General features: G+C 44.2%; 16 protein-coding genes, 7 long non-coding RNA genes and 2 other non-coding genes across 43 annotated transcripts; 14 read left to right on the top strand and 11 right to left on the bottom strand.

Moving 5' to 3' along the window:
* Nucleotides 1–10,844: 10,844 nt before the first annotated feature.
* Nucleotides 10,845–12,341, top strand: LOC109194792 (uncharacterized). The gene is made up of 4 exons (XR_002056533.2): nt 10,845–10,889; nt 11,335–11,376; nt 11,463–11,496; nt 11,631–12,341. It is a non-coding gene; the product is annotated as an uncharacterized LOC109194792 (long non-coding RNA).
* An 18,713-nt stretch (nt 12,342–31,054) lies between these two features.
* Nucleotides 31,055–35,571, top strand: LOC100690833 (interferon-induced protein 44). The gene is made up of 7 exons (XM_005452467.4): nt 31,055–31,175; nt 31,279–31,332; nt 31,421–31,457; nt 31,573–31,768; nt 34,232–34,390; nt 34,481–34,759; nt 34,847–35,571. Exons 2-7 carry the CDS (start codon nt 31,281–31,283, stop codon nt 35,006–35,008), a joined length of 885 nt encoding a protein of 294 aa, XP_005452524.1. The 5' UTR covers nt 31,055–31,175; nt 31,279–31,280; the 3' UTR covers nt 35,009–35,571.
* A 5,208-nt stretch (nt 35,572–40,779) lies between these two features.
* On the top strand, nt 40,780–74,190 carry arid1b (AT-rich interactive domain 1B). The gene is given in 25 exon segments (XM_005452468.4): nt 40,780–42,089; nt 47,363–47,554; nt 52,429–52,578; nt 54,481–54,594; nt 60,593–60,839; nt 60,923–61,006; nt 61,197–61,352; nt 61,434–61,797; nt 62,110–62,292; nt 62,720–62,874; nt 62,956–63,062; nt 64,914–64,954; nt 64,956–65,052; nt 65,734–65,943; nt 66,112–66,331; nt 67,740–67,875; nt 68,225–68,400; nt 68,706–68,853; nt 69,298–69,414; nt 69,619–69,700; nt 69,804–70,221; nt 70,224–70,541; nt 70,663–70,793; nt 70,876–71,521; nt 72,116–74,190. Coding segments are annotated over 25 exon segments (6,567 nt in total). The 5' UTR covers nt 40,780–41,045; the 3' UTR covers nt 73,147–74,190.
* On the bottom strand, nt 41,082–43,037 carry LOC109194807 (uncharacterized). Its single transcript, XR_002056555.1, has 2 exons — nt 42,893–43,037; nt 41,082–41,225 (listed from the first exon to the last, which is right to left on the bottom strand). It is a non-coding gene; the product is annotated as an uncharacterized LOC109194807 (long non-coding RNA).
* A 137-nt stretch (nt 74,191–74,327) lies between the features above and the next one.
* On the bottom strand, nt 74,328–84,942 carry tmem242 (transmembrane protein 242). The gene is made up of 6 exons (XM_003446687.4): nt 84,854–84,942; nt 81,082–81,266; nt 79,995–80,117; nt 78,756–78,856; nt 75,803–75,940; nt 74,328–75,237 (listed from the first exon to the last, which is right to left on the bottom strand). The coding sequence occupies exons 1-6, from the start codon at nt 84,940–84,942 to the stop codon at nt 75,130–75,132; spliced, it is 744 nt and encodes a 247-aa protein (XP_003446735.2). The 3' UTR covers nt 74,328–75,129.
* On the top strand, nt 80,477–98,174 carry zdhhc14 (zinc finger DHHC-type palmitoyltransferase 14). The gene is made up of 9 exons (XM_003446688.5): nt 80,477–81,365; nt 84,832–84,992; nt 87,616–87,759; nt 87,883–88,020; nt 89,779–89,827; nt 90,770–90,872; nt 90,948–91,057; nt 94,011–94,119; nt 94,590–98,174. Exons 1-9 carry the CDS (start codon nt 81,094–81,096, stop codon nt 95,031–95,033), a joined length of 1,530 nt encoding a protein of 509 aa, XP_003446736.1. The 5' UTR covers nt 80,477–81,093; the 3' UTR covers nt 95,034–98,174.
* An 8,016-nt stretch (nt 98,175–106,190) lies between these two features.
* Nucleotides 106,191–109,919, top strand: LOC100698853 (ribonucleoside-diphosphate reductase subunit M2). Of its 3 annotated transcripts, none has more exons than XM_019345646.2 (10): nt 106,191–106,279; nt 107,368–107,436; nt 107,803–107,949; nt 108,023–108,139; nt 108,223–108,356; nt 108,450–108,544; nt 108,634–108,767; nt 108,872–108,976; nt 109,079–109,192; nt 109,596–109,919. In XM_019345646.2, the coding sequence occupies exons 3-10, from the start codon at nt 107,908–107,910 to the stop codon at nt 109,746–109,748; spliced, it is 894 nt and encodes a 297-aa protein (XP_019201191.1). In that variant the 5' UTR covers nt 106,191–106,279; nt 107,368–107,436; nt 107,803–107,907; the 3' UTR covers nt 109,749–109,919. The 3 variants fall into 3 exon arrangements, with proteins under 3 accessions (XP_019201191.1, XP_025754886.1, XP_003446680.1); XM_025899101.1 differs by having other exon boundaries at nt 106,276–106,294; XM_003446632.5 differs by lacking the exon at nt 106,191–106,279 and adding an exon at nt 106,980–107,251.
* LOC112842562 (small nucleolar RNA SNORD94) lies at nt 109,386–109,520 on the top strand. Its single transcript, XR_003214373.1, has one exon. It is a non-coding gene; the product is annotated as a small nucleolar RNA SNORD94 (small nucleolar RNA).
* A 369-nt stretch (nt 109,920–110,288) lies between the features above and the next one.
* Nucleotides 110,289–112,967, bottom strand: LOC102075721 (galectin-8; the record flags this gene model as incomplete). Its single annotated transcript, XR_266256.4, has 5 exons — nt 110,289–110,599; nt 110,677–110,842; nt 111,445–111,533; nt 111,936–111,962; nt 112,812–112,967. It is a non-coding gene; the product is annotated as a galectin-8 (long non-coding RNA).
* Nucleotides 112,968–115,691: 2,724 nt separating this feature from the next.
* lgals8a (galectin 8a) lies at nt 115,692–121,326 on the top strand. Its single transcript, XM_003446634.3, has 9 exons — nt 115,692–115,998; nt 117,287–117,375; nt 117,487–117,694; nt 117,816–117,938; nt 118,018–118,092; nt 119,655–119,681; nt 120,084–120,172; nt 120,775–120,940; nt 121,017–121,326. The coding sequence occupies exons 1-9, from the start codon at nt 115,960–115,962 to the stop codon at nt 121,164–121,166; spliced, it is 966 nt and encodes a 321-aa protein (XP_003446682.2). The 5' UTR covers nt 115,692–115,959; the 3' UTR covers nt 121,167–121,326.
* LOC112842466 (uncharacterized) lies at nt 118,099–119,101 on the top strand. The gene is made up of 2 exons (XR_003214237.1): nt 118,099–118,628; nt 118,709–119,101. It is a non-coding gene; the product is annotated as an uncharacterized LOC112842466 (long non-coding RNA).
* A 253-nt stretch (nt 121,327–121,579) lies between the features above and the next one.
* rrm2 (ribonucleotide reductase M2 polypeptide) lies at nt 121,580–125,472 on the bottom strand. Of its 2 annotated transcripts, none has more exons than XM_019345647.2 (10): nt 125,362–125,472; nt 124,166–124,234; nt 123,653–123,799; nt 123,463–123,579; nt 123,246–123,379; nt 123,058–123,152; nt 122,835–122,968; nt 122,636–122,740; nt 122,420–122,533; nt 121,580–122,015 (listed from the first exon to the last, which is right to left on the bottom strand). In XM_019345647.2, exons 3-10 carry the CDS (start codon nt 123,692–123,694, stop codon nt 121,863–121,865), a joined length of 894 nt encoding a protein of 297 aa, XP_019201192.1. In that variant the 5' UTR covers nt 123,695–123,799; nt 124,166–124,234; nt 125,362–125,472; the 3' UTR covers nt 121,580–121,862. The 2 variants fall into 2 exon arrangements, with proteins under 2 accessions (XP_019201192.1, XP_003446683.1); XM_003446635.3 differs by lacking the exon at nt 125,362–125,472 and adding an exon at nt 124,351–124,882.
* LOC112842561 (small nucleolar RNA SNORD94) lies at nt 122,091–122,226 on the bottom strand. The gene has a single exon (XR_003214372.1). It is a non-coding gene; the product is annotated as a small nucleolar RNA SNORD94 (small nucleolar RNA).
* A 6,115-nt stretch (nt 125,473–131,587) lies between the features above and the next one.
* klf11a (Kruppel like factor 11a) lies at nt 131,588–138,587 on the bottom strand. 2 transcript variants are annotated; one of them, XM_019346180.2, is made up of 5 exons: nt 138,441–138,573; nt 136,046–136,129; nt 134,608–134,833; nt 133,601–134,405; nt 131,588–133,447 (listed from the first exon to the last, which is right to left on the bottom strand). In XM_019346180.2, exons 3-5 carry the CDS (start codon nt 134,794–134,796, stop codon nt 133,152–133,154), a joined length of 1,290 nt encoding a protein of 429 aa, XP_019201725.1. In that variant the 5' UTR covers nt 134,797–134,833; nt 136,046–136,129; nt 138,441–138,573; the 3' UTR covers nt 131,588–133,151. The 2 variants fall into 2 exon arrangements, with proteins under 2 accessions (XP_019201725.1, XP_005452530.1); XM_005452473.4 differs by lacking the exon at nt 136,046–136,129 and having other exon boundaries at nt 138,441–138,587.
* Nucleotides 138,588–150,433: 11,846 nt separating this feature from the next.
* On the bottom strand, nt 150,434–156,935 carry taf1b (TATA box binding protein (Tbp)-associated factor, RNA polymerase I, B). 2 transcript variants are annotated; one of them, XM_025899090.1, is made up of 16 exons: nt 156,746–156,934; nt 155,921–156,019; nt 155,576–155,660; nt 155,408–155,505; nt 155,248–155,340; nt 154,759–154,852; nt 154,495–154,654; nt 154,312–154,411; nt 154,088–154,235; nt 153,809–153,983; nt 153,694–153,731; nt 153,382–153,469; nt 152,996–153,066; nt 152,627–152,849; nt 150,748–150,982; nt 150,434–150,642 (listed from the first exon to the last, which is right to left on the bottom strand). In XM_025899090.1, the coding sequence occupies exons 1-16, from the start codon at nt 156,761–156,763 to the stop codon at nt 150,541–150,543; spliced, it is 1,827 nt and encodes a 608-aa protein (XP_025754875.1). In that variant the 5' UTR covers nt 156,764–156,934; the 3' UTR covers nt 150,434–150,540. The 2 variants fall into 2 exon arrangements, with proteins under 2 accessions (XP_025754875.1, XP_019201660.1); XM_019346115.2 differs by having other exon boundaries at nt 150,434–150,982; nt 156,746–156,935.
* Nucleotides 156,936–158,125: 1,190 nt separating this feature from the next.
* adam17b (ADAM metallopeptidase domain 17b) lies at nt 158,126–165,556 on the top strand. 2 transcript variants are annotated; one of them, XM_019346114.2, is made up of 18 exons: nt 158,126–158,478; nt 159,278–159,361; nt 159,451–159,584; nt 159,834–159,922; nt 159,994–160,174; nt 160,742–160,872; nt 160,949–161,035; nt 161,114–161,224; nt 161,455–161,599; nt 161,683–161,774; nt 161,878–162,027; nt 162,179–162,378; nt 162,455–162,558; nt 162,978–163,112; nt 164,140–164,270; nt 164,347–164,514; nt 164,605–164,661; nt 164,738–165,556. In XM_019346114.2, exons 2-18 carry the CDS (start codon nt 159,327–159,329, stop codon nt 165,086–165,088), a joined length of 2,301 nt encoding a protein of 766 aa, XP_019201659.1. In that variant the 5' UTR covers nt 158,126–158,478; nt 159,278–159,326; the 3' UTR covers nt 165,089–165,556. The 2 variants fall into 2 exon arrangements, with proteins under 2 accessions (XP_019201659.1, XP_005452533.1); XM_005452476.4 differs by having other exon boundaries at nt 158,127–158,478; nt 159,229–159,361.
* A 2,469-nt stretch (nt 165,557–168,025) lies between these two features.
* cpsf3 (cleavage and polyadenylation specific factor 3) lies at nt 168,026–175,372 on the bottom strand. Its single transcript, XM_013272287.3, has 18 exons — nt 175,167–175,372; nt 174,693–174,756; nt 174,500–174,597; nt 174,274–174,402; nt 173,802–173,979; nt 173,233–173,322; nt 172,563–172,713; nt 172,304–172,479; nt 172,067–172,225; nt 171,589–171,735; nt 171,144–171,296; nt 170,953–171,061; nt 170,736–170,834; nt 170,258–170,352; nt 169,826–169,913; nt 169,676–169,742; nt 169,450–169,546; nt 168,026–168,216 (listed from the first exon to the last, which is right to left on the bottom strand). The coding sequence occupies exons 1-18, from the start codon at nt 175,235–175,237 to the stop codon at nt 168,127–168,129; spliced, it is 2,061 nt and encodes a 686-aa protein (XP_013127741.1). The 5' UTR covers nt 175,238–175,372; the 3' UTR covers nt 168,026–168,126.
* An 829-nt stretch (nt 175,373–176,201) lies between these two features.
* Nucleotides 176,202–197,677, bottom strand: asap2b (ArfGAP with SH3 domain, ankyrin repeat and PH domain 2b). The gene is given in 29 exon segments (XM_005452477.4): nt 176,202–176,962; nt 177,126–177,245; nt 177,388–177,452; nt 178,453–178,511; nt 178,585–178,843; nt 179,917–180,012; nt 180,109–180,150; nt 180,153–180,342; nt 180,430–180,537; nt 180,631–180,698; nt 181,360–181,475; nt 181,578–181,663; nt 181,985–182,174; nt 182,248–182,342; nt 182,800–182,933; nt 183,913–184,079; nt 184,155–184,203; nt 184,285–184,372; nt 186,196–186,265; nt 186,495–186,598; nt 186,909–186,995; nt 187,096–187,171; nt 187,309–187,394; nt 188,019–188,148; nt 188,479–188,528; nt 189,305–189,379; nt 189,502–189,656; nt 190,799–190,871; nt 197,261–197,677. Coding segments are annotated over 29 exon segments (3,039 nt in total). The 5' UTR covers nt 197,387–197,677; the 3' UTR covers nt 176,202–176,887.
* LOC102076555 (uncharacterized) lies at nt 186,927–189,407 on the top strand. The gene is made up of 3 exons (XR_266258.4): nt 186,927–187,043; nt 188,449–188,553; nt 189,281–189,407. It is a non-coding gene; the product is annotated as an uncharacterized LOC102076555 (long non-coding RNA).
* Nucleotides 197,678–204,148: 6,471 nt separating the features above from the next.
* Nucleotides 204,149–206,162, top strand: LOC109194753 (stonustoxin subunit beta-like). Its single transcript, XM_019345519.1, has 4 exons — nt 204,149–204,201; nt 204,333–204,506; nt 204,810–204,856; nt 205,624–206,162. Exons 1-4 carry the CDS (start codon nt 204,149–204,151, stop codon nt 206,160–206,162), a joined length of 813 nt encoding a protein of 270 aa, XP_019201064.1.
* Nucleotides 206,163–215,667: 9,505 nt separating this feature from the next.
* LOC100693253 (NLR family CARD domain-containing protein 3) lies at nt 215,668–222,971 on the top strand. 10 transcript variants are annotated; one of them, XM_025899084.1, is made up of 9 exons: nt 215,669–215,740; nt 216,385–216,467; nt 216,736–216,909; nt 217,252–217,354; nt 217,845–217,958; nt 219,741–219,830; nt 219,998–220,055; nt 220,294–220,522; nt 221,188–222,971. In XM_025899084.1, exons 4-9 carry the CDS (start codon nt 217,266–217,268, stop codon nt 222,969–222,971), a joined length of 2,364 nt encoding a protein of 787 aa, XP_025754869.1. In that variant the 5' UTR covers nt 215,669–215,740; nt 216,385–216,467; nt 216,736–216,909; nt 217,252–217,265. The 10 variants fall into 10 exon arrangements, with proteins under 10 accessions (XP_019201111.2, XP_025754873.1, XP_025754869.1 ...); XM_025899083.1 differs by having other exon boundaries at nt 216,385–216,464; nt 216,556–216,909; XM_025899081.1 differs by having other exon boundaries at nt 216,385–216,464.
* A 5,237-nt stretch (nt 222,972–228,208) lies between these two features.
* LOC102076868 (uncharacterized) lies at nt 228,209–228,999 on the bottom strand. The gene is made up of 2 exons (XR_266260.3): nt 228,611–228,999; nt 228,209–228,406 (listed from the first exon to the last, which is right to left on the bottom strand). It is a non-coding gene; the product is annotated as an uncharacterized LOC102076868 (long non-coding RNA).
* A 4,327-nt stretch (nt 229,000–233,326) lies between these two features.
* Nucleotides 233,327–245,556, top strand: LOC102076767 (NLR family CARD domain-containing protein 3). Of its 3 annotated transcripts, XM_013272272.3 has the most exons (15): nt 233,327–233,469; nt 234,531–234,588; nt 234,668–234,784; nt 234,986–235,099; nt 235,364–235,480; nt 235,792–235,905; nt 237,139–237,255; nt 238,317–238,365; nt 238,463–238,676; nt 239,649–241,443; nt 242,939–243,106; nt 243,347–243,520; nt 243,649–243,822; nt 244,186–244,232; nt 244,335–245,556. In XM_013272272.3, the coding sequence occupies exons 2-15, from the start codon at nt 234,545–234,547 to the stop codon at nt 244,895–244,897; spliced, it is 3,807 nt and encodes a 1,268-aa protein (XP_013127726.1). In that variant the 5' UTR covers nt 233,327–233,469; nt 234,531–234,544; the 3' UTR covers nt 244,898–245,556. The 3 variants fall into 3 exon arrangements, with proteins under 3 accessions (XP_013127726.1, XP_013127729.1, XP_019201105.1); XM_013272275.3 differs by lacking the exon at nt 235,792–235,905; XM_019345560.2 differs by lacking the exons at nt 233,327–233,469; nt 234,531–234,588; nt 234,668–234,784; nt 234,986–235,099; nt 235,364–235,480 and having other exon boundaries at nt 235,790–235,919.
* Nucleotides 245,557–251,000: 5,444 nt separating this feature from the next.
* allc (allantoicase) lies at nt 251,001–258,055 on the top strand. Its single transcript, XM_003446696.4, has 11 exons — nt 251,001–251,206; nt 251,753–251,803; nt 253,879–253,966; nt 254,318–254,437; nt 254,539–254,618; nt 255,026–255,158; nt 255,245–255,400; nt 255,518–255,591; nt 256,192–256,300; nt 256,377–256,495; nt 256,568–258,055. The coding sequence occupies exons 1-11, from the start codon at nt 251,117–251,119 to the stop codon at nt 256,745–256,747; spliced, it is 1,200 nt and encodes a 399-aa protein (XP_003446744.1). The 5' UTR covers nt 251,001–251,116; the 3' UTR covers nt 256,748–258,055.
* A 12,832-nt stretch (nt 258,056–270,887) lies between these two features.
* Nucleotides 270,888–273,615, bottom strand: LOC112842462 (uncharacterized). 2 transcript variants are annotated; one of them, XR_003214232.1, is made up of 4 exons: nt 273,489–273,615; nt 272,634–272,694; nt 271,913–272,445; nt 270,888–271,553 (listed from the first exon to the last, which is right to left on the bottom strand). It is a non-coding gene; the product is annotated as an uncharacterized LOC112842462 (long non-coding RNA). The 2 variants fall into 2 exon arrangements; XR_003214233.1 differs by lacking the exon at nt 272,634–272,694 and having other exon boundaries at nt 271,913–272,507; nt 273,489–273,607.
* Nucleotides 273,616–281,808: the final 8,193 nt, after the last annotated feature.

Raw genomic sequence — 281,808 nt, forward strand, 5'->3', positions numbered from 1 at the left:
GAACAATAACCAACCTGGGAGTGAGGAGTGTTTCTACCATCACTGTTAGCACTTCTCTGCACAAATTACATCAATCTGGGTTATTTGCCACTTCAGTATCTTGGATGTACTATTGCTGTTTGATTTATTACTATTACTGAAGGCTGCATTACAACCTGCTAGCTGTAAATAATCATGTGCAGTTCTGAAAGCAGACAGAAAGAAAACATATTACTGATACAGAAATAGTTTTCTATACAAGATCACTGCAAAAAGTGCAGCCTTACCTAATGGCCACCCTACTGTTACTCATTTTATATTAAGATTTAAAAATCTAGTTGGTATTGCTTTCAGAACTGCACATGATTATTTGCAGCTAGCAGGTTGTAATGCAGCCTTCAACTCTAACAGTGTATGAACTAACCTCAGCTAAAGCCAGCTAATAATGTTAGCTCGGTGGTGAGTAGCCTTCCATAATAGTAATAAATCACACAGCAATAGTACATTCATGTAGTTGTAAAAAGCATGACAATATAAGTAATCCAAAGTATTCAGAATACGTTACTCACATTGAATAACTTACTGGAAAACGTTACAAACTACATTTTGTGGCATGTATTCTGTATTATGTAGTGGAATACATTTTAAAAGTAATCTTCCCAACACTGTCAATGACCTGAAGAGAGCTGGGACCACAGTAACAAAGGTTACTATTAATAATACACTACGTCGTCATGGATTAAAATCCTGCAGCGCTCGAAAGGTCCCCCTTCTTAAGCCACCACATGTCCAGGCCCATCTGGATGATTCACTGTGAAGCATGGGGGTAGAAACATTGTGCTTTTGGGCTGCTTTTCTGCAAAGGGGATAAGACGACTGAAAGAAAGGATGAACAGGGCCATGTATCGTGAGCAAAAACCTCCTTTCATCAGTAAGAGCATTGAAGATGAAACATGGCTGCATCCAGCGTGACAATGATCCCAAACACACCGCCCAAAAGCGTGGCTACGTAAAAAGCATTTCAAGCTTCTGGAGAGGCCAAGCCGGTCTCCAGACCTTAATCCAATAGAGAATTTGTGGAGGGAGTTGGAAGTCTGTGTTGCCGAAGCGACAGCCCTAAAACATCACAGCTCTTGAGCAGATCTGCATGAAAGAATGGGCCAAAATACCAGCCAGAGTGTGTGCAAACCTGGTGAAGACCTACAGGAAACGTTTGACTTCTGTCATTGCCAGTGTTGGGTAAGTTACTTTAAATTAGTAACTTATCAAAAGTAACCCAGTCACTTCAACTTACTTGTTACTTTCAAAGTAACTAGTTATTAGAGAAAGTAACTTTGGTTTTACTCAGAATTCTCTTGTTAATGTGTTGCTTCCCTAACTGGATACCCAGCAAGATTGCCAGTCTTCTACCTTGCTTACTTGCCACAAGTGCACTGTGCCACCTACCAACAGAAAGGAAAAAATAATGTGTTTCTCTCGTGCATATTTCCACGAGAGAAATCCCACACCTGAACCGTCGTCAACTGCCACCATAATTCTAGCCTACGTCACAGCGTCACGTGCGCTTTTTACATCCAACACGAAAACTGCAGTCGTGGTGCTTTCAATTGTACTCAGAACTCGGAAATTCTGCCTTCCGAGTAGGAAGATGTAGGTAACTCCAGACTGCAGATTAGCTGCATACAGGGCTGGACTAGGACAAAAAAGTGGCCCGGGCATTTTGACTAGAGACCGGCCCACCATTATAGGAAAAATCATAAAGCCTTTGAATGAAAACAAACGCTGTTGTAACAGTGATGTACACTATCTTGTTGGTATATTTGTATCAATCTATCAATCGTTTGCTGTAAGATTCAGATAATTATTTTTTAAAAGCTAGATATTTTAAATGATAATAAGAAAGAAAAGTATTTCTTTGTTCTCCATTTTCCCTGTTAATGCCCTACCTGGCCCCCCTGGCAAAACTTTGCTAGACCCGCCCCTGCACAGTTACCAGCTGTCAGCTACATAAAAAAAAGGATCCTGGTGTTGTCTCTCAGAATCAGTTCGTAACTTCCCTCATTCATGTCACCTAAAAGGTAAACCTTTTTCTCCATCACCTGTTCAGCTCTGATGATTCAGTAAGGACATCTCCTGGTTTCATCTTCATGTTTCCCTCTCACCAGATATCCAAACTGATATCATGACCAGCAGCTTTTACAGCTGTGGCTCCAGCAAACATCAGCTGACACTAGAAATTAATATTAAATAAATTCTAACAACAGCTGATCAAGCTTAAACGTGCTGCTGTTGTTTAACGCGACCTCCGCTGGGTTCTTCTTTCTGGCGCAAAGTAGGCGATAAACAAGCAAGAGAGACGGGACTTGCGACAGAAAAGCCGATCAGCTGATCATTGATCAGTTTCATGATTGAAGTAGCAACAGGAGAGGGAGGAGGAGAGAATGAGAGAAGAAGAGACAGCTGCAGCGTAAAGACGCAGAATAACTGCAGCTTTGTGTCTTTTTTCATTGTAGCTGAGGTACGGGACAAATCACGTTCCTTTTCACCTCAATACGAAACACGTAATATTTTCTCTGAATACGAGACGATTCCGTTTTTTAGGGGATGGTTGGCAACTCTAATAACTAACCTTATTAATAAAATAAAGTTCAACATCAGTAACATCATAGCATCCGCCCAGCAGTATATAAACTCCGTCATGCTAGTTAGTACGCAGTACGAGTTATTGTAACTGACTGTAAAAAGTCAGCATAATGAAAATAAACTACACCTAAACTTGGTTTATATCTGACCCAGATAAACTGCAGGTCATAACTTCTTACCTTAAGTTTAGTTAACCTGACACTCAGACCGGCGGCCACCTCGGGTCTCTCCTCCTCCTGCCTCCCCATTCCCTCATCCACCTGCTGGCCTCCACCACTTGCTAATGTTACTGAATCTGTGGAAGATAGCCACCACACGAAGTAACGAATAACGACCCTATCGAAATCCCAGTAACGATTAACGCGTTCCTGATTCTGGCATAATAACTAGTTACCATGCTCGTTACCACACTAATAACGTAGTTACTGTAACGCGTTACTTAATAACGCGTTAGTCCCAATACTGGTCATTGCCAACCAAAGTTAAACATATTGACGTTAGTATTGAGGTGAACTTTTGTTATTGACCAAATACTTATTTTCTGCACCATTATATAAATAAATTCTTTAAAAAACATACAATGTTTCATACAATCTTTGTCATGGTCCTGGGTCTGCGACCCAGTGATTTGAGTTTCGTACTATTATTGATCTTTGATTTCATCATAAGTTTTCACTGCTAGTGTCTTGGTTTCGGTTTTCAGTATTTCTAGCTTCAGTTCTTTAGTATATCATTATTTCTAGTTTTTAGGTTTTGTCTATGTGCCTCCCCTGTGTTCTGTGTTATGTCTACTCTGTGCCTTCCTGTCCCAGGTTTCGTATCTCTGTAGTCTAGGTGTCTTCTGTGTCATCTTTGCCTCAGTGTTTGTGTTTTTCCTATTTTACTTTGAAAGTCCATGTCCTATATCAATGTATTCTGCTTTGCGTCTGCTTTGTATTCATGTTCAAGTTTTCCCAGCAAATAAAGCTGCCGCTTTGAGTTTCATTTTTGCCGTCTGAGAGTCCTGCATTTGGGTCCTTCCACAAACTACACACTCCAAACACGCTAAACCTCACAAATCTCTCACATCTCAAAACTCGCTCTCTCTCTTTTTTCCCTCTCTCTTTCTCTCTCTCTCGCTGTCACTCCTAAACCTTCCCCCTCTTCCTAAACAACCAAATGTCATGTTGCCATAGCATTTTTGATTGGTCGACATTGTACATTTTTCCACCAACATGGAAAGGTTGTTTTTTCTTTTATTTGTTTTTTATTTGTTGGTCATAAGCAGAGAGTGCTTGCTAGTGCTGTCCTTAGACAGTAAACGTGACGAAAGTATTCAGGAAAAGAAAACGCGTATATATTGTTTATCATGACTCTGGTTTTAAAAGTGGTATACAGGGAGTGCAGAATTATTAGGCAAGTTGTATTTTTGAGGAATAATTTTATTATTGAACAACAACCATGTTCTCAATGAACCCAAAAAACTCATTAATATCAAAGCTGAATGTTTTTGGAAGTAGTTTTTAGTTTTAGCTATTTTAGGGGGATATCTGTGTGTGCAGGTGACTATTACTGTGCATAATTATTAGGCAACTTAACAAAAAACAAATATATACCCATTTCAATTATTTATTTTTACCAGTGAAACCAATATAACATCTCCACATTCACAAATATACATTTCTGACATTCAAAAACAAAACAAAAACAAATCAGCGACCAATATAGCCACCTTTCTTTGCAAGGACACTCAAAAGCCTGCCATCCATGGATTCTGTCAGTGTTTTGATCTGTTCACCATCAACATTGTGTGCAGCAGCAACCACAGCCTCCCAGACACTGTTCAGAGAGGTGTACTGTTTTCCCTCCTTGTAAATCTCACATTTGATGATGGACCACAGGTTCCCAATGGGGTTCAGATCAGGTGAACAAGGAGGCCATGTCATTAGTTCTTCTTTTATACCCTTTCTTGCCAGCCACGCTGTGGAGTACTTGGACGCGTGTGATGGAGCATTGTCCTGCATGAAAATCATGTTTTTCTTGAAGGATGCAGACTTCTTCCTGTACCACTGCTTGAAGAAGGTGTCTTCCAGAAACTGGCAGTAGGCCTGGGAGTTGAGCTTGACTCCAGCCTCAACCCAAAAAGGCCCCACAAGCTCATCTTTGATGATACCAGCCCAAACCAGTACTCCACCTCCACCTTGCTGGCGTCTGAGTCTGTCACGGTTTGCGGGTGCAAGCCGTGTGGGAATTATTTAGGACCAGAAGCAGCAGCTCAGGTGCAGGTGAATATTTATTGACGGAAGTGCAAACCAACAGAAATGGCAGGTGACATGAACAGGAAAACTTAAACTGGGTAAAACTAACAAAACCAACCAGAAACGAAGATGCAGGGAGGTCCGGGGAAATCACACATGGAGAGACGCAGGGAGATCGAGGGGAAACAACACAGACGAACCAGCAACGAGGACGAGTGAACACACACAATAAATACACACCAGTAATCAGGGGGATGGGAAACAGGAGGGAACACACCTGGGAGACATAACAGCTGACGAGGTGGGGGAACGTAAACAGGACACTCTGACATAAGACAAAGACCTTCAAAATAAAACAGGAACACATACATGTAAAGACACGGACTAACCACAGGAATGCACGGCAGAAAACCATGAACACAAACCGAGGAGGAACAGAAACCATAGTACCATAATAGAAAACACAAAACGCTGGGTCAAAAGGACCCAGGATCATGACAGTATCCCCCCGGCAAGGGCTGGCCCCAGACAGCCCAACACAAGAAAACAAAACAGCCAGAAAAAACAGAAAACCAACCCGACCAGGGCGGGCGGCGGGGGCCCAGGAAGGAGGGCCCGAAGCAAACAAAAACAAAAAAACAGAAGCACTAGAAAGTAAAAAAAAAAACCAAAAACAAAACACGAGTCCAAAACCAAAAGAAAAGAAACACACCAGAGCACAGGAAAACAGAACACCTCAGGGGGCCGGCCGTGAGGACGGCAACGTGACACAGTTCAGGGGGCCGGCCAGGGGGCCGACAGCACCGGAGCCCAGACAGTTCAGGGGCCAGCCGTGCGGAAGGCAGCGGCGGCCACGTGGAAGCAGTTCAGGGGGCCGGCCAGGGGGCCGACAGCACCGGGGACCAAACAGTTCAGGGGGCCGGCCAGGGGGCCGACAGCACCGGGGCCCAAACAGTTCAGGGGGCCGGCCGTGCGGAAGGCAGCGGCGGCCATGTGGAAGCAGTTCAGGGGGCCGGCCAGGGGGCCGACAGCACCGGGGCCCAAACAGTTCAGGGGGCCGGCCGTGAGGACGGCAACGGCGGCAACGTGGAAACAGGTCAGGGGGCCGGCCGTGCGGAAGGCAACGGCGGCGATTCAGGCGAAGGTGGTCCGGGGGCTGCCCACGACGGCGCCGCCTGGCCAGTGGCCTGGAAAGTGGCCGGTTAGCTGAAGGCGAAGACCCTGAGGCTGCCGCAGGCGTGGACGAAGAGGCTGCCGCTGGCGTGGACGAAGAGGCTGCCGCTGGCGTGGACAGTGAGGCTGCCGCTGGCGTGGACGGTGAGGCTGCAGCTGGCGGCGGCGTGGAAGCCGGAGGCAGTGGCGCTGCAGTTGGCAGCGGCGTGGAAGCCGGAGGCAGTGGCGCTGCAGGCGGCGGCGTCGAAGCCGGAGACGCTGCAGGTGGCGGCGTGGAAGCCGGAGACGAAGGTGCTGCAGGCTGGACGGATCCCTCGGACCCTCCAGCGACGACAGCAGACGAAGGCTGGACGGATCCCTCGGACCCTCCAGCGGAGACACGAGACGAAGGCCGGAGCGGTCCCTTGGACCCTCCAGCGGAGAAACGAGACGAAGGCCGGAGCGGTCCCTCGGACCCTCCAGCGGAGACACGAGACGAAGGCCGGAGCGGTCCCTCGGACCCTCCAGCGGAGACACGAGATGAAGGCCGGAGCGGTCCCTCGGACCCTCCAGCAGAAGCCATGACCAAGCCAGCAGTCATGGAGGCCACTAGCTGACACAGTGGCGACTGACAATGCACTGAGCACTGGCTCTGCCCAGGCAACGCTGACATGAAGTGGTTCCCAGGGGGCTGCTCAATCCTCAGGGGTCCAGAATCGGCTGGGGACCAAGACCCAGCCTCTGGGGAAGCCCTGGAGTGGCTAACTGTGCCAACGGCGGCTAAACCCTGAAAAGTACACTGCGTAGACATAAAGCCTTCTCCCTGCATGGAGTGAACGGGTGAATCTGGTAATACTGGAACCTGAACTGCAAGTAACGGTGACACTGGAGGCACAGGGGCCTGACCTACAGGCGGCACTGGGGACTGAACAGAAAGTGACACTGGAGGCACTGGGGACTGAACAGAAAGTGACACTGGAGGCACTGGGGCCTGGACTACAGGCGGCACTGGGGACTACACTGAGGGTGAAGCTGGGAGCACTGGGGACTGCACTGAGGGTGAAGCTGGGAGTACTGGAGACTGCACTGAGGGTGAAGCTGGGAGCACTGGAGACTGCACTGAGGGTGAAGCTGGGAGCACTGGAGACTGCACTGAGGGTGAAGCTGGGAGCACTGGAGAAGGCTGCGGGGCAGCTAACTGAGCTGAGAGCGGCTGCCCCGCAGCTAACTGAGCTGAGAGCGGCTGCGGGGCAGCTAACTGAGCTGAGAGCGGCTGCGGGGCAGCTACCTGAGCTACTGGAGGCTGGGCAGCTACTGGAGGCTGGGGAGGAGTGGCGGAGCGAGGCTGGGACGAGGAGGTGGGAAGTTTGTGTAGCTCCCAACGTGGAAGTCCCAAAAACAAAGCAAAGGATTGCAGCGGAGTAAGCCCAGTGTCTTCCACCACATAATCCTTCTTTCGCTGCTGCTTGCTCCTCCTGCAGGGCCTGACTTCTGAAAGCAGCGGTGGAGTGACACCAGAAAACTGAGCTGAGAGCGGCTGCTGAGCAGGCGATGAGTTGTTCTCATAATCATCTGCCGCACAGAAGACAGCCCCAGAATGAACAGTCACACAGTCCGAAAAAGAGTCCTCACTCACCACAGCCAGCGAATTAAAAGTCCGGATGTCCGGCTGTGGGGTGGCGCGCCGGCGGTGCGATCGACATTTCCTCCCCGCCGACGGCTCCGACGGGCCAGGCAAGATCACATCCGGCGAGTCGGGCAGCGAGGCAGGAGTGGCAGAGAGCAGGTGAGGTGTGTGCTGAAGGAAGGCCTGAATGGTCGGAGAGAGCGAGCCAAACAGCCACGGAAGACCAGAGAAGAGCCGCTGTAGGCGTGTTTCCAAAGCGCGACGAAGCTCCTCCGGGGGATGTTCCAACCACAGGCTGAGAAGATTCTCAACGGAGAAAATGATGTCATCCCTTAGCTCCTCCGAAGGGTCGCAAGCTGGGTCCATGCTGGCTGGTTTGTGCTGTCACGGTTTGCGGGTGCAAGCCGTGTGGGAATTATTTAGGACCAGAAGCAGCAGCTCAGGTGCAGGTGAATATTTATTGACGGAAGTGCAAACCAACAGAAATGGCAGGTGACATGAACAGGAAAACCTAAACTGGGTAAAACTAACAAAACCAACCAGAAACGAAGATGCAGGGAGGTCCGGGGAAATCACACATGGAGAGACGCAGGGAGATCGAGGGGAAACAACACAGACGAACCAGCAACGAGGACGAGTGAACACACACAATAAATACACACCAGTAATCAGGGGGATGGGAAACAGGAGGGAACACACCTGGGAGACATAACAGCTGACGAGGTGGGGGAACGTAAACAGGACACTCTGACATAAGACAAAGACCTTCAAAATAAAACAGGAACACATACATGTAAAGACACGGACTAACCACAGGAATGCACGGCAGAAAAGCATGAACACAAACCGAGGAGGAACAGAAACCATAGTACCATAATAGAAAACACAAAACGCTGGGTCAAAAGGATCCAGGATCATGACAGAGTCAGACTGGAGCTCTCTGCCCTTTACCAATCAAGCCACGGGCCCATCCATCTGGCCCATCAAGACTCACTCTCATTTCATCAGTCCATAAAACCTTAGAAAAATCAGTCTTGGGATATTTCTTAGCCCAGTCTTGACGTTTCAGCTTGTGTGTCTTGTTCAGTGGTGGTCGTCTTTCAGCCTTTCTTACCTTGGCCATGTCTCTGAGTATTGCACACCTTGTGCTTTTGGGCACTCCAGTGATGTTGCAGCTCTGAAATATGGCCAAACTGGTGGCAAGTGGCATCTTGGCAGCTGCACGCTTGACTTTTCTCAGTTCATGGGCAGTTATTTTGTGCCTTGGTTTTTCCACACGCTTCTTGCGACCCTGTTGACTATTTTGAATGAAACGCTTGATTGTTCGATGATCACGCTTCAGAAGCTTTGCAATTTTAAGACTGCTGCATCCCTCTGCAAGATCTCTCACTATTTTTGACTTTTCTGAGCCTGTCAAGTCCTTCTTTTGACCCATTTTGCCAAAGGAGAGGAAGTTGCCTAATAATTATGCACACCTGATATAGGGTGTTGATGTCATTAGACCACACCCCTTCTCATTACAGAGATGCACATCACCTAATATGCTTAATTGGTAGTAGGCTTTCGAGCCTATACAGCTTGGAGTAAGACAACATGCATGAAGAGGATGATGTGGACAAAATACTCATTTGCCTAATAATTCTGCACTCCCTGTATATCACTTTGTTGCTTTGTCATCTTGAAGTGGTCATGTGATTGGCTTTCCACGACTGCTTTATTCTTCCTCAGCCAAACAGCAGCACTCATGCGATTGTTTTGCCCCCTTAGCTACAGGTGTTGTGCCAAAAACTGATCATCTGCCAGAAAGTGATTGCCGTCCGCGGGAGCGCGCACAGCTGCTTAAAGCTGTAGCTTTAAGCAGATTACTTACCAGATTACTTACGTAGACAGCTACTTCCGTGCAAATGATATAAGGCACGGTAAGCTGAAGACAGCTTCACCTGTCTGTTGAAAAATAGTAACGCGACCACACCGCATTTTTTGTTAGTAACGGTAATGGCGTTGTAACGATAGAAATAGTAATTAATTAGATTAGTTTACTGAAAAAGTAATGCCGTTATCCCTATCACTGCACCCGTGACAGAATCCTAAACTAACCTTGGTCTTTTCTCTTTTAGAAACCCCTCCATGGAGACAGCTACTTCCAGTGTTTCCCCTTCAGTCCAAGCTGTGTAATCAATAAACTGCACTTGACTTGTCAACTCCTGTGTGTGTCTGCATTTAAATCCAAACCCTGAATCAGCTTAGTCGCACATGATAAGCTCATTTACAAGTAATTAATACGTTTTAAAAAATAATAATTTGTATAACCCATTGTGTGGAAACATGACTTCATATGGAAGTATATCAAACTCAACCAAATGAGAAACCACAGTTCAAATGTTATCATTTTCCATAAATCACTAAGATAGTGGCACAGCACATCTGTAATCAGTCTGACCACAGCACATAGTCAGTCTGTAAAATTAAACATTGTCAGTAAACGTGACAGTGGAAACATCAATATGTTGCTGTTTTCATGTTATCTATAAACAAGATGAAAATGAGCCCGTTCTCACTCCCGAGGCGTAACATCCCGACGTTTTGTCACGTCCCGCGGCGTTCCTGAGTAACGCGAAAGGTGACCTTCCACGTTGTTATGGTACACGGCGGGTTCCAGCCCTTTATTGCAGCCCTAAACCTAACCGTATCCCTAAGCCTAACCATAACCTTATCCCTAAACCTAACCATAACCGTATCCCTAACCATAATCTTATTCCTAACCTTAACCATAACCGTATCCCTACGCCTAAACCTAACCTTATCCCTAAACCTAACCATAACCTTATCCCTAAACCTAACCATAACCGTATCCCTAAGCCTAAACGTAACCTTATCCCTAAACCTAACCATAACCTTATTCCTAACCTTAACCAGCACTTTAATGACGTGAAATAGTGTTTTCCCAAGCGATTTTAAGGGAAAAACCGAAGATGTGTAGATTGAGTCCAAACGGTTCTCATGTGTCCGCAGTTTTCCGATGTCGTCACGTAGGAACGCGTTGGGTGGCCGAAAACGTAATATGTTGACGATTTGTCATCTAGCGTAAAATGTTACGCTTAGGGAGTGAGAACGTGTTGAAATGAGTGTAGGGTGGGGTCTGGGGGAATTCCTAGAAGTCATGTGTTCTGTAAAAATGAAAGTAAAAACAGATTTGGAAGACTGTGCAAGTTCACATTCTGGCTTTGGGTGGCAGGCTTTGTCCAGCAAAGGTAGGTTCATTTTAATTCAAAGAAAAAATGAAATCATTTATTTAAACTTTGAATTAACCCTATAAAGCCATTTATATCATGTTTGCTACATGAGTTTCTGAGACCTCTGTATCATCAACATGATCAATACTTGCCATAATTTCAATATATAATGGACAAAACTCTTTTCTTTGTCTAAAATTAAAATTGTTGTTAACAAGAAGTTGCCAAAAACGCCAATGGATACATTAACGTTTTTGGCAACTTTTTGGCAAATGCAGTACAAAAAATATATAATAATATATCATAAAAATATATCATAAACAACATGATATAGCAAAAAAATTGTGGATTTTGTTATAAGGGTTAGTAAACATCTCAGTTCCAAAACAATCAGAATTTTCTTGCTATTTTTTGATGGATTGGGTCTTACAGGGTTAAACAGAGTAAATACTTTGTGTTTCAGTTATGGGTTCTCTGTTTTCAAAAACAGCTACTCCATCTCCACGTAAGTTTATTCAAAAGATATAACCATACGAGTTTTCATCCAATTAAAAAAATGTATAATACGTTGATATTATTTTCTCTTGTCAGTTCTTGAAAAACCATGGAGGCAAATTAACTCTGGGTGAGTGAAGTTCACGGAAAAAAGTATATTTTAAATATTTTTTCTATTTAGTCATTAAAATACCCAGTTGTTCCATGTTAATTTTTTTTTCCATCTAAGGTGTGAGATAATGTAATATTTTCTTTCCTGAGCAGAGAGAACCCAACTGATCAGCATTTTGTAAAGAACTACAAACCTCAGGTTGAAGAACAACAGCTTAGGATCCTCCTTCATGGTCCAGTTGGAGCTGGAAAATCTAGTTTCATCAATTCTGTAAACACTGTCTTACAAAACAGAGTATGTCGCGAAGCTTTGGTGGATAACACATCTCGTGACTGTTTCACCAAAAAGGTATGGACAGAGTACAGCTGTGCTGATGACAGTGATTGGAAAAACATTTTTATGCACATCACTTTAAAGATGGTAGCTGGTTGTTTGGAAACATTCCAGACTTTAGTTTCCAAGGTAACAATCTAATGCAGGGGTGTCAGCCTCCAGTACTCGAGGGCCGGTGTCCTGAAACTTTTCCATGTGTCCCTGCTGCAACACACCTGAATAAAATTAGTAGGTCATTAGCAAGACTTGACTGCATGCTGAGGTGGCAACCCCCAACCCCTACTCAAGTAAATTTAAATAAATGTGTTTGGAAAAATGTACTTCTAATAGTTTGTTTTTTTTATTGCACCGTGTTCATTCACTAATTAGCTGCTGTAACATGAATCAAATGCCTGAGTTGCCTCCTCAGCATACAGTCAAGTCAAAAATACCAGCTAGTCCAACTTTAGTAACCCTACAAAAGTCACTGCTGTTTAGTTTCCTCTCTTCATTTATGTTGGAAGTGATAGCAGAGCTGTACGTTTTTATTTTTTCAGAAATCTCTCAGTCAGAATATGCTATATCATGTTTAGGTGGAAACTAGCGAGCTAACTTCCTGCTAACTTCTAACTCTGTTAAATTTAATAAATTCTGTTTTCATGGATGCCTGGATGTTAAACTTAATCAGTACACCTGGTAAAGCAGCATCGCTGGTCATTTTATTAAAGATGAAAGAATTTAGACCATATTTAACTCTCAGTGATGCCACAGTGTTCATTTGACTTCGGGACCTGAAGCAGATGTAGTTTTGGCCCCAGATTACTCTGCGAAGCTCCTGACTACGGTAGCCATAATGCTCCGACAAACCATCAAGCGGTGCGGCTTCGTAGCTTACCAAAGTCGTACTAAAACATTTTTTGACAGATTTTTGAGCACCGTGTACTACATAAAATCGGATTGAGGTCAGTAAGCACAACCAGAATTCATACATAAGGCGCACCAGATTATAAGGCGCACTGTTGATTTTTGTGAAAATTGAAGGATTTTTAAGTGTGCCTTATAGTGTCTGTGAAGGTTCTCAGTCATCCAGGTCATCGTAGTCAAAGGAGTTTGCAAAGAAAAGCGTCTGGACTTCTTTAAGTTGCTTGAAGACGTTTCACCTCTCATCCAAGAAGCTTCTTCAGTTCTAAGGTCAAATGGCCGAGAGTCCCAGATTTAAGAAAGTTATAGCTTGCCTTCAAGACCTTGAAAAGGACAAAATCATTGACCGCCTCACATATCATCGCCTTTATCCAGGGGATGCCATACCCTGCATTTATGGACTTCCTAAAATCCACAAGGAAGGGGTCCCACTCAGACCCATAGTCAGTAGCATAAACTCAGCCACTTATAACATTGCGAAACACCTTGCTACCATCCTCGCACCTCTCGTGGGGAACACCCCACACCACATCAAGAACTCCACCGACTTCACCGACAAGGTCCAGAAACTTACCCTGGATCCAGATGAAACCATGGTGTCCTTTGATGTAGTCTCTCTCTTCACTTGCATACCCACCACGGAAGCAGTGGAGACTGTCAGAAAACGACTACAAGAAGACAGCTCCTTGGAAGACAGGACCAACTTCACACCCGATCAGATCTGCACACTGTTAGACCTCTGCCTTACCACAACATACTTCAAATACAACGAAGGCTTCTACAGACAAAAACATGGCTGTGCCATGGGCTCCCCCGTGTCACCTATTGTAGCCAACCTTTACATGGAGGAAGTGGAAAGAAAGACTCTTGGCTCTTTTAAAGGGAGAGTACCCAGCCACTGGTACAGATATGTAGACGACACCTGGGTCAAAATCAAGACACAAGAAGTGGAATCCTTCACTGCGCACATTAACGCCGTGGATAAAAACATCAAGTTCACCAGGGAAGACACAAAGGATAACTGTTTGCCTTTCCTGGACTGCGCTGTGCACATTGAAGAGAATGGCAACCTCAACATTGAAGTTTACCGGAAGCCCACACACACGGACCAGTACCTCCTCTTTGACTCCCATCACCCTCTGGAACACAAACTTGGAGTAATTAGGACCCTACACCACCGGGCAGAACATGTTCCCTCTAAGCCTGAAGGGAAAAAGAAGGAACACACACATGTAAAGGAAGCACTGAAAACATGCGGTTATCCGAACTGGGCGTTCATAAAGTCAGCAAAGAGGCACAGAAAAGAAGATCAGACACCAGCGAGGGAGGATAAGAAAGACAGACGCAACAACGTTGTCATCCCCTATGTAGCCGGTGTATCAGAGAAACTCAGGAGAGTTTTCTCCAAGCACGACATCCCAGTGTACTTCAGACCCAGCAACACACTCAGACAGAAACTGGTTCACCCGAAAGACAAAACTCATATACACAGACTTAACAACGTGGTATATGCTGTACAGTGCAGCGAGGAATGCCCAGACCTCTACATTGGCGAGACCAAACAGCCACTTCACAAGCGCATGGCACAACATAGAAGAGCCACCTCCACAGGACAAGACTCAGCAGTCCATCTGCATCTTAAGGATAAAAGTCACTCTTTTGAGGATGCCAATGTTCACATTTTGGACAGAGAGGACAGATGGTTTGAAAGAGGAGTGAAAGAGGTCATCTATGTCCACTGTGAGCGACCATCTTTGAACAGAGGCGGTGGTTTACGACACCAACTGTCTGCCATCTATAATCCAGTTTTGAGTTCCCTCCCCAGACGCCTTAACGCCCACTCACATCCTGGGCCATCTGACCTCAGGAATTCACATGACAAGGTGGGGCCAGGTTTCACAATGAGCTCACCCGAAACCCTGGCTGATTAGGTCCCACACCCGCTTTCACACCTTGGCTCATGTGATTAGAGGATCACCAGGGGGTCCTTTGTCCCTTCTTGGGGGGATACTCCCACTGGGTTTAAATCTGGGACTCTCGGCCATTTGACCTTAGAACTGAAGAAGCTTCTCGGATGAGAGGTGAAACGTCTTCAAGCAACTTAAAGAAGTCCAGACGCTTTTCTTTACGCCGATTTTATCTTTTTATCAAATCTGAGGCAAACGCTGAATCATGCTCACCAGAATTTTTCAAAATAAGATTCAAGATTCAAGAAGTTTATTGTCATGCAAAACACAAACGGTTACGCAGAGCAATGAAACTCTTACTTTGCAGGTTCCCTTCACATGACTAAAAAGAAAGTAACAATAAGTAATACAGTGCTTTGTAGATCTTTTAGCTTATGTGTGGGTGAACTAGTTGCAACACTGTCACAGTGATAATATGTACAGAGTAATTAAGGTGTATATGTAAAGATATGTACATAATTGCAAATTTACAGTTATGGATAATTACAGTTCAACAGTAGTCAGTGATTCGGTAACCTGATGTTCAATAAATAAGTTCAATAACAACATGTGAGGAGGAAGAATAAACAAACACAACATTGCTTCAGTCTCTTAAACGCATAGAGGAAGTTCACCAAATCAACAAGCACTTAAAGTAGCATTATTCAATAAAGAAATTAGAAAATCACACTGCCACTCCCTACACCTACACGAGAAGTAAACTGGTAAGAGAGCTGCTTTTACAGTTTTACTGCTTTTACTGCTTTAAGTTTTTTAATTATAGAAACACTCCCTTTATCATGCAGACTCAGCACATCACAATCCAAGGGTGGATAATAGATTTGTAGTCTGTCACATTATTATAGTAGCAGTCCTCCTGTTTACATCATGTTTAGAGTGATATAAATGCTGTCAAATGCTGCAATTCATTTCAAGTTCTTTAGAACGTGACTGACATTTTACTGGAAAACACACAAAGCTTCCAAAAAGCTTGAGTTTGTCAAAAGTGACCCAGAGTGATAGAGGTTTTTGGCAGTTAGACTACGATGGCCCGTCTCGGCAGTGATAGGGATTAGAGCAGGACCCCCAAGAAAAGAAGAGTGATCTTATCGTGGCAGGAGTTCTGACCTACAGGGAATAGAACATAAGCACGTTAACAGTAATGCACAGCACAGGAAACCTGGGAAAGGTCTGGTTAGCAAGGGGTAGACCAGCAGAGTAGAAAATGAGCCTGCAATGAGGCTCGAGGGGTAAAGGGGGACAGGAGGGTGCACAGTGTCAGTGATAGGGCTAAGAGTTGGCAAAGGAGCCAGGAGAGAAGAAGAGCATGTGTTAAGGCTTGGGGACGCTGATGGCCGACAGAACAGAGAGCCTGTGAGAGGCTGAAAATTGTGGCAGAGAAGAGCCTGTCCTAAACTCGGGGCCTGTGAAAAGACTGAGCATTGCAAGGGATAGGAAAGAGAAGACAGAGACAGAATGAGGCTGAGAGTTGGCAGAGCGGGAATAAGAAAGAAGACTTTTAAACCACCACCAGATATATGCCGACTTGTCAGGAGTTAAATTAAAAAGCATGCAAGAAGAAAAGGTCACTGATGACCTGCAGTCCATTTGAAGATGAGAAAAAGGAAAGCTGTTTATAATTGTAGGGTTTGCCTTAAAATATTAAGCCTCTTGAGTCAACTTTGATGCGATAAATGAAGTTGGACTGAAAGGCTTTTAAAGCTGTTGAGGTCGCACCTCACCTAGTGACGATCGTTGAGATTTCACCATGAAACAATACAGACAGAGATGGTGATTTCCTTGTTCCAAGTTGACTGTGGCAGGGGTGTGGCCACATCAGCCAGGCAGGCTGATGGGGCAGGTGAAGAGGATAGCGCTGATGAGGTCTCTGGCCCTTTTTAGTGACACCAAGGCCCATAGACAACTGTGGAGTGTGGAGCGTGCAAAACCACGAGAGAGCCTTTTTTCTGTAAATTTTTTTTTAAAAACCTGAAACTGTCACCTAAACGCTGTATGGTGTCCTGATCATTCACATTAACATATAAAGGGAACACAAATACTAACAAATTATCTAAAGATATTATCTAAAGATAATCCAAACAAAAGATCATTAATACTCAACAGAAGACTAGGGAAATACACAATTCATAAACCAAAGAAAAGATACCACGTTAAAAATAAATCACTTATTTAATGCAACCCGTGAAAAAGCTGCACTTGTTATGGCAGTTTCACTTCTCACTATTCAGTTTCAGTTCTGGTCACGTCAAATGACCAGTGGATAAACTCTCAGGTTGGTAATAAAAGTATTACATGTATAAGAAAAAGTGTCATGTAAACAAATGACGAACAACATGGCAGTGACATTGATGGTTTAACAGACTGTATATCAGAGTATATAAAGTTCTGCACAACTCTATCCCATCAAAGAGATGTGCTGCTATCCAAATAACAAACCTTGGGTTACAAACAACCTGAAGGCCCTACTCAATGAAAAGAAAAGGGCCTTTATGTTGGGGGACTGTGCAAGACTTAAGCAGGTGCAGAAGGAGTTAAAACACAGATTTGTGGAGAGCAAGGACGCCTACAGAAAGAAGTTGGAGGAGCGACTACAGGCACACAGGGTCAGGGGCGTGTGGAGAGGGCTGAGAGATATCACTGGTTTCCAAAAGAAAGGTGGTGGTGAAACTGTGGGGGATGTGCAGAGGGCAAATGAGTTAAACCAGTTTTTCAACAGGTTTGAATCCATCTCCCCCTCCTCCAACATCATCATAGGCCATTTCAAGCATAGCCCACCAAATGCAATGGAGCTCAAACAACAGCAAATTGCACATTTTCATAAGAAAGAGTCACTCACACAGTATGTATCAACAAGATGGGACAGTACCCTGGAGATGACCAAGCATGTTCTGAGAATTCAAGAACCACTGAGAGATACACTGGCACTACATCCAACCAATGTCACAATGCCAACAACAGCTGAACTGGAGAAACTAAAGAAGCTGTAGACGGTGCCAGAACACTGCAGGTAATTTATTAATACTTACTCTTACCACTTCTGACATGGGAAAGTGTGTGTGTGTGTGTGTGTGTGTGTGTGTGTGTGTGTGTGTGTGTGTGTGTATAAAGTAATTGAAGGAGGTCTCTGAGGATGACCCAGCTTACATGGTTAAATTCAAGGAGACCTTCAAAGCAGAAATGGAGCAGCGCAAGGAAGAAAACTAACATCACGTGGCTCAGGGTTGCGACGGCACTGGATCCTAGGTTTAAGGATCATAAGTGTCTGAGCAGACCTGACGGGGCTGAGGTGTGGCGCTTGATCAGTGCATTGGTGAGGGAGAGGCAGAGGCCTGCACAGCCTGAACAACCAGTAACATATGAGACATCTAAGAAAAGATCAGCTCTCATGCTTGCCTCAGCGTCTTCATCTGATGAAGATGGAGACTGTATTGAGAAATGTGTGGAGTGATACAGGGCAGGGCCAACTATTGACATAGAGGATGGTCCCCAGTCCCCCCAGTGGTCCAAGCATGAAGGGGCACACAGTGAGATGCCATAATTTGCATGCATGTCCTTGGCAACACCTGCCACATCCATACCATGTGAGAGGTTATTTTCACTTTCTGGGGATGTTTTTCAGAAGACGTGAGCTGCCCTGTCATCTGTTTGGGCAACTGGTTCAGTGCAAAGAAACAAAAGTAATACGGACAACCCATGTACTTAATGTTTTAGTTCTTTTCTTTTGTTTCTTCTTTGTGGTGTTTCCTTGTTCGTGTTTTGTTAGGAAAAAAGAAGAGGAAGAAGCTTGGTTTCCTCAGCCTCTGCTAAATACAATTGGAGAGCAAAAAGAAGTATAGCCAAACTGTTTAATTCAAAGACACTGGAAGTACAAGCTACAGCCTAACTTCACTTTATAGGCTCATGTTTTACACTTCCCACTGTTACATATGCATTATGCATTTTATTTTTTGTATTTTTATTTTTAATGTGTATTGTGTCTCCCTGTTTTGATCCCACTTAGATGGGAATATGTTTTGTGAGACTTAACTGTGTCTAATGGTAAATTGAACAGTTACATTGTGTGGGAGTATATGCTTAAGTTTCCTTTCAGCATATTTTTGAGCATATATTTGCATAAAGCAAGTGTATTTGTCCACTCCCGTACCGTTAAGGTTATTAGAAACATGAAGAGTACCCTTTTAAAGTTCCTTTAGAAGTGATTATAAAATCTATGATTAATTTGCGATTAATCATGATTTAACTATTGATAAGTATGCGATTTATAATGACTAAATATTTTAATCGACTGACAGCCCTAATATGCCAGTCAAAAGTTTTAGAACACCCCAATTTTTCCAGTTATTTATTGTAATTCAAGTCATTCACGTCTAACGAATAGCTTGAAATGGTACAAAGGTAAGTGGTGAACTGCCAGAGGTTAAAAAAAAGGTAAGGTTACCCAAAAGTGAAAAATAATGTACATTTCAGAAACAAAAAGGCCTTTTTCAGAGAACACAACATGGGTTAACAATTTAAAGCTGTTCTGCAGCGATGGAGGTTGATCAAGCCTTGACAGCTGGTGCTACTAATTCCTACAGGTGTTCCAACTTTTCTGGATTACTTACAACCCCCTCTGTCTGCATAAAACAGTGCTGGAACACACTGTGGTACCATACCCTCATGAGCATCAGTTGAACAGTACTGTACTGTAGAAGGTAGTGTGTTGCTACAAATATATTGAGAAAAAGGCAATTCAAAAGTTCAAGATAATGACCCAAAACATAAGTTCTAGCTGTGCCAGATCTACCTCAGGAAAAAAGAACAAGATTGTAAGCTTGAAAACACGGAGTGGTTAGCACAGTCTCCAGACTAAAACTCCATCAAACTGGTTTGGGATGAACTGGAAAGACGAGGGAATGCAAAGCAACCTATAAGTGCCACACATTTATGGGAACTTTGGCAACAGATAGGGGAAGAACTTACAAAAGAATATTTGAAGGTGTGTTCAGCTGTTATATCTGCCAAAGATGGCAACTTAATGAGTCAAAAGTTTAGAATACATTTTGGTCTATGAATTCATTCCATGATTGCAAGATGCTTTGTAACGTCTCAGTATCTTCTGAACGAGTGATTTCAAAGCTGGACAAGTTTTCAGCCAGAAAAGAAACAAAAACACAATCAGGATGGGGATCATCCCCAGGGGTGACGAGTCTGCTTACAGAGACGAGGTGGAGCAGCTGCCATGGTGTAAGGCTAATAATCTCCTCCTTAACACTTCAAAGACTAAAGAACTCATAATAGACTTCAGAAGAAAAAAGACAGAGATCCCACCACTAATCATCAGCAGGGACTGTGTGGAGAGGGTGGCAGACATTCGCTTCCTGGGAGACAACATAGAGGAGAACTTTTCCTGGAGTTTGAACAAATCTGAGCTGCTGAAAAGGGCCCAACAGAGACTGTACGTCCTGAGAATTCTCAGGAGGAATAACATCACATAGAGACTGCTGGTGTCCTTCTACAGAGCCTCCATCAAAAGCATACTAACCTACTGCATATGCATCTGGTACACTAGCTGCACAGTGGCTCAGAGGAAAGCACTCCAGAGGGTTATTAACACTGCACAAAGGATCATTGGCTGCCCTCTCCCCACGCTGGAAGATCTACACAGTACCCGCTGTCTTAAAAAAGCCCAGAACATTATAAATGATACCTCACACCCTGGCCATTCCCTATTTGAGCTGTTCCCCTCTGGCAGACGGTACAATCAATGCAAAGACAAATAGACTCAAATACAGTGTTTACCCAACTGCAGTAACATGTCTTAATGCTGCTACAAAATAATGGTCATTACGCTGAAATGATCTATGCACTGACTGAGGTATGAGGTATGTGACTGTCTGTTTATACTGTTAGTGAAATGAAGTGTTAAGGAAGTATAATGTCTGTGTACATGTGGACTCAGGCCATTGTCTAGGTATATTATTCTTATTGGCACTTTAGGTATTTTATTTTTGATTTTAATTCAACTTTATATTTTATGGATGATGCACTAATCGGAGACCACTTTCAATTTCATTGTACCTGTGACAATGACAATAACGACATTTTATTTTATTCTTTTCTGTAGCACCCTAAAGGATTGACATAGGCACAATGCATAGTTATAAAACAGGGTTTATTCTGGTTTTGGCAACATGTGAGAACTGCTCACAGATAGGAGGAAAAAAAAAAAAAACAATAAAAAACATGCATTCTTGTACTTTCAATCAATCTAAAAGTCATTAATCACAGAAAATAAAAAATTTAAAGTACACAAACCTTGTGAGCCAACATCCAAGAGAGGCTAAATCAGGGACGTTTTTACCCCATTTTTGCGGGTGCTGAGGCGTGCCAAAGCGCTCACAGGCGGAGGATAGTCCTCCCCCAGCTGCTATCAGGACAGGAGAAAGTTCACACCTATGCGTCCAAACTGCAAATGAATCGCTCAGGAGCGAAGCTGCCGCTCCCGCACTGACTGTAACGCAGTCAGTTCTTCTTTTACTATTATGCTGTTTTGTGGATCACAAGGTTTAAAACTACTTATAAACACACACACAAAGTAACTCCACCAGGGTGCCTATTTCGGGTCACTTTTGCCGGTCCAAGCCCGGATAAAGGAGCAGGGTTGGAATTGTGACATTAAAAAAACAATAATTGCTAAAAGAAATTTAATTTGTAGTTCTAAATAAATTCAAAATGCATTTAGGACGTTTTTTACTCACTTTGTCTCTTCCACGATGTTATTTCTCTCTCCTACAACATGGGTTACAATTACATTAGCATGACCAATTATGCAAATTAGGCGATGACGTCATTTAGCGACTTATAGCGACTTTTAGGACAGCGATTTTGCTTACTTTTGGCAACACTGGCCCTTTCTGCCAGAGTGATGGTGGCTGAGACACAGCAAAGTGTGAGTGCCTGGCTTAAAACAGGACATATTAGCTGCATTTAACCTTCAGTTACTCTTTATACAATTTGTTTAGGAGTCATAACATGTTTCTTTTTAGATTACACCCAGGTAACCTGCAGTGTTGAAAACGTGTTTTCCGACGATGTTTGCTACCCTACAATCCGTCCTGCTCTGTAGTAAAATCAGCGACATTTGACCGTCCTGTTGCTCCCACTGAAATTTATATAACTGATTTAAAATCTAAAACTTAAAATTGTCTGTAGCCTACTGTTGTTACCACTGTCCTGTTTGAAATGGAATGAGAGAAGCTGGTTATTTTGTCATATGTGCATGTGCTAATATTAAGGGTACTAACTAGCTAACTGACTGGATGCAGTAAAGATCTTTTCATACATTGTATATGTGGCACCCTGAGTATTTTGAGCATTAAGAACAAGTCTCAGATGTGTTCCTTATGTGTTCGTGCCCCTCCCATCATCTTTTTTTGCTATTTGTTGTTACAATAGTTTGCATCATAACACAGAGCGAAAAGCTCATTTGCTCCCACCTGATGTGAAGTTAGGGCGATATTTAGTTTCGCCAGTAGGTGGCAGTGGCGGCTCAGCCAAATAGGTAACTGGCAAAATAATCTCTCACAAAGTAACGCAGGCCAGTTATTACAATGGAAGCCGCCAGTAACACCGAACTGTTTTACTGTGTTTCAGCACAATAAATCTTCATGTGCACCTGAATGAACCCTGTCGTCCTTCAGTGTGTAACATAATTTGGCGAGCCAGCAGCCAGGAGCATATTTCCTGCTCCAGACAAGAACCTAGAACACGTTAAATCTACATCTGGTAAAGATGGAACAACTACAGGATGAGATCAGCACAGCATTGTGGACACTTGGGAAACCCGAACTCACCAAGGTGTGCCAGCATCTTAAGTGCAGCGAACCAGCAGGGGTGGGTTTTAAAGGACAGTCCCGACGTGCTCTGATTCGGCTGGCAGAAAGTACTCTGGACGAGATTGAAAAAGCAGAGGAATCCGAAGTGTTTCAGCAGTTCATCCTTGATCTCCAGTCATTCGTACAGTCATTACAAGAACATCCTGTGACTGAAGTGGAGCTACAACGTGCAGAGCTCAGTGAGATAGAAAGACTGAAACAAGAGTACAGTCAGCTCCAACAAGCTCAAGCAGAGGCACGACGTGTTCTGGAAGAAAAAATTGAAGCGTTGGGGACAGAGTTTAAAGGTGCAGCTAAGATAAGTGAAAAACAAGTAAGTCAGCCTGCACCCTTTACTACACCAGAAGTGACTCTTAGAAAAGACTTTCGGATCTGGGGTCAGATTGGGGAAGCAGGACAAAAAGACAAGTTATCTTTCACTAGCTTGACCAACCAAATTGATTCCGGGCTTAAGAAAGGCTACTCAGAGACGGAAATCATTGAAGCTGTGATTAAGGCAGTAAGCCCTGGCCTTCACCTTCGAGACTTGCTGGAAGTGAAGCGTGACCTCACACTTCCCACACTAAGAACTATATTAAGGGGACACTACAAAGTAGACTCGTCAGCTGACCTGCTTCATCAACTCATGAGCATATCCCAAGACCCCAAAGAATCTGCTCAGTGCTTTCTGTTCAGGGCAATAGAACTCAGAGAGAAATTGCTCTGGAAGTCTGGTGATGACGATGAAGGGGAGCAGTTCAGCCCAGACTTAATTCAGCGCAAATTCCTGCGCTCATTAGAGACTGGCCTCCTCAGTGAAGCGGTGAAGTTTCAGTTAAAGCCTTATCTCAGCAACTACCAAGTAACAGATGAGGTTTTGATTGAGAAGATAAATGAAGCAGCCAGCCTTGAATTAGAGCGACAAAACAAACTGAGGAGAAATACTACAGTAAAAACACCAAGGATAAATGAGGTACACACAGAGCCACAACACAACCACACTCAGCCACCTTTGAACAGTGAACCAGACAGAAAGGATGAAATTCGGACGAAGGGGGGTGAAGTGGTTGCCACAAAGAAAAAACAGGGACAGAGTATGGGCATGGACTCAGAGACAGCTAAGCTGATTGAAGGCCTGAAAGCTGATGTACTTGAAGTAAAGAAAATGTTTAATGAGACTTTAGAAGCAACAAAGTTCAGGTCAAGTATGGACAGTCGGTCCTCTCCAACAACAAGGCGTGCAAGAGGTTGTCAAATGTGTAGAGAGGCCCAGCTTGGTGACCTGTGCAGACACTGCTACCGCTGTGGTCAGGAGGGCCACCTGTCTCGAGGGTGTAGACAGGCCAGGATCACCCAGGGAAACGGGAGGGGGCTACTGAGCCGGGACCCACAGTAGCCCACTCATCACCCAGGTCCCAGGTAAATCCTGTCTATGTGCAAAACACCTCGCATCAACAAGCACCACAAAATGACTCTACACACACTGAAACTGGCCCGAAAGAGCCAAACAGCAACAAATTGACAAGTGACACATCTAATGGTTATATGCCCTCACAACGGCAAACCAAGCTCATCAGTCTCATTGGGAAAAGATGCACAGTTCAGTGCCACCTAGATAAGGTACCAGTAGAGGCCCTGTGGGACACCGGAGCTCAGGCAAGTCTGATTAACAATGAATGGCGAGAACAACACCTACCACACAGCATTGTCAGGCCACTTGCTGAGCTGTTGGGAACAGAACCTCTAGTAGCTTTAGCAGCTAATGGTAGTGAAATCCCATATGATGGGTGGGTAGAGACAGAATTCTATTTGGACTGTAACCCTGAAAATTGTCTTCTAGTCCCAATGCTTGTATCCAGTGACCCCAATGTTGCACAACTGCCCATTATTGGATTTAATGTAATAGAGGAAGTTGTGAGTAAATGGGGCAAGCGACAACCAAGATCACGCAACGTTCGAAAAATCAGCCAAATCCTCTCAGTATCAGTAAACACTGCTAAATCAGTACTAAAACTATTGCAGTCACCAGACCAAAACCAAAGTGTGGGCACAGTACTGGCAGGAAAGAGGGGACTATGTCTGGCTGCTGAACAGATTACCACCACATATGTCCGTGCACACATTGGAGCCCAGTTTTCAGGACAGAGTCTGTTGTTTGTCCCAAATGAACCATCACAGTTGCCTGAGGGTCTTGTCATTCAAGAGGGACTAGTCACAATAATGGAGGGCAGGTCAGTGTACATCCCAGTCGCAATAGCTAATACCAACAAGCGGGATGTCAACTTAATTCCTCACACTGTTCTGGGACATCTGGAAGAAATAAAAGCAGTGTACCCCATCACCCCTGAAAAGACACAAGACTCAGTGGAGCAGATTTCGTCACAGCCTCCTATACAGGTGAATGAGGTTATTAACACACCTTCCTCCAGCCATAAGCCACCTCAGTGGGACCCTCCAGTTAAGTTGGACCATCTCCGTGAAAATGAACAACAAACGGTGAGACAGCTGTTAAGAGAGGAATGTCATGCTTTCGCTTATGATGATAAAGATGTTGGGTGCATCCCCAGTTTAAACATGCACATCACATTGCATGACACAACACCTGTTCGAAAGACCTACATATCTGTGCCAAAGCCTCTGCACCAAGAGGTGAAAGACTATCTTCAAGACCTGCTGAACCGTGGGTGGATTTCAGAGTCCAGGTCACCCTACTCGTCTCCAATCGTCTGCGTTCGGAAGAAGTCAGGTGAATTGAGATTGTGCTGTGATTACAGGGAACTCAACCGGAAGTCAGTACCAGACAGACACCCAATTCCCAGAATTCAGGACATGCTAGATTCCCTTCATGGCAGCTCCTGGTTCTCTGTTCTTGATCAGGGGAAAGCATATCATCAGGGGTTCCTGGACCCTGAAAGTCGTCCCCTGACAGCCTTCATCACACCTTGGGGCTTGTACCAGTGGAACCGCATACCCTTTGGCCTCAGCTCAGCCCCAGCAGAGTTTCAGCGGAGCATGGAGGACTGTTTAAGGGACTGCGGGATGTAATCTGCCAGCCATATTTGGACGACAACTTAGTCCACTCTCCTTCATTTGATACTCATCTTGAACACATCAGAGCCGTCCTTCAGAGATACCAAAAACATGGTGTCAAACTCAGCCCACAGAAATGTGACATCTTCAAGAGAAAGGTGCGTTTCCTTGGTCGGATGGTGTCCGAAGAGGGATATACCATGGACCCAGCGGAAATAGCCCCTGTACAAGCTCTCAGAGACAAACCACCATCCACTGTGGGGGAACTGAGTCGGGTCCTAGGATTCCTGTCCTACTACAGATCCTATATCCCAAACTTTTCAAAAGTGGCAAAACCCCTGTACCAGTTGCTGACACTGCCTCCAGATAAAGCACCGCCACCAGTGCCCAGGACAAAGGGGAAAGTGGTTAAGGCAAAGCCAAAAGGTCGACCACCGCCTAACACACCCATTAGATGGACTGAGAGCCATCAAAATGCCCTAAATGAGTTGACTGATTGTCTAACACAGCCACCTATTTTGGGTTACCCTGATTTCACAGAGCCCTTTGTACTCCATTGTGATGCCTCACAGCAGGGCCTGGGAGCTGTGTTATATCAAAAGCAAGCAGGCAAGTTGAAGGTCATTGCATATGGCTCAAGGACATTAACACCCCCTGAGAAAAACTATCATATGCATTCGGGAAAGCTGGAATTCTTGGCCTTAAAATGGGCAGTCTGTGAACGCTTTCGGGACTACCTATATTACGCCCCACATTTTGTTGTCTACACAGACAATAACCCTTTGACATATGTCCTCACGACAGCAAAGCTGAATGCCACAGGCCACCGGTGGGTGAGTGAACTGGCTGACTTCAACTTTACTGTCAAATATCGGCCGGGGAAGAAAAATGCTGATGCAGATGGCCTATCCCGCTTACCACTAAACATCGAGCAGTATATGGCACAGTGCACATCAGAAGTCAAACAGGGTGTCACTAGAGCTGCTGTTGAAAGTGCAGTATTGCAGAGGGAGAATCTGCTGCATGAAACTGTTGTTGTCAGCCTGAGTGCCGTCAGTCTAGTGCAAGACGCAGTCACACTGTCTGCTGGAAAGTCTCTGTCACCAGAAGAAATCCGAGTGAGTCAGGAGAAAGATCCCATCATCGGTCGCTTTTTACAACACAAAATCAACAACTACTTACCAAAAGGTCGTGCCCTAACAGCAGAACCCCCTGATGTCAGAATCTTGCTGAGGCAGTGGAGCAGAGTGCACATAAATGATGATGGAGTCCTCTATAGGAGAGTGAAAGGCAGAGATCAGCTCCTTCTCCCTAGAGAGCATCGTGATACTGTGTTCAGGGAACTGCACAAAGAGATGGGACATTTGGGGGCAGAAAGAACTCTGTGTTTAATAAGGGACAGGTTCTACTGGCCTCGAATGCAAAGTGATGTGGAGCATTTTGTAATGCATGCCTGCGAATGCCTCAAGAGAAAGCGGCCAAGTAAGATTACCAGGGCCCCACTGACCACCATTACAACGACATTCCCATTTGAGCTTGTGTCCATAGACTTTCTGCACCTTGAGACTTGTAAACAGGGATATGAGTACATACTGGTAGTGATGGACCACTTTACGCGTTTTGCACAAGCTTATGCAACAAAAAACAAATCTGCAAAAACAGTGGTGGATAAGGTCTTCAATCACTTTGCTCTGAACTTTGGTTTCCCAGCACGCATCCACCATGACATGGGCAGGGAATTTGAGAATCAGATGTTTTCCCAGCTGCAAAAAGTCTGTGGTCTACGTGGCTCTCACACTACCCCATATCATCCACAAGGAAATGGGCAAGTGGAGCGTTTCAACAGAACTTTATTGTCCATGTTGCGGACACTAACTGACCTTGAAAAAGCAGACTGGAAGGAATCACTGACAAAAGTGGTGCACGCCTACAACTGCACTCGGAATGAGGCTACTGGGTTTTCCCCGTACTATTTGTTGTTTGGCCGTACTCCAAGACTTCCTATAGACATCTTGTTCAACTTGCCTTCACAGGAACAGCAATTGAACTACGAGGAGTATGTGACAAAATGGCAGTCCCGAATGAAGGAGGCCTATGAGATTGCATCTATGGCAGCCCAAAAAGAAGCTTCGAGGGGTAAACAGTATTACAACCGTAAGATCTACGGAGCTCAACTTCATCCGGGGAACAGGGTCCTGCTCCGCAACCTCAAAGAGAGAGGAGGCCCAGGCAAGCTTCGGTCATACTGGGAGGATACAGTGTATGTGGTGGTGAGTCAAAAAAGCCCTGACATCCCAGTTTATGAGATCAAGCCAGAGAGGGGAGGAAAAAGCCGCACAGTACACAGGAACCTGTTGCTTCCATGTGACAGTCTACCTGTAGAAAAAACAAGCAGACAGGAGCAACACGAAAGACAAAAAAGCCTGAGACAAAAGGAGGTAGAAGCTCAACAACAGCTACTACAACAAGACACAGACATGGAGAGTGAAGATGAGGGTGAGCTGGTGTGGAGGTTTCCACAGCAAAACAGTACCACCAGCATTATCCCTCCAACCCTGGAATCTCTGGTGGGTGAACAACAACTGGAGGAGCCTCAAACAGCTGACTTCGACCCTTTCTTACAGGACCACAGAGAGGTACACGAACCTGAGTTGCAGACAGCAGAGCAACATTACAACCAACAGGAGTCACAGGATGAACAAACATCAGATGAACAACAAGATGAGCAAGGAGACAGTGACTCCAACAGTGAACAAGGGTTGTCACCTGTCCTCAGACACCCCAAGAGAGAGCGACGTCAGCCCAAAATGCTGACATATGACATATTAGGACAACCCACAGTCAGACAAGCTGATATGGACAGTGTTAAGATGGGAGCTATTTGCACCCAGAGACTGTGGAGGCCTTGGTGGCCTGAAGATATACCAGCAAGGTGTGAGAGACAGTAATAGGAAACTGATCCTAAATGAAGACATTAACATGAACATTGTGACAAGCAGAATAGAGCAAACGTAGCACCAAAGGACAATGGACAGAATCTATGCTCATTCTTATGGTGTGTGCTAACTTGTCACATGCTGAACATATGATGATGATGACCATCTGTAAAAGTGCCTTAATCTGTAAACAAAGTTAAGTGTGGTGACAGACTAGTGTATTGTTGGCCGAATATTGAGTCTGGTTACAGTCGAAAATTTGCAGTAATATGATGAACTTGTTTACTAACCTTGAGGGAGAAAAAGGGTTACTTGGCACAACATGATTCATGATTAGCTTCTACTGTGAGTTTTGATTTGCTGAATGCAAATTGTTGAATTGCAATGTTTCATTGAACAGATGTCAGAAGTATGTGTAACCATAATTTTTACTCAGGGATAGGTATACTAATAGTACGCAAGAAATGTACTGACAACAGCAAACATGTTCAAAGAGTTTGGGAAAAAATAGACAGAAGCCTTTTTTTTTTCTTTTTTTTTTTCTTAAGTAGGGGAGGGTGTGGCACCCTGAGTATTTTGAGCATTAAGAACAAGTCTCAGATGTGTTCCTTATGTGTTCGTGCCCCTCCCATCATCTTTTTTTGCTATTTGTTGTTACAATAGTTTGCATCATAACACAGAGCGAAAAGCTCATTTGCTCCCACCTGATGTGAAGTTAGGGCGATATTTAGTTTCGCCAGTAGGTGGCAGTGGCGGCTCAGCCAAATAGGTAACTGGCAAAATAATCTCTCACAAAGTAACGCAGGCCAGTTATTACAATGGAAGCCGCCAGTAACACCGAACTGTTTTACTGTGTTTCAGCACAATAAATCTTCATGTGCACCTGAATGAACCCTGTCGTCCTTCAGTGTGTAACATATACATTGTACCATAGGCAAAGTCGCCTCCATTTTTATAATTTGTTTTATTAATATTTTGTACATTTCAAGAACTCTTCTGTTTGTGGAGAGTATTTTTTATGTATCTGTATTTATATTATACATACACATTAAAAGTGAATCTCTGTCCAAAAAAAGCAGTGTTTACTTTTTACTCACTATGAGTATCATTCATTATTCTCCGCCAGTAATTAAAGTTGGGATATGCATTTTTTTTGTATTCCAATCCATTCTTCTTTTGCAGTATTTAAATAACCTTTATCAGATTTGATGGTTTTGTTACAGACTTTTCAAAAAAAAATGTTTTGCTTTTCTTTCACAAATGTGGGGATTAAATTGTGTTAAAATGTATAAAACAGTGATGTCATGTTTTGTGATGAGGACCCAGGCACAGAGAGGCTTGATGAATTTAAGAATCTTATGATCTAATAAAGAAATTTGCAGACTTGCACAGAGATGGTAAAATTATGATGACTGATAACGGAGACGAAGACAACGGAGACGAAGACAACGGAGACGAAGACAACGGATGACGAGGACAGGGAGGAACAGGGGTTTAAATGCACCAAGGAGACAGTCAGAGAACTCGGGAAAACTGGAGACATTTAAGAATGCAAGGACTGACAGAGACAGGGGAGAAGTCTCATCGTGATGAGTAAAGTTTATCTTGCCTGGCTGGGCAGCTCTCTGGGGGCTCAGCACCCCCAAAGCTCTGATCCTAGAATCGCCCCTGGGCTAAATAGTCCTTTATGGCCTTAGTATCTTATTCTCTATCTTCTTCCTTACTTATTTCTTCTATTTATCTAATTTTGAACATTACTTTCTCCATGTGTGGGAATAACCGAGAAATGCAGCATGCAGACACCATGTGCGCTAGCAAAAAAGGTGGCTGGGTGGAGACCCAAACTGCAAACAAGTGTATCCTCCATGGTTCACCACCAGATGGTGCACAAGAGCAAAATCCAGACATACAGCTCAACAAAGCATCAATGCAAAAGACTATTACATTTTCTATTCTTACACTCAGCACATTTCTCCTATTTCATGTCTCCTATTTCACCACTAGAGCTCACTAAATGAAGCTTTGAATGAATTAACCTTCTCTCTATACAGTTAATGAAGTGGTTCAATACTGGTTCATTGCTTCCTTTGCACATCACTAATAGGCACCCACTGGCCTGCTGGACTCGGACTTCTGCCAGTGACATGAAGGAGTGGAACTCAGGTGCATGGTTAGGTTGTTTTCCTCTTTACACTCTTTTAATATAACAGTGATCTAACTCAAAGTACTAGAACAGAAAACCTAAACAGAAACTGAATCTGTTAACTAAGAGTTCAAAACAAGAACAAGGCACAGAGTCCAACCCTTACTGGAATTAAGATGAACACAGAAACACTAAGGACTAAGGACACAAGTTTTGACTGTTACCAGAACCCAAATATAATTAGATATCAAAAAAAAAAACTTCAAACTTCAAACACTGGTAAAAAAAAGAAGAAAAAAATACTGTTTATCAATCTGTGCCACAAAGAGTTAAGGCAGAATGGGGTGTGCAAGGTATACTTAATAAAGTGTCCAGTGATTATATAGGTGCAGTTTCAAAATCTTGTTTCATAAGAAAAGAAAAGTGAAAGTTAAAAGAGCTTTGGAAGGGGGTGACTGTAACTTCACACTCTGGTATTTGGGCTGCAGACTGTCTACATCTCAGTGAGGGAGGAGAGATCAGCACAGCAAAGGTACGATCCTTCAGATGTCTGTTTGCTGTTGGTCATTTATTTTGATTTAAGGCAAATATTAAATAATTCCGTTAAATCTCAAAATAAATGCTTTATGTTCCAGTTATGGGAGGATTGTTTTCAAAAGCCCCTCCTCCTCCTCCTTCTCCAGTAAAATGTAAGTTTGGTCAGAGCTGCTATTTTCCATCCAGTGAACATCAGTTATTGTCCAATGATGTCATTCTTTCTTTAACATCTGTTGTCAGTACTTGATGCACCGTGGAGGAAGCACTTTAACTGGGGGTAAGCATTTACAGCCCTCTGAGAAACTTTTGTTATTGTTGATTATCACTTCCTGTTTCAGCCCATCACTTGTTCAGTGTCCAGAATGTGATGTGATGTTTTCTCCTCTGAGCAGAAATAAAGAGGACGATCTACAGTATGTGAACAGCTACAAGCCTCAGACTGAAGGACAGCAGCTCAGGATTCTTCTACAAGGCCCAATTGGAGCTGGAAAGTCCAGTTTCATCAACTCTGTTAAAAGTGTCCTACAGAACAGACCATGCACCGAGTCTCCTGTCCAAAGCACCTCCCATTCATCTTGCACAAAAAAGGTATGAAGCATGATTGTGGTTATAAGACTGAGTAGGAAATTATTCCTTTTTTCACTGTTTAAACGCATTCATTATATAAGCTATAAAACAGTTCTGTCTTGTACGGAGTTAAAAAATGGATATTGCTGTCAGCGATGGCTCATTCAACAAAAAAAAGTAGTCAGTGCTTCCCACTTTACTCTCTCATAGTCAGCTGATTTCTTAAGAATAATTGCAGAATAAATCAGATGAAGTGTTAGAGATTTTCCCAGGAATAGGTAGTGGTGACTGGAGTGAACATGGGTGATGAGGAGGTGCAGAATAGGTTGAGTGTTAAGGAGAGAAATGGCTGTGGTGAGCCTGTACATCAAAAAGAGGGAGGAGCATAGGGTGATGTTCAGTACTGTGAAAAAGTTTTAGGCAGGTGAGAAAATATGCTGTAAACAAAGAATGCTTTCAAAAATGGAATTGTTAATCATTTATATTCATCAATCAAAAAATGCAGTGAATGAACAAAAGCAAAATCTAAATCAAATCAATATTTGGTGTGACCACCTTCTTTTAGGTACACTTGCACACAGTTGTTGAAGGAACTCGGCTGGTGGTTGTTCCAAACATCTTGGAGAACTAACCACAGATCTTCTGTGGATGTAGCCCACATAGCAAAATTGGTATGGCCTGGATCTGGCCCACACAATGTGCTTATACATGGCCCACATACCGCAAAGAATTATGACACTTTAGTGGCCCAGATATGGTTTGCCAGAGGTCGCCCACACATGGGCCAGCACAAGGCCAGTTGCAGACACACTGGTGGTCCTCTGCTGGCCCAGTTTCAGCTCTGGCCCCAGATGTCAGCCTAATGTGTACTTTAATCAAGCCATGTAATAACAACATGTGCCGGAACATAATAGTGCAAAAGTAACATGCCAAAACTCTGTTTGGACAGATTCTTACATAGCGCTTTTCCACTCTCCCAGATTATTCAAAGCGCTCTATACAACATGCCGGATTCACAAACTTTCTCTAAACTGAGTGCATCCTAAATACATCGACACACACTCTTGACATGCAGACTAGAAGGGCCAGGGATCGAACCACTAACCTCCCAATCTGTAGGTGACCTGCTCTACCTCCTGAGCTACAGCCACCCGAACATGAGTAGATCCTCACTAGGTTTTGGATAAAGTGTACACTCACAAACCTGTCAAACCTGTGTTTGAAATGTTGGCTACCATAGCAGTATAGTATTACAACATGGCATTTGGGTCTTCTAACTAAAATAGGAAAATAGGAACATAAATAGTGACATCATTGCCAGACCTGGCCCACGTCTGGTTGACATACACCCTGCCCTGACACCAGTCAGTCAGAAGTGCCACCTTGATGCCAGATCCGGGTCAGACCTGTTTTCTATGAGCCTGGGCCACATACACCAAACCACAATCGGGCCAGATGTGGCATGCCATCACATAAACAGTGCCATCTACGCCAGGCCTGGATGACATACTACTTACCTTGTAAGAAGTCAGCCAGCAGTGCCGGCTTGACACCAGATCCGGGCCAGACCTGTCTGCTATGTGGGAGGCTTCCTCACATCCTTCTGACTCTTCATGTAATCCCAGACACAGTCAATGATGTTGAGATCAGGGCTCTGTGGGGGCCATACCATCACTTCCAGTAGTTCGTCGTTCTGAAAGCATTTTGTTGTTTACAGCATTTTTTCCACACCTGGCTAAAACTTTTACACAGTACTGTATAAGAGACAAAACAGGAAGGTGGACTACATCTTAAACTTGGCAACATTGAATGGTAATCTGAAAAGGAAGTGAGGTGATGGTGATGAGGGGAGATGGGAGCAGATGATCCGCTGTGCCTAAAGAAAGCAGAAGAAGAAGAAGTTTTAGTTTTTTATACGTTTCAGTGTTTGTTTGAGTCTTTTAAAGCATTTTTTTCACTCAAAAAACGCTGCATGTTTTGAAAGCAGCTGACTCAGCATCATCCAGAGCCTCATGAGCCAGGATGTGATTACAGATTTTTACCAAAGTAATAAAATACTTTAACAAAAGATTTTTCCACCATAGTTCCAAGCAGGCACAGTTTAGTTTTCCAAATTCACAATAGTTTTTATTTTTATTTTACTTCACTGAAACATTTTTTCACATCTCGTTTGATGTTTCACTTCAGCTTTTGTTGTGTATAATAACCTTGGTCAGATAATTCCATTAAAAAAAATGTTCCAAAACGAAGTAAATGAATATATTTTGTTTTTATTGCGTATTTTAAACCAAAATGATTTACAAATTTTTTTTGTAACTCATTTGCAACTGCACAAACATGTGCAGAGGTCCATTTCTGGGACTCCTTTAGCTGAGGTGGACAGCAGGACATTGTTGGTAATGTTTTTGTTGCAGTCATGATAAAAATAAGACTTACGGGTCAGCACTACTCCACACTCAATGACTCTGATATTCTGGTCCACAGTATAAAGCCTTCAAGATAAAAAAGGGAGACTCAAACTGCTGTTACCCTTTTGTCTTGAATGACATGGCGGGACTGAACGCCAGCAGCAGAAAAACCAGACAGTTGCATGTGAAGGACGTCAAACGGGCCCTGAAGGGACACATCAAAGAAGGTTACAGGGTACAGTTGCTGTTTTTGTAAAGGTCTGATACTGAGTTTAAAGAATTCATTCATTTGGTCCCACATCCATACACTCAGTTTGTTTTTCAGTTCAATCCTGAATGTAAACTGTCCAAAGATGACCGACACTACAACAGCAGTCCTTCAGACAGCGACAAAGTGCACATTCTGGTTTTTGTCATTGATGCCAGCACTATATCTAGCATGAAGCAAGAGAACATGGAGGTAATCGAGGACATCAGAGATGAAGCAAATGAAATGGGTAAGAGCACCTTAAACAGAATCAGGATTATCAGTGTTGATGAGGCCTGTCCGAAGATCAGCAGAGATATCAGGAACGTCTACAAGAGCGTATCTCTAAAGAAAAAGGTGGGTTAGTTTAAGTATTTCAGTGTAAACTTTGGTTTGGTCCGATCTCTCACTTCTGAACTGAGGTGTTGTGATTTTCATATGTAGATTTATAAGTTCAGCACAGACACGAGGATCAACATTGACAACATCTATCCAGTGAAGAACATCCACTCAGAATCTGACCTGAAGGACGGCGCTGATGTTCTAATTCTGCACGCCCTCAGACGCATCATCGAAAGAGGAGATGACTTTCTCAACAAACCCTAAATCCAGATGTTTTCAGTTTACTGAGTTTATTTCTAGTTTCTTTTTCTTTCTCAGCTTTTTAGCTGAGAACCACCTCTTCCACACTAACCTCTGTTCAACAAGGTGCATGAGCACACAGGAAAGGTAGGGCAGGGGCCAGTTAAGCTAAGAGATTTGATTGGTCAATCCAGTGTCGGTAATGAAGATGAATAAGAGGGCCGCTGTTAGTGTTTTACAAATGCAGGCCTGCACAAGGTCAGAGCGGTCTTCCAGGGAGCATTTCAAACATGCCAGGAGCAGTCACAGTTCTGCATGAAATGATGACTCTGACAGAGCTGAGAGCCAAACTCAAATCATTTTATTCTTTTTTTATATTGAACTTTTTGATCCCAGCTTTTATAATCAGTTATATATGACATTAGTATTCAGTGTATGTGTGGTGTCTAAAACATGTTTCCTCTGCTCTGATGAGTAAACACAACTTAATGAAATGAACACCTTAGTGTTAAATTTGATAGAAAAATGTTTGTATGTTTAAACATTATGGATCCATTAATAAAGCTGCAACAAGCTGATAAACAACGGCTCGTTTTCGTAAAGGTCATTTCTGAGTTAATTTCATGTCTTCATTGGAAAGTGAAAATAGAGCGAGAAACGTGTTGCGACCTTTATTTGGAGGAACAGGAAGTAATATTTTAAAAAATGGGCCTCACAAAAACTGCAACTCTGAGAAGTTCTGAACAGAGATGTTCTGATGAAGTTACAGACACTGATGGAGGACAGAGACTGAATGACTCGTCTGCAGTTCTCAGCTCAGTCAGACTTTAACAGCACAGGAAGTTGGAAGCAGGCGGGTTTACATTTTTCACTCATCACCGAGAGAACCTTCCCAATTTAGACATTAGAAACTCTCACAGTCATTGTTGTGTCAACAATGCTCTCCAGCAGTGACCTGTGCAGCACCTCTGTGTATATATGTGCCTGTGGAGGGGTCCAGTCATGTGTAAGTGAACATGTGAAACTGTCGAGCAGTTTGCTGTTGTGAACTCAAACACCACATCTGTGTTTCAGGAATGAAAGCTGCTGACATGCAGCTGTGTCTGCTGAGCTGGTTTTATCTTTTTTCTTGCTGAACTGTTACCAGCTCACAAAAACAAAACCTAGAACACAGGAAACAGGAAACAGTACACACCCTGTGCATCCTGTGGTTACACAGCCTCAGCTTTCTGTATTTCCCTGTTCAAAGACAAACCGTCTCACGCACGTGTTAGAACTGATTAGAAGATTTGCCTTTAAAGCTCATCTGGGTCTGCAGCCTCACAGCAGCTGAGCCTTAAACCTAAAAGTGATTTTTTTTTTTTTGTGCTTTTGTCTTCAGGACCCCTCAGAAAAAATCTTCAGAGTCACCTGTAACCTCCCTCAGATCACTTCTTCATTTCACACATTTATGGTCTCACTCTTACTGTATGTGAAGTCATTCTATGTGATGCATTTCTTTGTTGTCATTCATAATATTTTTTCCACACTGAATCATCTGCCTACGTCTCCTCCTATACCAGCATTAACCCTCCGCACATCCTCCTTCACCACATCCATGGATCGTCTTTGACTTCTTCCTCCTTTCCTCCTATCCACTCTCCCTTCTCTGCATATGTCCAAACCATATCAGCCTCTCTGACTGTCTCACTGTTCTCATGCATGTCCTGCACCACCCTCACATATTTGCTCATGCTGTACCACAGTTCCTGTTAGTTGGTGCTCATGTTCAGAGGCAGGGTCTGAAAAAATTGTAAAATCCTTGAGATAATCATGTAAAAGCTTCCAGAATAATTTTCTCTTAAATAGAATAGCTCTTTATTGTCATTGTACAGGTACAACAAAATTGTGGGTGCCCCACGCCAACTGTGCCATCAACAGATGTAGGCAATGTTTCATGAGAACTTTGAATAATCAGCAGCAGGTCCCGAGTTTGATCTTAGTGTGCTGCTTAAGAGCTCCAGCAGAGGGCAGCATGCTTTTACTTTGTGCTTTTTCCTTTTGGTGCTGCTGGATTTCAGGATTTCACCCCAAAAGATTCGTCCATGATGGACCAAAACCCGCTCCAGACCCCGAGGAGCTTAATTCAAGAATAACAGACAAACATAAAGTCTGAGCCTTCCGAAATCTTTAGAGCAGTTCTGATTCTCGGGGGGGAAGAATAAAGAACAGAACGCCTTCAGCCAACGTGTTTGAGCATTAAGGTCAAACGAGAAACCTGAAGACTGACTCGTGTCTGCAGAGACTGGACTGCAAAAACAGATTTAGGTCTACATTCAAAAAATGGTCCTTTTGAATTTGATTCTTGCAAAAAATAATTCAATTTAGAGCCGTAGATTAACATAATTGAATATAATCTTACATTACAGGGTCAAAGTTGGCATATTAAACATGAACAAAAAGCTACGACCAATAAACTGATTTCTGGTTTATGACAGCTGTGTGTTATTAGATGTGTTTCCAGCCTGTTACAGTGAATCATCATCACAAGACAAAGTCTTTATGCGGAGCTAAGGTCAGTAACTGAAGCATGTGAGCATAACCTGTTTATGTCCACAAAACCTTTAATATTCATTAAATGTGAAACATTAAACTGAACCGGCTTCATTCGCTCTCAGGCCCAGATAACTGGAAATGATTCTGACTTACGGTGATAGGTTTGATTAATCTCTGCTAATTCTTCATTTATCAGTTTGTTTAATGTTTTAAAAAGATGTAATATTCTTTTTTTTTTCCTGTTGAGCTTGAGGTGACATCATTAAATGTCTCTTGATGTTTTTTATGAAGTGAAAGAATGAAAATCATCACTTAGATATTTGCTAACTGTCTTTAAAAGTAACCTAATCAATTGACCAGTGGAAATGCAGATTAACAATCTCTTGTTAATCTGCATTTCCTGATGTGTGCTGTGTTGTATCTCTAACCTGTGCGTGTGTTGGTTGTTGTATCTCTAACCTGAGTGTGTGATGGTTGTGTTTTCAGGTTGTTGTCAGTTTGATTCTGGGTGTCTGTTGTGTTTCCAGCAGCAGAGCAGAGCGCTGGTTTCCATTGGAGCGTTCCTGAGAGCTGCTGCTGCTTTCTGACCCAGTTTCTCTGCTTTACTTGACTGGGCTGCTCCCAGTGCTGTGGTGGAAGGTCCCTGATGGACCTCCTTCATGCTCGCATCTCTGCACGCTGAGGTGGAGACATCCTCTGCATTCGCTGTAATACAGCCTGAGTTTACCTGCTGAGTTTACCTGATCAGTCACACAGACTCTGCTCACGGTCCTTTACATGATGCAGATGTTTCATTGAGGGCAAAGCAGCAGCTGTGCATGAGAAACCTTCATGTGGATGATTTCTCCTCTTCTCTGAGGCGCACATTTCAGATAGTTTCACTAAAAGGAAGCTGCAACACGGTCCAAAGCTCCAGTTCAGCTAGGTGAAGGTTAGCAGACAGCTAACTACTACCGGCGCCTGCGTCACAATCCAGGTAAAGGAGGCCACGCCCCCTAATAACTTTAAGCCTTAATTCAGTTTAAATGGGTGACTTATAAAAACATCCTCCCCCCGTACAGGTAAAGGTGGAAATGGTCTACAGAGACCAAAAAATCAGTAAAAATGTATCAGGATGTAAACACCTTTGCTTCTGCTGTAAGCTTTACCATGGGGACTGATTCACTGCTGCCCCTTTTGGACACCAGAGGAACTGCAGGTTTGGCCCTGAAGGTGAATGATGAAAACTTCATCTCCAAACAGAATCATCCGGAGCTGGACTCATATACACAGACTTTTTATTGTAATAAATAAATGAATATAATGCATAAATATATTTAATCCTTTTAAATATTTAAACATGTAAACGATGCTTCTTTCTCATTGGTGCTCTTTTTACTAATATCCTCTGGTCATTAAAATAAAGAAGGTAAGTTAACTCTGCTGCTCGTCTGAAGAGTGCAGTGCAGTGAGGAAATGTGCACACAGGTCTGAGTTCAACTGGGATTTCAGGAGGTTGAAATGGTCCCTATTTATCAGGCGGTGAAATTTAAGAGCATGGAGAGAGCAGGACGCTGAGCATGATGTGGAGCTGTGAGAGTATTTTTAGTTTTGACAGTAAAAGGGTCACCATAGCATCTTCTCTCAGTTCCAGCCTCCACGTTATTTTAATACAGCTGAAAAAACTGAAATGAGAGAAAAACCCTGCAGAAAGGATCCTAATAAGGTTCTGAGCCATCAGTCAGACTCTTTCCTGGAGGGATGAACACCAAGCTTCTCTCACTTGGTGTTTTGATGGTTTTGAGATCAGCTAAAATCTCTGACTAGGTGAGATTGGCTGATTGTGAAGGCCTAAGCATGTTATTCGCTTCATCCTCATCCTCATCTTCATCAGCCTCAGTGAGGCCTCATGGATGGAGAGGCCGCTCTAATCTGGTGACACTCAGTGACTCATTGCTCTAAGAGGACAAATAGACCCAAAACACGGCAGCAACTTGACCCCACAGCCCCCCACACCCCCAACCTTACAGGGCAGTGGTTCTCAAACTGTGAAGCAGGTCTCACTGATGGGACACAGACCTACAGCAGGTGGATGACGAGGGTAAAAATATGGAGAGAACTTGATAAGATCTGATATTTGTGGCGAATATAAGTAATCTGATTCAATTGTGTTGGCCTTCAATTCACCAAAATTAAACGTGGATTCTTTTATACTGCAGCAGTGGGGGGCGTGGATGGCCTGCATTTACTGGAGTCAGAGGTTTTTCCTTTTAATTGTCAAATGTTGGTGTTCTGCTGCCTTGTTCGTATTTAATGTCCAGCAAGAAGAAGAACCTTAAATCTTTAGTTTCAGCTTGTAAACTGAAAAATCTGACCCATTTTATTTGTCGTGAGTCAGAAGGTGAGGTGATGTTTGAAGATCAGTGAAGTGATCAGACGCCTGGAGCTCCAGCAGCTGCAGACCTCTGGTCAGATGGCTTTCTCCAGGTGCTGGAATGATGCATATCATAAATAAAATGACATCAAACATGTTCTGATTTTAACAAACAGTTTCGGGCTTTTTCAGGATGTATGCAATAATATTTATGAAGTTCAGATGAACTTCTCGACTTCACGATGTAATAAAACTTTGATCTCATTGAAACATACATGTTGTAATATGTGGGTAACATGTGGAGGGTAGCGATGTGTGTTTAAAACAGCCCTCGTGTTAATGAACTGCTGTTTGTGTTTTATTTGATTCTAAATAATAGAAAGTGAACTCACATGTAAGCAGTTTCTGTGCACGCGGCTTTCAGATAATTATTCTCACTTTTCGTGTTTCTTGTTGCTGATTTAGCACCAAGATGATTTCCTCTCGTTGTTTCTGTCTGGTGAAGATTCGGGATGATTATGTGGGTTTTTTTCTATTTGGGGAAATAAACTGCTTATTTCTACTGACCAACCCTCAGACTGTAAAAAGCATCATTTGTGCTCATGTTTCAAGCTTTGCACAGAGATATGTTTCTAAATAATTTTAAGGACTCTGGAACATCTCAGCTGTTTCTGTGGCTGCAAACAGGAAGGATGAGGAGCACGGTCATAAGATTAGTTACAAAACATGAAAAAGTGACTCCAACTCATCTGGTTATCAGACTTTTTTAAAGGAAAAAATGTCCTGGCATCAGCCCTCCGCCTCCTTCTCACTGAGAAGAAGAACTGCTGTAGCTGCTGATGGATGGTTCAGGTATTTTGGGGGTGAAAAGGTAAAAACACCAATCAGTGTGGCAGGCTTATCTGACTGGGGTTATTAGAGAGGTCATGGGAGGTGTGAGACCTAAAGAGTGGGTTTTTGAGCTTTTTATTATTATGAGAAATTTCTGCCACTGACTGCCCCCTCTCCACCTGTGGCCTTGCAGGTGGCATCAGCCCCCTGAGATGAGGAGAAGTGGAAGACTGGGATAAGTGATGTGGGTGGAGAACCTGGAGGGGGATACGAGACCGGAGAGAGGGGGGACAAAAGGCCAGGCCGTGCCGTGCCTCTGCTGCGGCGAGCAGGGAGACGGGGATGCTCAGTGGGCATCCAGTGAAAACGTTAGGTATCTGTGGTGGAGCCGGTGCTGCCACTGGTGGTGCTGGACCTCCCCAGCCTCCTCCTCCTTCATCTTCATCATCGTCATCATCAGCCTCATCATCCCACCAAACACCTCCGTCGTTCAGCCAGCTTGTCCAGCAGCTCCACTTCCAACTGCAAACACACCAGAACACAAACAACAACAACACCATCAGCACCATCAGCAGCAGCATCCAGCAGCATGGATGCACAGCAAACATCCTGCAGGAGGGGAGCAGCCGAGCACAGGAGCTGAATCAAAGCGAGGAGGAGGAGGAGGAGGAGGAGCGGATGGATGCCAGGCTGGGATCAGCCACCAGCAGCACCGACAACAACCCTCCTCCGACTGGGACCAGCTCCGAGTTTAATCATTATTATGGGAATGGAAGAGGAGGGCCTAGCTTCGATCAACATGGCGGACAACAAAGCCCAGGGACTGGGGTAAGAGCGGCGCGCTCCGTACTCAGCACCATGGATCAGGTCCACAACTCCCACGAAGGCTACAGCAACAACAGCCCCTACAACCACTACCCGAACTACCGGCCCGGGTACGGGAACAGTGGATACGGCGGCATGATGAGCCCGTCACGCCAGGGGAACAACCTGCTGGGCCCCGGCAGCAGCGGCGCAGGCTCGGCCGCTGCTAACCACAGCAAGGCGGCGATGACTGCTAGCAGCTCCCCGGCTGGAGGCGGAGGAGGCGGCGGCGGGTTTCAGCGGTTCCCCGGACAGGGTCAGCAGCAGCAGCCACAACAGCAGCACCCGTCGGGGGCAACACCGACTTTGAACCAGTTATTAACTTCTCCGAGTCCGATGATGCGGGGTTATGGAGGTGGATATCCAGATTATAATAATCCTGCACAGCAACAGCCGAGCATGGGGCTGGCTAAAGACATGGGCTCCCAGTACGGCTCCGGGGCTCACGGCTGGGGAGGACAGCAGAGAAATCACCCGACCATGAGCCCAGGGAATCCCGGGCAGGGTGGCGGCAGGGCTCAGGTGAATAACAGCTTATTAACACCGCTTATAACTGACTAATGACAGGTGGACATCGCACTACCGTTAACCTGCTAGCTGCTAACAGCCGCGATGCTAACGCAAATAGCTAACGGCAGCTAGCTGCTAAGCTAGGTGTGTGTGTGTGTGTGTTGTTTTTTTTTTTTTAATTTTCACTGCAGACAGATTCATTAATTAAGCACCGCACCCACATTTAGTCTTTTAGGACTCTAAAGCCAACAAATTCTATTGTGTGATTAATTGCTTTTATAAATGACAAGCATTAACGACTGTTCGTGATGACAGGAGCTGGGGAAGTTTTCGATTGTGTCCAAGGTGACTTCGCTTTTAGCCCGCTAGGCTAAGCTATCATTAGCATATAGCTTTCGTTAACGGCAAAGGCCTTCATATGTGAAAGTAGCTAGGTTGCTGATTTTTATAAGAGGTCGAATTTGTTATAAATATATATTAAAATGTAAACTGGGTGGCTGTAATCAGTTATATTGTTACACTTGAAAAGATCGCGGTTTGAATGGTGACAGGGGTTGACGGTTGACAGCTCCGCTCAAATCTGACAGTTCGCGTATGCTAATGATGTGTTTTGAGGGGTCACCGGTTAATAAAGCGCTTTCCTCGGATTTTATCTGTTTCTCTGCCTCGCCGGGAGAGCACAGTGTGGCGGGGACTCGGGTCTAATCAGGTGACGCTTCCTCCTGCAACAGCGTCCGCTTCAGCTTCTGATTCCGGCCACAACTTTCTTGGCAGGAAGCCCATTAATAGCCCCATCTCCGCTCGGGAGCTCTGACCTTCACTCATGCAGATTAGCCATGTGCCCATCACCACCGGCACAACACTGGGGCTAACACACTGGCTGACCCCGCAGCAGCTGCCTCTGCAGCCCGGCCTGCAGGAGGCCTCAGCCCCGGTCATCCCTACTCCATGTCAGGGTCACTTTACCTGGACCGGCGGGGCACTGTAGAAGCCCGTCAGAGTCACGGTTTAACTGCAATTAATAGACTCACAAGACTTTTTAAAAATGATTTCTTTATGGAATAATCGACAGGTTATTATTTCAAATTATTAGCAGGTCTTTAAAACAGCAGAAAACAATGGAAATGCCGGTCTGCATGTGATTAAGTCACCATTGAATAATGGAATTATGATCCCTTAATTTATTTTCAGGATCATTTGACTGGATGCCAACAAGCAATTTTTCAGCTACTCAATAAATCAACTTCTGCTTTAATAAAATGTGTTTTTAGTGAATAATTATCATTCACTAACCATCCATTACCTCGTCCGAATGGGGCCATGAACACAGTTATTTGTTAGAAACGATGAACCATGCACAAGTTCTTTTGCACAGGTAGAAATCTCTGTCAGCAAACTGTCTGCTCATATGTCTGAGATCAGGTTCAATTAGCTGAACTTGTGTGTTGGCTTATTGGAAAATATGATGCAATACGTGCTTACATGAAGAAACTCAATAACTTGCAGGCAGGTGGGAGAGCACAGCTCGGTGTACAGGATGACACGAGGCAACAGGACCGATTCCTCTTTAAATTTGTTTCAGTTTCCTTTTAATCCCACGTGTTGGTGCCCTGAACAGAAATGAGGATTTGTGTAATCGCACTGTGCAGTTACACAAAAAAAGAAAGAATTATTAGTTTCACACACAAAGTTTCACACACATATATCTTATTATAACTAAACTTAAAACTAGTACCAGGTGGCAGTCAGCATTTTAGTTAGCAGAATAAAAATTAAAAAATTACACTTCTGTAAAACATGAAAACTGAAATGATACAGAAGACTGAGATAAAATGAAAAGTCTTCAGTTTTTGTCCATTTGGTCACAGCTCAGACAGGCTAATGAGGCTCTGGTCGATGTGGTTAATCAACTTGATTAACCCCAAAATTTGTGAAGTTATTGTTTCAGCAGCTCAATAAACCCAAATAAAATAAGGTGAAATATGAAATGAATGCAGATGTTGTGTGTCTGTCCTCGTCTACGGGACTCTGAGTCAGCTGAGGACAAACTCTAAACATTTTCGCTCTGTAAACCTCCCGAAACTGATATAAAAACTGAAATCAGAATAAAAACTAAGGAAAATAGAAACTGTAGTATCTCTGTTGTGGATCGGCCAGCTCTGCTTCGTCGTTTCTATCCGCCTCCTTGCTGCCGGCCTCGGCCTGTGTGGACGCTCCTTCTGGAGCAAGATTTTATGATTTTGTTTTCTAGTTGAAATAAAGACTTTTAGGGCAGAGCCTCAGAGCCTGCACGTTTCATACAGGAGTTTATTCCTGTAGTCGAGCTAATGTGTTGGTTTATGGATCTTGTGATCGGATGACCAACACCTAGGAGTGACACACATGTTGGCTGTGTTTTCAGATATTAAAGTTTAAAATAGTTTAATTGTTGGGTCTTCTGTTAGTAACCGAGAACACCAAATATCATCAGTGCTTGAAGCGGCTGATTCTTCTAAAGGTCTGAGATCAGATTTAATGTGATAAATTCAGCATGAAGAATACTGTTTAATGTTAATGTTCGGCTGATTGATCACCTTTAACCATCGATGCTGCAGCGTTACAGATGCTTTAATGCTAATGCTAAAACCCAGATGGTTTTGTTTCCTGTTCTGACTTCTTTTACTCGTTTAAAGGCGGTGATGTTTTCGATGTGTTGGATATACAGAGATTCGAGCTTGAGTCTTATTGGTTATGAGGCTATTGGTGTCACAGTTTGCACGAGCAGTGACCAGGACATCAGCCATGGCATTACACAGCAGGCAGAGCAACAGTCTGCAAACTTTAAGCTAAAAAACTTTGTATCTTATCCTCACTGCTGGTACGAAGTAGGGCAGGGCAATTTGGCCAAAAATATTTTTCACAATATATATTTGAAAATTCGTACTAAAACATTTTTTGACAGATTTTTGAGCGCCGTGTACCACATAAAATCGGTTCGGTAATAACGGCAATAACGATGGCCCGCTTACATGCTCTACCAAAAAATGTGCTTTGGTGTGTATCTGATGGACGAAAGCCAAACCAGTTCCACATCACTGAAGTTGTAGCATTTTTACAAACTATTTCTGGTTCATCTCTTTCATTCAACGATCCGCTTTTGCCCTTCTCATTCTCCGTTGCCGCCATGCTTTTTCCGCCATGTGCGTATAAAAACAAAGTTACTGCGCATGCGCGTTTTACCCATATTCTATCGCGATTTTTCATTTTCTTATCATTGCCTAACATTATACCGGTATTACTGTGAACGGTATGATATGGCCCAGCCCTAGTACGAAGGATGGAAGGTTGATGGTGTTGTAGGTTATAAGCTTGTGAGTAAGAAGGCTGCAGTTTGTGCCTTATTATGTTTGCTTTGTTCTCGGCATCGTAGACTCCAAAAACTGTTTGATTAGCTTTAGGAAACGTGGTTTGGGTTAAAACGCGCCTCTGCAGTATTAACCCTGCGTGTTAATGATGCTGATCTATAGTGTTTAAATGTGACGTCAGTGGGTCCATGATGAAGTGGAAGTGAGGGACTCAACATTTATCAACATAAACCCGATAAATCACACTGACTGCGTGAAAGGAAATGTCGTGTTTCTGTGAGATGCTGATGGCTCCGATGAAATGGCAGAATTTGATGTTCTGGGAGTAAAATTGGGCTGTTTGACTGGAAAAAGGTGCGGGATCGATGTGCTGCAGTTTTGTATGTTTAATAGAAAAAACAGCAGAAAATAGCAATTCCTGACAAACCTCCTGAGATTAAAGCAGTTCTGTACCACACCATATGGTGGCACTACTGTGGCATATCTCAGGGCCATATTATTCATTATATCAAACATGCCTGTAGTCTGCAGGGTATTTGAGTAAATGTGATTTGTACGGAGCAATGTTATCTTACTTGAGCGCCACCTTGCGGTAGAACACCCTGACTATCAGCTGTTTTATTTTTGCAGTCTCTGTTTGACTTGATTTGGCCACACCCACTCGTTTGTTAGCCAATCCCAATCTACGATATCTGAAATGAAACTTGTGTAGAGTGAATTTATTTGATGGGTTTTGATGATGAAAATTTATAATGGCTAACCGTGACAGTGCCTTATCGCCACCATATTGGACCAAATGCAGCAGAGGAGGATGAAGCACCCCACTGAGTTTCACTCTTTTTCCTGCTTTTTCCAACAATTCCCATCAGCATGCATTACAAATAATCAGCCAGTAAAACACTAAATATCAGAAATGTTGCGTTGACCAAAGGTTTGTCCAAATAAAACACACGTTCTGCAGTTTGGGCCAGGGTCGTGATGATAGCAGTACTCAGGAAAATGGATCGGCTGCTTCTGACGTGGCCTCGTCACAGCAGCTTCCTGTCCTCCTGTTTACATCCGGTCTGTGGATCCTCTGCCTGACTTGAAGCAGCTGTGTGGGCTTGGCAGCGCTCCAGCCTGAGGTTTCTCTTTATTTACTCTGCTCAGCTGACTGCTGTGTAGTGAGAGGAGATTAAAGGACAGGATTAAAAGTCTGCGTCAGTTTTTTTAAGCGTAAAATCCGTCAGCGGTTTCTATTTTTAGCTGCCGGAGCGGCAGCGAAACATCTGTTCTCTCTGAGTCACTCCTCTCACCTACTATTATTATGTCAGTGTGTCAAATACAGAGTGAGTGTGAATATTAAAGTGTACCCAGGCGTGACTGTTGACTCCGGCTTAAAGTGGCCTCGCAGGCCTTCAGCGTGCCGCAGATGAGGGTTCACTCTCAGAGACACACCTGACTCCCTCACACCTGAGCACATGCCATGAGCCTCAGTGAAAACAGACAAACCATATCAGTGGGTAAGTTACTGGGATAATGTGCGGTGTGTTACCTGCAGCAGGTGGCAGTAGGCCAAACCCCCAAGCAGACATACAGAGTGGAGCTGTTGGTGATTTTAGAAGAATCAGCGTGGGTTGAAGGTTACATATAAAGATATTTAACTTTCCATCTGTCCATCAGTGTGAGTGTGCTCAGTCAGACTTGGTGTTGATGGATATAAAAGAGTGAGCTAATGGTGGAAGAAAACTGATGGATGGACAGTTTGGATTTCTCATAGTGGAAACAAACATAAAGATGCAGTTCCTCCTCAGGTCTTACTAATATGAATGTTGATGATGTCATTGCTCTGTAGTCATCAAAGATTTTGTCACACTGATGAATCAGAGTCGCGTGTTGTGTCTTTAAACATGGCGTTAAGTTCATGGCGTCACTAATTATCCACCGTGTTCTCCTCCTCAGGTGCCGCCCATGGACCCGATGGCGATGAAGCGTTCTCAACTATACGGGATGAGCACCAACCCGTACTCCCAGCAGCAGGGGGCACCGTACCCTGGACAGCCCTACGGCTCCCCTACCCCCCACAGATACCCGATGGGGATGTCCAGCAGGGGGCAGTTGGGAATGGGAGGGATGCAGTACCCTCAGCAACAGGTAGGAGGCGCTCAGATGTGTCTTTAAGGCTCCATTTGGACGAATTAATGTAAAATAATTCTTTAGTTTCATTTAACTTGTAGTTCTGGGTGGGATTTCAAACTCTGCAGTTACAGGAGCTGACATCAATAAAACTGAACATCCATAAATCTGATCATAAATCAAACACCTGAAAGTCTTCAGCTTTACTTTTTTTTTTATTGTCACAGTAAAGAAGTGATGCTTATCAGTAATTTACAGGCTTTCATTTCTTTCTGTGGCTGCACTGGCCAGTTAGAAACAATTTAGTTGTATAACAGCATCAAGACCATCTTCAGATAATGAAAAAACAAATGAAAGATGAAAAATAGAAATCTACAATTTCCCTGAAATTACTGGAAAGGTGATAAAAATAAGTTTAAGACAGGATTTAAAAGTTAAATGATTTGATGAGTTCATGCAGAGTTTAAATGGTCCGTTAAATCCACCCTGGATACTTGGTTGACCTACGGCGCTGAAAGGATCCTGAGGTGCACACTGTGGGAGAATTTGTATAGACAAAAGTTCCCATTTAAAAACCTTCATGTTGGAGTGAAACTTGCCAGGTTATCTGACTCCACCCTCCTTTGTGATCTCCGACCTGTCTGAAGTTAAGCAGGTAATGCAGACGTCTGTCTCTGCAGCATCTCAAGGTGTTTCCAGGTCAGATGAGGTGTATATAATCTTAACAGCAGGTTGTTTATCTACTTCGGGGTCTTTCCCAAATCTCTTCCAAAACCTCCAAATGGTGGTGTTAAGGAGGCAGCCTGACTACACACACACCCACCTCAGCAGCTTTTTTACAACATGGAGGAGCAGGAGCTCTCCTCTGAGCTCCTAAGCCTGCCTCTGTGGAGGAGCTCGTGTTTGTGACCTCACTCTTTCAGTCATTATAGCTCTCATGACTTTATGTGATGTTTTAAAACTGTTAAATCTGAGTGTGAGGCAGCCCAGTGTGGCGGGTGGTGGTGTTCATCTGGGGTGTGTACTGTAGGTGATAAAAGAGACCTGATCAGAGCCCAAATCAGTGCTCTCATCGTGGCTGCAGAGCGGTGAGACGTGTTTGCAGAGCAGCGCCAGGCTGATATGTAAAACTCTGATTTCTGTCGAGATCAGGTTGCTTTACTACAGGCCAGAGGACCCGAGAGCTTCCTGTAACTCTCCACATTAGGCTACACGTATGAAGCATTAACCAGATACTCATTAGCATGCAGATTGTTGGCTCATTAGTGTCCTCCCAGGATGACTAATGAGATCATCTCCTGTGAGTTTGCCGTCCCTGCTCCTGCTCTGCTGGTGTTCAGCAGCCTCTGAGCTGGTTTATGGAAACTAAGGCCTTCGTTCCGCTGGTGCTGATTCATCTGCAGCGTCACCGTTTCGTCACCGTGGACAAGGCGTCTGTTGATGCAGTCAGACCGCACGGCTTCTGCCGGGCCGGCCCGGGTCAGGCTATTTCTGGTGCACCCTGGGCTCGGGCTATTCTTAGACTCCAGTTTGGCTCTGACACTGCAGCTCAGAGCAGACTGGATCCTTCGGTGGGTAAACACCGCCGAATGCCACAGAGAGCAACAGACGGCGAAGCTTCTTCTCAGCAAATGAATCAGGAGGCAGAATAAATCTGTCTGTCTCAGTGATGATGGGTTAATAATAATCAGTCAGAACCATGGCTGAATTCATCCACACATACTGTGGATTTTAAAGCTTTCAGAGAAGAATAAAGAACTAAAACACTCAGCAAGTGTTTATCTGTACATGTCAGGTCCTAATACAGGCAGTGAGTCCATGTGAGCTATGCAGTTTTCTAGTATTTGATAAGGAGATAAAAAGTCCCAGTCGACAGAAGAGTTTTTAGAAAAGTAGCGTTGTTAGACTGACAGTGATTCAGTCTTCACTATGCAGGAAAAACCCAGAAGACAAGAAACTTTTAATTTGGAAAGTTACAACAGGAAGTACAGTTTCAGTCTTTGATGAAGGTTGGAGCTGCTGTGTAGACATGTGTGAACTTTATTTTTTCTGACATTAAAGTTGAAAATGTGAAACTGTGACCACGAGCAGGAGAAGGAGGAGTGTAGCCTGGCTGAACCTGCTGCTGTGAGCCACAGCACTTTTCTTCAGGTTTCATCACTGTTGGGCCTGAATCTAATTCTGAGGACAGTAAGAGGTTGAATTTGTCCTCGGTGGTTCAGCTGTAGGAAGTCTGCACCTGTTTGTGCTGGTTTGAGTCTTCCAGCAGGTGGAGAAGGTTGAAACCTCTTGTGGTTCAGCCTCTGCGCTGTCGTCAGGCCGTTGAGCTCCAATCTGAACCTGTGTGTTCTTGAGTTGGGTTTCTCTTCCCGTTTAAGATAGATGTTCAGCTTCAGTCAGTGAATTTTCTGTTCGGGCTTCGTCTCACCTTTCTGTTAGAAGCTCTAAGAACCTGATCGATTTCAGAGCTGTGAGGAGGGCGGTCCTTTCAGGCTGCAGGTGAACCACCTAAAGGTGTTTCTCCCGCCGACTCTCGGGCTGGACGGCGTCATTATTGCATCGTTGCAGATGGTTTCGGCCTGAGGGAGTTCGTGTCGCCGCTGTCGTGTCTGATTAAGGACGCCACCCACGCAGAGAGAGAGAGTAATGAGTTTCATGGAAGCGCAAGGCCCAAGTGGCCCCGGGACTGTTCTTTATTAACTCTCTGATTCCACATGAAATTCGACCCTTGGCTCCCCTGTATGAGCGCCGCAGACTCAACCTGGTTTCAGGAGGTTACCGAGTTACTGTTAGAGCATGAACTCAGACTTCCGACTGTAATCTCTGTTTCAGCTGCAGGTTTGACGGACATGCTGGTGAGGAAATGCTCTTGATCAAAGAATGTGCTGGAGGTGAGGTCGCTTAAAGGCCCGTCCAGGCTTTCAGAGTCCATGTGCAGCCTGAAGTCTGTCTGAGTCTTCCTGATATTTATGCAGACATTGCCAGCTTTCTGTCCCACTTTAGTGCTCTCGAGCAGGGCGGTTAATCCCGCAGCTGCAGCTCTCTCGGGTTGCACCGAGGTTGCATCGTATTGCATTTTGTGGTATCTGTGTTGAGCCAGATAACGATCTGAGAGAGAAGCTGTGTGGATGAGTTTCAACACATCTGATTTTAAAGCAGGTTTTTAAGGTGGTATGAATGTTAATGAGTAGGAGTATGATGGTTGGTTTGGCGTTAAGATGATCAGTTTGAATCAGTGAATTTATGTCTTTTCATCTGCCTCCTCCTCTTCTTCACTCTGCGTATCTGGAAGCAGACCGATTGGGTCTAAGAGGAGGAATGTGTTAAAGATCGGAAATGTGGCTCATACTGACGGTCATCATGTGGTTCTCCTGTGACACTGCAAAACACGAGGTCAGGGGTCAGAAGTCTATGACTGGAGGAAGCTTCCTCCAGTCTGAGAACAAATCTGATCCACAGAGGAAGTCTGAGATATTCAGGAAATTAAATTTAGAGGTCGCTTTCCAGGAAAAGGGTGGACTGTGATTCCTGAGCGGCTTCACTGTAGAGCAAGACAGATTATTATTATCATCAGAAGAACAGAGCTGCTTTTGTTTGGCTTTTAATTGACTCTTTAGCTGGAGCAGTGAAGGCTGGGGGCGTCTTTTTTTTTTTTTTTATGAGGAGGTTGCACAAGAGTTAAACTGAGAGCGTCTGTGAGGAAGAACCAGTGAAGGAAGTGTTCAGACTCTGTGCTGAAGTATGAGTCTCAGTCCTGCTTCTATAATACAAGTTTATGCATAAGTATTGATTATTCAGAAACATATTTGATATTATTATTAAAATTATCATTAATTAATATGTATATACGTTTCATCACTTCTGTACAGCTGAGCAGCTGCATCTATAGTAACACAGCATCATGTGTTTTAAATTTTATATTTTAACTTTATATGAAGTAACTAAGACTGTTTAGCAACCTCTTGGTAACCTCCGGTTGCTAGGGAAAAATGTGTCCTCCCCAGGTGGTTGCTGGCTGTTGCCTTGTTAAGCTGCTCACACAGACAGTGGTGTGCTAAAAACGTCCTGATGATTGCTTTGGTCGCTCAGAGCTTGTAAGAAGACACTGACTTGTCTGCAAACACTCACTAAACACGACTAAACACTGAAACTCAAACTAGAAACACAACAAATCGGCCTCTTCCATATAAACTGTAGGTAACTGCAGCAGTCGGCACTCACAAGTGCAGGGCTGTATACCTGTTAGCAGCTAATGTCACCTAGCAACAGTTCTGCAATATTTAGCAATCAGTCACCAACCGGTTGCAGAATTTGTATTTTTCCAGAGTTAGTAAAATCACTGTGCGATCGAAGCAGTCACCACGGTGATTCTACTTTAGAAACATGACCAGGTAGAAACGCAGCCTGACTGCTCATCGGCGTGTTACCCGTTGAAGTTTGGGCTCTGGCTGCTGGACGGGGTTCTGCATACACTGCGTAGCGTAATGCTGATGTTTCTGTCCTGGATGCAGTTCCCACTTTACTGTCCGCTTTGGTCCTTTTGTTCAATAAAATAGAAGTAAAATGTCGACATCCACGCTGCGCACTGCGCCACTGTTTCATGCTTTAATGCAGGTGATGATTTTCACAAAATAAAGTCTGATTCAAATATGAAGAAGCACTGATGCTTAATGTAACAGAACGCAAAGGAAAGGCGTGATTTGTTGCTAAAGAATGCAAATTGTAAATTTGAGTTTGTTTTATTTCTTTGCACTCTTCATGTTTCTGACATGGAGTCTTTCTGTCTGTTGAGTCTGTGGAAATCTGTCGGCCATTTCAAAGCTCATGTTTGTGGTGTTAACGAGGTAATATCGATTGGCCTCGTGTCTCTGATGTCTGCGGTCTCTTCTCAGATGGGCTCTCAGTACGGCCAGCAGCAGCAACAGCAGAACATGAGTGGTTACTGCCAGCCGGGCCAGCCGCCATACTTCAGCCCGCCACAGCAGCAACCTGCTGCCCCCAGTCAGCCACCGTACATGCAGCCCCGCCCACTGCCACAGCAGGTAGGACTGGGATTACGAACCTAAACTTTGTTTTGTCTTTCTGATTTTACTGTTAATTCACTCAAATTCCTGCACATCTTTCCACAATAAGAGCCTTTTACAGGAGTAAAGGGAAGGAAAGGAACCTCTTGACAGTTTTTATTGTGAAAAATAAGAAAGAAGAGGCTTCAACATATAACCAGAAATCAGAAGATAAGAAAACAGAAAAGTTGTATGATAATGTTGTCAAATACAAAAGAAGTTGTGATGCTGCTGTGGATGTGTGGCTGTCTTCTATGTGGATGTTTCTGAGGGGAAACAGCTCGAGGCCTCCAGAGAGCTTTAAGCTGCTGCTGCAGACTCTCCAAGCCTCACAAGGTCAAAACATCTCAGAATGGCTCCTGAAACGCCTTCAGCTAGCAAGCTCCGCTTACTTTTGTCTCTGTAGCACTTAAAAAAGACATGAAATGTTCTACAGAAGTCAAAAAACAGCATCCAAACTGGAATTAAACAGGAAAAAAACAAAAAGAGCAGAGACATTAGAAGTAATAGATAAATTTAATAGAAAGAAATTCCATCCATCCATTTCCTACCACTCTCCAGGCCACGGGATAGAACGTTAGTGAGACTTTAGCACGCCATTCCAGAGACCTGATCTGTCCACTGGGGTCTGCCCATGGCTGGGTGGGATTAAACAGCGACGAGGTAAATCCTCATCAGATTCTATTGTGAAATTTTCCCATGAAGGAAGCATCGAATAGACCTTCAGTTCACTGAAAAGACTAGATTAACTTTAGTATTTAGTTTGTATTTGCTGATAATGACGATCCTTTCTGCCCTGTTTCTGTCCTAAAGTGTTACTTCATTTGGTCTTTGTTCACAAACACAGCTGTCTTTGTCTTCAGAGGATCGTGTTACACAAGTTTTTGTGAAGACATGAAACAGAGAGAGAGAGAGCATCTCCTTCAGTCTGTTTTTTATTTGATCACTTCAACAATGTCAGATCTTCATGGTGTTTAAATGGAGTTGGCTGCAGGCAATGGGGAAACCCCGACCTCCAGCTGCTGTTTTATCATCTTCATCTTCCTCAAGACGGCAGCTGAGACTCTGACCTGGAGCAGGCAGCGGGAGCCAGGCTTTGAGACTCCCAGCAGCTACCACAGCTCCACCTGCAGCCAAGAGATGTCCAGCACTACTCTGAGGTCTGCTACAAGTGCATTGTGGGATGTCTTTCATTTTTTCTGAATGGATTGTTGCGTCTGGTTCATTCAGGACACGTCAGAGAAGGGAGACCCGCTCAGCTCAGGTTTTCACCAAGTTCATTTATTAATTATAAATTAATAAAAAGGAGAACAGAAGAAAACTGGGTGCTAACCTTTATTCAGACTTCATGTAGAGACGACTACAGCTCAATCAAACCAAATGAGCAAGCGTAAACCGACACAAATTGGTGCGATTGGGTCTTTTGGGAAACTCGCCAACATATTACTGTGGCCAGTGTCCATGTTTACAACTTAACTAGGCCTATGAAACAAGTCTATAATGACAAATCCAACTAAACAAAATCAGCAAATGTGAAGAACAACCACTTTTATGCACTGAGGAAGACGGAATGTCCCGGCCAATATGATGCTTCAACCGCACAATCAACACAGAAACGCCACCGATGGGGCTTCAGACAGGATTTACATAGAAAACAGTATTCCATGTACTTCATCTGCCTCACACCTGAGGCCAAATCTAAAGTCACCATCAACCCAACAGAGCACACAGAGGAAACCTGCAGGCTCCACACAGAAAGACCTGAGCTGTACAAAGAAGGCAAAACAAAAACTCAGCTGCCAGAAACACATGCGTGTGTTTTTTTTTTTTGCTGTTTGTTCCTGTAAGATTTAAATGCTTTGTCTGTCTGTCACCCTGCAGGAGGTGCCGCAGGAGGCTTATGGGGGCCGGGGCCAGTCTGCCGCTATGACTCCTGGGAAACCGAACCACGAGGAGATGAGTCTGAGCCAACAGGAGAGGCCGTCCAGTCTGCCAGTGAGTCCGAACACACAGCTGCTCTCTGCTGGTCAGGCGCAAAGACCCCCAACTCTACACACACACACACACACACACACAGAGTTCACCACACAAACCAACAACAAGCCAGAGTTTCCATTAGCAATGGACGATATAACCTCAGAATATTATCACAATATTTCACAGAACGTTGTGATAATATTTCAGATAATATTGGAAAAAAGCAGAATGTTGGTGAGTGCAGCTCACAGGCAGGAGGGTATATTATTGCGAATGAAACAAGGACTTTTTCCATCCTTCTGTCCCAGTGAGCAGCTGTCTCTGGGTCAAAGAGTGGATCAGTAACTGTAATAGTCCAGCGCTCCAGCGTGCTCAGTGGGTCACTCATCACTGGCTGCTAGCATCTCCTCCTCCTTGTTTCAATAGGCAACATAACAATATGATGTCACTATGTCATTAATATCATAATATGATACTTTAATAATAGCAGTAAAAATTAATACCAGTATTATTACGGATGCTCTGAATAGTTCCCATCACTGTTTGGTCAAACCATGACAGAGTTCAAAGAGTAGAGTGATGGTCGTGGTCACCCTGGGTCATAAATCAGACTCATCCAGGTCTATGTGAGCTGTTTATGACTCACTCACAGCACCGCTGAATACTGAGTGGGCAAGATTTGGTCCAGGAGTAATGAGGTGGGCCTGATGTGGGTTACAGCAATTTTTTTTTTTTTTATGGCCCAACACACCTGAAATTTATCCTGTGGGGCTGACACACTGATCCTGAGTCAGTACCACATCTACACCACAGAGTTCTTGTCCTGGTATTTGACTGATGGCGGATCTGAAGGACAGCAGGATTCAGCCTAAAAAGCCGTTTAGTTTTTATGTTAAAGCTTCCTTGAGCTCCTGCTGCAGAATAAACCAAACCCAACCTGAGGAGTTTTCTATCAAACAGGCACGTTCCTGTATGGACGGGCAGTTTCTTAATCTGTCTGCACCACTTCTTAAAAAACTGATGCTGAGGTATGAACCATCTGTGCCTCACTACACTCAGACTCTGTGTTCAGTTAACTAATAATTAACTAATGTTAATGATTTTGGCTATAATAATCGAGTAGTGATGATCGGATATGGTGGCAGCCCTACATCAGACTAAACAACCCTGATTCCAAAATGTTGTGAGTAGTGTAAAATACAGCGTGTCAGAGTTTTCAGATTTGGGTATATATATAAAATATTATTATTGTAATAAAATAAATATTAATGATAATAATAAATGTTTAGTTTGAATGCAGTTCTAAGGCCGTGTTCTGTTGATCTGTGGAAAGTTAAAGTTTTGTTTGTGAGGTTTGGAGGCCGAGGTCAAACAGTTTTCCTCCTGGTGGGTCGGCTTTCTTCAGTCCCGACTTCCTGTCCTGTTCTGATCCCGCAAGCTCGGTTTTAGCAGAATAAGAGCTGTTTGTTGTCAGGCTCATAGCTCGTGATTCAGCCTTCGTGACATATTGAACGCGTTTCATGCCCCCCGCTGTCCGCAGGCCGGCCTCGTTGTCGATAATCACGCCGTCCTCTTTTCTCTGAGTTGAAGCTCGCAGGTTTCACGCTCTGAGCGCCTGAGGCCCCCCGCCGCCTCGGCCTGTGTCGCCGCGCTACTCAGAGACACACGACTGAAATAATGATGGCGAGCTGCGACGGCTCTCACAGGGAACCGCCATTTACATTTAAAATAGGTTTAACCCCGAAAAGACTCGGCCCATTAGCGAGCCAGCACGTCTGCTGCTGGATGAGCACGAGTCAGTTCAGACTGATTTTATTCACCACATGTAACTTCAGGCAGAATCCTGAGTTACTACAGAGGTTAGCTGCAAAACCAGTGGACGCAGAAGCAAGAAGATTGTAATCAAGAATGCACACCATAGAAATTCAGGAAGATGATGATTAAAAAAACAGCAGAGACCATAAAAGAATAAAACTGTATGAAGCAGAAACACATATCTGAGTGTTTGATGTTTTTAAGAGGATGACATGACAGCCAGGCCTCATTTTCATTTATATTTCTAAACTTTTTGCTCGCTGTAGTTGTTGTTGGCTCTGCGCGTTTCTCCTGTTTGTACAGAGACGTGTGATCTCGCCGTGGGACAAACTTTACCCAAATGAAAGAAACGATTTTACTTGTTTTGAGGGTATAGGGTTGCCACCTTCTCACAGTGCCCAGATGTATTAAAGGTTTTCAGTTTAACCATCATCACCACCTCTGTCTGCAGTATAAACAGAGAGATCTCAATGGTCATGGGAACTTAAAACCCAATTAATAAATCCATCTAATCATATTATAATAAGAAGAAGTTGGCGCTCGAATTTCTCTCGTACAAACATCACCATGAGAGAATCTAGAACAACAGCACGGCTCATCGTCTTTAATTAAACTCATTATGAAACATCAGTGAGGCCAGAATGGAGCCTTGAGGAACACCAATGTGTGATTTTCAGTTCACGTCACACTTTCATCCTGCTCGATGATTTCAGTCTGTTAATTTCACCACCTTCAGCTGCAGCTCTGCTTCAGCCTCTCCACCCAGCTCCATCATCTCCATCTCCGCCTTCGCCTCTTTCCTTCACGCTCACTCATCCTCCTCCCCTTCCTTCTCTCTCCTTCTCCTCTCTGTCTCTGTTGCTGTGCCTCATCACCCCTCTCTCTCTGTTTTGCTCTTTATCTTCTGGAGCCTCCTTTTGAAGTCGTGGTGCTGATGCAGTTGCCATGGCGACTGCTGGTGGAAAGATGAGTGCAGGAGGAGAAAATCAGCAGAAATCAGCTGCACCCGAAGGCCTTGCAGACTCTTTAATAAGTTGACTTCAGTTCAGAGTCGGCGATGTTCAGTCCCGATGTTTCAGAGACAGAAATCCAAAATGTGTTTGTTTTTTGCTGACGGTTGCTCATTTTTCTTCTCTGCTCAGTCTGAAATGAACAAAAGAACGCTCGACGCCTGTAAATGGGTTTGACCTAGCAGCGAACAAGGACACGCCGCCCTAATTCTCGGAAAGACGTGTGTGACAGAAACACTGACAGAGAAGGAGAGACGGGTCCACGTCTACAGATTTGTTTCTGCCAGATAGTTTCACAGTTTTTAATCTTTTTTGCCGTTCAGACTCATGAACTGGTCCCTTTCTTTTTTTTAAATGTTTAAACTTTTGAGTAGGACTGAGTGATTAATCCGATTTATTATCAACAATAAAAACATAACTTATAATCATCAATAAGTACTTAGAATTAAAAATGAAACCTGAGCTGCTCTAAAACTGATCACCGTAGATCGATCAGACGATTGGAGCGCACCTCTGCACGTTTCCATGTTTGACTCTTTCTGTTCTGGTGTGTGATCACATGACGCCGGCGGTGTTCATCGCTGTTTAATGGAGAATCTGTTTCAGGGAGGTGCTGTCTGTTAGAGGAGCAGGAGGAGGAGGGCTCGCTCCTGTTGGAGAAACAAAGAGAAGCGTGTTGTTCGCTCTGCAGGAAAACTCCGAATGAGCGATGAGGTCGGAAAATTCTCTTCATCCAATCAGAGCCTGCGAGGCTTTAATGAAACGGGGTAATTACGGCCATAAATCACCAACCTGCAGCGCGTCGCTCCGCGGCGGCTCCTTCACCTCCGCCTGCTCCTCCCTGCTCTTTCTCTCAGCCGCTCAGTGCTCTGCTTTTATTTCTGTTACTGACGTGTTTCTGCTTTAAAGTCCAGTCCTCTGCTTAGTCTAAGGACTCGGCCTCTCCTGATAAATTAAATTTTTCCACAAAGAACTCACATTTTTCCTCCAAGAAGCCGAGATCAAACAAAAAAAGCCAGGCTGAATTTGAAACTGTGGAGATGTGGAGCAGACAGTGGAGGAGTTGGCGTAGCCTTCATGTTTTAAGACAAACTTAGTGAAAGTCTGAAAACAGCAGAGCTGTGAGCCCAGATTGCATTTAAGAGACAACACAGTTCACCTGCTTTTAGCTGGCATGATTCGTGCTGATGGCAGCAAAAGTTTGTAATGAAAGACTGGGACTGATAATAAATCCTTATAAGAAGAAAAACCCTAAAATAGCTGTGCTACGACAATCCAGAGAGCCCAGCTGGCTTTGGGACACATCCAAAGGTGCTTTCTCAGGTGAGGGTGTCCAGTGTTAATGACCTAAACACACACACATCCACTACTCTAAATGAATCTCACTGTTGTGTTATTTGTGTGAATCTTAAAGCTCTCTGTTTGCTTCTGACCTGCCGGCAAACACCTTAAAAAGATTGTGGTTTGATGGTTTTTATTGTTTATCACATAAAAGGCTGTAACTACGTGAAAACTACACGATGGAGGATTTGAGTTGTTTACTGAGAAATGGTTACTGGATGTGCTTCACCTTAGCACTGAAATCTGTATAAAAAGGCTAAACTGTGGCCTGACGGCGGTATCTCTGTGGTCCCAACTTCCCCGTAAATTTGAGTGTGACATCTCGACCTCCAACATTTCAGTTTAACCACGCTCACCACTCTGCACCTGTCCGCTGAGTCCTAAGTGACTCTTTCGGTGGACTGAAATGAGGAGACTCTGCAGGTTTCCTGACCTCAACTAGTTCACTAACGAGTAAAAAAGTAAAACAAAGGAATTAGCCCTGGTGGAGGGTTTTCCTTTCCAGTTTTGGAAAATCAAGTTTTTGCACAATAGTTAGCATGAATGCTAACCACCTAGCATCCACCAGGTCTGCGGCGAACCCATCCCAGGCTCAGCCTGGATCGTACTCTGATGTGGAAGCAGATGTGAACAACTGGGGTGTAACGTTCCTTCGTTGGTGTGCACATGAACCCTCGTTTTTAGAGATGACAGTCGTTACATTGCTCTGAACCAATCAGACTCACAGATGCAGACATTTGAATCTTTCCTCAGGGCTGTGTTTGGCTGTAGGTTCATGTTCAGCCTTTTTGATTTTTCATCTTCAAACAGAAAAACTTGAATGCTATGAGCTTGATTTCAAAAATGACATCTTCTGGTTTAGCACCTGGCTAAAAGTAAAGATGACCCTACGCCAAATATTTTCTACAGATTTGAATCCATCCATCCATTCGCCTATCCTTTTCAGGGTCGCGGGGGATGTCATAGCGCAACACCCTGGACAGGTCGCCAGTCTGTCGCAGGGGTAACACACAGGGACAGACAACCATTTCGGACTCACATTCACAATTTAGATTTTTCAATTAACCAAGCTCCACTGTGGGAGGAAGCCCGAGTACCCGGGGAGAACCCACGCAAACATGGGGAGAACATGCAAACTCCACACAGAAAGACCCTGGCCTGATGGTGGAATTGAACTCAAGACCTTCTTGATGTGAGGCAACAGTGCTTGCCACCGTGCCACCGTGCTGCCCCAGATTTGAATCACTTTCTTAAAATGTGAGGGAGTTAGTCGTGGCGAGGAGTTCCTCCTTGTAGTTTTTGCAATTTTGTACACTAATGAGTGAATATTCAGGTCTTTTCCACCTCTGTACATGACTTACAGTCAGCTCTTGTTAATCAAAAACAGATGAGGCGCAGCTCGAAATCCTTTTTCTCTGCACCAAGGTCCATGGTGACCTCTCTGTTCGAGGTTCCCTGTGACGTTCGCTTCTTCAGAAGCTGCAGACTCAGAGCAGTTTCCACTCAGCTGCCCTGTTTTGGGGTTAATGTGCTCCAGCTGGGACGTTTCCACCTCCTTGCCTTATTATGGCGTCTGCTGAAGCTTTACGAGCCGGCGCCAAAGAGCGGTCAACGATCCTCCTGTGAGGGTGTTACTGATGTCATTTACCGAGCAGCAGCAGCTGTAACGATTCACCAGAATACGAGTCAGAAATAAAATAGAAACCTAAAGTCCAACGTGCATCAGAACAGCTGCTAGTCGTGTTTGGTTCACTCAGTGCAGGTACATATGAGTTTTATCCAAACAGGTGAACGAGTGTGAAAATGTCCACCAGGTGTTTTATCATCTGCTGCTCTGTGCTGTCTTTCAGGACCTCTCCGGCTCCATCGACGATTTGCCCACTGGCACAGAGGCAGTGGTGAGTTCGGGGGGATCGGGCTCCAGCAGCGCTCAGGGCGACCAGGGAACTCCAGCCCGTTCTCCATTCTCCCCGCACGTCTCCCCTCGCCTCCCTCCGCCACCTCGCACCGGACCCTCTCCCTCCCCCTCCCCGTCCCCCGCTGGCTCTGGCAGCCAATCGCGCTCCGGACCTCTTTCCCCTGCCACCAGCGGACCAGGTGGGAGCACAGTTATGAGTGTTATCACAAGGTCCTGTGATGCGTTCGATGTTCCTGTGGAGTAACGACTCTCTTTGTTTCAGGCTCTCAGATGCCCCCTCAGGTCTCTGGTCCTGGTCCAGATGTTGGTCCTCATTCCTCCCAGTCTGCCATGACTCAGGACAGAGGTACAAGTCACCAGTACAACTGAGTTATTGTAGATTAACCAATCATTTTAAATCTTTCTATGTGAGCTTCTGAGGTTAAACGAGGTTTTAAGGTTCATGGTTTCTGAGTTTTTACAGTCAGTCATGTTAGCTAAGCTACTGCTAGGCTAACCCTGTCACTTCCCCCTACCATCTTTATCTTCATCTCCAGGTTTCCCATCCACCATGCAACGCAGCACCTCTGGGTCTCAGTTTGGGCCCCAGCACTCCTCTTCGTCCATGACCCCTCACCCAGGGCCGGGGGGGCCGATGCACCACAGCTCCTACCAGCAGGCTGGCCACTCCTATGGGCAGTACGGCCCTCCAGGTAGAACATGATTAAATCACAAAAACACTTTTTTTTCTAACCTCTCACTGCATCTCTGATAACTTGTCTGGTCCTACTCAGGTAACTACCCGCGGCCCCCGCACTATGGCGGGACCCCCAGTGCCAACTACAGCGGGCCGGGCCCGGGCCCGGGCTCCAGCCTGGCCAACAGCCTGGGCTTGAACGCCAGCAGTCCCATGCACGGCCAGGGCCCGTCCACCCCAGCGGGCCGTGGTCCCGGCCCCGGGCCCGGTGTGGGTGGGCGGCCTTACCCTGCAGGAGGTGGCACATTGGCCCCCACCTCACCTAGCATGCCGCAGGCCACTGGGCAGGGCATGGGGCCCCCGGGACCCAACGCCAGCTGTAAGCCACCTGAGGTTGTCCCCACCACCGGACCCGGTGCCAACTCATCATCAGCACCGTCTACAGCAGCCAATCAGAGCAGGTGAGTCGACCCACCGAGCTTTAGCTACAGCTCGGTGAGGTGGCTTGGTCCTCACAATCATCAGCAGCTTTTAAATATAAATCTGTGAAATGATGCTGTTAGTTCGTCCTAACTTTTCTTATTGAGGGGTTAAAAACTAGAATCAGTTTAAATCTGCTCAAACCTCCCAGTGTCCGTGGAAAACGCCCAGAGGACGAAGCCGGCGCTCCTGTGGAGCCGACTGAACTGTGATGAAGCTCGTTTTTGATTTTTGGGCTCACACTGATGAAAGTTTGTTCCTTCTCTCCCTCCGTCCTCCTTCCATTTTTCCAGGCCTCCTTTCGCTCGCTCACCCATCTACAACAGCCCATCCTGGCACACCGGTCGACCTGCCCTCTCTCCCACCCTCCACCCCTCCCACCCTCTTACCCACCCTCATCAGCACCACTCCCAGCAGCAGGGCTCCAGTGCTCAGCCCCAACAGCCTGCTGTGCAGGCCCCCTCTGAGCATTATGGGTAGGTTTGTTAGCAGACAGCTGTGAGGGTCTGCTATAGCTCACAGAGGGTTAATGACACGTTTTACTAACTACTTCTTCTGTGGTTCCACCAGCTGCTGCTGCTGTTGCTGTTTTTATACCCACAGCTGAAGCTAACCGTGCTTCAACTTTGATTGAAGCTCTCTTAAAAACATCATCGTGTTCTTCTTCTGCAATGGTACCACGCCACCTGCTATTTATCCCACAAAGCAAATATCTAATATAAAAACAGCAGTTTTAAACTGGACACTGGATTAATATTTGTGCTGGATGGAAACCTGCCTGGGTCAGTGCTCTGACCTGCTAAGCCCTCAGCTCTGCTTCTTTGCTTCTTTGGCTCCTCTAACAACACAGTTCCAGCCTGTTCCACGCATTTGTAATGATCATTTAACCTTTTTCCTCTCCAGGCAGGGCAGCTACCCGGGCATGACACCGCTGGGTGCAATGGGCCCTGGAGGTCCAGGAGGCCACGCAGGTCCTGGAGGTCCTTACAGTCAGCAGCCAGGGAGTAACTCTGGGAGGATGACGCCACAGGGACCCCCCTACAGTGCCCCACCATCAGGTAGGACCGCAGACCTGAGCACCTGTCAGAGACTGGTTGGACGTTGCGGAGGTTATGAATTCTGATGTCTTGGTCTTTCAGGTCCCGTGATGATGCCAGCTGAAGGGATGGGTCCTCATGCAGATGCCAAGCAAAGGGTGGAGCTGAGCAAAGAGGGTGTTGGTCCTGCAGGAGAGCCCAAACCCAAGGTTTCTCTTTTTGGCTTTTTACTAACCAATTACAGCAGCTGCTCGGCCATGGTGCTGGCTTTCTTCTCTGAGCACGCTCAGACAGACGCAAGAGTGCCCAATCTAATGTGAGAACAGCTTAGCGTATTCGTAACTGAAATTCTTCTGATTTTACCACAGTTTAAGTCAGAAAAGTGAGTTTATTTGATGATGTCATTAAATTGCACCTGTCGCAGGTCCGATGTTACCAAGTTAACAATCAGCTGTTTTTTACACTGATGTGATGAAAACGTAAATAATCCGCATAGAATTTGTAAAAAGTGATGAGCCCGTCTGAGCGTGTCGGGGACGGCAGGTCTGTGGGCGGTTCCTGTAGGAAGGGATCCAATGTACTACTGAACCATCAGTGCCTTAAGCCCCGCCCAGTGCTGATGGTTGGCTCCTTGTGGACTCTAACATACTTACCAACCTGTCACGTGACAGTAAGTGGTATCCTTCAAAGAGTTTACCTTGAGAATGGTTATTTCACTGCATCTCTGAGCCTCTCTGTCAGTCTGTATGTGTGGACGGCCTTTAAGGCTTACTGCCGTGAAGGTGAAGGCTGTGTGGCAGCAGATGCTGAGCTGACGCTAACGTGCAAACGGGATCTATTTGTGTTTGTGAGAATGAAGCTGGGGGCAGGAGAGCAATTTCCCCAAGTTTCACCCTTCCTCTCGGGCGGTTCTCTTCATCATGGCTGACAGCACTGATCAGTTTACTCCTAGGAGCACGCCGCTCATTACACCTGAACCCGTCTTTGCTTCATCAGCTGGTTTGGAAGAGTAACAGAAACCCAAAATAACCAACACGAGGCGGAGAGCGGCGCTCTCTCTTCTCTTGTCTGTTTCTTCTTGTTTTCCTCACTCGGCTTAGCAGCTGCAGTTTCTCCTCCTCCTCACTGCTCTCTCCGACTCTCCTCGCCTCGTTATCTAACAGCGAAGTGTCGGCCTTGATCACAGCCGCCGCCGTGATGTTTGTGGCGGTCGGGGTTATGCGAGGCGGTTCAGGTGATGAGCGGAGGCTGCTTTGTTTGCAGGAGAGTCTCAACAGCTCGGCTTCCTCCTTAGACGCCACCGCCGCTAATTTTTCCCAGTTTGTGTTTCATGCAGAAGCAGTTTGACACTCCACGAGTTAGGTGATGTTTTTTATGTCAACTGTCAGAGAAACTTCAAAATAGACGTGAGAAAACGAGGAAAGTGAAGCGAGTCGGCTGCTCTTGTTTCCTCGATAACGAGAGGAAACCCGATTGGAGTAAACCGTCTACGCCTACAGGAGACAGCTTCATCAGCGTGAGCATTTATTGAGTCTGTGTTGAGTGACATTTTATACAGGAAGGGTTTTATGCTTGATGAGCACTGACAGGTGGAGAGAGCTGCTAAAAGTCACGTTTCACTGAAATGAGAACGTACAGGATGATGACAAGAGGAACAGCTCTCCTTACAAATGTGCTGCTTTTTTTGCGCGTTTCCCTTATTTGTCCTCGGTGGCCACCGTACCAGGCTGTGTGGTTAGTTTAGCAAAGGCTTCACATCCAGAGCAGCACACACCGAAAACCAAGTAGAACCAGCCACACGAGTGTGTGTCTTCACTCCTTTCCTGTCGTCTCTAACAAAGACACACACATACACACACTTCAGTGTTCGCTGCAATTAACCAGAGAGCAGCGGCTGGTTCTCTGCAGTTAACCAGCTGCTGGCAGACATGTTGTTTCTACTGTCAGCTGACTGCAGGCGCTCCAACCTAGACTGGTGCTGGCTGTGAGAATGAAAACCTGAAGAAGAAACAGCTCCTTCTGATATATGTGTGTGTGTGTGTGTGTGTGTTGTATCACAGGACAACTACAGCTCACAGTGTGTGTCCAAGCCCCCACCCCCTGCCCATGTCCCCCAGCTCGGCCAGCCTGTCGTCCTGTCACGGCGAGGACAGCGATGGCATTAGTAGCCCCGCCTGGCTCAGGACGCCGAGCAGCCCGGTAAGCAGCACAATGCACAAACACAACAACAGTTTGCACTAATGACATCGACACTTCTTGCTACTCGTGGATGAAAAGCCTCCGACTCCGGATCCCGTCACCTGCGGACGGTTCTTTTCAGACACAAACTCACTGACATGAATCCGCGTGGTTCGGAGGTTATTTTGTGTCCATTTCTTTATCATTCATTGAGTTCATTTGCTTAATTTCATGAAATGTAGCATGTGAGCAACAAAAGAAACAGGCCTGAGGGGTGGGGCAGTTGGTAGTTATATTAAAAGTCACAGCAGATCGTTCTGTGGTTAACGTTCACGTCGGAACGGGCTGCAGGTGATGTCATGCAGGTGCCCACCTCAGCTGGACTTGTTTCTGAAGATCGGAGGTTTTCGTAGGACAGAGCAGCAGCGAGCTGAGGGTTGAGGTGCTTCTCCCTCCACACCAGCGACTGCCGCCATGTTGACCTCTCAGACTCTGATTCAGAGTTTCTGCTGGATGTTTATTAGTTATGTGGACAGATCTGTCTAAGTGGTTTTAAAGTGCCGCTCGTGACTGACGTGCTGGAAACTGTCACCGGTCAGGTGTGGGTGTGTCGGTCTTATTCAAAGGTTCCTTTGCAGCTCTGACATGTTGGCTCCACCTCCGTGATGTGTAAAGCTGAAGGTGCTGTCTGTGTCTCTGCAGAAGCCCAGCGTGGCCACCATGACCAATGAGAAGATCACCCGGCTGTACGAGATGGGCTCTGAGCCAGAGAGGAAGCTGTGGGTGGACCGATACCTGTCTTTCATGGACGAGAGGGGCACGCCCGTCCCAAACTTGCCCGCCGTCGGGAAGAAGCCGCTGGACCTCTGCAGGCTGTACCTGGCTGTCCGCGACATTGGAGGACTGGCCATGGTGAGGCAGCACTGACCCTCTCTCTGTCTCTGTTTCGTCTTCTTCCTCCTTCAGGGTTCAGCTAATGCCTCATTCATTAGGTCGTGGAGATCAATTGCTAAATAAATTTGGTGGTGCATTCCTGCCATCTGCTTGTCTCTGAATCTGTGTTCCCGTTCTGGCTCTCAGGTGAATAAGAATAAGAAGTGGCGGGAGCTGTCATCCCTGCTGAACGTGGGGACGTCCAGCAGCTCGGCCAGCTCGCTGAAGAAGCAGTACATCCAGTACCTGTTCGCCTATGAGTGCAAGATGGAGCGCGGCGAGGAGCCACCGCCTGAGGCTGCGGGGCCCGCCGGAGACGCCAAGAAACCTCCGTCACTCCAGGCCAAGATCCAGCCGCCCTCCCCGGGTAAGACAGATCCTCTGACACCGGAGAGGTTCACACTCAGCTTTGTGTCTGTTTCCAGCTGAAAGTGTAAAAATCAGAAACGAGAGTGAGACTGTGAGAAAGGAGGTGTTACTGATGCTGCTGTAGGGATCACACACAAACACACACACACACACACACACACACACACACACACACACACACAGCTGATTATGTAACACACACTGTGAGCTGTCAGGCAGGCTTGAGGAGAGTGTGAATGTAAACATCAGTGACCTCATACTGACCTAATTTCCCATGATGCTGGTCTCGCTCTCTCTTCACTGCAGAGTTGTCTCTTTGTTTTTGTCCTCTCAGAGTTTCCTTCACTATATTTGGTTTCACAGACACACCAACACCAAAGAAACACAGCAGACCGATGAGAGCGCTCTGAAAACATTTCGAACATCTTAAATTTAACTGTCAAATCACAGAATGATAAATAAATGATATTATAATAAGTGAGTATTTTGCAGTTAAAATCTGATTCATTTTGAATTTGATGGCAGTAAAAGTAGGACCGCTCCGTGTTCTAAGGAGAACAGCTGCTGACCTTTCATAGAGGAATGTCAGCAGTCCTGGCTCTGCTTCGTCCTGTTGTCGGTTTCATGATGCTCCAGATGTTCTCCATTAGTCTGACCTCATATCCATTTCGTCTTTGCCTTGGTCCATTTTAATGAGCTGTGGTGCAGAGGAGATGGCACTGTTTCTCCATCGTGGCCACACGTGGCTTCTTCTCTGCATGATGGAGCTGTAACATGACATGTGGACAGCACGCCGAGCTGCTAGCATACGCTGGTTTCTGGGAGTGTTCCTGAGCCCGTGCGCTGATTTATCACAGAGTGGTGAAGGTCACAGCTATCGGCCGCATCCCTGTGCACAGAGATTCCTCCAGACTCTCTGAGTATGCTGATGATGTCATGTTCTTTAGATGAAGGGATGTTCACAGTGAAGAACATTATTTAGTCTGTGGATGCACTTTTTGCAGGTTGGTGAAGCTCTGCCTGTCTAAGATGCCAAATAACCTGGATTTATGCTGGACAAAAGTTCAGAAATGTCACAGGAAATAAAATGTCTAAATCTTCAGTTTCCAACCAGAAAAAAAAAGATTTTTGCTTTGAAGCATCTAATGTACCATCTGATGTAGTTGGAATATGAAGCTGCTGTTATCAAATCGATCAAATGGTTTGTAAAATGAGGTTTGAGTCGACTTTATTTATTTTGTCTTACAAGACGCCAACAAACCTAAAATGTTCCCATAAACTGTTTGAAAATGTAAAATTCAGTGATTTGTTGGTCAGCCAGTCGATTAGACAGCAGCTGATGAAGAAGGCGTGTCTGAGCTCTGGTGTGCGGTGATGATGTAACACTCTGGTCTGTGTCTCTGCAGCGAACTCAGGCTCCCTGCAGGGTCCAAACACCCCTCAGTCCAGCAGCAGCTCCCTGACCGAGGCCCCCGGAGACCTGAAGCCCCCGACCCCCGCCTCCACCCCGCACAGCCACATGGGCTCCCAGCCTGGAAACAGGTAGGGGCAGAGCTTCAGTGTTAAACACACCTGAGCAAACTGCACATAAACATGAAGAAGCCACAACAGAGTGGAACTTAAAGGTTTTCGTTCACATCACGATTGCACAGCTGAAACTGTGATGCCTCAGAATTACACATCAGGCTCAGTCTGTTAGTACAGTAACCTCACAGCAGCCATGTTATTGGTCACATGATGTCACTAAAAAGGCTCCAACAGGTCCAGTTCAGGTGAAGCTAGAAGTTACAGCTGCCTCTGTTGCCATCCACCTGCAGGTTTTATGCTGCGGAGTTAATGATGTGAACCCGAACACTTTCATGTGACTCTCATGTCTGTGGTTTATGTTCAGGAGTGTGGGAGGAGTCAGTGTGCAGGACCCATTCTCTGAGGGCAGCGATCCAGCCTTCCACAGCAAACGAGGCCTGGGACCCGGCGGTGCTCCCTACCAGCAGGGAGGTGGTCCAGGAGACCCTATGAGGATGCACTATGATGCCAACAAAGACCCCTATGGAGGAGTGAGGAAGGGTGAGGAGGGAAGAACTGAGGAGGACGTGTTTGTTTGAGAACAAGGAACACTGATAACACTTGGTGTTTTCAAGAAGCAGTAATCTGTGCAGTTCTACTGTATTTAGTCCACTGCTTCCCCCTGGTGGTTGAAGCCTGAACTTTCAGTCTGACTGCAGTCTGACTGCAGGAGCTGCTGCAGATTACATCACATTATCATAGATCACTGCCGAGCCAGTTTCACATCAGGGTTCATAGTTTAGCACAGAGCTCGGGATCAGTGTGCCTTTCTGGGGTTCACAGCAGGTTTTCGGTTTTGCCGTCAGGTCCGGGTCCCGGCGAGGCCTTCAGTCCCGGTCAGATGCCCAGCGGTGGAGCCATGCAGGACATGTACCCCCGTGGGCCACCCTCTGGACCGCTGGCAGGGATGGGCCCCAGACCCCAGTACCCCTACGGCTCCGGCTATGAGCGCAGGTGAGATTCTGCTCAAGATTTAAAGAAGCGTTAGCCCCACACAGATGTGAGTCTGTCTGAACTCAGCCACTGTATTCCCACCAGTTAGATTAAAAAAAATGTCTTTCATGCTTCATAGGAGTCCAGTTTTTCTGAATTTATTTAAAATCTATGAATGAAAGAGTGCACATAACTGTGAGTGATTCAGTTTTGCCCTGCAGCATGTCTGCTGTTTGTAAACACACAGTTTGGTTTCTTTTTGTTTGTATTCAAAAGTTTAGCCATGTAACTGTTTATCATCATGGCACTGTCAACTCTATAAACCAATTATTAAAAATGCTTTTAGAAGAAGAAAGAATCTCAAAGTGCAAATGAGGCTTAAAAAAGTCTTAGGTGACAACTTTAAATACAGGAAAACAGCTGAAGTGTCTCTACTGCAGGAGTTCACCTGTTTGTTTCCCGTAGGCCGGATCATGTGATGGGTCCTGAGGGAGGCATGGCACCCCCCGGAGGCCAGAACAGCATGGGCCCGTCTGCAAACGAGGCCAGCATGTTTCCCACCAACAGATTCCCGCACCAGAGGTGAGATGTGGCTGTAACCAGCCCTCAATTATAGAGCTTTCATGTGATGTCATCAGAGAGGAGGGGCTAGCAATTGTTTGTGTGACACACTGTCTGTTCACTGGAGATTTGATCCAAATATCAGATCATAGTCTGAACCCGGCCAAATTTAAACAGTTTAACATGATTATGTGATCATTTAAGTTTCCTGTGTCGGCTCTTCAGGCACGGCCATGACGGTTATGGGCAGCAGTATCCTCACAGCATGGCCTACAGTTCCCATCAGCCCCTCTACCCTCAGCAGCAGGTGAGCGACTCCTAAACGAGTCCCGATTGGTGTGATAAATCACGTCACTGAGGGGTCTGGGGGGGTCTTCAGGTCTGGATTCATTTCTGGTGTTTGTCTGCAGGGATACAAGCGTCCAATGGAGGGGATGTATCCGCCAGCGAAGCGTCACGAGGGCGAGGCGTTCGGAGTGCAGCAGTATGGCTCTCAGCAGCCTGACATGTTCCCCGTCTATGGGGGAGGCGGTGGGGGCTACATGGGCCCCGAGCGCCGGCCCATCCAGGGCCAGTACCCGTATCCTTACAGCCGAGACCGCCAGGGCCCCCCGCAGCACAGCATGATGAGCTCAGGGCCGGCGGCGGTGTCTGGGGGGCCTGGGGAAGTGCCGCAGGCCAACATGTGGCACCCCAGGACAGATATGGGCTATACGTACAGCCGGCAGGGTCAGGGGCCCGCCTATCGAGGGGATGAACAGGAGGGCAGGGCCCCACAGGACGGCCAGTGGGCCCCCGGTCACCCGAGCCAGCGCCAGCCTCCATATCCCCCCACTCTTCAGCCGCCACCGCCACCTCCATTCCTCCCCTGCCCTCCAGACAGCCTCCCGCCTCTTTCCAGGCCACACCCACCATCCCCAACCACGTGACCCGCTCTCATAGCCCCTCCACATTTCCCCGGCCCATGGGGAGCTCGCTGTCACCCAACAGCGCCCCCTACCTTCCCTCCATGAAGAAACCACCGGTACCGGTGCCGACCTCTCAGGCCGTCCCACTCATCAACAGGGAGGTCAGTTTCCCCCATGGCTCTGTGGAGGCCACACCCCCAAAACTGAAACCACGGCGACGGCTGACCGCCAAGGACACAGGTGCGGCACACACACAGAGACACACACATCAGAGGGAGTTGTTTCTTCTTCAGGTTTTCATTCTCACAGCCGGCAGGCAGCTGGGGTCAGCTGACACTCACTCTGTCCTGTTATTGGTCAGGAACCCCAGAGGCATGGCGGGTGATGATGTCACTGAAGTCTGGCTTGTTAGCAGAGAGCACATGGGCATTGGACACCATCAACATTCTGCTGTACGACGACAGCACCGTCGGCTCCTTCAGCCTCCCGCAGGTCAGACCCTCATCTTCCTCACTGCTCATCGTCCGTATGTCTGATGTCTGTCAGTCTGACCTTTCTCCTCTTCCTCCTGCAGCTGCCGGGCTTCCTGGAGCTCATTGTGGAGTTTTACCGCCGCTGCCTGATCCAGATCTTCGGCATCCTCGAGGAATATGAAGTGGGAACTGAGAGACAGGGTTCCCTGCTGGGGCCCCTCTCTGAGGAGGAGGAGGTGACAGAGGAGCTGCCAGCCGCTGCGTCTGAATCTGACGGCCAGACAGCGTTGGAGCAGAAGATTCAGAGGTGGTCAGCTGAGCAGGCGGAGGACACGCCGCCACCGCTGCTCACGCCTTCTGAGGAGGAGGTGAAAGAACCTGTGGTCAAAGAAGAAGCACAGGTGAAGGAGGAGGAGCACCAGGAGCAAGCAGAGGCCTGCCTCCAGCAGGCCAGCAAGTACGACAAGCTGCCAATCAGGGTTGAGACCGGCGATGGGTGGGAGGAGGTGGAGGAGCGCTGGGCCAAGTTGAACCGACCCAATGGCTTCATCAGCGGCCTCCTCCACTGGAAGGCCGGAGGAGGAGACTCCACCACTCACATCCTGACACACTTCGAGTCCCGCACAGGAGACTTTGCCCCTCTGCACCCACCCGAGTGGGAAGAGAAGGCAGAGGGACAAGAGGGTGAAAGAGGCAAGGAAGAGCTGGGCGGAGGAGAAGAGAGAAAACAGCCCGACAGAGGAGAAGGTAAGACCTGAAGAGAGGAGATGTGAATATTTATCAATATTATCACCAATAAAATGATTCAAGTGATTATTGATTGTCAGACTTTAAAGGAAACTTTTTATCACCTTAATCCTGAAACTGTGCATCCTCTAACTTTATTACATTTTACAATTTTACATCTACGTTAAATAAAAAATAAATAAATAACATTATATATTATAGTGACGGAGGAATAAAGTTACATTAAATACAAATTTTAAATTTTCAAAAAAATTTTATGTCACAGTATTCTAAATTTTTAAATTTTTCTTAATTTCTTCTTTTAATTGCAAAATTTTAGGACTTTACATCATAAAGTTATGACTTGTTTCTCAATTTTAAATTCATGGAACATTACGTTTTGACATTTATAAATTTACATTTTATTAAAAATGTAAATTTTTAATAAAAATTTTAATACAAATTTAAAATTGGTATTACATTTGCATGAAAATTTATTAACATTTTTTGAAAACGTTTTTGAACGTGCTGCAGATTTCTTTGCAGTACTGCTGTTCCACCACCAGGCGTCTCTGTTGCCCCTTTAATCGCAGTCTGCTCTCTTTGTCCACTCAGAGGTCAGAGGTCAGGATTCACAAGCTCAGAGTCCCATCAGCCAGCTGGAGGATGAGCCTCGCTGCTGGGATGAGGCCCCGCTGTCCACCGCTGAGCCGTGGCAGGACGCGCTGGCCAAACGCTGCGTCTGCATCTCCAACATCGTGCGCGGCCTCTCCTTCGTGCCCGGGAACGACGCCGTGCTATCACGGCATCCTGGGCTGGTGCTGATCCTGGGCCGGCTTGTGCTGCTGCACCACCGCCACCCCCGCAGGAAACGGACTCCACCCACCTACCAGCGGGAGGAGGAGCAAGGTCTGGCGTGCAGCCGGGACGAGTGGTGGTGGGACTGCCTGGCGGCGCTCAGGGAGAACACACTGGTGACGCTGGCCAACATCTCGGGTCAGCTGGACCTGTCGCTGTACCCAGAGAGCATCTGCCTGCCTATCCTGGACGGGCTGCTGCACTGGATGGTGTGCCCATCTGCCGAGGCGCAGGACCCGTTCTCCACAATGGGCGGCTTCTCGTCGCTCACACCACAGAGACTCGTGTTGGAGTGTTTGTGCAAGCTGAGCATCAAGGACTGCAACGTGGACCTGCTGCTCGCCACGCCGCCCTTTAGTCGCCAGCAGAAGCTCTTCTCCACACTGGTGCGCCTGGTGGGCGAAAGGAAGAGTCAGGTGTGCCGGGAGATGGCAGTGGCTGTGCTGTCCAACCTCGCGCAGGGCGACCCCACGGCGGCAAGGGCGGTTGCCCAACAAAAAGGCAGTGTGGGCACACTCATTGGCTTCCTGGAGGACTGTGTGGCCATGGCCCAGTACCAGCAGAATCCGCACAGCCTGCTGCACACTGCTGCGCCGCCAGAGCCGCCCAGCATCAACATGATGTGCCGCGCCGCCAAGGCATTGCTGGCCATGGCGCGGGTGGAGGAGAACCGGACGGAGTTTGTTCTATATGAGAGCCGGCTGCTCGACATCTCACTGTCGTCCGCACTCAACTCCTCTGTGGCGGCCATCATGTGTGAAGTACTGTTTAAAATCGGCCACTCGTGACACAAACACCACCACGGAGCGTGCTCAGTGGCACTGTAAGCAGCTCCGCCCGCGTGACAAACTGGCTCCTATTATATTTTTATTTAAGAACAGAAAAGAAATGTTTTTACGTACAAATGAATATATATAGAATCTATAAAGCTCCGACTCCATCTGCAAATGTTTGTTTGGAATTTTTAAGTAATTTTAATACAAAATATTTAATACTTGTATTTTTAATTTTCTAATTGTTTCGTCGGTTTGTTGTTTCGTTTGAACCAAAGTGTGACGGTGGCTCGGGTTCCGGCTGTCTTCAATGTTTTTTTTAAACATTCGTGGTTGTTCCTTTCTGTTTGCAAGGCTGTTTGCGGGGGGGGGGGGGTTAGTTAGATTTGGGGCAGGGTTATTTAAATAGTGTTGTAGATAGGTCTTTTTTGTTTTTTCTCGCGTGGTATGACAGAGGAAACGCTGATGTTCAGTCACGTACTTTGTTCTGGTGCAATATGTTTGCTTGGGCGTTTTTTTTTTTAATGTGAATTATTTGACCATCTGCCGTTTGACCATCAGTATTTTTGCCGAACCACAGCAGTATCAGTCAATGGGTTTTTAAGAACTTTTTATTTCTTGTCCACCAATCAGATCCCTCCACCGTCATCCTCCTCCTGTAAATAGTTGATGTACATTGAGCTCCAGAAGATGGCGTCCCGACTCTATGAATTTATAATCACAACTCTGAACATTCGAGTTTCTGTATTTAAGGACAAAAAAACTCATCTTCGGGATGTTTCATGGGGTCTGATCTGACAGGGTGTGTTTGATTTGAGAGACTGTATGTACAGGAGGTACGGGGGTCGGTTGGGGCAGGGCAGGCAGAACTGTACTTATATCATGTTGCTGACATCAAAACAGTTATAAGAAATGTAAAGAGAGGGAAAAAAGAAAATCTCTACGTCCAGAACGTCTCCTGTTTGATTTGACAGATGCTGTTTCTTCAGTATGAGATCTTTATATGTTCCACGACATGTTAAAGAATAAATGTACATGAACTCTGGTTGAGCACTGTGAGCGCAGCTCTGAGCTTGTTTACTTTGGCCTTAATTTGGTGCTGACTTTAATGTAGGACCTAAAAGAACCACACTACACCAGTACATCTGATAGATTTTAGTTTCTTGAACAAGGAGCCACAAAAGTTAGCTGTGGAGTTCCTCTTGGCTCTTTGCTGGGACCTCTACTTTTATTAGAAACACAGATATCCATGGCTACGCAGACGTTATAAATTCATACAGCAGCTGAGAATGCAGCATGTACAAACTGTATACTGGAGTACCAGCATGACGAAGAAACAGATGACTTGGATGTGATGAAGCTGCCGCTGTCAGATACATGCTGTGTATGCAAAGCTAACCTTAGCGTGCTGATTGACGCTGTCAACATCCTGAGTACTTTGACTAGAAATTAGTTGAAGCATCAGCGATACATAAGAAAAAGATGCAAAGAGCACATTTCATTAGTGATTTCTGTTGTAAAAGAATAACTGACTGCAGCTGCTCAATATTAACTGTATTTACCTTTTTCCTTAAATATTTCAACTCCACTGAACATTTTCTCAACCTCTTATTCCTGATTTTGATCCTTTCACACAGTATTTTCAGAAATGTTCTACCTTCTTTACATTCATCTCACAGCTTTGAACACAAAAACACAAAGAAAGCAGCAACTCAGAATGAAATTATAGGATCACATTCAGAGAAAAATATAATTTCCATGGTCTTTACTATAACTGCTTCCATCGCCTTCTGTGGGGAAAACTAATCAGAGCTCAGTCTGTTCGTCTTACAGCTGATCCATATTCGACAAGCTGGAACCAAATTAGAACCAAATTGGGATCAAAGTGGTCCGGAGGTTCATTCGGCTCCTCGGCTGCTTCCAGAAAAAACAAAAAGCTGCCAAGTGTCTGAGAAACGCCGGCGTACACGTTCGATTTCACCCCACTGATGATTTGAGTCACTTCGACTTGAAGACTGCATCCCAGTCCGGAGGTTCAGATCCAGCTATGTCGCTCTTTGGGATGGACGGGAAGAAGGACTGCATCTTCTGTCTGAACTCTGGGAGCTGAAAAATTACACCAACAAAAAAAAAAAACAGATAAAGAGAACAATGAGAACTTTTCATATTCTTTCAGTAAATTAAATATTTAATAACATTAAAATGTGCAATTATTGTATTGTTTTCTAAATAATTAAATTTTACAACTTGATTTTTCTTTATTAAGAAAGTTTTAATTAGTTTAGTTTTACGAAGTCTAACTTTCTCATCTATATCAACTACTCTCTCTTTCCTTATACACTTTCTTCTTGGAATGAAATGACTTAAGATATTTTTTTTACTTTATCAACTAAACGTAAATATATTCTCAGAATTTTAGTTCAACACTTTTCTCTGAAAATGTTTCAAACATTATGTCCGAATTGTAATTTCATTGGTAGAATTGTAGAAATTATTCATAAATAATTTGCCTTTATTTCACAAAATTTTATTTTGCTCCTCTCAGAGATTATAATCCTTAAAGAAAAGTTCAGGTAAAGAGAGGTGATAAAATCTTGACTGAATAAAGGTCATTATTTATGAAATAAACATAAATGTCAGCACTGAGCCCACTCAGTTTGCAGGTACATACGCTGTGAACGCCAAGGACTTTCCACACGGTGAAGCCGAGCAGGCCTACTCCACACCAGGCGAACAGCGAGCCCCACCCCAGAGCTCTGAGGGCCAGAGACGCGCCGCTTTCCGGGACTGCTGCCGTCGCTGTGACGCCCTGCACAGGAAACAAGCAGGGGAAAAATGTGACATCAGGTTTTACAGCTGCATTTGGTCTTACAGGAATTCTCCAAAAGTTGATTCTGTTCATCCAGACGTAGCGTTTTCAGTGGGAGAAACGTTTCCCTGTTTCTTACGGGAATTATTTCTCCCAGAAGTTGTGAAATTACTGTTACAGCCAAAAACGTGAGGGATTTCAACAGATAGCTGAAACAGACGTTAAAGTGTCAGCTGCACCTCCGGTTGGTGGAGCAGAGTGAGGTCATCCTCTCCGTCACATGATGGAGGAATCTGAACAGTGCTGAATCAAACTGGAACAATTCCAATAAATATGAACGCCTTCCAGCAGCTCACAGATAAATATTCCCATCACAGAAATGTTTTTGCAGCATGTCCTGGACTACGTCAACTCTTGGTCGGTGCCGTCCCTCCACATCACTTCCTGCTGCGTCCTGAAGCCCAGTTCGATCACATGTGGTCCGAATGTGGCAATCTCTCTCGTTTTAACGCATCGGCTCCCGGTGCTCCCTCTCGCCGAGCTCATCTGCTTCACGCCTCATGATGATCACTGGGACGGCAGTAGGAGTGGCCGCACGATCTCCTCATTAAGCTTCTCTGAGGCCAAGAGTGCAATGTGAAACAAAAAAAAACTATAGTAGATTTTTAAAACTTGTCTTTATAGGAAAATAAGTAACTCTTTCACCCTCAGAGTGAGCAAAACAGTCCAATAGCCGCTGCTGAAGGTCACCACTCAGGCAAACCTGAACCCCCGAAAGAGTTCTCAAAAACTAACTTCAGCTCTTCACTCGGGTGTTTTGGTGATTCGTGGCTAAAAGGTGCTTGAAGCTCTGAGTGACATCAGGTTAACTTCTTCAGTGTGAAAATGACTCATACGATCGCCATGAACTGCAATAGTGTTACGCCATTATCTCGTTTTAATGGATGCTCCAGTGCTCGGGTTCTCTAATTCTTCAACAAGTACATGGACACAGCCTGTAGAAGAAGGTGCTGATCTTTGAATGAAGTTTGGTGCTGGTGGCCATTTTTTCCTCAGAAGTTAATCTGAGGAAAAAATAAAAGCTCATCTTTGCAAGATGTTCTCTACACACCTCCATCACCTCCCTGAAGGATTTACAATCTCGATCAGAATGTTTGAGGACAGGAAGCACAGCTGATGTCTTTCCTTTTCAGCTGAAATGGAGTAAAAGCTCCACTTTAATGACCTCGACCCTCCTCTAATCAGATTTCTATGACTTCTATGACTCTGTGGTGGCATCTGTCATTTTTTACAGTGTGGTATGTTGGAGCAGCAGTTTATCGGCAGCTGAGAGGAAGAGGTTGGATAAACTCATCAGGAAGGCCAGCTCTGTTCTGGGATGCACCCTGGACCCAGTGCAGGTGGTGGGAGACAGAAGGACTCTGGCCAAAATAACATCTCTGATGGACAGAGTCTCCCACCCCATGCATGTAAATGTTGCTGAACTGCAGAGCTCCTTCAGTGACAGACTGCTGCATCCTAGATGCATGAAGGAGCGTTTCCGCAGGTCCTTCCTCCCCGCAGCTGTCAGACTGTACAATCAGAACTGCTCCCAACAATCATAGATGTTTACATCAGCGCTGTAACTGCAATAAGATAATCAACCGATTCGCACTACAACCTGGTTTGCCTCTTATCTGTAGTTAGTTTTATTTAATTTAATAACTGTACAGTACTCTCTGTATATAGTAACCATTGTCCTTAATGTAAATATGTAAGAAAAATTGTGTATGTTTCTGTTCTGTGTCCTGTGTACTGTTTGTTTGTATATGTGTCTTTTTGGCTGCTGTTACAACCAAATTTCCCCTTGTGGGACAATTAAAGGATTATTCTATTCTATTCTATTTTACATTTCCTAACTGGAGCTCAGCCTGAGGCTTCAATTCAGAGACGACCACAAAGACGAGTCTGTGACTGAAATAGATCCGTCTGTGCTTCCACGCCAACTTTATCTCACATGTGCGTCAGCATTAATCGGATCCCGCCAGCCGCCAATAAGTCAAACAGCTGCGGCCACCACGCGCCAGGACTTCACGGAAAGTCTATTTTCAGGTCGAGACGAGTCAGGAGAGAAGGCGGACGTCATCGCAGATGTGCGGACAGCCATCGATTGTCTTCAGGAGGTTGAGGCCGTAAAAAAGCTGCTGTTAGCATCGTTAGCTTCTCACGGAAGCACCGCTGAAACCTCCGAATGGGCAGGAAAAGGACCGGAAGTAGTGTGTGCCATCCATCAGATCCTCAGTCCAGTTACATTTTCAAGTTAAAATATCCACTTTTTTTTTTTTTTTAATCAGCTTAATGAATATAGAAGTTTCCAAAGACTAATGAAATATAAGCCTCAGCTCAATAAAAGTAAAAATACTGCTGGCGCTGCCTCCAAGTAGACACACCTACGGCATCAATTTCAAAATCCTGCGTCACCGTTCACAACATTTTAGGAAAACTTGACGTCTGACCTTGAGGTCAAGGTCACTGAGATTTAGTAGGTATCAATTTGAAGCATCTACGTCGCCTCGTTTTTCACAAACTTGGGTGTCCACGTCGCCCACCTGCTGGGTGACGACATTACTCCGTCAGCCTTTTAACAAGTGAAAAATATGGAGATTCTCTGTGAGGTTCTGCAGTTAGAACGTTTTCCTGCTGTTTCTCAGAGGATTTATAGATGTTTATTAGTCATGACAATCTACAAATGTGCGCTTCATGAATGAGTTTCTGACTGAGTTATGATTCTGAAAGAGAAACAAACACCTGCACTGTGAGCTCAGGTTAAGTTTACCTTGTTGAACCACTCCGGGCTTTTCTTCTTGGCAAGCGCCAACGTGGAGCCGAATCCTGCGATCATCCCTGCGGATGCCACCGTAGTCAGAAATGCTGCACCTGCACACAGGAAGTGATCTCACTCAGGTGAGAAATCGCCACAAGTTCACAACGACTTCATTAAAGCAAACACAGGCGATGCTTCTACATCTAGCTTCTCAAATCAAAACATCAAAAAAACCTTTAGGAGAAAGAGTTAGAGTGCCTAAGAGGTGCCACTCGTAAGTTTCACCTTACAGTCTGAATCTGTTTGCACAACTGCTGAGGTATTTCTGAAATCACAAGAACCTTAAATCGAACAGAGTTTGAATGGAGTCCGGTGGAAACACAGAGGCTTATTGTGCAGACTAATGTTTTCTCATAAAGGTCTCATGCAGATCTGAGATGACCGAGGTTTCTTTTCTGTGTCAGTGTTCTGACCTGTAAAAAGGAGTTTTGGCAGGTTTTCTTAAATAAATGTAAAATTTAAAATAACCGTTTGTTCCAAAGAAAATTCATTAAACAGCCTGAGTAAAATAACTTTATAACATTTCTCAAATGCTCTTTTATAAAGACAACCCTTAAAATGCAATAGTTCTGAACTGAGTCTGGCGTCGTCTAGAAAAAGATATTATTTGCAGAAACACACGAGTCTCTCTCCTAATTTCAGGATGCTGGCGTTCCTGAAAACTGATGATTTTTGAATGGGGTCTGGTGGCTTGCTGTGAATTCAAAACAACAACAACAACAAAAATCCCTATCACATTTGTTCTGTGCAGAATTCCCAAAGCAAAGTTCTTTATTTCTATAATTTTTTAATTACAAGTACTAAAATACCAAAATACCCGAAGTTACTTTTCCATTCGACATTAAAATAATTTGATTTGAATTTGAGAATAAGTATCTGACCTGCTGAAAGGGACTGAAGACGAAAATAATTTGGTAACTAAATCAGAAATAACCAGTCAACCCGACTTTTTTGTTTAGCGGAACTGAGCAGAAAACATTTCAGTTTCAGAAAAAAAAGCTTAATCTTGTGTTTCTATGCGGCGGAATCCTTTAACAGCGAATCAAATCTGAAAATGTCCGCTTTTTGAGCGGAGTCTGGCGCAGCAGCTCGATACTGTCCTGACCTCGAACAGAAAAACAAACAGCAGAAACCCACGAACACCTCCTGTCAGCGTGGACAGCAGTCCGGTCAGGTGACCCCCTCAGGTACCTTTTAACACCTGCAGTTTGCCCTCGTCATCTCTTTCTGCTCCCGCAGTCACAGCCAGGTCTTCCTCAGCTGTCATGTTGCTTCGGTCCGTTTCCGTAAAACGTCCGAGCAGAAACAAAGCAGCTAGGAACACAAGTGTGTTTATGTTAAAAGAGAACAGAGAATAAACATAAATGTACAAATAGTACAACAGCTTTCTTTTATGATTTTTGAGCTTGTTTGTTTTTTTCACAGAGCAAAGAGCCACAGAGACGGAATCCCGAACCAAAGATCGTCTATTTTTAAAACAGATTCGATGTCGGGCTCAAACAGGAAGGCTCACTCCCAAACATTTTAAAGGACACCTGCACAAAAGGAATCTGTAGTCCGGATATGATTTTGATCCAGCGACCACAAATTAAGCGACCACTTTAAGTTACTTTCAGAAGGCGCGAACCCGGAAATACGACTAATACTCATAGAAACTCACCAGTCAGCGTTTAAGTAACATGAAAGACAAAACCCAGGGAGTACAGTAGAGCACTGATTAATTATTATTAATTACTGAGGGCTCGCTAAATCCTCTGCTTTGTCTGTGAGGTGAACGTCCTCCTCCGTGTTTATTCTCCTCTCAGAGTGGATCACATCCTCAGTGGAGGATCTGTGCAGCTCTGCGGAGGATCGGGATGCTCTCCATGTCCTCCTCCTCCTGCTGCTGCTGCTGCTCCTCTTCCTCCTCCTCCTCCTCCTCGCAGACTCAGACCATCCGACAACCTGGACTCTCTCCCGTCCTCCCGCAAGGGCCCGCGTCCTTAACCCGGGATTTAAACCTGGACTGAAGCCTGTGAGGGGGAGCTCGGAGTGCGAGGCGGGGGAGCTGGGGGAGCTTCTTGGACGTGGATCCAGTGCGCGTGTGTCTGACCACGAGTTCGTGTTTGTTTATAAAATAACGCGAAACAAAAAGCGGGTTTCTGCTTTTAAGATGACGGATCCGTTTTCTTTTTTCCGACTCCTTATTAGAGGATTCACGCGGAGACCCTGAACGCGGCACCGGCAGCGCGCGCACACCTCCGGTTTATGTTTCAGTCTTTTGTACCTGCGCGCTCACCTGTGTGGACGCATGTCTCAGATCCAGCACGCGGCTCTGGACCAGCAGGTCCAGTACAACCAGATCTGCACCCGTGGCGGCAGCTGCTCGCCCCCCGCAGACTGTTCCGAGCCGGCCCCCTGCCCCGGCCACAGGAGCCGGAGCCCCCGCAGGAAGTGGCAGGTGTTCCCGGGTAGGAACAGGTTCTACTGCGACGGCAGGATCATGATGGCCCGGCAGACCGGGGTCTTCTACCTGACCCTGGTCCTCATCCTGCTCACCTGCGGCCTCTTCTTTACCTTTGAGTGAGTGACAGCAGCTTATAGTCTAACGTGTAAAGGTTTGAAGGTGACCCTTGACCCCAAATGAAGGCCCCTGTGAGGTCACTAAAATAAAAAGGCCTTAAAATCAAACTTCAAATATCCAGTTAAGAGTTTCAGGGAGGATTATTTTTATGTTCCTGAATGACTAAAAAAAACTAAAATAAACAGATCAGAGTCATCAATCTGGGATTAAATTAACATTTTCTGAGTTAATTTCACCACTTCCTAATAATTTTAATAATTTAATATTCTGTTTTCGATAATTTCACCAAAGTATTTCAGAAAGATTAAAATCTAATGTATTGTTGTGGGAGGAATGTTCTTTTATTTTGAAGCCATCATCCTGGTGCTTTTATTTTGGAGTTTTTGTCCAGCTTGGTGGAGAAGAGCAGCAGTTTTGTCTCTGAGCTCAGGTGTGTTTACCTAGATCGAGGCTGAAGTCATCTTCAGTTTCTTCCTCATGTTAAAACTCATGAAAGCTAAAAGGAGACACCGAATTCTCCTGACCGTTAATCTGAAAACACTGAAAAGGGCTTTGAGTCTTTCACTCTTTGACTCTTTGGGGCTTTGAGTCTTTGGTGCTTTGAGTCTTTGATGCTTTGGGTCTTTGCCCTGTGTGTCTGATGTTTGTTGGGTTTTGTGTGAAAACAGTGAATAGTTTCAGGTTCAGCTCTAAATCTGAATAATTTATTTTTTAGTAGAAAATGGGAGTCAAACTAAATGAAGCGGTGTTGTAATAAATCCTCCTTCAGGTTGGATCTCCTGGTATCTGTGGTTCCTTGGTTCATGCAGAGGTAATTATCCCGGGTTTTACCTCCGACCTGATTTAATCACAGTGTGAATAAAAAAGAGAAGAAAGAAACCCTCAGGGACGTCTGGAGGGTTAATTTTATTTTATTTTTCTTCCTCCCACATTCCTCTTGGTGACTTCCCTTTAACAGCATCCCCGTGCTTCCCGTTTCCACGGTAACTGTCTCCTGGAGCTCATGTCACTACGGAAACAGCAGGAGATGGAATGGGGGTGGGGGGGGTTGTAAACCTGAGACGTCTCTGACGCCTCCGCCAAAGACTCAAAGTACCAGCGACGAAAGAAAAAGCTTGTTGGATGGCCTGGTGAGAATAACATGAATTTAAAAATATATAAACCTAAAGAACTCTGCGAACAAGATTAAAGGCTAATAGGCAGTATAGATACACACGCACTGATACGTTACCATATAAAGTACACTGAGGCTACATTTCCTAAATAATCTGAAATGTAATAATTGAAGAAAAAAAATGTTTTCTGCTCATTTCCAGCTCGATATTTTTTATTTTTGAGGCTCTTCTAGACTAGATTCTCTTTATAATTCTTTATTTTAAACATGAACCCTTAGCCCCCAATCTGTAACCCAGTGAGTAAAATATATGTAATAAATCATTCATGTCACTTTTGTTCACTGTGTTTGGTTCAGTACTGAAGTAGAAGTACATATACTAGTGTTAAAAATACTACAGTAAAAGTTGAAGTACTGATTCAACTTCTTTACTCAAGTAAAAGTAAAAAAGTACTGGCTCTATGTACATTTGTACATAGAGTAAGAAAAAAAAGCAGCTCTTTGGAGGACGTTTCTATTTTTTGTAAAAAGCTAACAGAGCTTTGTGTTATAATAATGTACTAATAAAATAGTATCAGTAGATGGGAATACAAACTTTACTTTAACTTGTAATGCTAATTACACTCAGATTAAATCTGCAGAGAAGAAAAATAAAATAGAGATATTTTTGTTTTCTAGTGCCTCCATTGTAGAGGGGGACTTTACCTCTAAACAGGAAAATGTGTACATTCAGGGGTTATAGTGGATTCAGCAGATGGTGGTGGTGGTGGGGTGGTGGTGGGGGGGGCGGGGGTTAAGGGCTCATAACTCACAATAATTTCTATTGAGAGCTTCAGTCAATTTTTGTAGTGGACAGGCTGTGATCAGCTGACCTGCTTCTCTTTGTGGATGTACACACCAGAATTCAACCAGATGTGAGCAGATGTTTCCTGACTTGTCCTGGCTGATTTCATCCTGTAAACTGACAGTACACTGTTTATGCTGTCTTTTCATCTGAGTCTCTGCTACACTTGATGTAAGCTAACTGTGACCATGAAACCACAGCCACTTTGCACCAGTCACACACTGTTCTTTACTGTAAACCCATCACGGTGCAGCGAACTAACCTGTTTATCCTGCACTAACCTGCAGATGACTTTCATGCAGCCTTTAAATAACACAGTTAGTCTGCCTCAGTTTGTTTAGCAGCAGGTTTCACATTCTAAAAAAAAATTCATATGTACATATTTTTAAAAAATGGGGACTTACATGTGTGCTGTTGATGAGCAGTCCTTACCTTTAAATCTAAGCACTCTTCTTCCTCTCCTGTCCTGTCTTTCTTATCTTTCTCCATCTCAGAGTGAAGTTAGCTCTCTTTCTTTTCTCTCCCTGTGAAATACAGCAGCAACACACTGTGAGACAAACTGCACACAAACAGTTTGTGTGTTTGCTGATGTTTGTTGAGCTGATAGAAACGCTGCATTTCAAATTACCTGACACCTAAAAAACGTTACTGCCTTTATGCTCACTCCCCTTCTGCAGCACTAGCTAGATGCTGAAGTACCGGGAACACAACTTACTGACACCTGTAGTCATTTCAAACAGCCAATAGATCCTCTGCTTTTTAATATTTACATTTTTCACCTATTTAAAAATAAATCAATCATCAGAATAATGCAGATTACATCCATGACTGATTCTAATAGTTGCAAAGTTTCTTGTTGTGCTGTGGTGTTGCAGAGTACAGGGACTGTTTGTATAAAAAAGGAAAATTAGTTTTTCCTCCAGTTCATCCTTCAGAATTTTATTCTTCTTCACCAAGAAGAAGCTTCGTCCCCAGCTGTAGAAACTCTTACATCAGTTTAGAGGAAAACTGTCTCATGGGATCCATTTTTGGTCTACAGCCCATTTCTTCTATCTCCTCACCAGCTAGCCTCAGTTAGTTAGCTTAAACTGCTAACAGACTATAACAAAAGCACTGAGTCTCTGTAGTAGCTGTGAGAGGCTTCAGCAGAGCAGCATATGTTGTTTTTATGTATATATTTGAAACATTTATTAAACACTTTATTGAACAAAATTAGAGTATCTTTCCTTCCTTTCAGTATTGCAGTGATTCATGTCATGATCCATGTCACCAGACTGTGGCCAATACAAAATCCATCTGATACCCACATTTACCTTCCTGTGTGACCCAGAAGCCCCACTTCCACAGAGTCTGTGAAATATTAATGGCACGATCATTTTCACTCGATTTAAAAAACACCAGAAATGTGATTTAAAACCGTTTCTGTCCTCGAAGCTAAAAAACGAAGAGACAGAAAAGCCTCCCGAAGTGTCCTGAAGAACTCATGTTTCTCTCCGTGTTTCCTCAGCTGTCCTTTCCTGGCGTCTAACCTGACCCCGGCCATCCCAGCGGTCGGCGGCGTTCTCTTCATCTTCGTGATGGGGATGCTGTTCAGGGCAAGTTTCAGCGACCCCGGCATTTTACCCCGAGCGACACCAGACGAGGCCGCCGACCTTGAGCGACAGATTGGTGAGCAAAGAGCGACGGGCGTTATGAGACATTAGAAACATGATCGTTATATGTTCATGTTCCTCTGCAACACTCACAAGTCTAATTTAATAAACATTTAAGAGTTTCTGTCAGAAAAAACAGAATTCATACAAAAACTGTAGTTTGCTAACAAGCTTCCCGAGTTTTTCCTGCACTTTTCCCAGCATAAAATTACAGGAAAGAAAAAATGTTAAAGATTATAAGAAGACAAATTAATGGATGAAAATGTGAAAAGTTTTTTCTGTGAAAGACAAAGAACTTTTTGTATTAAAATATTTTTAGAAAGTGACCTTCATGCAGAGGTTTAGCTGCTGCTCGCTCGCTTTCTTACATGTTTCTGTGAAGATCAATCAGAAACATTTGATAAGTTTCACAGTTTATGGTAAATTAATGAGGCATACGTGAACAGTCTGTATTTTCAGCCCTCGTCTTTGTTACTTGTGCAGTCCTCTGTGGTGTGCTGCAGATCAGCCTCTGGGCCAAATCCTGATTGATGGAGATCCCGCCTCATCATTAAAAGGACTGATCACAGACTCTCAATGGGATTAAAATCTGGGCATTTTACTGGCTGTGAATCCAAATTGCTGATTTGATGATCTCCTCTCAGTGATGTCTTTGGCCGATTCTCAGACTATCACCAGACGGCTCCTGGATGATGGAATGAGCTGGTGTTTGAGGACATTTTTAGTTTGGTTCATCCATAAAAAAGCTGGTAGATGAGTTGAAAACAAAATAAAAGTCTACACCCTTTCAAAGTAAAATGCTTGGATTAGATAAAGGTGAATGTGCAGAGTCACTTCATCACAGTTCTCATGATTATAATGAGCACTTCACAGGTTCAGCGTCTGTTAGAGGAAAGAAGAAGAAATCAGACTCACTAATTATCTGAGTCACTGCAGGTCTGTGTGTGTGTGTGCCTGTGTGTGTGTGTGTGTGTGTGTGTGTGTGTGTGTGTTCAGTCACATGTCTCCACTCTCGTCTCTGTCTCAGGCGTTTCCACAGAAACTGAAGCTCTCGTATATTTTTAGAAGCCTTTTATTAAATTTTCTGTGTTGATTTATTTACTTTTTTTTCCATCACGCTGGATCCAGAATCTCTTGCCGGTCAGCATGCCGCCGCCGTGCTCGCAGAACGACCAAACTTAGGCATCGCCTGCAAAACTCACTCAGCTCAGTGTGTGAGAAATATGAGGGAAGGATGGGAATAGAAAGAGAGGTCAGGAATGTTTTCTGTGACGCACAACTTAAAACAACATCGTAACATCCTCTTTCAGGAATAAAACCAAAGGTGAAGTCTTTAAAATTTTACAACATGAAAAATAAAACGGTGAATTTAACAACTGTTTACAGGGACGGGGTTGATCTTTAAACCCTTTCAGACACTTTTAGCTCCTGGTTTTTGGTTTTCTGGCACATTTACAGGAACATCACAGAAAATCCTTTAAAAACACTTTAAAAAAGGCATTTTATAATTTTGTAGCACACCATCATCGTGACATATTTCCTGCAGGAGTAACAACTGGACTTAACAGCACTGCACACATATTTAAACCATAAAACGTGTGTCTGTGTGTGTTTGGGATTTGTGTTCCACTCTGACATAGCTGAAAGTGTTTGTTGTTTTTCCCAGCAGGCTTTGCAGGCGTAAATCTCATCAGCTGAGAAACTGCATGAAATTTACTGCAGTATATCTCAATCTCACAGCAGGCAGCAAAAGGTCTGTGTGTGTGTGTGTGTGTGTGTGTGTGTGTGTGTGTGTGTGTTCCTGCACAGCTGTCTTTGTGGGGACTTGTGTTTGGTTCAGTCTCTATAAGGACATTTCTGGAAGGCGGGGATATTTTTTGGAAAGTCAGAATTATTTTTTAAATGTTGCTTTAACTTAAACTGTTTCTGCAAAGCGGGCCCATTTCTGAGAGGAACATGTTTGCTTTTGTTTTTTTGCATAAAATGGGGCCATTTTCTTCGAAATTGCCAGGCGGGGCCACAGGCCGGTCCCAGGCCTGGATAAATGGTGACGGTTGCTTCAGGAAAGCCATTCAGCATAAAATCTTTACCAAATCAAACATGTGCATCATCAATAAGAGCGACCACTGCTGCCCAGTTAGGACACTGGTTTGGAAAACGAGGGAAAACTCAGACATTTTGTGAGATCCTCACTTTGGGACAGACCTTTAACGGTCTGTTTGAAGGCTCCCACACTCTCTGTCGCACAGTGTTTAGGTCCTGTTAACATAGCACCAAATCACAGCAGCAGTCGCCTCAAAGTGTTTTATATTGAAGGTAAAGACCCTACAATATACAGAGGAAACCCCTACGATCAGACGACTCCCTTTGAGCGAGCACTTGGTGACAGTGGGAAGGAAAAACTTCCGTTAAGGTCTCAGGAAGGTATTAAACTAATGAGAGTCCCCACAAAGGCCCAAAGACATTCTTGTGTGAGTGAAATCAGCAGATTTTATCTCAGAAAGAAGAACAAAACTCCAGATTTACTGAAAAAGGAAATAAAAATAAATCTGTTCTGAATCTGAAATGTCAGGGTGAAATGTCACAGGCTGCCTCTCTGTACGGGGTCGTCACATTACCGATCTGCTGTGCGCTTTCAGACTCTGCAGGCTGCTCCAGGCCGCCACCTCGGACCCGAGAGGTTCTCATCAACGGGCAGACGGTCAAACTGAAATACTGCTTCACCTGCAAGATCTTCAGGCCGCCCCGAGCGTCGCACTGCAGCCTGTGCGACAACTGTGTGGGTCAGTGCGTGTCTCCCTGTGTGTCACAGCCTTAGCTCAGTGCTAAAGCTGCTGGCTGTGCTGCTTGATTCCAGCTTTAAATTAAACATGAAATCAGACTTTCTGATGATTTTCCTCCCGCAGAGCGCTTCGACCATCACTGTCCGTGGGTGGGGAACTGCGTCGGGCGGAGGAACTATCGCTTTTTCTACCTGTTTATCCTCTCCCTGTCCCTCCTCACTGTCTTCATCTTCGCCTTCGTCATCACACACGTCATCCTCAGTGAGTAACGCCAACACCCCCGCTCGCCTTTTCCTCAGTGGCCTCTACATCGAACATAGTGGCCGTAATGGTTCTGTTAGTTAGATTAATGTTCTGCAGAGATTCGTGCATGTTTGAGCTCAGACGACATAAAAACTTTATTTATAGAAGCTCCTGTGATATTTTTTGGCAGGAAGTAAAAACAGAGAAAATACTTCAGAGAAAAAAGAGAAGAAGCAGAAACATGGACGAAATAAAGACTCTGATAAAACCAAAGCAAAGTTCTTTTTAGAGACGATCCTGGTGACCAAGTGAAACCGAAGAAAACCATCAGACGGGAAAGTAATCATCATTCTCCACAGTAAATAAAATAAAATATCTGGGCACGCACTTTTGTTGTTGTGCTGACGATGACAGGATGTGCAGAGCTATCAGGAAGTGTTCAGTAACAGGTCAGTTGACCAGCGAGCGCTGTGGCTCTGCAGCGGTTTCTAATCTGTGTAATGTAACTCGCCCATGAGTGACCTTCAGCCCCGCCCACTGTCTTGTGATTGACAGGCTGATCAATGCGAGTCAGACAGACTGGGCCAGTTTTTTATGCTCAGAAAGCTGCAGATCAAAGTCCTGTTGGAAGAAAGTCACCAGCTGATTTCAACGTTTCCTCACTTTGACCCAAAGGTCGTTCTTCTCTTTGCCGTCTCTGTTTCTGGTTTATATAGACTCCAACAGTCTGGATGGGTTCAGTCGTCTCTGAGCTTCAGTCTCATCATAGATTTGTTCTGGTCTCGTTGGTGTCTCTTGTCTCACTCCAGGTCCTCGGGTTAGTGCCAGTCTTTGTTTAGTCGTGATTTTGACTCTGGCCTTGCAGGAGTTCTCGGACTTGTTTCAGTCTTGTGGGTCTCGTGTTGGTTTTGTGAGTCTTTAAATTAATGTTAGTCCAGATCTTAATTGTGATTTGCCTTGTTTGAATCTTGCCTGGTGGTCTTTTTGCTGTGGGTGTCTCTCAGGCTAAGCTTCATCCCTGTTTGACGACAAAGATATTTGATTGTGAAACCATGTTTGTGGAATTCTCTTCTTTCCTGTTTTTGTGGAAATCCGCGTAAACCGACTGCTGCCTGGGAGGAACTGTAGCACAGATCATTGACTTTGTGTTTCTGGATCTAAAAGCGCCTGCCGATTTCTCTCTGTCACACTTTGCTGACCTAATTCTGCACTTAGGCTGCGGATGTTGTTTTCCTGCCCTGCAGGTCCAAACCGTCAGGAACCCGGAGCCTCGAGCTTTGCCGTCTGAAACTAATGACTGACAGACTGGCTGAGATGAAGCCGCAGCTTCCTCTGGGTGCTGCGCCGCTGGTTTTCTGTTTTTGGCTGTTGTGACTTTGATATAAATGCAGGGAGCTGTGACATCAGCCATCTGTTTTCAGCAGTTTACATCTTTAAGATGATGACTGAATAAGTAGTTGTTCCCCATCCTCGCTGACGCACCCAAACACACATGCACTATACACAGGAAAACAGAGGGTTGGTTGACACCAAGGCAGAGGCAGAAGAGCCGCAGCAGCGATTAGGACCAGAAATTTATTCATGTGGACGTAGAAAATAAAGACGCGTAGATGTTCCTACCTGGTCAGATTGAAACAGAGCATTTAGTCAGGCTCTGTTTCAGGGCTCTTGAATGATTGGATGCTGTATCGTTCTTTATAATGAGAGCAAGACTGTGGACAGTGAGAACTGAACACTTCAGCCCAGTTGATGGTTTTCTCTCTCTGTGTTCTGCAGGATCGAACCAGACGGGTTTCCTGAGCGCGCTCAAAGACAGCCCAGCCAGATATCCTTCCCCATGGACAGTTTCAGCTCCTTTTTATCCTGAAAACAACTTTCAATTATTCACATGCAAAATATTCCTCCTTCTTCTTTTACTCCACCTTGGTGCAGCCCTTCAGACCATCTTCTGTCTGAAACAAGCTGTTGTAGCTCCTCCCCCCTGACAGCCCACTCTCTACTGATTTACTAGCCTCTGGAAGCCTGTTGAGGGGCAGCAGTCAGTGCTTTTACATTGTAAGTGTGTAAGGAGCTGATGGAGGACACATTCAGATATTTTCATAGAAAAATAGAAACAGGTTCCATTTGAAGACTGTGAGCTTAAACATGCCTTGTATTACAGGAAGGTTTGGACGCACTCATACTCTTTAGGCTTTCACCACATAAAGTCATTTTACATAAATGATTGCAAGCGTTTAGTTTTGGTTCTATAATATCAGCACAGTCATGGCCACGTTCACCTCCTCAAGCATCTGCAGTCTGATTCATTTGGTCCGCAGCCATAAAGACACCAGCCTGTCCTCCATCACTGACGTGCATCACATTTAACATCAGGTTAGTTTCTTACAGTAATTCTTTTTCTGGCTTCTCAGTTGTGATTTTTCCAATTTTGTTGGAGAAATAAAGAGTAGAGTCTGCCTGCAGCCACCACAGAAAATCAAACCCGGGCGTTAATTACCCCTCATACGGCTTCCTTCCAAAATCAATCCGTCTGTTGCTGTCACCATCAGCTGTGACCACAGGTCAATATGTCCCACAATGCATTGCCAAGGTCAAATTTGCTGCCTCTGTCACACCAGAAACAGTAAATCTTCTATTTCTGCCATTTTCAGTTTTTACTGCAAATAAAATCGCTTCAGTTTGTTAATGCAGACTCACAGAAATCCTCCCGTAGCTCCACTTTACCCCCATCCAAAGACCCGAGTGAGTCCTTGACCCTGCTCTGCACCGTCCTGGAGGTGGTGGTGTGTTTCTTCTCCGTCTGGTCCATTGTCGGCCTGTCGGGCTTCCACACCTACCTGATCAGCTCCAACCAGACCACCAACGAGGACGTGAGTATACCTGAGGTTCAAGGACTTAAACGTGAAAGAGGCCTGTGATGTTTCTGATACTCTTGTCTGGTCCAGATTAAAGGGTCATGGTCCACCAAACGAGGGAAGGATAACTACAACCCGTACAGCTACGGGAACATCCTGACCAACTGCTGTGCTGCCCTCTGTGGACCTCTACCTCCCAGGTCAGTAACCAGCTCTAAAACCAGGACTAAACTCAGTGCTCATAATCAGGACTAAAACCAGGAATATGGAGAGCTTTGTGCAGGGCTAAAACAGATTAAATGAAGAATTGAGAGCAGGAGTAGACTTGGGGCTGCTCTGAGGTGAAACTGATCAAAGTCTGAAATCCAGCATGAGCTCTGCACTGATCACTGAAGGTGTTACTAAAATCAGGACCGACTGATATTGTTTTCAGGAATATATGAAATGAATCCAGGTCGAAGCAGGATTAAATGGGTCAGGATTATAAAAGACTAAAGTGCACTGACATCAGTCCTAAAACAGGGCTCAAATTTAGACTACAGTTAGGACTAAAAACAGGACTAACATTTGAACTAAAATCAGCTCTGAAACCAGGACTAAATTAAGCACCAAGCTTAGAACTAAAGTCAAGACTAAAGAGAGTTCTTCAGGACTTTACTCTGAGCTAAAATTGGGAATAAAACATCTGGAGTACTTTGTATTGTATTTAGAAATGACCTGTAATCACTGTAATCTGTGCTTAAAGCTGAACTGAGGTCAGGACTGAAATGACTTCAGTAATAAACAAACAGCCGTGTTGTTGGATTCGACGGCTAGAGCTTTGCAGCCTCAGCTGTTTGTTCCTGGAAGTCGGAGTTCTGAGAAACAAACAAGTTTTTCTTTCTCGGTTTGTGCCTGAAAACTTTGCCTTGCTGCTCCTGCTGGAGCTGCTGATGTTTCCCTCTGCTGGTCTCTGAGCATGAAGCTGCTTCAGGCTGTCTCTCTTCTTCCCCCCTCCTCTCACCAGACGCCAAGTTTCTGTGTTTAACGAGGACAGTCTTCAGCTGAGACCTTGCACAGAGTAATTACACCTTCCTCATCCTCGCCCTCACGGCTTCCCATCTCTCAGCTGACTGTCGGCTCGTCTTCTGCACAGAATTAATCAAAAGAACGATCAGAGCGGCCGAGCGATGGCTCTCCTTCATCGTTACCGCCTCCTCGCCGCTTCCATCAGCTCCTATGTTTCCATCCCACCTGCCGTATATTATCATTACAGCGAGAGACCTGGGCAGGGACTCTGCGACACGCTGCCAATACTTTTTATCAGTTTGTCAAAGCAGCTGATCGATGACGTCTCGCTCAGCACAAAGTTAAGCTTTTATGAGCTTTGGTTTCTAACTAAGCGCAGGAGCAGACACAGACCCCATCCCTGTGCTTTTTAATTATCAGATATATAAACTGCATACTCGCCTTCTTTTATTCTCTGTGCTGTTGATCTTTTCTCCCCTGGTCAATGAGCTTCTATTGACTCATAAGTACTGCAGATATTAACGATCCAAAACACTGACTTCAGGACCAACATCAGGTCTGTCTGCTGTGAATTTAAAGCTAAACAATCAAAAAACAGGATTAAGAGATTAAATAATCTGAACAGAATTAAACAGACTCAGGAATAAAGTTGGAACTAAAAGTAGAAATCATTTAACATTAGCTCAGGACTGCATTCATCACTGAAGTTAAAGCCAAACAGAATAAACTAATCAGGATTACAGTCAGGAATGCTAATACTTGAGTTCAGCACTTAGCAGGACTAAGATCTGATTTGTGGTCTAAACTGAAATAAATGAACCGGTGAAATCAGGACTAAGTCAGGCCTGCAGAGCACTCTCCAGGGAATTTCAGCAGTAACCCCAAAAGACACGACGGTTAGCACTAAAATCACTGAACTCATCCTTTGAACAGGATTAAATTAAAATCCTAATTCAGGACTAATCCATACAGCGAGCAGCAAACAGTTAGTCCAACACAGAATTAGATAAAAGAAAAAAGGACAAAAATGTAAGCAATAAAGCCGAGCAGCAGAAAGTATCTGTGTGCAGCTTGAGTGATCAGGGTATTGATCCCTGCGACGTTCATGGATAGTAAATTTTATTCTTCAGGAGCTCTCAAAGAAAAGGCCGGCCGGAAGCTTTTCTTGTCTCTCAGTCGCTCTGTGTTCCGGCTGCTTTTAAAAAAAATGACTGTTTGTTTTTGCAAATGAAATTTCTCTTTTTGTTGTCGTTAATCTTTGTGAATGTTTTTGAAATTATGTCCAGGAAATTTTTTTTGTAATATTTTCACATTTTTGGAGGTTTGATCGTTGAAGGAATCACTGAAGGACGCCTAAGTGCAGCCTCTTATTTACTAAACATCGGTTTATTGAATGAATCCGACTGAAATGTGTCTCGAATGTTTTAAACAGTCAATGAAACATGTTGTGTAGAGAAGTGTTGGTGTTTGCAGCCCGGTGTCTCTGTGGAGATTCAGTTAAAGAGAAAACCGTGAAAAGAAAACAATGACAAAGGGTTTTCCTCTGTGGCCGTGTTGTTTCGTCACAGACGGAGGAGACGAGGCTCTGATGATGCGTCCAGGCGGGTCAGCAGGAGCTCTCTGACCAGGCACCAGCTTTAATATTAATATATATAATGATGATGATGATGTGTAACAGCGAGCTGCCTCTGGGAGGATATGCAAGGAGGATTTTCAAAGTAAAAGGGTGATGAGCATATGGAGCCTCATTACACAATCTGCTTGTTTACTCACGGCTGGCTGCTCGCAGCATTTTAACATGTCAGCTCCACCTGCTGACAGGGCGACAGGTGGCGGCGTCCATCTGCATGCTCAGAAACACGCGTTTCAGGTCAAACTCACTTTTCCTGCAGCCACAGGCTGATTTATTTACCCGAATCTGCAAGATCGAGGACGCCTGGATGATGTTGGACCGGGTGTCTCAACCTCATGCTCTAGCCTAGGCTCCTCCCCCTCCAGACACAGTATATTACTTGATCCTTAAGCCAGTTTTGGCCCCCAGGAGGGCGGGGCTCAGCAGTTCTGACCAGGCTGAACTGGTCCCCTGGTCTCTTTACTGGTTTTGATTTCCTCAGAATGTGATTGTTTGTGATTGTTCTCTATCAGTCTGATTGACAGGAGAGGTCTGATCCAGTCCGGCATGCCGCAGACCGTCTCCCAGTCCAACGGCACCAGCAACAGCAGCTACGCCTCCACTCAGCTCCACAGCAACACGGTAGGTGAAGGACGCCTTCATACTGCCCGTTACTGATACAGAGAAAAATTATCATAAGGATCTGAAACGCACATAAGCTAGACCTGTTTGGGTGGTGTAAAATGAAACAAACTGATAGTAAAAGGTTTAAAGGGGATAAAAATAAGTAATTTTTATTATTCAAATGTGACTTTATTTTAATTATGTTTATTAACACAGCACATGTTAAACCTCCAGTATTGATCAGAATGAACTGATCAGAATGAACTGATCATTCTGATGTAAACATCGAAAGAATAAAAACCTCTGATTGTTCATTTAAAGATGGGCATGGCTTAAAGCTGCATTCTTTCTCGGATCCAGCAGGGGGCTCAGCCCTGGTGATGCGCTGGTTTCGGTCTTTTCGCTCATTCTGGAAACTTGAGCAGCTTTTGTGGCTGTTCAGGTGAATGTGTTGTAAATAAAGTCTTATGGTGTTGAATGTCTCTCAGTGTGATCAGGATCAGTGCATCCAGAGCACCAAGTTTGTGCTGCAGGCTGCCGCCACACCTCTGCTGCACAGCGACCCCGTTGTGCTGGCCCCGCTGCCAGGTAAGACCGCCACACTGGGGGGTCCCTGCGCCTACCTGGCCCCTGCCCAGCCGTCCCTGCCGTCCTGCGGAGGCGACGTCCTGACGCTAAGGGACGCCGCCGTCGACTCCCGCTGCCACCACCACCTGCATCTCCATCACCACCATCACCACCACCACTTTGTGAGTCCGGAGGAGACGCCATGCGCCACCCCACAGGGTGCCCTGCCCTGCCCCGCCCACCTGCACCTCCACCACCAACCCCACCCTGCCATCCCCTCCCCCGCTGCCCTGTATGACCCTGCCAGTCAGGACACTCTACACGAGGACTCGGTCAGGGGGCTGGTGAAGCTCAGCTCCGTCTGAATGGACCCACGTGACCTCCGTTGGCTGGATTTTTACTGTCTGTGTTCAAAAAAACTAAACAAATAAAACAAACAGTTTCCAAATTGTGACGATAAAAACGAACACACCTCAGTAAAACATCTGATCACAAACTCGACTGATGGGCTGACGTCTCAAGTGAAGACTGTCCTCAGAGTGAAGACTCATCTCCAGACGCTAGAGAAACGCTGACACTTTCTCCGTTTTAGACTTTTTGTCTTTTAGCTTCTTGACTTCACATTTTTTTGTGACTTTGTTTGGCAGATTTTAGAAAGTCCAAATTGAAGGTTCACCTGTTCTACCCCATTTGTCCTGTATTATACTTTCACACAAAAGCACCTTTTCTGTTTGGACTTGTATCTGAGGACCAAAGCTGGACTTGGTCCTCGTCCACTTCCCATTCGTGTTTCATCCTTCGACCGACCTCCATTCTTTGAATTCCTGCTAAAAACATTGAATGCAGAATAAGCTACTTCAGTGCCAAACATTCAGCTGCAGCTGCAGCAGGACCAAAACTACAAACTCTGACTTTTTATTTTATTACATATAATAAATAATATTTGATTGTTTTTTGGTTCTGATGTTAACTGGTTGGTGTCCTGAGACCAGCATTTACCTCAGCCAGTCAATGTTTGTGATGTCATGCCAATAAATAAAAAACAAAAAGCCAATTCAAAGATCAGTTTGAGCTGCATGACAATATTCAGATATCTTCACGTCATCATGTTTCTCTGTGTGAGTCAGAGGAAAACTGAAGGTTTAGTGTTTGGGTTAATGATGGACGAATCCATCGCACGTGTTTTCCTGAGTACACATTCATGAGTTAGGACGCCCAGATGCACCACAGCAACGTGGAGTCTTCATGTAGGTGTCTGTGCACTGCATGGATGAGTTAACAAGTTACATTAACCTACAATTAAAAGTTATACTCAGATGTTTATAACATGACAGGTAAATGGTACAAATGAACGAGCTAAGAAGCCACAAAGACGATCGTCAGCAGCTTTTTATAAAAGTGGTCTTGTCATTAACACTGACTGGCTGAGGCAGATGTTGTCCTACCATATAGATGTTTATTTCTGAGGATAAGAAATTTCTGGAAAACTTGTGCAGCTCTGAGTGGAGGGAAGCAACAACACTGCCAGAGGTTCAGCCAAGGATTGAAGGTGCTTTTTGGAAATCCCTGCGTTTAAAAGTTGCTTCGTTTTTAGGTGAAGAAACGGCCAGTATGACTTTATATGTTGTGTTGAAGAGATGTAAACTCAAACTAAACGCTAGCCAGGCCGGGTCTTCATGTAATACCAGCTCCTACCACATGATGGTGCAGTCACTGAGGGAAACCTTTAATTAACCTAGTAAGTTATTAAGAACAATTTTATTTACAGTGACGACCAAAGTAAAAGGTCAAGTCTGTGAGAAAATGGGGATACAGCTAAAAACACACCTGCTGGTAAATCCCTGCCCCCTGGTGGTGAAAGTTTTGGGGGATAATGACAAAAAGCACCTTTAAATCATTGGGAAAACTTTGTTTGTGGTGTGGAGTGACAATGAACCAAACCTGTCTTTTATTCATACAACATGAACCACCAAATAAAACAAGTTTACACTCAGTTCATTTTCACACTTTTCCAAAGCTGTAGAACCAAAATAATCACCAAATGGTCCTATAATGAAATCATCAGATGAATTTAAAATGACATCCACATAAAAAAGTGCAGACTCGGTGTTGGACCTCCTCCTGACCTCCTTGTACACACTGACCATGATGTGGATCCATCTCTCCATCAGACCTGTTCCTCTGATCTTCATACCTCAGCCTTTCCTCCTGTTTCCCTACATTAAGAATGGCTTCCTGACAGGCGTCCTTCCACTGAGATCATTTCTGATGAGCAGTGAGCAGTGGATGATCAGCTGAAGGTTCAGATCATCTCTCAGGTCCTGTTTCAGGTCTTCTTTTTTTTTTCCTGTTTCAGTTCTTTTTTAAGGACATGACTTTCAGATACTGTTAATCAGTCATGCACAATCTTGCACGTAAGTCGTCATCATCCATCACTGATTAAAAAGCAACAAGAGAACAGATCTGATAAAGGACTTGTGCAAAAATATCAATCACAATAGCATGACAGCTTCTCTGACTGATCTCAGTCTGCCAGGTGAGGATGTTCTTTATTCTACAAAACAGCTGATTAAAGACAAGGTTTTGGACAATGAGAAACAGACAGTTTTTAAACTTTGTATCTGTTCACCTCCATAGTCGATTTTAAATAAAACTAAAACGATGCAATGAAAATGAAGACAGCTTTAAATTAAGGGGTTTAACAAAAGTATTGCATTAGTTATTTTGGAATTTTAGCCATTTTTATTCATGGTCCCCATTTTCAGAACTTTCCATAAAAATAATTGAACAGTTGGTTGGTTAGAAAGAAAACTGTTTGAAAAACATCATCTCACTATTAAATTTATACACAATAAGATGACATCAATGTATGTTAGTTGTGTTGTTAGTTGTAATGTGTCTTGTCAGGTTATTACATTCTTCCTAATATACAGTGTTTCGCTAACATGGTTCCAAGTTTCTGTCAGTGTGTTTGTGAATGTCTGGCTGCTTTCCATCCTACTAAACATATGAAGGAAATATAGATGACTGACTGTATAGCAGCAGCCTTCAGACGAGTCACTCGATAATTGATTGACAGGAAATTAGTCCTAATTATTCAGATCGCTGGTTGTATTTTGTGCTTCACACAGGCTATGTGCTGGCAGGGCCTAATGGATTTATTTGTTGTTGATGATACTAAACTGAATATTTTCATATTGATGACACTGAATTCAGCTGCTGGAACCTCTAACTGATATTTGATGGAAAAACATTCAGTATAGAAGAAAACTGGCAGACTAATTAATAATGAAAGTAATGTTTGGTAGCAGGTTTGACTGAGCTCACAGAGACTTGATGGAAGAAGCAACTCATTAACAGTAAATCACTGTGTGTACAGTTTTCTTTAAACTAAGCTGGAATAATTGGTGTGAAGCTTTTAACACTGCTGATCCTTTTGAATTGACTGAATATTAATGGACTGAAGTTTCCAGTGACAGTGATTCAGTGTGTGTCAGTGAATGCATCGTGTGCGCTGCAGTTTCATGGCCCCATCTAGTGGACTGATAGAAGTAGAGCAGCTGAAATAATAAATAAAATAATGATAGAAGCCAGGATGACAGGAAAAGAACAAAACACTGTCACAGCACACTGGAAACAAGCACTGAAGACTCCAAATTCATCCATGTTTAAATTTTTAATATATACAGAAATTATTTTTACCCAGACGGAATCACAGCTAGAAGATGATCCTGGTATAAAATGTAGGTAAAAAGTATCTCCTTCATATATTCTAACCTGTTCTGAACAGCAAGCCAAGATGAGCCCTGAAAGTTTGCCCAAAATGCACTTTTTGAAGTTTGAAGTCCAGTGAATTATAAGATACAGATTAAACATCCAGGGTACCGGTGCTTGTTTCTGTTCCTCTGCATCACTGACATTAAGCTGGTGCAGTTTATTCACCTCCCCATCCCTGGCCACCTCCTCCAGCTTATTCGCGCTACACCAGGAGGAGTAACGGCTCTACTCTGAGGGAGAGGCCTCCTTCAGAGAAAGCTCATTTCCATAGTATGTATCCGCAATCTCGTTCTTCCAGTCACTATTCAAATCTCGTGACCATAGGTGAGGGTAGGGACATAGATCGACTGGTAAATCGCAAGCTTCGCTTTTACACTCAGCTCTCTCTTCACCACAATGGACCAGTACAGCGTCCGCATCACTACAGCTGCAGCACCAATCTGTCTGTCGATCTCCCGCTCCCTTATCGCATCACTCGTGAACAAGAAGCGCAGATACTTGAACTCAAGAATTGGTGACAAAGTGCAGCCCTGGTAGAGTCCATCACCCACCGGGAACGAGTCCGACTTATTGCCGGCTATGTGGACCAAGCTCTTACAACGGTTGTTTAAAGATCGAATAGCCTGTAGCAATGGGCAAGACACCCCATACTCCTGAAGCACCTCCCACAGGACACTCCGAGGGACACAGTTGAATGTCTTCTCCAAGTCCACAAAACACATGTAGACTGGTTGGGCAAACTCCCATGCACCCTCAAGTATCCTCGAGAGGATAAAGAGCTGGTCCAGTGTTCCATGACCAGAAGAAAAACCGCATTGTTTCTCCTGTGTCCAAGGTTGGACTAACGGATGGATTCTCCTTTCCAGTACCCTGGCATAGACTTTCACAGGTCGGTTGAGGAGTGTGACCCCCCTATAGTTGGAACACACCCTCGGTCCCCCTTCTTAAAGATAGCCACCACCCCGGTCTGCCAATCCAGAGGTACCACCCCTGATCTCCACACAGTATTGTAGAGGCATGTCAACCAAACCAGCCCTACAACATCCAGAGCCTTCAGGAACTCAGGGCAGACCTCATCCACCCCTGGTGCTCTGCCACGAAGGAGTTGTTTAACTGCCTCACTGACCTCACCCCTAGAGATAGGTGAGCCGTCCCCCTTGTCCCCAGACTCTGCTATCTCCACGGAAGACATTCCAGTGGGATTAAGGAGGTCCTTGAAGTATTCCTCCCACAGCCCAACAATGTTTTCATTTGAAGTCAGCGGCTTCAGCAAACAAAGTGCGGAACATGGTGCACTCAATGCCCCCACTCTCCCTCAGAATGCTGTTGAAGCTCTGTTGGAGATGTGCGTTGAAGATCTCGTGGACTGGGGCCTCTGCCAGGCATTCCCAGCACACCCTCACTAAACGTTTAGGTGCACCAGGTCTGTCCAGCATCCTCCCCCACCATCCGATCCAACTCACCACCACCCAATGCAACTCACCACCAGGTGGCGAACAGTTGACAGCTCAGCCCTTCTCTTTACCTGAGTGTCCAGAACATATGGCCACAGGTCTGGTGATACAATTACAAAATCAATCATCGACCTGCAGCCCGAGGGTGTCCTGGTGCCACATGCACTTATGGACACTGTTATGTTCGAACATGGCGTTTGTTATGGACAAATTGTGGTTGGGACAGAACAAAACACTGCTCGGGTCCAGATCCGGGAGGCCATTCCTCCGGGTCTCACTGTTGTTGCCCACATTAGTGTTAAAGTCTCCCAGTAGGACAACAGAGTCACCCGGTGGAGGTGACTCCGCTCCTGGCCGCCATCCAGCACACATTGCACCTGTTCCCTATGGTGCCTTCTGCGGGTGGTGAGCTTGTAGGAGGATGGTCCCATGTCCCTTTTCGGGTCTGCGCCCAGCCGTGCCCCATGGACTAAGGCCCGGCCACACAAACCCCTCCACCATGATAATGTAGTGATTTGCGGAGGGGCAGAAAAAGACCTCTTTGACAGATATGATTTAAACCGTGATAAAACTGTGCCTTTAAGACCAACAATGTGTTCAAGTCTTGATAAAAGAATGTTTTGATCAACTGTGTCAAAAGCAGCAGTTAAATCTAAAAGGACTAAAACAGCAGAACAACCTCAGTCAACAGTTTAAAAGAAGATCATTTAAAACTCTTAAAAGTGCCTTCTCAGTACTGTGACGAGATTTAAAACCACACTGGAACTCACAAATGCCATGAGAGTCAAAAAAGGGCTGAAGTTGCTTAAAAACAACCTTTTCCAAAATGTTGGACATATAAAAGAGTTTAGATATTGGCCTGTAGTTAGAAAGAACATTTGGATCAAGACTTTACTTTTTAATAATGTGTTGCACAACAGCATTTTTGAAAGCAGTGGGTACACAACCCGATGACAAGGAAGCATTTAATAATAGTAAAATAGTAGGCCCAAAATTCTAGACAAGTATGAAATTACTGTTTTAGACTCATTTGGACAGCCAAATCTCATTTCTGCTTGTCTTCTCTTGCAAATATCTCTGGAAATGAGTTTGAGCTATGGAAAGCCTTCAAAAATTTGAAACGTAATACACTGGCTTCACATCCAATAATAATCAGATCTTAAATGACGGACTACTTCCTTTAAAACATAAAAAGTCACAAAGAAGGCGGGCAGGAAGATGAATGGACTAGAGTAATGATGATTGTGACGGGAGCATAGTCTTTGGCCTGCTGCAGAGGAGGGGTGACGCAGTGAGCTCACAGGGCTGCGCGGAGGCGGGAAGGAACAGGTGCACAGAACTGTTTTGATGAGGAGAGACCTTTGTTATGTCTTGCAGTGAGAAGGAGCAGGAGATGGAACGGGAGTGATGGAGTGGCTGTGTCCGGGGCAGGAGCCAGAAACCGCAGGGGAAAAATCACAATTGTAAATAAAGCACTATTGAACTGACAAATGCAGAAGTGTCCGTCTGTGGGTCGTGTGTCACAATGATACTATTGAGACTGACAGCTTGAAAAAGTGGTAGTGGTGTAAAGAAGAGAAAAGCAACCTATCACTCAGGAAATCAGAATCAGATTATTTTATTAACCCCTAAGCAAATTATATGGTTACAGTTGCTCCAAGACCATAATAACAGTAACAGACTGATGTTTTTGTGGTGGTGTTTTTAACTCAGTTCAGTTCATTATCTGTGTGTACCCCGAAGTATTTATAGTCCTCCAAAATGTCCACATCAACCCCCTGAATTGAAACAGGGGTCACACATTTCCTGGTCCTCCTAAAGTCCACAATCAAGTCTTTGTTATTTGTCACACTGATTCTGCTCACACCATGTGACAAAGGAGTTGACCACAGCCCAGTACTCCATCTCAGCACCCTCACTGATGTATCCAACCACTGCAGAGTCATCACAGAGCTACATCTGTGCAGTAGCTCTATGGTGCAGAGGGTGAAGAGGAAGGGGGAGAGGACGGTCCCTTGTGGTTCCCCTGTGTTGCTGATCACCTTGTAAGACACACAATATTGAAGATGCACATATTGTGGTCTTCCTGTCAGGTAATCAACAATCTGGGACATGAGAGACATATCCACCTGCCACACTGTCAGCTTATCATCCAGAAGGGTTGGCCTGATGGTACTGAATGACTGGAAGGCTGGGGACTCCAAACTTTCGTTTGGCCCATAGGCTCAAACGACAGTCAGGACCTGTTCCTCAACCCAGGGTGTGAGAGACCAAGCAGCAAAGGCATAGAGGACACAGGAAAAAATGTCTTCAAAATGGGTTTTCTTTATTTTAACCCTGATTCTGGAGTACCCAGAATGGGTGGAGTGCCCATTCTGGGTCAGGGATGAGTTCCTGACCCAAGTAGAGGGGTCTTTTTCATGAGTGATGGGAGAGGAGAACGAGATGCATTGGTGCTGCGTCTGCAGTGAAGCTGATTGTAAAAGTGAAACTCTCGATTTATCTCGGTGATCATATATGTAGCCAAAGGTTAAAAATCAATGAATTGTGACTGCTCGCTTACTGGTGTGGACCACAACTTGAAACATTTAAAATGCTCACAGCACCAGGACCTTTGCAGTTTCACTACAAACAGTAAACTGCCTTGACGAATCATGATACAAATATTTCAGCAAAGCCAGGCAACCCACCAGTGGAGCCATATACCAAGAGTATGCCAATACTGGTATCCTGCAATTGTGTTTTCTACTTTCATGTCAACCAAAAGTATATATGTACTAATACTGTAGCCAGAAGAACACAATGAACAGTTTCATACAGTTTTATGACTTTCAAGGTTTTTAAAGTATTGCCTCTCTGTTTGAAAATCCCACATATTACATATGTGGGATTTTACATACATACAACAAACTGTTGATTTTCTGAAGCTCCAAACTTTGCATGATCATCTCATAAAATAAGGTCTACTATATGACCCTGATGTCCTTCCTAGACCCCCAACTATTCACTGTGTTGTCTCCTCCTGAAAGGAAGGTAAACACAAAACACAATTTATATTAGAACAAGTGAAAATGTTAAGCCACATCTTTATTTCATTATGTACCCCCCAAAAAAAATTAGGAAAAAAAAATAAAAATTTAAATAAACCAATCTATAAACAAATCTAAATTTCTGCTTGGCTAACTGATATTAATGTTGCAGTTCTGGAATGCAGTGCCTTCTCCTTAAATTACCCTGGATACACACTGACACCATATCCTGGTCCTGATCATGATACCACACCTTTGAGGTATACTGTTGTGATTCCTGAAACAGGTTTATAAAACCTTCTTTCATCACTAGCAAACAAAATATTTACATAAAATAGGTTTAAAGATGCAAAGGATCATAAGATGCATTTCACTTTGTAAATGTTCAGTTAAGAAAACCCATAATTAAAGTATGGTAAGACGAGGGGTTTCGAATCTGTGGCTCTGGAACCAAATGTGTCTCTTTTCCCCATCATGAGTAGTGAGAAATGGACAAAAGGAGCAGACCACTCAGACACACTCGAGTCACAGTGAAAAGTGTTATTTACAGTGAGAAAACTACACAATTCAAAAAGTGGGAGTGAGCAGACAGAGATTCTGGGACAATCCAGGGAGAGATGGTGTAAATCCTGATGAATGAAACCTTAGCTTGACATTCCTGACTTTTCCCCTCAAAGGAATCCCCCTTTCCAAACAAACAATTCCAAGAGATTCTTCGATAATCTTCGCTGTGGCCCTTTACTTCAACACTAAGCTATTTACAAACATCATGGCAGTGACAGGTTTCATATTGAAGTACCATCTAATAATAAACACACATAATAGAAAAAATAAACAATTACCTTAAAAACACATAAATTAATCATGCTAAATATTTATTCCATCTTTAAGTGCCAAAAAATATAACTAATTTGCATATGAATATTGCTCAAATGAATGAGTTATGAAATCTCACCAGTTTAAAAGTATTAACCAATTACATTTATCATGTGGAACACTGAATATGGAATGAACACAAATCAATTAATCAACTGATAAAACATAAAAATATAACTAATGACCACTATAAAAGTTTAATGAAAATAAAATGTGGGTTTACAGTGCACTGCTTTTACAAGTTTTTAAAACCTATGGCTATAGAGCTAAAACCAGGGCTGGACTGGCATACCTGGCATTTTACTGGTGAGCTGAAACTATTTTGGGTCCATGGGTCAATTAAAAAAAACACTGCACACAGGCTGTACAGGCACTGACAGCACCCCATTTGTTCATTTTAATTACTGACACTGTATTGCTCCCTCAAATCACTTAATGCCACCAATGCCACAGGATATTTCTAATTTTAGAGATGTTGCACAAATGGAAGAAAGCAGTCCTATATATTTGTTTAATATGTGCATTGAAGGACATATCCTAGTCAAAAATGACTCACAGTGTTACTGGAGGCCAAGGTAACGCCATATTTCTCTTCAAATAAGCCATTCCTCTGCAGATAATCAGTTAGCTGTTGTGCATCTACACTTTCAAGAATTTTTGAACAGTAAATGGACTGGTTCCTATACACCACTTTTTTACTCTAACTGAGCACTCAAAGCGCTTTATACAACTGCCTCATTCACACCAGCATCTTTTTCTGTGTAACGGCTTCTATCTAACATTCACACACATTCATACACAGGTGGATGCATCGGAGAGCAACTTGGGGTTAGTATCTTGCCCAGGGTATTTGGCATGGACACTGGAGCAGACGGGGATCGAACAAACAAACAAGCGAGATATGTTGATCGTATTTAAGACTGAAGCATTAATTAATGGCAAGGCTTCTTTGAGCAGTCTTGTAAGAATGGGGTCTGAAAGACATGTTGCTGGTTTGGAGGAAGTAATTACTGACATTAACTCAGAAAGATCAATTGGAGAAAAAGACTCTAAATCAGCATAGTGTCTTGATGCATGCTCAAACATCCAGATAAGGAAATCCCAAAAAGTTGATTCTGTTCATTTGGACGTAGCGTTTTCAGTGGGAGAAACGTTTCGTCCCTAATCCAAGTGACTTCTTCAGTCTCAGCTGACTGCAGGTTATCCCAGCCTTACTTGGTTGATCCAACTACCTTCATCCAAAATGTTTGGGAGTGGGGGAATCAACCACTGATCTCAGCACAGTTATAGTCAGAGACAGAATACCAGGGCGGTGGCTGCGATAAAGGCAATAAGGCTCGATGTAGACGGGTGTAATGGTATACAACATACAAAGAATAACAATAGTTTTGTTGTCTGTAATATTTATGCTCCTTGTGAAACTCCTGAAAATGAGGAGGAATATCTTAGTAGGCTGGCTCTTATTCCTCTTGCTGGTAAAAGTCTTGATATGTAGAACCAAGCAGGATAAATACTACATTTTCCTTCGTTTAAACGTTAAGACAATGTTCTCGTAGTCCAGAAAAAGCTGAAATGCCTTGGTTATTTTATTACTGATTAAATAACTGATGATGATGATGATAGATGACAATGTTGTAAGCAAGTTTAGCTTCTGTTCAGTTTCACTATACTGCCCCTGTGGTCATCTTAAATATAGCATGCAGAAGTTGCATTTCACATACAATGATGCAATGAGAATCCTCATTGCATCTACCTAGAGGAGGGAGTGCCAGTCAGATGTTTGTAATTGTAGGTGTTTGTACTTTTAAAGTACTTTTGAAGAAGTTAATGTTCACTTTTGTAGAATATTTGGATGCTTCTGCTAACGATATAATTTCAGCACTCACAAATCCTACTAGTTGTTCCAATCATTTATCCAGTCTGAGGAAGCGCTGGTTTAAGTGTTTATGTGTAAACTGATTTCTTATAATTGTGCTGTTTGTAACATTAGATCTGTGTTCATTGCAGATTATATTTATAATATGGTTTAATGTTTAAACATATTTTTATATTTTCATTTTGGTTTTGCAAATTGTGCTTTGTGTAATCATGGTCTTTTATTAAAGCTTTCATTAATTCATTCATAGTTGTTTATTATTACTGAAGATTATATTTTTGTTATTTGTGGAGATAAAAGGTCAGATAAGGGTTTCTCATTCAGAAAGATTTAGTTATAATCAAATATGTTTACAGTTTGATTACAAATGCATCAAAAGGATCATGACTGTTGCCGACAACAACTGGAAAACTGAGTCATTGTCCATCCCGAACAACAGGGGGCGAAACTGTGCGACCCGATCTCGTCAGCTGTAACCCGGAAGCAGTAACATAAAGCTCTCCAGCTGGAGGGGAGATGTGGATTTAATAAGATCTGATTTATGAGGAAAATGAAGCTCAAAGCTTGTCTTCAGAGGCTGACAGCTGCTCCGATCGCAGGTACAACACATCCAGGTGATGGGAGCCAGGAAGACTTAATAAATCTGCCTTTAAATCAATTTTTTTCTGCTCAAGTGACGTAAAGAAACCGACTAATTCCTGCAGATTCCCTTTCTTTGTACTTTTACATTTTTTTTGTTGATGCAAGTGTTTGTTCTCTGATATGAAAACACATGGGGCGCCTGTAAATACAAAGTTAATGTAATGTTGGGCATTTTGTGAATTTTGGCGCTAAATCTCCATGGTGACAGGTCATTTAGATGAGAGGAAATCAGAAATGGCGGCAGCAGAAAGACTGAGTTTAAATAACAACAGGCTGATGGTAGACCCAGAAATCATTGATATCCGTTTATATGTGGATCCAGCCACATGATTTGGAACAACCCGCTGAACTTAACCTGCACGAAAATAGAAAAGAGTAAATCTTGACTCTTTAGGCGCTAATGTCTCATTATTACAGAAGCATATTTTCTTTGAGAAACATTCTAACGTGTTTTTGAATCACAGTTTAAAATGTTTAATATGAACAAATGCGACATTTTTATCAAAGTCCGAAAGATTTCGAAAGCGCTCGTTTTAATCAGTTTGTAAACAGCAGTTACGGAAAGTTTTGTAACCCGCACGGACTTTGAATCTCCCGCAATCGTGTAGGGGTCACGTGAGCACTTCTCTGGACCTGATTGATCGGACTGTTTAAAGGGACTCATTGAGCTGCGTTCCCATTGGCCAGCAGTTCGAGCGCCAAGATTCCAATAAAAGGGCAAGCTGCAGCAGAAACCCTTCACTGTCTCCGTCTGTCCGCTGCTACTAGCTTTAGCTTTCTGCTCCTTTTAGCTTCTTAGTTTTCTTTTCTTTGTGTCCGTTTGCACCCGAGAAGTCACGATGCTGTCCGCGCGTTCCACGCTTTCTGTGAAGAACGAGCAGACCCTCAGCGGGCAGCTGGACAAAATGTCTCTGGACAAAGAGAACACGGTGAGGCTGCTTCAGCTTCCCGCTCACAGAGGCCGCCGATTCTCTGTCGTCACCGATCAATCACAGGTATCGATAAAGAGCCCGTTTGTGTGCTGACGGTCTGTGTCTCCTTTCAGCCCCCGGGCCTGAACAGCAGCCGCATCCTGGCGTCCAAAACCGCGCGGAGGATCTTCGACGCTGCTGCGGTAAGTGAGAGAAAAGCCGCAGGAAGCTTCGCGCTTTTAGCGGATTCCGCATATGAGTGGACCGAGTCGGTGCTGAGCTCACTGACCACAGCTCCGTGTGTGTTACTGCGCAGATGTGGCGCCTAAACTGTGGCCGTGGCGCCAACAGTGAGCGGCAGGGTTGCGGTCGATTCGGGGTTCTAGTTCATTAGGAACAGCTGCTGTGGTGTTCAGGCTTCATGCTGTTTCTGTTATTTTGTCCACCACCTTCAGTTCAGTGAACGATAAAGGCAGCAAGTCTGCACAAACTTTCACTTTTCATTGTTTTTGCTCCAAAATCATTGAATCAACTGATCAATAATCCTGAGCAATGGTCTTTGTCTTCAGCCCAAAGTGAAAAAGAGCAGCAGCTCGCAGGAGGAGGAGCCTCTGCTGAAGGAGAACCCTCGCCGCTTCGTCATCTTCCCCATCAAATACCATGACATCTGGCAGATGTACAAGAAGGCAGAGGCATCCTTTTGGACAGCGGAGGAGGTGGGTGGAGCTGCTGTAATGGGGCGGGGCCTGATGCTGGCCACAGTGATGCTGACGTGCTCTCTCTGTGCAGGTGGATCTGTCCAAGGACCTGCAGCACTGGGAGGCCCTGAAGGACGAAGAGCGCTACTTCATCTCCCACGTGTTGGCCTTCTTCGCCGCCAGTGACGGCATCGTCAACGAGAACCTGGTAAGCTGCCGCGCCCGCTCTCACAGATCGTTCGGAGGTCACGGACGGCTGTAACGCTCTTGTTGTCGCTCTTTGACCACCAGGTGGAGCGCTTCATGCAGGAAGTGCAGGTGACGGAAGCCCGGTGTTTCTACGGTTTCCAGATCGCCATGGAGAACATCCACTCAGAGATGTACAGCCTGCTGATCGACACGTACATCAAGGACCCCAAAGAGAGGTACGCAGGTGGCGGGGCCAAAACCTGTTCTCTACTGGCTTAACTGGCCTGAACTGATCTAACTGGTGAGTGACTGTGTGTTCCTGCCCTCAGAGAGTACCTGTTTAACGCCATCGAGACCCTGCCGTGCGTGAAGAAGAAGGCCGACTGGGCGCTCAACTGGATCGGCAACAAGAACGCCACCTATGGTAAATAAGCCGCCGCTCATTAGGCCACCTGGCACAATGGCTCCGCCTCCTGCAGCTTCATTGATTATTGTCTGTTTATTGATCTGAAGGAGAGCGCGTGGTGGCCTTTGCCGCCGTGGAGGGGATCTTCTTCTCGGGCTCGTTCGCCGCCATCTTCTGGCTGAAGAAAAGAGGCCTGATGCCCGGCCTGACCTTCTCCAACGAGCTCATCAGCAGAGACGAGGTGAGGCGCCGTGTTGGTGTCGGATCGCAGGTATTGATCCAGTGATGATGTCATTCTTAACGTACGTGTGTGTGTGTGTGTGTGTGTGTGCGTGCTGCGTTCAGGGTCTGCACTGTGACTTTGCCTGTCTGATGTTCAAACACCTGCTGAACAAACCGCCCAAGGAAACTGTCATCAGCATCATCAAGAACGCCGTGGAGATCGAGCAGGTCGGTCCCAGCTTCACCTGCAGCTGCTCTGCTGGGCCCACTGGTTCATGGTGGCTTTGCTGGTTCAGGATGGCTTTAATGGGTTTACTGGTTTGTTTACAGGAGTTCCTGACTGACGCTCTGCCCGTGAAGCTCATCGGGATGAACTGCGACATGATGAAGCAGTACATCGAGTTCGTGGCCGACAGACTGCTGCTGGAGCTCGGCTTCTCCAAGGTAACGCCCCACACAGGTCATGTGATCATGTGACTGACCTAAAGGCAGAAAAACAGCGTCACGAAACATCTCATCTGAGCGACAAGCTAAACTTTTTAAAAATGCATATATATATTTATCAGTTCCCACACAAAGACGCATCTTAGGAACTCATTGACCTCAGAGAGCAACATAATGAAAGGGATGATGGTGTTGAGTGATGATGAAGTGCGCAGGGGTACGGACCTCAGCCGGTGATGGGGCTGAGTGCTGCTGCAGACTCTGATCAGAGGACGAGTGGTTCTCTGACGGGCAGCGGCAGCGCGACACAGACGCCTGTCTGAACTCGCCCATGGGTGGGGTCAGGTGACCTCGGGGTTGGAGCAGTGGGCAGAGCTGACTGACATGGTGTTTCTGTGTGCAGATCTACCGGGTGGAGAACCCTTTTGACTTCATGGAGAACATCTCCCTGGAGGGAAAGACCAACTTCTTTGAGAAGCGGGTGGGCGAGTACCAGAGGATGGGCGTGATGGCGGCGCCCACGGACAACACCTTCAGGTTGGACGCCGATTTCTGATGCTGGAGCGTCCCTGCCATCACACTACCTCCGTCCCGGTGCATGCTGGGACAGACTCTTGGACTTTAAGGGTCAAATGATGATCTCAAACTTTATTTACAGACTTGCGAGTCTGCGAGCCACAGCATTAGACCTGATCAGATCTAAAGCTGCGGCTCAGTGCTGTGTAAATATGTCAGGGTTTTTAAATGTGTACAGTTTACTTTTTTTCTTTTTTTGTAGTGTGTGTGTGTTTTTTGTTTTTTTTAAATACTGAGCTTTAATAAATGACTCGGTGAACAGGAACCAGCTCTGGTCTTTTTCTTCTGACATTAAAATTATTCAGTTCAACTTAAAGGTTTTAAAATCTGGTTCCTCATGTGTCATCTGATTTAACTAAGAAAACTTAGTCAGATGTTGAGTTCACAGAGAAAACTAATCTGAACTCAACATCTGACCCAGGGTCACGGCTGGGCGGTGATCTAGTCCCCGTGGTGACGCCAGCACCACTTCACTTATATCATCAGCAGCTGCTTTTAGAACAAAACAGCTGGACAGATGTGAGCAATGACAGACTTTTATTTTGAAAACACTCGACAAGACAGATGGGGTTTTTTTAGTAAAAGAGGAAATAAAGTTAGAATCTGTTAAATGGTTACGGAGGAGGCGTCAGTGATTTTATTTTTTTCTATGGTTTGGTGTTCATGATGGCGAGGAGGTGCTCAGAGGACCCTCACGGCGAGCAGCATCACATCTCCTTTCACCTCCACCTGGTTGATGGCGCTCAGCTCCTTCATGCGGTGTTTGTAATCGAGCTGGTGCTGCCCATTCATGGCAACTCTGAAGTGCTGCGAGTCGCAGCGGATGATCATCTGCGGGGAGATGACAGCAGGTTTAACCAAAAAAAAAAAAATCACATGTAGATGTTAGGGCAGGGGTCAAAGGTCACCTCAAAGTATTGCCCCGCAGTAAAGGGGAAGGAGGCGAGCACTGTCTCCTCATGACCCCAGCAGTCGGACAGAAAGGAGTTCCTGACAAAGACGCGCTTCTTCAAGCGAGGGTTCAGGTGGAGAGCGATGTCGGACCCAGTCGCTGGCCGCAGGTTCACGCAGAAACTGCAACAGGAAGTGATGTCATTAATGAGCCATGAAAGGCTAAACCGAAACTCTGAACTGCTTCATGTTTACTTTCTCTGCAGGTTTATGAAAGAAGGTCTGTGATGATCAAGTGACGGTCACATGACTCAGGTTTAAATTTATATTTAAATAAAACCTGTAAACTCTGAAAATGTTTCAGTGACTTTAATCCAAACATTATTTATTTAAACTTGAACTTCAGTTTAAGCTGATCAGTTTCTACTGGCTCCAGACTTCAGGTTTACTACGAAGTTCTTCACAGTCAGGTTTTCATTGTGTTAGTCGGCACAACAAAACCTAAACCCCACAAACATAATGTCTATTGTGAGGGCGGTTATTAACTGTGACTCTGGCCCTCTGCTTCAGGCTCTGAGCAGCTTGTGGAGTCGGCTTGTAAATCAGAGCCTGTATTCACAAAGCTGTGACTAATTTATTATGAATTTAAGAATATAAAACTTTATGATGTCATTAACAAGAACAAAATTTTCACTTAAGTTAATTTAAGTTCTGATCGATGCCTCACTGATTGTCACTTTGATCAGATTCTGTACTGGACTCCTACAGCTGTTTATTATCCTTACCTCTCTGCGTTCTGATTGGTTTCTCCTTTGATGATGATGCTGCGTCCAGCGCTCAGCCCATTAACCAGCTGACCTCTGAACGGGATACTCTGCAGGAAACAGGAAGTCACAAACAGGAAGTCAGACGCACAAAAACATTTCCCTTTTTTTTGGGAAAAAATTTAGATCTGTGTCTTCAAGTTAGAGGATCATATTTTGGGTGTCAAATAAGATCAGTGATCTCACTGATTAATGTAAGATCAATTGGTGAAATATGATAAATCATTTTCTTTAACTCTGATTTCTTTACCAAAATATGATTTCAGGCCAACCATGTGGTCTGATATAATATGACTGATATAAAAAACAGATTTTAATTGATCGTATTTATATCAAGTAAAAGAAGCTAAAAGTTGCTTAAAAATAATTCATTCAAATTTCTTTGTATTAAACTGTTGTTACTGTAGGAAATAAATTCATCATCAATCAATGATTTGATCAGGAAAACTCACCAAATCACCTGATGAGGAGAACACCGGCTGAAAGCATGAAAAAAAATCTGATTAAAATCTGATCGACTGATCCATAACTTTAGCCAATCAGAACACATCCCAGCAAATGGAGCATGGAGGAATCAATCATTTAACCAACGCTGATCAAAAACCAGACGCAGTTTTTCCAGAAAGGTCCGCGTTTCGTTACCCTGTGATGACTCGTGTCCTGTGCTATAAAGATACCCACGTTATCTTTCTGTTATAATCCACTTACACTAACAGTGAGGGTCAGAGGTCACACCAAGCTGGTTATCAACTGGGTAAGTAACTCAGGATTTGACCTGTGCAGTCACATGAAAGGGGCGGGGCTTTCATATTTGGAGGCATTTCACGGATCATGTGACTTTTATTCCACAGAAAACAATCCCTATGAGTGCCAGCCATCCAGAGATGTTATCAGGCAGTGATTTCAAATCTGAATTCCAGTCAAATATTTGCGTCAAGTACGCTGCTGTTTATTTCTAAGGTGACGGCTGCATGGAAACACCAAAGCTTCCTGTCCCATAGCTTGATACATGAGATGAGAAATCCCTTCAGTTTCTCAGTTTTCTGATTGAACAGGAAGTGTTGGTGTTAAAACATGCTGGGAAAAAAAGAAAAAAAAGTGGCGCTCCCAGCTGATTTTAAACTGAAGCTCTGAACTCCCAACCTGCAGACTCGCTGCTGTTTAATCTTTGCTCCCAAACAGCTACAAATAAAATCTGAATTCAAGCACAGGATAGGTCTGTGTACAAATCTGATATCAGTACAGAGATGATTTAATCTCTAATCTGGTTTGAATAAATTAGTATGGCAATTTAACCCGCTTTAACCCAGGATTAACCTTGAAGTTACCTGGATAGGACAACATCCTGCTTCACAGTACAGGCCTCTGAGAGGACTCGCATTTCCATGGAAACAAACATTCCAGTGTTTTAATTGAGCAGTCGTTACTGGGATGCTTTTAGAGGGAAGCTTTTTATCAAGGCGGTGTGCTGCTGCCCTTTCAATTCATTTACACCCCTCCTTAAAGCCCCATTACAGCCGCTGCACAGGTCACTCAACTCGCTGATGACAACATCACCACAGCGCCGTAGCATTTCAAGTCTGTATGATTTGTGAATCTCTAAGCGGTAAAAACCAACACGACTGGAAATGTGTCTCCAAACCAGCAGCAACACAAACAGTGGGGCTCTGAAAAATGTGTGTGAGCACCTGAAATTACATCAAAGCAACGGTGGATATGATGTCACTTTGATCCAATAGTGCTGTTCAGCTGATTTTTATTATCTTTTTTTTTATTAGTCTTTTAATAGTTTTAAATATGTACATTTTTGTAATAAAGTAACTGTTTGTAAAAAGCATAGACTCTTCAGTTTCATGTCTGTAATCTGAACATCTGTGACATCTTGCTGAATCACCGTATTCCATCATTTAAGCCAGAGAAGGCTGGAAGTGAGCGACTTGCACTAGACAGTTTAGCCCAGGGGTCGGCAACCTGCGGCTCTTTAGTCCTTATAGTGCGGCTCCGCGTAGTTTGGGAAAATAAATTAGAAGTATTTAGCTGAAGTGTATTTTATTTATGTTAGTTCTTTTTAACTTGTAGTTCTAAATTGGAAGATTATTGTAATATTGAAATATAAAAATAAAATTATATTCTATTATTTTTTCATCGCTCAAAATAAGCGTCACACTAGCGGAAGCCGGTATACCCGCCGAAACGCCGTGCATTTATCGAGACTTTCAACCCCAGGTAGGCCAATTATGGATCTTCGGATCCACATTATGTCAGCAGCTGTTCTCCACCGTGAGCTATGTTAAAAACAAACACTCACGCCTCACAGATGACAGCTTACAGTCCTGCGTAAAGATGAAAGTGACTTCGTACAGCCCCGATTTGCAGACGCTGTGTGCAGAGGTTCAGGAGTAGAAATCACGTTGTAAACATATCACGGCAGACCCGACGATGTTTCCATGAACACGCTTTTCAGCATGTTTTTATTGACCACTTTTCACACACGGTTGCTGTACGCATACAGCTGGCTGTAGCTTTTCAGCTCACAGCCCGACATATACCAACAACAACACAACAGCATGGATAGCACAGACGTTAAGGCGGCGAGGCGTGATTGCGGGTGCCGCTCAGGCGCGTCCGCCTTCCCTGCAGCAGCACTGCAGACCACGCCCCGCCACACACATTAACCAGGTAAAATACATATTTAGGCAAAATTTTGCAAATATCTATTTTTCATTTTTCAGCAGCATAGTGCTTTTTTCCAATTACTTTTTTTAAAAGTCAGGTCAAGGCTCCAAAATCCCAAAGGCGATATAAGGGTGGCGGCTCTCAGCAGTTTTTGTTTGCTACATGGATCATTTTAGTTCAGTTGGGTGTCTTTCCTTGTTTTATATTTCTTTAAGAGTTCAAAATGTGTTAATTACATAAATGAAATGTAATTTTCTCTGTAGCACTTCATGGATTTCATAAGCAACACACCTTAGTAGTTCACACAAAGCATAAAGGTAAAAAACAATATATACAGTGTTATCTTCATTTTAGATGTCAAAAACTATTTGCGGCTCCCAGTGTTTTCTTTTACGTGGAAACTGGGTCCAAATGGCTCTTTGGGTCTTAAAGGTTGCTGACCCCTGGTCTAGCCAATGACATACTGCTGCTGTCACAGTTGCTAGGTGACAGCAGATGTGTTGTAGAGAAATAGAGATGATCTTCATTTCTGTACAATTCATCTGATCTGAACTGAGACTTTTGATCATTCTGAGGCTGAGCAACCACAGCTGTGTATAAACAGACTGTTGGGCTTGTTTAGTCTTAAACAAGTTTTCTGAGAATCTACAAAAATTTCAGTGTCCCAAAAGTTTTTACCCATCATGGTTACAGCCTCCTGAAATGAAGAGGATGGATGATCAGTTGTTTCACTGACTTATCTACACGAGGAGTTTGTAGAGGGAACAGCAGCTGTGGCAGTTTGTCCTGAAACAACAATGGTAATCTGCGCATTTAAATATTTTAAATTTTGACTTTATTCTCAAAAATGATCAATATTTTATTTTCTTAATGAAGACAATACTGGTGTTGCTAGTTTAATTAAAAACCCTGCAGTCCAGTAGCGGGATGTCATCTCTTTGTGAGACAGAATTGGATTGATTCATGGGATATGTAATTTATGCTAAGTGTACACTTTGAGGTCCAGTGTTGCATCTGTTAAATCCTCGCAGGCTGCATCAAGTTGATTTCAAGGCCTGCAGCGAAATGTGATGTGGAGGGTCAAAGGTTAAGGATTTTCCTTTTAAAATCGAGGAGGATGTAAGGAAGGGTAAAACCCATCTGTGTTCTAGATGAAACTCAAAGGCTGGCACTTCGGTGTTCGTACGTTATAAACATGCGAGTCAGACATGATGATAATATTCGTCTCTTCTTTGTCCTAGTGGCTGACAGCAGTTTTATGTGAAGGTAACTTTAAGAACTAGCAGGTCCCTCAAAGCACTCGTGGAGATTGAGCAGTTATACATTTTATTCCAAAATAAATAAAAACATTTTCCAGAAGTTCTTCAGTGTTAATCACTCAGCAAACCACATTTTTACAACAATGTTCACTGAGATGATTTACTGCTTTTTCTCACATCAGGGGTCAAACTGAAGCCTGGCAGTCGCCCATCAATCATTTATTGGAACCACGAGACTGATTTTCCACCAAACCTCCACAGTCTCTAAGGAGAGGACAGTGACGTCATGACCGAGGACCACAGCGTGGTTTACATAACAACAGTTTAGAAAAAAAACAAACACGCTTTTTAGTTTAAAGTGGTTTTAAGTATATTTCTACGAGAATTCAGTTGACATCACTGTGACTTGAAGCTCTGATTTTATCTTCCGGTCTGTAGTCTTTGGGCTCATCCTTAAACACGTGGTCCGCTTGACGTCATAAGCGGAAATAAACAAACGAAGTAGTCAGAAATAGCTGCGGAGACGCTATTCTGCGCCAAAATGTCGATTTCCAACCCGAGACAGGTGTTCCACAACCCGGTAAGATGTCCTATGGTTTCGTATTGATCTGTATCATCAGTTTTTATCCTCACCTTCAAGGATAAATCGATTATTGATCGACGATTCTTCTCTGAAGGGACCAGTTAGCATTTTAGCTCACCTAACAGCCTAAAACAATGAATATCTTATGTTAAATATTCTTTTAAAAATATCTGAAGTGTTTTGAATACACTGACAAACAACAGGAAGAGTTCGGCTTCAATATAATTTCCTAAAAACTTTATTTATAGACGTTTTGAAGCAAACCTTTAGCACCGCCGCCCTGCGGAACACAGGGCTGGCTTGAGACAAGTTTCAGTCACATGAGATGCTGTGTGGGTTCAGTGTGTTTTTGTTTTGTTTTTTGTTTTTTTCAGGCTGAATTAGAGACCAGGTCTTTAAAGTATGATTTAAGTATGTTTGGGTTTAGATGTGTGTGATCAAATCCGATTTTTTTTTTTATCCGGTTGTTCACACTACAAATAAAATGTGACAGGAAACGTGCTCTAGTGTGAACCGTTCACGGCCCTCAAAGCAGCCCGTCACACACAACCCGCTCTGTTTAGACTCGGACCAAATAGTATTGTTTGACTGATGGCCCTTAATACGTTTCCCAATTTTGCTTTAATTTATAAAGTTATTTTGTTATTTACATATGGCCTAATAATTATCCTTATTGCTGTTTTTGAGAGGAGTGGCGCTTCAAAGGATAGTTGCAGATTTCTGTCAGAATCTGCAGATTATACAGTACAAATAACTCACGTTTCTCCAACGTGTCTTCTCAACAGTTTCACTAACATCTACACTGGACGGCCAGGAAGCGTTCACGATGTCTTCTCGGGCGCTTCTCCAGCGCTGATAATTGGCGTCTGTCTCGTGTCAGTGACGTAAAAGACGGATTTAATGCGACATGACCATTCAAGCAGCAGTCACTTTCTAAAACATCAGATATGTATCGGATTCAGTACCACATATGAAAGCGGCCTAGATCGGATTTGAAAATATCGGATTTGCGCTGTTCAAACTGTCATACCATGACCGGATATGGGTCGCATAGGGTCAGAAAAGTCGGATTTGATGCCTGCAGTGTGAACATACCCTAAGTGAAAACAGGAGGATTTCTGTGATTCTCCTGTTACATTCTAATTTTAGATTCTAATCTGATCAGCTGCTGACGGAGGTTTGAGCTCTGGTTCATTCACACCGATCTAGTCCTTCCTCTCAGGTGTTTCCAGGTGTTCTCTGTGGTCACCTGACCCTCCTCATGTTTGTGGTTTTCTGTCCACAGTCGATTCCCTTTGCTGGGACAATCCTGGGTGGGTTCCTGCCGGGTGAGATGGTTCTGATCCAGGGCTCTGTGCCGTCTGGTGCTGACAGGTGAGGATGCCGATCTTCATCATCAATCAGATATATTTTGAAAAAGAAACATCAGAGTCGGAATGCAGTTTCTTAAAGTGGGATCTTCTCTCTCTCCGCGCTGTCTTGCAGGTTCCAGGTGGACTTCACCTGCGGCAGCAGTGTGAAGCCGCGGGCCGACGTAGCATTCCATTTCAACCCGAGGATCAAAAAGTCATGCATCGTGTGCAACACGCTGACGAAGGAGTGCTGGGGCCGCGAGCAGATCCACTACGAGATGCCCTTCAGGCTCGAGGTCGACTTTGAGCTCATCATCCTCATCCTCAAAGACCAGTTCAAGGTGAGAGACGAGCTGACCAATCAGGTGTCAGAGAAGAGTCAGCACGGCAGAACTTTAGTTTACCTGTTCGTAGCGGGTCAAACTGGTGTCCAGCGATGTGTTGTTTTCCGTGCTTGTTCAGGTGGCGGTGAACGGCGCCCACCTGCTGGAGTACAAACACAGAGTGGAGCTGGAGCGTGTTGACACCATCAGCATCTCAGGAAAAGTCAAAGTTCAGGCTGTGGGCATCCTTTCCCCAAGCTCAGTAAGTGTCTCTTTAACCCATGGCAACCTGCAGCTTTACCTTCAGAGGGTTAACCTGTTTGTTTGTTTGTTTGTTTCAGAGCCCCACCTCTCCCGCTGGCAGTCTGACCAATCAGGACACAGAGATGAGCATGAGAACAGATGCACAAACTCAGGTTGAGTCCATTTTACCAGACGTGAAGATGATGCTGGAAAAGTTTCAAATATAAAACTTTAGGCTTGAAATATAATCACCAAACATTCTTATAATAAAAATCAGCTGAACAGCACTATTGGATCAAAGTGACATCATATCCACCGTTGCTTTGATGTAATTTCAGGTGCTCACACACATTTTTCAGAGCCCCACTGTTTGTGTTGCTGCTGGTTTGGAGACACGTTTCCAGTCGTGTTGGTTTTTACCGCTTAGAGATTCACAAATCATACAGACTTGAAATGCTACGGCGCTGTGGTGATGTTGTCATCAGCGAGTTGAGTGACCTGTGCAGCGGCTGTAATGGGGCTTTAAGGAGGGGTGTAAATGAATTGAAAGGGCAGCAGCACACCGCCTTGATAAAAAGCTTCCCTCTAAAAGCATCCCAGTAACGACTGCTCAATTAAAACACTGGAATGTTTGTTTCCATGGAAATGCGAGTCCTCTCAGAGGCCTGTACTGTGAAGCGGGATGTTGTCCTATCCAGGTAACTTCAAGGTTATCTCCAAAAGTTGAATCTGTTCATCTGGACGTAGCTTTCCTGGATGATTGAGAATGCATCAAGACGAAACTTCAAGGTTAATCCTGGGTTAAAGCGGGTTAAATTGCCATACTAACTTATTCAAACCAGATTAGAGATTAAATCATCTCTGTACTGATATCAGATTTGTACACAGACCTATCCTGTGCTTGAATTCAGATTTTATTTGTAGCTGTTTGGGAGCAAAGATTAAACAGCAGCGAGTCTGCAGGTTGGGAGAAGGTTATGTTCAGAGCTTCAGTTTAAAATCAGCTGGGAGCGCCACTTTTTTTTCTTTTTTTCCCAGCATGTTTTAACACCAACACTTCCTGTTCAGTCAGAAAACTGAGAAACTGAAGGGATTTCTCATCTCATGTATCAAGCTATGGGACAGGAAGCTTTGGTGTTTCCATGCAGCCGTCACCTTAGAAATAAACAGCAGCGTACTTGACGCAAATATTTGACTGGAATTCAAACCATATTTTGTTGCTCTGTGTACCATATCAGCAAATATTGATCAGTTGTCTTTATATCTGTGTTGCATTTCACTTGTATAGTTTTACGTTCGCTATAGATTTGAAATCACTGTCTGATAACATCTCTGGATGGCTGGCACTCATAGGGATTGTTTTCTGTGGAAAAAAAGTCACATGATCCGTGAAATGCCTCCAAGTATGAAAGCCCCGCCCCTTTCATGTGACTGCACAGGTCAAATCCTGAGTTACTTACCCAGTTGATAACCAGCTTGGTGTGACCTCTGACCCTCACTGTTAGTGTAAGTGGATTATAACAGAAAGATAACGTGGGTATCTTTATAGCACAGGACACGAGTCATCACAGGGTAACGAAACGCGGACCTTTCTGGAAAAACTGCGTCTGGTTTTTGATCAGCGTTGGTTAAATGATTGATTCCTCCATGCTCCATTTGCTGGGATGTGTTCTGATTGGCTAAAGTTATGGATCAGTCGATCAGATTTTAATCAGATTTTTTTTCATGCTTTCAGCCGGTGTTCTCCTCATCAGGTGATTTGGTGAGTTTTCCTGATCAAATCATTGATTGATGATGAATTTATTTCCTACAGTAACAACAGTTTAATACAAAGAAATTTGAATGAATTATTTTTAAGCAACTTTTAGCTTCTTTTACTTGATATAAATACGATCAATTAAAATCTGTTTTTTATATCAGTCATATTATATCAGACCACATGGTTGGCCTGAAATCATATTTTGGTAAAGAAATCAGAGTTAAAGAAAATGATTTATCATATTTCACCAATTGATCTTACATTAATCAGTGAGATCACTGATCTTATTTGACACCCAAAATATGATCCTCTAACTTGAAGACACAGATCTAAATTTTTTCCCAAAAAAAAGGGAAATGTTTTTGTGCGTCTGACTTCCTGTTTGTGACTTCCTGTTTCCTGCAGAGTATCCCGTTCAGAGGTCAGCTGGTTAATGGGCTGAGCGTTGGACGCAGCATCATCATCAAAGGAGAAACCAATCAGAACGCAGAGAGGTAAGGATAATAAACAGCTGTAGGAGTCCAGTACAGAATCTGATCAAAGTGACAATCAGTGAGGCATCGATCAGAACTTAAATTAACTTAAGTGAAAATTTTGTTCTTGTTAATGACATCATAAAGTTTTATATTCTTAAATTCATAATAAATTAGTCACAGCTTTGTGAATACAGGCTCTGATTTACAAGCCGACTCCACAAGCTGCTCAGAGCCTGAAGCAGAGGGCCAGAGTCACAGTTAATAACCGCCCTCACAATAGACATTATGTTTGTGGGGTTTAGGTTTTGTTGTGCCGACTAACACAATGAAAACCTGACTGTGATGAACTTCGTAGTAAACCTGAAGTCTGGAGCCAGTAGAAACTGATCAGCTTAAACTGAAGTTCAAGTTTAAATAAATAATGTTTGGATTAAAGTCACTGAAACATTTTCAGAGTTTACAGGTTTTATTTAAATATAAATTTAAACCTGAGTCATGTGACCGTCACTTGATCATCACAGACCTTCTTTCATAAACCTGCAGAGAAAGTAAACATGAAGCAGTTCAGAGTTTCGGTTTAGCCTTTCATGGCTCATTAATGACATCACTTCCTGTTGCAGTTTCTGCGTGAACCTGCGGCCAGCGACTGGGTCCGACATCGCTCTCCACCTGAACCCTCGCTTGAAGAAGCGCGTCTTTGTCAGGAACTCCTTTCTGTCCGACTGCTGGGGTCATGAGGAGACAGTGCTCGCCTCCTTCCCCTTTACTGCAGGGCAATACTTTGAGGTGACCTTTGACCCCTGCCCTAACATCTACATGTGATTTTTTTTTTTTGGTTAAACCTGCTGTCATCTCCCCACAGATGATCATCCGCTGCGACTCGCAGCACTTCAGAGTTGCCATGAATGGGCAGCACCAGCTCGATTACAAACACCGCATGAAGGAGCTGAGCGCCATCAACCAGGTGGAGGTGAAAGGAGATGTGACGCTGCTCGCCGTGAGGGTCCTCTGAGCACCTCCTCGCCATCATGAACACCAAGCCATAGAAAAAAATAAAATCACTGACGCCTCCTCCGTAACCATTTAACAGATTCTAACTTTATTTCCTTTTACTAAAAAAACCCATCTGTCTTGTCGAGTGTTTTCAAAATAAAAGTCTGTCATTGCTCACATCTGTCCAGCTGTTTTGTTCTAAAAGCAGCTGCTGATGATATAAGTGAAGTGGTGCTGGCGTCACCACGGGGACTAGATCACTGCCCAGCCGTGACCCTGGGTCAGATGTTGAGTTCAGATTAGTTTTCTCTGTGAACTCAACATCTGACTAAGTTTTCTCAGTTAAATCAGATGACACATGAGGAACCAGATTTTAAAACCTTTAAGTTGAACTGAATAATTTTAATGTCAGAAGAAAAAGACCAGAGCTGGTTCCTGTTCACCGAGTCATTTATTAAAGCTCAGTATTTAAAAAAAACAAAACAAACAAAAAAACACACACTACAAAAAAAGTAAACTGTACACATTTAAAAATCCTGACATATTTACACAGCACTGAGCCGCAGCTTTAGATCTGATCAGGTCTAATGCTGTGGCTCGCAGACTCGCAAGTCTGTAAATAAAGTTTGAGATCATCATTTGACCCTTAAAGTCCAAGAGTCTGTCCCAGCATGCACCGGGACGGAGGTAGTGTGATGGCAGGGACGCTCCAGCATCAGAAATCGGCGTCCAACCTGAAGGTGTTGTCCGTGGGCGCCGCCATCACGCCCATCCTCTGGTACTCGCCCACCCGCTTCTCAAAGAAGTTGGTCTTTCCCTCCAGGGAGATGTTCTCCATGAAGTCAAAAGGGTTCTCCACCCGGTAGATCTGCACACAGAAACACCATGTCAGTCAGCTCTGCCCACTGCTCCAACCCCGAGGTCACCTGACCCCACCCATGGGCGAGTTCAGACAGGCGTCTGTGTCGCGCTGCCGCTGCCCGTCAGAGAACCACTCGTCCTCTGATCAGAGTCTGCAGCAGCACTCAGCCCCCATCACCGGCTGAGGTCCGTACCCCTGCGCACTTCATCATCACTCAACACCATCATCCCTTTCATTATGTTGCTCTCTGAGGTCAATGAGTTCCTAAGATGCGTCTTTGTGTGGGAACTGATAAATATATATATGCATTTTTAAAAAGTTTAGCTTGTCGCTCAGATGAGATGTTTCGTGACGCTGTTTTTCTGCCTTTAGGTCAGTCACATGATCACATGACCTGTGTGGGGCGTTACCTTGGAGAAGCCGAGCTCCAGCAGCAGTCTGTCGGCCACGAACTCGATGTACTGCTTCATCATGTCGCAGTTCATCCCGATGAGCTTCACGGGCAGAGCGTCAGTCAGGAACTCCTGTAAACAAACCAGTAAACCCATTAAAGCCATCCTGAACCAGCAAAGCCACCATGAACCAGTGGGCCCAGCAGAGCAGCTGCAGGTGAAGCTGGGACCGACCTGCTCGATCTCCACGGCGTTCTTGATGATGCTGATGACAGTTTCCTTGGGCGGTTTGTTCAGCAGGTGTTTGAACATCAGACAGGCAAAGTCACAGTGCAGACCCTGAACGCAGCACGCACACACACACACACGTACGTTAAGAATGACATCATCACTGGATCAATACCTGCGATCCGACACCAACACGGCGCCTCACCTCGTCTCTGCTGATGAGCTCGTTGGAGAAGGTCAGGCCGGGCATCAGGCCTCTTTTCTTCAGCCAGAAGATGGCGGCGAACGAGCCCGAGAAGAAGATCCCCTCCACGGCGGCAAAGGCCACCACGCGCTCTCCTTCAGATCAATAAACAGACAATAATCAATGAAGCTGCAGGAGGCGGAGCCATTGTGCCAGGTGGCCTAATGAGCGGCGGCTTATTTACCATAGGTGGCGTTCTTGTTGCCGATCCAGTTGAGCGCCCAGTCGGCCTTCTTCTTCACGCACGGCAGGGTCTCGATGGCGTTAAACAGGTACTCTCTGAGGGCAGGAACACACAGTCACTCACCAGTTAGATCAGTTCAGGCCAGTTAAGCCAGTAGAGAACAGGTTTTGGCCCCGCCACCTGCGTACCTCTCTTTGGGGTCCTTGATGTACGTGTCGATCAGCAGGCTGTACATCTCTGAGTGGATGTTCTCCATGGCGATCTGGAAACCGTAGAAACACCGGGCTTCCGTCACCTGCACTTCCTGCATGAAGCGCTCCACCTGGTGGTCAAAGAGCGACAACAAGAGCGTTACAGCCGTCCGTGACCTCCGAACGATCTGTGAGAGCGGGCGCGGCAGCTTACCAGGTTCTCGTTGACGATGCCGTCACTGGCGGCGAAGAAGGCCAACACGTGGGAGATGAAGTAGCGCTCTTCGTCCTTCAGGGCCTCCCAGTGCTGCAGGTCCTTGGACAGATCCACCTGCACAGAGAGAGCACGTCAGCATCACTGTGGCCAGCATCAGGCCCCGCCCCATTACAGCAGCTCCACCCACCTCCTCCGCTGTCCAAAAGGATGCCTCTGCCTTCTTGTACATCTGCCAGATGTCATGGTATTTGATGGGGAAGATGACGAAGCGGCGAGGGTTCTCCTTCAGCAGAGGCTCCTCCTCCTGCGAGCTGCTGCTCTTTTTCACTTTGGGCTGAAGACAAAGACCATTGCTCAGGATTATTGATCAGTTGATTCAATGATTTTGGAGCAAAAACAATGAAAAGTGAAAGTTTGTGCAGACTTGCTGCCTTTATCGTTCACTGAACTGAAGGTGGTGGACAAAATAACAGAAACAGCATGAAGCCTGAACACCACAGCAGCTGTTCCTAATGAACTAGAACCCCGAATCGACCGCAGCCCTGCCGCTCACTGTTGGCGCCACGGCCACAGTTTAGGCGCCACATCTGCGCAGTAACACACACGGAGCTGTGGTCAGTGAGCTCAGCACCGACTCGGTCCACTCATATGCGGAATCCGCTAAAAGCGCGAAGCTTCCTGCGGCTTTTCTCTCACTTACCGCAGCAGCGTCGAAGATCCTCCGCGCGGTTTTGGACGCCAGGATGCGGCTGCTGTTCAGGCCCGGGGGCTGAAAGGAGACACAGACCGTCAGCACACAAACGGGCTCTTTATCGATACCTGTGATTGATCGGTGACGACAGAGAATCGGCGGCCTCTGTGAGCGGGAAGCTGAAGCAGCCTCACCGTGTTCTCTTTGTCCAGAGATATTTTGTCCAGCTGCCCGCTGAGGGTCTGCTCGTTCTTCATGGAGAGCGGGGAGCGGGCGGACAGCATCGTGACTTTTCGGGTTCGAAAGGATACAAAGAAAAGAAAAAAAACTAAGAAGCTAAAAAGAGCGGAAAGCAAAGCAAGTAGCAGCGGACAGACGGAGACAGTGAAGGGCTTCTGCTGCCAGCTCGCCCTTTTATTGGAATCTTGGCGCTCGAACTTCTGGCCAATACGAGGAGTCCCTTTAAACAGTCGGGAGGGACCGAGCCAATCAGGTCCAGAGAAGTGCTCACGTGACCCCTACACGATTGCGGGAAATTCAAACTCTTTGTTTGCGGGTTACAAAACTTTCCGTAACCGCTGTTACAAAATGATTAAAACGAACGCTTACGAAACCTCTCAGACTTCGATTAAAAAAACCAACAACTCGTATTTGTACATATTAAGCATTTTAAACTGTGATTCTAAAAGCACGTTACAATGTCTCTCAAAGAAAAAAAAGCTTCTGTAATGAGACATTAGCGCCTAAAGAGTCACGATTTACATCTGTGTTCGTGTAGGTGAGTTCAGCGGATTGTTCCAAATCATGTGGATCCCCATATGGACATTAAATAACTGATTTCTGCTTTAAAGTGTTTTCCATCAGCCGGCTGTTATTTAACTCACATTAAAGCTCAGTCTTTATTTCTAACCGCGCCATTTCTGCTTTCCTCTCATCTAAATGAGCTGTCACTATGGAGATTTAGCGCCAAAATTCACGTAACACGCCCAACATTACAATAACTCTGCATTTACAGGCGCCCTGTGTGTTTTCATATCAGAGAACAAACACTGGCATCAACAAAACTATGTAAATACATGCAATATGTAAACAAAAAACGAATCTGCAGGAATTAGTCGGTTTCTTTGCGTCACTCGAGCAGAAAATATGATTTTAAGGCTGATTTATTGAGTCTTTCTGGCTCTCATCAACTTGATGTTTTGTACCTTTGATCTGAGCAGGTTTCAGCCTCTGAATACAAACTTTGAGCTTCGTTTTCCTCATAAATCAGATCTTATCAAACCCATATCTTCCCTCCAGCTGGAGAGCTTCCTGTTACTGCTTCCGGGTTATCTGATTGGCTGCAGAAGAAAGGGTCGCTCAGTTTCGTCCCCTGGTGTCCGGGATGGACAATGACTCAGTTTTGCAGTTACTGTCTGCTTCTGAGCAATAATGATCATCAGTTGGATCCATTTTAATCGAAATGTAAACATTTTTGATCATAACTGAATCTGTTTGGTGAGAAACCCTTATGTGACCGTAAATGGTCACAAAAAAATAATGTCATGAACAGATATTTTAGAGCAGCCTAGGTGGTTCTAGAAGGAAACTAAATAATTAAGTTTTATTAAATAACACTAAATAATTGCATTACAGATAATGTTGTCAATTATTCTTTTTGAATCATACTTACATACAGTGTTTATATTAAGTGTTGTAGTAGAAATCTCAATGTTAAAGGATGATAAAACATAATGTTATTTTTGTTGCATTCAATTAAAAATAACAAGTTACCACAAATTGTTTGATAATTCAGTAGAACTTGAATGAATATTTGTCAGTGGGTAAACAATTAGTACTGCTCACTCAAAAAATATCAAATTGTTCTTAGCACTGTGTACTCACGGTAGTGAGTACAGTAGTATTTACTTTAGTAAGCTATGCTTAGCCTTTCTAAGGCAAGTGTTTGCATAAGTTCTGTGAAAAAATAGATTGTACAGTGCAAAATGTGACCATCCAGAGCTAGGACCAGGAAGCAGAGTTGCAGTCTTAAATGCCTCTCTGCAGCTTCTCTCCTCCTGTTACTTTATAAATGGTAAATGGCCTGTATTTGTATAGCGCTTTACATAGTCCCTAAGGACTCCAAAGCGCTTTACACGTTCAGTCATCCACCCATTCACACACTGGTGATGGCAAGCTACATCGTAGCCACAGCCGCCCTGGGGCGCACTGACAGAGGCGAGGCTGCCGGACACTGGTGCCACCGGGCCCTCTGACCACCACCAGTAGGCAACAGGTGAAGTGTCTTGCCCAAGGACACAACAACCGAGACTGTCGGAGCTGGGGCTTGAACCGGCAACCTTCCGATTACAAGACGAACTGCCAACTCTTGAGCCATGATCGCTTCCATATAAGAAAACCATATTACCCCATTAGAGCACTTCGCTCTCACACTGTAGGCTTACTTATTGTTCCTAGAATATTTAAAAGTAGAATGGGAGGCAGAACCTTCAGTTTTCAGTCCCCTCTTCTGTGGAACCAGCTTCCAGTTTGGATTCAGGAAACAGACACTATCTATTCATTTAATATTAGGTTTCGTGACTCAAGTGACTTCTTCAGTCTCAGCTGACTGCAGGTTTCCCCAATCTTATAAACAGTACATTTGCATAATGACTGAAACCATCCCACTGAAGGAACAATGGGCTGGGAGGGCAGTTCCTTCATCATGATTATGCAGAGTGACGAAATATTTCTCCCACTGAATACGCTACGTCCAGATGAAAATCAACCTTTGGAGATTTACTTAGCTGGATGATTGAGAATGCATCAAGACATGATTCTGCCTAAGGGAAGCATGTATAATGTAAACAGAGTTGATCCTAGTACTGAACCCTGTGGAACTCCATAATTAACCTTAGTGTGTGAAAAGGATTCTCCGTTTACATGAAAAAATTGGAGTCTATTAGATAGATATGATACAAATCATTGCAGCGTGGTATCTGTAATACCTGCAGCATGCTCTAATAGGATGCTGCACGCTGCACTGAGGTCTAGCAGGACAAGCACAGAGATGAGTCCACTGTCAGAGGCCATAAGAAGATCATTTGGAACCTTCATTAAAGCTGTTTCTGTCAGCGGCGGGGAACGCTGGTGTTTTTATGGAACGGACCCAAAAGCAGACACAGGAGAAATGAACTAAAGTTTAACAAAAAGTGAACCTTTGTTATGGCTGAAATCACAAACGGAAAACAAGGCAAAACGTACTGGGACAAAACTAAACTACAAACTAAATGGGAGCAGATAAACGACTAAGGCTACGTTCACACTGCAGGTCTTAATGCTCAATTCCGATTTTTTGATCAAATCCGATTTTTTTTTGTCTAGTTGTTCACACTACAAATAAAATGTGACAGCAAACGCGCTCTAGTGTGAACAGTTCACGGCCCTCAAAATGGCCCAAATGCGCAAAAGAAGACGTCACACACAACATGCTCTGTTTACAGAAGTAAAAATGGCGGCTACAGAGCCAGTAGGTGTTGTTGCAGCAGTCTATCAATTTCTCCCCATATGCTAATCAAGTCCAAAACCTCAGTTTCTGTCAATTGACTCGCTCCATCTCCAGTTTCCGCCGCCATGCTTTCTTGTTTGTCTTCTCCGGCGCTGATAATTGGCATCTGTCTTGTGTCAGTTACGTAAAAGACGGATTTAATGCGACATGACATCAGATATGTATCGGATTCAGTACCACATACGAAAATGGCCTAGGTCAGATTTGGAAATATCGGACTTGTGCTGTTCAAACTGTCATACCATGACCAGATATGGGTCGCATGGGGTCAAAGAAGTCGGACTTGATGCACTTTCGCCTGCAGTGTGAACGTAGAATGACAACTAGAACATGAAACGAGAACATGAAACTTAACAGGAAAATGCGAAACGTGAATGAGTAGAGTAGGAGTAGTTAAAGTGTTTGTGTTTTTTGATTTCAGTGAAAACAGAATATAGTGTGTAGTTTGTGTACTTTGTGTTGTGTGTAAAGAACTGTATTTGGTGCTGCGTTTTGTTCCTGACTCCAGTGCCCGCTTTTTGACTTTGCTGTTAAACGTTTCCATGCACCCTCTACCAATCAGAGACATCACTTTTTGAGTTTAGGATTGTGGGTAGAGTAGTTCTTTTTCTCAACATCGTTAATAAGAGTGTTTTTCTTCAAACATGGTAGCTGTCAGTAAGACGCCTGTGGATGGCTCATAACCAGAGTCCCTGTGGACATTTATAAAGATTACTGCTAATATATAACAAACTGTTAAACTAATACAGGTTCTTCTGTGTGAAGGTTAGCTAATGCTCACAATCCAATATCACATTACAAATGAAACATTTCATTCACATGCAAACATTCACGCTCACTTTTCTGATTGTTGTTCTGACACATTCACATGAATGCATAAAAAATGAGCCTCGGTCACACATATCAAGTGAAACTCGTATGTTTTGTTGTTATTTTGTGTCTTTTTGGATCATTTTAAACGCCCACCGTGTTCAGTCAGCGGCATTCATAAATAAATCACAGCCTGTCCTCTTTATTTTCCCGAGTTTAAGTCCTTCAATGGGCAAAATGGCGGCTTCATTGGGCTGTGTGGAGATAAATGAGGTTAATTCTCCCGCCGCACAGTCTCGTTTCCTCCGTGTATGAAGTTTCTGCTCCACGACAGCAGAGTTACACAACCTGAGCTCCGCGCTCTCTGCCCACACCACCAGGTAACAACCGCCACCCAATCACCACGTGGGGCTGAGGGGGTGTGACCAATGGGAGCGTACGACGTCATGCCTTGGCCCGTGAGAGGGGGCGTGTCATCAGTGTGGAATGGTTTCCGCCCCTTTGTCTTACTGACCGACATTCGGCTCGAGCCAAAGTAAAAAAAAAGAGTAAAAATAGAAGAAAAACAGTGGAGTCTGGTGGAGGCCGTGGGCGGGAAAACAGTGACGCCATGTGGTCGTGTGAGGTATTAAACGTACTACAGGACAATAAAACAATATACAAACGATTATGATATAATCACAAGTATTACCCCTGAGAGCAGATATTTATGAGCCTAATCTGGCTCAGTTATGGCAAATGTCCAGTGGGCGCTGGAGAAAAGTAAACATAACATTAAACCTGAACAAAAACCATGCAAACCTTAACACATAGGGGGAATATTATTCAGCAGTAAAATACTGTGATCCACATCCACAGAAGTTATTCGTCATTTACAGTCAAGAGACATTGAGGGGGCGGTATGAATAAAAAAAAAGAAAAAAGAACCCTTGGACACTACTAGCATAATGGACAAGGTTTTTGACAGGGCTCCCGCACAAATGCAAAGCAGAAGATGAAGCGTCGCCAAATATGTTTCCAAGCCAACATATCTTGCCTTTGGCTTCACCTGCACAAGTGCCACGGTAGGTCTCCCCGACAGAATTCGTTTCCCCTGCATCGGGAGCACACGCTCCCACATTCTTGATGATGATGAGAGTCAAAACTCGGTGGACCGACACATCAAATTCACCAGGGAGGATATGAAAAGTGGCAGGTTAGCCTTCTTAGACTGTGAGATTTCCATCAGTAATGGGGGACATCTAAAAGCTGACGTGTACCATAAACCTACACATACGGATCAGTATCTAAGGTTTGACTCTCATCATCCACTGGAGCACAAACTGGGTGTCATCAGGACGCTACAACACAGAGCGAACACCATCCCCACTGACACAGCAGCCAGGGAGGCAGAAGAACAGCACATCAAGAAGGCCCTGAGTAAATGTGGTTATCCCAGCTGGACTTTTGTCAAAGCTGGGAAGGCACCTAAAGAAAGCTCCAGCCGATCCAGGAGAGAAGGGCAACCGCTGCCCAGGCGAAAACCTGTAGTGATCCCATATGTGTCAGGAGTATCGGAACAGTTGAGACGCATTTCTTCTAAACACCGGGTCTCTGTGGCTTTTAAACCCCAAAATACGCTGCGCCAAAAACTGGTCCACCCCAAGGATCGGGTCCCCCGACACAAACAGAGTAACATAGTGTACGCTGTTAAGTGCCAGGAGGATTGCCAGGATTTATACATCGGGGAAACCAAACAACCTCTAGCGAAGCGGATGGCACAACACAGAAGAGCAACCTCATCAGGCCAGGACTCTGCAGTTTATTTACACCTACAGGCCAGTGGACACTCTTTCAACGATGAGGATGTACACATCCTGGACAGGGAAGAACGCTGGTTTGAGCGCGGAGTCAAGGAGGCCATTTACGTGAAAAGGGAAAGACCATCTCTGAATCGAGGAGGGGGCCTAAGGGTACATCTTTCGCCATCTTACAATGCTGTGATTGCAGCCATTCCCCAACTCTCTGTGAATGGTACTCATGGCCATTGATCAGTGTTCTTTGATCAGTGGGTTTTGGTCAGTGATTGTTGATCAATGGTCATGGGAATTTGCATAATTATGATTAAGGAACTGACCTCACAGCCCATTGTTCCTTCAGTGGGCTGGTTTCAGTCATTATGCAAATGTACTGTTTATAAGATTGGGGAAACCTGCAGTCAGCTGAGACTGAAGAAGTCACTTGGATGAGTGACGAAACGTTTCTCCCACAAAACGCTACGTCCAGATGAACAGATTCAACTTTTGGAGATTTACTTTCCTGGATGATTGAGAATGCATCAAGAAGATGAGAGATTATTTTCAAAGGTAAGCACTGCAGAGCAAGTGACATGTTAAACTGGAAATTTAAATGTTTTATGTGAACATAAAATACATTTCTTTTAAAATCAGATATTGGATCTGTACAGGATGCGCAGCTGCTGAATTATGTTAAACATGGTGAAAAACAGACTGAAGTATGCTGATTACACACCTATCCTATCAGGTCAGTGCAACTTGTGGTGGAGTTTACACACCAACGAATCAGACATCAGTTTATACTGAGGTCAATGATGCTGATTATTCACTGAATTCACTCACTCGCCTGCATGCGAAGAAACATCCAGTATGAGACTTTACTGAAAAGCTACACCCAACCTGAGTGTTCCCCTCCAAAAATATCACGGTGTTTATACTGGCTCAAGATTTGGAGCAAGATGCTGATCACTCTGAGGTCAGAGGTTTGTTCCTCCACTACTGCATCCATCTGAAGTGTCCCTGAGTAAGTTACTGAACCCCAAATACCCCCAGTGTATCCATGTGGATTTAAAATGTGCTGCATGTTTACTGTGGAGTTGGATCAGTAACATGAGTCAGGCTGGAGCACAGTGCTTCACTGCAGCGTTTTAGTTTTGCTTAAAACACAGACGCCAAGTTCAAAATCCGACTTTTAGTCAAAAATCACAAATATATTAAAGAGTAAAGTTTTTCCACCCGTTGAAATTCTTAGTGAAACAATAAATGCAGACAAACGCAAAAAACCAGCTGGTGCCAGCCTCGTGGTAACATTTTATTATAAAAGCCTTTTTCTTCACCATCACCGTGGCGTACAGGCAAATGTTCAAAAGAAAAAGAAAAGGATTATTTTAATATAAGCTGTTATTATTAAGAATAACATTTAATAACATGAGGTATTTTTACTGGCTACACTATGGGCCAAATCAAGCTATCAAAAACAGCACTTTCCTCAACAAATGTTTATTAAATAATAATAATAATAATATTAACAATGATAATAATAATAATAATAATAATAATAATAATAATAATAATGTGTAAAGCAAAGATAGTAGGTAGTATCACAGTAACGAATACTGTCCACAGACTCTTAAAATATTAATATCTCGTACTGTGAATAAATGTAGATCGGATTACACATAACACTCATATAGATATCAAGATATTTACAGTATTTACAGTCAGAACAGAAGTGGGCTAAGAAGCATGATACTGAGGCTTTGGCAAACAATAAGAGTGCACACGAGTCGCTAACAGGTCGCTAACGAGTTGCTAAAAAGACGCAGCCGTGATGGTACACGGCGGGTGAGAGAGAGAGAGAGAGTACAAAAACAAGTGAGATTCAAAAATATTCCAGTGCAACGTCGGCTTTGTGTGGGTGTCTGTGAGTGAGTAGCAGCCTGGTGCCTTCAGGTCCTCCTCCTCCTCCTGCGGCGGTGTGTTTGTGGATTGTGGAAATAAAATGTCCTGAGAATGGTGGAGAAAGCTTGCCGTCCTCTGCTGACAACGGCTATGTCTACGTTAACAAAAGTAACAGGAAAACAGCGGCACTCAGATCGTTTGACTCTCGGCAGCATGAACATAGAAAAGAACTGGATTCATCTGAGCGCCTCCTCCACTCGAAGGACGGCCTTAAACTCCTGAAGGGACCTGCTCTGCTCTCCTGTCTGCGTCATACATGTGCTGAAACATCAATCACGGGACCAACGGGGTTTTGGGGTTTTTTTCCTGCCACTTCTGTGACAAGCTGACAACAGCTAGTGACAGATCTCCTTATATAGAAGAGCAATCACTTCCTGGTAATAAAGGTTCTTCAGTTTTTCTCACAGTGAAGCTGTTAGCATTCTGCTAACACATGGTGATTGGTCGGTTAAGGACAAAACGCCCTCGATCACTGGTGCCTGTTTCCTGAACTTCCATATACTAATATAGCTGAAGTAAATCTACTGTTCTCCCCTCAGCAGGCTTCCAGACCCTGGCCAATGAGAAGCCAGTGTGATCTGAGCCATGGCGGCTTTTTTAGAGAGATCATGAATGGAAGGCGGGTTTTAGATAACTGAGGCTTATTTTGAACTGGCATTCATGCTAAGCTACCCTTCAGAGCAGGAAGTGAGCAGGACAGGTCCCTGTAAAACGAGTCCAGGTGTGTCTGACCCTGTTCTGAGGTCGTGTAAACGTAGCCGAGTACAAAACATCGTCCTGATGTGGTGGGCGGAGCTGATTGAAACAACCAGTCACAGTCACTCTTTAAGAGTCTGGTCGGTGTTTGGCCCCTCCCCCCGGGGCTCCTGAGATGGCCCTGTGAGTGACACTAGTCTGTTAGTTAGTTGGCGGCAGGAACCAGCACGCCAACAGGAAGTGCTGGGCCTCTGTTCTGACCCTTCGGCAGGGCGCCTTTGCTGAGGTCTCGGGTTTCGCCGGGCCACGATGACGCCCTCTTGGTAGTCATGTGCCGTCGGGCGTGTTTGGTCAGATGGTCGCTGCGCATGAACCGCCGTTCGCACACGCTGCAGACAAACTTCTTCTCACCGGTGTGCGTGCGGCGGTGGCGGGAAAGCTCATCGGAGCGGGCGAACCGCTTGTCACAGCCCTCCCAGTGACAGCTAAACGGCTTCTCACCTGTGGAGCAAGAGGAGAAGTGAGTGGTTAGCTCATGTCTGTAGGACAGGTGAGTGTCTGTCTGTGTTTAGTTCACTGTCTATAGGACAGGTAAGCATCTGCAGTGAGTTCACTGTCTGCCTGTGGTTCTCCTTCCCCTAAGGTGACTCATACCTGTGTGTGTGCGCAGGTGAGCCTTGAGGTGTGAACTCTTGAAGTAGGTCTTTTTGCACCCAGGGAAAGTGCACACGTAGTCCCGTCTGCGAGAGAAGTCTGCCTGCGAGGTGCCGCTGTTCGCTCCTGAAGGCATGTAAACAGGAGCTGGGGCGAGTGGGAGGAGCTTGGTGTTGCCCAAGGTCATGACGGTCTGCGGGCCCGGTTGCGGCTGGGGCACGGGTGGCTGTGGCACCACAAACATCACAGTCCCTTGCGGCACGGCAGAGCCCAGCAGCAGCGGCTGGGCGAAGCTGGGAGTGGGAGACTGGGGAAGGATGGGCTTGGGCCCGCCCGGCCCCTGCACCTGAACTGGAGCCTGGACGAAGGCGGAAATCATCCCCGTTCGGCCGTTCACCGGGAAAACCTGGCAGAGCAGCGGTGAGGAAGACAGCGAGTGAGGCGGAGAAGCTGAGGCGGGAGGCGATGGTGGGGTGTCGGGAGTTGGGGGAGGGTCGTCCTTCTCCTCTGGAAGCGTCTGCAGAATTGGCAGCGGAGGCTGTGTGGAAGTTTCTGACAGCTCGGTGTTGGGCAGAGGAAGGCTGAGGCTGTCGGCGGTGTGGCGGATGACACTGGTGGCCATTGCTCTGCTGGGTGGAGCCACACAGGCCGACTCTGAGTGAGGTGCAAGTGCTGAGATCTCTGAAGTGACGGCATGGGGGTCGCTGTGAAGGGCGGGGGAGGGCAAGTGCGGTTTGGAGGCGATGGTGAGGATGGGAGTGGCAGAGGCCTCGGCAAAGCTTGGACTTTGAGGCGGAGTTATACACTGAGAGAGAAAACAGGTGTCAGTCAGACGGATGCCAAATGTGCTTCGAATTCATTCATAGAAGAAAAATTTATTTAAATAAAGTAGTTAACTAAATAATGAAAATTTTTATAAATATGGTAACAATGTGTCTAATGAGGTCATTTAGTCATGCGTGTGTGCATTTAACGTTTTCTAACGTTCTGACTTTATTGGTTCTTACCAACGAGGAGAGGGCGATCAGGTCTTTCGGTGTATCTGTGCCCTCTGAGTGGAGTTGGATAGAGTCACAGGAGTCGGAGGTGGGCGTCAGTGGGCGGGGCTTGTGCGACCTTTGACCCCAGAAGCTCATGCTGACGAGTGCTTCGGCAGCCTCCAAGTCGTGGTACTCGACATACGACTTCTGCTCCATGGCTGCTGCTGTCTGTCTGTCTGTCCACACGGCTGACCTGAGGACAGTCGAGAATCAAAGGTCAGTTTTAAAAGGACTCTTTAGTGTTTCTCATCACTTTAATCGGATTATTTTCTGTGATTTTAAAGCAAAAATCAGCTCAGAAGCGCAGAATTATGACCAAATGGCGCTGGTGGCCCGGGTTTGAGTTCAACCCGTGGCCCTTTGCCGCATGTCTTCCCTCTCTCTCTGTCCCCGACTTTTTGTTTTGAATGCTGCTTTCAGGACTGAGCGTTATTGGGAATTGAGTCACTGCTGGATCCTCTGCTGGACGTTAGAGGAATTACAGTTTTTGGCACATTCAGCTACACCCTACCCTAAAAGCTAGAGCCTGACCCAAATGTGTGTTTAAACCTGATTCAAAATTTAAAACATTGGAAACATGAACAAATTTCCCAGATATTTGTTGTTGTTATTTATGAGTCTCTGCAGCAATATTATGATGATGCAGTAAAAGAAATCCTTATTTTATTATCACAAGTCAAGGATCACTTGATTACACTCTGCCCACCTCCGCTCGGATCAATAGTTGGTTGCTATCCGGTTGTTAAATGATGACGTATGAACCCTGCTTCTGGGTTCAAACTACTGTGTTTTTATTAAGGCTGTTGTCTTTTTAACATATTTTAACGCATTGTATCTTGTTCTATTTAATATGAACAAGGCCCAAAAATGGTCAGTAATCACTGTTGGCCTCTCTGGGTTTTTATTACCACTATTCATCTGCAGCAACTTTTAAAGATGGAAACTAGCGAGCTAACTCCCTGCTAACTTCGAACTCTGTTAAACTTCATAAATCCTGTTTTCATGGATGCCTGGATGTTAAATGCAATTATAAAGCACCTGGTAAAGCAGCCACACTGATAATTTTATTAAACATGAAATAATTTAAACAGTTTTTAACTCTCAGTTATGCCGCAGTGTTCATTTGACTTTGGGACCTGAAGCGAGGTTTGGACCCGAAAACGGCTAATAACATTAGACTTAAAGACTGGATTTGGTGGGTGTTTCCAAACATATGTTGCCAACAGCGAAGTTGCAGAGTGTCCTATCGTGGACACGATAGGACACGAAAGGGCGTTTCTCCCGTGTCTTCCTTACTTTAATTTATTTTTCGGCTGTTATACATTCTGATAACGATATAATGGCAAATAGCAAATATCAGCTTCACAGGTATATCGAATTTCCCGAATTTCGCAGAGGAACCCACCTGAGGGATTAATAAAGTTTTATCTTATATCAGTCATGCTCCAATCAAAGCCCACTTTCATCTGACTGGACAGCTTCTGGAAACCTAAAGAGGGACATGGGTAGAGACATGGGCAGAGGGTAGTTCAGCCACAACCAGCTGCTTCTTCTGGTCTCATGGAAGTTTCTGTTGGGCTTTAGCTACATCGGCAACTTCTGGAAGCTAATTGAGGGCGACAGGAAGCAGCCAGTGGACCGTCTTCTTTCTCCCATATGTCTTGAACGCACCATTTGTGCTCACTATCCTATAAACTGTTGAGTATGTGCCTCGCAGCCCAGCTTCTTTTTCTTTCTGTTCTTCCTCTTACTCCGAGGGTAAAGCCGAACACCACCCATCTAATTACCAATGATGTCACAGTTTTCCCGCCTCCGGCTGAGCCGCATCCACCACGTCAGGAAATAAATAAATAAATTAAAGGGGCGAGAACTGTAGGTGGGAGGTGACTCGGGGACAAAGGGCTCCTGGCTGCTTGGCTGGCATCTGCTCAGCAGCACGTACAGGAAGGGAGGAAGAGGGGGAGGAGGGGTAGTGAGGGGTGAGAGATAACGATGTAAACAGAGAGAGGGGGTGGGGGGGGGATGCAGTGGGTACACCCAACCTCTGCCTGACGGGGAACCTCACTGCACCCAGAATAGATGGCGGGAGGTGCTAACAAAAATAGGAGGGGGATAAAAAAAACAAAACAAAACAAAAAAAACCCACGAACAAGCCCCGCCCACTCCTCCTCCTCCTCCTCCCACACTGACATGAACCAACTCGCACTGTGTGAGAGAGAGAGAGAGAGAGAGAGAAAGCTCCTGACAGGAAGTATCGTTGGACAAAACAATCCGTTTCAACACACAAACACACAGACCCCGCGCTCTGATTTCCCACGATCACAAGAACACACCACACCTACTGACAGAGAAACAATGAGGTTTACTCCTACATGAACGCCGCTCGCCACCTTTAACGTGCTAATAATCATCTGAGCTCAGCTGCACGAGTAATAACACCTGTTCCCGGACACACTCACACCTGACTGAGAAGCTTGGGATGCATTTATTGATCCAGACACACTTTCTGTTTTTAATTCTGAGATTTTTTTTCTGCGTGACTCAGAATGATTCCTGGTGTGTTGTCAGGTTTCTCTTCCTCTGCAGTCTCTTTGTGTTCAGTGCAGATTTCTGGGATGAAACTGAGGCTGAATCTGATTCACACAGTCATATTGCAGGAAAATCAGAGACGCCACATTAGGATTTATTTCATGGAAAATAACTTTAACTGGTTTTTAGAGCAAAAACACCCAGAATTCACACTTCAGCTTCAGGTGCAAATATTTGCTTTACACTGTTTAAACAGGTAAAACATGCACTCATGAAAACGTGATTATTTTAAATCAGCAGTAATGATGCAGGCGTCTCCTATTAGAGCCGAATACAAATGAAAATGAACTGAAATGATTTTAACATTTTATTGTGTCAGTTCAACACAATAAAATGCTCAACAGGTTTTCAATTAAGGGATTAATTGTTTAGTCAAACCAAAGAAAATATCTTTGGTTTGACTAAATATCTGATCAATGTCAAAATAATTAATTTACTGTCACATTAACAGAATGAAAATCAATTTAACTGTTTAGCCAAAATATTAAAGGCAGTGAAAAATTTGAATGATTAACATCAAAATAATCAAATTAATGTCATGTTTAACAAAGAAAACCAACAAACTGGCACACAAGAGACTGAAACACACTTGCAAAAACAAACCTAGACTAAAAAAAAAAAATGTACCAAAAAATGTAAAATATGATTAATCAATTAATCTGTGTTAGAGAACTGTGAGAACACGCCAGGTGAAACTCAAACTACAGGTTTCACTGTCACCTTTAGCAAAGAAACAAATTGAAACACAACGACGCTGAGAGCCGCCCGAAAGCATCAAAATCAATCAAATCAGTCAATCCTGTCCTGCTGATTATTCGACGGCACGAAACCGAAAGCAGCAGCTGTACCAAAACAAAGAAAACATCTGTAAAGTTTCTGCAGCGGCGAGCGATGCACTGCAGGGATGCAACTGTTGTTACTGCTCGCGCGCGCGCGCACACACTCACACACACGCACACACACACACACACACACACACACACACACACAGGAGTCACCGGGTTCACTGTGACCTCAGATAAACCAGCAGACAGCGCCAACACAGCCCAGCCCAGCCGAGCCGAAACAACCCAACCGGGGCTGCAGAACCGCTCCGTCCCCGGGCACCGAACCCGGACCCCGAACCCGGAGGTTCTGGAGCCCCGGGCAGTATCGCGCAGTTCTAACATTCCAAGTTTTCGGAAACGAGCCGTCAGTACGAGCCGACTGACCTGACAGCAGCGAGGCTGAGTTGAGGAGGAGGAAGAGCGGACGGAGGAGCGGAAAGGGTCAGCGGCAGCTCCGGGAACAGCGGCTGGAGCTTCGGTCGGAGCGCTGAGCCGCTGCCAGCAGACTGGCTTCAGCTGAGAGCACCGGAAAAAAAACAAAAAACACAGAAACGAAATTCAGAGCGGTCTGGCGGGTGGTAACACGCAGCCAATCACAGCCAAAGGTGTAGCGGGCCGCGGCCAATCACGAGCGAGGCGGTGCGTGATCACTACGTGAGCGTCACGCGATTGGCCCGCGGCGGGGTGCGTGGCTGTCGGGGGGCGTGGCCGCGGAGTCAGCGGTGTCAGAGTAAACCCGGTGAACCCGGCGGCGCGCTCGAACTGGGGGAAAGGTTGGGAGGCGCGAGGCGGGACCGCGGGGACGCGCGCGACAGTCATGTAAACTGCAGATGGAGTGAAAAAGGAACAAAAAGGGACAGGTGAAAGCAGGTAAAACCGAGAAAACCCGGGAAAATGGGCCAACTAGCGCCAAAAACATACTGCAGACACACGGCCACACCGGAAACACCGCGTCACCGGCATGTTTTTAAACGGTTACGGTTAAAATCTTGGTAAAACGTTAGTAAATACACTGAGTGTGGAGCGTGTTGACTGTCTCAGCCTCTCTAAATATTCAGTATCATTAAGAAAGACCTGTTTATTCACACTCATTTACCTAAAATACATAAATAAAAACAATTATGGCGCATTTACAATATTCTATATTTAACTGAAAACTCAGAATCTTATTTTGGAGGGTTTTTAATGAGGTCTTTTCTGTCAAACACAGGTACATTTACTTTCATGTTTTCTTTTAGGAGTTAATTTGTGTATATACATACATATTCTTTGAATTGTGATCATGTAAAACAGAAATACATTTTAAAAATGCTTTCTTATGATTTAATGTCAGAAATGAGACACACTGCTAAGACAAAAAAAATAATTTTACTGGTGACATGACAAACAGCTTGACATCACTGACATGTTGCTGTCAATACAGAAAGGATTAGACGCGCATTTTATTGTATTTCTGGAGAAAAAAAAAATTAAAATTTGAGCTTTGGAAAAGTTGAAGCTTTAGTGTCTGAAATGACAAATACATGTGAACATAATCTTAAAAAGTGGAAAAAATACTGATGATGTGGGCAGATATCAGCTGGTTTCCTTCTTTAGTGAAGCTGGTGTGTGGCTGTGATGTGCTCACTGTTTCATGCTGCAGCAGGGACATGTAAACACTTTGTGTGTCTGTGTGTGTGTGTGCCTTCACTGCAGAGCTGAAACTACACAATCTCGTCTTCTTCTTCCTCTCCCTCCTCTTCCTCACGTGCACACAGAGCCTCAGACATGTGCACGTTAAATTCACAGAAACGAGACAAAGAAACAAAGCGGCGGCTCCGGAGGCCTCGCCATCGTCTCTTATTGTCTTCTTCCTGTAACATTTCTCTCCTCGCTCTCGTGAGCCCTCCTCCTCCTTGCCCCCTCCCCGCAGGGCTGATGAACCCGGGGACTCCTATGCGGCGAGGTTGTAAACAGCCTCTCCAATAAAGAATTTCAGGGCGGGGCTAAAAGGCAGCACCCACCGCCTCCTCTTCCTCCCTCTTTTGTTGTCGCTGCGGGTTAACCCTTTAAGCAGCCGCATCATCATCATCACCACAGTCGTCATCGTTGTGACACGTGCGGTGGAAGTGATGACATCCTGTCTAAGTCAGACAAGGACGCACCTTCAGCTTCACCTGCTGCCTCACAGCACCTTCAGGTCGGCGGTGGCGGCTCAAATACATCCTGGATGTTAGAGAAGCTGCAGAGATGAAAGTGGGACAGAGGCAGCAGGCCGGGGTGATGTGAGTTCATTTTCATCTCCAAGTTCAGCGAGGTTGTGAAGTAAAAAAAGGGGGAAGGAGGGGGGAGAAAAACAGAGGCGGGCGATCCGTCCATAAAAAACGGTTTCCAGGCAGAAAACAGTCGCAGGCTTGTGCAGTAGGAGGCTGAGCTCAGCTGTTTGCAGCATGAAGTCAGAGTGCAGAAACCACAGAGCGCGCTCACTGAGCCACGTCCCAGCTCTGCAGCAGGAAACTCACCTGGACCTCACCTGAACCTCAGTGCTTTACAGGGCCTCAAACATCCCGCCTAAGTCTAGAGACACAAAGGAGGACCTGTCTTCATGGTGACGGCACCCTCAAACCTCCTCACATTTAAAAACTCTCCAAACTCGAGAGAGGAGGTACAGAGGTAGATGCAGAGATTTTCAAGTATTCAAGGACACTTTTTCACTTTACCATGATTCACTAAAGTGAGTCAGTCCTATGTTAAAACTTTACAGCAGAAATAAACATGTTTACAGCCTGATACACCAACTGTTTAGTCTCTGTAAGTAATTTCCTTCTTCATAAAATTGCTGTTGGACCTCTGGACCGTGTTTGTGCTGTTGGAGTGCATTAAAGTATTTTTACTGACATTAAAAATGCTCCATGTCATTGGTCATTTTTAATGACCTGCATGCTGTGAGGTTACTGTACTAACAGACCATCTGAGCAGTAAAATTCTAGGATTTCATCTCTAAAGTGATGTCCTGTAAACATAAGACTTTTCTGCAACAATAAAGAGTAACATGAATACAAGTATAATGTTCTTACAACAGAAATGTAAAGTACTCTGTTTTTACATACCTGTGAAGAGAGTAAAGGTTTTTTTTTAAATATATAAAATCTCCATCCATCCATCCATATAAAATCTTTTCTAGAAGCAACTCTGAACATGTGAACCTTCAGGAGAGTTTTCTGGTCAGAGGGACATTTTTAAACATCCAGAAAGTGACATTAGTAAAGGTTTCTGCAGAACGAGGACAATTTACTCCGAATACACAAGAGACAGAGTGATGCACAAAAACTCACACAAAACAAGCATCAGAAAAAAGTGCAGATGTTTGTTTTAATGTGGGTTTTTCTTATTTGTAAAGTTTTGTTCATTGTTAGAAAGTTTGCATGTTTTTATGTAAACAAAGACAGTTTTGATTCAGTTGTGAGATAAAGAACAGTAAAGACTCAGTTTCTATGCCGGTTACACTTTGTGAACAGCAAGCAGAAATCCTTGGCTCCACGGGAGCAGGGGTGCACATTACTGCAAGGTCAAAGGTCATTCCTCCTCCCAGACTTCCAAGAATCAGACCTCTAGGAATTACAGCCCCCACGACAATGCTGCTAAAGTCTTTAATGAGCGTCCACTGCCCGACTCAGGCTTGTCAGACTGTTTGTGTTCGCACATCAGCTGACCTCTAACCAAACCTGACCCAAACAAACTCTGCTCAGCAGGTTACCCGCAGGTTCGTCTGGTTTATTTAACCACTGACAGCTGTTTGTGCTGTTAGGTTACTTAGTTTAGGGCTGGAGATCCACTCGACTCACACAGTGATGAGTTTAAAGAGCTTTGATGAAAAACTAAAACTACAACACTGAGACCAACAAAACATTAGCAGGGTTTGTGTTCAGCCGCTGAAAGCAGGTGGATGCTGCTGAAGGTGACTGTCTGCAGCAGAAAGTGGTTCCAAGTTTATTTCTAAGGTTAGTTCTGAGCCATTCCTGAGTTTAGGTCCTGAACTTCACATGACCTGCAGACTGTCGTGTGACCAGTGTTGGCGTGCCGTCAGCTGACGTGGTCTCTTTCACACTTTGAATGCCTAAGTGAACTGATAAAAGTTGTTTCTTTACTTTTCTAACACACCTGGCCTCCTCTGACTGGCTGCGGCTGCTCTGATTGGTCAGAACTACCTCAGTATAGTTTTGTATGGGCTCAAAATGTGGTCATAAATATTTTGTACTTGTAAATCAGGATTTGTGTGTGCAAAAAAGATTTGTATGTGTAAAAAAGATTTGTGTGTGCATAAAAAAGATTTGTATGTGTAAAAAGAATTTGTGTGTGCGTAAAAAAGATTTGTGTGTGGACTTAGTCAAAAAAAACCCTGCAAGTTACAAGTACGAATTTTGACCCTATTTTTCTTCCTTTCATCTGATTGGTCAATGTCATGTCAATCATAAATGTAACAATCCAATCAGAGAACAGATGGGTTTGGCTGTCGGAGGGGCGCTTTTTTTGAACTGCAGGTCTTTGAAGGGAATAAATGCCCTTTTACATGCCAACCCAGCGTTTTCCTTCATCACCACGAAGGAAAACAGTCTGTGGTCATCCGAGTTTGGTGATTTTTGTGTCACAGGTCTACGTGTTTAATACAGGGACTTCCACAGCCTTTTCAACAGCGCTGCAGACCGCGGGGGGGCGGGCAGTGTTTTGGAAAGCGTTCTTCGTTATGAATTAGCATACATGTTTTTATTGACAACATTTGAAGAACTAGCAAAAAAAACAGAAACTCTTGTAGAGGACATAAAGTCAGAGATAGAAACGACAAGGAGCAGGTGCATCTAGTACAGGTAGAGCTGCTGCAAAAACCCACAGAGCTCAGCAGCCAGCGCAACAAATTCTGGATCCTTTGCTTTTAGTTAGCATTAGCAGCACATCCTGCCTCCGATGTGAAAGGACTTTTATGCTGCGCACTGTGACTCACAGCAATGGTCCCGGGTCAGCCCTGACTTTGTGTTAAACTAATCCTAAAGTAATAATGGTATTTCTAACCACTGACATACCACAACTTTATCCTTTCAACAGCTGCTGAAAGTTAGGGGACCTAGCTGCTATCGGATATTTATATAGAGATCCTCCAGCTTCAAACTGTATTACCCTTCAAGGACCTGCAGTTCAAAAAAGTGCCCCTCCGACAGCCAAACCCATCTGTTCTCTGATTGGATTGTTACATTTGTGATTGACATGACATTGACCAATCAGATGAAAGGAAGAAAAATAGGGTCAAAATTCGTACTTGTAACTTGCAGGGGTTTTTTTGTCCACACACAAATCTTTTTTACGCACACACAAATTCTTTTTACACATACAAATCTTTTTTACACACACACAAATTCTTTTTACACATACAAATCTTTTTTACGCACACACAAATTCTTTTTACACATACAAATCCTGATTTACAAGTACAAAACTGATATACAAGTACAAAATATTTGTGACCACATTTTGAGCCCATAGTTTTGCAGTACAAACAAAGTGAAGTCTGAAACTTGTCTGCAGGTTTCAGCTGTGCAGTCAGATCAGCTGACCTCATCGACCAGCGACACACCCAGCCCCATTAAACTTGTGTGAGGGAGAGGAAGGAGGGGGTGACGGGGTGGGTGGGGTCACTCAAATGTAGGTCAAACTCCATCCTTCATCCTGTACAAGGCGGGCGGCGCACCAAACGCCCTTAACACATACACTGCACAAATGTTTTCTTTTTCTGTGGTGCTGCGGAGGGGGAAACGGAGGCTCAGAGTGGGGGCCAGACTTTCAGAGACCCCCGTTTTCCTTCCCTCCCTCTCTTACTTTGTTTCCTTCTCCTGACCTTCTTCACTTCGTCTTTCACGGTCAGTTCATCAGTTTTTATTTTTTTACTCTTTTCCTCCTCTGATGTTGAGCGGAAAGGCATGATGGGAGTGTCTGCTTTAGCTGAGTCAGTTGATCCCAGGCCAGTGTAAACAAACATTTCCTGTGTCGCTCATTTCTTGTTTGCCCACTTTAATGACAGCTGGTGGATGGTCCTGGTGTGTGATGGAGGGAACAGCAGAGCAGAACTCAAACTGCAGACGCATTATCACAACAACGCTCACAGGAACCGGGTTTAATTCTCAGAACTTTAAACTGAGCTTTAATGTTTTCATATTTGAAGCTCCAACTGTGATTAAAATAGGAATAAAGACAGAAACGAGGGAATCAGACGGACAAAAACAACCCCTTTTGATTCTGTTTTTACAGTTTGAGGTTTGAAATTAAACTTTATTTCCTGTTTTCCTCTCAGACGTGCTTTAGTCTTTAGTCTTCATGCAGCTGCTGCTGGTCGGGTTTTCTTTCTTTGTGTCGGAATTAAAACTAAAATCAAAAATAAATCAAACCTTTAAGGCTTTAAGGAAGAAATTTCAATTATCTACGTTTTAATACGGACATTAAACAGGTAAAAACATTCCACAGAATATGAGTGTTTGTATTTGTTCTTGTGTCACTTTCAGTTTGGGCTCTGAAAATGTGAGTTTCTGCTACAAAAAAAAAATGTTTCAAGCTTCTCTTTCTTTCTCCGACAGTTTGTGATGAAGATTTGGTTTAATCTCTGCATCCAGCAGAGTAAGATCAAAATCTGTGACTCTGAAGAAAAACCTGAATCTGTTCTTTGATTTCAGTTTTTTTTTAACAATGTTTTTAAAATATGCGACACAAACATTAATTTTTTCTTGTTTTTAATTTCATTTGATTTAAATTCTTTACAGCAAACAGACATTTTCCTTTTTTCTGAACAAAATTTAAATCTGCACTTTACTGAAATAAACCCTGCAATTATTCTTTTCATTGGATCACCAGAATAAAAGAAAAAATCTCTTTGAATTTCTTTGAATTCAGTGGTTTTTAAATAAAATCTTCTGATTTAAATCTGACACACTGAGACATTTAAGGTCAACTGATTTTTGATTGGAAATCAGTATCTATAATTCAGAAAAAAAAAGATGTTTGTAGTTTTGAGAGGAATCTTTTCCTGATTAAAAAATAATAATTCTACTTTTGGGGAAATGAATGAAATATGGAGGGTATATTCTGACCTGCAGTCTGATCTATTGGTTTGTCGATCACTGATCAATCGATCCTTCCTCAAGTTTTATCCACTGAGAGTCAAACCTCCTTCTTCTGTGCAGGATTTCACATTCACTAAACCTAGACACAGCAGAAAGGCCAAATCAGAAAGTTTTACTGACATGAGAACAGATTATTATTTCATGAGGTGAAAATGGCTTAAAAGTTGAGGTTGAAACTCATTCTGAGAGTTTCATGTCCTCTGATTTTTAATTTCTAAGTTTATTTAAATGGGGGTCAGATGACAGTGATCCTTTGCAGAGAGCCGGGTTTCTTTCCAGGACCTGTGGAGTGATATCTGGACTTCTTCCACATGTTTAGTTCGCTGCTGTGATGGCAGGGGAGTTGATGTGTTTAAGGTCCAAGCGAAGTCGGCTCTCTGAGTGCTGAACTCACAGTTTTCAACAGGAAGTGGGTTTTTTTGGAGGTTTTTCTTTAAAAGCTGAAAAAACACAAGCTGACCGTCAGCACACAGGACTGAGCCGAGAAAGCTGATCTGTTTCCTGAGGATCATTTTAACATTATTAGAGGTTAAGAGGACAGACCTGAAGCCTCTCCATTTACAAGATTAATGCAGTAGTCAGTTATTTAAAACACTGGTTTAGTGCAACTTCTCATTTCTCTGAATCTACAGCGATGGTGATGGCACGCTGCAGGTCAGTACTTGAGTAAGCGAACAAAGGTTTTAAATGCAGCCAGAAAAAAACAACCTGAGACTTCTGAGGCTGAAACAACAACAACCCTGCAGTCCCCAATACACTCCCATGTTAAAACTTCACAGCAGAAATAAACATGTTTACAGTCTGATACACAAATTGCTTGTTCTCTACAGAGAATTTCTCCCTTCATAACACCCGTTTTAAACTTTTGCTACAGAATAAGAGGAAGTAAAAGAGAGGAATAACCAGAAGAAGGGTGTCACTATATGCAGATGACATAATTTTACACACTGAAGAACAGAGAGTCTTAACAGTTTATTTGGGTTCATATCAGAAGTCAGATACAAATATCACAACCTGTTTAAATTGTATTAAGGCTTAAAGTTTGCATTATTAGGGGTGTGGCCTTTGTGACTAACCGGTGAATGACAAAACACAGGCGCCGGTAGCTGCTAGCAGATACCTCAGCTAATTAGAGCCCCTGAACTGAACCTGTGGGCTATGTTGGTGCTGTTGGAGCACTTTTTAATTATCTCACTAATAACATGGATGCTGTGCCATCTCATCCAAATATGGTGAGCTCTGGAAACAAAATGGCACCAAAAAAGACTTTGAAGATTGGAAAAAACCAAAAAGTGATGTCACAGCAGCGAGCTCTGTCTTATACACGATGGTTACGATCATGTGTTTAGAAAGAAACAAAGCTTTTATTTTGTCAGATGCTTGGAGCTGGTGACCTGGCTCCTTGTAGGCATTTTTATACATCATCTGCTGCGCCAACCAATACAGGAAGTACCGCTCACAAGGTACTGAAGCTGAGATGAACCAGCAGGCCTTGAATGCAGTATGATGCTGTTTATGGCACACAGAGAAATTCGACAAAACATTTACAGCTCAGAGTTCATCTGCCAGTGTCAACCAACTGTAGTGAATGCAGCACAAGGGCGCTTCTCTGATGGCTGCTCTCTGTAGTATCACCATGGCAGCCGCCCAATGCCGTAATGTTACCCTAGCAGCAGCTGTGGTAAATGAAGGTGGACAAACAACTGGTGAAAACGAATGAAATGCAAAATGAAGCATGAGACGCTGCTGTTACTTTATTGTATTTGATTCTACTTTCATTTTATTTTTGTTTTCCGATTAACTTAAATGACCTGCAGAGGGGAGGCCACAGCAGCAGCGACTCGATGGAGCGAGCACACCTGAAGTCAAACAGTTGACTCAGGTTTTCTCAGACGTCTTCTAACTTGGATGTCTTTACATCGTTTTAGAAACCAGCTGCAGCACATCATCACAGAATTGCTGAGGTCATCATTTATCAGAGCTCTATAAAACGCAGGAACTCTGCAGCCGAAATGTAAACTCAAAGGTTTTATAAAGAAAAGCAAACGGTCATGAATGTTTACATGAAATATGACTGTTCGGCTCTGCCTGCACAGGAGGGAAGTTTTTCACACACTTTATTATCCTTTATCTATCCAGGTGAATGTCTCATTGAGATTTAAAACATTTCCAGTGGCCATCATGGCAGCAAAAGTTACAAGACATAACAAGTAAAAAATAAATACAATTATAATATGTAAAAACATCATTAAGAGCGACATTAAAAACAGCCACACTGACTAGAAGAGTTATTCTCTCGCTCCTTTAAAATGGACTTAAACTCCATTTTGTTCCTTCTGTAGATAATTCCAAGAAACAGGAGCAGTGTATTTAAAAGTCTCTTTTCCCCTGTTCTGTTTTGATTTTAAGGAAAAATCATTTGTATGACGTTGTGAGAATGAGGACTATATTGGTTGTGGTTTTTACACATATAAACACACAGATAAGAGGGAACCAGCCCGAGGAGAGATTTATAGATAAACAGCAACCAATGGGAAAGTCTGCAGATATACAGAGATGGACATTTAGCAGCAATATACAGACAACAGTGATGTACAATATTTTCACAGTTAGTAATAAAATGTAAATTAAAATGGTAGACAGTATCCAACCTCTTTTAGGTAGTGGGCAGGTGCATTCATAAAAAGGAGATCATTCTAATCCAATAAAGGTAAAAAAAAAAAAAGTTGCTTAAATCAAGTGTTTTCTCACTTGGAGGCAGAAACAAGATTTCTAAAGAAGTAACTTAGTTTTAAATTGGACATGAGCCTTTCAGTGCGAGTTTTAAATGACAAATTCTGATCTGTAATGATACCTATATATTTATAAGAGGTGACCATTTCAGACTCAGTCCTTTGAATGGTTTTAATCTTAGGAAATGTAGCTAACAACTCTTTGCCATTCGAGAATAACTAGTAAAGCAGTAGATAATGTGTCATCTGCATAAAGATGGAATACAGTGTTTGACAAATTTTCACAAAGGAAGGAGGAACTCCTTTGGGTACTGAGAGAAAAGAGGAAGAAGACCCAGCAGCTTGGACGCCACTGTGTTCTAGTTGACAAGTAATTTGATTACCAACTTACAGCATTTACAGATAGACCAACACTGTTCAGTCTGTTTACTAAAATAGCATGGTCAACTGTATCAAAAGCCTTTGACAAGTCAAGAAAAAGAGCAGCACAGTATTTTTTGCAGTCCATTGCATCAATAATGTCGTTCACCGAGCAAGAAGCAGCAGTTATTGTGCTGTGTTGTTTTCTGAATTCCAACTGATAATCGGAAAGAACTGAATTTATGTCCAAAAAGTCTTTCAATTGTTCACTAATAAGCTTTTCTAGAACTTTAGCTAGAACACACAATTTGGATATGGACCTGTAGTTATTAACATCTCAAGGATCACCTCCTTTCAACAAAGGGAGAACAAAGGTAGATTTCAGGTCCTGTGGACATCAAAAACATTTAGAGGAGAAAAGCTGAAGGTTGGACCACAGATTCAGTTTCAGTAGTTGCAGAGAGCCTCCTGTTCATTAAGCTGTTTTAAATCTGGATATAAAGATTCTAATAAAGATCCTGAAGACAGAAAATGCTCCTTAAAGCAGTTTAAATGTCACATTTTTTTGTTAAAGTGCACGAGTCTTTAACAACAACACTGAGATCTCATTGGTAGTTATGTCCCAATAAGAAGATTTTTATTATTTTCCAGAATTTTTCAGGATCATTTAGGTGTTTAGTAGTTCTTGAAAGATCAAAAGGCCAAATCAGAGTTCCAATTCAGGAAGTTGAATGATTTCTGAGCCGTCTAAAAATCAGCCAGTCTCCCTCAGATTTAGTTTTTCAGGTCTGAACCTGGACAGCTGGGAAGAAAACCAAGAATTGGTTCGGCATGCTTCTCTAAATTTGCAGATGGGGACAACTTTATTTATAATTTTGATAAAAGTGTCCATGCCAGCTCTACATCACTGATCAGGTAGATTCTACGCTCACAGAAATGCTTGAAATCTTGTTTAAAAACTATTTGTGGTCTTGATTTTGGGAGCTTCAACTGTTTCACTTTGTTTGAAGGAATCTGACTGTGCACACATCTGTGGCTGGAAAACTACAAATGTGTGACATCTACGCATATTAGTACTGGAGCAGCCACAAGGTGGTCAAAGGGTGGGGCTGTAGTTCACAGTCTGACCTGATGGAGGCGCTGTCACCTCAGTGCTCTGCTCAGTTATAAGCTAAACCTGCACAATTCAGAGGTTTATAGTAAGAAAACATTACAGAAGGTCACGTGATGGCCACAGTTTCTTATTCTGCAGGTGGAAACCAGAGATGAGCAGTTCCGCTTCCTCAGGACTGACACGAGTAACAGACCAGAGTAAGGCCTTAAACACTGCTTCACCTTTAACCTTTGGTTGGTCAGCAGTTAGGCTGAAGGGTCGTAGTTCATAGTGCTATCCGCCCAGCTGCAGAAACAGCTGTTCACAATAATTTTAATTAACACGGCGCAGACTGTACATGAAGTAAAGGTCACCCTGTCTCAGATGGAAGTCAGCTGAGGTAAATATGTCCTTAGCTCCTCCTCTAAACTACAGCTGCCTCCACCCTTCATACTACAACCACGAGCTGTTTTCCAGCTTCTGAAGCCAGATCTCAAACTCGCCAAGAGGAAGGAGCAGCCACAAAATCCAGCAGCCAAAAGAAGCTCTGAGCTCAACTTTTCCACAAACATCTGGCCAGCTGCTTGGCACAGCTGCTGTAACTGACCTCAGAGCAGTTTCAGTTTGTGCTACCTGTAACAGGCAGCAGTGTGATTGAACGTCACCTCCTGCTGGTCATTCTGAGTCAGTGCAGCACTCCTGTTCATCCTCGTCACACAGAGCAGTCCCCTGGAGAGTCACACAGTCTGCTCAAATATTCAGGACATTTAACAACTTTAAATCTACACAATTTAAAAGCTCTTCCAGCTCCATCCACTCACACGCAGAACTACACCCTCATCACATGCACACATCCATCAGTCTTCCAGGTACTCCGTGCTCCCCACCTGCAGATACCATTCCCAACCCGATGCTGCGGCTCTCCATCAGATCCTGTCATTCAAACTACAAAGCTTTTCCTCCTTTAGAGAGATCTCTCTCACCTTTTTAGGAAACGTTCTGACCAAATTTTCTTTTTATTGACACAAAAATCAGTTTTAATGCAATTAATCAAAGACAAGAGCAGCACTTTTACGTTTATTAAAAATCTCTCTGGTTTAAACAAAAACATGGAGGCAGCAGAAACAGCCAAATATCCCACAGATGCTGCAAGTTCCTCAGCTCCTACTTCTCTGCCGCTTCCTGCGTGAAGCCTGGTTCCCGAGTGAAACCTCAGCCGTCCTGGGTGACGTCCGGGTCATCCTTGGTGACGTCCGGGTCATCCTTGGTGACGTCCGGGTCATCCTTGGTGACGTCCGGGTCATCCTTGGTGACGTCCGGGTCATCCTTGGTGACGTCCGGGTCATCCTTGGTGACGTCCGGATGTTGAGTGAAGCCTGGGCCTCGGGTGAAGCCCCGGCGGCCTCAGCTGAAGCCCCAGCATCAGCCTTGCTCTTCCCTCTGTACAGTCTGGTGTCAAAGATCCTCCTCTCCACACTCAGCACCTCCTCATAGAGGCAAAACGGCTTCACATCGAACATGAAGGCGAAAAGCTGCAGCAGCCAGATGAAGGAGCGTGGCAGCGTTGCCTCCACCTCCTTGTAATGACTGTTGTAGCACCTGCAGGAGGAGGAGGCAAGATTTAAGTGTCAATGCATCGCCATGGGAACGTTTGGACAGATGAGGGAAAATTTGGCATTACGGTGTGGGATCAGTTTGTTGTCAGGTCCACTCACAGGTTTGAGGTCTTCCAGGAGATCTCATTCAGCAAATCAGTTTAAAAACCACTAATGAGCTAATCGAAGAAGCTTGGAAAGAAAAGCGTCTGGACTTCTTTAAGTTTCTTGAAGACGTTTCACCTCTCATCTGAGAAGCATCTTCAGTTCTATGAGCAATTGTTGGAGAGTCCCCAAGAGAAAGGATGCCCCAATGTCTACATTTTGGACAGAGAATATCTTTGGTTTGAAAGAGGAGTGAAAGAAGCCATCTATGTCTACTGTGAACAACCATCTTTAAACGGAGGGCGCGGCTTATGACACCAACTGTCTGCCATCTATGATCCAGTTTTGAGATCCTTCCCAGACACTAACATCCAGGGCCATTTGACCTCAGTAGATCACATGATAGGGTGGGGCTAGGTTTCACAATGGGTTGACCCGAAACCTTGGCCGATTGTGACCCACACCCATTTTCACACCTTGGTTTGTGCGATTAGGCAGAGGATCAGTAGGGGGTCCAGGACCCTCTTGGGGACACTCCCATAGGGTTTATAATCTGGGACTCTCCACCAATTGCTCTTAGAACTGAAGAAGCTTCCCAAGAAATTCAAAGAAGTCCAGACGCTTTTCTTTCTAAGCTCCTTAGACTACGATGACCTGGATGACTGAGACCCTTCACAGACATGATGAGGTAAGAAAGCGTCATTCTGTCAGCGATCAAATCTAGCTCCCAGTCTGTGAGGCAACATCAGTCCAACCTTCATGAAATACAGAAAACCAGTACATCTCCATATTATCAGCACTTTGTCATCACCCTGAGTGGGAAACGCCAACCAGCGAATGTCACAGAGCTCACAACCCCAAACCATCACATTACTCCACCACGCTGGCAGGTAACTTCCTCCTCCACCCAATTTTTTTTCTTCCTGACATGTCACACTGAGATTCTTTGTTCATGCATTGCTATTTTCAGTCCTCTGCCATCAGCTCAGTGTAAAACAACTAAAGCCTTAAACGACCAAATAGACTCACCAGAACTTCTGTCCTCTGAGAACAACTTGCCAAAAGGTCTCAAGCCAAGATGTGTACTACTCTCTTTACTGGCCATTCTCCAGGGTTTAAAACCATAAATCTCAATTTTTTACTGAATTTTTTCACAAAGCTGACTGCTGATTACCAGTGAGCCTCTTTTTCAAACTACAAGCGCTGATGTTTATGTTGCACAATCTTCTATTTCTGCTCTATACAAGGAGCAGTACACTCTGAAATGTTCACTTTCCTCTTTGGAAGTTTCTTTCTTTGAGGCAAGTTTCTGGAGACCAAAAAAATTCCTTTTTGGTCATTTTGAGATTAAACCTACAAATGCTGACACTCTGAATTCCCTGACATTTCTGATCACTTTAATGTTTACCTTTAATTTAAAAAAAACGTCTTTGAGAGTTTGAGTGAACTCAAAGTGTGCTGGGTCTAATTTCCTTCACTATGTGATCGACCTGTTTGTGTATTTTGATATTTTAACCTGAGACTGAAGCTGTGAGTGACTTACAAGCAGCGTCTGAGCGCTGGGTGCCAGTACATGTCGTTCAGCGGAGTCAGGAAGTCGCATCTATGGGTCACGACCTCGTCCAGCTTCATGTGGTGCAGACTGGGACCGTCCGATTTCTCCTCGTCCCCCCAACAGAATATGAAGCTCGATGGTCCTACGTCCTGGAGCCCCGACGGACAGGAAGTCAGCTTCTCGAAACACAGCTGGACCTGCTCTGCGATTCCTGCACAAACAACAGAGGGAGCGTGCCGCATCTCAGGATGTTTTTCCATGTGCTTCAGATTAATTTCGCAGAGAGAAATCAATTTACAGGAAAGGACAGGACTTCACCTCTCTTTCACAAAAAGATCAGCCAATTTAATTTCTTACTTTGTTTTTTAATCATCGAACACTTTTCCTTCTTGTTCGGGTAAATTTGTTTCTTTGACTTCCACTGCTTCCTGCCGACAAAAACAGAAGCACAGGTTTAAAAAATAATATCAAACCATAATCACAAGCAGCTATTCAGCAGCTTCAAATGTCTCCACGTCTGCAGGTGTCCAAGTCAAGAGACTCAAACTCACATTAATCACATAAAAACATGAAGAAGAAAAAAAAAAAAAAAAAAAAAATCTGCCCATTATTCCTTAAAGTAACACACAGATTACAAACTTCCTGTCTGCAGATACGCCAATGACGCCACGCTTTAAAATCACGACTAAAACCTGATTTCTGCACACAGATCAACCTCAGGGGAAATACTGCCGTTGTCTTACCTGGAGACATTCTGGTCTCTCCTCTCTTGAGCTTGAATCAGAGCGGCCTCCATCACTTTGTACCACCTCCTCAGGTTAAACACCTTACCTGTGGACCCACACAGAGACAGAGTTGCAAACAAGCCACGTCTAGAAGGGGTCACGGTCAAAGGTCAAAAGGGCAGAAAAGTTCCAAGGCCAGACATAGTCTGTCATCCGTATACAGTCATTCACAAACACGTGCAGTCGGCCATTGATTATCAAACCTATCATGTTATCGAATAGCTCCTCACATCTGTGCCATATTATTTTTTTAATACATAAAAATCTGACCTGAGTCCTTCGGTCGTCCAAGGTCATTGGACAGATGCCTGAAAGATAGAACCAATCACAGTCAGCACACCTGAAGCCCTGCCGGAGGTCGTCTGACGGCGTGGAAGATACGTACCACTCGGTCATGTCATCCAGGCAAAAGAACAGCTTCAGAGTGACGATGATGAGGGCAGCGGCTTGCAGGTCATACCGCGGCAGGGTGGGGTGATTGTGCGGGTCAAATGTGTGGAGCGTTTGATCCATCATACCGGTGTGCTCCAACAGCCTGCAGACCCAGGGGTGGAGCTCATCTGACAGGAAACAGGCGTATACAGGTACACTCTGTCAGTGTTTGTATGTAAAGATGGTCGCCTCCAGAGACCACTATCGGTCAGAACACTGGAGCAGTTGTTACCGGGCAGGTTGACGTCGGACAGGTATCTGAGGCTGAGCAGCGCCGGGTGCAGCAGGGTCTGCCGACTGACTGGAGGAAAAGCAGGAAGCTGCAGGAACTGAATGATAGTCTCGGCCTCCTTATGAACGGCGTGATGAGACGGGACTGTCTGCAGAAACCAGGTGAGAGCTAAGTCATGCATCATTACCGGGGCCAGGTAATAAACAAGATGGCGGCTTTCTCACCTCGACTATGAAGATGAGGGAGTCCTTCCCTGTGACTTTCATCTCCTCGGGAAGCTGCTCATAGGCGTTCAAGTACGGGATGTGACCCTCATTCACAAGCCTGCAAAACATCACGTTCATTCAGCTGAAAAACTCTGGTTAAAAACCCTCAGCCACACAAGTGCAGGTGGGTGCAAGCGTTACCTGAGCAGGTCGCTGAGCGTCAGCGCCTCACGGCTCCATACCAGAGCCAGGTAGATCAGCGCCAGTGTCTTCTTCATGCTCAGCAGACTCTGGCTCCGCTTCTTCCTGGCCGACAGGTAGGTGAGGGTGTCCGAGGAGCCGGACCAAAAACCGGAGTTCTCTGAGGTTAAACGAGCAGTTCAGCTAATGCAAGAAACCTCATCTGGTCATGTGAAACTTTTACAGGAGCTTCCTGTCAGACTGAAAACGCTTCCAGCACCGTACCTGTGTTTGAGCCCGCTGTGCTTGCTGGGTTCGACTCGCCGTCTGTGCAGCTGATTGCCTCGCTGGCGCTCTCCGAGTCCGAACCCACGGCTCTCTGAGGATTTAGATTTAATTATTAAATCTCAAAAAATGAAATGAGTCAATAAAATGAAATCAATAAACTAAAAAATAAAATAAAAAAATAAATAAAACTTAGTAGATGAAGTAAAACATAAAATTAAAAAAAATGATTAAATATACAAAAAGAATACAAATAAAAAAATTGTGAAATAAGAAAATAAAGAAAACTAATCAAAATTAAGCATTAAAAATACAAATCAAATCAAATAAAAATACAAAAAAGAAAACAAAATGGATTTAAAAACAAACAAACAAACAAACAAACAAACAAACAAACAAAAAAACATAAGGTGAAACTGCCAGAAAAAAAATAATGCAGACGAGCAGTTTCCATGCACCACCCGAACCTCCGCTACCATAAAAACTCACCACTCTGAACTTGCAGCTCCTCACAGGGTCGTGGGTATAGGCCTGGCGACTTTTCTGCAGGTAACACCTCCACAGAGGACACAGCACGTCGTCCTAAAACAGTGACACGAGTCAGGCCTCTAATTGGATGCTTTGTGGTTAACAGAGAGAGGAGGCGGACCTTAAATTGAGGACTGACTCCGAGCGCGAGCAGAGCATCGGCCTGGTTCTTCAGGATGAACTGGAAACCCTCGCAGACCATCCACACGTGACCACGCTCTAAGACAAACAGACATGTTAAACAGGATATGACATCATCGATTTATGCTGCTGCTGATCGGACACTGACCGGCCTGCTTCTTGCGGGGTCCTCTGATGGTTGACACCCTGCTGGACAACTTTAAGAAGGACAGGTCCACCACCTCCCGGGTCCTCTAAGGACACAGTCACATGTTAGGCAGCAGAATAAGGAGGTCCTCTACACGTGGGCTTAACCACCAACACCATATTGTTAAAAGAAGCATCTTAAAGCATGTTTATGGAGTTCTGAATTCCCTATATCCCCATAACAACTTCACACTCATCCACCTGTGTAGTAAAAAGAGTGTCTCTGAAAGGGCACTGAAGAGACCCTGACACCTCAACCTCCAGCTACAGACCACTGTACAGGTCATAATGATGAAGATGTTTTTACCTCGATCACGTTGTGGCAGGACCTGCAGTAGAAGCGACCCTCGTCCGAAATGCCCCAGTCCACCGCAGAACACTGGGCACAGGGCACCGTGTACTCGGCCTGCACGCGCGCACGCACGCACACACACACACACACACACACACGTGGTAATGTTCAGGTGTTTCTGTAAATATTTTAATGAACAAATTAATCTTTCAGTTTAAAAAAAAAAAAAAAAAAGTACTTTATGTATGTAATGTTCACATTTAAATGCCTTTAAAAACACATTTATGTGAAACTGCACAGCAGCGCCCACGGGAAAGAACAACAATTAAACCTCCAGATCCCAAACACTTCACCCAGAAAAGCCTAGACGTCATTAACAACGATTGCTAACACAATCCTTCTGTGTTTATCGGGAATCATTTTTTGTGTTTTCATTTGTTTACTTTAGGGCTGCTTTGAGACTTTGAGTACTTCGACACACAATGTAGTTTAAATAAAAATTTAAATCAAAACTCATTAAGCGTTCACAGTTATTGGTACTGATAGACGGATGAGTTTATTTCAAACATTATAAATAAACTGTCGCTGATACTATGCTAACGGATTTTAATTAAAGAGAACAGTTATTAAATGTGTGCCGATTAACTATTCAGCGGCTGCACAGTCACACAAACCCGTTAAATGTCTGAAGTTAAAGTTGGAGACTGAATGTCGTGCCAATCATCTTAAAACACTAATATTTCTAATGGAGTTTGATAAGACCGAACTAGCTGACAACTGCGTTCACCGTAGGTTGCGTAAAATGAAACGAACTGTTTATGAGAGCACCGCGGGACTCACCGTATGTTCGTCATCCATCCCGAGTGGAAAACTGCAGCTTTAACACGAAACTTTGGATTTTATCGGCACTTCGTTACAACCGCACATGCCTCTGGTCGGAGATACTGGGATTCTTCTTCTTCGCGCTTGATTTCTGGGAGACTGAACGCCTCTCTGCTGCAACCACAGGCCAGATTACATACTTCAACTGCTTCTACTCAGCTGTAAAAATAAAATAAAATAAAATAAAATAAAATAAATTAAATACGTTTTATTTAAATATTGTTATAAGTAAAAATAAAAATAATACATGTGTTAAATGTGTTGGTCAGAGGGCCGGGTGGCGCCAGTGTCCGGCGCCCCAGGGTGGCTGTGGCTACAATGTAGCTTGCCATCACCAGTGTGTGACAATGTGTGTGTGAATGGGTGGATGACTGGATGTGTAAAGCGCTTTGGGGTCCTTAGGGACTAGTAAAGCGCTATACAAATACAGGCCATTTACCATTTACCATTAAAAATAACAAATGATAAATGTGACTTTTATACTTATTTTTAAATCTCCTAGTATAAATATACTGTGTATGAATTTTCTGGATGTTTCTCAGTCACTTTTAATCAGGAGAGTTTTTCTTCCTCCAGATGATGATGATGATGATGAAGAGTTCCTGATGTGCTCTGTGTTTCTAAGCGGATTTGATGAGGTCAGAGGTTATAAATAGATGCCAGATGTCTCTCTGATTCTCTTATATAAGCTGACCCCCCCCCCACACACACATACACACAGAATAATAGTTTGATTGATTTTTATTATTGATCTAACTGAGGCTGATCAGCTGTCATCAATCACTGTCACGGGAATGGTTTCGCGACTTTTTGTTGGACTCGCGCAAAGTTTACAACAAAACAAACACAAACGCCTGACGGATTTTCAAAATAACACGTGCGGGCAAACACTTTGTGAAACATTTCTAAAACAACTGAAGGTTTGATTCTTCCATTGCTATTAAAGAGGGCTATACAACACAGACAACCCACTAAACAAAATTAAGATTAAGATTAAGATGATTATTTATTGATTTGAAACATATTTGTATGCATACATTACTATTTGTATTTGAAATTGTGTAATTTTATTTGTTATTTATTTCTCTAGTTAATTTCATTAAATGAATTAAATGTTGTATTATATTTATTACTTTAAAATGAACTTTTTTACTTACGTTTTAGTTTTAAAGTTTCGATGACAGCACTCCACCTCCAGTCTAAAGGATTACCATCATTAAAATTTATTGGATTATTGATTATTAGCTATCGTGCGTTTGTTTTCGACAGTATTGATTAATAATCAAATGTACCCTTAAAGTCCCTTGCTTTTACTGTGAAAGCCCTCGGGCCTCCTTCCGCCCTCCTTCCTCGGCTCTCGGTAGCTTCACTCGGCCGCTCTCGGGCTTCCTGGTTCGGCGGAGTGGGGGCGTTTGTTCTGCCCGTTTCCTCTGCCCGTTTCCAAACACAACAAAGACTCGAGTGGGGTGAGATTTAGTGAGGTCGGTCCAGAGATGAGCTTTAAAGCTGACGTTTGTTTCTGAGCTGCGGTCGGAGTTTAGTCTGATGCTAGAACGCTGAAGCGAGCGGCGGAAGGTCTTCATTTAGTCCGTCCCGACGGTTCAACATGCGGCTGATTTTCGCCTTTTTAGCCGCTTTCACCGCTTTAACGGAGGCCGCCGTCCCCCCGGACAAGACGGAGCAGGACTTCAGTGAGTGTTTAAAACTGAATTTAATCGTAAATGTGTCCTTTGTGAGGACCGCCGGTCCGCTGGAAAAGTTCATGTTTGAGGCAGAAGGTATGGAGGACCGCTCATGCCAAACAAAAGTTTAATTCGCATAAAAATCACAGGTATTTAAATAAATGGCTGAGTCCAGGAGCATTCAACTTGATCATGATAGGAGTTTATTGAATTAAAATAAAGTCAAATGAGATTAAAAGTTAACATTTTGACCAGAGAGATATAACTATAGTTGAAAAAAAAAATCACAATACACTAACGTGGAACAACTGTGGGTTTAGAATTTATCTTAAAAATAAAAAAGTCATAAATAAGAAGAGAAGTGTAGGGAGTGAATTTTGACTTTTAGGAAAGAAAAAGCAAAACCTAAGAATAATACTGTGCCATAACGATGTTGGCATGACATCACATGTCACTGGTTTGTAATCATGATGTCATCATTTGACAGGAAATGAGGCGATGAAAAGTGATGAGTCCTGAAGTTTAATATTTTAACTTCTTTTATTGTTACAAACTTTTTCTTTTCATAAAAGGAAAAAGTGGATGAAAAACATACATTTATGTTAAATATAAAGTCAGCAGCATTTTATTTGTGTTAATTATTAACTTATGTGTTGATTTTGGTCACGTTTTTGAGGCACGTGTTGGCGTGTGGTGGAGGAGCTGAGGTATTTCACAGGATTTTCAATGCTAACGGGCAGGTTTGCGTTCTCTCTGTAGTGTCTCTCAGAGCGATGCTGGATGACTTTGATGTGCTGCCTCTCTCCAGCCTGCAGACGCACTCCGTCCGCCGCCGTGACGTCCAGTCTCAGACGCACATGGAGAAGCTGGTCAGCTTCAGCGCCCTGCAAAGGTAAGATAGCGGCATCCGTCCGTGCAGCTCGGTGCCATTTTAAAATCTTTGATTTGTGAAATCTGAACATCTCCTCCTCGTGTCTACAGGCATTTCAGACTCTACCTGAGGACCAACGACGAGCTCTTCACCAGCGACTTCAGAGCCGTGGTCATCAGCGAGGATGGCCAAGAGCGGACCTACCCGGTCAACAGGCACAACTACTTCACCGGACACGTCATCGGTAAACTGTTTAAGCAGAGCCTTTGTGGAGGTCTTTGGGGGTAGAATTCTACTAATTGGTTTCTTGTAAAGCTTGCAGAGTAATTTAAAAAAATCCCCAGATGTCCTTGAGAAGGTTCGCGAGGCCTTGTCAGGCTTCTTGTAGATGTTGTCAGGCTGCTACTTCAAACACACGTGTAGAATGCGTGTGGTGACCTTTGACAGGATTAATATGGAGTAACGGCTCCTTTAATGTGTTTTTGTGTTGTAGGGGAGGAGAACTCCCGTGTTCAGGCGCACATCGAAGATGACGAGTTCTCCGCTCACATCCTGACTGATGAGGCCGAGTACAATGTTGAGGTAAACACCTGAGACTTGGAGTAAGCGCCTGCTGAGTGATCGGTCCCTAAACCTTCCTCTGCTCTCTTCAGCCTCTTTGGAGGTTCACGTCGGCGCCCTCTGACGGTCGCCTCATAATCTATCGCTCGGAAGACATCCGCAACATCAGCCGCCTGCAGCAGCCTTCGGTCTGCGGCTACGTGACCTCTGACCCCAGTGACCTGCTCCCTGACAGCGTGAGAGCAGCTGTGGTGGAGGAAAAGGAGGAAGAAGGTGAGAAGCGAGGTCCTCGCCTGAACTTGGCACTGTGACTGCTTCCTGTTTGAGGGTAAAGCTCACACTGACCCAAAGCGACCACGCCCAGGTGACACAGGAACTGCGTTAACCACAGAGACAGCGAGAACTTCCTGTCACTGCGCAGCACAAACGTGAAAGTCCAGTGAAACACCTTCATCTGAACTGAGTACAGAGCGAGCGACACAAACAGGAAGTCAGTCAGAAAAAAGACTTTTAATGTGAAAAAAATAACAAAGTAAAAGCTGTTTAAACAAAAGAAACAAAAGAGAGCTTGCCATCCCAACAGGTGAAATCTTATTCCTGAAAAGTTTGAGCTTTAAATGGGGAAAAAAACCAAATCTGAAAAAGTGCTCTTAAGGTGGGGGAAAAAAACGATTTAAAAAAATCAGGTTTGGGTCAGAGAACAGAGATATTACAGTGAAAACATATATTTTCATATTTGACACACTCAAACGCTCATAAATAATAACAAATAAAAAAGAGCTTTCAGTGTCAAATGTATAAATAACATTGTCTGACGTGTTTCGGTGGTTTCTTGTTTAGAGTCGGCGTTCAGAGTGAAGCGTCACGTGCACGACCACAAGAAGAACACGTGTCCTCTGCTGCTGGTGGCCGACCATCGCTTTTACAAACACATGGGCCGTGAGGAGGAGAGCACAACCCTCAACTACCTGGTCGGTACCACCTGTACATCCATCACCCCCGCCATCCACTGACACTTAACCCCACCCCCTCCCAACTGTGTTTCAGATTGAGCTGATCGACCGTGTCGACGACATCTACAGAAACACGTCGTGGGGCGAGGGGTTCAGCGGGTACGGCGTCCAGATCCAGCAGGTGAGCATGCTCTGTTCCGCTTCCTGTTTGTGTTGTCCCACTGTGATTTTTAACGTGAAGCTGCGTTCCTGCCATCAGATCATCATCGAGAAGGATCCGACTCCTGTGGATCCCGGAAAAACTCACTTCAACATGAAGGGAAGTCCAGTGGAGGGCAGAGACGTTTGGGATGTGAAGAAGCTGCTAGAGGTAACCACAGGAAGCTGATGCTGCCACGGCACCGAGTAACTGTGTCCATATTCAGAGTCAGAGAAACAGGTTTAAGTTTTAGGTCTGTGAACACAGTTTTTTTTTGTGAAAATGGCTTTTAATTTGAAAGGAAACAGTTTAGTGTGAGTAGAGCAGGCTGTGATGTGGAGTGTGTCGGATGCATTGGATCGGTCAGCTCTCTGAGGTCTCTGCTCGCCGTCTTCTCGCAGCATTTCAGCGTGGACATCGCGGGGAAAGCCTCCAACGTCTGTCTCGCTCATCTCTTCACCTATCAGGACTTCGACGAGGGCACTCTGGGGCTCGCCTACGTCGCCCCGTCTAAAGCCGACATCGCTGGAGGCCTCTGCTCCAAAGGTGAGTCTCGTGGCTCCACCCCCAGAGACCCTGGTGGATGGAGGTGGATTAGTGACTCACGTTGTGGTCTCCTCCTTCCACAGCTAGTCCTTCGACCTTGAATGAGCAGGGAATGATCTACCTGAATACCGGCCTCACCAGCACCAAGAACTATGGCAAGACCATCCTGACCAAGGTGGGAATTAACCGGGCATTCTGATTGGTTAATGCCTGCTTCTTTAGAATTGTTTGAGTCTGTGTGTGTGAGACACAGGAATTGTTCGTCATCGTCTCCACAGGAAGCAGACCTGGTGACAACCCATGAACTTGGCCATAACTTCGGCGCAGAGCACGACCCGGATAAACCGGAGTGCGCCCCCCGAGAGGACCAGGGTGGGAAGTACGTCATGTATCCCATCGCCGTGAGCGGAGACCACGTCAACAACAAGGTGCAAAATGCTGAATCCAGGATTTCCAGCAGTCTTTAAACTCACTGTTTCACCTGCCTGTTTATCAGCACCTCTTTACACATTGATTATATGAGTCGAAGCAACAGTGAACCTCTGCAGAATTACAGTCTGTGTTTTTGCCTCTCTCCAGATGTTCTCTGACTGCAGTAAGCGCTCCATCGTGAAGCGTCTCAGGTTGAAGGCGCCGTCCTGCTTTAAAGAGAGGAACATCAATGTGTGCGGGAACTCCCGGGTGGAGGAGGGCGAGGAGTGCGACCCAGGACTGCTGCACATCAACTCAGACCTCTGCTGCACGCGCAACTGCAGGCTGAAGGCCGAAGCTCAGTGCAGGTCAGAGATACACCTGACAGGTGAGGTGATTCTCCTGCGGCAGTGCTCTCGGCTCACCCCTGCTGTCTGTGTTCAGTGACAGGAACAGCGCCTGCTGCAGGGAGTGCAGGTTCGAGGCCAAAGGGGTGGTCTGTCAGGAGCCCATCGATGCCACATGTAAAGGACACTCGTACTGCACAGGTGAGCTCCGGTTACCACACAACACTTTCAGTTTACAGCGTCAGATGACTAAAGATATTATTATTATTATTATTGTTGTTATTATTATTATTGTCATTGTTGTTATTATTTCTGCTGTAAAGTTGAACATTTTAACATGGTAGCCTGCTGGAGGCTCTAGTGGACAATAGAGGAACTGCAGGGTCTAGGATCAGTTGTTTTAATGAATCTAAATCCTTTCCAAACCTTTCGCAATCCTCAGTTTAGTAATAAGTAGTTGTCTTATTTTAGTCATCACAATGAAAACTTCTTCTAATCATCTTAATAAAATAAATGTTTTTTAACCAATAGGAGACGAAGCAGAGAGTGAGGTTGGATAAACGGCTGCAGGTGGAAACGCTGATAGTGTAGTATAAAGTGTTGTGTGTTTGTGTTGACAGGAAACAGCAGCGAGTGTCCTCCTCCAGAAAATGCTCCAGATAAGACAGCGTGTTTGGACAGTGGCGAGTGTTTGAATGGAGAGTGCATCCCCTTCTGTCAGGCCGTCCTGAAGCTACAGCCCTGCGCCTGTAACGGTACAACGCTCTCACTTTGCAAACAGTTTAAACTTAGGTTTATACCCCTGAGTTTTCTCTGTAGTGAGTGTACTCTGATAGCAGAAAGGCTGTTTACCTCAGCTGTCAATGCCGCGTGTGAAGCATCCGCCTTTATTTACTCTGAACGAGGCTGTAAACTTTGTGAAAGGAGTCAGATACAATTCAATGAGTCAATGATGTGTATTTTTATCCAGTCACAGGGATACTGATGTGTTCTTGAGGAAATGTTGAACTTTTCTGCGCTGCTGTTTTTGCCTATGTTAGCCTCTGTTAGCTACTCTTTGTGAAACTGTCTCTCATACAATGTGAGAATGTAATCAAACTGTTTATTAGAGAGAGGATGACTTTTTAGCCTAACGTTATCTGGTATAATGTTAGCTGATAATGAGCTGTTGTTTTTCAGTTAGCTCATTGTCACGTGTCTAACCTACTGACAATAAGCACCAATATCAGGAATAAATGAGCACATTTATACTGACTTCAGTTTAGAAGATGAGGAGGAAGAGGATGCGGTTTTATTAAGATGGCATTGACCCCTTTTGCAACAATAAAACATAGCTATGATGCTTCATATCATGAGTCTGAGAGTGCAGGTATGAATTTAAATGTCCCTTCATGGCACGGGACTTGTCTTTCACCTTTGGTGTACTACTTATGTGGTCAGTATTTAGCTACATACATAAAAAGCCATCAGGCAGAATGGTGACGTCCCTCTTAGCCACTGAATTTTTATTACATCAATTCTGAATTTATGAGACTGCATCAGTTTGTTGCAAGATGTTATCACACATTGACCAGTGTACATTTACAAGTACAATATCCTTTTTTTATTACAAAATAAACTTTAAAAAAAACAAAAAAACAGCAGACTGCAGAGAATCACAGCTGCAGTTACTCGTGTGATGCTTCGTCTCTCAAACTCTGCGTTTTGTTTTTCTCCTGGAGGGTGTTTCAGTCTGTTTCATGTTGCAGCTAAAGCCGTTGTTTCTGTCTTTGTTCCTCTCAGAAACCAATGCTTCCTGTAAAGTCTGCTGTCGGAGCAATGGCGGCGTCTGCACCCCCTATCAGAGCATATCAGGACATTTCCTGTTTCTCAGGAAGGGCAAACCCTGCACCGTGGGTTTCTGCGATGGAGCGGTGAGACCATCGCTAATTATTCAGAGCTTTTACGCTAAAGGTGACAGGAAGTGATGACCGTTTCCTGTGTCTGCAGGGAAAATGCATGAAGCAGGTGCAGGACGTGGTGGAGCGTCTGTGGGACTTCATCGATAAGCTGGACATCAACACGTTCGGGAAGTTTCTGGCTGATAACATCGTGGGCTCAGTGGTGGCGTTCTCACTGCTGTTCTGGGTTCCTTTCAGCATCCTGGTGCACTGTGTGGTGAGTGGCGCCTCTGATCGCGTCTGTGGAGGGCTGGAGGGTTTGGGGGGCCTTTGAAGTCTGAATTTTGTCGCTCTTCTTCGGTTTCAGGACCGGAAACTCGATAGGCAGTACGAGCAGACCACCAAGTCACTCCTGTTCCCCAGTGTGAGCACAAATATCTGAGTAAAGAAGGGTTTCAAACCTCGTACATGCTCTCACACGCGTCTTTCTGTTTTCCCAGAATGCTGAGCTCCTGAGCAGCCTGGATTCGGCGTCCGTTCGGATCTTCAAATCTCCGACGTTCTCTTCCGGCCCCCTTCGCTTTCATCCCAGTGGCCCCGAGCAAACTGGTGCTGACCCGGCCCACAGCCCACCTCCTCTGGACAGCCCCCGCATGGCCACCATCCACGAGGACCCCAGCTCGGACTCCCACCTGGACGAGGCGTCCCTTGACGAGGCGTTCGTACGTCCGGCAGGGGCGACGCGGCGCTCCTTCGAGGACCTGACAGAGAAGACGAGCCGCAGTGAGAAGGCGAAGGTGTTCAAACTGCAGAGGCAGCATCAGATCGACAGCAAGGAGACACAGTGCTGAGGCGGCAAACGCCTCCACCTTCATAGAATAGAATAGCTCTTTGCCATTGTACATGTACAACGAAATCCCGGCTCCACCTTTAGCTGCAGCCTCGTCAGGATCCGTTGCAGAGTGTCAGACAAATGCCTCAACAGCTGGCGCTCAGACCAGGCGTGTACAAAATGGATGTAGCCCCGAAAATGTGTTTTAGATACTGAACCCCCCCCAGATAAAACTACATACAACAGAAAGTAAACTCAAAAAGTAAACCAAAGAAATTTTCAGATGATGTGGTTAAATTCAGCTTTGATTTATATCGTTATTCACTGTCAGTGGACAAAACGTCTTACAGTGTATACTTATTACAGTATTAAAAACACCGTAGTGCCTTAAACCTGCAGCAGTGACCAGCAGGGGGCGCCTCTTCAGTGTCTAAAAGAGACTCCTGCTCCCCTGACCGTTGACCTCAGTAAACGACCTCCTGACCCAGTCATGTCTCGATTTCACTTGGTATTTAATAATAAATAATGGTGTCATTAGGGGCAGGGCTTCAGTACAGGCATCGCAGCTTTTGTATCTGTTCATTTTCTTTCCCAATGTTTCACACTTTAAAGTCTGTCCAGAATCACGCCAGTTCTGTGTTCCTCTAAAACAGGGGTGCCCAATCCCAGTCCTCGAGAGCTACAATCCTGCAGCTTTTAGATGCATCCCTACTCCAACACAGCTGAATCAAATGGTTTGATTACCTCTTCAGCGTGCCATCAAGTTTGGCAAAGGCCTGATAACAAGCCATTCATTTGATTCAGGTGTGTCGGAACAAGGATGCATCTAAAAGCTGCAGGACGGTAGCTCTCGAGGACTGGGATTGGCCACCCCTGCTCTAAAACAACCCGTCCTGTTCAGCGAAGAAACTCGGCAGCTCCGGGAATCAAACCTGTCAGTGTTCGTGCCTTGCTCAACGTGCTGAGCCTCTGTAAATATATGAACGTAAAATATTTTATCCTCCTGCAAAGCCCTTTGGACTGTTTGTGTTTGGAGTCTCATTTTAATCATTTAAATTAAGCTGATGTATATGTTTGTTTGTTTTTTAAAGCACTTCATGCATCACAGATTCAGGATTGGAAAAATTAGAGTTTATGGTTTTCTGAATATTTTTTTCTAATTTTTTCTACTGTTTTATAAGACAAAGTTTAATGCTCACCTTTAAGAGTTTTACAAAGTCTACAAGACTTTTAGAAAAAACCTGGGAAAAAATGTGGAAATAAAACAAACAAAAGAAAAACATTTAAAATTAGAGCTGGGCGATATAAGATTTTTTCATATCACGATATGTTTTTTTCATTTCAGGCGATAACGATATATATCACGATATAAGCCAAATAACTATATTTGTAAGATTTAAATGTGCCGTTGCTCACAAGTAAAATGTGAAATAATTAGCAGCTTGTTTTAATTAAAATATTTATTTCCCATAATAAGTTCAACAGGGTAGATGTACTTAAGGAACATGAGACTTCAGTTTCAGATAAATAAAGGCAAATATTGCAAACTACACAAAAGGCAGCCGCTAAAGCGTTTAAGTTTCAAAATAGAACAAACAAAACAGACCACTAAATTGTCAATTCCACTTAGAAACAAAATATTAATTCTAAAAATAAATCTTAGGTCGTTTTACAGAAGAACAGACAAAATTGACTAACTTTTGTCAATATCAAATAAACTGAGAACTAAAAGGAAATTCTCAATCTCTCCTTGTTGTATAGCTTAGCTTTTCAAACAGTTTTAACAGTTACTTTAGTCTGACAAAAGCCGAATGACGAATTAGTGCTTTCAGTCAGAGATTGAGCATGCACCGGTTTATTGTATTTCCAGACTTGCTTTCGGCACAATTTACAGTGCGCGCTACTCTGTTTTTTGTCAGACTTGAAATAGCCGAAATACCTTCACACTACGGAACTTCTGTGGCCCTTCCGTTCGACAAGCTCTCCGGTATTGGAACCATCATCTGTTTTTTCTTCGGTAACCTTCGCTCACGCTCTCGGTTGATTTTTCTCTAGTCGGCAAACTCCTTTCCTTCATTACCCGGGCAGCACGGCTGCAAAAACAAATACACGTGCGCCATGGCGCTAGTGCTGTACGTAACAAGTCATGTGACGTGACGCTGCGGCTGTGATTGGTTCGGCTCTGCGCTACTTAATTTGGATTGGCTGTTCTTTTTTTTTTTTTTTTTAAGAGGACAAGAGAGAGGAGGCCTATCACAATAGTTTAATTTTTCTATCGAGAAAAAGTTATTTCTCAATACATATCGTTATCGTTTTATCGCCCAGCTCTATTTAAAATGAATATTTTTCAAATTTTCTAAAGAAAAGCAAGACTTTTAATTGCATAAAAACAAACCAGGTTTAAACACCAAAGCTGAACTGCCCGTAAATCAATTTTTAAAGCGACAATCAGTCAGCAGTGACCTCCTCTTCTTCTCTGGTATCCCGATGCAATAGAGCCAGTGTTTTTAATGTCATGTGCTCTTCTATGCAGACGATGCTCTGCTGTATCTACATGTTGTTTACTGTCACATCACTGTGGTGGTGTCGGATTTAATATTATAATATATATATATATAATATCATTTCATGTTCGAAAATTCTGCTTTTGGATTAAAAAATAAAGACATTTCTGAGACTCTGTGCTGTTTGTGTGTTGAAGATGAGAATACTGCACTAATTAGCAGGTATCTGTGCCTGTGTAATAGCTGATCACCCAACACTCCACCCTCTTGTTCAAGTGTGGTCTACAAATGTCCATCTGTTACATACAGTCAATGTCTGAGGCTGTGAAGCTACAGCTAACAGATCTGCAGACCACCATTGGAGATCATGTTTTATGTATCCAGAATAAGCCAGCGTGAGTGAAATAAATGTAAACCTTTTTAAAGGCTTTCATGATCTAAAGGAAACAGACTGAGAAACTCAACCGAAGTTTATTTTACACATAAAAAAAGAAACATTCATTTTTATAGGAAATCAGTACAAAAACATCCCCTGTGACATCACTGCAGCCTGTCAGAAAGCAGGGCTTAGGGCGTCATAGAGCCGGTGGACAGCAATTTCGATCATCTCCCTCAGAGTCTCGTCCTCTGCGCATGACACAGACTGCAGAGTAACACACAGAGATCAGATAAAGGGTATTACATCATTTGCTAGAGAAACAAACAAAATACTTGCATAAATGAACATGTGTGAAACTATTAATTTCACACATAACCAGGAAGCAACCGTAACTTAAAGTCAGTAGCACTGACTGTGACTGTATAGAAATCTATGAGAAAATAAGCTTGAGTAAGTCTGAGTTCAGTTTAGCCCTTTACTTACCTTACAAGTGCTCTTTAAATGTTACCATGTGCGTTAGAGAGAAAATTCAAGTGGTTTTGGAAATAAAAGACGACGAGCTTTACAGGGATATTCTTTGTATCACAGTATCATGAAGCATTCACCCAGTACTGCTGTGTGAACACAGACAGGAAAATCATGTGTGTGCTACACATCCCCCCAATTCCTCACACATTTTGGACTCCAGAGAAAATAAAAAATTCAGTTGCACTGAAATTTCTTCCTGTTCAGCAGCTGACTCATGGAAACTGCACAGCTGCCTGCTGGGAGGTCAGAGTCACTGCAATCACACAGACTGCTGAAGGTTTACAAATGATCAGCATCGAAATTAGCACTAAGCCAGTTTGTCAATGTCTTGCAATCGGTCTGAGCGCAACTAACTCGTCTTTACAACTGGGGACTCCAGTGGTTGCTAACTGGGTGTGTTTCTATATGAAAGCAAGGTTAGCGAGGATCTGTGTGGAAGAATCTGTTTCAGATCTCTGAATGTACGAAGTTAAAGTGAATTTCTGTTTTCAGATTGACGCAGGCTTTTGATGTTCCCCGATTTATCAGTTAATCTGTGTCATCATGAACAGAGAGCATGCAACTGTCAACTCAATCCAACAACTTTTATCCCGTCATGATGTAATAAAGTCACTTTGAAGACAGTGAATGACTGATCAGAGCTGATCTCAGTCGCATGAAGGTCAGGTAATTTCCCCATGTGACTGCAGCCTGACAGAACTTCAGCCAATGACGTCTCGGTGGCTCCGTCTCTTATTTACATGCTTTGAGGTTTAAATTTAACATTAAACAGGAAGTACGCACACTTTCAGGTTTTTCATGTACAGATCGGATCATAACCCATCCTGTAACAGGAAGTCTGAGAATTTAAAACAAAATGATCCTTAACACCAAATTTATGTCACATGACCTTAATGCAGCCCCCTGTGGTGAAGGTCAGAGTTTTATGTTCTGTCAGGAGGTCTGACTCCGCCCACTCCTCATACTCACTCTGGTCTCTGGGTCGACGGATGCCGTGACGCCGTCCACGGTCACGCTGAGGTTTTTACCATCTTTGAAATTCACGCAGTCATCCCCAAACATGTCGCTGCAACACAACACAGGTTAGTCTCCCACCTGGGGACTTTTATTTTGAAAATTTTGAAAATGCAGAGTTAGAAATGAAATTCTTTCTTGGGTCTGTCAGTGTGTGTGTCTGTGTGTGGCAGCGACTCACTGCAGCATGAGTGCAAGCCTTTCCACAAACACGTCCATGTCGAAGCTTTCCTTCTTCCCCTCCACAACTGAAACACAAACACACAGCTGTTACAGATTCTGCACTGTCCCCAAACGTTGCGCTTCAAGCTGCCGTGCTGCGTTCACTGACACTTCTGGGCGTTGGGGTTGGACTGGACCTCGAGGATGACGGTGGTGACGGCGTCAGCGTACATGTCGTTGAGCGGATTGGCGATCCACTGAGGAGGAAACAAATCGAGAAGAAACACTTACTTCAATGATGGCGAAAAGAAACAGACATTAGTGAAATAATCGGAAAACTTCTGGATCTGTAATACTTAAAAAAAAACAAAAAAACAAATTTACGACAAAGAAACAAAACATCTGAAATTAAATAACTTCAACAGCTGCTTAAGTATGAAGTAAAATTAATTTTCCTCCAATCAGTGAGTTCCTGTTTGAAATAATTCTGAACATTTTGTTTCAGACAGAGCACTGAAGCTGCATTCATGAACAACAAAGGTTGTAGGAAATCACAGCACCTCTGCTCATGTGGGCTCTATTGTATGTGTGTGTGTCTGACCTCTAGCAGCACCATGCTGGCTTCATGAACCATCGTGATGCTCTTAAAGATCCTCACGGTGATTTTCTCGGTTCCCTCCACCTGCTCCACATCGCCTGAAACACAAAGAGCAGCTCATGAACGCTCTGTGGACCGTGTTGAATTTAACTTCAGTTCACTTTTATTTATATAGTTCCAAATCACAACAACAGTTGCCTCAAGGTGCTTTGTATTATAAAGACCCTACAGTAATCTGTCTCCATCGTTCTCTGTAAACGTCCTGATGGAGGTGAAACACCTTCAGAAACTGCATGAACATTTTTAAACCCACGTATCATCAAGTCTGACATGCAGAAAAACTCACGACCAAAGATCCTGTCAAATATTTCTAAGTTCATTTCTAGTTCAGCTTCAAGGTAATGGGAGGAGCCAAGACCTTACGTTTTACTCTGGATGACCTGAGTCAGGTGAGTCCAGGTGAGGTTTGCTGCTTTCTTACCTGAGAGGTTTCTCAGCTGGCTGACCAGCAGTGAGATGGGTCCGGTGTACGGGATGGCCTGCGTCTGAGTCACCATTCCCATCGACAGGTCAGTGTAGTCTGCACAGAGAACAGAAAGGTCAGGAAACAACCAGGGAACCCGAACACAACAGGCGATGTGTGTTCAGGGACCAGCATCAGGCTGGAATATTTAGTGCAGGTAAACTGAGTTACTGACTGGAGAGGTCAGAGGGCGCCAGGATGTGATAGTTGAAGTTTCGTTTGACGAGGATCCCGGAGACCCGCTGACCCTGAATGCACTTCTTGTCGGCAAGGGAGCCCATCACCTGCAGCAGAGCATGCTAGGAGTTAAGGTGGCAGAAGGTGAAATGAGACACGCTTAAAGCTGCGGATGGTTTTCAGGAGGACCTTGGCTAGTTTCTCTCCTCTGAAGTTGAGTGTGACGGCCTCGGTGTTCCTTGGGTTGTGCACCTCGATGTGGACCTCGTCGTTGTCCTCATACTCGCGGATCAACGCCGCCTTCAGACGCGCCATCTCGTTCTGCTCGCCGTGGACGAGAATCTGCAGACCCAGGATCAGCACACATTAAACTAACCTCACCTGTTCCCGACATCAGCGCTGTGCACCGTTTCAGTCAACAGAGCAACAAAAAAAAACTCCAGGTCCAGGACTGAAGTTGCATCCGAAGGTCCACAGCGCACAGACATCTTACTGTCATTAAATGATCTTTGCTCTGCTGAGCGATTGGACGGAGTCAAGTTTAACAATTATACAGCTGCTACATTTTTTGCACTTTTGAAACTCTGTCGTCTGTTTGCTCAGAAGCTGAGAGTGAGTGAAGAAATCTGATTACCACATGAGGAGGTTTGAGGGCTCTGATGAACTCGCTGGTCTGCTGGTAGTCTGTGTGAGCTGAGAAGGAGATGTAGTCCACCGACATCTTCAGAGGAAGCTTCTGACCCGACATGGTGGTGATCTCATCGGGCTCTGTCATGATGTGCTGAGAAACGCAGACAAACCGTTAGACCTCAAAGGTATCAGGAGAGAAACTCGGCTCTTTGAAGGCTTTAAATGATGATGTCATTTTTGCTCTGGCCTGATGGGGGCACTGTTGCCTTACTATTAAATAAACCCTGGCACAGACAGTTTAAATCGGAGCAGATCTGCAGGTCTGGGCTTCCTGCCGCTGCCCCAAAAGGAAATCAGACTCCCAGGAAACATTTTCCACTCAGAAATGTGAAAATGTTGGAAAAGCCTCACAGGCTCACTCGGGTTTGTCCTTCAGGGCATTTTCCCGACTCCAAAGTTAAAACAGTCCGAGCTGACCTCACCTTGGCGAGCGTCCCCTCCACGCAGTATCCGGCGATTATGACACCGTTCCTGCGGTCGGTGCACCAGCTCTCAAACAGCTCTCTGGACAGGCCGCTCTGCATCATACCAGGAGACGCCATCACCACGCTGGGACCGATATCATCAAAGTGGTCCATGCTCTGAAACACACACACGTAAAAATACTGCATGTATAATGACATGAGCCGACCGACAACCCACGGACCGCATTCACTGACCTTGAGGTTGCTGATGTGCTTGAAGACGAAGGGGTTGTTGATGTTGATGGCCTTGCGGATCTTGTCGTTCATGGCGTTGATGTAGGTCTGGTACACAGCCATGCACTTCCTGGCCAGAGAAGAGGCGTAGTAGATGGGGATGTCGTGGAGCTCCGGGTGGTTCTGCCAGTACTCGTCTGGGTCAAAGACACAATCAGATCAGAGGTCAGTAAGGTCGGAGCTGGGCTCATGGGCAGAGGAGACCGAGAGGAGACCTCACCGAGGATGAGGAGCAGCTCCTGAGCCCGGCCAAGGGCGAAGACGGGGATCAGGCAGCGGCCCTCCCTGTTCACGATGTCGTGGACGGTGTTGCAGAAACGAGCCTCCCTCTCCTCACGCTTCTCGTGGATGTGAGTGCCGTAGGTCGACTCCTGAACGCAGAGCAGGAAATGTTACTGAGCATGCTTGGCTCGCTGATTCATCGCAGTCGCATCAAGATTAGCAGTCACATGACACGATAACAGCAGGTGTTTGCAGCTCCAGGTTTCACCTTTAAGGTGGGATCTCCACACACAGAATCATGTGGAAATGTCAGATCTTAGAGACATTTAAGGCGGTTACACCTCATTCATGGTTTTATTCCGTTTCCTGTCATGTTTCTGTGGTCGATGTTTCTAACGATGACCTCAGAACGGTAATCTGATCCCTTTGAAGTTCAGGCTGCTCTAAAATATCATGTTTTTTTCTATTCTTGGATCTGGAGGATGTCACTGAGACGCTCCACCCATATGTGGTTCTGTGAAGCAGCCAATCAAAAGAAATTAGGCTTAAACTAGGATTAGCTAAAAGAGGACGAACCAGCCCAGAATTAGATAAAGGAGGATTATTATGAAGGATGGATGATGTAAAGCTGCCATAAACTTTGAACAACTGATTTCAGAATCACTCACTGTGATTAGGATGTCCGGCTTCACGCTCGGGATCTCTGCTGCCATCAGGTGTCTGTCCTCCTGACGGGAGAAATCACCTGTGTACAACAGCTACACACACACACACACACACACACACACACACACACACACACACGCAATTAGCAGCTGTCGTCGTGCTGTCCTCAGTAAATTCACTCATTCACAAAAACAAAGTGCCTGTGTGAGGCGTTCCCTCCGGAGAGACAATAGTTTTGGAACACACCAGCACATTTTCTCTGCTGTTTAACGCAGAGAAACCCGACTGCGACGCGTCAAAGCCTCACCCCGCTGATCGTGCATCTAAGACAGCCTCGCCCTCATCGTGTTCACATGAAGTCACAGGAACTTATTTCACCTTTATTTTCAGTTCTTGCAGTGTCTTTGTTTCTTAACAAGCTGCAGTGATTCAAAAAAGGTCCAAGAATCTAAACTGTAGTTTTTAAACTGCAACTTAATGTCCATAAAAACTCTGAGTGTGTACATGTAGCAACATGCCCACAGAGGTGCAAACACTTAGAGGAGGCTGGACCAACATCTGAAGAACTCACCTTGACGCCGGCGATCTCGATCATGAACATGGCGGCTCCGAGGACATGGCCGGCGTGGTAACACCAGAACTTGATGCCGGCCACCTCCTTCACCTCATGGAAGTTGATGGTCTCGATCTTCTCCATGCTGTCCTCCAGGTCGGTCTCCGTGTACAGCATGTCGTCGGCTGAGATGTTACTGCAAACACGATTCAGCCGATCAAACGTCAAAGATTCTAAACAATTCATCATCACCAGTTCAGACAGCAAACAGCACTTACCTCTGCTTCACAACTTCTACAGCAGCTTTACATTACCCCAGTTTAAAATAATTCTCCTTTGAATGTCCTGTTATTTTAATTTAAAGCTGCTTATCACTGACCTGACACTGACCTTTGTTTGTGTGCAGGTAACATTCGCAGCATTCGCTCATACTCGTATTAAACCGTTAAAAACATTCTCAGAGACACCACGTCCATCTGGTGAGTCTCACCTGACTTTGACGTAGTCGGACAGCAACCAGCGGTAGATGGCTTTGGTGGCGTGTGTCATGAACGTGCGACCTTTAAAGCTGGTCTTTTGCAGGAACCAGGGCAGAGCGCCGCAGTGGTCCAGGTGGAAGCTGAAGGAGGGAGGAAGAGTCAGCACAAACATCCACAGTACATCAGCATCATCATGCTGCAGGGAGTCATGTGACCTCTCCGAGGCTATGAACTCACTGGCTGATGAGCAGCAGGTCGATCTCAGCCGGGTCGATCAGGTCAATGTAGGGCAGAGCGTCCATCCCCTCCAGACCAGGATGGATCCCACAGTCCAGCTGACACACACACAAAGAGACACACAGACACACAGATGTTTACACACACTGAAGCTTCACGTTCACAGCCGGAAGGTTCATATTCACTATCTCACCATGATCTTTCTGCCTTTGAACTCCAGGATGATGCAGGACCGTCCCACCTCCTGACCGGCCCCCCTGCACACAGACACACACTGAAACCACACCTCACCCCAACATCCAGCTCAAACTCACTTTAAACCAAACTCCATTCAAAAATCTGTCAAATTTTTATTTGTAAAAGAGCAAAAACCTAAAAGAATCTGAGTCACATGACTACACTCATAAGATTAAATATGCACTGACAGACGAATTATATTTAAATATCAGCTGTATCAAAGCTGGCAGGAAGATCTTTTCAGATTAAAAGTGTTGTTATATGAGTCCCGAATCAAAGCGCTTCACTGGAAACGTCCGCGCAACTCTTTAAGTTGTGTGTTTGACGCGTTTTATAGTTTATGAACCCTGAATGAGTGATTTTCTGAATGTAGTTCTGTGAGGAAGGGGAGCCCGCACACAGAAACGAACTGAAGTTGCCGTAAACTCACAGCGGGCGGATCAGCAGCTGGTCGCTCTCCTCCGCCGGAACCGTCGCTTCGGGTTTACGTTTAGCCGCCATGTTATTTACTTCAACACACAGAAAAACAAAAAAACAAACTCCGTCATCACTCCGTTAGTTAGCCACCTGCTATCAACGGCGGCTCCACAAGTTTTACGAATATGTAACTTCCGGTCCCCGGTGAAATCTCTCCGTGTAGTAACATTGGTCCTAACGTTTTGTTCCGCGGTGAATCCCGGAGGAGAAATGTGCTTGAAAACAATCTAACAATTTTTTTAAAATCAGATTAATATTTATCAAATAAATAAATAGTATTTATCAGTAAATATTCAAATTAATTATTAACTAAATATATACTACTAATAATTACAAACAAACATTATTTCGTTTTTGTATCTTTGCTCTTTAAGTCTATGTACTTTTAATTTAAGAGATTTTAAAACTTTAAACAAATTAATCCTATAAATTTGCTTTAATTACATTTAAAATCATATACATGACTATTTTTTCGTGTGTATTATATTTGAGTATTTGAAAATTTTGTACTCAAGGTATTAAAAAACAATAATAAATAAATAAAAACACATGGTTTACATAAAAACATGGCTGTAATTCCTCCTCTGACCATAGTGTGGTGTGGCTAAGATGGTCGATGTAATTAGTGATGTCCCGTTAGTACACAGGTATGTCTGCCTGATTATCTGTAATTCCAGCTGAGCTGAAAGTCCAAATTGATGATTTTCCAAGTATGTAGAAAATGAAAAGGCTCCACTCACATAAAACTGAACATGTCATTCTTTTAGGTAACACTCATAGAGTAAAATGAAATATTTTAAGTGATCACAGCCTTGAGTTTCATCATGGCACACAGTTTGACCATGTCTTTACATTTGATTTATTTGCCAATTATTTGTCTTCCAACTTATGAAATGCTTCAGACTGCTCTTCACTGAATCACAGAAACATGTAAAAGAAATTATCTAAATAAAAACTGAGTGCTGGGAAAGAAAAACAGGACACACTCTCACGGGTACATTTATGATGATTTTAATAAATTGAAAATACGTTAAAATTTAAAGGACGCTCAGATTTTCTGGTCAGATTACATGTTTGATCTTAAAATAATAAAAATCATTTCATCCTGAAGCTTTTACAAACAAGTTGAATGTTCCTGATGTAACACAGCTGGATCCCAGCAGCAGAACCACAGGAACGTTCATCACATCCGCCAAAAGTATGTGGACGCTGTGCCGGTCAGGTAATCCTGACAGAGTGAAGATGAAGTCCGTTCATAGTAAACAGATTATTTCTATGAATGAAGCTGGTTTTGTAACAGGAAGCAGAAAAAAACAAAGCTGTCGTTTCGTCGCGTTTTTTTTAAGGCAGTGAAGGATTTTACTGTAACTGTGTTCAGCCAGAAACTTTCTGTAGTTCCTGCTATCTGCCTGTGGAGGCGCTGTACTGACGTAGCTCTGCTGTATGTAAACATATCACTGAGGAACACTGTCCACATACTTTTGGTCAGGCCTGCTCTTTTTGTGTCCGCTGCATAGCTTTTAGAAGATTTCAAACTCAGGCCGACAGATTTTGAACAAGAGCACAAGTGAAGATCGAGACCCCGATCAGATCTCTTTGGGTGTTGGACTCTCCTCTCAGGTCCACAGGAGGATCCAGATGTGCCCTCAGTCTGACCACAGCTGGAGGCACGAATCACTCCGACAGGAAGTGAACGAAGGTGCGAGGAAACACTCCCCGCCTGGTCGGATCGCTTTCGATGTGACCAATCTGAAACACAGACGGTGGTTAAATCACAAACTGCACAATGGGTCAAGATTATTCTTCAGGTGGGTTTTCATCTAAACGCACACACATCCTGTAATAAATGTTGGGAAGTGAATGAAGTTGTGCTGATGAGGCGTTTTCTGTGCTGGAGGCATTTCTCACTCACCCACCACTCGCTGTCCTCCTCGCCATCCACCACGATCAGCTCTCCCTCGCTGAACGTCAGCTCGTCTGGACTGTCAGCTGCACAGTTGTAGATGGCCCTCACCCTCTGAGGCCTTTGCTTCTACAAACACACACACACACACACACACACACACACACACACACACACACATTTAGCAGTAAAGCTGTGTTACATGCCGGACTTGTGATGACGACTGTGTCTGTGTGCAGAAATAAATGAGGTGGTGTGTTTGAGGACTTACAGAAAACGTAGTTCTGGGTTTGGGGGGTGGAGGAGACGGACTATGGGAGGATACGATCTGACGACCTGCCAAAGAGAGATAAACCCCCCACAGACTTCAGAAAAAAAGTTTCTCTTCTGTAACTTCACCTTTGTTTGAACAGAGAAAACTCAAGCAGAAGCTGCAGTTCCAGCAGAGGCTTCAGCAGTGAGTTGGTCCAGTAAAGCAGCGGTTCCCAAATTTTTTTGCGCCATGGACCGGTTTATGTCCGACAATATTTTCACGGACTGGCCTTTAAGGTGTCGCAGATAAATATAACAAAATAAAACCAGTACCGGTACCAAAAAAACTAAGATTTATTCATAACACACGGGAAAAGACCCTGGGAAACTGAGTTAATGCTAAAAAATCGATAAAAACCCTGAAAACCATGAATTTCACACCCGAGCCTCAACTCTCATGGCCTGGTACCAAACAACTCATGGACTGGTACCGGTCCGTGGTCCGGCACTGCAGTAAAGCACCAGAATATGTGACATGGCGCCAAACTGCAAAGATACCCTTCAGTTTCACACAGATAAACATCCAGTGTTGTGGTTTAATGAGCACCAGATCTCATTAAACCATGACGGGGGTATTTCACTGATGTATTTTACACCGTAATCACAGCTTTCCTTGAATGAGTGAATGAGTGACATCAGAGATCACGTGAGTGTGTTCTTGCAGGTCGTGGCGTTCCACAGAGCTCTATTAATGGTCCTTTGTCAAAGCACAAAAGTTTCAGCTTTTTAACAGCAGTTATGTTTTTATAACGCACCTGCTTACATCAAATTCAGGCTTAAAGTTTGACACAGGTGGCTGTAGCTGCTAGCTGGCTGTTAGCTTCACCTGAACTGGACGTGTTTGTGCTGCTGGAGCCTTTTAGAGCTTTTTTAATGACATCTTACGACCAATATGGCTGCTGTGAGTTACTGTACTAACATCCAAGAAGGCGGTGCTGCAGTTTGAGTGAAATTCAAAGATTTTCATGTTACTGATATCTGTGTGTGTGTGTGTGCATGTGTGACAGTGTGTGTGTGTGTGTACCTTGTTTTTCCGACGGAATCCTGCCTGCAGGTCTTTGAGGAGGAGGAACCCTCGCTGCTCTGTAATCATAAGACCAACATTAAACTGGTGTGCTTCCTTCCAGCAGACAAACTCAATCAGACCAGTACGTACGCGGGAGGAGAGACGGGGGTTTTGGATCCTGGAGGTCCTCTGTGTTGGTGGCTGGGTGGGAGGAGAGGAACTTTATGCTGGGGTGGTGATGGAGGTGGGATGCAGGGCGGTGGCGGGACTGGAGGTGCTGTGGGTAGTCCCGTCGGCAGGGGAGGCAGAGGAGGGAGGGGGGCGGTCTTGGCTGTGGCGGCTTTGGTCTCCAACATGCCGGTTCTCCTGCTGGGCCCAGGAGGAGGAGGAGGAGGAACCACTGGGAGCACTGGGAGAAGAGGACAGAACAAGAGTCAAGAAAGCCCTTAGCTGTGGCTGCAGGCACACCTCCACTTGTCAGAGCCTGAAAGCAATCCAAAATGCTGCCGCAAGAGTACTGACAGGGAATAGAAAGAGAGAGCATATTTCTCCTATATTGGCTTCACTTCACTGACTCCCTGTTAAATCCAGAACTGAATTCAAAATCCAGCTCACACACAAGATCTTAAATAATCAGGCCCCATCTTATCTTAATGACCTTATAGTCCCATATCACCGCATTAGAGCACTTTGCTCTTGCAGTGCAGGCCTACTTCTTGTTCCTAGAGTATTTGAAAGTAGAATGGGAGGGAGAGCCTTCAGTTTTCTGGCCCCTCTTCTGTGGAACCAGCTTCCAGTTTGGATTCAGGAGACAGACACTATCTCTACTTTCAAGATTAGGCTTCAAACTTTCCTTTTGGCTAAAGCATATAGTTAGGGCTGGATCAGGTTACCCTGAATCCTCCCTTAGTTATGCTGCAACAGTTTAGGCTGCTGGGGGATTCCCATGATGCACTGGGTGTTTCTTCTTTACTCACTATGTGTTAATAGACCTCTCTGCATTGAATCATAATTATTATCAATCTCTGGCTCTCTTCCACAGCATGTCTTTTATCCTGTCTTCCTTCTCACACACTAACCAGTCACAGCAGATGGCTGCCTGTCCCTGAACCTGGTTCTGCCAGAGCTTTTTCCTGTTAAAAAAGAGTTTTTCCTTTCCACTGTCTCCAAGTGCTTGTTCATAGGGGGTCATATGATTGTTGGGTATTCTCCGTATGTATATAGGGTCTACCTTACAATATAAAGCGCCTTGAGGCAACTGTTGTTGGGATTTGGCGCTGTATAATTAAAATTTAATTGAGTTGAGTTGAGTTTAATTGAATTGAAAGCCTCATACAGCAGCTCTATACTTCAGAAAGAGGACAGAACCGTCTGCCCTTTTCATGAAAATAAAGCAACAAAAGCCAAATAAAGCCGACGGACGCAAAGAAAAACATCACAAACGAGACCCTCCACCGTGGATCTGACAGGAAGTCCACCCACCGTACATGGAGTTCCTCTCCGGCGTTTGAGGGTTGGGGGGGTCAGAGGACGACCGCTGTCTGCCTACTGATTCCACGGGGGGGCCTTTATTGGTACCTGATCGTGGACAGACAGAATCAGATCAGTTTTATTTCCAAGCAGCTTTACAGGATCTGAACGACAAAGGTGATCTCAGCCCAGGCGCCCTCTGACCTCTGCTGGGTCCTCGGGGAGGCAGCGGGGGCATCGGGCCGGGGGTGGCAGGTTCACATCCAGCATGGTGCCGTAAGTCTCGTTGCTAATAATGGTGCTGGGGATCGCAGGCCGCTGCTTGTCCCGCGCCAGGAACGCAACGTCCCGTGCCAGTGCCGCCAGGTTGGGCTGCCCGGGTCCACTTCCGGGCACAAAGCAGCTGACTGGACGCTCCTCCCGCCGCTGTGGGATGGGCTGCAGGACCCACAGGAAACACAGGAAGTACATTGTCACTTAACGCCAACACAAAGTTTAACGCAGGACGTCAGAAAAGCAGCCAACCTTGTCCTCCATCTCGTCATCGCTCTCGTCCAGGTCTTCATTTTGCAGACGCCACTCATACTCAACGTGAACATGGACGTTGAACTTTCCGGTCTGAGCCTGAGTCAGCTGGAACGCATCAATCAAACTTTATTGGCACAGACACTCAACAGCACAGGAACTGCTTTACTTTGTTCAGCCTGGAAGTGTTTGGATTCTCACCAGCTCTTCGCACTCTTTGTGTCGCAGACGTTTGGCGATGTCCAGCGGCGCTTCTCCTGCATCGTTAGCTATGGACACAAATTCAGTCGTTCAGACTTTCGGTGAATTATGTCAGCACATTGTTTCCAAAAGGGAAATATCTGATTATGAGATCTGCACGTTTCTTTGTGTTACTGCTGGTTTTTTCTCCCCCTGAAAAGACAAAGTACTTGGCTCTGTTTGTTCTCAAGACATCATTTAAATTTTATGTGATGGTAGAAACGATAACGGTCCCAGATGAGGGTCACACCAGCTGTGAAAGTAGTTTTTTTCTTCAAACCTCACAACAATAAACTAGAGCCAGGTTGGCTGGTTATTTGAACTTGACCTTCATCATTAGCGCCCATGTCAAAGTTCATCTTGAAAAACATTTCAAGAAACCTTATCGAGTAATATATTTTATTAAAGGGCATGAAAAGAGCTGTACCACACACTTTTTCTTTTTTTTCTAATATGACATCCAACGACTTTACAACGATGTCATAAAGTTTAGAACAATCACACAATGCATGAATACATCGTAAAACCTCAAGTTTGTACAGAAGCCACAGATTTCAGCCCAGTCATATGGTAAAGATCATAAAATACAACATTTGAGTGTGTAATGCTCATATGAATGATATATGCACTCGTCACTCATCATCAGTGTTCAGCACGCTCTGATATCTGTGCGGGTGTGTGTGTTCTTACTGATGGACACTGAAGCTTTCCCCCTCAGCAGCAGTTTCAGGCACTCGCTGTTGTTGGTTAGGCAGCAATAATGCAGCGCCGTGTTTCCTCTGGTCGTCTGCTTGTCCAGGTTACCGCTGAAACACAGACCCGGTCACTACACACACACACACACACACACACACACACACACCTGAAGAACAGGTGTTTAATTGAACAGTCACACTGCGCAGTGTCACCTGTTTTGTCCGAGGAAGTCGACAATGTGGAGTGAGTTTCTGTCGCCCATTCGAACCGCCAGGTGGAGCACCGTCTCCCCGGGTTCCTGACACACACACACACACACACACACACACACACACACACACACACACACACACACACAGAGTCAGTCTGCAGAGCAACAACGCACACCTGACGCACAGAGCTGTGTCTACGTGTTACTGAACGGACACACAACGCAGAGCTTCAGAGTAAAAGCTTCTTTTGGAAAACCAAAGATTTGAGATCAAAGGAGGAAAAAATGGACACAAAATGAGCACAAAGACACAACAGAGCCTAAAAACGCACTCAAAGAACTCAAACACAAACACAGAGACGCATGAGTCAGTCCGTCGAACTCGTGTTAGAGATGCAGAGGTCGTACATGTTCGTTGGGCTGTGGGATGGCCTCCATCAGGTCCACCCCCTCAGCATAGACCTGGATGAGCGACAGGATGTCTCGGTTCCTGACGGCCTCGTAGAGAGCTCGCAGCCTGGATGCGGCGTCGGTGCACTTCCGCCGGGCGAAGCGTTTCTCGGTGTACTTCGCTGTGATGTAGTCCTTCCTCATCTGCCTGCAAACCAGACGGACGAGTCACTACGACATTCTCCTACAGCTCAGACTCACCTCCTGGCGCCGTCACCTACATGTCGCTGGTCGGAGTTGGTTTGGTCACTTCCTGTGCAGACAGATCTGCCTCCATAATCTCATTGAAGCTGGCGTTTCCCACGTTATTCGCCAACTAAAAGGCAACAAAAGCCCAACATCAACTCTGGTTCGGTTCTGGCTGTAGCTCCTAAGATTAGCCACATGCTCACACTTCCTGATTCTTCACAGCTCAACACGACTGACACGCTCGGCAAGGGTTCTGGTTTCCTGATTATTCCAGAAAAGGTTTGCAAACATTCCAAATGTCCCTTCCCTTCACGTCTTCACACAGGTGAATATAATGAGACTATGAGATTTCACAGAAACAGTTTCAAATGAATCAGGAGACAGAGTCTTGCAGGACGGTAAAAATCTGAGGGTTTTTTTGCTTTTCTTTTTTTGCTTTTTCTTTTTTTTTCCTGCAAATATTTTAATTTTATTTAACAGATTAAAGTCATGATGAAATGAGTCACCACAAACCGACAGACAGAATGCCCTGACCTGCATCAATGACTTCCGTTACTTCTGTCGGGACAGTGAAGTGGACTCACCAGCAGCTCAGAGGTTCCCAGAACGTCCAGGTCCAGACTCTGGATCCTGGAGTAGTGGACCCCCATCTCTCTGTGGATCCCTGAGCACTCGATACAGATCAGCACCCCGAGGTTCGTGGACAGCCAGGAGGGATCTGTAGAGGGTGGGTGGGGGCGGTTGGGGGCACAGAAACAACAAGCGGTGCCTTCATATCCTCAAAATGTAATTTCATGACTAAAGAAACAACAAAGTGAACGTGATGAATTAACAATTTGCTGACAGACGAATCTGAAAAAGAATTCTGGGAAGTTTCTGCAGCTCTGAGCAGAAACATGTTTGGACTACATGTTCACGTGAGGAAGCTGAGTGAATACTTTTAGCAACATAGTGAATGTTGAATATATAATTAATAAAAAAAACTGTATGTTATTAATCTAATCTTTGGACGTGCTGAGATAAACAGATGAAAACGTGTTTTATGGAGTTATTGGAGAGTCTGACTGTTGATGTGCTCTCTCTCATGACACTAATGTGTTCTCACTTCCATTTCCTGTCATGGTTTACAGAAGTGCTATGAAGTTCCACATCAAGTGCTCACAGTGCAGTTCAGTAAAACCATCATCTACAAGAATATCAGCTAGGTTTAGAGCAACAGACCAACTAAAACAGTTGCACAAAACAACTTCAAGGCCGCAAAAAAAAAATGACACAAAACAACCGCAAAGGAAAAAAAACTGCCTGAAGGCCCAGAGCGTTCCACAAGCAGTCCTGTAGAGGTGAGTGGGGTTAGAAATCCGGCAGAACTAAGCTGTCACAGGTTTTTGCTCTGAGCATGTGCATGAAGCCTTAAAATAAAAATAAGACTGATCACAGGTCAGATTACTTCCTGTAGAAGCTGCTGCACTGAAACTCTCGAACCTGTCAGGCCGCCACTGTGAATCTAATCAGCGTCCTCTGAAACAAACGCATCCAAGTCCAGACCGTAAAACCAGCTGGAAAGGTGAAAGCCTCATTCAAGCTTCACCACTTTTCTGACCTGACCGTGAGTGCCTGGACTTCCATGTTTAACCTTTGAATTTTGTTTCATTTCATGAGTGGCATTTGTTTGAGAGAGACTTCTGAATAATTCTGACCTGCAGCTCCACAGTCGCAGCAGCTGTTGTTGCCGCTCATCTTCTTCACCTCGCCCACGATGGACTTGGTCAGCTCCTGGACGATGTTGTTCTCACCCTCGTCCTGGTCTCCTTTGAACGCCTTGTTCAGCGCCTCCTCCTTGCTGTTCTGCAGCACCGACACCCAGCTGAAAAACACCAAACCATCAGTGCTCACAGCAGCGCGAGGCCCGGCAGATCAGGCCACACCAGCTCGTACTTACATCTGACACTCTGACTCGTCCTCGGCCTGGAAGTGGTAGGTCCGGTCGTCTGTGGGGGGGCACGAGACAGAGTTTAGACTTTACACACATACATACAGAGGAACATGTGAGCAGGAAGTCTGCAGCATACGTGAGAACAGGTCGAAGCTTTTCTTCTCATCGGGGTTCCTCTTCACCTGGCAGGTGAGCAGGTTGAGCTTGGCTGGCGGTTTGTTCGGCTGCAAGACAACGAGAGGAGGCGAGACCTCAGCTCTGACTGAACCTCACTCGGATATCAAACATTCTGTGTTACAGAGAAAAGATCCTGAAACTGTCACAGAGTCTGTACTGTTATATACCATAACATGGACAACAGTTGGATCCCAGTTAGGTTCAGCCCACAGAGCGAGAACCTGTAAGGACTTTATGCTGCACAACTCTAAACCTTCACTCATCCTGCAAAATATCTGCACATATCACTTAAAGTTCTGAGATGATTAACCTCAGTGACTTTCTGTAATCTCATTTTCTACTGTTTACTGAAGCCTGACTACTTTTGATCCTCTGGCTTTTCATGCCACAAAATGTCTAATTCATAATGAAATGTCCTAAAACTATTGATGAACCACTGTGTTTTCCTTTCCTCCACTTGCCTCCACCACTGTCTCCTGCCTGCCTGAATGGGCATACCATGTGGGCCCCAGAGTTCACCCATACATACCCACTATGGGCCCACGGACCCGTTTTAAGTCTGGTAAACTAAAGCTTTATGAGGTTTTTCCTTCACATTTTTGATATCAGAGGATCGTCTGCAGCTGACGGTTGTACTCCCCAGAGCAAGGCAAGTGTCAGGTTTCAGAGCTGGAGCTGATCATCATGCGGAATGTTTGTTTCTTTGTGTTCAATTCATTTTGATCATGTAAACAAAATGCAATTTAAGAAAAGAAAAGAAAAAATAAATACTGAACTAGAAATACCCTCCAATATCGCTTCACCTATTCTGATTCGGTTAAAAATAAAAAAGGAGTGGGAAGAAGTGCACACTGGACCATAAGACGGATGACCTCGATGAGCTGACCTCAGATGGAGCACTGCGAGGATTCTGCAGTACCTGCCTTCATCTGAGTCCGAGTGGTAAATGTGGAGGGATTCTATCAGCTGTGAAGGGTTGGCGTAATCCCAGACACGTTACGCTGAAGAAACGTGTCTCTGAAGGGATGTTTTCATAAAGGAACGTCACTCTGACAGAACGTTTCCATGACGGAACATTACTCTGAGGGAGGGATGTACCCAAGGATGTTCCGACAGCTATCAAGAAGGTGTAGGTTATTTTGGAAACCCGGTTCTCAGAAACATGAGTCTAAGCTTGACATCTACCTTAAATAGAACTGAAGATATGTGTTACTGTGAATCTGTAGATATGAGGTTTGTTTTTCTTTGAATATGCTTTTCAGCAAGCTCAAGGAGAGACAAAAGGCTGAAAGTTAGAGAGAAACATTTAAGGAGAATTAGAAACTTTCCTTCCAGCAGCCCTCGGATTTCAAATCAAACAAATCCTTTTCCCACCCTTTTCCTTTAATCCTTTTCCTTCTGCTCTTTCTCTTCCTCTTCTGCTTGCTCAGTCCTGATTGGCCATTTGACTCCTCAAACTTCAAAATAAAAGACAGAAGGCAGAAAAAAACCTAAAAACTAAATAAATAGATAATGTACTATTTAACCCCAGTTAATGTAGACCAAGAGTAGACCGGCAACTCCAGGCCTCGAGTGCCGGTGTCCTGCAGGTTTTAGATCTCACCTGGGTCAACACACCTGAATCAAATGATTAGTTCATTACCAGGCCTCTGGAGAACTTCAAGACATGTTGAGGAGGTCATTTAGCAATTTGAATCAGCTGTGTTGGATCAAGGACACATCTAAAAACTGCAGGACACCGGGACTCGAGGCCTGGAGCTGTCTACCCCTGATGTAGATGATAAACTCATGAGGAGACTTCTGATTGGACATGTAGTGCAGGCTGGAGGGTGGGAGCTTGTCATGGACCAATGGGAGAAGAGGACCTTACCGTCCCGTGACAGATGGTCAGGAAGCCGTTCTTCACCGAGCACTTTCTCTTCTGCCACACCTTCCTCAGTCTGACAAGGAGAGAGACAAAGCTTTTAGTGTGAAAGGTCGGAGAGTGGAGTCGTGACTCAGGCAGCTGCCACTAACACACGTGTGCAGAAGGAGGAAAACATGTTAAATCTGTAAACATGTTAAATTTAACATGGAGTCTGTGTAGACTGACTAAATGCTTTCTCTGCTGAATTGCATGTGCATGTCAGTCACGTTCATGTGGGATTCTGGGACACAGAATTCACTCACCCTTCACTTTTCTTGTAGAGGAAGCCGGAGCGCTCGTTGCCGTGGGCTTTGTCACCCTGCAACTGATGGAGGCTGTAACCTGCGTTCTGCTTGGCCTGGGCGTCCTGTCAATAAATTAGACACTTTATGTGAAGCAGCTCTGATGACAAAAAGATGTGAGGACTATGACCCTACACAGAGTTATGCTCAGAGCAGCCTCTGTTTGATGGACAGCTTTGTTAATCAACTTTCCAGTAACAGGTGAGCATGTCAGAGCTCACCTGGTTTTGCTCACCATCAGACTCATGACACCTGTTCAGACCGTGTTTGCTCTAACTGCTGTGTGCATGTAATCGACTCTTTACCCTCATCAAACAGCACAAACTGTTTATCCTTCAGTCAAATGGATGTTACACCATGTTTGATGTTTTTCACCTCTTTCTGATCGGACTGCAGTGCCGCCTTCAGGGTGTCTCGGAGCTGAGCCAGCTGCTTCCTCTCTCCATCCTGAGTCTGTTTGATCTGCAGAGGAAGAGAAACTCTGACTGTTGTGTTTGCATGGAGCGATCGGTGAGTGAGCTGTGAGCTTTAATGCTCCTGCAGGGAACACAAGCGTCCTCACCGCTGTCAGATCCGTGGACAGTTTCTCTATGGTCGGTTTCAGAGTCTCCACAGCTTTCAGTCCATCCTGGAAAAAACTGAAAAAAAAACTTCTGAGAACCTCTAAGAAAAAAAGTGAATCAATAAGAAAGTTAATGTGTTAATATTCTCTCTTTATTATCTTTTCTTTAACACCTTACTTATACATGGACCTGTTGGTCACTTTTGGACATACTTGCACTGAGCGTGGTAAAACTTGATGAGGTTCTGGAGGAAGTCGACTCCTTTCTTCACTTTGATCTCATTCACTTTGAGCAGGTACTGCAGAGAAAAGCCAAAGAATCAAGAAAAGCTGAAGAAAATAACCTTTACTGCATGACCAGACCTTCCTTGTCCTCCTCCAGGTCTTCTAGGAGGACACTGAGGCATTCCCAAACAGCTGAGAGATTATCTCTGCATGTCCTGGGTCTGCCCGGGGTCTCCTCCTCGCCCTTAAACCTCATCTTGGTTAGGCATCCTGGTCAGAACCACCTCGGCTGGGTTTACTCTGAGCTGATCCTCATTGGGTCTCTAACGGAGAGCCTGGACAGCCTTCAGAGGAAGCTCGTTTTCACTGCTTTTTTCTGTCTCCTCTTTACCAGCATATCCACAGAACTCACACTCCACTCCTTTACTCATGACCCCCCAAAAAACCATGAGACACACAGATTGAGCTGAAGATCAGCGCCTGATGAAGCCAAAAAAGCTACAAACTCTGAAAACCATCAAACCGGAAAACTTCTGAACAGAATCTGTGACAAACGTCTGTCCACCAAATCTTCCACGTCATAAAACATCTGCGCTGATTGGTTCAGGCGGTAAAACAAATGCTGCTCTCGGTCTGACCTCAGAGGATAGAGATGATTGTTTTAGCATTCAGGTCACCTGTGTGGCCTCTGACCTCACCTCGCACATCTGCAGCTGGAACATTCGTCTCTCCTTCTCCATCTCCTCGGCGATTTCTCCTCCGCTAAACTCCGTGCGAATCATGCCATGCATCTTGGCATTCTCTTTCTTCTCTTTCTCAATCTTCGCTCTGCAGAGGTCAAAGGTCATGTTAAAATCTCAACACAAACACATGTGATCAAAACAACAAACCGAGGAGAAGAAAAAATAGAAAGGTGCTAAAATACAGAAGCCAAGAAACGCCAAGATTTCAATCATTATATTTGATCTTTTCTTCTTTTTTTGAGAAAAAGGAAAAAAACAAAACAGCATGCATCAGTCTGTGGAGACAGAAACAATAAAGATAACTTTATTCAAACATCCTCATTTAAACGCTCCTGAATGAGTCAGCTGGTTAACGTGTTCTTGTCTCCGTGATTTAACATTTCAGTGAGAGCAGCTGATGATGAGCCCTTCTTACAGTTTGGTCTCGTAATCCTTCCAGGCCTTATCGAACGGCTTCTTCAGATCCTGCAGGAAAAACAGACGTCACAGAGTCAGTGATTCATTCGTAAACACACAAACACGCGTACACACACACACAGACACAGACACAGGACTCTAACCTCTGAGTCACTCTGGAAATATTTCTAGACGATAACATGTGCGTTAGAACAAACAGAATGGTGACCGTGTCACAGCCGAGGTGTTTTAAATTCAGCCATTTGGTCTTTATGCCACGAGGCACAGTCTACAGGAGGACACCACCATTACAAACAGGAAGTCATGCTCACCGCACAACTACAAGAAAAACTGTTCGGTGCTTTGCAAAAATTAAATGTTGTATTTTGAGTTTTCTTGTATTTGGCACCTCAGGGCCACATTACCTAACATGCCTACATTTTACAATTCAAGAAGCATTGATTTTTTTTTATTATTAAAACTGAGCATAAAGCAGGAAAAATAATATTAAATAAATCAGAAAAAACAAAACAAAATATGATCTTTTATTCTGATTTCCTGGTTTTGTTTTTTCATCTGACAGGAAACAGGATTTTACAGCTGGTTTGCTGCTCTGGTACACAGATATTTAAACATTAATGTGGGACCCCAGCATGATTTTATTTGTTAAATCTGAAGCTGTGTGTTTAAAATGATTATAGTTCTGATGTAATTATTGTAAATACACAGTCAGCATGTCATCTAACCAAAAATAATTCATTTTTAGCCACAGTAACAGGAAGTGAAGCGTAACTGAGCGAGTGTCTGCGGGTTTGTTTCAGCAGGAAGAAGAAAGTGACACCAACCCCTTTCACTCCTTTCAGGTCTCCTTTGAGCAGACTGTCCAGAGGGAACGTGATGATGTTGTTCATGTTCTGCAGCTGCAAACAGGAAGTCGTGTTACAGCACAGACGCACAAAACACACCACACTTTCTACATGTAACACTCTTCACAATAAAATGTCTTTTGTTTCACTCTCTGAGTCTGACTTCGGTTCCTCACCAGGTTCTTGAAGAGCGCTGTCAGTTCTCTGGTGAAAACGACAAACTTGGTGAAGGCGGAGCCAACATCGCCGTCATCCCTGTCACCCCGGGTAAAGTAGTTTTCCCCGAACTTCTGCATGGACTGAACGTACTGCTCCTCATTTTCCACGTGAGCTATGACACAAAAAACAACTCGGGTCATCTCAGTCTTTCATTCAACTCCAAAAACAAAAATTATTAAACTGTGTGTGAAAACAAAAACCACGACAAATAAAAAAAACCAGGACAACGAACATGTGTGAATAAAAAAGTAATAAAATAAACAGTAATAAAAAAAATATAAAATATATGAGAAGACAAAGAGAATAAATAAAAATATGATACTAAATTTTGAGAAAAACTGGAGATATATAAATGAATATAAATAAAATACACACCTCAAATTAAAAACAAATCTAAACAATTAAAACATAAATATTTATTTTAAATATTTTAAACAAATAATGATAATTTTATATTGTAACAAAGATTATTCTAAAAACATTTCTAGTTAATTTTATTTAGTCCCTTTTGATATGAAAAATTAAAAGTAGAAAAATAAAAGGAGAGAAACGAAATCTTAATTTTTTACAGTTTAACATTTTTGTATAATTTTTCAGCCTTAAAGAATTCTGATCATTTAAAAGTGTTTATTGGGCTTCAGTCGGACGTGTCTGTGACACCCAGCGTCTTTCTTTAGCAATGAGAGCGAGCCGTTCCCCTCAAGCTGAGGCACTGAGCAGCTCTGAATTTTTGGTATATACGTGGAGATTTACCTCCAACATAAACCTGCAGGTTACAGAGAGAAGCTAAATTTTTCAGATCCTCTCTGCTGTCCACATACTTCTGGTCATGCAGTGCCTTCTGTCTGTGAAACTGCTGAATTATGCGTTTCCTGTCAGTTTTTGCAGAAGTGCTGAATAACGTTTAGATCTTGTGTGTTTGCTGAGTGTGTGAAGGACTCGGCCTCTCCTCTGTTTGCACTCAGGGAAGTGTGGATGTGGGTGTCTCTCTCAGCATGCCAGGACACGAGGAAGCATGACAGGAATGTTTGGAGGTAAGACTCCACTGCCCGAGCACAGATCCCACCAGCAGCACGCGGCTGCCGACGAACCCACCCCACCCGCACTGACCTGAATAACGAACTGTGCTTTTATTTTGGTAGTTTGTATCTGAGCGCAGTGTGCTACCACAAACAGGAAGTGACAGTCAGAGTGAGACTGTGGCGAGAAGCGTTGTTATTTTGGGACAGACTGACATGAAACTGCATCTCTCACCCAGACCAGATGAGTTGATGGCCTTCACCGACTTCTTGATCTTGTAGAGAACAGACCGGTCCAAGTCAAGAGCCTGAGGAGGAGAAACAGCACGCAGATTAGCAGCCATGCCTCTAATGCTTTCACTGAGGCATCAGCACGTCAATGTTAAAGAAAAAGTGTGTTTACAGTCAGTATGAACCATGCTCCGCTGCTGGTGTTCATCTATGACTGTCACCTTCCACACCCTGAGCTGACGTACGTTGACGGACCGAGGAGTCTGCATGTTTTACCCAAAGCACAGTTATTATCAGGACGTTACACATCTAATAAGAGACTGATGAAAGCAGTGCTGCTATTAAAGGTGCTTTTTTTTTTACGAGACACCTCTCACTCACAGAGACTGTTTCATTCAGACCTTTGAAGCAGATCTTTTTATTCTTGCAGTTCAACATAATCCTTGTTTCACTCCATCCTCAGTCTGAAGCTCTTGGATAACAATAATGATTTGATGTTTCACAAAAGCTTCTTGGAACAAAGTAAAGCGAAAAGTCAAAATAATTCTGTCCTCTGAAATCTTTACACTTTACATGCCGAGAAGGTCAGAGCCAGAAACATGACAACAGAGGGGCTGATGTCCTGAAATGTAACCCTGACAGGTCTGGGTTTTTGTCTCCCCCCAACATGAGCCTGGTTCTGTTAAAAGAAAGTTCCCCTGTCATCAAGTGCTTTCTCACATGGGGTATTATTGTAGTATTATATTTTCTGTATTATTTTAGGGTCTTTATCTTATGAAGCGCTTTGAGATGACTGTTTTTGTGCATTAGTGCTATATTAATAAATCTGTAATGAACTGAATCTTTTATTCTGAAAATGATCAGATTCTCTGTGCGGTTCCTGTTTCCTGTGTCCCTTGTCATTTGTACAGTACAGTTTGATGCATTAGTCCCTAAAATAAGAGCGCTGCTTCTCTGCAGGACATAAGATGGAATCATTGGTATTGTATTGATTGGCACGATCAGCTCTGGCGAACACACAGAACCTGGCGTAGCCACACCCACTGTATTCACAGGAATCTGGTTAGGGTTTCAGAAGGAATTCTTTGACCTGTTTGACATACCCAAAGGGAGCTTGTATTATGTAAAGCCAGCATGCCTGCAGTAGAACTGATCTGAAAGGTAACGTCTTCTAGTTCCTGAAATTCTCCCTGTTTAGCCTGAGGCCAAAACGCAGCCTGAATTAAACCTTTCAGTGGTAACACGAGCTGCAGCATGAGCTTCATGTTAATCAGGAACAGCAACATGAAGTCTGCTTGTGTCTAACCCGAGGCTGTGGCAGGGAGACTGAAGAGGCCATGCGGTCTGAGCCTTTACCATAGTTTGCATGACTGATGAGACCACAGAGGTTCAGTCACATGACCTTCAGGTATTTTCCTGCAGACCTCATCTGTTGGGTTCACCTGAGCGTCTGCAGCTCTGATTCACAGCTCCATGACTAAGAGTGAGAAACACCCGCTTGGTTATTCTTTGACCAAAAACAGGTTCAAGACAAGCCGCTCGTCAAACACCGGAGTTGATTTCAAATCTCTGCAGAGAAACACAGCGAGACGACAGTTGAGCTCAGGTGTAGAGCAGCAAACTTCATTCAGCTCAGCCAAAGACCAAACAACAGATCAAGCACAAATACAAAGAACTTAGAAACAGCTCAACTCAGTACGGTGGACGATTAATGGTCTCACAGCACTGAAGTCCTGGCAGGGCCTTCTAGATGAATATTCATGGACTTCTAGTGTTTGTGAGCAAATTCACCAAAGCGCTCACTGATAAAGAGCTACAGGACAGGTTAAACCCAGAAAATACCACTCCTACAGGACGAATGACGCAATAATCCCAATGAAACGCCTGCAAACACACAAACAACACACAAGGGAGGTCTCTGAGGACAGCAGTGAACTCTTGGTACAGACGCACACAGGCTCCTGTCACATCACCCCACCCATGAGCTCTATTTATGTCGCTAATAAGGGTGTTGCAAAGGTGTAAAGAGGTCATAAGGGTTAAATATAGTAACTTAGTGTATGATTGTACACCACATAGATCATGTGACCTGGTTAACAAAGATAAGGAGGGATCACTTCCTCTGCTGATACGTCAGCCAAACTCTGAATGCCTGATCAAAGTTCGCCAAGCCTGTTTCAGGCTGACGTCAGAGGATTAATTTTTAATGATAATTAATGGTAATTACCCCTGTTACCTTACTGAATTCATTTTCAGCACAAAACTCTGGTTTTACCCTGTGTTATAAATGAAGTGCACCATTTTTTCCCCCTTATCTATGTCACACCCAGCTTAGAATCACCAGTGAACCCGACATGGAGGTCTTTGGACTGTTCTCCTTGTTCCTGTGAGAGAATCCACACAGGAACAAGGAGAACATGCAGACTTGAGCTGGGACTCGAACCATGAACCTCCTTGCTATGAGGCTGCAGGTGATCCTCTGGAAGGGCGTTAATGGATGAAGATGCCAGATTGACTAACTACAACTAACCGACTGTTAGTTGACCGTCATCACTCTCAGCATGCATGCAGGTGTCTGAAGGCAGGTGAGGTTATTGCTGCCCTGGCTTCTCTTCACCCCACCTCCACCTGCAGACCTCCTGACGTGAAGGCTGCAGGCAAGCAGGGGCACTGGTTTGTCTTGTGAGGTCAGAAACGTCCACCAACATGTGTCTAAAACTGTCTGTGGGACATCCCGTGTTCCCACCACCCTCACATGCTTTTTACACTGAACTTCAAAGAAACAGCCTGTAAAAATGTTAATGTAATGACTGTCAAATCATTGAGATTACAAATATTGCCTAAAAGTAATCATCATCGGGAGCCAAAGTATGGATATGGAGAGCGATGATCATCAAAACAGAACATTTCAAAGGAGTTTTCTGACAGCAGAAGCAGCCGAGATGCTTCCTGTTTTTAGGGTTTCCTCAGTTTCACAGCCTCTGCACACCAGCTCTGCTCAGCTGCTTTTAACACGTGCACTCACATATGCAGCAACACTCATTTTTCATCAGTGAACGCAGGTGAGCAGATCAGTGTGATGCAAGGAAGATGAAGCAGATAAAGAAACCTGAATGGGCACAACACTGACTTCAGACCAGCAGGGACTCTGTAAAGGACTCATCTGCTATTTTTACCATTCAGCACACTGATGCTGATTTCATGTATTTACTGTAATTATTCTAGCGTCTGAAGATGAGGGAGGAGCTGATGATTTATTGGATACTTTAACTCCTCTCACATCACTTCAGACGAGTTGAAACACGACAGAAACACAGACGAGCTTCAAACCTGAAGAGAGGAGCTTTAAAAGTGACCAAAGGAGGGCGAAAGAGGATGAGACAAAGAAAGATGACAAAGGAAAGAGGAGAGAATGGAGGGATTTAACTGAGAGGAAAGCAAAGATCAGAGACAGCAGGAGGACCGAGGTGAGGCAGATCATGTCAGGACTAGATCAGAGGAGCAAGGCTCTGCCATCGCCTCGGGTCGACTGAGTGGGAACATCCCAGCATGCAACAGGAGGAGGAGGACATGATGTGCAGACCTATGATTTCTACAGACCTCACGGCAGGTTTTCAGTTGTGTTTTTAAAGTACTCGCTGCTAGGATGTAGATTTCTTCACTTTACGTTCAGCTGAACCAGCTTTCAGTTCTCTGCTCTGAGCTGTAATCCAACAGCTCCCCAACAACAACAGATGAACTCTACAATGACGAGGAAAAAATATTTACTGTCCCTTAGAACCAATAAAGGCTCAGTAATATCAGAACAACTAGAAACCATTAAAAAAGAGCAACCCAAACAAAGAGAAATAAGAGATTGTTGAGTCCATCCCTGAATCACGTGCTAATTATCACCTCCCTAAAAAACGTCCAGGTATACATACATATATACATAAATACACACACACAAACACGTACACACACATATACATATATATATGTGTGTGTGTATATATATATATATATATATATATATAAACAATGTTCTCACTGAACACCTTTCTGTCCCATTAACAGCCTCAGGCCAGCAATCACACAGTGTGATCACTAATGCCTGAGCTATTATTACTCTGCTGTCAGCTTTCAAAGACACAGGCAGATATGTGAAACAGGAAATATTGGAATTTAAATGAGCACAAATAAATGAGCAGATGTGTTTTCTTATGCTCGGCCAACATGTTTGATGTAGAGGAGTTTGAAGACACATTTCTGACTCCTTTAGTGCTTTAGTAAGCAAAGAAAATCAACCATTAGAGAAAAATTAACTCATAATCATCTCACAGATGTAACATTATCTACAGCTACTTTCAGTGCCATTGATATTCATTTCGAGTCTTTTTCTCCAATTGTTCTTTCGAAGTTTACTTCAATAATTACTTCCTCCAAACCATCAACGTGTCTTTTACGACCCTATTCCTACAAGACTGCTCAAAGAAGTCCTGCCATTAATTAACGCTTCAATCTTAAATATGATCAACCTGTCTCTAATAATCAGCTATGTACCTCAGGCCTTCAAGCTGGCAGTAGTTAAACTGTTACTTAAAAAGCCACCTCCAGACCTAGCGGTCTTAGCTAATTATAGGCCAATCTCCAACCTTCCTTTCATATCAAAAATCCTTGAAAGAGTAGTTGTCAAAAAGCTAACAGATCATCTGCACATGAACTGCTTATTTGAAAAGTTTCAGGTTTCAGAGCCCATCACAGCACAGAAACAGCTTTAGTGAAGGTTACAAATGATCTTCTTATGGCCTCTGACAGTGGACTCATCTCTGCGCTTGTCCTGCTAGACCTCAGTGCAGCGTTCGATACTGTCGACCATAATATCCTATTAGAGCGATCAGAGCATGCTGTAGGTATTACGGCCACTGTGCTGCAGTGGTTTGTATCATATCTATCTAATAGACTCCAGTTTGTTCATGTAAATGGAGAGTCCTCTTCACACACTAAGGTTAATTATGGAGTTCCACAGGGTTCAATGCTTTACATTATTCATGCTTCCCTTAAGCAGTATCATCAGAAGGCATAGCTTACATTTTCATTGCTATGCAGTAGACACCCAGCTTTATCTATCCATGAAGCCAGATAACACACACCATGTAACACTGCTCCCATGTAAAATAGAACGTCAGCCTTCAGCGAGCTGTATAATTTAAACATGTATCAGACTAAGTTAACAGTTCATCTGCAAATTTTAATACAACTGCTGGAGGGTTATGCAGATTTTTGTCAGTGTAAAACAAACAGCGGTAGGTGGAGCAGCTACAGAGTTTGCTTTTCTTCATGTGGAAGTTTGTTGATCAGCTGCTTTGATAAAGGACTCCCACTCGCTGTTTCCCAGTAAAGGTTTTAATGGTGGATGCTAGAAACATGTCTTCTAACACTCAACCTGAGCTCACCAACTCAGTAATGGCTCCGCCTCCTTGTGGTGTGTAAACAGACTCTGCCTCCACGTTAAACTGCGCCAGCCTCATCATTACTGCTGCTGTTTTTTTGGGGTTTTTTTTTTATCAGTGTTTCTGTTTAAAACTGGGGGTTGTCAGACTTTTTATTCAAATGCTGCTCATGAATACGTTTCTATTGAAGGTCTGTTTTTCTACTGTAATGGAAAACAACTGAAACAATCCAGTCTAGGTGAATCGAGTTGAGCCGAGTTGGTGATTGAGGAAGAGTGGTTTTGCTGATACTACCTTAACCTTTTGTGAATATTATTATTATTGAGTTTAAAGTTTTACTCGAGCCTTTTATTCCTGTTCTGATATATAATCATCACGTTAATTTACTTTAAGGGATTTTCTCTAAATATAACTAAAAACAGCCAGTACCGATGACTTCTTCCTGAGTTCAGAGGCAGTTTGGGGCCTTTCACGAGTCTGTGCCCACGGCTATGTTTTCTCCCAGGTCACCCCTGTGGGGAACCCCTTCAGCCCCATCTTATTCTCCCACCTGTAACCTTTGACCTTTAACTGCTGCTTGCTCATCTCTTCAGTTTAGAAATATGCTTCATCATCATCGTGTTGCAAAAAGAAAATAAAAAGAAGCTGTTAAATCTTACAAAATGTCAACAGAAGGAAGTGTTTCTCTCAGTTCCTCTTTCGAATAAAACAGACTGGTTTGACGCTCTGTTGCTTGGAAAGTTTGAAAAGCAGCAGAAATCCCCGTTTATCCACACTGTCGGTCCACAAACAGTGAAAACAGGCTGTGACTAAAACCCTCACTTACAGCTCTTCAATCCCACACACGGGAAAACAAACCACGGCGCGTTAAGGAAAAAAGGAACAACACGGACTTTCCGGGTATTTACAGAGAGGCTCAGTGGAAGCCTTTTTACAACCTTATTAAACTCTTATAAGCCCCGACTTCCGCCCGTGTGTGTGTGTGTGTGTGTGTGTGTGTGTGTGTGTGTGTGTGTGTGCCCGTGTTTTCTCACCTCTTCCAGAGCTCCCACCGCGTTCCTGCAGTGGCCCATCCGGGTGGTGAAGCTGGAGGTGGTTGGAGCTTTGTAGTCCTCATTGGTCTCGTCGATAAACTCCGTGACGCTGATCAGCTCCGGCATGGTGAGCTCCGGCAGACGCAAACTGACCCGAGGCGCAAAATCCCGTCAAAACTGCCGCAGTGCGCAGCCGCAGGTGAAGTAGCCACACCTGGACGGCTCAGAGTGCCCGCAGCGTCACAGCCAAGATCCTCTGCTGTTCCCGCACGCGCTGTTGCTCATAGTCACAGGAGGAAGAGCTAAGGTCCGACCTCCATGCTTGTCCTGCAGCACAAATCACTGACAGCACCCACACATTCCAACACCCTCAGCTGCTTCACCTGAGCAGGAAGCGCACGGAGAGGGGCGGGGACAGTGAAGGGGGCGGAGATAGAGAGGGGAGCTCCCACCCTTCTGCTGTTTCCGCAAACCACACACACACACACACTTACAGACACAGACTCTCTCTCTCTCTCTCTCTCTCCCTCTCTCTCTCACTCTCTCTCTCTCTCTCTCTCACACACACAGGATTTTCACAGCCCTACCAGGGTGGGATTGGAACAATATGATGTTGTCAGGTCCTCTAAACTTTTACAAACGGTATTACTGAGACACGTTTAAAGGGACACCCGAAAAATAAAACGCACCTTTATTTTAACCCCTTGGTCAGCAGTGTTCTCACGATAGCTGCAGAGAACTATATTTTACCATTAATATTTAGAGCACTCATCCCCCAACACACACACACACACACACACACACACACACACACACACACCATAAAAACACTGAAACACGAAGAAGCTGTAAGGCTCACCAGCACAGAACCAAAAAAAGTCTAAAGCCCCTCTCATATAAGACACGGCACGCGCTGCGCTGACCGCTAGCTGAAGCGAAAGACCCAAACTTGCGCTGACCGCTGCGCTCTGCTTGTGCATCATTTTTTTGTGGCCGCTCTACGTGTCATTTCAAAACATGTATCTGACTTTATATCCTCAACAAGAGTTTGTGTCGTATTATGTTCAAATGTTTATTAAAAATATGTATGGCTCATTCATAAAGACGAGAGTTTTAACTAGAGAAGAGTGTGTTGTCTCCACTACACATTGGAAAGTCTCTGGAGGTGCCCATACGAGCACGTAAACCTGTGTCATGTTACACGGCCACATTCAGTCCATTCTGATCTTATATGGCTCATTCAGCGCTATACAAATGCAGGCCATTTACCATTTATATGGGCCGGACCGGTGAAACTGCTCTTTCTACCAGTGCACAGAATTAAACTACACATTTTATCCCTGAGATTATATAAAAAATGGAAAGCTCAACTCTTATTTTAGATTTTAAAAAGTGAAACTGTAAGATTACAGAAATGTAAAACGACCTGTCAAGGGTGTACTGTGCACTAACGCAGCTGGGATGTGCCTAATAAACTTTCCGCGTGTGGGTGTGTGTTTGGTGAGACTCATGCATTCTTTCAGACCTAAGCTGATGTCTTTGTCAGTCAGCTCCATCTAGTGGACAGATGGTAGAACTCCATCATCTGATGTGGTTTCTGACTCTGGTGAGGTTGGTTCTGGACTCAAACCTGCCGTCACAGCTGTCAGTGATCTGAAGATGAGATAACTGATTCAGTTTATTATAATAATGACCAAAGAGCAGAACTGACAAGGGAGTGAGTCAGTGAGAGACAGGTGACAGAGAAATCGCATGTTTGATATAATTTGGAAACTGATGGAGAGAGTGTGTCTGTTCTCTGGATCAATGCGAGTAAGAGAGAAGCTGCTTTAAACCTAAAATCTGACGGTGAAGACCCTGTACAATCCAGTGTTAAAGGCTTGATGTGCATGTGCAAACACTGCTGGCTAACATCAGCCAAAGCTAGCTCACACTTCAGTATGAAGTATACACACACACACACACACACACATAAATATATAAATATATATAACACAGGCTCACAAATTATAGGAAGTATAGAAGAACAACGTTCATTATTGTTTTAGTAAATTATGGATCCCATGAAGTCAAAGATGAATGGCAGGCTGTTGACAAAGTGTGAGAATGTAAGCTAATGATTGTGTTTTCTCTTTGAAACCATCACATCCCATAATGAGAAGAGCATTTACATCAGAGATCCCAGAGTGCTTCTGCCAGGATTCATCATTAAAGAACACCACACCTGTAACAAAACGCACCTGTGCTGAGGGTCATCCTTTACCTATTTCTCATGACACCCGTCTGCACCTCTTGTTAGTTAACCAACTAACACCCTTCCAGGGACGTTGGAGACCAGGATGCCGCTGCAACGTAAACGCTGGAGCTTCTCTCAGTGTCTCCGCTCTATCTGCCATTCCTGAACAGAGATACGCAAGTTTCTCTCTGACTGCAGCTGCTAGTCAAAGCTTTATGGTGACGTTTAACAGCGTTATGGTCGTAATTAGAATCAAACTTATGAGAACGGAGACAAGTGAACACAAATGATGAGATGAGCGTGATGAGAGCTACTGGTAATGGAAGAAAGCATCTTTGGGAAAAATTATCTGAGGAGAATATTTTTCATTTTAGTCTGACCCCAGTCCCATCCGCTAACATGGTGGAGGCAGGGTTTATGACCTATACTGCAGCCAAAAATGAAAACATTTTTAAGTGTTTTCATTTTTGGGGAGCTAGATCGTCCATGTTTTCTACAGTCATTGGATCAAATGCTCACAGACACGAGGAGAAACGAGCATCTGCTTCTCTCCAGACGTCCTCCACACAGGAAGCTGGGAAGTGTCTCAAAGTTGATCTGAGTGATCTGAGGTGAGTTCAGCAGGTGAGAATCCTTCCAGAGAAATCTGTACATGTGTGAACAGGATCACTCTGATTACGCTGTGTTGGATCACTGACCGAACAGGAGAGCTCTTTCTTTATTGACTGTTTGCTGACTTTAGGTATAAAATGTAAAGTTTCTCTACAGGTGTACTACAACTTACACCTTGTTCACACACACACCTCGTTCACACACGCACGCACGCACGCACGCACGCACGCACGCACGCACGCACGCACGCACACAGTCATACAGAGTACATGTGTGTGAGGTTTAGTACAAAGTGCTTTGCGCCATCAGAAGTGGAAACGTGTTTTAGCAGCCCATTTATGATGGTTGTTGGTAATCAGCACATAAAGCAAATAGTTTCACTGTGATCAGATTTCAGAAAGCTCAGGATGCGTGGGAACTGTCTGAGGTTCAAACTGAAACTACCAACACTGAGGTAGACCGGATTTCAAGTCCCAAAAGACTACATATTCTTATTAAATAGAAATATGGTCAATGTTCAAATTAACTGTCTTCTGTCATGTTTTAATAATATTCTGAATATTTGTGCTGTATTTATGGTGAATGCTGAGAGTGTTTGAGCAGACCCTTTAATGAGGCTCTACTATGGATCAGTGTGAGCACAGAGAGGAGGGAGTCCCTCCCTCTGAATCCACTCTGTGTGGGGAACATGAGAGCCAGACCAAAGCTTGGAGGTGAGAGGACCATTTCTGACTGCCAGGACTCTTCTCCAGGTCAGAGTCTGTGCACAGTCATGATCCACATTTAAATGTCTGTGTTTTTTGTTTTCAAGAGCAAAGAAGCAGTACGGATCAAACTCTGAACCTGAGCCTCAGCCCAGCTCTGTCTCCATGAGTATTGATCAGTCCAAAGAACTCTTGCTTTAAAAACAACAGCATTCATTTGAAAACAAGTAAGTTAGTGTTTTTTTTCTTCGTGTTGTTTTATGATTTCATTAAAATATTTAGTTAATAACGCAACATGGTGAGAATGTAAACTGTTGATTGTGTTTCCTCTTTAAAAGCATCATGTCCAACAGCGAGACCAGCTCTTGCATTAGTGATCACTTTGTGTTCGTACCAGGACTCATTATAAAAAACAACACCCATAACAAACTGCACATGTGCTAATGTTGAACATTGTTGCAGCGTTTTGCAGAGCTCAGAGGCCCTCAGTGGTGAGTCTGACCCTCGTCATCAAACAGATCTGCACTCCATATTTATGGTGAGAAGATTCAAGAGCACTTTATTTTAAAAAAAAAAAAAAAATTAATATAAACTAAAACAAACTCAGTGAACAGCTTATAATATCTGTGTGCTTCCTCAAGCTTCTGATGCTCATTTATTGTTGAAAATATTTGAGCTGATTCAAGTTTACTAGCATACGTATTCTAATTATTGTCCACAAGTGGATCTTCACATGGATCTGATTTTTCTTCTGTCACTTTGAAAGCAAAGTCTATGTCTATCTGTTCCAGCTACTGGAGGAAAACATTGTCTGCTTTGTGAAGAATGAGCTGAAGAAGATTACGAAAGTACTGAATCCAGATTGCTCACAGTGCTCAGAGAGTCAGAGGGAGAAAGGAGACGTGTCGGAGGGTGAGGATGAAGATCAAACAAAGTGCAACCAAGACTCCTTTGTAAAGATCACGGTGCACTTCCTGAGGAGGCTGAAGCAGGAGGAGCTGGCTGACTGTCTGCAGAGCAGTGAGATGATTTTAGCAACTTTAACATGATGGAAAGAAGAAAGAAAATAAGTTCTGGTTTCCAAACGTAACATTACACAACATTACATTAACTCATGTTCATAGTTCACCACTTATATGCTTTTATACAATCCCAATTCAAATGAAGTTGGGACGTTGTGTAAAACATAAATAAAAACACAATACAATGATTTGCAAATCTTTTTCAGCCTATATTCAGTTGAATACACTACAAAGACAAGAGATCTAATGTTCAAACTGAAAAAATATTATAGTTGTTTTGCAAATCTTCACTCATTTTGCAACATGTTCCCAAAAAGCTGGGACAGGGGCATGTTGACCACTGGATTATATCACCTTTCCTTTTAACAACACTCAATAAGTGTTTGGGAACTGAAGACGTTACACCCTGAAACGGGGATAAGTTAGGGTGACCATATTTTGTTTTTCAAAAAAGAGGACACTAGGCTTAGTCATGAAGAGCTTTAATAATACAATAATACAACTTTGGGTGGCACCCTGGGGGGAGGCGGGGCAGAGCCATTGCGCGGAGGGGATTAATAAAAAAAAAAAAGAATGCTTAGACACTGCTAGCATAATGGACAGGTTTTCGATGGGGCTCCCACACAAATGCAAAGCAGAGGATGAAGCATCGCCAAATACTAGAAAATATGGTAACGCATATCTTGCCTTTGGCTTCACCTGCACAAGTGCCAAGGTAGGTCTCCCCGACAGAATTACTTTCCCCTGCGTCGGGAGCACGCGCTGGGCTGTCCAAATCCCACATTCTTGATTTTTAGTTCACAAACACTTCTTATAATGATTAACTACTCCTAAGATTTTGGAGATGTTACCTTTTTATACAGTAAAGTTAAAGTAGGATACAAATATCATCAGGCTGATCCTGCCACGATTGGTTCCCCCTGTCCAAATCACGGACAAACAGTATCCCACAGTTGTTTATGTTTTTGAACCCATTTTGCACAGAGAGGCATTTTTTGAAAAATGTATTGATAGCAATGTTGAATATTATTACACAGGAAAAAACAACTACACGTAAAATAATTACACCATGACGCCTCTGCCTTTCTAAATGGAGGGACAGTAACTGCGTGTATATATGTAAGTGTGACGATAGTAAGATTAACATTAACAGTATTTTGTCTCTATCCGCGATTGTAGAAATTCATCTAATGTAAACAATAACCGCCTCTCGCCCTATGACAGCTGGGATAGGCTCCAGCGCCCCCCGCGACCCTGAAAAGGATGAGCGGAAGCGAATGGATGGATGGATGGTAAACAATAACGTGGCGCACACGGGAAAAATGGCACATACCTTTGACATTGCGTGACGAACTCTGTATTCCTCGTCCACACATAAACGCAAAAACAGAGTTTTTGAAAATCTCCAACCTGGCAGGAGTTTTAAAAAATCTCCGTTTTCGTTGATTTGAAACGCCGTTTACGTGTGGACAAAAAATGTCATATAGGCTTCAAGTTGCTTGAAGATGTTTCACCTCTCATCCGAGAAGCTTCTTCAGTTCTAGGGTTAAATGATGGAGAGACCCAGATTTAAACCCTGGAGGATGCTGGCCCATGTGTGCTGGCCCACATAAGGCCAGTTGCAGACACACTGCTGGCCCTGTGCTGGCCCAGAACAGTTTCAGCTCTGGCCCCAGATGTCAGCCTAATGTGTACCTTAATCAAGCCATGTAATAACAACATGTGCCGGATCATAATAGTGCAAAAGTAACACGACGAAACAGACTGATTCTTATATAGCGCTTTTCTACTCTCCTAGATTACTCAAACTGCTCTATACAACATGCCACATTCACACACTTTCACCTAACTGAGTGCGTCCTAACTACATTCATACACATTGACCTCTTACCATGCAGACTGGAGGAGCCAGGGATCGAACCACTAACCTTCCGATCAGTAGGTGACCTGCTCTACCTCCTGGTGGCAAACATGAGTAAACCCTCACTAGGTTTTGGATAAAGTGTAACAAAACTGTCAAACCTGCATTTGAAAAGTTGGCTACTATAGCAGTATTGTATTGCAACATAGCATTTGGGTCTTCTAACTAAAATAAGAAAATAGGAACATAAATAGTGCCATCATTGCCAGACCTGGCCCACATCTGGTTGACATACACCCTGCCATGACACCAGTCAATGCTGGATCCGGGCTAGACCTGTTTTCTTTGAGCCTGGGCCACATAAACCAAACCATAATCGGGCCAGATGTGGCATGCCATCACATAAACAGTGCCATCTACACCAGGCCATATCTGGATGACATGTCACTTACCATGCCAGAAGTCAGCCAGCAGTGCCAGCTTCACACCAGATCCGGGTCTGCTATGTGGGTTCTTGTTGTTATTAAAGGTTATTTGAGTGTCTGCTGTTGTTGTGACCTCTCTGTGCTCTGTTGTCCGTCAAACTATATGTTTGCCTGAACAACAGCTGTATGTGTGTGTGTGCGTGCGTGTGCAGGCTATCAGGTTGTCTAATCACAGAGGAAGGTTGTGCTTCTCTAGCTTCAGCGCTGAGCTCAAACCCCTCCTATTTGAGAGAGCTGGACCTGCGTAATGACAGCCTGCAGGACTCAGGAGTGAATTTGTTGCTTGCAGGATTGGAGGATCCATATTGGAGACTTGATATTCTCAGGTACCCCCCTCTATTTTACCTTTAACCAGAAAATCCCTGTCAGTCCGCCCCAGGGTGGCTGTGGCTATACAATGTAGCTTGCCATCACCAGTGTGTGAATGTGTGTGAATGGGTGGATGACTGGATGTGTAAAGCGCTTTGGGGTCCTTAGGGACTAGTAAAGCGCTATACAAATACAGGCCATTTACCATTTACCATTTGAAATTATAATCCTGGACATAAAATTACAATTGCATAAAAACAACGAGGCCTGATAAGTCTGTTTCATTAATAATAAATAAAGATTTGTTTTTCATCCTGTAGGGTGGACAGTGGTGGAGAGCAGAGGGTAACTCTTGGTCTAAGGAAATGTAAGTGACACATGCTATATGTCCAGTATATTCTGGATTGTTTTGACTGAGGATGTGTGCTGTAGGACAAACATTGCTTCTCTATCTTTGAATAAGTTCGTTATCTATAAGCCAACTTAAATTCAGCCTTCACAGAATAGCAAAGCACAGTTTGCTAACACTGATGTGTGCTACCAAGATTTTACAATCACTTCAGTTATATAGATTTCAATAAGATTTCCCTTTCAGGGATTAGAGACAGGCTCTGGTCCAGTTGTGTAGCTTTCTAAGTATAGATATAGAAACAAGCAGTGCAGGAAAGAGGACTACCTTTGGGATCTACAGGTTTTAGTTTGCATCTTACGCAGAGGAGGAGTTTGAGATCTACACTATACGTCATGACTAATACATATGCCTTACATTGGAAAAGCAGGATTGGCGATTTGTTTTCAAAAGATGATTTCATGCAGTTGGCTGATCTGCAATTCAGGATCCAGAATGAGTTGATTTTTAAGTGTAGTAAAAATAAATGGTAGTCAGATGTTTTGACTTGTGCAACTGACTTTATTTACTGTCAAGAAAACAGAAGTCTAATGGATTAATCAAGTATAATTAACAGAAAGGTTTAACAGTGGATCTGATCTATAATAAAGGTATCAATTATCATCATCATATGCTTTCTGGAAACCTTTAATTAGCTACTCTGCTCATAGATCAAAATATGCTAAAGTCACCAGTTACATAAAATAATAAACTGTTTCTTCATTTTCTTCTCTTACCTCCATCAGTTGCTTGTGAGCTAACGTTGGACTTGAACACCACACACAAAAACCTGAAACTGTTTGACAACAATAGGAGGGTGAAAGTACTGAAGCAGCAGCAGCCTTATCTCGATCACCCGGAGAAATTTGATATTTTTTGCCAAGTGCTGTGTAAAAATGGCCTGGCTGGTCGTTGTTACTGGGAAGTTGAGTGGAAAGGAAAAGTTGACGTAGCAGTGACTCACAGAGGGATCCCAAGGAAAGGCTACAGCAGGGCTTCCAGGTTTGGAGGGAATGATCAGTCCTGGTGTTTGACCTGCTCTGATTACGGTTACTCTGTCTGGCACAATGATAGAGAAACATCCATCTCCTCCTCCTCCATCTCTAACAGAGTAGCTGTGTTTGTGGACTGTCCTGCTGGGACTCTGTCCTTCTACAGAGTCTCCTCTGACACTCTGATCCACCTCCACACCGTCCCCATCACATTTAGTCAACTTCTCTATCCTGGGTTTAGAGTCTGGGATGGTTCAGTCACTCTTTGTTCAGTGACGGAATCGGACTGCTGACTGAAAATCAAAGTTTTATTAATCAGGCCCACCATTAAACATGCTCTGCATGTGTCCCCCCCCCCCGTTGAGCTTACCTCAGTGCCCTGCCTGGTGCCAACCAATTAGATTCCACAGATTTGGCCCTTCAATAAGTGTTCATCCCATTTACTCCATTTCTTAGGGGCCAGGACTCAGTGTGGAAATACTGAAAAGGAAGCAGATGGAAACGTGAAGCTATCATAGCCTAACACAGGCATCATTTTTCTTCATGCTCAGTAGTAAGTTCATGGGTAGTCGAAACACGTGTTGGGACACTTAAATGGAAGTAAACTTCTAGATCAGAAGTTCATCCAAGAGGCAGTTCTACAGTGAGCAACGCACAAACAAAACAAAAACAAACAAAAAAAAAACAAAAAAAAAACAAAAAAAAATTAAGGATACTTTGTTTTGGAAGTGCTGGGTACACTTCCTTGTTTTGGTCCAACATTCACTTGTGTGGTTCTGTTCTTTGATCAAGCTGGGATGAACTGAATATATGGAACTACTTGCACCAAATTCCTGAGTTGAAGACTTGCTTTGATGTGCTTTTTTATTGAATGGGTATTTGATTATATATTTTTTATATTTACATAAAGTGAAACTGAGCTGTGTTTTATTTGATGTTTAGGGTGTTAAGTTTTAATGATAATTGCATCCATTGGGCAGTTTGTAAAGTAACAAAGCTGTCTACGGTAAAGTCTTAAATGTCTGGAGAGAGACCTTGCTGGCACCCCAAGAGACTTACTTTATTAAAGCCTAAATACTTAAGCAACCGTCACACTATCACACATACAAAAAAGCGAAGCAATGGTAACACGGTTCACTTTGGCAATACTCAATGCAAAGTCATCTGGAAATGCTGAGTATTGCCTTATTTACTTCTTGCAGAGTACCCATCTGAATTGTCCTAATGTAGAGTGTATTTATAATTTATTTTTTATTACATAGTTTATACTTTCTACACTTTTGCTGTATTATTATATTGATAAAATAATGTCATATCAATTTGGCCTAATTTTTTGTGTTTTATGTAGTATTCTGCTTTTGCATCATTTTGTTCCCTCATGTGCATATGGTAAGTATGTACGTAGATCCAGAGCAAGCACAACAGACCAGGTAATACAGTGTACAGGGTACCTGCTCCTCAGAGTGATATTCAGATTCAGCTCTTTGAAAAGTGAAACTTTGCTGAAACACAGGCCGCTGATTTCCAGCAGGTAAGTTGTGACCCAGCCATTTAACTCATCCTGCAAAGAAGAGAGCCTCATTGCATGAGAATTAAAGATATTTAAGTTCAAAAACTCTTTTTTGGCCTTTTAAAGTAAAATTTCTATAATGAAGTTTTTTTTTGATTGTTTTGTCTGAACGGTTTTAGACAAGTTTGAAAATATTTCACAAATGTTTGGTAATCTACACTGTGAGTCTATACACCTAACATGAAGTTAGGTCCAAACTGCTGGATGATTCATTTTTTCAAAATGGTGGGGTTGGGGTGATTTGTGCCAGTGGTACAGCTTATTAATATTTTAAACATATTATTTTGCAATTGTAGATATTAATTAATTAATAATTATTATTTCCCCAGGAAATGGTCATTATGAGTCATCAAAATGCAGATAGTTGATAGAGAGGCAAAACTGGATACTTATTTAGAGCGTACATCTTCAACTTGTAAATCTGAAAGTAACTGTCATTTGTCATGTGAATTTTCAGGCAAAACCTAATCCTACGTTGGATTGGTTGAGGTTGATGTTTGCTGATGCAAAGTTTTTAAGGTGAAGTAGTAATAGGTCTGTGAATGGAAAGCCCATCTTTATTTTCATGCATGTATGTTATCACAAGTGGGCCTCGTCCATGGTAGACTTCTCTCCAGACATCCTGCTCTTAGGGAGGTGACGGATGGTCGTACCTCTTTTAAAGTGGGAGAGGGGCAAGGATGAGCTGGACTGAAGGTATAGAGATATATGATATGCTATGGAATGTTCTTTGTCTTGAGAGTGTTTGGGAAGGTATAAAATAGATCAGGGCGGTGTCCTTCCTCAGAAAACTGTTTGGTGTTTGATCTGAACGTTTTCTCCACTGCAGTGTTTTTCTTTTTCCTTTTTCTTTAATAAACCTCACTTCAAAAGACACGCTCACCTGGTGGTTGCAGTTTTTTTTTTTTTAAATTTCCGCAAAACCTTATACACTATATCACCCCATTAGAGCACTTCACTCTCAGACTGCAGGTTTACTTGTTGTTCCTAAGGTATTTAAAAGTAGAATGGGGGGGAGGGATCTTGGTCTGTGATGAGGCTGACAGTGGGTGGGCAGGCACGTGAGTGATGAGGAGTTCGGAAAAACATTGGCAATGGCCAACAGAAATGAGCAGTGTCCATCTGAAGTGGGTGAGTGCACATGAGACTGGTTAAACACTGGAAAAACAATGAGAAGCTTCGTTTACGCACAGGGAGCAATGACTAGAAAATGTCTAGATGGACTGGCTGAATACCCACGCTGGGTGAGTTGATAATCTGGTGAACAATGGATGGCCCTACTGGTCCTTTTGAATGGCAGTTGATTGCATCTGATGACTTGCAGGTGAACGACAGAGGAGAGAACTCTGCTGTTATCCTCTGCCCCGCAGAGGATAACAGCTGTTTTCCAAAAACAAACCACTTACTCACAAAACCAGACCTCTTATGTTTTTCCTTCCCACTGTTGCCAAAATGCTTATTTATAGGGACTCGTAAAATTATCAGGGTTTTTTCTGTATTATTCTAGGGTCTTTACAATATAAAACAACTGTTGTGAATTGGCATCATATAAGTAAAGCTGAATTAAACTGAATTGAATTACAGCATACTTGATGTGCTGTGATGCTGTCTGGTTGAAGTTCATCAGTTAGGCCAGCTGAGGGCAGTAGACACTTTGTCCTGATGGGGGTTAGAAGGGTGAGGCAGCACTAACAATTAAAAAAATGAGTCTCCAGCGCCATTGAGTGGTCAGAGTACAGAAATGCAGCACTCAGTATATATGTAGGTAAACTGTCAGCAATAACACAGGTGATCAGGCATAAAAAAGTTTTTCATTTTTAGGTTGTTGTGCAGTCATTTGTCACACTAGAGAGAGAGAAAGATGGCTTGTAACTGTCTACCATGATGAAGACGGTCAGTATAGGAGGGTTTTAAAGAAATTAAAAAAAAAAATTAAATAAAAAATAAATAAAATGTAAAAAAAAAAATGATTAAGGTAATCAAGCACCTCCATAATTCCACCTTTATTCTGTCTGAGGCTGGAGAGCAGCCATGATGGCACATGTGACGTCTACTTATATATTCATGAATAATATGATCATAAAGGGTGGTGCAGTGTGTCCTTTTCTAAAGAAGGCGATTCCTTAGAATTCAGAGAATTGGAACAGCTCAGGTTGCCTGGCAGATTTGTCATGATCCTGGGTCCGTTTGACCCAGCGTTTTGTGTTTTCTATTTAGTGTGATTTTGGTTCTGTTCTTCCTCTGTTAGTGTTTACACTGTTCGGCCCGTGTGTGTCCTTGTATGTGTAGTTCCTGTTTTATTGTGAAGGTCTGTGTCTTATGTCAGTGTGTTCTGTTTACGTTTTCCCCTGCCTCGTCAGTTGTGATGTCTTCCAGGTGTGTTCCCCTCCTGTTTCCCTTCCCCTGATTCCTGGCGTGTGTATTTATAGTGTGTGTTCACTCGTCCTCGTTGCTGGTTCGTCTGTGTTGTTTCCCTTCGGTCTCCCTGCGTCTCTCCATGTGTGTTTCCTCGGACCTCCCTGCATCTTCGTTTCTGGTTTGCTTTGTTAGTTTTCCCAGTTTAGGTTTACCTGTTAGTGTCACCCGCCATTTCTGTTCATTTGTATCGCTGTTAATAAATTCTCACCTGCACTTGAGCTGCCACTGCCTGGTCCTAATTAATTCCCACACGGCTTGCACCCGCAAACCGTGACAGCACGAACCAGCCAACATGGACCCAGCAGCTTGCGACCCTTCGGAGGAGCTAAGGGATGACATCATTTTCTCCGTTGAGAATCTTCTCAGCCTGTGGTTGGAACATCCCCCGGAGGAGCTTCGTCGCGCTTTGGAAACGCGCCTACAGCGGCTCTTCTCTGGTCTTCCGTGGCTGTTTGGCTCGCTCTCTCCGACCATTCAGGCCTTCCTTCAGCGCACACCTCACCTGCTCTCTGCCACTCCTGCCTCGCTGCCCGACTCGCCGGATGTGATCTTGCCTGGCCCGTCGGAGCCGTCGGCGGGCAGGAAATGTCGATGTGCCACCCCACAGCCGGACATCCGGACTTTTAATTCGCCGGCTGTGGTGAGTGAGGACTCTTTTTCGGACTGTGTGACTGTTCATTCTGGGGCTGTCTTCTGTGCGGCAGATGATTATGAGAACAGCTCATCGCCTGCTCAGCAGCCGCTCTCAGCTCAGTTTTCTGGTGTCACTCCACCGCTGCTTTCAGAAGTCAGGCCCTGCAGGAGGAGCAAGCAGCGGCGAAAGAAGGATTATGTGGTGGAAGACACTGGGCTTACTCCGCTGCAATCCTTTGCTTTGTTTTTGGGACTTCCACGTTCAGAGCTACACAAACTTCCCACCTCCTCGTCCCAGCCTCGCTCCGCCACTCCTCCTCAGCCTCCAGTAGCTGCCCAGCCTCCAGTAGCTCAGTTAGCTGCCCCGCAGCCGCTCTCAGCTCAGTTAGCTGCCCCACAGCAGTCTCCAGTGCTCCCAGCTTCACCCTCAGTGCAGTCTCCAGTGCTCCCAGCTTCACCCTCAGTGCAGTCTCCAGTGCTCCCAGCTTCACCCTCAGTGCAGTCTCCAGTGCTCCCAGCTTCACCCTCAGTGCAGTCTCCAGTGCTCCCAGCTTCACCCTCAGTGCAGTCTCCAGTGCTCCCAGCTTCACCCTCAGTGCAGTCTCCAGTGCTCCCAGCTTCACCCTCAGTGCAGTCCCCAGTGCTCCCAGCTTCACCCTAAGTCCAGGCCCCAGTGCCGCCTGTAGTCCAGGCCCCAGTGCCGCCTGTAGTCCAGGCCCCAGTGCCGCCTGTAGTCCAGGCCCCAGTGCCGCCTGTAGTCCAGGCCCCAGTGCCGCCTGTAGTCCAGGCCCCAGTGCCGCCTGTAGTCCAGGCCCCAGTGCCGCCTGTAGTCCAGGCCCCAGTGCCGCCTGTAGTCCAGGCCCCAGTGCCGCCTGTAGTCCAGGCCCCAGTGCCGCCTGTAGTCCAGGCCCCAGTGCCGCCTGTAGTCCAGGCCCCAGTGCCGCCTGTAGTCCAGGCCCCAGTGCCGCCTGTAGTCCAGGCCCCAGTGCCGCCTGTAGTCCAGGCCCCAGTGCCGCCTGTAGTCCAGGCCCCAGTGCCGCCTGTAGTCCAGGCCCCAGTGCCTCCAGTGTCACTTTCAGTTCAGTCTCCAGTGCCGCCTGTAGGTCAGGCCCCTGTGCCTCCAGTGTCACCGTTACTTGCAGTTCAGGTTCCAGTATTACCAGATTCACCCGTTCACTCCATGCAGGGAGAAGGCTTTACGTCTACGCAGTGTACTTTTCAGGGTTTAGCCGCCGTTGGCACAGTTAGCCACTCCAGGGCTTCCCCAGAGGCTGGGTCTCGGTCCCCAGCCGATTCTGGACCCCTGAGGATTGAGCAGCCCCCTGGGAACCACTTCATGTCAGCGTGGCCTGGGCAGAGCCAGTGCTCAGTGCATTGTCAGTCGCCACCGTGTCAGCTAGTAGCCTCCATGACTGCTCGCTTAGTTATGGCTTCTGCTGGAGGGTCCGTGGGACCGCTCCGGCCTTCGTCTCGTGTCTCCGCTGGAGGGTCTGAGGGACCGCTCCGGCCTTCGTCTCGTGTCTCCGCTGGAGGGTCCGAGGGACCGCTCCGGCCTTCGTCTCTTGTCTCCGCTGGAGGGTCCGAGGGATCCGTCCAGCCTGTTGCAGCGCCTCCGTCTCCGGCTTCCACGCCGCCGCCTGCAGCGCCTCCGTCTCCGGCTTCCACTCCTCCGGCTCCCACATCGTCGCCTGCAGCGCCTCCGTCTCCGGCTTCCACGCCGCCGCCTGCAGCGCCTCCGTCTCCGGCTTCCACGCCAGCTGCAGCCTCTTCATTCTCGCCAGCTGCAGCGCCTCCATCTCCGGCTTCCACGCCGTCGCCTGCAGCCTCTTGGTCCACGCCAGCTGCAGCCTCATCAGCTACGCCAGCTGCAGCCTCCGGGTCTTCACCCTCGCCTGCTGCCGCCCCGTCTGGCCCAGCCTCCGAGTCTTCAGCCCCGTCTGGCCCAGCCTCCGAGTCTTCAGCCCCGTCTGGCCCAGCCTCGGTGCCTTCGCCTTCGGCGTCACTTGGCCCAGCCTCGTCTGGCGCCGCAGCTAACCGGCCACTTTCCAGGCCACTGGCCAGGTGGCGCCGTCGTGGGCGGCCCCCGGACCACCTTCGCCTGAGTCGCCGCCGTTGCCTTCCACACGGCCGGCCCCGGACCACCTTCGCCTGAGTCGCCGCCGTTGCCGTCCGCACGGCCGGCCCCCGGACCTGTTTCCATGTCGCCGCCGTTGCCGTCCTCACGGCCGGCCCCCTGAACTGCTTCCACGTGGCCGCCGCTGCCTTCCGCACGGCCGGCCCCTGAACTGTTCTGCTTTGGACTTTTGTTTTCTTGTGCTCTGGTGTGTTTCTTTTCTTTTGGTTTTGGCCTCGTGTTTTTTTTTTTTTTTTGTTTTTTTTTGTGACTTTCTGGTGCTTCTGTTTCTTTTGTTTTTGTTTGCTTCGGGCCCTCCTTCCTGGGCCCCCGCCGCCCGCCCTGGTCGGGTTGGTTTTGTTTTTCTGGCAGTTTTGTTTTCTTGTGTTGGGCTGTCTGGGGCCAGCCCTTGCCGGGGGGTACTGTCATGATCCTGGGTCCGTTTGACCCAGCGTTTTGTGTTTTCTATTTAGTGTGATTTTGGTTCTGTTCTTCCTCTGTTAGTGTTTACACTGTTCGGCCCGTGTGTGTCCTTGTATGTGTAGTTCCTGTTTTATTGTGAAGGTCTGTGTCTTATGTCAGTGTGTTCTGTTTACGTTTTCCCCTGCCTCGTCAGTTGTGATGTCTTCCAGGTGTGTTCCCCTCCTGTTTCCCTTCCCCTGATTCCTGGCGTGTGTATTTATAGTGTGTGTTACCTCGTCCTCGTTGCTGGTTCGTCTGTGTTGTTTCCCTTCGGTCTCCCTGCGTCTCTCCATGTGTGTTTCCTCGGACCTCCCTGCATCTTCGTTTCTGGTTTGCTTTGTTAGTTTTCCCAGTTTAGGTTTACCTGTTAGTGTCACCCGCCATTTCTGTTCATTTGTATCGCTGTTAATAAATTCTCACCTGCACTTGAGCTGCCGCTGCCTGGTCCTAATTAATTCCCACACGGCTTGCACCCGCAAACCGTGACAAGATTTTTCCGGACCACTGGAATACAAGCATCACATCTCTGACACAAATTAAACTCAAACCTCACAGTTCAGATAAAACTGAATCCTGTTGCTATGATGTGATTTTACATATTTTTTCTCTAAGGCTGTTATATCCAGGAATTTCTGATGTACAGTGAATTTTTATCATCGTGATTTTACCTAAATGCGTGTGACTTTCTGTGAAGTGTGATATATTTCTCTTTAAACTTGCTGTGAGGAGGGATCCATTCAGACCGTCAGGACTCACAGAAACGTTTGTATGTTTAAATAAGACGAGCTGTCTCTTTGAGCCTCTATTTTGGCACATCTGTGAGGAGAATGACTCAATTTTTGATCTGTTATGTTCTAGATTAAACTGAGTCACAGTAAATACTGTAGCACACTGTCGTGGCTCCAGCTGTTTAAATGTGACGTTGTAGAAGGGAACCCTCCCTTGGGTGCATAGGGGTGATAGGCGAGAAGAGGTGGTCATTACCAGGCTTAGACTGGGACATTGTGCATTACATAAAACACTACAGGTGGTAGGAAAACACGAGACGGGTTCTGTGGAGTGCGCCAGGAGGAGATGGTAGAGCATGTAATATTGCAGTGCAAGGGGCATGATGTGGAGAGGAAGGCTCTGCAGGATAGAATGAAGAAGCTGGGAGTTAGGGAGTTTACTCTGAAGAGTGTGTTGGAGGGTAGTAGGGTGCAGATAAGGGAATTGGTGGGTTTTCTGAAGGATATAGGGGTTTATGAAAGTGTGTAGGGTTCTTTTTTTTATGATATAGATTGTAAGCTCGCTGTCCGTCCCATACAACGGAACAGTAGGAGGCGGTAATGCTCCTTTAAGTTGGTTGCCAACAACCGTTAAAAAAACAAAGAAGAAGAAAAAAGAAGAAGAAGCAGAAGAAGAAGAAGGAGGAACCCTCCCTGTCACTACCCAATCTCCTTCCATAAGCAAGTCCTCTTAGCGTGGACCCTCATTTATAAACACAACTTCTCACCTCACAAATACCTTATCTGGAACAACAGAGATATTTTATTTAAAAATAAATCACTTTTCCTGGAAACTTGGGTCCAAAATGGGATCCTATTGGTGGCTCAGCTGGTTAATAAAGAGGGACAACTACTTACTTACAATGACTTTATTGCACTATATAATTTTCCAATCAGTGTTCAGGAATTCTCAATGGTGCTTGGTGCCATACCCTCAGGGACTTTAATGTTATATCAAAACACCGACAGCTCAATATCTACCTCAGTCACTCTCCCTGATCCAGCTGAGTCACCAATAGGAAAAATCTGCTTTTCACAGGAACTTGGTAACAGCAATAAGAGAATACGTAGTTTATTCCAAGAAGATGTTGTCTCTCTCCCATATGTAATATCTTACTGGAACCGATATGTTCCAGATATCAAGTGGAAGACAGTCTGGATGATCCCCCATAAATATTTGATTGTAAATAAGGTGAAGGAAGTCTCATTTAAAATTTTACATAAATGTTATCCAGTCAGTCACTACATGGTAAAATTTAAAAGAGACATAAATACTAACTGTACTTTCTGCCGGGATCATCCAGAAACTGTGACACATCTTTTTTGGTACTGTTCTTTTACACAGAGATTCTGGAAGGAATTTAGCAGGTTTGTTGTTGTCCATATTTTAAGGGAATTTTCTTTACGATGGGAAAATGTTTTATTCTGTTTCTTTAAGTTCCCCAAGAGGAATGATAAATGTTTTTTTTTTATGATAAATTTGTTAATACTTTTAGCTAAATTTTTTATCCATAAATGTAAGTTTACTAACAAAAAAACATATTTCTGTCATTTTTTTAAGGATGTGGAAATGTACATACAATCAATATCAGACTCTACCAACAAAAAGGCTCTCAAAACAATATATATCTGTGAATTTTTGTGTGTATTCTTGTAACTTTTTACCCCTGGCTTTGTGTGTTCATGTTTTGTTGTTTTGTATACTTCATCTGTTCGTATGTTGTATACTCATTGTTTGTTAAATAAAGTTAAAAAACCAAACAAAAACAACAACAAAAAAAAACTACCCGATCCGTACCGGAAACCCGATCGGGTAGTGACACTCCCTCCTCTCCCTCTACTTCCTGCTCGGTTTACTTTCACTTTGTCCGGCTGCTGTTCCGCGGAGCTTCTTTCCTACCGGTGTAGGTGAGTGAGGTCCGCGTGCCGGTGTTTGTCTCCGGGGTTCTGCTCATGCTGTCAGATTACTGCTGTAACCGTGTTAGCATAGAAACGTCAGAAATCGAGACCCTTTGAGTATCTGTTAAGATCAAACAGGTCAGCGTGTGTCCGGCTCAGGGGCTGTTTGGTCACGTGAGATGTGCTGTGACGCATTTTGTCCTCCAAACGTGGACAATAAAGTTGTTTTGATTGTTGAAGTAGAAGTAGGTCGAGGCCGGAGCATTTCTATATTTTTCTTCATAATTCACAGACTTCTGCTTGAAATCCAGCATTTGCGTTTAGATGTAAGACGCACGCGCAGGTACCAGTCTGATATATGCACTAACAACACAAAGTGTAACCATGAAAAAAATTAAGTCATATTACTGTTCATCTAATAAATCGGATTACTGCTGTATTAATTTAGTTTTTTAAAAAAAACTTCTGCTGTGCTAAGATGATCCTGCTCCTTTTCCACAGAGAGAGAATCCTACTGAGCATGTGCAGATCAAATTTCAGCCCTCTAGCTTCTTTATCTGAAACAACCATTACAAAAAAAGTGGTTAAAAAGTGACTTTTTGAGAGTAAAATGTCCTGGTACCTCATTATGTTCCCTTCTGCTCCTCCTACAGTGTCGGTGTTTAGGACATGGAAATGGTTTTCCAATTTTCTATTGTGTGCTCTTCTGCTGCTGTAGCCCATCTGCTGTAAGGTAGTGTGTGTTCAGGCATGCTCTTCTGCATATCTTGGTTGTAGCGTGTGGTTATTTTAGTTACTGTTGCCTATTGTTGCCTTCCTGTCAGCTCACGGCAGTCTGCCCATTCTCTTCTGACCTCTGACATCAACAAGGCTTTGTGTTAAGGAGAACTGCTGCTTGCTGTATATACTCAGTGCATTTAGGAATGTAGACATGGTCAAGATCATTTCTAAGTCCATCATCCCCTATGTGTTTTCTCTGACACTGACTGGGTTTCTTTCCACAGGTGAGGCTGGTCGGATGTCTTTGGGTTTTTTTTTATCTGTAGTTGTGAGCTTGTGACGGAGTCCTTGGATCGATTGGTCAGACACCAGGACTGACGAAGAGACTGGGCAGCTTCTTCTCTCAAAATGTTTCTTCCACACATGAAGGTGGAAAGGGTGTGAAGTGAGCTCAGTAGGTGAGTCCTTCCAGAGAAGGCTGCAACTGTGTGACTGTAGTGTTTCATGATGTTGATTGGCTGTTTGCTGTTTGTTGGTATAAAACATGAAGAGAATCAAGAATTTCTCTCTGAGTTCAGGAACAATGACTTTACAGTAATTCATTTATTTTTAAGTGTTAAAACCATCAGCACTGAAGACCGACTGAAGGCACACAGGAGAAGATGTTTGGATTCTGTTTTCTATTTGTAAACAGACAAAATATTATAGATGTTTAAATCCTTGTGTGTGTGTGTGTGTGTGTGTGTGTGTGTGTGAACTAGTATATGTGGTGATATTAATGTTGCTGTGTCTGTGTAAAGGTGTGGCTTCAGCTATGGATCAGTGTGAGGACAGAGAGGAGGGAGTCCCTCCCTCTAAATCCACTCTGTGTGGGGAACATGAGAGCAAGACCAAAGCTCAGAGGTGAGAGGACCCTCTCTAACTGTCAGGACTCTTCTCCAGGTCACAGTCACCTGTGTTTGTCATGGTCAGAGACACAGAAATCAAATGAACCAACTGTTTAAACTCTCTGACATGTGAACTCTCTGCAGTCACTATCTGTGTGGTCATCACCTTTTCTTAATGCAACAACCTCAGTTAAAAAAACCAAAATAAGTCAGAGTTTTAAATCTTGAGAGAGACAAACATCAAATTGCTGCCAGTACACAAACTTTTTTCTGTTGCTGTGTTTCTGTGTTTAGTCTCACAAACAACAGAATCTGTTTTTATCGTGTCATCTACTTACACACCAGGTAGAAAATACACAATGGATTGGTTGCTATAAATTTTGGTTCTACAGTTTTGGGGGGTTTAGTGTTTTTCAGTTGGTTACTGGGAATTTTTGCGGCTGCTTTGAATCCAAACTCACTGTGCTACTCTGCTCACTATGCAGTCTCTGTTTTTTTTCTGTCAGTTTCTATCAGAAAACACAAGCCCCTCCTTCATCCACCGGTTTGTCCTTCAAGAGTAATCGATCTATGATTCAACCCATTATATTCAAAGATGAAGACAAACATGCACATTATAGGTAAGATTATGTTTCTTCACTGACAAAATTTTAATTGATTTTTGCTCAGTGGTGACAGTAAATAACATGTTAAAGAAAACAATTACAGTTATTCAGAGGCTCAACGAGGCTCCACGAATTTTAACAAGCGATTTAAACAGAGCAAGTGATTTAGTGAGTCTGTAAATCATTCTAGAGTTTAAACCCTGTCACAATAAGACAAGGTTGTCTTGATGTTACATGTGATCGATGCGCAAACCCTTTCAGACCCTCTTCACTCTGTTAATGTTGGAAGGAGGCAGCTGTTCCATAACATATGACAGACAGTACCATCAACCAAACAGGAGACAGAAGCAGACACTTTTGAGGAAGTTTGTTGTTCAGTATTGTTGGAAAGTTGTTTTTGTGCATTGCACCAGAAAAACTACAAAAAACTGGCTGCCAGAGTTTATCCAGACTCCCAGTGCAGCTTCACACCAAAAAGATCAGCTGATATGATTTTCTCACTGTGACAACTTCAAGACAAATGCAGAATAACAGTTTACTTATAGCATTTATTGACAAACCCTTGTCCAACCCCTTTGCCTTGGTGTCAAAGAAGGATGTGTGCATGCCCCAACATTTTTCAGCATTTCTTTTTCTTACTTTTAAAACATGTGTTTAAAGACAGCACTGAAGGAATCTGCTTAGTTTGAAGGAAAGACCAAAGTTTTATGTTTGCCATAATATGGAAAGACAAGGTCACCAACACAGAGATACTTGCCAGAACAGGACTACCAGCCATCTACATCATCCTCAAACAAAGACGAGTGTGCTGAGTTGGCCATGTCATAAGAACGGATGATGGACACATCCCAAAGACCTTTTGTACAGAGAACTGAAAAAAGCTCTGTGTGTAAAAGAGACATGAAGAACACTGGGATGGAAGGCCAAAGGTGAACAAGCTATTTAACAAAATGAGGAGATGATAGTCACAACATGTGGGCAAAGCCCTGGAGGGGTGATTGGGAGGAACGACTTCCTGATCTGAAAAATAATTGTATTATCATCCCTGCAGCCACGTAAGTTAAATACTCAGGTGAGGAGAGAAACAGCTGTCACCTGATCACCACCTGGTGGTGAGTTGGATTAGGTGGTGGGGTAGGAGCCTGGACAGAGCTGGTATAGCTAAACATACAGAGTGCACAGGGATGTTCAGTTCCCACCTCTGGCAGAAATTCAGTACTGTTCCGATTTTCTGACTGAGTGGACCATGTTCTGCACGTCCAATACAAAGGATCATTTCCAGTTCAATACAGTGCCAAATCGCAACAAGATATAAGGTAAAAATTCTACAACACAGAAAAAACACTAGCAATTAGAGGAGCCCCAATGACCAAGCACTTGGTGACAGTGGGAAGGAAAAACTCCCTTTTAAAAGGAAGAAACATCTAGCAGAACCAGGCTCAGGGAGGGATGGCCGTCTGAGGAAGACAGGAGTAAAATCTATTTGAGCTTACAGTACAAATCAGTTGGGGAGCTATTCTTAGGTACTGAACCTTAAGGTTCCCCCATATATCAAACCCCACTTCGAATCATAGTTTGTAGCTATGAACAGCTTAATCGATAAAGTTTTAAAATCATTCTATAAAACAAATAGTCTCGGAGAACCAAAGATTTTGTGCTAACAAGAGTCGAGTGAATTATTTTTAATTCTTAACAGACCTGTACACATGCAGGAATATCTGTTTCATTAGAACACCAACATTTGCTGTGAATACTTTAAATAACACACATGTGGTATTCTTTATTTTCTCATTTCAGAATCAATAAGGAGACACTGTTGTCTACTTCACTGAGCTGTATGTCAATGAAGAGTGACCGATCTATGATTCAACCAATAACCTTTTCAGGGTGAGAATTTAAACTGTTGAATATGTTTCTTCTTTAAAAACGTCACGTCCAACAGCAAGACCAGCACTTGCATTAGTGATCACTTTGTCTTCATACCAGGACTCATCATTACAGAAAGCAACACCTTTAACAAACTGCACATGTGCTAACATTGAGCATTTTTGCAGTGTTTTGCAGAGCTCAGAGACTCTCAGTGGTCAGTCTGATCTGGACTCCATATTTACGGTGAGAAGATTCAAGAGTCAACAGTTTAATATCACATCAACTAGAAAAAGGAATTTAGTTTCCATCCCTCCTTAAACATGAAACAGACTCAGTGAGAGAATTACTAGATTCATTTAGTTAAAAATATTATGAAGGTTATAATGTGGAATATATGGTCCTAATTTTGTCAAAACTTTAATAGATGAAACTGGAAATGACTGAAAATAAGATCAAAGTTCTAAATTTATCCCTTTTCCAGACGCTGGAGGAGAACATGTTCAGTTTTTTAAAGAATGAGCTGAAGAAGATGAGGAAGGTCATGCTTTCAAACTATCCAGAATGGTTAGAGTGTCAGAGGGAGGATGAGGAGGTGCTGGAGGCTGAGGATGAAGAACAGAGGAGAAGCAGCAGAGAGTCATTTTTGAAGATCACGCTGCACTTCCTTAGGAGAATGAAGCAGGAGAAGCTGGCTGAGTGTCTGCAGAGCAGTAAGAGGATTTTAACAGCTTAAGCATGATGGAAAGAACAAACTGAAGGCAACATGGGAGAAGTTTAGTTTTTTAAACATGACTGCTATGATGGTTTTCAAACTTTTTTTATGGGATGTCTCATTTCTGAAGTCGAAATAACCCATGCCTCATACTCTACAATTTTTTATCAGTTGTTAACAACAAAAAAGATCCTGATTGAAGTATACTGGATTAAGGTAAACACAATGGCATCAGCAGTCTAGGTATTTAATATACACAGCATTTCCTCAAGTTTCTCCACAACCCCAGCTGTTCTATGCCCCACAGTCTGAGAAACACTCTGTTGGATCTATTAATTTGTCTTTATCGAAACATAAATGGTGTGCGCCATGATTAACACAACACCCTGGTGCATGACAGAGACGTAAACATTTATGCATCTTTTGTTTTTATGTTTTTATTTGTTTATCTATAACTTTTGTGGTCAGACATACTACATTAGAGATGGTTGATTACATGAGAAAAGCCCATAAATGAATGGCTAAAGTAGGTGATAGGCAGAGGGTAGGCAAATTACAGAGAGCCGAGGGAATCCAAGGTAATCCTGTCAGTTCTTAAATAAAGAAAACACCACGGCAAATATTCTAATCAATTCTAACGTTTTTTTATTATTATTAATTTAGGAACTCGTGCTGCAAAGTGCCAAAAAACCCTGAAGTCTAACCTGAAAAAGAAGTTCCAGTGTGTGTTTGAGGGGATCGCTAAAGCAGGAAGCTCAGCCCTTCTGAATCAGATATACACAGAGCTCTACATCACAGAGGGAGGGACTGCAGGGGTCAATGATGAACATGAGATCAGACAAATTGAAATGGCATCCAGGAAATCGGACAGACCAGAAACAACAATCAGACAAGAAGACATCTTTAAAGCCTCATCTGTTAAAGATAAACCAATAAGATCAGTGCTGACAAAGGGAGTGGCTGGCATTGGGAAAACAGTCCTAACACAGAAGTTCACTCTGGACTGGGCTGAAGACAAAGCCAACCAGGACATCCAGTTCATGTTTCCATTCACTTTCAGAGAGCTAAATGTGCTGAAAGAGAAAAAGTTCAGCTTGGTGGAACTTGTTCATCACTTCTTTCCTGAAACCAAAGAAGCAGGAATCTGCAGCTTTGAAGACTTCCAGGTTGTGTTCATCTTTGATGGTCTGGATGAGTGTCGACTTCCTCTGGACTTCCACAAAACTAAAACCCTCACTGATGTTACAGAGTCCACCTCAGTGGATGTGCTGGTGATAAACCTCATCAGGGGAAAACTTGTTCCCTCTGCTCGCCTCTGGATAACCACAAGACCTGCAGCAGCCAATCAGCTCCCTCCTGAGTGTGTTGGCACGGTGACAGAGGTAAGAGGGTTCACTGACCCACAGAAGGAGGAGTACTTCAGAAAGAGATTCAGAGAAAAGGAAAAGGCCAACAGGATCATCTCCCACATCAAGACATCACAAAGCCTCCACATCATGTGCCACATCCCAGTCTTCTGCTGGATCACTGCTACAGTTCTGGAGGATGTGCTGAAAACCAGAGAGGGAGGAGCGCTGCCCAAGACCCTGACTGAGATGTACATCCACTTCCTGGTGGTTCAGGCCAAAGTGAAGAAGGTCAAGTATGATGGAGGAACTGAGATAGATCAGCACTGGTGTCCAGAGAGCAAGAAGATGATTGAGTGTCTGGGAAAACTGGCTTTTGATCAGCTGCAGAAAGGAAACCTGATCTTCTATGAATCAGACCTGACAGATTTTGAAGTAATTATCAAGGATGCCTCAGTGTACTCAGGAGTGTTCACACAGATCTTTAAAGAGGAAAGTGGACTATACCAGGACAAGGTGTTCTGCTTCATCCATCTGAGTGTTCAGGAGTTTCTGGCTGCTCTTCATGTCCATCTGACCTTCATCAACTCTGGAATCAACCTGCTGGAGAAACAGCAAAAAACAGATCAGTATTCTTTAAAACATCTCCACCAGAGTGCAGTGGACAAGGCCTTAGAGAGTTCAAATGGTCACCTGGACTTGTTCCTCCGCTTCCTCCTTGGGCTTTCACTGCAGTCCAATCAGGCTCTCCTAAAAGGTCTACTGACACAGACAGGAAGTAGTTCAAATACTGATGTGGAAACAGTCCAGTACATCAAGAAGAAGATCAGTGGTAATCAGTCTGCAGAGAAAAGCATTAATCTGTTCCACTGTCTGAATGAACTGAATGATGGTTCTCTAGTGGAGGAGATCCAACAGTCTCTGACTTCAGGAAGTCTGTCCACAGATAAACTTTCTCCTGCTCAGTGGTCAGCTCTGGTCTTCATCTTATTGTCATCAAAGGAAGATCTTGATGTATTTGACCTGAAGGAATACTCTGCTACTGAGGATGCTCTTCTGAGGCTTCTGCCAGTAGTCAAAGCCTCAAAGAAAGCTCTGTAAGTCAATTTATGAACCATTATAAATAAGTTTTCACATTTTTGATTGTTATCTTCATTGATAATTTTTTTTTCTCAGGCTGAGCTGTTGTAACTTGTCATGGAGAATCTGTGAAGCTCTTTCATCAGTTCTCAGCTCCCAGTCTTCTAGTCTGAGAGAGCTGGACGTGAGTAACAATGACCTGCAAGATTCTGGCATGAAGCTGTTGTCTGGGGGACTAAAAAGTGTACACTGTAAACTTGAAACTCTCAGGTAATGATTCAGTTTGTGTGTGTGTGTGTGTGTGTGTGAGAGAGAGAGAGAGAGAGAGAGTTTACGTGTTGTTTTAAATTGAAAAGAAAAAAAAAAGTGGAAGATGCAGTATTATTATTTGTACATGCTCATCCTGGACTTTTTCTTCTTTCAAAACTTTAGTCTCTCAGGTTGTCTGATCACAAAATATGGAGGTGAATCTTTGGTCTTGGCTTTGAGGTCTAACCCCTCCCATCTGAGAAATCTTGATTTGAGCTACAATCATCCAGGAGACTCTTATGTGGAGGAGCTTTCTAAGGGACTGAAGAATACTCAGTGGAGACTTGACAATCTAAGGTATGAACAGGAGTTCACATGCCATTGGTTTATCTAACTTGTTTTTTTTTTAGTCTTTTTGCTTTTCCCTTTTTTTTGTTCATGGGAAAGGTATACAGTGATTCTATGTAAAGAAATGTGTAGACCCCAGAGCCCATTCTAATTTTAAACACTTGTTCATTTAATAATATTATAAACTTGAAATAAAATAATTTGCATTTGCTTACAGATTTACTGCACAGACATTCAACTCAATTCAGTTTGCAATGTATGCTCCCTTTGATTCTACTAAGCTACTTAACACATTGAAATGATATGCCATTCAACATTTATGGTCTCCACAGGATTTGTACACCTTCTACAGGAAAATTATGCTTGAAAATTCTATGCAAAAGTGAGGGACAGGGGTGGGTTCACTGAGGTCATCAAGTAGGAACTTTTTTCTTTAGTATTTTAACAACAGACAAGCCTCATTCTGACTTCACAGCACCTTCAGAAGGCTCAATAGCACAACAGTTGTGCCTCTCTCCTGTTTTTACTCTTCTGCTCTGTGAGAGTCATTTTACCACACTCTTCTTATCCTTTATTCTACGGCTAGAATGTGCGTGCCCTCCTGTGGGCTCCCTACCCACATGTGCCACTATAGAGAATGGGTGAAGTATTTATCCGGTGGCAGTCAAGGTCACCAGAGGGGGCTGACAATCAGATCCTTAGCTACTGAAAGTAACTCTCTGGTGGGGAAGGAGCCTAAGTTAGTGTGTGAGGTTACGAGATTCTAAAAGTGATTAATTACTAGATTAATTAGTAGGAAAATTAACTATTGGGTTACTTAAAAAAATGTTTAACCCTCTGGGGTCCAGATTATAGCCGTTTTTGACTACTTTTAATTTTACCTCTACATTTCACCTTTAAAAACTGTTTACTTTGCCTTGTTTGGTATCCTTCTTTTTAGCACAACCTCACGTGTCTGAATTTACAGTTATGTTTTCATTTTGACATACTGTATTAACACAATTGATCTAAAATCAGGCAAAAAACATAAAATCTGAGTAGAAAGTTATAATTTTTACTGTAACAACCACAAACATGTTTAATGAATCAGATTTCATAACTTTAAATGCAAATATAAGTTGTAAATTTTAAAATCCTATGCAAAGGATTGCAAAGTGTTGCAAACAAAGTTATTTGCAGCCATTTACCTTTTACCTTTTTTTTTTATAATCATTTCAGACTATTTACATAAAAATCAGGTGTTCTGCATTAAATAAGATGCCAAACAAAATATTTTTCCCACTGTAAAAAATAATTTCTGTCCACTATAAAGGAGAACATCACAGCCTGATACCTGCAGGTCTGACAACAGGAGATGTATCACTCCTCCTGTTTTCAACCTGGAGACACCGTTTACACTGTACCTTTGTTGGCTTTTTGGCAGCACCTGTAACATTCAGCAGTCGCCTCATTGTTCTGACACACAACACAAAACTATCCACTACACTACACACTAACTACACACTCCAAACACGCTAAACGTCACAAATTTCTCACATCTCAAAACTCGCGCTTTCTCTCTTTTCCACTCTCTTTCTCTCTCTCTCTCTCCCTGTCACTCCTAAAACTTCCCCCTCTTCCTAAAAAAACTAATCTTATTTTGCCATATCATTTTTTGATTGGTCGACATTTGTACATTTTTTTCCACCAACACGAAAGGGGTGGTTTTTGTTTTGTTTTATTTTTTTAGTTTTTGGTCATAAGCAGAGAGAGCTTGCTAGCGCTGTCCTTAGATAGTAAACGTGACGAAACTATTAAGGAAAAAACACCGCGTATATGTTGTTTATCATGACTCTGGTTTTATGTGGCCTATCAACACAATTTAAAAACTGCTATATATCACCTTGTTGCTTTGTCATCTTGAAGTGGTCATGTGATTGGTTTACCATGACTATTTTATTCTTCTTCAGCCAAACAGCAGCACTCATGCGATTGTTTTGCCCCCCTAGCTCCAGGTGTTGTGCCAAAAAGTGATCAGGCTCAGGTGATGGTTCCTGTCTTTAAGAAGGGGAACTGAAGGCAGTTTTCCAATTATAGGGGTATCACACTACTCAGCCTCTCTAAGAAGGTCTGTCCAAGAGTACTGGAGAGGAGACTCTGTTCTACTCTGTTTTGAAGACACAGCAGAGCATGAAAGCAAAGGTACTGATTTACCAGCTGATCTTTGTTTGCATCCACCCCTATGGCTACCAGATCCAGATCATGACTGAAAGAATGAGACTGCGGATACTAACGGTGGACATGAGTTTCCTCCAAGGGGCGGCTGGGCTCTTCTTTAGCTCTTTAGCTACTTTAGCTTTGGGTTCTGAATGGACTGACAAACACACACAGGTTTTTAAGAATACACTTTTACCCTTTTTAGCTTCATGAAAGCATGATCCATAGCAGTCTCTGCTGAGAAGAGGAGATATTTGAAACTGGCTGGGTTTCAGCATGTGTCTATATCACTCAGGAATTGGTGCTTCATGTTGAATAGATGTACGGACTCATTATAGATAAAACTCATTATGTTTTTCTCCCTCCAGAGTGGACCATTGTGGAGAGCAGTGGCTAAAACCTGGACTACTGAAGTGTAAGTCTCAGAAATGATAACAAAATTTTTATGTCAAACCTTCAAAACACATTGGCTACAGGCATCTTTTATATACAGTCTTATATATATTCATTCAGAAAGTATCATCATTAAACTTTCTATGACTGAGCAACATATCAGCAAGTAAAGAAAGAATAAAGCCTCAAATGTGTCAGATTATCAACTGAAGCTCAATCTTTTTCTTTCCAGATTCCCGTGAACTCACAGTGGATACCAACACAGTGAACAGAAACCTCAGACTATCTGACAACAACAGGAAGGTGACACGTGTGAGACAGGACCAGCCATATCCTGATCATCCAGACAGATTTGACTGCTGGCCTCAGCTGCTGTGTAGAAATGGTCTGACTGGTCGCTGTTACTGGGAGTTGGAGTGGGAAGGAGAGGTTTATATAGCAGTGAGTTACAGAAGAATCCAAAGGAAAAAAAAGAGTGATGAGTGTTGGTTTGGAGGGAATGATCAGTCCTGGAGTCTGAGCTGCTCTGATGGTGGTTACTCTGTGTGGCACAATAACAGAGAAACATTCATCTCCTCCTCGGTCTCTGACAGAGTAGCAGTGTATGTGGACTGTCCTGCTGGCACTCTGTCCTTCTACAGGGTCTGCTCTGACACTCTGATCCACCTCCACACCTTCAGCATCACATTGACTGAATCTCTGTATGCTGGGTTTGGATTTGGGTTCTGGTCATCTGAATCTTCACTTTCTCTGTGTTCTTAGAAGGACTTTAGTGTCCCTTTAATCTCATCATTGAGACAGGACACACACACTTGTAAGTTTTTTACTGTCCATGTTTAAAAGGAACATCTTTTCATAAACATAACCAAGTGGATTTAGAGTCTAAAGCTGAGCAGCGAGTGAAGTAAAAGTGGTGAAAAGTGAAACATGTTAGAAAGAGAAGATGGCCTTAACAGGGTGTGAACTAGTGATGGTCAAATGAAGCTTTCTGAAGCATTGAAGCTTGTGTTAAAAAAAACTGGTTCATTACTCAAAGCTTTTCAAAACGGCCAAAAATATAAAGAACAGCTTGAATATACAAATGTAAGTGTACTGCTTAACTCCACTCTACAGAGTGGAGTTCACAATTCTGTCTGATATTCGTGGGGCGACTGTGGTTCAGGGGTATTAAAATACCCCTGGGTATTTTAATCCAACTTGAGTGCCTCCAGTGTGATTTCATGGCATGAAACTAAACTCAAACAGACTTTATGTTTAAAAAGAAGAAATTTAATCAGGTAAAAGAAGATTTACCATTCAGAAATCAGATTGGAATAAATGACAATTATAATTAAAAATAACAGGGAGGGGATCCCTCCCTGTTGTTGGGTGACCGTGGGTTGGGAAGCTCATTTTGTAACCGGAAGGTTGACGGTTCGATCCCCAGCTCCGTCTGTCTTGGTCGTTGTGTCCTTGGGCAAAACACTTCACCTACTGGTGATGGCCAGAGGGCCCGATGGCGTGATATGGCAGCCTCGCTTCTGTCAGTCTGCCTCAGGGCAGCTGTGGCTACAACTGTGGTTTGCCTCCACCAGTGTGTGAATGTGAGAGTGAATGAATAGTGGAATTGTAAAGCGCTTTGAGTGTCTAGAAAAGCGCTATATAAATGCAATCCATTATTATTCCATTATGATATTTGGCCACCCGTGTGTTGCTTTGAACATATATTTTTTGGGTGAAAAAAATATGTTTTTTGTTTAATAAATAAATTTGATCAATACATTTTCCTTATTTAAACGTGTGCCATGGTGTGGTCTTTCTTTGTTTGTGACTTCTTGATGTTGGTAAATACAATAGATAAAAAATACATATAATAACGTATAACACATTATGGAGTATGCTTCTGCTGTGAGGTCCTGCCTCCATGTACTTATGCAATTAATCGCTCGACAACTGGACAGGTATGTTTATAAATAATATTATATTAGGCCAATTTTCTTATACATATTTTTGACCTGGGGGTAGAATTGATTGTGAACTGGAAAGGGAAAATGCTTATGAACGTGTAAAGTAAAAACATGATGCATTTAAGGTTATCCTGTTTGGTTTTTATTTAAGAAGAGAATTTGTTCCACTGTGCGATGGCCGAGTCTGTTTTCTTGGAGATAATTTCTCCTGCCTTAGAGAAAATCCTCTCACACGGAACAGAAGAGGTGGCATTGCACAGAAACTGCAATGCAAGTTGGTAGACATGCAGGTATCCGGTCTTCCTGGGTCCCACAAACTATCACCTAAAAAGAGTAAACAAAATAAATTGCTGCACATTTTGTAGAATAACATGTTAAGATTATTTTAAAAATAAAATTATTTAATGATATGTAGATTATGAAAAGCAGATGTTTTGTAAAGACATTTTAAGTTTTTCAAATTTTCCGATAAAATAAATACACCCAAAACAAAGGCAAACAACAACAACAGAAAGCTGGCAAACCCACCTGATTGACCAAAATCAACTCAAAATACTCCCACATGACAGAAACTCCTCTCTTCCTCACTGGCTCCATATCACTCAATAGAATGATCAGTGGTTTGCTATCTCTCACCATCAAACACTCCACAAATGCCACAAATGATTATTCACTTACTTATAAATGATTGACTCAGGTACCAAAGCAGTTACATTCCAAATGAAGCTTCGGACGTCACTGATCATGTGACTCTGGCCAAACGAATCAAGCCTCCACACAGTGCTTCTGAAGCAGCGTGTTGGTTTCTTTTGACACACGTGCCGGAGTGTCAGCTTCAAGCGGGCCATCACTAGTGTGAACTGTAGTGCCTAGGCCAGGGGTCAGCAACCTTTAAGACCCAAAGAGCCATTTGGACCCAGTTTCCATACAAAAGAAAACACTGGGAGCTGCAAATACTTTTTGACATCTAAAATGAAGATAACACTGTATATATTGTTTTTTACCTTTATGCTTTGTGTGAACAACTAAGGCGTGTTGCTTATAAAATCCATGAAGTGCTACTGAGAAAATTACATTTTATTTATGTAATTGACACATTTTGAACTCTTAAAGAAATATAAAACAAGGAAAGACACCCAGCTGAACTAAAATGATCCATGTAGCAAACAAAAACTGTTGTGAGCCGCCACGCTTATTTCGCCTTTGGGCTTTTGGAGCCTTGACCTGAATTTTAAAAAATAATTGGAAAAAAAAAGCTCTATGCTGCTAAAAGATGAAAAATAGATATTTGCAAAATTCTGCCTACCAGGTTAACGTGTGTGGCGGGGCGTGGTCTGCAGCGCCGCTGCAGGGGAGGCGGACGCACCTGAGCAGCAAGCGCAATCACGAGTCGCTGCCTTAACGTCTGTGCTATCTATGCTGTTGTGTTGTCGGGTGGTGAGCTGAAAAGCTACAGCCGGTTGTATGTGTACAGCAACCGTGTGTGAAAAGTGGTCAATAAAGAGATGCTGAAAAGCACGTTCATGGAAACATCGTCGGGTCTGCCGTGATATGTTTACAATGGGACTTCTGCTCCCGAACCTCTGCGCACAGCGCCTGCAAATCGGGGCTGTATGTGTCATGGTCCTGGGTCATTTTAACCCAGTGTTCTTAGTTTTCCTGTGGTTTTGTATTATGTTCTTTATGTTCATAGGATTGTTTGGTTTGGTATTTGGATTCCCCCCTGTGTCCTTGCTTATATTGTGGTGTTTGTTCTGATACCGTGTTCCCATTCCTTGTGTTCTGTTCTCCTCATCCTCTCGTGTATTCATTCTTGTTCTCTGCCTCTCTCTGTGCTCATCTCTGTGTACTCTGTGTTGTGTTTGAGGTCCACATCTTAGTGTCAGTATTTTCAGTTCCATGTCTTCGCCCTCATCCTCGCCTGGTCCAGCTCCCGCTTCAGCTTCGCCTGGTCCAGCCTCATCATCGGCTTCGGCGTCGCCTGCAGTGGCCTCCTCTTCAGCGTCATCAGCTTCGTTTGACCCAGCCTCTGTGTCGGCTTTGTCTTCGCCTGGTCCAGCTTCAGCCTCAGCCTCCGCCTCGTCTGGTCCAGCCTCTGCCTCATCAGCTCCGTCTGGCCCAGCCTCCGCTTCGTCTTCGTCCTCGCCTCGCCCGAGTCTTCATCCCCGTCTGGTCTGGCTTCAGCATCTGGTCCTGCCTTGTCTGGTCCCGCAGTAGCAACACTGCCATCAGAGCCAGCTCGACCTGTGCCTCCTCACCTTTGTTGGCCGCTTTCCAGGCCTCTGGGTCAGCATCATGGCCGTCGAGGGCGGCCCCTGAAAGAATTCGCCGCCACCGCTGGCTTCGCGGCCGACCTCCGGACCGGCTCTGTTGCCGCCACTGCCTTCCGCGTGGTCGGCCCCCTGAACTGTTTGCCTGTCGCCACCGCTGCCGCCCGCATGATCGGCCCCCGGATCCCTCTCGCCTGAGTCGCCGCCCGCACGGTCGGCCACCGGATCCCGTTCGCCTGAGTCGCCGCCGTTGCCGCCCGCACGGTCGGCCTCCTGAACTGAACTGTTTGGCGCAATGGTGTTGCCATCCTCCAGGTCGGCCTCCCGAACTGTTTTTGATTTGCTTCCTGTGCTCCAGTTTTTGTGGTTATCTTGTTTTCGGACATTTACTACATGCTCAGTGTTGGGAAAGTTACTTTTAAAATGTATTCCACTACAGATTACAGAATACATGCCCCAAAATGTATTTTGTGACTTATTCTGTTATGTTACTCAGTGAGAGTAACGTATTCTGAATACTTTGGATTACTTAATATATTATCATGCTTTTTACAACTACATGAATGTACTGTTGCTGTGTGATTTATTATTATTACTGAAGGATACTCACTATACCAATACCAACTAGATTTTTAAATATTAATATAAAATGAGTAACAGTAGGGATGGACATTAGGTAAGGCTGCACTTTTTGCAGCGACCTCGTATAGAAAACTATATATAAGCGTATATAAAATGGCTCCGAACCGTAGTAAAGGGACCTCTGGCTAATATGTCCGGTTCCGTGTCGGGCTTGTAGCCGAAAACTAGCTTTACTTTGTTGTCTGGGTTAACTTTACTAGTGAGAGACACACTCCAAACATGCTGAATGTCACAAATCTCTCACATCTCAAAACTCTCTCTCTCTCTTTTTCTGCTGTCTTTCTTTCACTCTCTCTCTCGCCATCACTTCTAAACCTTCCCCCTCTTTCTAAACAACCAAATGTCATGTTGCCATATCATTTTTGATTGGTCGACATGGTGCATTTTTCCACCAACACGAAAGGGCTGTTTTTTGTTTTGTTTTTTTATTTTTTGGTCATAAGCAGAGCTTGCGCTTGCTAGCGCTGCCCTTAGACAGTAAACGTGACGAAACTATTGAGGAACAAACACCGCGTATATATTGATTATCATGACTCTGGTTTTATGTGGCCTATCAACACAACTGGTATATATCACCTTGTTACTTTGTCATCTTAAAGTGGTCGTGTGATTGGCTTACCACGACTACTTTATTCTTCCTCAGTCAAACAGCAGCACTCATGCGATTTTTTTGCCCCCTAGCTCCAGGTGTTGTGCCAAAAAGTGATTGTGATTGCTGTCCGCGGGAGTGCGCGCACCTGCTTAAAGCTGTAGTGCTCAGATTACTTACGTGCGGTAAGCTGAAGACAGCTTCAGCCGTCTGTTTGTTGAAAAATAGTAATGCGACAGCACCGCATTTTCTTGTTAGTAACGGTAACGGCGTTGTAATGATAGAAATAGTAATTAGTTAGATTGCTCGTTACTGAAAAAAGTAACGCCGTTACTTGGAACGCCGTTATTCCGATCACTGATGATGAGTCACGGTATCTGAGCTACTAAAACTACTTTGGCTCTTTTCATTACCCACAAGGTCATTTAACTCAGGGTGAACATACTCAGAGCTCACAGAGCTAACTCTGATCAGAGGGGCGTACATCGATTTTGGTGATGTAGAAAATGCACTAATGTTTTTATTAGTGCTGTCAGCGTTAATCATGGTGTCCAGCCCCAGGCATGGGGCGATCCGCAGTAACTTGTTAACGGAGATTTGCCGTGTTAATGCAATTATGGCGTTACCGTCATTTTAACGAGATTAACGCTGACAGCACTAGTTTTTGTGCTTGCCTCTAACACCACTAAGTCTGTTTTACACAGATGGAGTAATTGGGAACTGCATAGATAAGAAGATTGATCATGGTCACATGGTCACTGTCAGGGTTTCTGGGTCGTTGACCCAGTATTCTTAGTTCATGTTCACTGTTTATATTCTGTCTGTTTCACTTCCTGTTTTATTGTGTTAACCTTGGTCCATGTGCATTATGTTCAGTCCTCTTCCCATTTATCATTAGTTCATTATGTTCAGCTGTGTACTCACCAGTTTCTAATCACTCCTCACTTAGCCTGTGTATTTATGTTCCTCAGTTCAACCAGTCCAGTGTCGTGTCATTGATGTTCCTGTGATGTTGTTCCTGTCGCGTGTCCAGTTCAGTAAGCCAGCTAGTCTACCAGTCCATTAAGTTCCGCCAGCCATCCTGTCATCTTTTGTCCCCGTTTCCAATAAACCTCCTCATTCTGCACCAAGAGTCCTGCGTGTGGGTCATCTCTTCCTCGCCTCCGCACACGACCCCTGACAGTCACATTTGTAGCCATTTTAAAAACACTATCTATTAGAAGTTAGAAGTAAGAAGATCTGTAAAATTTCACATTCATCTGGTGACTAAGTGATTTCTAAACCTCTTTTATTGCTCTTTGGGTCAGAATCTGTAGGTATACAGTGAGTAACCAATTTTAAATACATCAAGTTTAATATTTCAGAACTCTAATGTTGCTGTAATGTTAGAAAAAAACAGCACCACAGATCTTGAGCACCAATTCCTCTGATCGTGTATCTGGTCCTTTTTTTTTAATCCTGTCTATCAGCTTTTGCATGGGAAAGGCGGGGAAAATATAATAAAATACAAATAGAAATGCACAATGTATTGACAACTACTGCACCTGTAAGAAAATAAAGAAACATACTCAGATTGTCTAAAACCTGCCTTCTGGAAAAGGCCCAGAAGGATTGTAAGTTCCACTGTAAGCTTGTCTTACTGTCTGTTAATGTTCCACAACAGCAGGTTCAAAGTTCAGTGGCATGTGGTTATCGTATGACCTTAAATAATAAAAATTAAAGGTGAATGTGGTGATTAGATTGAATCTGCAGACCAGCGAGCTCCTGTTTAGTCTTGCTTTTAGTTGCTTTACATTAGAAGCAGTTGTTTAAGATGAACTTCACACAGACTATTTCTTCCATCGAACAGTAACACAAACTGCTTCCTGCCTCTTCACTGTGAGCAGGTATGACCAAACAGCTTCCAAGTCTTTGTAGGATTTTGTTGTGTGTTGCTGCAGAGGTGTGTTCAGGGGCATTTTTGTCTGTTCATGCATTTTCATTCATGTGACCATCTGCTGTCTCAGCATGCTCTCTGTTAGAAAATCGTTACGCTAACGGAGGTTCAAGCTGGTCTGCAAGAACTGATATTCAGATGACTAAATGACCTTTTCACTGGTTTATGTTGGGCTATCGCAACACATCAGTCTATTTGATTTGTTCTCAAAAGCTTTCAGTTCAAAACTGTCTTCTACAAAAAGTCCAAATGTCAATTGTTATGGTTATTTTTGGAAAACGTTTTTTTTCAGAGTGGGGACCTTCACATTACAACCATCTCTGTGATGGAGAGATATTTTGTTTCCAGCCATGAGTTTGATTAATTGGTCTTGAGTATTAGGGGAACTCATCAAAAGGGTTATTGGTAGTATTATGATCAACCTTACTCCAGATTTAAAAAATTAGACTTGCTACTTGTTTTGTTCTGTTTCTATCATTTTTATAATCCTTAATGAGTCAAATTTGACTTTGACACAACAGGAAGCTTCAGTAACCAGATGGCATGCAAAAAATTTGAAACAAACAAACAACACAACTTTTTACATATAAATAAATGTCCTTTGATATAATGACATTTACAGTTTTTACAACAAACAGAATGCTATCACGCCGATCAGCAGCTATAATTCGTATCATACAAAATCAAAGTTCAAGGTTTTATTTTTCTGAGGTATCAAAATCACAAAAAGGTTCCTGATATCCCTATTGCTCAATGTGATTAAAACCCTACCGCCAAGATAAAACGACATGAAAGGAAATCAAACACTATCACACACACAGTATTTCTGTAATGTGTTTCTTATCTTTGTTTGTTTTATGTCAAGGTATTAACATATATTGGTATTATGTTAACAAAGACCAGTTTACGTTTTGAATATCAAAACGAATCCAAACTTTTTGTAATTGTTTGAATTGCTGACAGCAGTCAGAACCAATGTGTCCTGTGATGTTAAATCTGACTTGTGTGAAGGTTTGGGTTCTGCTATGGATCAGTGCAGGGAACATGAGAGTCGAACCAAACTGCAGAGGTGAGATGACCAACCACCCATGACGCATCATCTTATCTCTTCTAGTTAAGCACTCAAGTTGAATTATTATATATAATAGGAAGATCAAACACCGCAAACGGGACTCGCCTGTACCCAGCTGTGTCTCCATGGAGAGCGATTGGTCCAAGGGTCCACATGTTGACCTCAAAGATGGACATCACCCTGTTGATCCAAAGTAAGAAGTCAAAGGAACTAAAACAGATTTGTTAGACAAAATGATTTCTTAACAATATTGAAAGAAATATTGATCTTTATTTATTTATCTTAATATTTAGAAAAAAGTTTAGAAGAGTGTTCAGAGTTTTTCTTTATGTGATAACTGTTTCAGGTTATTAATGAGTTCTTATTCAGGATAAATGAGTCCTTGTGTTTGCAGGAGGAGCCTGCAGCAGAGACCACACTCGCCTGTATCCAGCAGTGTGTCCATGCAGAGTGAGCGGTCCAAGGGTCCACATGTCGACTTTAAACGTGAACAGAGGTGTGACCTTGGGTAAGGACTGCAAACTGAAGGTGCAGCTTTTTTACAGTTTCAGAGGGGCAGAAAATGGATGGATAGATGTTTTAGCACTGCATTTAGAAATACCAGTTTTATCCACTTTATTTAACATGGTTTAAATTCTTTATAGCATGCTCTAACCATTCCATGGCTTTATGTTTTTTTAGCAGGAGGATTTACTTACTCATCCTAACAGACAGGTACTAAGACAGGTCGCATAGGATGGTGTCTAACATAAATGTGTTCCTATATTTAAAGGAAAATCCTGCAGCAGAGACCACACTCTTCTGTATCCAGCAGTGTGTCCATGAAGAGCGATCGGTCAAAGGGTCCACATGTCGACTTTAAACATGAACAGAGCCCTGATGATGCAAGGTAAGAGCTCAGCAGGGACGGTTCAGGACTTATCTGAAACAGACATTACACATATTTTAGAATCAAGTTTTTATCCACATATAGATCAGAAGCAGCAGAAAAAGGATGGATGGATTGATCAGTGAGAAGACTGAATAGGTTATGTTTTATTATTGCATTTGCAAATGCCAACTTGTTCCCACCACTTATAACATGACCAGTCCCATTTGATTCTTTATGCTTGCTGCAACTATTACAGCACTTTGTGTCTTTTACCACTGTGGTTCACCCTGTGTGCTTGCTAACTGAAATCTCTCCCCCTGTGATTGTAGGAAGGTCAGACAACAGCAGCAGCACTCTCCTGTATCTAGCAGTGTGTCCATGCAGAGTGAGCGGTCCAAGGGTCCACATGTTGACTTTAAACATGAACAGAAGTCTGACCCAGGGTAAGGACTCAAAGGTGCATGAGTTATCTGATACAGAGTACTGCACATATTTTAACCATCAATTTTATATCCGAATAAATGTGTCAGACCATAAGGCGCACTTGATTATAAGACGCATTAAGCGAAACAAAACAGTCCAGTCAGAATTGAGTAACTCAAACTTTACTCAACTCTTCTTGCTTTCTCCACTTCTGTATCCTTGATTCATTAATGTTGAATTTTCTCGCAGCTGCTCTATTCCCATGTTGTTGCAGTATATTAATGACTAACCTCATATTGTGGATGGATTATCTTAGTTGTTCTCCTCACTGAAGTTTGGTTCATTTACACCGTCCTGCGATGCCATTGCATTTGCCCCTAACCATCGGGAACGCTAGCGTTAACTTTTATAGAGTGGAAAAAAGTTAGCATTCTTCCTCCAGCTTCACTGTGTTTATGTTATGCTAACATAGCTGTGTCGCTAGCAATCACGTAGCACATCTTTATACCAGCTAGTCCAACTTCAGTAACCCTACAAAAGTCACTGCTGTTTAGTTTTCTGTCTTCATTTCTGTCTAAAGTGATAGCAGGGCTGCATGTTTTAATTTTTCAGAAATCTCTCAGTCAGAACATGATATATCATGTTTAGGTGGAAACTAGCGAGCTAACTTGCTGTTAACTTCTAACGCAGTTAAATTTAATAAATTCTGTTTTCATGGATGTCTGAATGTTAAACTTAATTGTTACACCTTTTAAAGCAGCAACGCTTATCATTTTGTTAAGGATGAAAGAATTTAGACAGTTTTTAACTCTCAGTGATGGCGCAGTGTGCGTTTGACTTTGGGACCTGAAGCAGAGTTTGGACACAGATTACTGTGCAAAGCTCCTGACTACGGTAGCGAAATGCTCCGACAATCCATCAAGCGGTGCGTCTTCGTAGCTTACCAAAGGTTTGAGGTTGGAAAGCACAATCAGAATTCATACATAAAGGGCACCAGATTATAAGGCACGCTATTGATTTTTGAGAAAATTAAAGGATTTTAAGTGCGCCTTATAGTTCGAAAAATATGGAAAAATACGATATATTAAGTTTTAGCATTGCATTTAAACATGCTGGTCTAATCAAGGATTTTTAACATGGCTTATTACTTTTATTCATTTATGATTATCTCTAGCATGGTGCTTTGTATTATACGTATTTTATCACTGTGGTTCACACTGCTGGCTAACTGAAATATCCTCCTGTGATTGTAGGAAGGTCAGACAACAGCAGCAGCACTCTCCTGTATCCAGCAGTGTGTCCATGCAGAGCGAGCGGTCCAAGGGTCCACATGCTGACTTTAAACATGAACAGAAGCCTGATGATCCAGGGTAAGAGCTCAAAGTGTGCAGATGCATCTGAGAAAGCCCCTTAAAATTTTTGATAGATTGGTGCAGCCATTATAGCAGGAGGATTTATACTTGGACTAACTAATACTAATCTAGTCCATAAAGCGTGTTATCTAACTGAAATATGTTTCTGTTTGTATCAGCATTATCTTTCTATTAGTCTAAAATCGAACACATTTCTAATAAAGAGCTATGATGTAGATTTTTATGCTCACAGCTCTTTAGCAAAAGTAAAACTGCTCTCAACAAAATACAGCCGGACAAACAGTGAGGGGGTGGAAGGTTGGCGCTATGACCTCCAATTCACACTGGCGTGGTTTGTAGCCATGTGCAAATCAGTGGAGGTGAGTTAGAATTGAATTAGAATTATCAAGTCTGAACAGCTGGATGCAGCTGGAAAAGGGTGGAGTGCCCACTCCAGGTTGGGGATACGTTGCTGTCTTAGACAGAAAAAGACCAAGTGGAGCAGAAACACCTCAGACCAGTTCTCAGCACAGTGGTGGAGGGGTGATAATTTGGGGTTGTTTTGCAGTCAAAGGACTTGGGCACTTGGCAGTAATTGAGTTAAAAATGAACTATTACAATACAAGTACAAGTCTTTTAGTCATAGATAATGGCATCTGTCCAACTGTTAAATCTTGGCTAAAACGGTTTGATGCTATGGTACATTATTTCAGGCACACCAAACAGTCTACAGCAGAAAGTCTGAAGAAAGAAAAAAAAATAGATGTTGCAATGATGCAGTTAAAGTCCAGACACTGTGACAGAACCTCAAGAAATCTGTGCATGAACAAATGCACACAAACCTCAATGAAGTGAAACAACATTACAAAGAAGACAGGCCAAAATTCCTCCACAATGATGTGAGAGACTCATAAAGTCATACAGAAAACCATTACTTCATGTTCCTGCTGTTGAAGATGGTACGTTTACATTTTTACTGGACTGCAGAGTCCTGTAAAAGCTTTATTTTGAACCTGTTATCCTTAAGCAACTTCACATGATAACTAAAATAAACATAAATATTTTATGTGTCTCTCTAGAGTTCAGCATGCCCAGCAGGATCAAAAAGACCTCGACTCCATCTTCACTGTGTGTAAATGTTCACCCACTGCACTTATCGTCATCAGTGATTGCTATTCTGGTTGGAACAACCTTCAGGCTACATGCATTAATATTTCTTTTCCAGAAACTGGAGGAGAGCATCATCAGTTTTGTGAAGGATGAGCTGAAAAAATTCCAGAGGATTCTGAGCCCAGATGACTCAGCGGGATTGGAGAGTGAGAGAGCAGATGGTGAAGATGTGGAGGAGAGGAGGAGCAGCAGAGAATCATTTTTGAAAATCACACTTTATTTCTTGAGAAGAATGAAAGAGAAGGAGCTGGCCGACCATCTCCGGAGCAGTACGAGTATTTCAGTAACGTTGATGTGATGTCACTTACTTACTGCCTCGTACAGGGCATAGGCTTTGAACCTGTGGTGGTGACAATTCTGACATTTCTCTCGCTTGCTCTCATTCTCCTTGAAATGTTTAACTTTCCAACATGGAGAGCAGCACTGCGCTTTTCTTCTGTGGATGTTAAGGTCCCCAAAGCCTTAGTTTCCCAGAATGGTAAATGATCTTTTCTGTTGTGGAAGAGCAAGGAAGGTGATTCTTGGTGACTCCATGGGTCCTGGGAGTCAACTGGGTGCCTTACAGGTCCAATATTCTACTACTTACCTCACCGTATACATATCTTTCAAGTTTCTGCCCCAAAGTGACAGAGTGACAGCGCAAAGCCGCCAGTACACGATCGACACTCTGGTTTTTTAGCTTTCTCTCTTTGTAATTCTTTCTCACTTTCAAATCCAGCCACATTCTCAGCACAGTATTGGTTTTTAAGATGGGTGATGGTATGTTTTGTCAGGCATTTTTGCAGTAATAAACACCTTCTCTAACACCTCTAGCTCGACCGTGTTAGTGATTTTTAGTTACCGGCCTTAAAGTCATTATGTCAGTATCACCTTGTTGTTCGGGAAAACAGCCAGAATAGTTCCCTGACTTAAATGATGCTCACCACTCACTCAGAAACAGAGCCTCACAGTTTAACTGTGGTCGTCCCTTTGGCTAGTTATGTATCTACAAAGTGAAGGTGGAATGAACTCCCATTTTGAGTTTGTGTTTCAAAATGCAGGCTTGAATGGTGTTAAACACACTAGAAAAATAGGTGTGCTACAAGGACAGGCTGCCTTTCAACCTGGTGCACGTACTTGTTTAAACACATTGTGTTTACGGGATTTTCAGTAGCTGCATATTTGTTAAGCTACTTGTTGTTGAGCTTTTCATATTCGTGAGATTTAACAGGTTTTAATTTCTCTTTGTTTTTTTTATTTAGGAACTCATAATACTGTGTGTCAATATAAGCTGAAGTCTAGCCTAAAGACGAAGTTCCAGTGTGTGTTCGAGGGAATTGCTAAAGCAGGAAACCCAACCCTTCTGAATCAGATCTACACAGAGCTCTACATCACAGAGGGAGGGACTGCAGAGGCCAGTGATGAACATGAGGTCAGACAGATTGAAACAGCATCCAGGAAACCAGACAGACCAGAAACAACAATCCGACAAGAAGACATCTTTACAGTCTCACCTGGAAGAGATAAACCAATCAGAACAGTGCTGACAAAGGGAGTGGCTGGCATTGGTAAAACAGTCCTAACACAGAAGTTCACTCTGGACTGGGCTGAAGACAAAGTCAACCAGGACATCCAGTTCATGTTTCCATTCACTTTCAGAGAGCTGAATGTGCTGAAAGAGAAAGAGTTCAGCTTGGTGGAACTTGTTCATCACTTCTTTACTGAAACCAAAGAAGCAGGAATCTGCAGCTTTGAAGACTTCCAGGTTGTGTTCATCTTTGATGGTCTGGATGAGTGTCGACTTCCTCTGGACTTCCACAAAACTAAAATCCTCACTGACCCTAGAAAGTCCACCTCAGTGGATGTGCTGCTGACAAACCTCATCAGAGGAAAGCTGCTTCCTTCTGCTCGCCTCTGGATAACCACAAGACCTGCAGCAGCCAATCAGATTCTTTCCCAGTGTGTTCACAGGGTGACAGAGGTAAGAGGGTTCACTGACCCACAGAAGGAGGAGTACTTCAGAAAGAGATTCAAAGAAAAGGAGCAGGCCAACAGGATCATCTCCCACATCAACAAATCACGAAGCCTCCACATCATGTGCCACATCCCAGTCTTCTGCTGGATCACTGCTACAGTTCTGGAGGATGTGCTGAAAACCAGAGAGGGGGGAGCGCTGCCCAAGACCCTGACTGAGATGTATATTCACTTCCTGGTGGTTCAGGCCAAAATGAAGAAGGTCAAGTATGACGAAGGAACTGAGATAGATCAGCACTGGAGTCCAGAGAGCAAGAAGATGATTGAGTCTCTGGGAAAACTGGCTTTTGATCAGCTGCAGAAAGGAAACCTGATCTTCTATGAATCAGACCTGACAGAGTGTGGCATTGACATCAGGGCAGCCTCAGTGTACTCAGGAGTGTTCACACAGATCTTTAAAGAGGAGAGAGGGCTGTACCAGAACAAGGTGTTCTGCTTCATCCATCTGAGTGTTCAGGAGTTTCTGGCTGCTCTTCATGTCCATCTGACCTTCATCAACTCTGGGGTCAACATGCTGGAAGATCAAATGGCTTCTAAGAAGCCTAAGGTCTTTAAAAACAAATCTAGTCTAAAACTCCTTCATCAGATTGCTGTGGACAAGGCCTTACAGAGTCCAAATGGACACCTGGACTTGTTCCTCCGCTTCTTCCTTGGGCTTTCACTGCCGAGCAGTCAGAATCTCTTAAGAGGACTCCAGAAAACAGTAGGTTCAGAGTCCAATCAGAAAACGGCCAAGTATATAAAGAAAAAGATCAATGATAATGAGGCTACTGAGCAAAACATCAATCTGTTCCACTGTCTGAATGAACTGAATGATTGTTCTCTAGTGGAGGAGATTCAACAGTTCCTGAGTTCAGGAAGTCTCTCTACAGATAAATTGTCTTCTGCTCAGTGGTCAGCTCTGGTCTTCATCTTACTGTCATCAGATGAAGATCTGGACATATTTGACTTGAAGAAATACTCTGCTTCAGAAGAAGCTTTTCTAAGGCTACTGCCAGTGGTCAAAGCCTCCAACAGAGCTCTGTAAGTGGATGACATGATATATATAATATAATAACTAGAGATGGACCGATCCGATATTACGTATCGGTATCGGTCCGATACTGACCTAAATTACTGGATCGGATATCGGAGAGAAATTAAAAAATGTAATCCGATCCATTAAATATCACAAAAGCACTTCACAAAACTTGCGACATGGCGTAACTCAGCTCATAACCTTAGCACGTCGGAGCAGTATGCGTCACGTGATAGAGTGGCTGTGGCGTGCGAGACCTCTCGGCGGTCTGGTTGAGCATTTGGAGACTCGCTACCAAACCGGTATTTCATCTCCGTGAAAAGTTATCCCAGAGAGAAGTAAAGCAAGTGTGTAAGTTCATCTCTGAATGTTTGTAAAGCATTCCCACGTTAAGCTTATGACTGCCTCTCATTCTCTCCCCCTCCCTCTCCTGTTGCTACTTCAATCATGAAACTGATCAATGATCGGCTTTTCTGTCGCGACTCCTGTCTCTCTTGTTTGTTTATCGCCCATTTTGCACCAGAAAGAGGAAACCAGCGGCTGAACAACAGCAGCATGTTTAAGCTTGATAAGCTGTTGTTAGAATTTATTTAATATTACTTTCTACACCAGGATCCTTTTCTACGTAGCTGACAGCTGGTAACTGTGCAGGGGCGGGTCTAGCAAAGTTTTGCCAGGGGGGCAGGTAGGGCATTAACAGGGAACGGGGGGCACAAAGAAATACTTTTCTTTCTTATTCTGGTTTAAAATGTCTAGCTTTTAATAAATAATTATCTGAATCTTACACCCAAAGTATTAATCTGATGTAAAATGTATAGAAGTCCATTTCCGAATATAGTAACTATTAAGTCTAATATACCCTAGTAAGCTATAGTACGTTTTCCTTTGGGAAGGTACCATCTGTGCAGTCTGCAATTATGTTGCAGACTGTATGTAAGAAAGATGTTGACTCTATTTCATTATTGTAGAAAATGAATTGATTTCTGTGCATTTTTTTTTTTTTTTTTTTTTACAAGTCCATTAAATTAAAGTTGATTACGTCGATTACGCATCACAAGGCCGAGGGTGGGGGGTGGTTCCCTATTTTTTTTTTGCTGGGAGATGGCAACCCTGTTAGTTAGGTTGTTTAATATTTCTGCTAAGTACTCTCTAAAATACCAGAATAGGGAGGATGGTGCAGGTTTAAGTTTATTAGATTGATCAGTATTGCTGAACTATGAAATATTTTGGGTGCAGTGTATTTTTTGCATACAGGTATAACAGAATAGCTTTAGTTTTGTTTTGTTTTTTAAACTTGAGTATGAATTTATACAAAATGCAGCAAGATATTTAAAAACAGTATTGTTGATTAAAAAATACACTATATCGGATTCATATCAGTATCGGCAGATATCCAAACTTATGATATCAGTATCAGACACAAAAAAGTGGTATCGTGCCATCTCTAATAATACCATAACTGAACATATTAAACATTTGTAATTACTATTTCCTGCTTAGGCTAGGTGCTTGTAACCTGTCAGGGGGAAGCTGGAAAGATCTTTCCTCAATTCTCCAATTTTCTAGTCTGAAAGAGCTGGACCTTAGTAACAATGACCTGCAAGATTCAGGAATGCTGCAGCTATCTGTGGGACTGAAGAGTGCACACTGTAAACTGGAAATTCTCAGGTTAGGAATCCTTTGCAAAGTATCACACTTCAAATTTGGCAACAGTAATGCTTAAATTGTCAAATTAATTTCTATTAAATAAAATTGGGACATAATTTGTTAATTAATTTAGGGCGGTGGCATTTTTGTGTTTTTGTATTAACATTTGCAGTGATCTAGATGTGTCCAACCACAAAGCTAATTCAGTAACACCGAATATGAAGTGTGTTTAAAATATTATCTCTAACCCTAACTCTAAAGGATGGCTGTGTGCAAACTGTCGTGGAGAAGCAGTGAAGCCCTGTCCACAGTTCTCCGCTCTGAGTCCTGTAGCCTGAGAGAGCTGGATCTGAGTAACAATGACTTGCAGGATTCTGGCGTAAGAGGGTTGTTAGCTGGACTGGAAAGCCCACACTGTAAACTTGAAACTCTTAGGTAAGAAATCAGATGTTTATTTCTCTTTTTCTAAAGACTGTGTTCTGCAGATGCTTCTGTATATCCCGACCAATGTTTTAAGCTTACCTATAACACTGTTTAAATACAATTTCTTTTAATAATTTCAGCCTCTCAGGTTGTCTGATCAGACATGATGGCTGTGCTTCTCTGGCTGCAGCTCTGAGATCTAACCCCTCCCATCTTAGAAAGCTGGACCTAAGCTACAATCATCCAGGAGACTCAGGAGTGGGACTGCTGTCCACTGGACTGAAAAGCCCACTCTGGAGACTCGACATTCTGAAGTATGATTCATGAAGACACCAATCATTTTTGTAAAAACAATAATATTTTTTGAAAAATACATGCCATGGAGGCTCTTAGCCTTTTTATGTATTTTGACAGGCATGCATTTAAACCCTTCTGAAACTTGACAACATGTATTAAGCCTAATTTACACTATTTAGCCCTTCTCTACAATACTGTTATAGATTTAACACTGTCAGTGAAGCTGGGAAAAAAATAGCATTTTAAGTTTCAGTTTTCAGAGCATGTGTGGTTAATTGGTGGCTGCTAATAGTCCTACATTAGCTTATATTTTAGAGCATCTCTTCCACTTTTCATAATGAAAGACAACATATCAGCTAACTGGGTCGTTTTTTCACCAGGGTGGAAAACTGTGGAGAACAAAGGTTAAAACCCGGTCTGAGAAAATGTAAGCATGGACTTGGTTAATAGGAATTTATGATATGAAACCTTGTATTTGAATATTCTTTATGTCATTTATTTTACAGCTTTGTCTTCTTTCTTCTGGCAGATGCCTGTGAACTTACACTGGACAGAAACACAGCACACAGAAAGCTGAAACTTTCTGAAAATGACAGAAAAGTGACGCTGGTAGGAGAGAAGGAGCAAACTTATCCCAATCACGCAGACAGATTTGACCGTAGGGAGCAGCTGTTGTGCAGTAATCGCCTGACTGGTCGCTGTTACTGGGAGGTGGAGTGGAGAGGAGAAGTTGACATAGCCGTAACTTACAGAGGAATAAAACGGAAAGGAAACAGTGAAGACTGCAGGTTTGGAATGAATGATCAATCGTGGTGTCTGCGATGCTCTGATGGTGGCTTCTCTGTCTGCCATAATAACAAAATCAGATCAGTCCCTCCCTCTTCGGTCTCTAACAGAGTAGCAGTGTATGTGGATTGTCCTGCTGGCACTCTGTCCTTCTACAGAGTCTCTTCTGACAAACTGATCCACCTCCACACCTTCGACACCTCATTCACTGAACCTCTGTATGCTGGGTTTGGATTTGTGTTTGGGTTGGGCGTCGAGTCTTTGATGCTGTCGATTGACTCCTCTGTGTCTCTGTGTTCAGTATAGGACAAATAATTGCACACATCAGTCTGTAACATCCACAATGAAAATATGATATGGGATTTCAGAAAAAGTTCTAGCAAAATTGCTGGATAAGCAAACAACACATTACATTTCCTTTCTGCTTTAATATAGGGTGACCATATTTTGTTTTTCAAAAAAGAGGACACTTTGCTCAGTCATGAAGAGCCATTGGCGGGGGGGGGGTAAATTAATAAAAAAAGAAAAAGACAAAGAATGCTTAGACACTGCTAGCATAATGGACAGGGCTTCGACGGGGCTCCCACACAAATGCAAAGCAGAGGATGAAGCATCGCCAAATACTAAAAAATATGGTGAAGCATATCTTCCCTTTGGCAACACCTGCACAAGTGCCAAGATAGGTCTCCCCGACAGAATTAGTTTCCCCTGCGTCGGGAGCACGCGCTGGGCTGTCCAAATCACGAACAAACAGTATCCCACATTCTTGATTTTTAGTTCACAAACACTTATTATAATGACTAACTACTAACATTTTGGAGATGTTGGCTGTTTATACAGTAAAGTTACAGTGGGATACAAATAATATCAGGCTGATCCTGCCACGATTGGTTCCCCCTGTGCAAATCAGGGACAAACAGTATCCCACAGTTGTTTATGTTTTTGAACCCATTTTGCAAAGAGAAGCATTTTTGAAAGCAATGTTAAATATTATTACACAGGAAAAAAACAACTACACGTAAAATAATTACACCGTGACGCCTCTGCCTTTCTAAATGGAGGGACAGTAACTGCGTGTATATATGTAAGCGTGTAAAACCTGAAGATAGTCAGATTAACAGTAACGGTATTTTGTCTCCATCCGCGATTGTAGAAATTCATCTCATGTAAACAGTAACGTGGCGCACAGCGTGAAAACAGGCACATACCTTTGACGTTGCGTGATGAACTCCGTATTCCTCGTCCACACGTAAACGCAAAAACTGAGTTTTCGAAAATTTAAAAAATCTCCGTTTTCGGTGATTTGAAACGCCGTTTACGTGTGGACGAAAAATGTCATATAGGCTTTTACAAGTCAACGGGCGCAAAAAAAACAAAACAAAAAACAAACAAACTTAAAAGCCTCTGGAATTAAATAATGGCACAGAAATAATGCCTCATCTGCATAAGAAAAATTACCAGTACTGGGCCGGTAATTGGGAAATTTCTTTTGCAGTTCATCTTAAATGATGCATTTGCGCTTTGGGATCTTTTAAACATCATTAGGCGCGTTGCTGCACACTGTCTGTCCCGTCTGTGAGCGCAGAACAAGCGCTCACTAAGCAGCAGTTTGGAGATGACTTCAAACACATGGGTCCTCTTTCGGACTATAGGAAAACACGGACATTTTTATCAATCTCGAAAATCTCCCCGGACGCCCCGGACAGAACGTGAAAAGTGGACATGTCCGGGGAAAAGAGGACGGTTGGTCACCCTATTTAATATAAGAGATGTGATCTGAAAGTTTTTGTATTGCTAGTTTGGCTCTGAGGATTACTGCTCTTTTTGGCCAACTGCCTTCTAGAATGCAGTAAAACATACTACATGGATTATCATACTTTAATGGCAGTTTTTCAACTCCTAACTTAAAGTATAGAATATGGCAAATGATTCTAAAGAACATAATAATCTGCTTCCATACATCCATTGTTTGTCGTACTAGGATTAGAGTAAGATTGTATTTTTGCCATAAGCAAGGATAGTTTCAGTACTAGAAAATATTACCTTTCAAAGTCTCTTAAATGCATTTATCGTTCTTCCTTTATCAGAACTTGTTAGGGTGTAGGTCAAAATTACATAAAAAAGGGTAGATGTGAACCGAACCCTTCTCCTACCCTTAAATCCTAAAACCAGTCAATGGCAACTGCATACATGTAAAGACAATGCATTTCTCTAAGTTCATCAAGTTAATTTTCTTAGTAGTCCTTACCCTTGAAAATATTTCTTCTTCTTCTGTCAAAGGTTATTATCCATTTAAACTTGGCTACAAGTTTTAAACTGAACACAGGTTGCAAAGTTGCATTTGAAAGTACGTACCACTTCAGGACAAAAAAAAGAAAAAAGAAAGCTTCCCCATATTTTCATTGTTTTGTTCTTCAGTCACCAACATCACTTTAATTTTCTGCAATTTTTTACTCAGAATCTTTTTTTTAAAGTTTTCATTATTTCTGCTTTAATTTGTCAAGATGTGAAACACGACAACATGTACAATAAATGACCGTATAACCTGACTTGTGAGATGTGAGATGTCATGTATTTATGTTTTTCACTGATCACCGATCAGCAGTGATCAGTGAGATGCTTGGCTACAAGATGAACAGCCACAAGGAGCAGTACCCAGTACCCTAGGAGACTAGAGGCCAAGGTCAAAGTAGCATGGAAGGAAGTTAGCCAACTATCGGAGCTGCAGAAAGGGGCAATCAAGAGGGTGCCTAAGAAGTAGAGCAAACTGCTATATATATTATATTCCTTCAGCTTGAAGGACAGACCACCTGCAGGGATGAGAGGGTTTGTTTTTAATTACATACACTATCAGTCAAAAGTTTTAGAACACCCCAATTTTTCCAGTTATTTATTGCAAGTAAAGTTGTTCACGTCCAGTGAATAGTTTAAATGGTACAAAGGTAAGTGGTGAACTGCCAGAGGTTAAAAAAAGGTTACCCAAAAGTGAAAAATTATTTACATTTCAGAACTAAACAAAAAGGCCTTTTTCAGAGAACACGACATGGGTTAACAATTTAAAGCTGTTCTGCAGCAATGGAGGTTGATCAAGACTTAAAAGTTGGAGCTACTAATTCGTACAGGTGTTCCAACTTTTTTGGATTACTTACAACCCCCTCTGTCTACATAAAAGCAGTGCTGGAACACACTGTGGTACCATACCCTTGTGAGCATCAATTGAACTGCAGAAAGTAGGGTGCTGCTACAAAAATGGGGAGAAAAAAGCAATTAACAGTGGAAGAGAGACAGGCCATCATAGCACTTAAACTGGGGCAAACTCTGACAGGAAGAGGTCTGGCATACCCAAAGCCACAACTGAATCAGAGGACAAGTTACTGAAAGTTAACAGCTTGCGTGATAGGCGGCTTGCAGGACAACAGCTTCAAGCACAGTTTAATAGTGGTCATAGTAAGCAGCTCTCAGTTTCAACTGTTAAGAGAAGACTTCGAGCTGCAGGTTTGACAGGACGAGTTGCAGCAAGAAAGCCATTGCTAAAACATCAGAATAAGACAAAGAGGCTTGCCTGGGCTGTGAAACACCGCCACTGGACTACTGGAGACTGGAAGAAGGTATCATGGACTGATGAATCCAAATTTGAAATCTTTGGTTCAAGCAGGATCTATGCACGCCATCGAGTAGCTTTGTTGGATCAACTGTCAAACATAGAGGAGGACGTGTGATGGTCTGGGGCTGTTTTGCTGTACCCAGGGCCTGAACCAAAATGGCTACTAGAGCATTCTGCAGCGCCATGCAATACCCTCTTGTATGCACCTAGTCGGTCAGGGATTCAGGATTATGACCCAAAACATAAGTCCAAGCTATGCCAGAACTACCTCAGGAAAAAAGAGCAAGATGGTAACCTTGAAAACATGGAGTGGCCAGCACAGTCTCCAGACTTAAACCCCATCAAGCTGGTTTGGGATGAACTGGACAGAAGAGTAAAGGCAAAGCAACCCACATGTGCCACTTTCACAGTACTGGGTCTGGGGACCCAGGGTTTGTGTTTTCTGGGTCCAAAACAAAATGTTCACAGAAAGCACTGGAGCTCATGAAATAGTCCTAAACAGAATATCCCAACAGGCGCTGGAGATCATGAAACTATCCAAAACAGAATGTCCACAAAAGGCACTGAAACTCCAGAAACAGTTCCCACACAGTTCAAGGGGATAACCCGGAGGTCGACATTACAGGAGTCCAGGTCTATACAATAAAGGGGGCCAACTGCGCGGAAAGTGTCAGCACAGTTCAGGAGGTTGACCGCGGAGCCAGTGGTGGCAACGGAGCAGTTCTGGAGGCCGACCGCGGAGCCAGCGGGGTGATGAGACAGTCCAGGGTGCCAGCCGTGAGGAAAGCAGCGGCAGGTGAAGCAAGTCCAGATGCCCACCGCGTGGGAAACGGGGGTGGCAACATAGTTCAGGAGGCTGCCAATGACAGCAAAGATCCTCAGCCAATGGCCTGGAAAGTGGCCGTCGACAGTATGGTGCTGGACGTGGACGAGCAGGCCTTGCAGAATGTGGATGAGCAGGACCAGAAGGCACAGGACCAGACACGCAGGACCAGATGGGGGCGTAGCAGCCACAGGCGGTTGGATGGCCAGCATCATGGCTGTTGCAGATGGTGGATCTGATGGCAGCGTGGCTGCCGCAGATGGTTTATCTGATGGTTGAGTAGTTGGTGGAGCTGATGGCTGGACAGACTCTCCAGAGCCCCTCAGCAGAGGCAGACAACAGGTGGGCAGACTCCCCAGAGTCAGCTGAGTAGACACTGCAGAGAGTCCCCAGCAGATGGCGTCGAAACCGTGGACAGCTGGACGGACTCTCCAGAGCCGCCAGTGGGCACAGACAGCGGCATGGAAGCTGCGGAGTGCTGGAGCGGCTCACCAGAGCCCCAAGCAGAGATGAGGAAATGCTGGCGTTGCTCACCAGATGCCCCAGCAGGAACAGACGGCTGGCGAGGCTCTCCAGAACCCCCCAGTGGGAACAGATGCAGGACCAGCAGGTGCAGACATCTGGCTGACCAGACAGCTGAGCAGGTGTCTGAGCAGATGACTGGGCTAATAACTGAGCTGGTGACTTAGCTAGCGACTGAGCTGGTGACAGAAGTAGAGGTTGTTGTAATGGTGGATGAAGTGGTGGATTAGCAGGTGGCTGTACTTGTTCTCCTAAGAAAACAAGGGAAATGGCCGGATGGGCTCACCTGAGCCTCCACCGGAGACAGGAATGGGTGCAGGCACCTGCTGTTCCCACCCCAGGAGCAGGTATGGGTGCAGAGGTGGGCTGTTTCCTGGTTGGCCTCACCCTGGGGACCTGCATGGGTGCCGGGGCAGACTGGACACCAGTCACTCCCACCCGAGGGGTAGTTATGGGTGCAGGAGGGAACTGGTTAATGGCCACCCTCACCCTGGGAGCCGGAACAGGCACTGGCGATGCTGGGCAGCTGCTGTCCCCACCCGAAGAGGTGGTAAAGGTGCAGAGACTAGCAGAGGCTCAGCTGGCCTGGAAACCGGAGCAGGGACCAACCGGGCCCCACTCGAGAAACTGATACAGGTGCAGGGGATGGCTGGACCGCAGTCACCCTGAGAACAGGGGGCACAGAGAGGCAGAGGAGCAGTCTCGGAAAAAACAGTGTCAGCAAAAATAGATTTAAACCCTTTGCCACCTTGACGGACAGTTTTTGCAGTCTTTGTGGTTGGATGGACAAAATATGACTTGACAGAACCTGACTTGACAGAACCTGAAGTTCTGAAGAGGAAAAGTGCTGAAGAGGAACAACCCTAGATTTCTGTTCAGCCCTGTTATGTCTGTTATTTGTAGCACTATGGTCTTGGAGGAATGTTGTCTTCACTGTGTACTGTATCACTGCACATGATTGGAATGTCAATAAAGCCACTTGACTTGACTAGTAAGATGCCCAAGCTTCGTGGAGGGCTTTTTTCAATAGATTACAGATATAGGTTATCAAGTACTTCTGATTTGAGGCTCTCTTTTTCAGAGGAGCTACAGTATCCAGAGTCGTGCGCAGTGAGGATGTAAAATTAGTAATGAGATAATTGAGATTGATCACCGTTGTGGAAGTTCACCACCAGTCCTTTGGTTTTCCCAGCACTGATCTGGAGGCACTTCCATAAATTCCTGGGTCAGCTCTCTTTACTTTATCAGCTCCAGTGTGATTGGAGAACTGCTGCAGTGTGCTTTGCTTATGATTTTGTAGGTATGAATTTGTCTTTATAGGTTTCTGTTCACCTGTATTTGTGTGTTTGTGTTGGACAAACTGACTGCACTGGTCAAACTGTGTCTGTTTCAGGTGAGTTAACAAAGCTGTAGATATGCAGGTAAATGAGTGACAGTGTGAGCAAACAACTGCTGTCTGGCTGAGCAAACGCTGAACTTTGTGCTGCAGGGCAGCGGCTGCGCAAGCAGATCGGCAGACAGTGGCTGCTTCAAGTTTTGTGTTCTTGTCTTAGTGGAAAATCAAGGAAAGGTCAGTATGGCGGAGAAGAGGATGGCAAGAAAGGCACGTGCAGAGCCCGACTTCCTGCAGTTCAACGATCTGGGCTGTGAGACGGTCGGAGGGAAGGTGAGTCACCGCGAGCATGTTCACGCTGCTGCTGCAGGCAGGTTCACTCACTCCACTCATTACAACTGTCTGAAACCACAGCCTGATATGAAAACAATGTAAAGTCAGCACTATAACATACGAAAGACACAAACATGTACACATGAATTATATTGCAGTTTGTAATCTTTCATTATAATATGTAATTTATAGTAAATTAATAAATTGTGACTTAAATCAGGGCTGCTAACATTCAGTTCAGTATAATATGACAACAGACATAGAAGAAAACACAAAAAGAGTTTTAATTGGCTTAAAACACGAAAATACATAAAATGATCACAAACAGGTCTAATGCTGATTTTTTGTACAGTTCTTACGTACATTGTCTTTAACTGCAGTTAACTGTCTAAATATTTTCTCCCCTGCTGCTCAGGAAAGAGGCCAGCTAGCTGTTCACTCAGTTTCTGTTAGTGTAATGTTTAATTCCCGCTTTAATTCTGTTCACTTCTCTGTGTTATCACATTAAAGCTGTTTGTGTTAGCAAAGCAATTTTTTTTCTTTCAGGTCATTTTTGCCACAGACGAATGGTTTGCCCCAGCGAGAAACCTGCTGAAGGTAAAATAAGTCCACTCATCAGCATCAGTGACGTTCACATTAAGGGAGCAGTCCACTGTTTCCTCCCCTGCCTGCAGCTCTGAGCCCAGTGGTTCATATTTCACATCATTAAAAACACGCCTTGAATATTTGTTTAACATCTTATGCCTGTTCTTTCCATCAAACAAAGTCTAAAATGTTTAGAAAACTGTTTCTAAGGCACTATTTTCAGCAGTGGAAGAATCCACATTAGGATGGAGGACAGCATATTCAGACAGTGATGAACTGGACGTAGCAGCAGGTGTATGGCAGGATTCTTTCTAATGATAAAGTTCTTTATGCAGGTGACTCAAAATCAGCTGGATAATTATAAAACATTGACAGATTTATCTTTAAATTGTTTTTAAAGCTTTTAAAGGCATTCAGAGGTGGCAAAAGTACACATTCTGTACTAAAGTAGAAGTACAGATACCATTGTTAAAAATACTGCAGTAAAAGTTTGATGTACTTATTCGACTTCTTTACCCAAGTAAAAGTAAAAAAGTACCGGCTCTGAAATGCACTCAAAGTAAGAAAGTAAAAGCAGCTCTTTGGAGGACGTTTCTATTCTTGTGCAAAGCAAACTGAACCCTGTGCTATATTAATATATTAATAAAATAATATCAGTAGATGGGAAAACAGACTTTACTCTTTAATCCTAATTGTACTAATCTTGAATCAGAAGGAAAAGAAGGAAAATAAAAATATATTTCTATTTTTGGTTCCCTTTATTGTAGAGGGTGACTTTACCTCTACCTCTAAACAGGAAAATTTGTACAGTCAGGGGTTAAAGTGGAGGTGGCGTGGAAGTGGCCTGGGGAGGAGGGGTGGGGGGTAGGGGTCTCAGTGTGGGGAAAATCATCATATGTCTCAATAATTTCTAATTTTTGAGAGCTTCAGTAGATTTTCTTAGTGTACAGGCTGTGATCAGCTGCTGCTCTTTGTGGATGTACACATGTGGATTCAACCAGATGTGAGCAAATGTTTCCTGAGTTGTCCCGACTGATTTTATCTTCTACACTGACTGTACACTGTTTATGCTGACTTTATATTATACACTATACAACCATCATCAGCTAAAATTCATATGAGTCTCTGCTGCACTTGATGTAAGCTAACTGTGACCATGAAACCACAGCCACTCTGCACCAGTCACACACTGTTCTTCACTTTAAATCCATCACAGTGCAGCAAACTAACCTGTTTATCCTAACCTGCAGAAGATTTTCCTGCAGCCTTTAAATAACACAGTTAGTCTGCCTCAGTTTGTTTAGCAGCAAGTTTCACAATATGAAAAAACATAATGTCCTTTCAATCTAAGCTCTCTCCTTCCTCTCCTATCCTGTTTTTCTTATCTTTCTCCACCTCTGACTGAAGTTAGCGCTCTTTCTTTTCTCCTCCTGTGAAATGCAACAGCATGACCTATAGCTGCAACACACTGTGAGACAAACTGCACACAAATTTGTGTGTTTGCTGATGTTTGTTGAGCTGATGGAAATGCTGCATTTCAAATTGCCTGACACTTAAAAAAACATTACTCCCTTTATCCTCGCTCTTCTTCTTCTGTAGGGCTAGATAGATGCTGAAGACCTGCAAACACATCTTAATGACACCTGAAGTTAACCCTAAAACCACCACTTTAACCCCTGACTGTGGCACAGTTTTATCTCTTTTTATGCGACATCCTCTAGTGACTAATAAACAAACAGGACTGCCTTTCATGTCTTCTGTTTAGGTTCAAATTTATGTTTGATGTTTGGAGGCTTTGCCGTGACGTGAAATAATAACTCCCCCCAAAGACGTCAAACCTGAAGTAACGAGTCTGTTTTGAAAATGTAGGTAGTGAAAGTAAAAAGTAGTCAGAAAAAAAACTACTCAAGTAAACTACAGATACCAGAAATTCTACTAAAGTACACTAAAGAAGTATTTGTAGTTTGTTACTTCCCACCTCCTAAGGTGTCTCTGAGGGGTGTGGTGACCTGCACTCCTGCTGTTGGTAGGTGTGCTCCCTGAAGACCAGTATTTTAACAGGCTGCTCATAATGTTGGTTTGTACAGAGAGAGCCGCCACAGTTCATCGCATCTGCCTTCACCGAGTTTGGAAAGTGGATGGACGGATGGGAGACGAGGAGGAAGAGAACACCTGGTTAGTACCCTGAATTTTCACAAGCGTACCTGTTTTCTGACACGGTGCTTTCTTTTACTCTATTCTGGGTTTTCTGAGCTTCAGCTCCAACATTTCTTACACTTGGGTTTTGTTTTTTTTTAATTCTGTTTATTTTAGTGTTCTTAGTTTGGTTATTATCTGTGTTTGTGTTAGAGTTTAACTGTTCCCTCTGTATTTCCTGTCTCATCTTCTTGAATCATTTCCCCCTCTGTTATTTGTGTCTGTGTTTCATCCATCCATTCTCTTTTCCTTTTTTGCTTTTTTACTGAGAAGTGAACCAATCATCATCGTGTTGGTTTGTTTGCTTGTTTGCTTGTTGGTTGGTTGAAGGTCACGACTGGTGCATTATCCAGCTGGGAGTCCCAGGTTTGATCCATGGTTTTGATGTCGACACGTCCTTCTTCACAGGAAACCACTCACCCTACATCTCCATCCAGGCCGGCTGTCTCGGTATGTCATCATCGTCATCATCATTATATTGCCCAATAACGTACTTTAAACTTTTCCATATCTAAATAGCTTCAATTAAACACTTCCTGTTGTTCTCCCAGACCAGGAGCCTCCTTTCACCCTGGAAGGAGACCGAACTGGTATGGCTGCCTCCGATAGTCAGATGGCAGCTGTTGCCAAGGTAACACTGACCTTCATGTGATCACTGACACTGTAGTCTGCCCCAGCTAAACAAATATTTAAAACAAGAGTGATGTGCTGAATTGACAGCTATGGTGGGTTTATCTGCAGCCATGTGAAAAGCGGAGAGGTTCTAATCATCAATCAGTCATTAATTCATCGTCAGGACACCATAAAGACCTGAGTAGAATGTCTTTTTCACATGACTATATGCATGTGTGAATGAATGGGTGGATGACTGGATATGTAAAGCGCTTTGGGGTTCTTAGGGACTAGTAAAGCGCTATATAAATACAGGCCATTTACCATTTACCATGGCTGCTGATTGGGTGAACACCTGTGCCATGTGGGCATGTCTCTGACCTGGACGTTCACTGAATGATGTAATTTACTGTGTTTGATTGACAGCTGGGGTCGGAGGTGTGGCCAGAGCTGGTGAGTGTGTCACAGCTGCAGCCTGGATACTCGGACTGCTGCCATAACTACTTCAAAGTCAGCTTCAGCGGGAGAGTGACACACCTGCGCCTCAACATGTACCCAGGTACACACACACACACACACACACACACACACACACGGTCTGTGCAACTATATATGCATCTACAATATACTGTGTGTGTGTTTCAGATGGAGGCATAGCCAGACTGCGGGTGTACGGTGTCGGGCAGAGGGACTGGTCATCTGTCTCCACCAATCAGGATGTTGACCTAGTGGCTCTGACCAATGGAGGAGTCTGCCTCGGCTACAGTGACGCCCACTTTGGGCATCCACGCAATATGATTGGTTAACATCAGATAGTACAATAATCTGTATTTCAATATAAATTGATAATATTGTGTTGAATGTCTCTGCTGTGAGTGAGCTGGGAGCTCTGGTCAAACTGGTGTGTTGTGTTTGCAGGACTCGGTCGAGCTGCCAACATGGCCGATGGATGGGAAACGGCCCGCAGACTGGACCGACCCAAAAAACTGCAGGTGTGCACACTGACAACACTAATGTCACATCTCCGGCTCTATATGTTAAAGCAGCTGTACATGATTCACAGCCAGCTTTATTCTGATTGGCCGGCCCAAAGGATTTTTGACAGCATGTTTCTCTGACATCATAAAGATCCAAGAGCAGAAAAAACTGTGTGAAACCACTGAACTGGAGGAACATGAGAGGAAATGAGGAAAAGTCTTTAAAGTTTCTAACCTTTACAGGTTTAAAAAGTTTAAATCCAGCAGAAGTAAAAGTGGTGCGCTGTCCTGACATGGACCTTTATAAAAACTCTTCACATAACAAAATGTCCTCCAGCAGTGTCCACACAATGAAAAACATCAATTTCTCCTTGACTTCATTTACTACCAACAGTTTCCTTGCTTGTCAGAGAGTCCTCCCTCTCTCTCTCTCTTAAATTTTTCCTTTTCGTTAGAAAGGTTTCCACTTTCTTTTCAAGCTGTCCTCAGTGTCATAATTCATTACATTATAACGATATAATATTATTAACTTGTTGTTTTACCAATCGTGAACATAAATATTATTACCTTTTATATAGGTGTGGGTTAAATGCTTCCCTGGTGCTCGTCTTGTAGGCAGACCAGCGTGGGATTCTGCAGGTTCCCGGCTGGGAGTGGGCGGTGTTTCGTCTCGGTCATCCCGGACTGATCAGCAGCGTTGAGGTCGACACCAACCACTTCAAAGGTGGAGACACGTCAGTGCTGCTTTTCTTTCCTTTATAAACAAACTTAGCTCTTCAGCCTGACACTTTCCCCTCCAGGAAACTTCCCAGACTCGTGTAAGATCGAGGCGTGCACTTTGACCCCTGAGGAGGAGGCTCAGTGTATCAGCAGTAGGTGGGATTCTGGGAAATGGAGGGTCCTTGTCCCTCCTCAGAAGGTAACCTTTGTCACCTGTTAAATCATTTTCACCCTCTCATCCTCTTCCTCACTGCCTTCTACCTCTCTGCAGCTCCGCCCTCATCACATTCATCACTACGGCAAGGCGGAGCTGAAACTGAGCCATCCCATCACCCACGTTCGACTTATCATCACCCCGGACGGAGGAATCAGCCGCCTCCGTCTGTGGGGTCGACCCACACCATTCGCTGCAACTCTGGCCAATAAGAAGTGGACAATGTCCAAACTGTGACACCCAGATGTCCTCCGACCCTCAGCACCACCTGCTGGTTGGTGGACCAACATCAGTGTTTGAGTCACGTTTCTGACAACGACACGACCAGTGCTGGTGCTCTGATGTGAGCGGACTGAGTGCAGAGTGCTTTTAAAAAATGAAGTCGCTATTGATCTGCTGGTTATTGATTTCCTTTTGTGTGCTCCTCTGTCATTAGTTCTCATCCATCCATCTTAGTTTTCTCTCCCTCAGGCTCAAGGTCAACTTGAATCATCTTCCACCTTCCAGCCGACACCCTGACCCCCACCTCCAATGATTCTCCAGGACATTTGTCCTCTGAATCTGTCTGAAACAATTATGATTGCGCCTCCTCCTTTCCCCATCTGTTTGAGGTTTAAAGACATGAACTGGAAACATCTGGGCCTGACACACAGCTCCAGCTGTGGTCTGCACCTACACACAGTGCACAAGAGCGGCAGCAGAACTGCACCGTCAGGAGGGGTCAGGGGTTAGCTGCCTCATCACTTCATTAAAAAGCTGTGCTCAGTTGTTCTTACTCCCACAGTCAATGATAGTAGCCCCTACTCCACCTTCGCTTTGGCTCACAAAGCTGCTGTGAATGGTGGAGGTGGTGTAGCTCAGACACATGTGACATGTGCTCACACTGGATTCACGTCACATGTAGGACCCTCACTCTGATATTTCTGAATTTTCAGTCTCTGGTTTCGGTTCCTTTTCCATGTTTTAGTTAGATCGTCTCCGCTGACTCCAGTGATCGTTTAAAGCACATACATTTAAAAACACTTGACACTTTTCGGATGTGAAAGAATGAATAAGTTTGTTTACTTCTGTAAAATAAAGCTGTGACAGTTTGATTTCACTATAAACATGAAAGCAACATAAAGTCACTAATAAATAAAACAGTTTAAATTTATTTACAACCTGCCCTCCAATCACAAACACCGCCTCTCTGTAAAACCTGTGACTCAGAAAAAATCATTGGCAGAGAGAGACGATGCTTCCTTAACTCACCTGTTTTCATTATTAGGGACGTGGCCTCTGTGACTGGCAGGTGGATGGTGACACAGGCAGCTGTAGCTGTTAGCTGTCTGCTATCTTCAGCTGAACTGGACCTCTGCACCGTGTTTGTGCTTTTGGAGCCTTTTGGAGCATTTTAATGACATCATGTGACCAATAACACGGCTGCAATGAGGTTAGTGTAGTAACAGAAGGCTGATCTCCAGTTTTCACTTCTCTACTGAGTACTTCCATGTTATACCCAGGGACCATGAACCTGACTAATAAATAATACAGTACTATGTAAAAGTGCAGTGGTTTATTGAAGCATGCTAACATTATGTAAATACAGCACATGAGGCAAAAACAGAGTTTGTACCAATCTTCATTCTTCAACTCAGTCTGGTGTTCAGATGTTCAGTGAGCAGGATGCTCTGAGCACTTGCAGAAGAGCGAGGGTGGAGGATAAAGATGGTGCTGCAGGCAAGAGGAGAAGAGGAAGAGCTCAGAGGAGGTTCATGGTTGAAGGAGGAGACGTAGAGGACTGGAGTGAACGGCTGGGAGAAGAAGAATTAAATTTAATTGATATAATGCCTAGACGCTTTATATTGTAAAGTGAAGACCCACAACAATAAAAAGAAGAAGTCTCGAGGAGTTGTTTGTTTTTATTTTTATGAGCACAGATAATTTTTACAAAAACAAGGAACATGATTCAACAGAGGCAGTGACCCATAACCCTAACAGACTACTGCAGTAAAAATCACATCCATCCCAAAATGTGCATTTTCCTATTTTGTTTCATTCTCCGTGCACACACACAGAGACACTGTTGGTCCCTGATCGCACCTTCTTCATGTAAAACCCACCAATGAAGTGATAAAATAATGAATGCCTTTAAAAGCTTTAAAAACAATTTAAAAATAAATCTGTTAATGTTTTATAATTATCCAGCTGATTTTGAGTCACCTGCATAAAGAACTTTATCATTAGAAAGAATCCTGCCATACACCTGCTGCTACGTCCAGTTCATCACTGTCTGAATATGCTGTCCTCCATCCTAATGTGGATTCTTCCACTGCTGAAAATAGTGCCTTAGAAACAGTTTTCTAAACATTTTAGACTTTGTTTGATGGAAAGAACAGGCATAAGATGTTAAACAAATATTCAAGGCGTGTTTTTAATGATGTGAAATATGAACCACTGGGCTCAGAGCTGCAGGCAGGGGAGGAAACAGTGGACTGCTCCCTTAACGTGAACGTCACTGATGCTGATGAGTGGACTTATTTTACCTTCAGCAGGTTTCTCGCTGGCAGGTTTTTTTTTTTACGATCAGTCAGTCCACACACAGAGGAGACAAAATCAGTCCTTGTCTTTTTTGTAGACTCAATCGACCAGTCAATGTTAAAGTCTCCAAAAAGAAGAAATGTCTTTGTCTTCATTTGACACCATTTCTATTTTTCTGCAGATTTTAATAAAATAAAATAAAATAATCTATATTCACTGTCATGTGACTGTGAATATAGAAACAGACACCACCTCCATTACTGTTTCTATCCTTCTGGTAAAACCTGCAATTCTCTATATGTAGTTCAGAGTTTTTAACACTGTTGTCTAAATGAGTTTCCATTAAAGCCAGCACATGAATTTTAGAATCTGTTAATATTTTCTCAACTTCAGGATGCTTATTCCTACGACTGCGTATGAAGCATATAAAGCACTGTACGAAGCACTCAGAGTGCTTCGTACAGTGTGCATCATTCACACATTTATATTCGGGTCATTTGGCACGCAGATCAGAGCAGCCAAGGATCGAACCAACAACCTTACACAGTTTTTACAGCAGGTTTTTATTCTGAGGTGTTTCTCATAAACTCAGAGTTATTCTTTTAATGTATGACTTTCACCTTGGAAATCCAAAGTTTTCCCAGCTTTGTTTCTTTCTTTAAATCCCAGCCTGGGCTGAGGTCACCTGTGACTTTGGTATTTCACGTCATGTTTAGGGGAAAATCACTGATATAGAAAAAGGTTTAAAATAATATTAGGTGAACGTGGAAACTTTTCCTGCATGTAAAACTGCTCTGGGATTTCCTCAGTTACACCGTTGAGTATCCTGTGACGGGTTTTGGTCCACACTCTGCTCACATGTTTCAGCTGTTACAAACTCTGCAGGCTGAAAAACACCTGAAGAGGTGCTTAGTGATGCAGACGCACCTGAGCAGGTGTTAGTGGGTCAGTGCATGGAGGAGGCATCGCTGTGACGTCTGTCAAACGTGAGAAAAGGACAACGGAATAGAACCAGCTGATACACCTGAGCAGCCACGGTCCTGGTGGTTAGAGTCACTCCACCTTTGTTACGCTGGTGGGGGTCTCTGGGTTTTCATTGGCGTTTGTGCTTTGTGTTTGTCCGATGTGGGGGTCCTCTGGTCACAGTGCAGACAGCGCTTGTTTAAAAGCATCGTGGGTAATGAGCGTGTACAGACTCAGTGAGCATGTGCAGACTCGGTCTTTGTGTTTCCTGTGAATAACAACGCGTGTTCAGACTGTGGACAGCAGAGAACCAATCAAAACCTCACCTCCTTCAATCGACTTCTTCCTTGTGAGTGTTTTCTTTGATCGCTCTGCGGCGTGACGGACGACGGCCCGTGTGCTGCTGATTCGCCGTTTGTCAGGTTCAGCTGCTCAGAGGGAAGCTGACGACTCCATGGCGAGGAGGACGATCGATGGTGGCATGCAGAGCGCTGATGATAACTTGTTCACTGACCTTTAGCTCATAATGAGATGCCCCTGCAGGAGGAAACGGATTACCGCCCACCCAGAAGGCCCATGGGTCTGGAGACCCGCCCTCCTCCTCTCCAGCTGAACTCAGTGACCCTTCAGCGACTGTTGGACTGATGCTGGATGTTATGTGATATTTGTGTTTGATCTCCATTGGCGCTCCTCTTATTTCCTCAGCTTTTACCACCAACAGTATTCAAATCATTGCTGCAGTCATTTTGATTTACTCTTAACACACGTGGCTGTTACTTCCTGGCTGGACTACATCATTATTATTATTATTATTATTATTATCAGTAGTAGTAGTAGTATTATTGTTGTTGTTGTTTTTATGCAGCACAGTGCTGACAGGGACTAGACAGAGATCATATTTCTCCTATATTTGCTTCTCTTCATTGGCTTCCCTTTAAATCCAGTTTTTAAATCCTGCTCCTCAAATACTTGGTAGTAATGGTGGGCTTGTGGCTCCCACAGTGTTTAACCTAATTATTAATACAGTCATCACTGATCGTGGCTCTGGCTCGTCCCTCCTCACAGAAACATGCAGAAAAAGAACAGATGTGTAGCCGAGGGGCATGAACACTGCTAATATTACAAAACTGAATGTTTATCGCAGACTTCGGTCCATGAATGTGTTTCTGTCAGAGAACATCTGCAACTGCACCGAGCTGCACATTAACAGCAGCTCAAACAGCTCAGTCATTGCCTGCTGCTCCTTCAGGAAGACACTTTATTAGGTACACTTGTTCAGCAACTCGTTAACACAAATATCTAATCAGCCAATCATATTGGCAGCTCATTTAGGCATATATACATGATGAAAACAAGTTGCTGAAGTCCAAACATTCTTGAAGAAAGGTGATTTAGGTGACTTTGAATCTGTCACGGCTGTTGATGTGTGTGTTTCAGAAAACACTGATCTGCTGGGATTGAGGGTGAGGGAGGGCGGGTCATCTAATCGCAAGGTTGGTGGTTCAATTCCTGGCTGCTCTGTCTGCATGCCAAAAATCCTTGGGCACGACACTAACTCCACGTTGCTCTGCAATGCATCCATCAGAGTATGAAGATGTGTGGATGTTAGATAGTAACAGTGCTGATATGACTGGGGCCAATGAGTCATGCTGTATGAGTTTGGAAAGAAGGTCTGAAACAGAGAAAATATCCAGCAGTTCTCTGGGAGAAAATGCCTTGTTGAGTTCAGAGGTCAGAAGAGAACCTAACCCTAAGTGCTTCCAGCTGCCAGGAACCAGGACCTCAAATAATCATTTATGGAGTGGGTGGGAGGAATCGTCCAGCATTGTCCTTATCTTGGACAACATCCGCCTCTCAGACACAATCCTAAGGGAGTCCAGCTCCATCCCCACAGCATTAATTCAATTCAATTCAATTCAATTCAATTTTATTTATATAGCGCCAAATGACAACAAAAGTCGCCTCAAGGTGCTTTATATTGTACAGTAGATCCTACAAAAATAGATACAGAGAAAAACCCAATCATCATATGACCCCCTATGAGCAAGCACTTTGGGCGGCAATGGGAAGGAAAAACTGCCTTTTACCAGGAAGAAACCTCCTGCAGATCCAGGCTCAGGGAGGGGTGGCCATCTGCTGCGACCGGTTGGGGTGAGAGAAGGAAAACAGGATAACGACATGCTGTGGAAGAGAGACAGAGATTAATAGCAGGTACGATTCAATGCAGAGAGGTCTATTAACACATAGTGAGTGAGAAAGGTGACTGGAAAGGAAAAACTCAATGCATCGTGGGAATCCCCTGGTAACCTACGTCTATTGCAGCATAACTAAGAGTCACCGAAGGTTTTAAGCCTAATCTTAACAATAGAGATAGTGTCTGTCTTCTGAATCCAAACAGGAAGCTGGTTCCACAGAAGAGGGGCCTGAAAACTGAAGGGTCTCCCTCCCATTCTACTTAGGCCATTATTGGCCTTGTGATCAGTTTATTTAGTCTGCTGGCATCTGTGACCCTCAACCTGCTGCCACAGCATGCAACAGCATAGAGGATGGCACTGGCCACAACAGACTCATAGAAAATCCTGAGTATTGTCTGACAGATGTTAACAGACCTCAGAGACTCTGACCCCTCCTGAAGAGGGTAGCAGTGTTTTTGACCCAGTCCAGGTTATCATCTATATAAATATCTAACAGTAGCATGTGTTCTCACAGTGTAGCCTGAATCATATCAGAGATGTGAAGCATCCTTAGAGGTCAGCTGTTTTCTATCAGCTGGCAGTGCTCAGTGAAACAGAGAGCACCTGTCATGGTTTGCGGGTGCAAGCCGTGTGGGAATTATTTAGGACCAGAAGCAGCAGCTCAGGTGCAGGTGAATATTTATTGACGGGAGTGCAAATCAACAGAAATGGCAGGTGACATGAACAGGAAAACCTAAACTGGGTAAAACTAACAAAACAAACCAGAAACGAAGATGCAGGGAGGTCCGGGGAAATACACATGGAGAGACGCAGGGAGACCGAAGGAAAACAACACAGACGAACCAGCAACGAGGACGAGTGAACACACACTATAAATACACACGCCAGGAATCAGGGGAAGGGAAACAGGAGGGGAACACACCTGGAAGACATCACAACTGACGAGGCAGGGGAAAACGTAAACAGAACACACTGACATAAGACACAGACCTTCACAATAAAACAGGAACTACACAAACAAGGACACACACGGGCCGAACAGAGTAAACACTAAACAGAGGAAGAACAGAACCAAAATCACACTAAATAGAAAAACACAAAACGCTGGGTCAAACGGACCCAGGATCATGACAATACCCCCCGGCAAGGGCTGGCCCCAGACAGCCCAACACAAGAAAACAAAACAGCCAGAAAAACAGAAAACCAACCCGACCAGGGCGGGCGGCGGGGGCCCAGGAAGGAGGGCTCGAAGCAAACAAAAACAAAAAAACAGAAGCACTAGAAAGTCAAAAAAAACAAAACAAAACACGAGTCCAAAACCAAAAGAAAAGAAACACACCAGAGCACAGGAAAACAGAACACCTCAGGGGGGCGGCCGTGAGGACGGCCATGGCGTCGTCGTTGGCGAACGAGGTGATGGAGCTGGTCCGGAGGCCGACCGTGCGGAAGGCAACGGTGGCGACTCAGGCGAAGGGAGTCTGATGGCGCCACGACGGTGATGGCGCCTGGCCAGTGGCCTGGAAAGTGGCCGGTTAGCTGAAGGCGAAGACACGGAGGCTGCGGCTTGGAAGCCGGAGACGGAAGCGCTGCAGGCGGCAGCGTGGAAGCTGGAGACGGAGGCGCAGCAGGCGACGACGTAGACGGTGAGGCTGCAGCTGGCGTGGATGGTGAGGCTGCAGCTGGCGGCGGCGTGGAAGCCGGAGGCAGTGGCGCTGCAGGCGGCGGCGTGGAAGCCGGAGACAGAGGCGCTGCAGGCGGCGGCGTGGAAGCCGGAGACGAAGGTGCTGCAGGCTGGACGGATCCCTCCGACCCTCCAGCGGAGACAGGAGACGAAGGCCGGAGCGGTCCCTCGGACCCTCCAGCGGAGACACGAGACGAAGGCCGGAGCGGTCCCTCGGACCCTCCAGCGGAGACACGAGATGAAGGCCGGAGCGGTCCCTCGGACCCTCCAGCAGAAGCCATGACCAAGCCAGCAGTCATGGAGGCCACTAGCTGACACAGTGGCGACTGACAATGCACTGAGCACTGGCTCTGCCCAGGCAACGCTGACATGAAGTGGTTCCCAGGGGGCTGCTCAATCCTCAGGGGTCCAGAATCGGCTGGGGACCGAGACCCAGCCTCTGGGGAAGCCCTGGAGTGGCTAACTGTGCCAACGGCGGCTAAACCCTGAAAAGTACACTGCGTAGACATAAAGCCTTCTCCCTGCATGGAGTGAACGGGTGAATTTGGTAATACTGGAACCTGAACTGCAAGTAACGGTGACACTGGAGGCACAGGGGCCTGACCTACATGCGGCACTGGAGACTGAACTGAAAGTGACACTGGAGGCACTGGGGACTGAACTGAAAGTGACACTGGAGGCACTGGGGACTGAACTGAAAGTGACACTGGAGGCACTGGGGCCTGGACTACAGGCGGCACTGGGGACTGCACTGAGGGTGAAGCTGGGAGCACTGGGGACTGCACTGAGGGTGAAGCTGGGAGCACTGGGGACTGCACTGAGGGTGAAGCTGGGAGCACTGGGGACTGCACTGAGGGTGAAGCTGGGAGCACTGGAGACTGCACTGAGGGTGAAGCTGGGAGCACTGGAGACTGCACTGAGGGTGAAGCTGGGAGCACTGGAGACTGCTGTGGGGCAGCTAACTGAGCTGAGAGCGGCTGCGGGGCAGCTAACTGAGCTACTGGAGGCTGGGCAGCTACTGGAGGCTGAGGAGGAGTGGCGGAGCGAGGCTGGGACGAGGAGGTGGGAAGTTTGTGTAGCTCCGAACGTGGAAGTCCAAAAAACAAAGCAAAGGATTGCAGCGGAGTAAGCCCAGTGTCTTCCACCACATAATCCTTCTTTCGCCGCTGCTTGCTCCTCCTGCAGGGCCTGACTTCTGAAAGCAGCGGTGGAGTGACACCAGAAAACTGAGCTGAGAGCGGCTGCTGAGCAGGCGATGAGCTGTTCTCATAATCATCTGCCGCACAGAAGACAGCCCCAAAATGAACAGTCACACAGTCCGAAAAAGAGTCCTCACTCACCACAGCCGGCGAATTAAAAGTCCGGATGTCCGGCTGTGGGGTGGCGCACCGGTGGCGCGTTCGACATTTCCTCCCCGCCGACAGCTCCGACGGGCCAGGCAAGATCACATCCGGCGAGTCGGGCAGCGAGGCAGGAGTGGCAGAGAGCAGGTGAGGTGTGTGCTGAAGGAAGGCCTGAATGGTCGGAGAGAGCGAGCCAAACAGCCACGGAAGACCAGAGAAGAGCCGCTGTAGGCGTGTTTCCAAAGCGCGACGAAGCTCCTCCGGGGGATGTTCCAACCACAGGCTGAGAAGATTCTCAACGGAGAAAATGATGTCATCCCTTAGCTCCTCCGAAGGGTCGCAAGCTGCTGGGTCCATGCTGGCTGGTTCGTGCTGTCACGGTTTGCGGGTGCAAGCCGTGTGGGAATTATTTAGGACCAGAAGCAGCAGCTCAGGTGCAGGTGAATATTTATTGACGGGAGTGCAAATCAACAGAAATGGCAGGTGACATGAACAGGAAAACCTAAACTGGGTAAAACTAACAAAACAAACTAGAAACGAAGATGCAGGGAGGTCCGGGGAAATACACATGGAGAGACGCAGGGAGACCGAGGGAAAACAACACAGACGAACCAGCAACGAGGACGAGTGAACACACACTATAAATACACACGCCAGGAATCAGGGGAAGGGAAACAGGAGGGGAACACACCTGGAAGACATCACAACTGACGAGGCAGGGGAAAACGTAAACAGAACACACTGACATAAGACACAGACCTTCACAATAAAACAGGAACTACACAAACAAGGACACACACGGGCCGAACAGTGTAAACACTAAACAGAGGAAGAACAGAACCAAAATCACACTAAATAGAAAAACACAAAACGCTGGGTCAAACGGACCCAGGATCATGACAGCACCTGAACATTTAGATCTCAGAGGCAGAAGGTAAACGGTGAGAAACCCACAGACGCCACCAAGGAGCCAATCAGCAGCCAGAATCTCCTCCCCGCACTCTGTTTCATAACAGCTAATCTGTATGCAGAACACACACTCAGCCCACAGACACACACACACTCAGCCCACCTCGACGCTGCGACAGACTTCATTTTCCTGCCACGCTAGGCTGCTCTGTCTGCTCGCCCGGCTCAGAGGAGGAGAGAGAAAAGGAGGTGCGAGTTCACAGGATAAACACACACACACACACACACACACACACACACACTGACAGTTGTAGTTCTAGTTGGATGGTTCACATGTACACAGAGGTTCAGCAGCACCATGCACACCTCGGCTCTCTGACCCTGTCGCCATTACCTGAGTCTCAGTTTTGCTTTCTTTCACATTTTTGTCTGCAGAGTTGGATTCAGTGAAAACCTGGGACAAGCAGTGAATTGCTGTTTGATGATCACAGGGAATTTAAATGGCTGCACGTCAGCAGCAGATTTGACCTTGAACCTCATCACTGGACTATTTTTCAGAACGCAGTCTGACCTGCAGTCGTCTCTGGTTGTGCAGGTTTCTCCTGTTTATAAAGTAGCAGCTATTCTCACTGAGCCACAATTAGTGGCTAACATTAACATTCAGGTCCATTCTCACCGCCATCTGCTGGTCGCAGGTACCAAGTGCTGTTGAAGACGAGGAAACAGGAGCTGTGTGCTCCTTTCTCACATGATAATGATGAATACAGACAGCCATCAAAATAAGCTGACTTCTTAAAGCATAACGACTGGAGACGACTGGGGCAGAACCTAAAAAATACTTTCGCTCAAACAATAATTAAGGGTCAATAATCAATTTATTATTATTGCTTCACTCAAGCTTATCGTAGGGTGTTTCCCTTAAAATATAAAATGCCTTGAGCCGACTGCTGTTGTGATTTGGGGCTGTATAAATATACTGAATTGAATGCCAGAGTATTTTTTTAAGCATTCGATCAAAGACGACATCGGTAAACCACAGCATCACTTTTACCTGAAGAGTTTCCAGAACATTCAAACTCACAACATATTCAGGCTCAACAACTAAATTCAAATGACCACGACTCCGTTTACTGAGAGGATCACTGAGAAGTGCTCTGCTCATGTTTCTGTTTGTTTTCACTGTGTGGGTCACAGTGGAGTGGGGTCAAAGGGTAGTGAGGGGAGTGGTGTAAGGAGGGGAGTGAGGGAGTCAAAGCTACAAGGGGAGTCTGGTGGAGAGCGCAGAGAATGAACGGCAAAACCCTGACAGCGGCTTAGTTTGCCTGTCTGCAGAATTTCAGAATAGAACCGTGTTGACTGACGGTTGCTGTGTGGGTCAAGCAGGGAGGGGTGAAACCTAAAACGATGCGCTGTCTGAAACAGCAATTAAAGATTAATAATCAATTCATGAATTAGACTTCAGCCCACTGAAGAGGTAACCAATGAGATCACAGACGTGTAACACTTGAACATAAATTTTAATTGTGCCTTTGAGCTTTAATGACTCACAGAAGAAGAGAAGAGCACAGCTGTTTGACCAGGTTCAGGACAACGTCACAGTTTGTGTTCAGCGATAATATTTCGCAAAGTTTAAAAAAGTTTAATGTATGAAATCTTCCATCTGTGACATGTGTCAGCATCGTGCTTTTAACTCCAGCTGAGCTCAGACTGTCTGCAGGCTTCAACAATGTGTGAAGACGATGCTGGTTCGTTCAGGGTGGCGTGCACAGACCCCGAGTCTGTATGTGTGTTGACGGGAGGTGGGTCCTCGCTGTGCCTGCAGGACCACCTTCTACAGGGGGACTATCGCGAGTGTCCTGAGCAGCTGCATCACTGTCTGGTATGGTAACTGCACCATATTGGAATTGCAATACCCTACAACGGATAGTGAGAGCAGCTGAGAAGATCAGTGGACCCCCTCTTCTCTCCATCACGGACACTTTTGGCACCCGCTGATCCGCAAACCCACCAGCATTGTGGAGGACCCCACACACCCCTCACACACACTCTTCAGCCTGCTGCCTTCTGGAAAGAGGTACCGGAGCATCCGGGCCCTCACTACCAGACTACGGAACAGTTTCTTCCCCAAGCCGTCAGACTCCTGAACACTCAGTGACTGGACTGACACGTACACACGCACACCTTCATACACGTCACAACCAAGCACTTATCTGCAGTATCTGACAAGCATACATACACACACACACACCTACAGACACCAAGTTACTTTTGCACAATACTCAGCATTTTGCACATTTCCACTTGTCTTGTGTCCGTATCGTCCCATTCTGTCTAGTGTTGCACTGTCTTGTCTTGTTTATTTTTGCAATTTTTTTGCACATTGCACTTTACGTAGTCCTGTGTTGTCTGTTATATGTCATGTGTAGCGCCAGGGTCTCAGAGGAACACTGTCTCACTGTCTCTGTACTGTACCACCGTGCATGGTTGAAATGACAATAGAAGTCACTTTACTTGACGTAACATCAGTATCACAGAAATGTTAAAGCCCAAACATATAGACAAGTTTCAGACACAGATGTGTCTGTGTGTGTAGGAAAGTGCAGATGCCTGTCAGACCAGACTGTCAGTTTGTGAACAAAGTCATAGGCAGGAGATCAGGAGGGTACAGACGGAGTGGGTGTGGCCAAAAAAACGTTGAGCTGGAGTTCAGGTCATTTCTGCTGAGCGTTCTCCTCAGAACTTCACAGAACTTCACACTGACAGCCCTGATGGTCCTGAGTGATGAATTCACACAGTGAGGTCAACATGCTACTGACCGAGACACCGCCTTGAGGTCTGAAACTGGTGGAAGATGGAAAAGTGGGTGGAGCCAGCCTTCATCACCAGTGAAGTTTGAAAGAGAAGAAGTCCGCTCACTGACACTCATTAATGCAGGTATATTATCCCGGTGACTCTAAATGTTCCTTGTTCGCTGTGTAGAGAGGAAGAAGAAAAGTCAGACGGGTGGAGCTGTAGGTGGAGCTGCAGGTGGACCCATGTGTCCTCGTCTGCTCTGAATCATGATGATTGGTGATTGGTGGAGCCAAGCAAGTCGAGGGGAGACGGATGTTTTACATTCGCCCAAGCCAAACATCTGCCTCCACCCCAGCATCCTCCTCTGTCACTTCAGCCCTCTGCGTGTCCTCCTTCATCCATGAACCTCCTCTAAGCTCTTCCTCTTCTCCTCCTGCCCGCAGCTCCATATTCATCCTCCACCCTCCCTCCTCTGCACATGCTCAGACTACCTAAGCCTCGAACATCTCCAGCTCCACCATCTCTGTCACAGCAGGTCTCACCTCCATCTTTGAACCTTCCTTTTCACTGTTGCTCTCCTTCTGTCACACTTGCCTCCACCCACTCCACCCTGTGTGTCTTCTTCACCTCTCTGTGGATGGCTTTCCTTCACACTCATGTATTCTGTTTTGCTTCTGCTGACTTTCATTCCACTTCTCTCCAGAGCATACCTCCACCTCTGCAGGCTCCACCTACTGTCACCACAGATCACAGCTGCTGTCCGGCCTTCCAGCAGCACTTGGCGCAGTTAAATTACAGCTCCCTTTGGTGGCTGCAGGAATTATGACAGCGGGAAAAAATGAAATAATGTTCTGTGACATTTTGATGCATGCTCAATCATCCAGGTAAGTAAATCTCCAAAAGTTGATTCTGTTCATCTGGACGTAGCATTTTCAGTGGGAGAAATGTTTCGGCACTCATCTAAGTGACTTCTTCCAGTGACGATGAGTGATGAAACGTTTCTCCCACGCTATGTCCAGATGAACAGAATCAACTTTTGGAGATTCTGTGACACTACATTTTTCTTACTTTCTTTTCCTGTAACATAAGCCAATCTTTGGCCCAGGTGTGAGGCTGATACATGTGTCGGTCATGACATCAGCAGGAAAATGTGAAGCTGCAACTCTGCTGAGTTTTCCATCAGCATGCAGAGCAGGCATCGTCGTGCTGATAATTATTGATTGTGTCTCTTCATGCATGAGGTAATTTGGGATGCTTCTCATTTGCATGCAGACTGGGAGGATTCAGCTGCTGCACTCGGCTCAGAGGATCTCAAACCGTCTGTGACACACTAACGCCGGCACCTTCGTCTCCTGAATCACGAGCTGTGTCTTTGTGATGAAGAGAATGTGTTCATGTCAGATTTCAGCTGGTTTTTCATGTGGTTCTCTGCAACAACAGGAGCTTCAGGTGTGCTAAGTGAGCCACACACACCAAGACACGGAGGGGCTTTCTCCAACTTCCTCTGTGTCTTTGAACACATCACCTTCTTTTTAATGAGGCCAGTAACACTTTATTATACATAATAAGTAATTTATTAGAAACTACAGTGTAGTTATGTTTACCTACAAATACTTAAGGTCATACTGTAAGTACATTTATGTACCGCTTTATTTCTCCATAACTTTATGGAGAAACTGTATTTCAGCTTTATAGTCTCTAGTTTTCAGGGAGCAGGGTGTGTTATGGAGGAGATTCATCTGACTTTATTATGTGAATGAAGGATGTTCTATTATTCAGCTGTCCTCTTATTTTACCAACATTAATGTGATGAGGAATGAGTTTATAATGATGGAGCCACGTATACTTTCCCTTTTCTTCCAGAAGATGTCGATTTCAGATCGATACGTGAGGTAGATTGAAGATTCCAGCCGTTCATGTTGTGTACGTGTTTTCTTTGTTTTTGTCTTTAGAAGAAGAAATGAAAGCAGAAATGCTCTCATGTTGTGTGTCACAGGTTTATTCATGGAAACTCTCACAGCTTTGACCACAACACAGTGACAGAAGGTGTTTCAGAGCTTTCTCTGCATTTAATCTTAAAACAAACACAGGACGTGGTTTTATGGAAATAATGAGCAGGAGCAGTAAACTGAGTGGTTGTTGTAGAGCCGAGCTCTCAGGCCTCATTCAGCAGCAGACCGATGGCTCGTCTCCAAACACAGAGACTAAATCTTCCACTGAGTACACACATCACAACACAAACAGGATGTGACCACCAGTAGCTCCATCCACTGATGTGAATCAGCTCCAACACGATCTCCTCCACCCCCGATCTGAGCTCTACATTGAGAACTGTTGGTCCACTGAGCGTTTATGTGAATACCTGAGTGTAGAAGATCAGTAGCCGTCCAAGAATTGTCACAACCGTGGATCATCCACAGATCGTCCTGGAAAACACCTGCTCCAGAGTGGACTCACCTGAGCCTGCTGTCTCACCTTTCACCTCCACAGGTGAACAACACCCTGCATGTTACTTAAGTGTGAAATCTGTAGTACAGCCTGGAGGGGTCTGGATACATCCTGAAGTATCCAAAGTACAGGTTCGTGGATCCCGCTGCAGGCACTTTAATTTCCAACATACGTCACATGACAGCGCTGCTCTGAAACAGAACAAAACATACATTATTCATGGCCCCGGCCCCAGGCGCTCGTTAAACACAGCTGAGCCTTATTTTTATTTTATTAAAATATTACTAATTATTTTATTTGTATTTTATTATTAATTTAATATCATTTTAATTTTGTATTAATTTTGTGTATTTTTTAGTTCAATAATTTGTTCAAAAATAAGATTTTGGGGAGTATAAGTAAGTATTATGATGAATTTAGCTTTCATTGGTAGCACAGTGCAAAAGATTTTTTTTTAATTATTTCTGTTTTGTATTTTAATATTTTATTGATGCATTTTTATATCATTGTATTAATAATATATATTTATGTCATGTTTTGTCCTTCGTACCTCCCTATAACTGCACTGATTTCTCGCCGTGTTGCCTCCCTGACAGCCGACTCAGGAAGTTGAAAACACCAAACAGCAACCTGCCGGTGAACTTGGGTGAACTCCGGCGCCCCAGCAGGGGTGTCGCTCCTGTCTAATTAAAAATAGATGTAGGAACAGGGAGCCCAGGGCTGCTGGGTGTTTGAAGTGCTGCTGCTGATGCTGAGTGTCACAGGATGATGGAGACGGTGCTTTCAGAGGTGTTCAGTAAAACGTAATGAGAGGAAACGCCTCTTGGCTCTGTGTTCTCTCAGTGCTGCAGGAACAGCTCAGTAACCTGAAGTCCTCCAAAAAATATTTGTTTCCTTCACACGTTCTCATCCGAGGGACCCAAACCCTGGCCTTCTGTCCCATCAGGAGACTAAGAGTGACTAACACCGCATGAAGAGTTTAGACAGATGGAGGTGGAACAACCCTGAGGATCCCCCACGTGCCGCAGGATGGTTTAAGTGTCAAAGAGGTGTTTGTGCAACCGGTATGTTTCTGCGTTGTGTCTGACAAAAGAAAGATAAAAGAAAGAAAGACCTCCAAGTAAATAACTTGCTCGCTCCAGCTCCTCTCCCACAGGGGAACTGTAGAAAAGGCGCTGCATTTATTTTTACATTAAACATAAAGTAGGAACTTACATGGAACATATTTGACATAAGATTAAAAATAAACAGCAACACAAAATCCGACATACCTGACAAAGAAAGGTAAAAGAAAGAAAGACCTCCAAGTAAATAACTTGCTCGCTCCAGCTCCTACAACCAAATACAAACAGTGGGGGAGAGGGTTAGCTCAACCCATCACAACTCCCAAGCTAGCCAGAATTATATATCATGTTAGCGTTAACGGCGCCTAAAACACATTTGTGGCACACACACATACTACACATTTATAGCATCTAACAAAAACAGGCACAGTGCTGACAATAATTGAACTATAATCACAATCAGAAACATCAGGGTGGCTAAATATACATTATATGTGTGTTGTACAGGGTCTGGAAAGAAATGACACCCACCTCTCCTACAGGGGAATTGTAGAAAAGGGGAGAGGCCAAAGGGGTACACTGTATTTATAGGGTTGCACCAAAGAAGAAGAAGAACAATGAGGAGGGGCTCCAACTGATAAAGAACATAACTACAGGCTTGAAGGTCCCAAAAGTCAGGTATAAAGAACACATTTTGTGTAATTATAACAATATATAATCTATGACTGGGTTACATTTGTCCACTAAGCTGAAGCTCTGTATTTGTTTGTATGTTAGTTATTTGGTGATGAACAGCCGAGGAGGAGGACAGGAAGTCAGACAGGAAGTCAGACAGGAACAGCAGGTTTTAGAAACCTCGTTCAGTCTGAACTGCTCAAGGTTTGATCTATTCAATTCAATTCAATTCAATTTTATTTATACAGTGCCAAATCACAACAACAGTTGCCTCAAGGCGCTTTATATTGTAAGGTAGACTCTACAATAATACGTATAGAGAAAACCCCAACAATCATATGACCCCCCTTCACCTTCAGAGAAGCTAAAACACATGCACCTGCTCACCTGTGACCAGCTGATCCTAGATCCAAACATGCAAACGCCATCCCACCTGTCTGCTGTCAGTGGTGATGTTCATAATGAAACCAGGTGCAGGAACATGAACATGAATGTAAATGAGTGCAGATGCTACGACACTGGTGTTTGTGGCCTGAGTTCAACATCCTAGAAACTCCTCCAGTGGGCGGAGTCAGAGGTGACAGCGCTCTTGGTTGGTGTGAGGCAAATCAGCTGATCAGTTCTTGCATCACGCCAACCTGCAGCTTGCTGACAGGACGACATTTCCAACTGCTGACAGCAGCTGCTACTTTATCTCTATCAACACACCTCTCACCTAGGGGTGGGCTTCACCACAGGTCCCCCCCACTCACAATCCATCACAGCAGCAAAGAATCAGAGACACGGCCCAGGGGTGCCCTCTGGAAGCAGACACACACACACACACACACACACACACACACACACACACACACACACACACACACACACACAAAAACAGACTGGAGCCAGTCCAGCAGAGGAAACACCTGTAAAACCTGAAAACAGAGACGTCACACCTTCAGTGATGTCACTGAAGAAGAACAGGAGGAACTGACATCCTGGTGACATCACATTCTGTTGCGTTCGATTGGCTGAAATCCGGCTCAGGCTCGCTCACCCGCCACAGCCTCAGGGATCAATAAATGAGGTGTACGTCAGCTCAGGTCAGCTCCATGTTTTAAACAAGTAAATGGACTGGTTCTTATATAGCGCTTTTCTTCTCAATCTTGAGCACTCAAAGCGCTTTACACAACTTGTGCACTCACCCATTCACTCCAGCACATTTTTTCTTAGTGCTTTCTAAGAGAATACTCATACTCCGATGAATGCATTAGAGATCGGAGAGGGGTTAGTACCAAAGACATTTAGCATGCAGACTAGAGGGAGCCAGGAAACAAACTACCAACCTTCCAATCAGTAGATGGCCTGCTCTACTGCCTGAGCTAAAGCCACAAGTGTTATTGGCAGGTTGTTGATCAGGTTTATCTGTGATTAATAATCCAACATTTGGACTTCAGAGCAGCTAAAAGCTCCAGAGTTTTGCTATGAAGTGAGGATCTGACCATTGACCTTCTGTGACTGTGTGCCAACACTAGTTTAGTGTTTATGGAACAAGAAAGTTTTTTATTGATTTAAAAAAGAAAAAAAAATGCTGCCACCCAGGAAAACACCCAGGTTTGCTCACCTGTGGCCAACGCTGGGTTCAAACCACCAAACCAAGAGTTGACAGGTCAGCGGAACAAAGCCCAGAGGTCAGAGCACACCATCCTCAGCTGTCTGTAACCATTAATAATAAGCCTCATTACAGTCTCTGACCTCACTCACAGAGAGGTCACTGACACCTTTAGTCAGAGCAGCTGGGGTCAGAGGTCAAAGCCCAAGGGTCATGAGACAGTCTGGACGCTAACAAGGCTTTGCTCCACCTCACAGACCAAGGACAGGAAGTGATCAGCTGACCTCTCAGTGACGGGAAAACCGGAGATAAAGATGGCAGAAAGGTCAGCGGTAGGAAAGAACATACCTCACTGTACTGAGAGCGACAATCCTCTATCCTCCCACCTTCACCTCCTACCTACGCCCGACAGTGTCTAAAACATGTGTTGTATTCCTGAGAGTGTGTATGTCAGTGTGTGTGTGTGTGCGTGCGTGCACGTGTGTCTGTGCGGTGGTTTTAAGGTAGCCTCTGGGGGTCACTAACAGCACCTTGTCCTGCCTCATCTACTTCCTGAGATTCGTGAGATTTTCAGTGATTCATCAGGTGACATCACACCTCACCTGATGACTCAGACACATCTGTGGGGACTGAGGCAGGTGAGTCAGTCAGCTGTCTGTCACGCTTCGATGGAGATACGCTGACTCACTGCACCCCCTCGGGGCGTTACCTGCTCACCCGGAGCCTCAACACTTAGACGCTCACCTGTGCAAACACTCGCTCGGTATTTCAGACTTCCTGTTTACCTTTCTGTGTCAGTGCTGCTGCTGCTGAGCTGCATAGACAGACATGAAAAGGATTCTGAATGGCTGGCAGGTCAGCGTGTGAAATTATTCACATGCAGACCAACAGAGTCATGAAAGTTTTATTTTAATGATAATCAGATAAATTTTAAATTTTAAAAACAGCTTAGACACATTAATCATTAATCAATAATCAATGACTGAAGCTGACTGAACGATCTTCCATCAACTGACCGATTGCCCAGCTGTGCTTTTATCTGCCGCCCTACAGTTTCATTCCCAACAGAGGTTTCTGCACATGGAGACAAGTAAGAGAACTGTGAGCGACCGAAGGCGCTTCAAAGTAAAAGCCTCAGCCTACGATCTGCTGCTCTCCATGTTTGTGTGGCTCTTCGGCTCAGACGAGTTTTGATTTTATAAAAAAAACCGTTAATGTAATCAGATTACTTTCAGAGATAAACAAGCTTGAGGTCAGACATAAAACCAGAGTGATGTCCCAGGAAAAGTAATCACCCGGCTAATCATTAATAATGATCTGAAAATGTTCAGTCAGCTGTTTTCTGCCGCTAATCGAGCCGTTCGTGATATTTAAAAATGTGTGTGTTTTCAGACACGTTCTTGTCAGCCTCAAACATCTAACCTGCCTCTGCACCAAACAGCAGCTTTCTCTTTGTTCCTGATGTATGGATGGAGATGTTTCAGTGAAAATATGAGAAGAACACCAGAGAGAAAAATGTGGCCATGAAGCCGATGCGGCACTCGGAGGTTGGGTAGATCATCACGTCCGTGTTTAATGATGCAGGTTTTCTCTGTGACTCCTCTGAGGAGGCAATGCATCAAAGCGACAGGCCAATAAGCATCCGGCCACTCTTCATCAGCACAATTAACTGTAATTAATCTGTTTACTGTGCGAGGTGTGAGGCATGCCGGGCGGCCTCGTTTATCTTCCTTATGTAACTGCGGGAAGACGAGGATCCGCCGTTCTGCTGTTCACTCAGCCCTGAACTGTGATTGGTCTTTGTTTTCACAAAAACAGGAAGCTGCTGAGAGCAGACAGATTCTCAATAAACAGAAAGACAAGTCTGCAAATAACTGCTGCACGATCAGTAACTCACAGGTCTGAAGATGAAACTCATTTAGATAAATAAATAAACTCTCATCAAACCTTCAAATCCATCAAACTATGACCTGCGGATGATCTGATATTGTTGTGTTGGTGTTGTTCCCAGATCATCATGAAAATGTTGTTCCAGGTTCAACATTGCAAGTGACCAATCACATTGTTGTGACGCTATTCTTTGGCGCGCCAAGCCATTCGTGCATTTATGAAATTCTAATGTTGCAAGGACAATATCAATTCTGCTTGGCGTTTATTAAAGGGTTAGGGTCAGGGTCCGTTGATCGGCGGACAGAGGCGGTTTCTCGCAGCTTAAGTACAGTTTTTTGTTTTACGGCGGTTTTTCCCGAAGTCGCAAAAGTATGACGTCACAACATTCTGATTGGTCACTTGCAATGTTGATCCTGGAACAACATTTACTATGTTGATCTGGGAACAACACCAACACGACGATATCAGATCGTGCATGACCTGCTGGCCTTTCTGAGCTCTTGTCTGAGGCCTACATACTCTACAGCAGGTGAGCAGGACCTGAAAGACCCAACACAGGAGCTGAGAGACAATCTGAACTTTTATCTGCTGTTCTCTGAAGTCTCACAGAGATGTCTCAGTGAAGAACGGCTAACAGGAAGACGTTCATAATGAAGGGAAACAAGAGGAAAAGCTAAGGTCTGAAGACCTGAGGAACAGGTCTGATGGAGACATGGATCCACTTTATGGTCAGTATATAAGAGGAGGTCAAGAGGAGGTCCAACACTGAGAGTCTGCAGCCATCTGTAAAAACATGGTGGAGGCTCTGTCATAGTTTCAGCTGCAGGTCAGTCAGTGGTGTTCTTTGTGTGAACTGATGAATTACAGAGTCTGATCCACCATACAGGAACATCTGGAAACATCTGATTATCAGCTTTCATTTTCAGCACGACAATGATCCAAACACACTGCTATGCATTAAAAACTGGATAGAAACACACAGGAGAACTCTACCAGAGCTGGACTTCAGCATGACTGAAGCAGTGGGAGATCATCCTGACAGAGAACAAAAGGCAGAAACATCCAAAGAAGAACCCCGAGAACTCTTCCTGAAGGTCCTCACAGAGCTGTAGGATGAAGCTACTCACAGCACAGATTCACTTTTATTTTCCTCCTTTAACTTTTCGAGCTGCTGATTATTTTTGAAGCTGTCTTTTTGAATCAGGACAGAGAGGTTAACCAGGTGACCTCTGACCTCACATCCATTGGCTTAACTCAGTAAACCGACGTGGACAGGAAATAAAAGTGCAGCAATGATGGGATGAAGCTTCTTGAAGTTCGGGCTGAATGAGGCGATGCTGTTACTGAGCTTTATGACATCGTGTGGAGGTCATCTCCCGGATAAAATTTTATACTGTTTTCACAGCATCTGCGTGTGCAACACACAGAGCTGCAGTGATGGCAGATATATGATTGCGCTGATGAAAGAAGAAATGCCAGATTAAGTGAGGCTGTTAATTTAAAGAAGGTCAGTGATGCAGGGCCAGAAGATGAAGTTGCTGACACTCAGTTAGTCAGCCTCATCTCAAACTGCACAACATCTGCATTCATGCTTTATAACAGCTGCATCTTTCATCTCAATGACTTCACGTGTGACTGTAACAGAGCCAAAGCCCTTCCTCCTTCAATGATAGACAGCCTCTTCATCCCTGCCACTCTCTTGGTTTTCCCATTTCTCAAAGTGGCGGCGTGGAGGACACTACCAACCTGACCGTCCCTGACATTAAAGAGTAGGAATATCTGAGTGCACCGTCTTCCTTTTGACTGTGACCTGAGGCATTTTAAAGGTATTTTTGATTAAAGGCAGTCCTTTTAAGTGGGCGTGGTCACCCGCCCATCAGTTAGCGAGGAGCTCTCAGACAGGAAATGATAAATCAGGTCGACGTTCCGCTTAGCAGCAAGATCAGTGAAACTAATTAGTTCTGATCATTTTATGCCCTGAGGTGCAGAAATGATGCTGTGTGCAAATTTGAAGGTTCTACCACAGTGTCGGCGGGACAGCTGCGAATCCGGCGGGACAGCTGCGAATCCTGTGGGACGCAGACGCTGGATAAATCTATATGATCGAATGTTCCAGTTCTGCAGGACGAAGACAAAGTTAATGTAAAGTCAGGATGGGCCGTGGCTCTAAAACATCTAACCTGCCCTGCTGGGTGCCGGGAGCTCAGGACTCTGTCTACACAGAGCTGAAAGAAACTTCCATCTTACAAAGTTTAGGTTTGTTCTTCATTTTCTTTTATTTCACTTTAGGGAATTAAAAAACAAATAAACCTCAGAGTATGACTGGACAAAACTTTAAGAGGATTCATGTTTTCTTTGTTTCTCTGATTAAAATGTTCGAAAATTAACACTGAAATGTTTTCATGACACAGGATTGAATCAGAGTAGAAATAGCACAGAGGATCATGAGGAAGCAGAGACTAACCAGAGTTTTGGAGTTTCATGGCCTTGTTTTTTTCTGTTCTCGTGTTTTTGTTTCTTTTCTGTTTTTCATTTTCATAATCTCATCTTTCTCACTCATGAAACCTGCAGCTGTTCAGCTCAGCTGCTCCGCACTGACAGAGCAGCTCTCCATTGTCAGTGTTCACTTTTCATCTTCCAACGTTAAAAACTGTCATGGTCCTGAGCCGGTGGACTCAGTGGTTTTGGTTTTGATTATTATCTTATGTTTCAGGTTAGTTCTTGTTAGGATTTTCTTGTTCTTAGGTTTGGTTTCTGTTTTGTATTTTGAGCTCCATTTGTTCTGTGTCTGCCCTGGTCCCACGTCTCTGTGTCCCCACACTGTTGCCATGTCTGATGTCTTGTGTTAAGCTCGTGTCTGTGCATACCTGTTGTAGTTCCTGTTTTACTTTGATAGTTCATGTCCTGTGTGTAGTGTGTCTGGTTTTGCTTCCCCTTGTCTCGTCAGCTCTGATTTCTCCCAGCTGTGTTTCCCTCCTGTCTCCCATTCCCTGATTGCTCCTGTGTGTATATAAGCCATGTGTTTTCTTCTGCTTGCTACTGGTCATCCTGTGTTCCACCCTGTATGTTTTCCTGTGAGTTATGGTTTCAGATTTGTTGGTTAGGTTGTGCCAGTTTAGGTTTGTTCTTAGTTCCCGTCCGTCCCATCTCTGCTCTGTCTGTATTATCACCTCATGTAAATTAAGCTCACTCATTGCATTGTCAGTGCCTGTGATTGGGTCCTTATCCCTTCAACCCCACACGACTGCCGCCGCAACTGTGACAAAAACAACATTTGAGTCGTGCTGCTCACAGATGTGGATCGTCCCCGATGTAATGATGGAGCCACCAGTGATTCAGCAGCTTCATAGTTGGGGCAGGTGGAGCAGGTGTTAGACCAGACCACCCCAGGCTGTCCAACAAGTTTGTTCATAACCAGGAAAGAGTCTTTATGAGTTGAAGGCTAAACGCAGGACAGAAGCTGTGGGTGTTCAACATATAAAGACTCGACAGTTCAGCCACATGAAAGCAAAACCTGCTGGAGAGTCAGCAGAGCGCTAATGGGAGTTTCACACCACATCCAAAACATGATAGGAGTGCTACCTCCCACCCTGTGATCACACCCACCTCAGACTTCCTCGGCTTCTGGTTCAAACTCACCTGAACGTCATGGTTTTCAGGTTGTCATGATGACCACACAGGTCGCCCATGCCTGATGGTTAATGTGACCCTGAATTTGTGAGAAAAGTGCCTGTTTGGAAAAAGTGTGACTTTGATCTCTGGCATATTCTACCAGATGAGTCGGTGACTAGTTTAACTGTCAAGGGTTAAACTAGTCACCGAGTTTAACCCTAACTCAGTGACTAGTTTAACTCTGCAGGGTTAGGGCTTGGGGTGAAGCACATGGGGTTGAGGAGAGAGCTGGTAGTTTTCTAGATATTTGCAGGCTTGTACGCCCTGAGGAGAAACTCTGTGAGCTGCCAGCTTGTTCAGAGTTCATTAAAACCAGGGTTTGATTCATTTTCTGAAAGTTGATCTTTGGATCGGTGATATGGATCGCTGCTTCGACGCGCTGGAGGAGATCCATGACAGGAATAAGGGAACAAAACAGATCTAACATTAGCAGCCATGCTGAAAACCTCCAGACCATTTTAGGCTTTTATTTCCCTTTTATGTGTTTGGTCTCACTTCATCACACTGTTATTTTTAAATGCTACGCTCTTAAAAGCTCCGTCAGACGGATAGGTGTTTGTCTGACATTCGGGGCTCTTCTGGCCCTTAGCTGTGGTTTTAAATCAGTCAGCAGCGTCTTTATTGGCTTTGACTCAAGCTGAATCATTGACGGTTTACATCACCCTGAGAGTCCACCCTGAGATTCTCCGGAGTGAACATTAAGGAGGAGGAGGCGGTGCTTCAGATGAGGCACGAAGACTGATTTATGGAAATGGAAATCCCTCAGCCTGCGTTTGAGTGGGTCAGAAAATGGATGCTGATGCGATTATAGTGACGAGGAGCAGCACTGCGGCACACGCTCAGCACTATCTGCTTGATTACACTTAGACAGCTCAGGTGTCCACACTCGGCTTTAGATTGATTTCCCCTTTTTCCACTAAAAAACATTAGTTTCACTTCATTTCTATGAATAACAACCACAGATGCCCGATCCATCACATCACACCAGCAGAGCCTGATCCCAGCAAGATAGTAACGTGGAGCCCAAAATACGATAAGGGGCACTTGTCCTTCAGTCCACTCAGAATCTCAAATTAGAAAATGAAATATTTGTTATTTCTTACTCTTTATCGGAAAAATACCAACTTACTCAGTTATTCCCGCTCCTGCTGCTGACATTAAATCAGACCTGTGCTTTCCTGTTAATGAAGCCTGCTGGGAATCTCTGTGGGTTTATGTCTGCTTTCAGTTACACACTCTCGCTCAGTCCCTGCATGCTTCACCCTCACTTTACGCTGAGCTCATGCTGGAAACATGTTCCACCTGGGATGGATTTCAAGAAACGAGTCAATCAACTACATTTGCATTATTAGGGGCTTGGCCTCTTTGACTGACAGGTATCTGCATCCATATTATGTGATGATAACCAAGCTAGGATTAGCTGATAACGTAGCGCGCCACAATCCTGGAAATGTAAAGCGGACCCACCATGGAGGGATAATCCTGGTGACACCACAAAGCCTTTTTTATTCAGTATATGGATCAGAGTTATTAAATATGACGTGGTGCTGT

Source organism: Oreochromis niloticus, linkage group LG15, assembly GCF_001858045.2.
Source record: "Oreochromis niloticus isolate F11D_XX linkage group LG15, O_niloticus_UMD_NMBU, whole genome shotgun sequence".
NCBI lineage: Eukaryota > Metazoa > Chordata > Actinopteri > Cichliformes > Cichlidae > Oreochromis > Oreochromis niloticus.

Bases quoted from the DNA above. Each gene is read 5' to 3' on its own strand.
- LOC100690833 (XM_005452467.4), top strand. From the start codon at position 31,281: ATGGGAGGATTGTTTTCAAAAGCCCCTCCTCCTCCTCCTTCTCCAGTA. The intron at 31,458-31,572 runs GTAAGCATTTAC...TCCTCTGAGCAG, and splicing joins AGGAAGCACTTTAACTGGGG to AAATAAAGAGGACGATCTAC. The intron at 34,391-34,480 runs GTACAGTTGCTG...TTTGTTTTTCAG, and splicing joins ACATCAAAGAAGGTTACAGG to TTCAATCCTGAATGTAAACT.
- zdhhc14 (XM_003446688.5), top strand. From the start codon at position 81,094: ATGTCTCAGATCCAGCACGCGGCTCTGGACCAGCAGGTCCAGTACAAC. The intron at 81,366-84,831 runs GTGAGTGACAGC...GTGTTTCCTCAG, and splicing joins GGCCTCTTCTTTACCTTTGA to CTGTCCTTTCCTGGCGTCTA. The intron at 88,021-89,778 runs GTGAGTAACGCC...TGTGTTCTGCAG, and splicing joins CATCACACACGTCATCCTCA to GATCGAACCAGACGGGTTTC.
- tmem242 (XM_003446687.4), bottom strand. From the start codon at position 84,942: ATGCCGGGGTCGCTGAAACTTGCCCTGAACAGCATCCCCATCACGAAG. The intron at 81,267-84,853 runs GTTAGACGCCAG...CCGTCGCAGTAG, and splicing joins GCTGGGATGGCCGGGGTCAG to AACCTGTTCCTACCCGGGAA. The intron at 78,857-79,994 runs GTACCTGAGGGG...TCCTGTGTGCAG, and splicing joins CAAACTGCAGGTGTTAAAAG to GTGCAGCATTTCTGACTACG.
- LOC100698853 (XM_003446632.5), top strand. From the start codon at position 107,162: ATGCTGTCCGCGCGTTCCACGCTTTCTGTGAAGAACGAGCAGACCCTC. The intron at 107,950-108,022 runs GTGGGTGGAGCT...CTCTCTGTGCAG, and splicing joins CCTTTTGGACAGCGGAGGAG to GTGGATCTGTCCAAGGACCT. The intron at 108,357-108,449 runs GTACGCAGGTGG...TCCTGCCCTCAG, and splicing joins ATCAAGGACCCCAAAGAGAG to AGAGTACCTGTTTAACGCCA.
- lgals8a (XM_003446634.3), top strand. From the start codon at position 115,960: ATGTCGATTTCCAACCCGAGACAGGTGTTCCACAACCCG. The intron at 117,695-117,815 runs GTGAGAGACGAG...GTGCTTGTTCAG, and splicing joins TCCTCAAAGACCAGTTCAAG to GTGGCGGTGAACGGCGCCCA. The intron at 120,173-120,774 runs GTAAGGATAATA...TTCCTGTTGCAG, and splicing joins ACCAATCAGAACGCAGAGAG to TTTCTGCGTGAACCTGCGGC.
- rrm2 (XM_003446635.3), bottom strand. From the start codon at position 124,440: ATGCTGTCCGCCCGCTCCCCGCTCTCCATGAAGAACGAGCAGACCCTC. The intron at 123,800-124,165 runs GTAAGTGAGAGA...CTTTGTCTTCAG, and splicing joins GGATCTTCGACGCTGCTGCG to CCCAAAGTGAAAAAGAGCAG. The intron at 122,534-122,635 runs GTCGGTCCCAGC...GTTTGTTTACAG, and splicing joins ACGCCGTGGAGATCGAGCAG to GAGTTCCTGACTGACGCTCT.
- klf11a (XM_005452473.4), bottom strand. From the start codon at position 134,796: ATGGAGCAGAAGTCGTATGTCGAGTACCACGACTTGGAGGCTGCCGAA. The intron at 134,406-134,607 runs GTAAGAACCAAT...TTTCTCTCTCAG, and splicing joins TGATCGCCCTCTCCTCGTTG to TGTATAACTCCGCCTCAAAG. The intron at 133,448-133,600 runs GTATGAGTCACC...CTTGCTCCACAG, and splicing joins TCACCTGCGCACACACACAG to GTGAGAAGCCGTTTAGCTGT.
- taf1b (XM_019346115.2), bottom strand. The intron at 155,661-155,920 runs GTAAAAACATCT...CTGTGTCCTTAG, and splicing joins CCTGCCACAACGTGATCGAG to AGGACCCGGGAGGTGGTGGA. The intron at 153,470-153,693 runs GTCAGATTTTTA...GTGGGTCCACAG, and splicing joins TGGACGACCGAAGGACTCAG to GTAAGGTGTTTAACCTGAGG.
- adam17b (XM_005452476.4), top strand. From the start codon at position 158,394: ATGCGGCTGATTTTCGCCTTTTTAGCCGCTTTCACCGCTTTAACGGAG. The intron at 158,479-159,228 runs GTGAGTGTTTAA...TTCTCTCTGTAG, and splicing joins CAAGACGGAGCAGGACTTCA to TGTCTCTCAGAGCGATGCTG. The intron at 159,585-159,833 runs GTAAACTGTTTA...TTTGTGTTGTAG, and splicing joins CTTCACCGGACACGTCATCG to GGGAGGAGAACTCCCGTGTT.
- cpsf3 (XM_013272287.3), bottom strand. From the start codon at position 175,237: ATGGCGGCTAAACGTAAACCCGAAGCGACGGTTCCGGCGGAGGAGAGC. The intron at 170,835-170,952 runs GTCAGTAACTCA...TTCTCTGTGCAG, and splicing joins GGCGCCCTCTGACCTCTCCA to ACTACACTGACCTGTCGATG. The intron at 169,743-169,825 runs GTCAGTGAACGC...TTTGTGTTTCAG, and splicing joins CAACCCCAACGCCCAGAAGT to TTGTGGAGGGGAAGAAGGAA.
- LOC109194753 (XM_019345519.1), top strand. From the start codon at position 204,149: ATGCCAGAAGTCAGCCAGCAGTGCCAGCTTCACACCAGATCCGGGTCT. The intron at 204,202-204,332 runs GTGGGTTCTTGT...GTGCGTGTGCAG, and splicing joins ACCAGATCCGGGTCTGCTAT to GCTATCAGGTTGTCTAATCA. The intron at 204,507-204,809 runs GTACCCCCCTCT...TTCATCCTGTAG, and splicing joins TGGAGACTTGATATTCTCAG to GGTGGACAGTGGTGGAGAGC.
- LOC100693253 (XM_019345566.2), top strand. From the start codon at position 217,266: ATGGATCAGTGTGAGGACAGAGAGGAGGGAGTCCCTCCCTCTAAATCC. The intron at 217,959-219,740 runs GTAAGATTATGT...TTCTCATTTCAG, and splicing joins GACAAACATGCACATTATAG to AATCAATAAGGAGACACTGT. The intron at 219,831-219,997 runs GTGAGAATTTAA...GCATTTTTGCAG, and splicing joins CAACCAATAACCTTTTCAGG to TGTTTTGCAGAGCTCAGAGA.
- LOC102076767 (XM_013272272.3), top strand. From the start codon at position 234,545: ATGGATCAGTGCAGGGAACATGAGAGTCGAACCAAACTGCAGAG. The intron at 238,677-239,648 runs GTACGAGTATTT...TTTTTTATTTAG, and splicing joins GGCCGACCATCTCCGGAGCA to GAACTCATAATACTGTGTGT. The intron at 243,107-243,346 runs GTTAGGAATCCT...CTAACTCTAAAG, and splicing joins TGTAAACTGGAAATTCTCAG to GATGGCTGTGTGCAAACTGT.
- allc (XM_003446696.4), top strand. From the start codon at position 251,117: ATGGCGGAGAAGAGGATGGCAAGAAAGGCACGTGCAGAGCCCGACTTC. The intron at 254,438-254,538 runs GTATGTCATCAT...TTGTTCTCCCAG, and splicing joins CATCCAGGCCGGCTGTCTCG to ACCAGGAGCCTCCTTTCACC. The intron at 254,619-255,025 runs GTAACACTGACC...TTTGATTGACAG, and splicing joins AGATGGCAGCTGTTGCCAAG to CTGGGGTCGGAGGTGTGGCC.